Source organism: Staurois parvus, unplaced genomic scaffold, assembly GCF_062004578.1.
Source record: "Staurois parvus isolate SC_StPar_1 unplaced genomic scaffold, SC_StPar_1.0 ptg000019l, whole genome shotgun sequence".
Classification (NCBI taxonomy): Eukaryota; Metazoa; Chordata; class Amphibia; order Anura; family Ranidae; genus Staurois; species Staurois parvus.
In genome coordinates this window covers 23,531,943-23,820,300 of record NW_028317815.1, presented here as the reverse complement: position 1 = coordinate 23,820,300, position 288,358 = coordinate 23,531,943, and the positions used below count along the sequence as shown (strand labels likewise).

Here is a 288,358-nt window from a genome sequence, read left to right as displayed (position 1 = left end):
TCCCCTATCATGCAGCTGACTAAGTCAGGGGTCCGCTTTAAATGGACATCAGAAGCTCAGGAAGCATTTGAAACTTTGAAATGATTTTTTACCACAGCTCCCATTCTGGGTCACTCGGACGCAGCACTACCATATGTGCTAGAAGTGGATGCATCCGAAAACGCGGTGGGATCAATTCTGTCCCAGAGGAAAGGGCCAAAAGAACTGCTGCATCCAGTGGCATTTTTCTCTAGGAAACTCACCCCGGCAGAGCGTAACTATGACATTGGGGACCGAGAGCTACTGGCCATCAAGACCGCTCTGAAGGAGTGGAAATACTTGCTGGAAGGAGCAGCCCACCCGATTTTGATCTTCACAGATCACAAGAATCTCGAATATGTAAGAACAGCTAAACGCCTAAGGCCACGCCAAGCTAGGTGGGCACTCTTCTTTTCTCGTTTCTCGTTCCACATCACTTATAGGCCGGGTTCAAAGAATACTAAGCCAGACACCCTTTCGCGCATGTTTGAGGACCCCAAGGAGGAACTCAGGCCGGATACCATCCTGTCATCAGGGAACTTTTTGGCCCTTCAAACTGATCTGCGTGCGAAACTGCAAGACGCATCAGGGACATGGTCTTCCTTACCAGAAGTACCACTCTCCCGTGAAGGAAGTTTGATACAAAAGGAGGGATTGATTGTGGTACCAGAGGAGGTGCAGATGCAGGTCTTGGGGCACTGTCACGATCATCCAATGGCAGGGCATTTTGGAGTGGCAAAAATGCTGGAGCTGCTGAAATGCACCTTCTGGTGGCCTAACATGAACAGAGATTGTAAACGATACGTGAAGTCTTGTGCTGTTTGCCAGAGAAACAAGCCAACTAGAAACAAGGCCTGGGGCCTGCTACGCCCACTACCCATTCCTGCTCGCTCTTGGCAAATGATAGCCATGGATTTTATAGTGGAGCTACCTCAGTCCCAGGGTCATACTGCAATTTTTGTCATTGTTGATCGCCTGTCGAAAATGGCTCATTTTGTACCCTTGAAGAGTATTCCTTCGGCTATAGAGACTGCTCGGATTTTTATCAGAGAAGTGGTCAGGTTACATGGGGTTCCAGAAGACGTGGTATCCGATCGCGGAGTACAATTTACCTCCAAATTTTGGAGAGCCTTGTGCAGGGCCCTGGGTATCAAGCTATCACTCTCCTCCGCTTTTCATCCCCAGACCAACGGACAGACAGAGAGGACCAACCAGACCTTGGAGCAGTACCTGAGGTGCTACACGTCTTTTTTGCAAAACGACTGGCTGACACTCCTGCCCCTAGCAGAATTCGCTTTCAATAACGCAAACCACTCAGCCACAGGGCAATCGCCGTTTTTTGCAAATTACGGATTCCACCCCACCTTCATGCCTGACCTGATTGCTGAAAGCACAGTTCCAGCCACCCAAAGCATGGTCAGTTTTTTTTCTGATAACAACAAACTACTGCAGGAGGCCATGGCTAAGGCCCAGAAAGATAACAAAGAGATGTTTGACAAGAAGCGAAGGGGGGAACTAGTGCTGCAACCAGGGGATAAGGTCTGGCTAGCAACAACTAACCTGAAACTACTTTGTCCCTCGAAGAAGCTAGGACCCAAATTTTTAGGACCCTTTCAGGTCAAACGCATGGTTAACAAAGTGGCTTATGAGCTTGTCCTTCCAGAAACCTTTAAGATTCACCCGGTGTTCCATGATTCATTGATGAAACCGGTGGTCTCAGATCCATTTCCGGACCGGGAATCCAGACCCCCTGAAGCCATTACTGTTGAGGACCAAGAGGAATTTGAAGTGGAAGCAATTCTAAATTGTCGAAGGAGGGGAGGCCAGACCCAGTTCTTGATTAAGTGGAAAGGCTATGGTCCAGAGGAGAACTCTTGGGAACCAGCCCAAAATGTCCATGCCCCTAGACTCATCCAGGAATTCCATCGTAGCCACCTGCGGAGGAGAGATCAGTTGGGCACCCAGAGGATGCCCATAGGGGGGGGGCAATGTCAGGGACCATCGCGACGCATGGGTCTACACATGCGTAGGTGTCTGTCAAGACATGCAGGCAGCAGGGCACTAGGACCCAGGCGCACCCGTCATCTATGACAGTACTGGGCAGGCACTAGGACCTAGGCTGTGCCTGTCAGGTGCAGGGCGGGCTACTTAAACCAGCCCTCCACAGACACTTGTTGTCGAATGGTGTTTGCGTATCCTGTTGCCTGTGTTGTGAGTACTCTGATCTGGATTGTCTGACCTTGTTGCCTTCTCCTGTCCTGACCCCTTTGCTTGCCTGACTCTGCTCCTGGATGCTCCCTTATAGATCTGATCTTCTGGTATTGACCCTGCGTGTGACCCGACTATCCCTTGCCTACCGTCTTGTACCGCACCGACCCGCTAGTTACCGACACGGCCTGTTTCACTCTGATCTTGCTCATCCATCCATCCCTCAGGGATCCCCGGGCTCCCTCACATCAGACTCTTAACCCACAGGAGCCTCTGGCAGACTATTCTACCTCTGGTAGAGATACCCGGTAGCTGCGACCTGGTCCCGGAACGCTCCAAGTCCATCCCCACCATCAGGGGCCCTGGTGAACAAGTGTTCCGGTACTTAGACTCCGCACTCTGGGGAGGCTCTATCAGGGGACTGATAGAGGTGCTGTCAGGTGGTCCATTACAGGGAGACTGAGAAAGCTAGTGGGACCAGGAGCCTGGAGGAAATTTTGAAGTCTCTGGATAAGGAAGCAAGCTCGAGGGGCTAGAGAACCCCATTTAGAGGCCAGAAGAGGGCCTGTGCAGTAAGGTGCTACAACCAAGGCTGAGTGAGAACCCATGGTCTGGGAGATCAAAGAGAGCAGTGGTTCTGCTGACAAAGGAGCCAAGTGGCTTGGCATTTTTAATTGTTTCCTTTGTGAAGTTGAAACCCCTGTATGGGCAACTTTAAACAGAACTTTTTTCATTGAATAAAAGTGGGTTACCATGCCCCTAAACTAAAGTTTGGACTGACATGTCTCATTAAAAACACATGTACCACATTAAGCAAACCAACCCCCATATCACAATATATTTATATTTTATATATAATCACAATATATTTACTGTATATACTGTATACAGTATACATTGCCACTACATACACTTTAAAAAGGAGTGCTTCAAAAACAAGAGGTAAAGGAAGATATGAATGGGTTAAGCCTGCATGTTAAATTGACATAGTAAAACTTGTAAAAATATTGTTTACAAAAATACTTTGCTGTGTTTGGAGTTTTTTTCTGACATGAAAGCGGGAATAGGCACAAATTGCTTATAAATCAGATGGGAAATTATGAACAACTATATTACTGATGTCATCACACTGCAAAGAAATTTTCACCAATGTGACACTGTGCCAGCTGAAAGTGTGAAAAAATCTATCACATTGGTATAACCTGTTGCTGAACTTCAAACTCATCATTTTCCTCTAGAATGAAATGTTACAGACATTTGCACATGTTTTTAAGATATTTTCAGAGAGCAAATACTGAGAGCCCAGTGCATAATAATAACAAAAACAATAAAGATAATATTTTAAAAAATAAAAACATTGCAGTCTTATTATAGAATAATAAGACTGCAATTAAATAACTTCCAACAAAATAACAAACATACAAAATATTATATTTGTAATCATTAGTGAAATGTGTTATACCACTTGGAATGTTTAAAAACTTACACTGACACCTTTTCAAAATACATGCTGCAGCTGTGCTGCATTGATGTCAATAGGCACCATAGAGAATAATGGGATTTCCATTGGTGTGCAGTGCAGCACAGCAGCAGCTGCATGAGAAAATACACTAGTATGAACAGGGGCTTAAAGTAACACTAAACAACATTATTATTCTCCAAAAATAACCCATGCACATCTGCTACTTAATGGCCCTGTAATCTGTTTTTCATTAAATCATGGTTTTCTGCCTCCTTCCAAGTTCATCTATGAGCTCCCAAACATCCTCCCCCCCTCCCTACCCCCCACTTCCATTTGAAACAAGCAGTACATGTTAGTTGCTATCATATGCACCACTCTATGCATACCACACATCCTATAGTCCACTAAATACAGTGTGAGCATAGAAAAAAAACATAGCCACCTTCTAACAGGAAGTCATGTCACAGTAGCAGGAGTTTTGGGACTTTGGGGAGGCTGAGAGCAAAAGAAGGTACTTTTTTGAGTCCGTGGTCAATGGCCAGGTCAGACACATTGTCATTGTCCGTGGTCAATGGCCAGGTCAGACACATTGTCCAGAAAGCAGGAGAAGAAATGGTCCATCTCCTTTACTGTGCAGTAGGTAGATTTTCTGGCATCTAGAAAGGGTCCAAGACAAGAAACACAGCTGTAGCTGGTGGTGCTAGCCTATGTCCTACAACTTGCTTACGTTCACACCTCTGCCCTCTCCTACTCAATGGGCTCATCTTCCCAAGGACCCCAGAGCCTACACAATGGCCCAGGCAAACTTCTGCCATGCTGTTTTGCAGCTGGTATGCCTAAGGGAGCCCAGAGGCCTAATTGAGCCAGAGATTCTCTCAGTTTTTCAGGGGCAGGTTGAGAGATGGTTGACATCAGACTAGCTTGAGTCAGGAAAAATTGTGTGTGACAACAGCACAAAACTACTCTCTGCCCTTGAACAGAGAACGCACACATACACTTTTCTTGGCATATATCTTTAACCCTTGTTGAAGGATTTCCTAGTTAAATACCCTGTCTTTTATGTCATTCAGCAGGCCAGAAAAGTATGTGGCCAATTCAGGTGATCATACCCAGTCAATGTTCACCTGACTGAAATTTGGAGGCAACACAAGCTGTCTGCCATCTACCTGGTATACGATATGCCCAAGAGCTGGAGCTTGAGTTTGGCCATGCTCCAGGGTTTTCATTTACATCAGCATGCCATCAATTTGTATTTGTGCAAATATGGGACAAGAAATGACTCTGTAGATCTGTTTTTTTTACCACATCAGTGGCCCCTCATGCAATACACATGTACTGTGTTGTTACTGTTCAATGAGCCAAGACTGGTGAGCCAAGATGAGATGGGGATTAATGACACAATCCCTCCCATGTTCTTGCTTGAGCACTTACTACATAGTGAATAGACTGGTCATTAGAGATGAGGAAGGAAGGAAGAGTATTTCCTGCTGTTGTAGAGCCCACTTAATATTGACTATGTCTCTGTGAAGCTGCACCAGTCACAGGGGGAGCATGAGGAGGAGGAGGACAGGGGACAGGCTGTTTTACCCTTCCCAAACAGTAAGAGTTTTACAGAGATGGGGTGAGATGGTTGAGAACATTGTTGCACTCAACAATATTGATGACCATAGGTTTCCCTGTCACTGGAAATTGTGGCAGATGTGCCCATTCTTGCATGCCTGCAGAAGGATCCCAGGATGTGGGCTATCAAGGAGAGGATATATTACTTGTTGGACACCATTTTGGATCCATGTTACAGGGGAAGATTCCAGAGCTCATCTTGCCATCTGAAAGGGAGCAAAAATGTCCTATCAGAAGAAGTGCTGTGGAAGAACCTCTTAAATACCTTTTCAAAGAGTGGCAGAGTTCTATTTTATAGTTGGGTAAAAGAAGAAAGAGCAGTGGCTACCTAAGGGAGACTTTCAAATCCTTCAATATCAAGAGCCTTACCGATATGATCGGTAATAATATGGGGTCAAGGCTAGATGCAAAAACACCTACAACAGACAACCCCCTTGACTATCGGGTGTCAGGGATGGACCACTGGTATGAGTGTATCTAGTATGCACTCAAGTTTCTGAAAATGCATTCATACTTTCAGAACAGGCATTTAGAGTATAGTACTCTATATGAATTATTAATTTCTTTATCCTCAGTAATTTCAAATTCAATTCAAAATCTGCCTTTTGTTTCCCTCTTCAAATGTGGCCTACTAAAAAGGCTTGCATGATGTGAGGCATGTGTGTTTAATACTTCTGAGTCTTGTCTTTGACATAATCCACAATTTTCTTATATTACTTCAAAACCTAACTCGTATTTCCCTCTTCAAGTGTTGTCCACTAAAAGACTTACATGATGTACAGCATGTCTGTACTATATTACTGTCTCTTGTCTTTGACAAATGTCACGTTAAAACTGATCTCATTTCTCCCTCTTCAAATGAATTCAACTAAATAGAGTTATTTAGAGTCTGAGCCAGGGGCGGACTGACAACACATGGGGCCCCGGGCAATAGGGGATCATGGGGCCCCTGTATCCTTCCCCAAACTCAAAAAAGCCTATGAAAAAGGTACCAGGGGCATCTCATGGGGCTCCCTACTGACCCCGAGCCCTCGGGCAGTGCCCGAGTTTCCAAATGGTCAGTCCGCCCCTGGTCTGAGCTATACTTCTGCCTCTTGTCTTGGACATATTCCACTATAATTTTTATCTCACATTAAAGCCTGCCTTTTCTCTCCTTCTGGAAATCCAGCCTATTAAAAAGGCTAAGGTGATGGCAACACATCTAACAAAGAAGACGCTTGAATCCTGGAAACTCTATTCATGGCAGTGTAGCAGAATTAATTTGTATTCTATTTTTTGGTTTGTTTGCGACTTTAGAGGGTTTTGTAAGTTCAATAATATTTGTCACAATATGTATTGTTATGACTGACCAAAGCCAAAGTTGCACAATATCAAAATGGCAAGCAAGTCTCTTTGAAATTGCAAGCAAGTCGCATTGTGACCCATTTTGCAACCACCACCAGTCCTAAATATTTCAGCTCACTATATCCTCACGTATATCTTGCTTTTACCAATGAGAAATGTAGAGGGGTCCTAATCGTCTCCCAACATATCATTCCATTCATGCTACAGTCTGAAATGTAACACCCCGAAGGGCATTATCTTATACTAGTTGGTCTTCTTAATGATACTCAGTTCATGCTGGTCTCCTATTGTGCTCCAAATGCTTTGCAATATCAATTTTTGTCCCACTTCTTTCAAGTAGTCGCTTCTCATAAAGAAAGATATGCTAATACTCTGCTTAGATTCCAACCATGTGTTGTATCCATATCAGGGGCGGACTGACAACTCATTGGGTCCCCGGCCAATAGGGGATCATGTGGCCCCTGTGTCCTTGCCCACACTCAACCCACACCCAAAAAAGCCTATGAAAGATACCAGGGACATCTCATGGGGCCCCCTACTGACCCCTGGCCCTCGGGCAGTGCCCGAGTTCCCCAATGATCAGTCTGCCCCTGATCGATATCTGAATAAACTTCCTCATAACCCTAGAACCGCACAACACTCCACCTCCTTTAGAGCCCTACTAGCTTGTTACACAGTCTTCATACCTTCTAATCATTACCATAGACTGACCATAGTGCCATGATTACAGCTATCCCCACACTGATCCCTGGATACCACATGGACCATGAATGAGGCTTTTTTCACTAAACCATCCTACTCCCAAGAAATTCAAATTGCCCTCAGAATATATAGTTCTTAATTCCACCCCAGAATTTATGTGGGATGCCCACAAACCAGTCAACCAAGGCACTTGTATACAGCTTCCCAGCTCAAAACAGATACACATTTATTACTACACAAATTAGAACAGGAATGCCATACTCATAAAATTTTTTGTCTTGTCCCACTTCAGCTAATAGGACTCTGCTAGAAAAGTGACCGCCTAAAAAGGATTACATGCTGTGCAATACGTCTTTACTTTTTTTCTAGCTCTCGTCTCTGACATAAAACACTGTCATTATTTTAGGGTTTTTTCAAAGCTTGCATTGTCTCCTTCTTACATCTTTGCCCAGTTAAGCTGCTTACATACTCTCCAATCACTGGGCTATTTACCTGTCAGTTGGCGCCACAATATGGCTCTGTAATTTTTATTTCCTCATAACAACTACCTCATCTCTGGAATGTGGGGTTGTAGTTTTGGAGTGTTTTTGTGCACTCTGTATTCACATTTTATTAAATTTGTTGACAATACAGTGTAGTATTGCACTAAAAGAAGATCACAAGCAATACTGTGAAACATATTTTGTCACTGCTTGGCAATTGTTATAAAGGTGTTAAGCTTTATTTTTTTTAAGTGTATATAGATCTGTTTTCTCTACTACTTCATTCACTCAAACCAGGTGTCACAGCAAAAACTACCTAAAAATATTTTTTCACAAGTTAGATGGGATACCGTTGCTTTATGTAAGCCAAGGAATAATATACAATTTTAAAAATGTATTACACATACAGATTATGCGATGCCAGCAAATGGTGTTGCTGACGCTGTCCCAGATAATCACAGTTTTATAACACCACATACTATATAGCCGAAAGCCATTTTTCAAGCATGTCATTTGAAGAACTGAAGTGTTTCAAATGTTGCCCACAAAGTCACATAAAATGAAGGGCCCTCTCTCTGCTTAACCCTATTCTTACATTTCTTTTTCATGAATCCACTGGCAGTACCCAGCTCCCTATGCCCTTAGTTTGATAATCCATTTCCTTGGAGCCCTAAAAATAACCCAGACTGAAAAGATTTGCCTCCTATTGAATTGGGCTTATCATTAGTTTGAAATTTTTTGTTGAAATTGTCAGACTTCTTGTGAATTGGACCCAGGCAGCTTCACCCATCACATGGTTAGGGGTCAGACTCAGAGATTAGAAGCTATAGCAGTAGAGAGACTCCCATCAACCAGCAGCATAGGTATACAAGCAGGTCACCCTGGCGGATGACGTGGGCTCACCCAAGGTGCAGGGTCTGGGTACTAACCGTTATTCATCAGAGCTCCTGATGATGGAGATAGAAGATGGGTTTTGTTGCATGTTAGTACCAGGTTGCGGTACTCAGTATCACCCCCACCAGGAGGTGAGCAAGTCTGGGTCCAGTAGCAGATATAGCAGGTAGGGATCAAACAGAAGCAAACAAACTAAAGGTCAGTAACAAGTAGTTGCAGGTTGGGATCAAGCAGAAGCGTAGTCGAGTAACAAGCCAAAGGTGAGTACTGAATGGTAGCAAAGATACGGACAGCAGCGGGAATGAGAACAGCAAGGTACTGGCTGGAGAGGGCACAATAATCTGGCAAACAGTAAGTGCGGAGACATGGCTTAAATCAGGAAGTTCATGGGAGGAGCAAAGTGTTCAGGGTTCATCAAAAAACATGAGACAAGGCAAGAAGGTCCAAAAAATCAGACAAGGAGTTATCCAGCATTTTAGTTGACTCAGCAAGAAGAGCTACTGCCAGACACAGCAGAGGACCTGAGTTCCAATCCAGGCCTTGACAATAGTTTAATTTCAGATAAGTGTACTACAAGATGTTCCAAGTAAATGACAATAAAAAATACTGCTGGAACAGCACATTGCTTCTACTTTAATCTGAAAAATATAAACTTTAGTTTTTTCACCCCCCAGAGCTAAATGGGGGGTGTGGTTTAGCCAACAAGGCCCACAACAAATTGTAGAAATAATGCATAGGCAGTATGCATAAAATGCCTTCCTTTTATGTAAATATCCACTTTATACACTTACACTTTATTGTCTATATTTGGCCTGAAAAACTGCATGAATTGTAGCCCATTCAAACTGCTGCCATGCTGTCTGAGTAGTCTGTGTGATTTGTATGCCTTTTTTCTCTGACATACTGTATATACACTTACATGTGGATTTTTGGGATTAAAAGCTGCATTCTGTGTGTTATTTTCAAAATGTGGTCCAAACTACTTCAAGGCTGACTATGGACTTTGTACAATATTTTTGGCCTCAGAAATAATACACTGTAAATTGCATTTCATAACAAAACCTTCCTCATGTTTCCCTCTTACATTGCAACCTAGTAAAACCAGCTACATGAAGCAAGTCTATGCAATATATCTTATTGTTGTCTCTGAAATAATACTCAAATTTTTATTTATTTTTTTCATTTTAAACTGCCTTGTCTCTTCCTCTTACTTACTTCCCAGACACTATGCTTATATGCCTGGCTATTGTCTGTGAAATATGGCACTGCCATTTTATTTCAGCATAACAACTACCTTGTCTCTGGAATGTGGGTTGTGGTTTTAAAATCTTCTTTGTATTCTGTGCTGACATTTTATGAAACTTTGTAGATAATATAGTGTGGTACTGCACTAAGAAGAACAAACTATGCTATGAAACTTTTTTGCTCTGTTTGGCAAATGGTATAAAGTTGAAGGCTTTAGCTTTATTTTTTTGGAAGTGTGAACCTTCAAATAGTTTTTAAATCTGTTGTGTCTGCTACCTCCACAGCTGAATTCTGGCCTATTACTGCAAGAAATCAAGTGTTACAGCAAAAAAACTACCTTCTAACACTATTATTTCATTATTTCAAGCTGAAATCAACCAGATTGGGTGCTCCTGCTGTATTTAAACTAAGGAATAATGGAATAATAAAAAATATGTTACACATGTAAATTATGTGATACCAGAATATGGTGGTGCTGATGCTTTCCATAAGAAACGTACTGTTCACTAACTTAGGTACAAATTTAAGGCATCACTCAAGCTTGCACTTTCTCCACCAGGTCCGTACATCATACAGACTGGACAGCAGGGAGTTTTATACACAACCCGGTGCCTGCAGCCACCAAGATTGTGTATAAAACTGACAGGCAAACTCCTGCTTGTCAGGTGGAAGCAGTCGGGCAGCTGTACTGCCACCTGATTGTTTCCACAGTCCTCAATACCGGTGGTCACCCGAGCGTGCTCCCGATATATATCTTGCCCATCTGCAGGCCCGGGGAGCACCATGGCATGTGCTGGCAGGTGGAGGGGAGAGAGGAGAGCGGATGAATATCTCTCCTCCCCTTAATTCTGTGACCTGGAATGCGATGTGTATGATGTCACTTCTGAGTTGCGACTGTCACTTTCCCCGGCTAGAATAGCCAAGGAGAAATGTATTGCAATGCGATTTGTATTGCAATACATCCAATGGAGCCCAGAGGAGACATGTAGGGTCTTTTAGACCCTGCATGTCTCATTAAAGAGAATTTGTCACCTAAAAATCATCACATAGGGTACTTTGTGTCCCCTATGTGATGAAAAAAAACTTAAGTACATATTTTTTCATTGCAAAAAAATAAAGTTACACCTGAGCACATAACATCCCCCCAAAAAAATTTTGAGGCCCCCGCACCCCCACATATACACATGTACGAATGTAAAAGCATACGTCGTGACTCCCACATGTGAACACATTGATTGCGATACCCATGTTACATATCACCATGCAAGCCTGAGTGAAAAGCAATAATTTTAGAACTCCTCCATAATGCTAAACTGATGACCTATAGGGGCTTTTGAACCATCGCCTATAGGAAATATAGGGTAATGAACTTTGTTGCCATTTCATAGGAGCACACAAATTTAAGGTTTGGCATGTTGGGTATGTATTTACTTGGTGCAACTTTATCTTTTTACATTCTACAAAAAATGTTGGTGATGTATTGAATTTTTTTGTCCTAAAATTCCCTTTAGTGTGTTTTTTTACAAAAATTTTGCATTTCTCAGACCTTTATCTAGACCTCAATATCATGTGACATAATAACTTGAAACTACCACTATTTTATTATTTAGGGTGTCTGCTTTCAGAAAATATGTAATGTTTAGAGGTTTTGTGTAATCTTCAGGCATTAAATTATTTTTTAAATGTGTGTGCAAAAAATGCATAAACAGCTTTTGCAGCAAAAGGGCTAAAAAAAAAAGAAGGGTAGGGGGAAAGGGAGGAGACAGGAGAAAAGGGAAGGGGGGAAGGAGAGCGGGAATAAGGGGAAAAGAGGGGAAGGAGGGAAAGAAGATGCCTCCAAACCCACCACCACACCACTATGCCAGACCACTCCCCTTTTCTCCTGTCCCCCCTTTCCCCTTCTTTTTCCCCCCTCTTCATTTCTTCCCCCACCCCCTATTTTTCTAGTACAAAAGATTTTTTATCTTATGTTTAGTGGGATTTTTAAGGCAACCTTAAGCTGCACAAGAGAAACCCCTTTTTTAAAAGAATCAAGATTTTATTTATACATCCAATATATAGTTAACGTTTTGTGCTCACCAAGCACATACAAAATGAATATCAAAATATTTCCAGATATATTACAATACAATCCAGACTACTTATTGAATTCAAATATTATGATTTATTCCAACATAGGTCCGGTGGTATCCCCCATAGCTGATTTCCATGTTGCAACCTCAGAATGTGATTACAGATATACAGATATATTCAGGAGACCCCCCTATTTTTCTGTTATCTTTCCTTCCCTCCTTCTTCTTATTTCTTTTCTCCTATCCCTCCCTTTTCTCCTCATCTTCCTCCTCCCTTTTCTTTTCCCCTTCCCCCCTCCCCCTTCTTCCCCTCCTTTTTTCTTCTCGTCCTTCCTCCTTCTTACCTGACTAATTTGAGACACATGGGGGTTTATTTACTAAAGCTGGAGAGTCCAAAATCAGACTCCCTTCTGCATAGAAACCAATCAGCTTCTAACCTCAGCTTGTTCAATGAAGCTTTGGCAATGAAACCTGGAAGCTGATTGGTTTCTATGCAGAAGGGAGTCTGATTTTGGACTCTCCAGCTTTAGTAAATAAACCCCATTGTGACATATACAAATATTTCAACTTGCAGTGTTAAGTATTATATAGATTTATAGTGAACTGAGGATTATTCACCCACTTCCACTATATCCCCTCTGGCACTCTCTTAGACTCTCTTCATATCCAGATTCTGTGTAATCTCCTCTTGTTGCGTGTATATCTCCCCTTATGTAGCTTTGATTTATGTTAAAGTAGTTTAAGGTCATGGAGGCTCTTTAGTATGTTGTTTAGTTAAACGTATCTATTTGTTGTTTTAGTCATTGCCGCTTTTTGCCCCCACACCTGCCCCCGGGGTCAGCACTATGTGTTCTTGAGTTGTGGCTCCCTTTCATAATGTGAATGCCAAAAGTTTATTATTGAGCTTGAATTTTCGCTTAAATTGCTATATGATATGATGTAGTTAAAATTATTTTTTGGTGTTATGACTATTGTGTAATGTTTGTACTGTTGTTAATTTCAGTTTTTAAAGTTCTCTCCTGCTTCTTCTGAAGAAGCTGTTTCTCCCACAAAATGTGTTGAGGCCGATTCTCCGTGAAGCATCCCCAACAAGTATAGAGTGGTTGTGCCACACTATTAAATGTTGTATATCTGCTTAATTTGGAAGATTTTTGCTCCTCTGGGCAATGTTTATTAGGGAGGCATTGTATACAAATTGTAATTGTGTGGATTGTTAAACTGTATTATTTTGTAATAAAGCAGTGAATTTTTATTTTGTCCTGACAGTGTCTTGCCACCAGAAAAATCCATCTTTCTTCTTGCTTATGCTAATGTTCACAAATCCAGGATGTGGCACCTTAAGCAACCCTAACAACTGATATGCTTTTTATAGAGTTTGATGAAAGGCCCACAAATTGAGCCAAAGCATATTCGATCACCACTTATAGTGATATATAGTATTATAAAGGGTTCATGGCAAAATAGGCAGTTTAATTGCAAATTAAATGTAATGTTGATGAATGTAAGGTTATCCACCTATGATGAGAAAATAGCATTGCCTCATATTAATTAAAATGAAATACATATGGGCAGAACAGAGCTGCAGCATCAATCTGCTGCTTGACAGTAAATTAAACAGGAGAACTAAATGTCAAGTTTAGCTGAAAACCCAAAATAAACATTAGGATATATAATAAGAATGATAATTATATGTAATGCTAAAATACTTAAGAACACCTGTAAATACTGTAAAATACCTGCATATGGGGTATCACATTGAAAAGGGATGTGGAAGTTTTGGAGATGGTTGAGGGGCAGGAAACTAAACTAATGTAAGTGATAATAGAAAATGATGTCCCAGTGGTGATTTAATTAACATGTTCAAATAGATACAAGGCCAGTTAGAATGAGCGAAGTGTTAAAGTGTTATCAAATGTGAAAAAACACTGAACATTTAGGGTGGTTAGCATGAACAAACATGAAGCTTCCTCCTGTCAATGGGCTAGGTGACATAGATGGTTACTAAGGTGTGCCCCAAGCAGGATATTGCACTAGAGCTGTAAGTAAATAGGAGAAATATAACCACATGGTCCTATCTGTACAATAACATTAACCAAATTAACTAAAACCACATTAACCAAATAGGGGCATGGCCATATTTAGGAAAGTATATCACCACTGTCTACGCCCATTTCCTTATATTGCTGATGACAGCTTGGGGAGCTGCCATTAAGCAAATGACCATTTCATCATAGCAGGTGTTTTTCATCATGACTGATGAGGATCTACATCAACAAACAACATGATTAACAATAAATTTACATTGTAAGACTTTTTTGATAATAAAGACATTCAAAACAGTGTAGGTGTTTTTATTCTTTGTTTACTTTTTCGTGAATGTATCCCTTACTTATTTACATAGGGAGCCATTATCTGAGTGCCCCTTACTGTTAAGGGGTGTTCCACATTCTGATAAGCCTCCTGCCAACAGACCTCCACAACCACTGGCCTAAGGTTGTGGGGAAGGTATTCTGGTCCTCATCAACATGGAGAAAACGTTCTTGGCTAGGGAGGGTCACCCCTGGTAAGGCATCCCCAATGTTGAGGGCATGTGTCCTGGTATGGTTCAGAAGGAAGGTTGAAGCACTTGTCCCCAGCCCTTTCCATGCCAGTAGGGCTGCATGTTGAGATCCGAAGGGTCAGGTATGGCTTTTGTAAGGGACCTCCATACTGTTTTTTTTCTGCTGTCAAAAATGGCATGTGGCCCCTCATAGTTCCCCCAAAATATTTACCAGACCCTTAAGGGGTTTTTACAGAGAAAAAAAAAGCTGGAAAGAAGTTGTCATTTACTCACATTTAAACCACATTTTTTTATTTAAAAATGTCAGTATTGGTGCAGTAGGTTGTGTGTATCCTACAAATGCACTACTTCCCAGGCAGATTTCAGGCACCTCCCAGGCAGGTTATTTAAGCCAACTGAGCAGTTTTAAAGTTTACCTTTAAGTATTTTAAAAGTTGCCGCTCCCTACCTAACTGATTTTATAAATTTGGCCTTTATTGATTTCAAAAGAGTTTGGACTTGGTATCTCAACATATCTAATGTTCTCCAAACCCTGTTCAAGCTGAACCCAGGTGTGTTTGGCTCATCAGTAAAGGCCAGTGTTAAGATTTGAAAAATGAATATTTTATCCATAAAATTGTGCAAAAGAAAAGGAAACTGCAGTTGCAGAAAGGGTTCTTTAAACAACTTTGTTACTGCATGACATTAATGTGGTTAAACTGCCAATGATATTCATAGTACCCCTGACAAGTTTGATAATGGAACTCCTAGAAGCAGCAGAAAGGATCAGTGGGGGAGGTAAGTTTATGGGTTTGTAGACCCCTGCATTAAAGCGAACTTAGAGCACTTTAAGATATACAGCATACAATTATTGCAACTGACTCGCAAATCTGTTACACAGAGTTAGGTAAAAGCTGCAATATTTTTGGCCGGCAATGCCGCAGATGCTATAACAAAAACAAATGCAATTACAATGCAAAGGATCCAGCAAGGTTAGATAGCAATTAAGGCTTATTTAGGGCAATTTAAGGATTCTAAAATCCAGTCACAAGTCACCCTAAAAGCTAAATAATTATCTATTTTACAAGTGCATAGTAGCACAAAGAAAATGTACATCCATCAGAGCATCAGATTGCCCTTAGCCATTTGAATGGTAATGATATGTTAAGTACAGCAGTTATTACTATGTGCATTCTTTTCTGAAAACATACTTGCAGGGTTTTTGTGTAGATGTATAGCTGAGGAATGCACTTTTTAGATAAAAACAGTCTTTGCTCATGTAAGCTTACACCTAAAGTATGCTGGAATACTTTACTATATAAAATTGTGAAATTAATTAATATTTCAAGCCTAAGGCAACCATTACCATGTAATACTACAAGGATTTACATGACATATATAAACTGTGACACCTCAGTGTACATTTAATCACTAATACAGCAATAAATGAATTAAATAGCTCAGCATCCAAGAAATTAAATAAAGCTGTTTCTCATTGTATTCATTTTGACAGCAAGAAGTCTGCAAAAGAAGCAGCTGGAATTACCATTTAAGGCATGACGGGTGAAGCCAGATAGATTAATGGTGGAATCTGTACTGTTCACTAGTCACCAGATTTGTTGTCAGCCTGGAAAATAAATTCACCCTGATTGCTACATTGTATAAGGTACATACAATATTTATTTGCCAAGTATCAAACTCTGAATTTGAGACTAAAGCTGGCTATACACTAATAGATTTTCCTACAAATGTTCATATGAATATTCATAGGAAAATTATTTTTACATTCAATAACTGAACACATTTGGATTTCAGGTACTTAAATATTTAATTTGCTTTTAACATTTTGAAATTAATGTAACTTGCATTACGAAAATCACACACTCTAACATGTTTGTTTGCTTGAGAATAATTTTTCATCCTGCTCCATCTAATTTTTTCAACCCTGTGATCAAAAACTAATGTTGATCCAACCCATTAATGATTAGAAAATCATTACAATGGAAAATTTCTAGCAAAATTCTACTACTGTATGGCCAGCTTAACGCAAGCCAGACATGAGATGACAGTCAACCATAGTTGACTACATCAGGCTACAATATCACCTCTATGAAAATAGAATACACTTGCCTGCCAACCACTCTAAGAGCTAAAGATTGGCTAGAAAGGGTTTAAAAAAGTGTCTAATAGTTGTTCCCCTCAAAAAAAAAAAGTTGTCTGCCTGCCTGCCCCCCCACCTCAATTCATCTAAACATATATGCTAAGGTTTAACACTAGCCCACTTAGTGCTAGCAAAGGATAGCATAGAGATATCTTGTACTGATTCCCCATTTCATGCATGGATGGCAGCTTACATCACAGAAAAGGGAATGTCTAATCATAATCATAAAACATAACAACAAGACAGAGTGACCTGTCCTGGTAAAGTATATATAGTTTATTAAATAAAAGATAAAATGCTACTTGGTAATTGAAGCCATGGTGCACCATCCACCATCAGTAGTCTGGAAAGGCTGAACACATTTTTGGGGACAATCCACTTTTATCAAGGCTCTGATGTTTGCGCATTACTGGGCACTTTTCTGTTGGTCAAGGACTATTTTCATGTATTAAAAGTGATTGTTACATGCACATTTGAGTAGTATTGTATCTTTCATTTAATAAATGTTACATACATCATGAGGACAGTGTACATACTTATGGGACAACCTGCTGTTACACATGCTTCTCTTCATGAGCCACTGCCTCAAATATCTGTGGCCTTTGAATAGATAATCCTACAGCTGAGAGACTCATTCTATAACTGCAAAAAACAATGAGATGCTCAAAGTGCAATAATTTATAACAAATATATGTTAAAGAATAATTTCAGACATCACCCAAGCTCTACTGCTAATAGGAAAAATGTGAGTGGAGAGCCGGTGCTCAGGCTGGAAAGTTCACTTCAAAATATGTAGTAATATAGCTGGCAACTTGGTCACTTCTTCAAAAGAATATTTTTTGGCACACAATGGAGAATATATGATCCCTAAAAGCTAACACATTTTGGCCAAAGCCTTCCTCATAGGCATGCTATACATACAGTTACATTGGTCCATTTTGGACCAATGTAACTATATATATGACATGCCTGGCCGATGCTGCTACAATCTTATAATCACTACTTCAATACTTTCCATTTGGTTTATGGGTGCTGAGTGGCCATCCTGATGCTTTGTAAATATAATAGGTCAGCTCAGGTCATGCTCAACACTGGGGTCCGTCAGAGAATGCTTTGTATTTTCTCTCATTTCCAGCTTTCAGTGGCATCGGCCAGGCATGTTCAATACATAGTTATATTGGTCCATGTTGGACCCATGTAACTGTGTATAACATAAATAACATGCTGATTCCTGGAATAATTTCTTTAACAACTTACCAACTGGCCTATGTAGATATACTGCAGGCCGCAGGCTTTTCTGCTTAAACAACGCGCTCTAAAGACGTCGGCAATGTGCTGTAGGGACTGAAAACAAGCATATCGCTTAGTAAAATCAGCACACTTCACACACAGTAAACATTGTTAGACACACAATTAACCCTTTTATTGCCCCTAGATGTAAACTCCTTCCCAACCAGTGTCATTAGTACAGTGTAAGTATATAATATTAGCACTGATCACTATATTACGGTCGCTGGTGATGTCAGTGACAGTTCCCACAAAGTGTCAATTAGTGTCAGATTACTACCGCACTATCACAGTCCCACTATAAGTTGCTAATCACCAGCATCCAGGGCTTTTTCTGCTTTCCAGAGAGCCTTGTGTATTATTGCTTCCTACAGAGCTGCATAGAGGGGGGACTCTGATAGACCTGCACTGCCTGCACAAGATTCTTCTGTGTTCTGGCTCGTTATTCCCGAGCCCCTCCCCCTTTCCAAGGCATATAAGGATGACCTGGTGGCCACTGCATAGATGGTGAGACAGGCTCCCCCTGCTGGTGAGAGGATTGCTTTCCCCCTGGTACCTGGAGACCCTGAGGGCGCGATACTTGCTTAGCTGATGCAGGCCAGACGACCCCCACTGAGATCCAGTTTCCATATGTGGATGACCAGGAGTTGGTTATTACTCAAACGCGCAATAAATTGCGCTTTCCGGTTAGTGCAATCTACACTCATCTCCTTATGATGAACATGGTCACAGAAGTCACCAATTTTTTCACCACTTTGCCTTGAAAGCTTTCACTGTGCACTGCAGAACACTAATTTTGGATATATTTATTCATCATTATAGATTATATCTTTGGACGCTAACTATATTTTATCATCTCTTTTATATATATAATCAAGCAATGATTAGGTTATTATTGTTTTGACTATCGCATTTTAGATCACGTTTCATTTTTAGAATACTATTAGCGCTGCATGTTTTATTTATATAATCACCAGCATTACTAGTATAAAAAAAAAACATTACAGCATATACTGTATACCATAGTTTGTAGACGCTATAACTTTTGCGCAAACCAATTCATATACACTTTTGGGGATATTTTTACCAAAGACTTGTAGCAGGATGCATTGTGGCCTACATTTATTAAAAAAATTGATTTCTTATAATTTATTGGATACATTTTATAGCAGAGTGTAAAAGATATTGTCATTTATTTTTCATTTTTTCAATAAAGAATAAAAAATCCTGTGGTGATCAAATGCCACCAAAAGAAAGCTCTATTTGTGTGAAAAAAAATGATATAACTTTTCTTTGGGTACAGTATTGCATGACCACACAATTTTCAGTTAAAGTGGGCAGTGCCGAGTAGCAAAAAATGGCCTATTAATGAAGTGGGTCAAATCTTCCAGAGGTTACGTGGTTAAAATCTGATTGTGCAATCATATTTACAGCTATGTATTGTGAGGATCTGTATATTTGGTTATAAATTAAACAAATCATATAGGCAAGCCCTTGCACTTCATATTTGTTTATATATCTAAAGGGGGTTGTCAATATTGTAGATGATTGTAAAGTGCATAGCCAGCTATTGTTCCAATATGTTTACTGCACTTTGTATATCCTCATTTAAAGGACAATTTTATTTTATTTTATTACAGTTTCCCCCATACACTTTCACACATATTAAAATGCTTACCTGCGATCTTGTTCCAGAGATTTTCACTGCACAACCTAGGCTCTGTGTCTTCTCTGTATTGAGGTGTGCTCTATAGCCCCATTCATTTCTATGGCTGGGTCTGTGCCTCATTTGTTGGTTGTGAACTGTATGAGTATAGACCAGCCATAGGAAAAAGTGAGGCAGTAATGGTAGGGTGAGGAAAGGCTATGTGACTCAGGGAAGTGCATCTCTGGAATTTTCTAAGACAGATAAGTAGGTTACTATTGCTGACATGCTTTGGAAAATACTAATTTTGCCTTTTGATTTGAATATTTCATAAATTAGATCAGCATGACAGCAAGGGCACTAGCATCTTAGCAGAAGCCAGCAATGACAGCCTACAATGATTCCTTTAATAAGTATATGCATTTGCCTTTGATTGTGCCCTTTTCTTTGCAATCTGTTAAAAGAAACAAGATCAGGAATAAAGCAAGGTATCATGGTACAGTAAACACAGGCTCTAATGCATCATATGTTAGCTAAATGCAGTATCAGCATGTACCCTGATACAGCTGATAGTGCCATTTTCTGATCCTGTGCACCTGACTTTGCAGCATGGAAAGACAATACCAGGTTTTGAATAACAATACAACGATTACAAGAATGCTTACATTCTGTATACAATATTTGGTAGTGAAGTTCATTTTCATTTCATTTTGAGGAATGAGAAATATATGACATATCATAAGGGGACTAATCAGACCATTATACTGTATGTATGTATGTTATTAATTAAAATTACAGTAACTCATTACATGGACCACACACCAGAAAATATTGATGCTTTAGTGATATTTTTGCTCCTTAGGGTTTTAATGTAACCTATGTTCTTTAAACACAAGATTATGAGTAAAGCTTTTCCTGCTGTGTATGTGTCTATCAGTGAAAGAGAAAAGTATTAAAATATGACCAGGAAGCTTATAAAAGAGTCTAGACAGCCAAACCTCATGTATAAGCAAACAAAGACATCTACCAATTCAGTGTTATAGTTCTATATAAAACAATCCACAGAAAAGACACTTTATGCAGCCACCTTTGGTCAATGCATTCCTTGTGTTTAACGAAGTATTTTAGCATATAATAAACAAAAAAGCCTTGCAGAAACAGATTTAGCAGGTTTTAACTCTAAGAAATGTCAAGCTTGACAGGTCTGTTCATGCTGAACTTCATTAAAGATTTAGAGGAACATTTCAGATGTTTTAGTCAATTAACCAATATGTACAGTGAATAAATGTGCTACTCAAGACTGAAATATCTACATGATTTCTTTTTCTAAGAATGCTCCTTTTTAATCCCTTTCAGAATGTTTAAGAGTTTTAATTCGAAACCAGTAGCTTTCAAGCTACATGAGGCATGAGTCACTTCACACTCTGTGATTTATATCATATTATAATATTGACAAGATGACAATGTTGTCTCATTGTCAAAAATGCTCAATGATATACACAAAAGCTACATAATGTTTTACATGGAATGAGAAGTTGACATATGATTAAAAGATACATGCTTGTCAATTAAACAGATGTGAAAATTTCAAATGTTATTCTTTATTTTAACAACTTGCCTCCAGAGGATTTATCCCCCTTCCTGACCAGGTCATTTTTTGCGTTACAGTGCTGAGTTACTTTAATTGACAACTGCGTGGTCATGCAACGCTGCACCCAAAATAAATTTACGGCATTTTTTTCCCACAAATAGAGCTTTCTTTTGCTGGTATTTGACACTGGGAGGAACTGACTTGGTGTCACTGACATCCCCAGTGACACCAGTACAGTGCTCAATGCTAATAAAAAGCACTGACACTGTACTAATGGCACTGGGCAGGAAGGGCTTAAAATGTGGGGTGATCAAAGGGTTAACTGTGTGCTGTTTCACAGTAAGCTGTGTGTGTGCTTTCAACTGTAAGCAAACTGCTTTGTATGGCTCTGCTATCTAGAGCCATACAAAGCAGTGTGCAGGAGCTGACAGGGGAGAGATCTGTATTGATAACATACAGTTTTCTCCCTTGTTAGTAATACTCACTGGGTGCTGGTGAGTAATCACTGACTGGGATCCGGTGACTGACAACCGAGGCCGCAATTCTGGGCGTGGGTAGGATGCTTGCGTGCGCCCTTTACCCGGAACTGCAAAATTACGTATATATACATGCTTTTCTGCACCCGTTGCCTCCCTGTAGCAGTATTTCTGCTATAGGGTGGACAGGAAGCAGTTAAACAAATGTTTAAAACTATCACAAAATGCAATGTACATGGTAAATTATAAATGCAGCTAGCTGTACTTCTCAAAATACTATCATGTAAAGTCACCAAAAAATACAGTAACACCCTGGAATATTTACATACAGTAGGGATTTAAATTTATAATTTCTTCATATTTTTCGTTTAGGATTATCATGTTTCGCAAGACTATCAGAATTTTAAGTTAAGTCTAAAGCCAAAACATTTTTTATCTGCAACTGAGGCCAAGAGCCAATATCTGAACTATAATTGTTTATAAATGTTATTTCTTGGTATTTGCCCTATGAAACATACACTTAAAATGCAATCCATTACTAAAGAAATTTGGAGGCTGCCATTGATAATTTATTTCTGAATGTCATAGCTGCCCAAATGACATGATGATCCTGAAGCTTTTCATAGACACTGATTTGTAACAAGTATGTAAATCAGGAACCCTGGTTTCACCGACTTCATATTTGTTTTGGATCCATAATTCTAAATGCTTTGAAGAATAACATTAAAGCTTGGGACCTAGCATTGTCATCTGGAGGTTAACTGTAGCCTCTGTTTCCTCATTAAATGCTTCCCTTAAGTAGTTGAAGCCCATTTGGACTAGACAGTCAGTCAGACAGGAAACTGCAAAACTGCTATAACAGGAACATGAAGGAAAATGGAGATTGTTATTAAAATGTCCATTGGATTTAATATCTTTTTACAGAGATCCTGAACTGTGGACACTCTGACTGAAAAGGCAAGCAGAAGGCAAATGTCAACAATGATGCCCAGTATTGGTCCCTGCAGCTGGTCTTTTCTCCATTATTGACTTATTCCCCATCATGCCCTATTCTGCACTGCATCTCTGTGTGGAGGTATTTATCTTAGTAGGGTATCATAGATTTGTTTCGACATAAAATAATGTCAGAACATTCTGACAACTGGTGGGTGGGTATTCAAGATTCAACAGGAGAAGTTAGAGCTTTTTGGCCATACTTCTCTTCTGGTTCACAGGAGTGCACTTACTTTTGCTCTCCTGTGAACCAGAATCAGCTAAAGCCCACTGTCAGCTGACGTCACAGAGCTGTTCCAGGCCCTGGAAAAATCCCAACCATATTTTTGGGATCCACACAGATGCCTAATCAGCAGCTGGTTCAGCATCTCAACGTACCTCTAGCTAGCTGCTCCCACCCTCTCCCCTGCCCAGTGCTAAAGTGAGTGCTGGAGGGGCAGAGCAGAGAGCAGTAACTGACACTCACCACACTCCTCTCTGAGTGGACTGAGAACTGGACAATCAGGTCATGTGACAGGGACAGCTGCAGCATCAGACCAATGTTTTATCATGAAGGTGAGTATGCACAGTATGTTTGTTTTTTGTTAAACCCCAAACTTCTCTTTTAACCACTTGCCTACAGGGCACTAATACCCCCTTTGTGCCCAGGCCAATTGTCAGCTTTCCGCGCCATTGCACATTGAATGACAATTGCCCGGTCATATAACATTGTATCCATATGAAATGCGTTGCCGGCAGGACGGACATGTCTCCCTGAGGCTCCGTACCACAGCAGGGACGACAGCCGCCCAAGCACGGATCCCGGCCCGCATACATAAATAAACGGCCTCGGTCGCCATGGCAACCCCCCTGACCCAAGCCAGCATGGTCAGGGTTGTGTCCTGACACCAGGCTCCACCACCCAGCAAGCCCATCAAGGAGGCCCTGGCTCGAGCCTCATCCAAAATAGCCACCGCAACTGCACCCTGCAGCAAAAATTCTACACAACAATATGCAGCCCTGCAGACAGCTCATCCCAGTCTCTCCTACACATCAGATGGTGAGTCAGACATTGACCAGGAGACCCCTACACACACTCCCACCTCTGACCTTGCATTGCCTGACCTCCTCATAAGATTTGAAAAGATGCTACATAAAGCCCTTAAACAAATATCTGACCGCATCACAGACAAGCTGTCCAGGGAAATTTGCGAATAGGGGCAACGCACCGCTGACTTAGAGCAGAGGGTTGATGACCTTGACACATCTTGCCAGACACATGCAGATGATCTTGACCTTCTGCGTGAAGAAAATGCGACATTGCAATCACGATTCAGGACTTTGAGAACCGGGCTCGCCACTCAAATGTGCGAATCCGTGGCTTCCCAGAATCGATTGTTGACATCCAATCCACCGTCACAGCCCTATTTCAAGAGCTTGCCCCAGCTATCCCAATAGAACGCTTAGAAATGGATAGAGTCCACAGGGCACTAGCTCCACGACGCACCGACGGCCCCCAATGCGACATAATCACCAAGCTCCACTTTTTTTGCACCACAGAACAACTTCTACAAGCAGCCCGCAATACAGGATCTTTAACATTCCAAGGTCACCCCTACCAACTGTTCCAAGACCTTTGCCCTACTACCATTGCTAAACTCAGGACTATGAAACCCCATCTGCAAGCACTCCAGCAGCATGGCATTCCATATAAGTGGAGCTACCCCTTCGCAGTACGCTTCCGCTTCTGAACTCGGGATTATACCTGCAAGACCCCTGAAGATCTGCTGGACATGCTACTAAACCTCCAACTACTGCCGCCAGCAACCTCATCAGTAGGTCCCCATCGGCGATCGATGTCCTGTTCCCCGCAAAAGTCACACCCTTCACACCCCACCACAGGTCAACTGAACACCCACAAACGAGGACGCTTCTCCTCACTGGCTCTGACTCATCAAGACTCCATGGACTGAGTCTGACAACTGGTATGGACCCCACCACCTACACACCATCTGCCTACGTCAATCCGCAGACCGAGTATTCTCGGTATCCATCTCTTCATACACTTCACCCAGTTGAAGGCATCCTGTATCCTTGCACTAGCCCTTAGGGCCCTTTTTCATTGGGAAATGTTTTCCCACAAGTTAACGTTTATCTGGACTCTTATCTCTATTTTGTTTTTGAGAGCTTTTTGTGATACAATTTTCTACTTTCATACTTTGTGTTAATGGTTATATTTATCCACCTGCATAGGAACCCCAGTCCTGGCTACACATGTTGCCGGTATACCCTAAATCCACACTGGTTTACATTGACAGCTCGTGTCGCCCGGACTCGGGGTTCCTCGATTCCCACTGGGTACGCAATCTCCTGCCTTGCCCACAGGATCCAAATACTGTTTATTCATTTTTTTATGCTGTCGTCGCCGGGGTGTGCTACTGTGCACTCACCACTAGCCCTAGTAGTATTGTAGTTTTAATACTGCTTGGGCTACACCCGCTCCCTGGACCAACCCATCATTGGGAGACCCCAGGGACCATACCTTAGGCCAGAATGGCCCTCCACAACCCCCCTCTGACACACCTTCCTAAACCTATCCTCTTCCCCTCCCTCCCACATGACTCTTTAGACCCTCCTCTTCACTGCTACTCAACCCCCCCCCTTCCCAAGGTTACCTGACTCCCATCCAAATGAAGACCATCCATCATTTATTACACCATTCATCCCCTCCATGGGTTCCCTGAATATACTCACCCTGAATGTTCAGGGCCTCAACATACCACAGAAATATAATAAAGCCTTTAGCTCATTTGCATCTTACAAAGCCCACATAGTATGCTTGCAAGAGATGCATTTCACCCCCACATCTACTCCTAAATTTTTTGGCCCTCATTTCCCTCAGGTCCACGCAGCCTCTGCCGCAACCAAGCACAGGGGTGTACTCATCGCCTTCCACCGCACAACTCCTTTTATGCTACATAACGAGATTAAAGACCCTGAAGGGCATTATCTCTTACTAACAGGGCAGCTACTGGATACAGAAATTACCATTGTAGCTTATTACGCACCTAATCTAGGTCCATTGCCATTCCTCTCCCACCTGCTTTCGGTCATCGATTACCACAAACGCAGTACCCTGTTTACCTGTGGGGAATCAAACTGCACCCTGTACCCCTTCCTCGATAAATCCCTCCAACCCCCCCTCCCAACAGTCCCCAAACAAAACTTCCAAACCTTATTACAGCGATACTCCCTGATTGACACCTGGAGAGAACTCAACTCGATAAAACGCCAGTATACTTTTTACTCTCATCCCCACAAAACAGTCTCAAGAATAGACCACATCTTCATGACTGCTAGTTCCTCCACTCGGCTAGTGGCTTCCGAAATCATCCCCATACCCTAGTCGGACCACAGCGCGGTACTAACATCCATTGCCTCTTTGGCAACCTCACCTCCTGACTCCTCTTGGGTCATTAATGACAACCTGCTAACTCACCCATCGCATTGCTCAAATATTGAAGCTGCTCTTAAAGACTACCTATCTTTAAATAAGGCCCCAGATATCTCCCCCCTCCTTCTTTGGGAAGCGCATAAACCGGTTTTGCGTGAGTTCTGCATTAGCAAAGCATCCTTTCTAAACAAAGAGAAAAGACAGCAATGCTACCACCTTGAACAGGCTTCTAAGCAATCTCATTAAGCCTTCCAGGCGACCCCCTCCCCTGCTAACCGAAAAGCCCTAGAGCAGTCAAGATTAGCTCTTGACCTTCTCCTTACGGACCAGGCAGAACTATTGCTGCACCCCCGCATAAATATTATACAAAAGCTAATAAACCTGGCTCGTTTTTAGCCCTCTCGCTCCGTAGACTTGATCAGATTACCAAGCCTATCCGTTTACGCATCTCCCTGGCAACTTCACTAGCAATTCGGAATGCATCCTGCAAGTCTTCCACAAACATCTCTTGCAACTCTATTCTCCCTCTACACCGTTCGACCCATCTCATGCTGAAACCCTTTTAGCCCCCCTCTCCCTACTGAAAAATCAGATCACCAGCTATCAGCCCTAGAGCAATTGATTACCCCAAATGAAACTTTGAACGCTATTAAGAATCTAAAGTTGCGCAAACGCCCAGGCCAAGACGGCTTCTCTGCAACCTGTTATAAAAAATTTGCCCATCTCCTGTCGCCTATCCTTACAAACAGGGGCGGACTGACAACTCATGGGGCCCCTGGGCAGTAGGGGATCATGGGGCCCCTGTGCCCTTGCCCAAACTCAAAAAAAACTATGAAAAAGGTACCAGGGGCATCTCATGGGGCCCCCTACTGACCCCGGGCCCTCGGGCAGTGCCCGAGTTTCCAAATGGTCAGTCCACCCCTGCTTACAAATGCCTTCAATGCAATCCGATCAAGCCACACCTTCAACCCCGAAACAGTAGCAGAGATCTGGCCCACCTGAAAAAGATTCTTCCATTGTCCTGGTCACAGCTTTCTATCCCTTTCCTCGGTATAAAGCTGACCTCCAATCTATCGGATCTATACGCGGCTAACTACACACCCATGCTAACCCATCTCACAACCCTCATGACCAAATGGTCCTCTCTACCCCTGGCCTGGCTGGGTATAATATCGGTCATTAAGATGTCAATACTCCCCAAAATCCTGTATTTATTCAGAGTTCTCCCAATCCCGGTTCCCACACACTACCTCCGCATTCTACAGCGTCGTATATATTCACCTATGTCTTGAGTCCTACTCGCCCCTGCATATCCTGCTCAACGTTGAACCAATCTAAGCTTACAGGTGGCCTTGGCCTCCAAGATATTAGTAAATTCTACCAGGTGGCGCACCTTGCACAACTCCCTAAGTACCATGCAACCCACGAAATTCCCCAATGGGTCATCCTCGAATCCATAGAATGTGACCCCCTTTCTACCGCTAACCTTTTATGGCTCCAACCCGTAGACTGTCGCTCAATATCAAACCCTATCACTTCCCACTACATGTCACTATGGGATAAACTGAAATCCTGCTATCTCTTACAATCACCACATATCCCCTTGCTCTCATACCTCCGAAATCTGGCTTTCCCCCTGCTTTGTCATCACCACTCTCTTTCAGACAGTGGACCTCTGCCAATCTTCTCCGGGCCCAACACTTCTTGATCAGGAATAAATTCAAATCCTTTCCTTTATATCGTGAGACACATGGCCTACCAGCCTCGGAAATATTCTGATACTTGCAACTACAACACTTTTACGCTCCATACACTATAACAGCCCGCCTGGCCATCTCTATGTCTCCCTTTGAACGAGCATGTCACAAAGACCCGCACAGGTGAGGCCTCATCTCATGTCTATACTCCTTCCTCACAACCCCTGATACTGCACCCTCCCCCCATATGTCCGCAGATGGGAGATGGACCTTGGTCGCCAAATGGACTCCTCAGATTGGGATCTTATATGGTCTAATACCAAATCATCATCACAAAATATAGCAGCCCTGGAAACTAACTATAAAGTCTTAACCCGCTGGTACCTGGTCCCAGCGAGAATTGCCAAATACACACCAAACTACTCCCCTGACTGTTTTACAGGTTGTGCGATGGCAGGTACACACTTCCCCATCTGGTGGACATGCCCGATAGCCCAAACCTTTTGGGCTTGCAATTTCAGCATCTTGACTAGACTTAGCGCTAAAACACTCAAGCCTGACCCAATCACAGCGCTCCTTAACCAACGCCCCCCTGGCATCACTAAACCACAATTCAAACTTCTCTTGCAGGTAACTATGGCAGCTAAACAGATCATAGCAAAATCCTGGAAATCTCCCTCTCTAAGCATCATAGCAGTAAAGAACAAGGTTACACAGGCTATGATCCATGCTAAACTGGAAGCCACAATACTGGACACTGTCCCCAAACTCCTGAATATCTGGAACCCATGGGTAGAATGCTTCCTCCCATCAAACTTTGACGACTCACTCCTTCTCCCTTGATATTCCCATGCACTATGTGCTGCCTCAATACCAGGTCGACCTACATTGCATTAAATCTTAAGCATCACTGTATCACTCTTGGAGTCACTTACCTCCCTCCTCCCTCCTCCATACCCATTCAGACCCCCCCTATTAGTACCCTCCTCTCCTCCCTCCCACGACCCCCCTCCCCCTGACCTTCTACAATAGGCTTACATTTTTTTTTACCCCAAATCCCCTACAATATTTTGTTTCTATTCCCAGGAAAATATCTTGTCTGTATTTGAACATATTGATTTTGCTCATCTCCAGTTACTGTATTTGAAATGCACCATTCATGTATCTGTGCCTTCCTCCCCTTCCCTATAAAGCCACTAATACCGCAGCCACTAATGTTTATACACTCACGTATGCAGAATGTCTTCTACCTGTTTCCAATCCCTTGTTAAAATGTTAATAAAATATTTGAACAAGAAATTTTTGTTGTTTTTTTCACACAAATGCAGCTTTCTTTTGGTGGTATTTAAAAAAAAAAGCAAACAAATTTGAAAAAAAAGTTTTTCTTTGTTTTTATTATAACATTTTGCAAACAGGTACTTTTTCTCCTTCACTGATGTGCGTTGATGAGGCTGCACTGATAGGCAGCACCAATGGACACTGATAGGCAGTACTGATGGGCACTGATGAGGTGGCACGGATAGGCAGCACTGATGGGCACTGATGGGTGACACTGCTGGGGGCACTGATGGGTGGCACTGCTGGGTACTGCTGGGAGGCACTGCCAGGGGGCACTGATGGGTGGCACTGCTGGGAGGCACTGATGGGGGTCACTGGTGGGTGGCACTGATGTGAGGCACTGCTGGGGGACACTGGTGGGTGGCAAAGCTGGGCATTGATGAGAGGCACTTCTGGGCACTGGTGGGTGGCACTGCTGAGCACTGATGGGAGGCACTGATGGGCACTGGTAAGCAGCACTGCAGGGCACTGATCATCAGGGCACTGATCATCACCTGAGCTGTTGATACAAGGCAGGATGATCCATGCTTTCATGTTGTTTACACCAAATTCTGACCCTCCTATCTGAATGTCGCAACAACCAGTCTGGCCATTCTCCTCTGACCTCTGATATCAACAAGGCATTTTCTTCCACACAACTGCCACTTAGTGTATATTCTCACTTTTTCAGTCCATTCTCTGTAAGTCCTAGAAATGGTTGTGCGTGAAAATCCCAGTAGATCAGCAGCTTTTGAAATACTCAGACCAGCTCATCTGGCACCAACAACCATGCCATGTTCAAAATCATTTAAATCCCCTTCCTTCCCCATTCTGATACTTGGTTTTAACTTCAGCAAGTCGTCTTCACCCCGTCTGCATGCATAAATGCATTGAGTGTTTGCCATGTGACTGGCTGATCAACAATTTGTGTTACCAAGCAGTTGAAAAGGGGTACCTAATAAAGTGGCTCCCTACCCAAAAATTCAAATCACATATATATACGTAATTTCGCGCAGCCCTGCCACCCTGTAGCAGTAGTTCTACTATAGGGCGGCGGGAAAGTGGTTATAAAATAGCACATCTTCATATTTTGAGCTGAAACCCACCTTAAGCTTTACATGCACAGTATTGGTCAGAAAGGATTTTTGTAAAGATATATGAAATTGTCTCCAAATATAAACATACGAAATTTGTAACTTTATATTAGTTGCATCATAATTGTTACTTTAACCTCTGCAACTGGTGAACACAATCACCTCATCAAATTCTCTGTTTTCATGTACATGCTGAAAAACTTTTACAGTTTAGGAAAGTACATTACAATAGAAAGAACGTATTCAGCAGTAAGTCTGCCACTGGAAAATTCTGTTTTAACAATGGTAAACATAATAACGTTAGTTGTGGTAACAGTGTCATTCTCAAATGCCTCACCATTTTCCCCTTTAGAAAATATGTAAGCCTCAGAAAATGAATTATGTACACTGCAAGCCAAAGAATGTGCTTACCCAAATCTGACTCATATCAAAACTCCCTGTCACAGTAGTTCAATGCCAGTACAGAGAAGAAGAAACAATCTGAAGAGCATAAACTGGCCTCCATGTATAAATTAGGTGGTATTACCAACCACACTACAATAGCTTGGAATATTTACATTAATAAAGCCACATAATTATAATTATAGAATAACATTTCACATTGGACAGGAAACCAATTATAGCTGCCCATTTCAGCAATAAATGTCTCTGCTTGAAAGCCAACAGAGAAACAAAAATACTTTAGGCCCTGATTTTAGGTTATTGGCTCGTTTTAAATTGTCTAGATTATATAGGCTAGGATTTTCTTGCCATATTTCCAATTTAGAATCACAGCCAATCTCTTTTACAAACAGATTGTCTGCAATATTTAGGATTATTCTTGTAGAAAAATGAAATATACAGCTGGCAAGCTACTTTCCAACAGTATTTGGTCATTAACTTGTGCTATTTTATACTGTATGGGAAAATACAGACAAAAGAGCACATTGTATGTAGTAAGTACCGCAGTTCTAAAAGGGATAACTATTGGCTTCTTAAGGGCAATATACTAAGGTTTTGTCCATGTTTTCCTTCTTCATTCATTCTGGTCATTACTAAAAAAACTACAAGTGCTTAAATGTGAGGATATTTTTCCTCCCTTCTTATCCCAGTAACAATGCTGTCACCAGGAAACAATGGAAAATCTCCAATGTGGACATCAAAATCTGTCTGCAATGCTAGCTTTCCCATACATTTGAAAAGAGTGTTTTTATTTCTTTTTTTTTTATCATTCTTGGAAAGAAGTAGGGCTTGGACAGCAGGATGTGTACTCCAGTGTGGAGTGCAAGCACCCCTCTAGTAGGAAATCATCTTCCCACCACAACTGGATGTGATGTCAAAGAACAAGGGAAGTGACACACCTGGGGATGGAAGAAATGGGGTTGATAACCTGTAATGCAGGGTTGATCGGTGCATTCTGATGGCATGAAAGTCTCTTGATGATCAGAATACAATAGCACAGTGTGAGCGCTCCCCCCATTCACATTGAAAGTGGAGGATTCAAGTCAATTTCTGTCGTTCAACCAAAAAAAAAAATGACTCCTGTATGGCCAGTCTTACCTTAGCCTTCACATTCTCATGTATGGACAGAGTAAGGGTTTTCCTCACCCAATTTTCTGTTTAGTAGCAAACCTCAGGAAACAGGTAGGAGGATAACCAGGCCCAAATCTAGAAGTTCTAAAAGGCAATTTTAGTGTATTTTTAACAAAAGCATTGTGGTGATAAACTGCCATATTGTGTTGCAACTATTGTAAGATGTACAAAATCAAGAGAACAAATATTTAAAACTATAGATTCTGGATTCCAGTTTCCAAAAAATACTGAATCTAATGGGTATTTGTAAGTAATTGAAAGCACAGCTATAGTACTATTTTAGTATGTTTACTTACATTTTTAGGTTTTTGGTGTATAAGTGACATGTACTGTGTGCCTGCTATTCATGTACATAGTGAGTGTCCAGTATCTGGGAGGCTACCTTATTTTAAAGGGATTCTCTAGATTCTAATAAGTCTCCCCAGTCCCCACAGACCCCCATATTCAACAGGCCACCTGGCCACTTAGCATCTTGTATGGAACTTGGGGTAACTCAACCTCATTTTTTTGCATAGGGTCCCCCCTTAACATCCATACCAGACCCCTGTCTAGAATAAGGGCCTGGTATGAATTTTGTGGGGGACGTCACAATCCATACTCCTTACAATTTATAGTAGACCTTTATGTAGGAGGATATGGTCAGTATTAGAGATGAGCGAATCGAACCTGGAATTCGTTTCGAATATCAGGAAAAATTCGATTCGCATCGAATCCGATTTTTAGCAAACTTCGGGTGCACGAATCGAATTTTTCCCGATCAGCCGGCAAAAGTGTCACTGCAGAGAGCTCCGCTATTTCTGACAGTTCTGACAGTTCATTTACAGCGGTTGAAACATTGTATCTATTTGTTTCCATTTAGGATACAGATGTTTTTATTCGGAAATAAATAGATACAATGTTTCAACCGCTGTAAATGTGAAGGAACTGTCAGAGAACTGTCAGAAATAGCGGAGCTCTCTGCAGATACACTTTTTGCTGTACTGGAATACTTCTTCTTTTCATTCTTCTTCTTCTTTTCATTCTTCTTCTTCTTCTTCTTTTCATTCTTCTTTTCATTCTTCTTCTTCTTCTTTTCATTCTTCTTCTTTTCATTCTTCTTTTCATTCTTCTTCTTCTTCTTTTCATTCTTCTTCTTTTCATTCTTTTTCTTCTTTTTTTCATTCTTCTTTTCATTCTTCTTCTTCTTCTTTTCATTCTTCTTCTTCTTCTTTTCATTCTTCTTCTTCTTCTTTTCATTCTTCTTCTTCTTTTCATTCTTCTTCTTCTTCTTTTCATTCTTCTTCTTCTTCTTCTTTTCATTCTTCTTTTCATTCTTCTTCTTCTTCTTTTCATTCTTCTTCTTCTTCTTCTTTTCATTCTTCTTTTCATTCTTCTTCTTCTTCTTTTCATTCTTCTTCTTCTTTTCATTCTTCTTTTCATTCTTCTTCTTTTCATTCTTCTTCTTCTTCTTCTTTTCATTCTTCTTTTCATTCTTCTCATTCTTCTTTTCATTCTTCTTTTCATTCTTCTTCTCATTCTTCTTTTCATTCTTCTTCTTTTCATTCTTCTCATTCTTCTTTTCATTCTTCTTCTTCTTCTTTTCATTCTTCTTCTTCTTCTTTTCATTCTTCTTCTTCTTTTCATTCTTCTTCTTCTTCTTTTCATTCTTCTTTTCATTCTTCTTCTTCTTCTTTCATTCTTCTTCTTCTTCTTTTCATTCTTCTTTTCATTCTTCTTCTTCTTTTCATTCTTCTTCTTCTTCTTTTCATTCTTCTTTTCATTCTTCTTCTTCTTCTTTTCATTCTTCTTCTTCTTCTTTTCATTCTTCTTTTCATTCTTCTCATTCTTCTTTTCATTCTTCTTTTCATTCTTCTTCTCATTCTTCTTTTCATTCTTCTTCTTCTTTTCATTCTTCTTTTCATTCTTCTCATTCTTCTTTTCATTCTTCTTTTCATTCTTCTTCTCATTCTTCTTTTCATTCTTCTTCTTCTTCTTTTCATTCTTCTTCTTCTTCTTTTCATTCTTCTTCTTCTTCTTTTCATTCTTCTTTTCATTCTTCTCATTCTTCTTTTCATTCTTCTTTTCATTCTTCTTCTCATTCTTCTTTTCATTCTTCTTCTTTTCATTCTTCTTTTCATTCTTCTCATTCTTCTTTTCATTCTTCTTTTCATTCTTCTTCTCATTCTTCTTTTCATTCTTCTTCTTCTTCTTTTCATTCTTCTTCTTTTCATTCTTCTTCTTCTTCTTTTCATTCTTCTCTTCATTCTTCCTCTTCTTCTTTTCATTCTTCTTCTTTTCATTCTTCTTTTCATTCTTCTTCTTCTTCTTTTCATTCTTCTTCTTCTTCTTTTCATTCTTCTTTTCATTCCTCTTCTTTTCATTCTTCTTCTTTTCATTCTTCTTCTTTTCATTCTTCTTTTCATTCTTCTTCTTCTTCTTTTCATTCTTCTTCTTCTTCTTTTCATTCTTCTTTTCATTCTTCTTTTCATTCTTCTTCTCATTCTTCTTTTCATTCTTCTTCTTCTTCTTTTCATTCTTCTTTTCATTCTTCTCATTCTTCTTTTCATTCTTCTTCTTTTCATTCTTCTTTTCATTCTTCTTTTCATTCTTCTCATTCTTCTTTTCATTCTTCTTCTCATTCTTCTTTTCATTCTTCTTCTTTTCATTCTTCTTTTCATTCTTCTCATTCTTCTTTTCATTCTTCTTTTCATTCTTCTTCTCATTCTTCTTTTCATTCTTCTTCTTCTTCTTTTCATTCTTCTTCTTCTTCTTTTCATTCTTCTTTTCATTCTTCTTCTTCTTCTTTTCATTCTTCTTCTTCTTCTTTTCATTCTTCTTTTCATTCTTCTTCTTCTTCTTTTCATTCTTCTTCTTCGTTTCATTCTTCTTTTCATTCTTCTCATTCTTCTTTTCATTCTTCTTTTCATTCTTCTTCTCATTCTTCTTTTCATTCTTCTTCTACTTCTTTTCATTCTTCTTTTCATTCTTCTCATTCTTCTTTTCATTCTTCTTTTCATTCTTCTTCTCATTCTTCTTTTCATTCTTCTTCTTCTTCTTTTCATTCTTCTTCTTCTTCTTTTCATTCTTCTTTTCATTCTTCTTCTTCTTCTTCTTCTTCGTCGTGCCCCGTGACTGCCCAAATGAGTGAAGTGTGCGGTGATTCTAAGATCGACGGCACTCATCTGCATGTCATACTGACTGACAGTATTATTTCTCTTCCCCAGCAGACTCCAAGGGCATTTAAATTAAAGGTACAGTGTTCTGCACTAATATAAAGGCTCTCTGAAGCCTAGAAACCCTTTTAATAAGTTAAATTCGCGGCGAATAAATTCGCATCGAATCGAATTTCTCCCGCAAATTCGGCGAATCAGCCGAATCGAATTTTTGAATAATTCGCTCATCTCTAGTCAGTATGTAGAGGGGAATGCTAGCTGCTTTGCTTACAAACACAATAGTTTAGCGACCAACAATTTTAATATTATGTTTTTCTTTGTACATGTCACTTTTCCTCCAATTCCTACAGATATACCACCTTACAGGTAGCAGGTTAAGACATTCTGCAAGCATGTTACATAAAGGAATTGTGCATTTTTTAATCATGTCCTTTAAATGCTATTAAAAGAGCTGCTCCCTATCCTATCCTATGTTTTTTTTTTTTTTTTGCATTGGTACATGTTCCCCAAGGCATTGTCTGGTTCCCAATGCTCTTTATTTGATTTGGGGTGGTTTTACAACAAACAACTGGCAGGGAAATGTCATGGGCAGCACAGTGGCTAAGTGGTTAGCACTTCCACCTGGCAGTGCTAGTGTCACCGGTTTGAATCCCAACCATGGCACCAGCTACCTGGAGTTTGCATGTTCTCTCTGTGCCTGCGTGGGTTTCCTCCAGGTACACCAGTTTCCTCCCACACTTCAAAGACATGCTGGTATTTTAATTGGCTCCTGTCTAAATTGGCTCTAGTAAGTTTATGTATGAATGAGTTAGGGACCTTAGATTGTACACCCCTTGAGAGTTAGGGACTGATGTGAATGTACTATATATATATATGTAAAGCGCTGTAAAATTGATGGCGCTATACAAGTACCTGAAATAAAAAAATTTAACAGCAAAAGGTTTTTTTTTCTTTGTAAATGTTGATTTTGCCTTAATACATCCTACAGGTGTACCACTTCACAGAAAGGTTTAAGGCATCCCTAAGCATGTTATTAAAAATAATTGTGCATTTTTAAGGTTGCCCTTTAAGTCTTACTAAAAGAGCTGCCACCTGCCAAACAATACTTTTTAAACACTTTTTGCAAACATGTCCCACATGGTTATGCCCTGTGTTTAAAGAGTCATTGCCTATTAGCCTTGAAAATAGAGAGAATTGATTTGCCTCTCATTGACTTCAATGGAGTTCACATTAAAGTTTGCAATTTTTGCATTTTTGGAAGTGTTCACAACACCTACTTTTGAATGGAACTCAAGCAGATTCGCTCTTCACTACTGTCTAGGCATAAATAAAGTCTCTATAATTACAGTATATCCTTACACATTTTTAAAGAAGAACTATGGCCTCCTATAAAAAAAAATGTGCTGCAGTTCATTATTTATGCATGTGCACTTACTGTGTTCTTTCAGACCTTCTGCAAAGTCCAACAAACATGCAATTTTCTTTGATGGTGTGGCAACGATGCTGCACTGTTTTTCAAGTCAGAGTAGAGTTGCCACTCTCATGTAGGCTGTGTCTGCTTACACTACAAGTTGAAATGGAAATGAAAATATGCTGCAGGGGGAGGAGCAATCTGTATTGTCACTGCTGATTCATGAGCCTGTACCTTGTCAATAAAAATATGACCACTCCTATTCACTGTACTGTACTGCTTCTTTTGCTGAAACCCTCTCGCTGTCACATGAAGTACCTGAGAGGAGGAATGTGCGAAGCGAACATTAGTTTATTCACTCATATATTTATTGACATCATGGATTTCTTGCAAGTATTATTCACACATATATTTATTTCAAACACTTAAATATATATTTATTGTAGAATAACTGTCATAGCAAGGTCACAATTTTTAATATATTTTTTATCTATTTTAATCTTCCAAAATAACAATAGAACAGAACTTCCAAAAATACAAATCAAGTCAGAACAATGAATATACTGTATACTCTCCCGAAGTAATGACTTCTTCCAAAAACAAATCATTCTAACATAACGAATATGACAAAACAAAATGATTTACTTAACGAATAAAACCAAAAGTAGAGAAATGTTTAATTTGTACGCATCTCTAATAGTTATCTGTTTTCAAGTTTAAAAATAAGTTATCTGTTACCTTCCTCATAGGGGTATTGTATAAGTGCCCATTAGCAGAACTCCTAAACCTTTGTTCTATGTCAAAAAAATGTATCATTATAAAAATAAAGCTGTTTCGCATAGTGAGAAAATATGCCTCGTTGCCAGTTCTTGTCCTTTTTATCTGATTTATGTCTTTAGCTGTGTATCAATTCTATCTCCATTTTTTAATAGTGGCAGCAACAGCACAAGAGTGTTTTCATGCAAGTGTGCCTGAAGTTTCTCATAAAATACAATTAGGCAAACCACAATGAAACACATATAAAACAAAATAATGGCATATTACATAATTCTAAAGCTGTACCTTGAATTGAGATAAAATTGAAATATTACAGTCTGGCCTTGATTCTGATACCAACCTTTGATTAGCTTTTCTACTCAAGCTGTTTTATGATAAATAGGTGTTGCATACTACATCCAAAACATGGTTAATACTTATTGTTTTTAGTGTAATTTATTTATGCCTTTTTTTTTCTAAAATGATGATTTAAATCAGTTTTGTTACAAATTTATGAATACAAATTTCTTCCTATTCCACATGTGAAAAATAGGTAACAGCAACACAGCATACATTAAGGTGAGGTTAAAGTCCCCTACTTCCTGCTGCTCTCTGATTTGTCAAAAATAATACTTTACCCACAGTTAAACCTGGAATATAGGTCCATCTAAGTCAGGTATCCTATGATAGTGCTTTATTGAGAATTTTAAAGTAGAATGAATAGAGTTACACCCCACCAGTGTAAATGCTTGGCTTACTGAAGTTAGCAAAAGGAGTTCAGTGACCCATAGCAGCTTACCAGTTTAGCTCCAGAGCAATCTTTTTTATTTTTCGCAAACATAAAAAAAACTTAACATAACCATATGTGTAAAATATGCATATATATATATATATATATATATATATATGTGTGTGTGTGTGTGTGTAAATAAATATCAATAATAAGATCTGTTAAAGTGACCAGTGACAAGGTGCTAGCAAATCAAATAAATAAATAAAGTGACTCAGTGGTAACATATAACTGTGTCACTATATAGTGACCAATAGTGCATACAACATAGTGCTGGAAATGATAATCAATAAATTTTCCAACATAGGTGCATGGAAGATCATGCAGATTTCCAATAACTGGTGGTCTATCCGGTAAGGTGGTGATGTGACCAAAAGTATAAAGACTGCGCACTCACCAGATGAACAATCAATGTGCACATTTAGAGATAACACTCTGAGTGGTAAACTTGAGGCCTCTATAAGGTGAGTATGGTCTGGTCTGGTCTGATGTCCCTCGCTGCCAGGGGCGGACTGACCATTTGGAAACTTGGGCACTGCCCGAGGGCCTAGGGCCAGTAGTGGGCCCCATGAGATGCCCCTGGTACATTTTTCATAGGCTTTTTTGAGTTTGGGCAAGGACACAGGGGCCCCATGATCCCCTATTGCCCGGGGGCCCCATGAGTTGTCAGTCCGCCCCTGCTCACTGCTGACTCCGCTGTCAGCAATGGCTCTGCCCCTCCTCTCATGTAGCTCTGTGGGTGGTTAGAAACTCGCAGGGAGTCCCAGAAAGAGGAGGCCAATAGAGTGATATTGTTTTAAATGATATGTGTGACAGAATCCAAGATGGCCACCGGGACCCACGTGGTTTCCAGCGTCGTGACATCACAACGCTGTAGCTCCTCCCTCAGGGAATTTTTTTTCTTAATCACATTAATTTCAAATTTTATTTTTTTTAACGTTTTTTAAATTAATTTTTACTTGATTGCTATCACAGGGGGTTAATAAACCCTTATGTGATAGCATTGAGCAGGTGACAGATATTCTTTATGGAGACATTAGGGGGTTTATTTACTAAAGCTGGAGAGTCCAAAATCAAACTCCCTTCTGCATAGAAACCAATCAGCTTCTAACCTCAGCTTGTTCAATGAAGCTTTGGCAATGAAACCTGGAAGCTGATTGGTTTCTATGCAGAAGGGAGTCTGATTTTGGACTCTCCAGCTTTAGTAAATAAACCCCTAGGGGTCTAATAGACCCCAATGTCTCCCCTGCCCTTCACACCATCTAACCAAGCACAGATCGGCTTGGTTAGAAATGACTCCTTGCTGTACTGGCCAGGAAATGGTGCATCTGAAACAGAAGTGACATCACTTCCGGTTTTAGGCCGAGGCATGGATTTGCCTCTCCCTCCCCTAGCTGACGGTTGTGTTTCCAGGCTCTGGTAAGAGCAGGAGATCCCAGGAACCATGGGAGCAGGGGGGGGCAATGTTGGGAGGGAGGGGGGCACCACATTGCCGGCTCTGTGAAAGTGATCAGCAGCTATGGAGCTGCGACATCACTTTCAAGCCTGAAGACGGCTGAAGAAAAAACACACAAGCTGATCAGCTTGTGAGTTAAGGTTCGCTCTTTGGATGTACATGGTATGTCCAGCAAGCTGAACTGGTTAAGCTCCTGTTCACACTGCATGCATATTAGAAATCGTGCAACTTTTAATATCTTCAGCCATACCCCTGGTAAACCACTTGAAAACCACAACCTTTATTTACAGTACGTTTTGCAGTCTTCAAGTGTACCAACATGTACTGAAAAATCATATATTAATTTCCACTTTGAATTTTAGTTATGTTTAGCCTGCTCCTATTAATCTGAATGATCTTGAAGTTTTCATCTTGCTTTCTGAAGATTCTCACACATTTGTGTCATAGAATTCACAGAATGCAGAGGTGCTGAGAGGAGGAGTTTCAGGAGTCATTGTAGGAACCACTGCTTACAGGCAGCAATGTACCATGGGATATGTAGGAAATCAAGGAAGTTGTGGGAAGAGATGGCTAGCAGACAGGCTGAACTTACAGCTTGAAAGGAGATTTTTATTAAGTAATTTGATATTGGATTGTCAGATATAACTATTGCTTGTATCATAAGTTGCTGATCTATTCATTCTGTTGCAGTGACACAGGGATCTTTTGTAATCCCTTTCAGCCCCCTCCTTTCCTACACATACTAAATCCAGTGCTGTCTCCTTGTGATCTGTAAATGAACCCCTCACCTCTTGTTTTACCTTCATCATCTAAATAGATTATGGTTCTTCTCCTTGCCATATTATATTTGGTCACTAGATGGAGCCCAGAATAAATTTACTGTTTTACAGAAACTACAGACTGTTTAGCTTTAATAAGAGCTCCCATCATCCCTAATTCTGAGAAAAAAAAAAAGGTGCATTCTGGGAGCACATATTTCATCTTAAAAACTGAGGCAGAGGAAACTAGCCCTCAGCACATGTCGGTGGACTTAACCTTTATCCCCTACAGGCAGTATTGCTGGTGAGCCTGGGCTTATTGCCATTTGCAGCCTAGTTATTTCATTGTGTTTTTGTATGTTTCATACCTTGATTGTATGTAATTCTTTTTTAGTTTTTCTTATAGTTTTACCCCTCCCAGTTTTTGTTAACAAAACTTCAAGATTACATTCAGTCTGGCTTATTTTAGAATAGGTGAGTTAAGCTGCTTGTTGAGTCACATACAGGGAAATGGGTAGCAAGGACAGAACACCTCTCTTACCCTGGCCTTCTGAACAACAACCCCTTCACCTCTATGCCGCCACTGTATATGTCCAGTACATTAACCCCCTCGTTGCCACTGTGTATAAACTGTACAATAAAGTATCTAATACACCATGCTCAAGCTCCATGTTTAACCCTCTCAGTACCAGCATGTTTCTTTATTTCCAAAAGATTGTGCCAAACATTAGATCACCTTGAAGGGGTTGTTTTCAAAAAAAGGGTCTTTAGAGGGGTTTTCATACTATATTTTAACAGAAGGTAAGAGAAACAGGGTTTCTTCCAAAACTTTGGTCTTTTTTTCCTTTTTATGAAAAAAAAAGAGATCAATAAAAACCCAGGTGTTATTATATATCACCAAAAGAAAGCTCTATGTGTCTCAAAAAATTATATAAAACTCATTTGGGTACAGCATTGTATGACAGAGTAATTGTTGGTCAAATTATCACAAGTGGTAAAATATAATGTTAATGAATCTGTCTCTTCAAATATATACACCCCATGTGCATTGTCCTTTAGATTTCTCTGAGGAGGAGCTGTGTGTTTCACAGAAGGCATCTGTCAGGAAAACCAAAATCAAGCCAAAGGAATGCACATGCACACAGAACAGTCCATAGAACTGTGCACAGAATTAGGACCTTATGTGCATCTATATAAGCACGTGTATATGAGCATTAGCGTATTTGCGAGTGCACGTTTGCTGGACTTTGGTGCCCAGTGACCAATTTAAAGCCATACAGGACTCTGGATCATTTCTGAGTGGTTTTCAGCTCCTTCTGCTTATAACCTGATCCCATTTATGTTCATATTCAGACCCGGCTTGTTAACTTTGCTTGTTCCTGAACTGCTATTGCTGACTCATGGTTTGTGACCCCAAACTTGCCTTCTGCCTGCTATTCTGGTACTTTCTCTGCTTGATGCTGACTATGAAGTGTTTGACTCTGCTCCTGGTTGTCCTATTGTTGCTGACTCTGCATCTAACTACCAGCTTCTGCACTGTTTTCAGCTTTGCATCTGCTACCAGATCTCCTGACCTGGATCTTCTGCAGGAACCCATGCCACTCTGTGCCCTATTATGCCCTGTCATCTACCCCAGGGAAAACAGGACAAGAGGTGTAAGAGAAGCCCTCTCATCAACTCAGTCTTATAAGATCTTTAAGATAGATCTTATAAATAAGACCCGCCATTATAGAAAATTACATATTTACCTAGAGGCTGCCGGAAGACATTTGATAAAATTTGCTCAGGTTGGACGTCAACAATGTCCATTACCATGGAGGAGTGAATATAAAACCATGTATATACAGTAGTTTGTAACTGAATGTGCTTCCTATATCATGCATCTTGATGGTCTTCTTGCTTTGGAACCAATGGGGATTCTATTTGTAAATTTTTTAGCTCATGCCAAGCATCTAATTTGCCTATCTATGAACATGTTACTCCGTGCTTTCATTTATTAGCACATTTGTGTTTATTGGATGTATCATCGGAACTACATTCTCTGGCCATAATATGTACCACCGGAGATCCAGCTATAGACTGTTACTCAATATTGTACACTATGGGACTGAATTACTAAAATTGGGGAGTGCAAAATCTGGTGCAGCTGTGCATGGGAGCCAAACAGCTTCTAACTTCAGCTTGTTCAATTAAGCTTCGAAAAAAAAAATGGAAGCTGATTGGTTTCTATGCAGAACTGCACCAGATTTTGCACTTTCCAGTTTTAGTAAATCCACCCGTGTCTTGAGGATTTATCACCTTCATCTGTATAAAATATAAGGTTTTGATCTTCTGTCTTTTCTTGTTTTGTTTAATTAAAATAAAAATGATGATGTCAATTACATACAGTAACATCCAAATTCAATTCTTATAGAATACTTTCATGTGGCCATACATTAAGCATATGCACATATTATTCAAAATCAAGTGTTATCCAGCGTTTAGGTGCTCATAGTCACATATAGCTTTTTGGAATGTACAGTATACCTGTGGGCAGAAATATGCTGCAGCTGTGGCTCTTAGGAGCTAAAACAGCAAATTTATTTTACTCTGTATGAACCTACACCTAATATATGCCCTTCTGCAAGAGCCCTTACTGGCGAGAGATATCCAAACTAGACCTATTATCTACTCTTGACAATTATGCATCAATGGCAGTGACAGCCACATATGCAGTCTTTTATTAAATGACTGAAATACATGTCTCTTTTATTGTAAAGACAAAGAATGACCTGTCATGCTTAAATTTTAAGCCGTGTGGCCTTGTATTCACCTTGGCTCAAATACTTTGAAATACTAAGACCCTATTAAAGGTCCTTTTACTCTTGCAGTGATGCTCTAAGGCATTTTTGCTTGACACAGAGGTTCAGTGTCACATTCATATGGACATCAAACACAACTTGAATAGCTAAAGGTATTATATTATATTGCAGTCTGAAAAGTGGTTATTTAAAAGGTTAGACTAATCCTTGATATAACATGAAATGAGCATGTGCACTAATTATTGCCATTTTCCAAACTGCTGATCTTCATATATGGGAATTTAATCAACAAGTTTGTGGAGTTCCCCCAGGAATGTGTGTGTTGGGGGCCAGCTCTGGTTTGTGGCTTACACAGCCCTTAGAAGCTTCCATTCACCCCTCTGTGACAACCCTTGTGGTTGGCTGCTAAGGCACATAGTGCTGTATTGTGGCTGGCAGGGAGAAAAGCCATATGTTCTCCCATATCCAGAATTAACAGATTTTTCTTGTGGCTCCATTTAAATAGGTTAACATAATTTGTAGGGCGTATCTCCTAGCTCTCCTGTCTCTGCTTCCCCATTGCCATTACCATTAATTACTAGCTGTCAAAATGACAGACAGGAATTGCTATGTATTACATAACAGGAATGCCTGTAGAAATGTAGCCGCTTCTTTGTAAAATGACACTTATGGGTTTTATTCTAAAGCTGGAGAGTGCAAAATCAGGCTTACTTCTGTATAGAAACCAATCAGCTTCCAGGTTTTATTGCTAAAGCTTAATTGAACAAGCTGAGGTTAAAAGCTGATTTTGAGCCTGATTTTGCACTCTCTAGCTTTAGTAAATCAACCCCTAAGTTTCCATTAATATGTGACTCTAAAGTCGTACTACTTTGGAGTGCAACTTTGATGCATATATAGTTACATAGTTAGTCTGCCTGAAAAAAAAGACAAACGTCCATCCAGTTCAACCAAAAAAAAAAAAGTTTTACCCCTACACCCACAATTGATCCAGAGGAAGGCAAAAAAAAACCCTAGCAAAGCATGAACTAATTTGCTCCAGCAGGGGAAAAAATTCCTTCCTGATCCCCCAAGAAGCAATTGGATATTCCCTGGATCAATTTTACCTATAAATGCAACTTTGACACAACTTTGGATGGGTGCAACTTGGATACAACTTTGGCTTCCATTAATGATAACAATATTGGGCAACTGTTAGACAACTGTTGCATGTATGGCATTTAGGTGCAACTTTCATATGACTTTTGAGGGTTTACATTGCAAGCTACGGCACTCACACCCCATTCACACTTGTGAAACCTGTCATGCCACTCTGGACATCAAATTTGCATGAAATGTCATACCTCATGTTTTATAACCATTCATATATGTGTGACTCAAAGTTGCAGCAACTTCAAAGTAGCTCATGCACTACTTTGGTTTAAATTTCATGCAATTTGAGGGCCATAGACTTCAATGTTAACCCTCAAAAGTTGCACGAAAGTCATACCTGAATGTTTTACATGCAACATTGGTGCAACAGTGGGTCCGACTTTGCAGAGGGACAATTCACATCCAAGTCACACCCATCCAAAGTTGCATCAAAGTTGCACTCCAATGTCACGCAACTTTGAGTCACACAAGAGTGAATGGAACCTCAAGTTGCATGAAAGTTGTACCAGAGTAGTGAATAAACTTCTTTAGAGTTGCTGCAACATTAAGTCGTACATACAGTGGGGATCGAAAGTTTGGGCACCCCAGCTAAAAATTTGTATTAATGTGCATAAAGAAGCCAAGGAAAGATGGAAACATCTCCAAAAGGCATCAAATTACAGATTAGACATTCTTATAATATGTCAACAAAAGTTAGATTTTATTTCCATCATTTACACTTTCAAAATAACAGAAAACAAAAAAATGGCGTCTGCAAAAGTTTGGGCACCCTGCAGAATTTATAGCATGCACTGCCCCCTTTGCAAAGCTGAGACCTGCCAGTGTCATGGATTGTTCTCAATCATTGTCTGGGAAGTCCAGGTTATGTCAATCTCAAAGGTTTTAAATGCCCAGACTCATCTGACCTTGCCCCAACAATCAGCACCATGGGTTCTTCTAAGCAGTTGTCTAGAAAACTGAAACTGAAAATAGTTGATGCTCACAAAGCTGGAGAAGGCTATAAGAAGATAGCAAAGCGTTTTCAGATGTCAATATCCTCTGTTGTAATTAAGAAATGGCAGTCATCAGGAACAGTGGAAGTTAAAGCAAGATCTGGAAGACCAAGAAAAATATCAGACAGAACAGCTTGCAGGATTGTGAGAAAAACAATTCAAAACCCACGTTTGACTGCACGATCCCTCCAGAAAGATCTGGCAGACACTGGAGTTGTGGTACACTATTCCACTATAAAGAGATACTTGTACAAATATGGTCTTCATGGAAGAGTCATCAGAAGGAAACCTCTTCTACGTCCTCACCACAAAAATCATCGTTTGAACTTTGCAAATGAACATATAGACAAGCTTGATGCATTTTGGAAACAAGTTCTGTGGACCGATGAGGTTAAAATTGAACTTTTTGGCCGGAATGAGCAAAGGTACGTTTGGAGAAGGGGCACAGAATTTAATGAAAAGAACCTCTGTCCAACTGTTAAGCATGGGGTTGGATCAATCATGCTTTGGGGTTGTGTTGCAGCCAGTGGCACAGGGAACATCTCACGAGTAGAAGGAAAAATGGATTCAATAAAATTTCAGCAAATTTTGGATGGTAACTTGATGCCATCTGTGAAAAAGCTGAAGTTAAAGAGAGGATGGCTTCTACAAATGGATAATGATCCTAAACACACCTCGAAATCCACGGGGGATTACATCAAGAGGCGTAAACTGAAGGTTTTGCCATGGCCTTTACAATCTCCTGACCTCAACATAATTGAAAATCTATGGATAGACCTTAAAAGAGCAGTGCGTGACAGACAGCCCAGAAATCTCAAAGAACTGGAAGACTTTTGTAAGGAAGAATGGGCAAAGATACCTCAAACAAGAATTGAAAGACTCTTGGCTGGCTACAAAAAGTGTTTACAAGCTGTGATACTTGCCAAAGGGGGCAGTACAAGATATTAACTCTGCAGGGTGCCCAAACTTTTGCAGACGCCATTTTTTTGTTTTCTGTTATTTTGAAAGTGTAAATGATGGAAATAAAATATAACTTTTGTTGACATATTATAAGAATGTCTAATCTGTAATTTGATGCCTTTTGGAGATTTTTCCATCTTTCCTTGGCTTCTTTATGCACATTAATACAAATGTTTAGCTGGGGTGCCCAAACTTTCGATCCCCACTGTATTTGAACAGTTGTCATTGAAAAACATGGGGTATGACATGTCATGCAACTTTAGTGTCCAAAGTCCTGAATGGAGTAAAAAAAAACAACTCATTTGCAAAAATATTTTACCCCAATATGGACCCTGCCCCCGCCAACCCTTCCACCCTTCCCCCAAGTGAATGGAGTCTTGTCTGCATGCATCATTGAGTAATACAGTTATAAGTAGATCAAAGGTGTGAAATTTGATCTACATTTAACATCAGTTAAAGAAACTTTACAAGTAAAATATTTTTAAAAAGTATTCCAATGTAACTCCTTATTAACCCTTTGCTAACCCTAATCAATAAATAAACCATAAATAGCTTCTTCCTTGGCCTCTTCTTTTAGCTTTTGTTTTTATTTACTATTTTCTGTTTTTTTACTATTATTGATTATAATTGATTATAATTGTTTAATCACTTCATCAAAAAAAATGCACAAAATTGAAAAAAAGCCTTTTTATGATGTGTACCAGAAAGATCATTTTAGTGTCATGTTAAATGAGATGGATTATAAAATGAAATTTATACTTTTTACTTATAGCATAATCACTTTTGTTTTAAAGTAACACTGGTCAAAATAAAAAACACACATTTATTCTTGATTTAACATTTTTTATTCCATAGTAATAAAACAATAATCCCAAAAGAAAGCCTTGTTCCCAAATCACAATGTATGCATTACTTTATTTTCTTAAAACATAACTAAAAATTGTTGAACTTTTGAGGCACCACATTTAGTATTTAATGGCTCTTTAAAATTAACATTTTTATTTAATACATCTTTAAAAACAACATCTCATGCCAAAATTTTAAAAACATTATATGGTGCTACTTTCCATTCACAGGTATGTATATTCCTCCTAGCCTTTCAATTCAAACACTCATAATATGCACATGTGACCTTTCCATATGTCTATATTCAATATATGCAATGTTGGATTTAGCCAGATTACTGCTTTTTTTTCCTGTATCCATGTGTTCACATGAGGAGGTGTTGATGGAACCGGCTCTATGTGTTTCCGGGACCTGAGGTCTCCTTCTTCAGGATAACAAGAATGGAGGAAGATATTTTCTTAAAAGAAATGTTATGCACCAATGTCCACAATCATGAAAGGTGGCCAGTGAGTACAAGTATCAATAAGTGTATAGCTTGTACTTACTAACTAGTTTGGGACAGAAATATATCTGTAGAGATTCGGCTTCAAAACAACCAAATTTGGTCATCTCCATTTAAAAAAATGTAAAGATGTACTAATGATTTAGAGCTGCATTCACATGTGCCAATATATAAGCCTAGAGTTCAGTCTTGTTATTTTTTTACATAACATTTTAATAAGTCACCACTTCAGTTTTAGCTGTTGCCAATTATCTGTGAAAATGCATGAAAAAAAGTCGTATAAAAACAATAGAGATGTGTTTGTAGGGACTGATGTGAAAAGGTAGTTTTCCTCTTCAATAGGATTTAGGAATTTTATTCAGAGATAGCATCCTAGAGGAAGCAAAAAATCAAAAACAAGGAACTGGCTACCTCTCAAAGGTCTTTCATTCTTCTTTGTCTTGTTTAGAGGTGGAAGCCCACTTTGAAGTGGTTTGTAGTAAATGTCACATTCATTCATTAAACGATGAAATTGTCCCACTAGCACGTCATGCATGACTGAGCCTCTCTTTAAAAGAGTTGTTAAAGCAACACATGGAAAGCCCTCCACCGATTACCTTTCATTGCTCAGTTGTAAAGGAGACCTAGCTTTTCTTTGGCTTTGGGAAAAATGTCACTCAGAGAACAATAAGCTGAAAGTATGGAGAGCAATTGATTTAGCACTAGAAGAGCACATTTCTTTTCAGACACTTGGCTGTATATAGCTAGCTTATTGTGCTCTGATAAAATGTACACATAGCTGGCTGCCTGCTTAAGAAGAAGTAATTTCTTGGAAGATATCCAGAGAATCAATTTTTATTTCATTTGACTCAGGAACACAGTAATCAGGTTAAAGTTATATCAGAATGAAAGATCTATCTAACAAGATTAACACATGACGTAGATCCTAAATCATTTTGAATACAATGCACAATTAATAGTGGATAAATATGACTCATTGGAAGTGATTCAGCTCTTTTTTCTCATCATACTAAAAAAAGTAACCGTTCCCCAGAGCTCAGCAAGTCAAATCAAATAAAAGTACACCTACAAGGGCATCGTTGAGTCTTAAAAATGTATGTCTAAGCAAATTTTTTTTACATTTTGGATAGAGAGGGGAAGAATTAGAAAATATGTAATTTTTTGCTGTCTTTATCTTCATTGGAAAGATTAGCCCTCTGATTGTACTGGTGACCATTGTTATCTAGAAAAAAGTGAGAAGAACCAGAAGTAAGGGGAAATCTTTCAATTGGGACTTGTGCAGGGTACAACAGTCTAAGAGGGGAATTACCACTTTGGGAGCATTGTTCTAACTTTCTGTTTCACCTCTGGGACAGGAAGTGAACTGAAATTCCCCCAATGGTGTACAGACAGCAAAATAAATAAACAGGGGTATTAACCCTCTAAAATGTGAGAAAAAAAAAAGTTTTAGCTATACATACACTTTGATATAACTGGGTGTTTCAGGCATCCAAGGCATCCATTACAACGAACAAGTGATGGTGTGTAGCATATTATGGCAAAACAAAGCATGACCAAATGATAGAGCAGTTTGCAGGAACGTGAGACCAGTAATATCATTTAAAGCAGAGCTCCACCCAAAAGGTGATGTTCCGCTTTAAGGCCTCATCCTCCACTCCCCGGTAAGAAGGATTGGGGAGCGGGGGGAGGGGGTACCTGAATTTGACAAGTACCCTTCTCCCACTTCTGCTATGATTGCCTAGGTGATCGGAAGCGGAAGTTGTCCTCCTTCCTCCATCCAAGTAGTCTTCTGGGACACGTGACAGGTTCCAGAAGACTACGAGACCATTCACAAACCACAGCTCTACTCGCACATGTGCAGTGGGCACCCGGCTGTGAAGCCACAAGCTGTCGCAGAGGTGAACCCAGCTGTGGTGAGGACACCGCTGGATCAAGGGACAGGTGAGAATCTGTTCTTTAAAAGTCAGCATCTACAGCTTTTGTACCTGCTCACTTTTTTTTTCTTACATTTTGACTGGATCTCCACTTTTAGTATATATCCTCCAAAACATATTTGGGGAATGGAGGAATGTTAAAATCCCTGCTGGGTTTTTACTGGTATTTGGGCTCTTTTAGAAAATTTTCCCCTCACTAAAGGAAATGTTTATAAAGCAGTAAATTCGACTTTCACAAAACATTAAGTAATGGTGAATCAATCACTATAATTTAAAACACATGCACCAGGAAAGTTCACCTTCAGCGAATTTGAGGTGAATGTCATATTAATTGCTTAATAAATATGCCTCTAAGTGAAGGAAAATCTATAAACTAGTGTCTCCGTAGAATTGAGGGGTGTGGGTTTGACTATAGGGACTATCACAGTGATTATATTGCTCTAAAAATATGTTGCTGTTTATCTCCAGTACAGCTTGTATGGCAGTACCTGAGATGTGAATAGTGTGAGATTGTTGGTGTTTCTGCAGTGGTAGTAGTATTATTGGTATTATTATACAGGATTTATACAGCACCAACAGTTTGCTCAGCGCTTTACAATACAAAGGGAGACAATACAGCAACTATACAGTTCAATTCAAGAGGGTTAGGAGGGCCCTGCTCCTTGGAGCTTACAATCTAAGAGGGAGGGGCTGGTGGTACAAAAGGTAATAACTTTGGGTGATGAACTGATATGAGGAATAGAAGATTCCGTTATTAGCTGAAGGAAGGATAGGCTTCCCTGAAGAGATAGGTTTTCAGAGATCACCCAAAAGTGGGCAGAGTAGGTGATAGTCATATAGATTGGGCTAGAGAGTTACAGATGACAAGTAAGCTAGAGAGCAGGAGGTCATGGGAGGAGCGGAGAAGATGGTTTGGGTGATATTTGGAGACAAGATAGATGTAATTTGCTGCAGAGTTATAAATGGCTTTATATGTTATTGTTAACATTTTGAATTTTATTCATTGGGCAATGGGAACCAGTGAAGGATTTGGCAGAGAGGAATGGCAGATATGGAACGTAGACCTAATAAGACATGATGTTTCAAGTTGCATTGTAAATTGGCCCTTTTAATGTTGGAATTGGTGTGGTAGGGTAGGTATGTCATCAGGTAAACACTTTCCTTTTTTAAAGTTTTGTTGATTAATCCCCTACATCTGTAGATGGCTCAGCAGTGAAACCTGGCATCCCCTCAGTTCTGTATCTACCTGTCTCATCTTGCACCCCAGTGGTGACTTTCCTTTAAAACTAAATGCAATTGCTGTGTTTTTTCTGCTGCATTTGATAAGGACTTGATTGCTTGTGGGCGCAAACAACCTCTCACTACCATCTTCTTCAGAAGGCTGCTTGTAGATGTAGCAACAAGACACCTCCATTCCACTTCTGCAGGGAAATTCCTGATCTTCCAGACATTCATTCGTAACTTCATTTGTCAGTTCTGAGTACTTGGTCATTTTTTCTCTAGCTTCTCCAACACTATCTTGCAATGGTACTGTCAATTCCACAACATATGCTAGCTTGGTTGTTGTGGACCACAAGACTATATCTGGACTCCAACCTATCATTCCAGCCCCAAGTCCAATCTTTAACAAACTCGTGCAGACTCCACCTCCGCAACATCGCCAAAATCCGCACGTTCCTAACCCCAGAAACCACTAAACAGCTCATCCACTCCCTCATCATATCACGACTCGACTACTGCAACTCCCTCCTCACTGGCCTGCCTCGCCGCTGGCTATCCCCGCTTCAGTCGATCCTGAATACGGCTGCCAGACTCATTCACCTTTCCAACCGCTCCATTTCCGCCACCCCCCTCTGCCAATCCCTCCACTGGCTTCCGATTGCGCAACGGATCAAATTTAAAATCCTAACGCTGATGTACAAAGCTGTCCACCATACTGCCCCAAACTACATCACTGACCTAATATCCAAGTACCGCCCAGCACGCATACTCCGCTCCTCACAAGACCTCCTTCTCTCTAGTTCCCTTGTCTCCTCCTCCCATGCCCGCCTCCAGGACCTCTCCAGGGTGTCACCCATCCTCTGGAACTCCCTTCCCCAACCCATCAGATTATCACCTACTCTCCTCTCCTTTAGGCGCACCCTGAAAACCCATCTCTTCAGGGAAGCCTACCTCACCCCCTGCTAACTTGCTGACCTCCTCCACTCTTCCTACCACTCCATCCCCCACAGCTATCTGCTCCTGTACCACTATCCCGTCCCTTCTAGATTGTAAGCTCCAAGGAGCAGGGCCCTCAATCCCCTCATGTTTTGCATTGTATTGGTATTGTTCTGTCACATGTTCTGTCCCCCTTTGTAATGTACAGCGCTGAGTGAACTATTGGCGCTTTATAAATACTGTATAATAATAATAATAATAATAATAATATCTGGCTAGAGAGTGCTTCTACACTTACTGCGTTTGATCTTCATCCTTGCCCGCATTATGTTTTAATGATGCTTTTGTACCGACCATTGGTGGAATTTGAACAACAATGTATACAACCCCATCCACCATCACATACCATTTCTTTAGCATAAAAGTTGCTCATGTGTACCAATCAGCCCTCCCATTTCCTTTTCAAATTCAATGGGAGTCTGATTGTGACATGCATTTCTTCATTAAGGATTGGTTTAAGGTATTCTCCCTTACCCATTCTTTTTCTGTCTTGTAAAGCGGAGGAGCGTAAAATATTAATAAGATGGTATTGCTTCCCATCCACATTCACTAAATGTTTTCCCATTTTACCCAATGATTCTTGGTGATGTCGTAAACACAAAGGCACATATATTCATATTTGGTGGACCTATTCACCCATCGAAAATTTATAGGACTCAATTTGTAAACTATACAATGAATGCTATCTCATGAAATATTGTAATTCATAAGTTATTCCTATCGGAGTAGCCAAGTGGTTTGAGGCCTTGAACAAACTCACACTAATGGAACATATACTTGCACTGGAAAAAGATACATTTGAGTATTTTTTAAATATGTGGATGTCATGGTTGGCTTTTATTGATAAACCTAAATTTAAACAGTATTTTATTTAACATTGATCTTTCTATGTGACCAGAGTACACATAAGCAGTTCTTCAGAACAAAAATTTGTGTCTTAGTCAGGCCTCCCCTTTACCTTCTTTCCCCACCCACCCTTTCCTCCCCCTCTGTGTGACTCTACCTTCATATTTCCTTCCTTTCTGCCCTCCCCCCCCCTTTTTTTTATTTCTTTTCTCCCTCTACTTCTGTTTTTCTGCTCTTATTGTCATACTTTTCTTTCTATATTCTTTCTAGGGTTGCACCAATCCCGATATCGGTATTAGTGCCGATATCGAATACTTGCATGAGTAGTCATGCAAATGCTCCCAATACCATAAACCAATACCTTTGACATGTGATTTGAGCCCATACAAAATGAATGAGCTCAAATCGCACTGCAAAGAATTGCATGCGATTTAAACAGGAATGCTGTGCGATTCCTGAGTCACATGCAGCTTCCCGCACGCCTCCTGTGTCAACCCAGGGTTGTCATAGTGACTTTGAGCCTGAGTTCACAAAGGAACAGTGTAGGAAACCTCCCTGCATGTTGGGTTCCACTAGCTCCGGATCCTGATCCCACTGAGGACATCAGTGGCTGTGAATTTGGCTCCTCCTTCTTCTCCCATGGCCCGAGCCTCCAGTGGCTCTCTCATTCCTGCCTCCAGCAGTTACAACCATCTACTGGACCCCCTCCCCGTTCTGCTCAGTCCCATTGTACCAGATTGCTGATCTCCACTGTCAAACAACAAAAAGCCACTTCACAGGTCCGGGAATTTGAAATTCCAGTGGCTTTCTCTCCTCTCCTTGCAGTGCTGACAATACGGGCCAGACGGCTTCTGATTGGTCAGCACCATCCATGTGAATCCATTGTGTTCATGGCTACTGTGTGGACTCAGGCTCAAAATCATTATGACAAGCCTGGGTTCACACAGGAGCTGTGCAGGAAACCACACTGGTACTCTGTATTGGCGAATACTAGACCGAAGGTATAGGTACCCATACTTGCCAGTAAAAAACAGTATCAGTGCATCCCTAATTCTGTCCTCTGTTTTTGGCATAAAACTCCTAGAGGAATATTGAAACATAAAAATATTTTGTTCTCATGATGTTGAAAACTTGTTATTCTTCTGTACCAAAATTTGCAAATTTTTATGTTATCTTTCTACTGTCGTTTGTTTCTATTCTGTGCATGTACATGTCAAATAACATGATTTGTATTTCCACTGTGCATCTTTAAATAAACACTGATTTGAATGAAACGTGGATTTTGCTAATGTCACCAGTGTGCAGCCTGATCCTTTGACTGGCGTGTGGTGTTGAACAGAGGCAGTGTCAGGGCAGGGCTGTGGAACGGACAGGTAGGCCTAGTGTCAGGGTAATGCACTGGCTGACGACAACCACCACCAACAGACTGAAGTCCCTCAGGGTGCGGAGTCTAAGTCCCAGGCTGCCCTTCACCAGGGCCCCTGATGGTGGGGATGGACTTGACGCAACCAGGGACCAGGTCGCGGCCCCCGAGACACCCCAGCTGCGGTAATGGCCGCCGCCAATGGCGTGTAGCTGGTGAGAATGACAATAGCGTAGTCAGACAAGCCTGGTCAATAACAACGGGACAAAACAGTACAGAACAGTAGACAGAGAATCACAGGTTATGTCAGGGCTCCCAGGTATGACCAGAGGTGTGTGACTGATGCAGGGAAACGCAGACTTCAGATATGTGATAAACAATACAATTTATTAACACTAACAATACAAACATAAATGCAGTGCAATACTAAAACATAACACAGTGCAAACAAACCAAACCAACCACCCACAGATAACAGTATATACAAGCAAGCGTCGTCAGGCAGGCCGGGTCAATATCAATGGGCAGGTAGGTACAGAGGGAGCAAGCAGAGAATGGTCGGGGTCACAGGCCAGGTTCAGCAGGTAGCAAGCAGCGTAGTACAGAGGGTCAGACAGAAGGATGGTCAGGGTCACAAGCCAGGATCAGAGCAGGAGAAGTCAGCAAAGGAACAGAAACAGGATGCAGGACAGATACAGGGCCCAGGACAAACACAACACCAAGGCAGAGTCTGCAAGTCTGGCCATCCCTTAAATACCCCAGTATCATCAGTTCCAGGTGTTAGCTGGCTGAAAGGTTGAGTCTCTGATTGCTGGGAGCACCCGCTGGCCAGCCCTGGTACTGCAGATCAAAAGGCAGGTGAGTCCCACCATTGCTGGCCAGTCCATTCCTAACAGTACCCCCCCCTCAAGGAGCGGCCTCAGGACGCTCCAAACAGTCCTAGCTGGGCAAAATGTTCCACCGCCCGGGTCTGGTAACTGGCGGGATATCAAAGACTGGCACACCGGGCAGGACTCCGGGCAGCGGCACACCGGGCTGGACTCCGGGCAGAGGCACACCGGGCTGGACTCCGGGCAGAGGCACATCGAGCAGAGGCACACCGGGCAGAGGCACATCGGGCAGGACTCCGGGCAGAGGCACATCGAGCAGAGGCACACCGGGCAGAGGCACACCGGGCAGAGGCACACCAGGCAGAGGCACATCGGGCAGGACTCCGGGCAGAGGCACATCGGGCAGGACTCCGGGCAGAGGCACATCGGGCAGGACTCCGGGCAGAGGCACATCGGGCAGGACTCCGGGCAGAGGCACATCGGGCAGGACTCCGGGCAGAGGCACATCGAGCAGAGGCACACCGGGCAGAGGCACACCAGGCAGAGGCACATCAGGCAGAGGCACATCGGGCAGGACTCCGGGCAGAGGCACATCGGGCAGGACTCCGGGCAGAGGCACATCGGGCAGGACTCCGGGCAGAGGCACATCGGGCAGGACTCCGGGCAGAGGCACATCGGGCAGGACTCCGGGCAGAGGCACATCGGTTTACCAGGCGAAGCAGCAGGCAGCGGGCCACCAGGCGGAGCAGCAGGCACCGGGCCCCCGGGCGGAGCAGCAGGCACCGGGCCCCCGGGCGGAGCAGCAGGCACCGGGCCCCCGGGCGGAGCAGCAGGCACCGGGCCCCCGGGCGGAGCAGCAGGCACCGGGCCCCCGGGCGGAGCAGCAGGCACCGGGCCCCCGGGCGGGGCGACATGCATCGGGCCCCCAGGCGGAGCAGCAGGCACCGGGCCCCCGGGCGGAGCAGCAGGCATCGGGCCCCCGGGCGGAGCAGCAGGCACCGGGCCCCCGGGCGGAGCAGCAGGCACCGGGCCCCCGGGCGGGGCGACATGCATCGGGCCCCCGGGCGGAGCAGCAGGCACCGGGCCCCCGGGCGGAGCAGCAGGCACCGGGCCCCCGGGCGGAGCAGCAGGCACCGGGCCCCCGGGCGGAGCAGCAGGCACCGGGCCCCCGGGCGGAGCAGCAGGCATCGGGCCCCCGGGCGGAGCAGCAGGCACCGGGCCCCCGGGCGGGGCGACATGCATCGGGCCCCCGGGCGGAGCAGCAGGCACCGGGCCCCCGGGCGGGGCGACATGCATCGGGCCCCCGGGCGGAGCGGCAGGCACCGGGCCCCCGGGCGGAGCGGCAGGCACCGGGCCCCCGGGCGGAGCGGCAGGCACCGGGCCCCCGGGCGGAGCGGCAGGCACCGGGCCCCCGGGCGGAGCGGCAGGCACCGGGCCCCCGGGCGGAGCGGCAGGCACCGTGCCCCCGGGCGGGGCGACAGGCACCGTGCCCCCAGGCGGGGCGACAGGCACCGTGCCCCCAGGCGGGGCGACAGGCACCGTGCCCCCAGGCGGGGCGACAGGCACCGTGCCCCCAGGCGGGGCGACAGGCACCGTGCCCCCAGGCGGGGCGACAGGCATCGTGCCCCCAGGCGGGGCGACAGGCATCGGGGCGACAGGCATCGTGCCCCCAGGCGGGGCGACAGGCATCGTGCCCCCAGGCGGGGCGACAGGCATCGTGCCCCCAGGCGGGGCGACAGGGATCGTGCCCCCAGGCGGGGCGACGGGCATCGTGCCCCCAGGCGGGGCGGCGGGCGCCGGACCCCCAGGCGGAGCGACAGGTCTCGGGCCCTCAGGCGGAGCGGCGGGCGCCGGACCCCCAGATGGAGCGACAGGTCTCGGGCCCTCAGGCGGAGCGGCGGGCGCCGGACCCCCAGGCGGAGCGACAGGTCTCGGGCCCTCAGGCGGAGCGGCGGGCGCCGGACCCCCAGGAGGAGCGACAGGTCTCGGGCCCTCAGGCGGAGCGGCGGGCGCCGGACCCCCAGGTGGAGCGACAGGTCTCGGGCCCTCAGGCGGAGCGGCGGGCGCCGGACCCCCAGGTGGAGCGACAGGTCTCGGGCCCTCAGGCGGAGCGGCGGGCGCCGGACCCCCAGGCGGAGCGACAGGTCTCGGGCCCTCAGGCGGAGCGGCGGGCGCCGGACCCCCAGGAGGAGCGACAGGTCTCGGGCCCTCAAGCGGAGCGGCGGGCGCCGGACCCCCAGGCGGAGCGACAGGTCTCGGACCCCCAGATGGAGCGACAGGTCTCGGGCCCTCAGGCGGAGCGGCGGGCGCCGGACCCCCAGATGGAGCGACAGGTCTCGGACCCTCAGGCGGAGTGGCGGGTGCCGGACCCCCAGGCGGAACGACAGGTCTCAGGCCCCCAGGCGGGGCGGCGGGCACCGAGTCACCAGGCACAACCGTGGGCTCCGAGTCAACTGGGATGACCGCTGGCACTGGGTCAGACATTGGATCGTCTGGCTGGACAGCGGTCATCGGGTCACCAGGCATCAGGTCATTTGGCTCGACAGCGGGCACCGCGTCATCTGGCAAGGCAGTGGGCTCCGAGTCAACTGGTATGACCGCGGGCACTGGGTCAGACATTGGATCGTCTGGCTGGACAGCGGGCACTGGGTCACCAGGCATCAGGTCATTTGGCTTGACAGCGGGCACCGCGTCATCTGGCAAGGCAGTGGGCTCCGAGTCAACAGGCACGACAGTGAGCACCGGGTCATCAGGTACCGGATTGTCTGGCTCGACAGCGGGCACCGCGTCATCTGGCAAGGCAGTGGGCTCCGAGTCAACTGGTATGACCGCGGGCACTGGGTCAGACATTGGATCGTCTGGCTGGACAGCGGGCACTGGGTCACCAGGCATCAGGTCATTTGGCTTGACAGCGGGCACCGCGTCATCTGGCAAGGCAGTGGGCTCCGAGTCAACAGGCACGACAGTGAGCACCGGGTCATCAGGTACCGGATTGTCTGGCTCGACAGCGGGCATCGGGTCACCAGGTATGACAGCGGGCACTGGGTCACCAGGCATCAGGTCATTTGGCTCGACAGCGGGCACCGGATCAGGTACCGGATCATCTGGATCAACAGCGGGCATCGAGTCAACTGGCCTAATAGGATCGTCAGGCTGGATCAGTTCATCATGCTGGGTAGAGGCATCAGGCCAAGTAGAGGCTTCAGGCCGAGTAGAGGCTTCAGGCCGAGTAGAGGCTTCAGGCCGAGTAGAGGCTTCAGGCCGAGTAGAGGCATCAGGCCGAGTAGAGGCATCAGGCCGAGTAGAGGCTTCAGGCCGAGTAGAGGCTTCAGGCCGAGTAGAGGCATCAGGCCGAAGAGAGGCATCAGGCCGAAGAGAGGCTTCAGGCCGAAGAGAGGCTTCAGGCTGAACCACGGAAGGCAGGCTCACCGGTTTGGATACTGGCAGGATGGTATTGGTTGGAAAGAATTTTCGCTTTTTTCTGGTTTTAACTACTGGAGCACTGCAAGTAAACGCAGGTCTGCAAACGAATGGAGCAGCTGGAGACAGAGAAGAACTGGAGGATGGAACAGGAGAGGGAGCGGTTGCTACAGAGGGCTTTTTTACAGGGTTAAAGGCAGGATAGGTGCAGCGAGTGGGAACAGGGTACTGACATGCGGTAGATAGCAGGGCAGGAGGAGCTGTTGGGAATGCAGGAATAGAGTTTTGAGGAAATAGATTAGAAGCAGGACTGGGTCTTTGTAAGCTGACTGAGGCTGGGTGCAACAAATCTGTCCATGTCTGCAGTATGGGTTGAACAAAGCTGAGCTTACACAAAGCCTGTCTGGTCAATGACTGCACTGCGTTTATACAGTCTCTTAGTACCTGTGGTGAACATGTGGAATAACGCTCCAGAAAGTAACCCACATCATCCTCTAATAACCACACCAGGGACTCTACCTGGTCTGCACTAAATGGTGGCAAAAATTCATCCCTGCATTCGGGGGAACCAGATGAAACCAATTCAGCACAAACTTCAATCAAAGGCTGCACCTCAGAGAACTCTGTGCCCTGATCTACTAGAACATGAGCGAGCCGTATACATTCTAGCAGTTCATCCCGGGTATACTCCTTCAGAGTCTGATAAGCATACTCCCTGTCATCAAACACTAGCAGATATAAATACTCAACCTCCTCAAGATCCATCCTTCCCATCAACAAGCCAAGATGGCTTCCCTGTGCAGCCACTTCTGGTCAGGATTGGCCTTGGTGTAATGTCAGGGCTCCCAGGTATGACCAGAGGTGTGTGACTGATGCAGGGAAACGCAGACTTCAGATATGTGATAAACAATACAATTTATTAACACTAACAATACAAACATAAATGCAGTGCAATACTAAAACATAACACAGTGCAAACAAACCAAACCAACCACCCACAGATAACAGTATATACAAGCAAGCGTCGTCAGGCAGGCCGGGTCAATATCAATGGGCAGGTAGGTACAGAGGGAGCAAGCAGAGAATGGTCGGGGTCACAGGCCAGGTTCAGCAGGTAGCAAGCAGCGTAGTACAGAGGGTCAGACAGAAGGATGGTCAGGGTCACAAGCCAGGATCAGAGCAGGAGAAGTCAGCAAAGGAACAGAAACAGGATGCAGGACAGATACAGGGCCCAGGACAAACACAACACCAAGGCAGAGTCTGCAAGTCTGGCCATCCCTTAAATACCCCAGTATCATCAGTTCCAGGTGTTAGCTGGCTGAAAGGTTGAGTCTCTGATTGCTGGGAGCACCCGCTGGCCAGCCCTGGTACTGCAGATCAAAAGGCAGGTGAGTCCCACCATTGCTGGCCAGTCCATTCCTAACAGGTTACAGGCCGGGTTCAGCAACGGAGGGTCAGATCAAAGGGAAACACAGAGAATAGTCTTAGTACAAGCCGAATCAGAATACCAGAAGAGTCACGAGCGTATACACAGAGCTGTAGCAAGACAAAGACACAAGTGCAAAGAGCATGTGCAGATCCCAGGCTTATATGTACTCAGCCACACCCCTCTGGGGGATGGACCTCAGAGACCTGAAGGCATAAAAGATTCCCATCATGCTCAGCAGAAATCCAAGATGGATGCTAGCACATGGAGTAACAAAACCTCTGGGAAAAGGTAGTACCTTGACAATACCTCCTCCTCAAGGGCCCCTCCCCCTCCGCGGCTCAACAAAAGGTTTCTGAGGAAAGCGGGTATGAAACGCGCGGAGGAGGGCAGGAGCATGGACATCCGCGGAAGGAACCCAGGAACGCTCCTCGGGACCATAACCGCGCTAATGAACCAGGAACTGTAATCGGCCGCGCACCAATTGAGAGTCCAGGATCCGGATCACCTCATACTCCTCATGACCGTCAACCCGAATGGGACGGGGCCGAGGCAGAGAGGTAGTGAAGCGATTGCAGATCAGAGGTTTCAACAGTGATACATGAAAGATATTGGAGATCCGCATCCCAGGTGGAAGGGCAAGGGCATAGGCCACCGGATTCACCTTGCGGAGAATGCGAAAAGGACCGACAAAACGGGGAGCTAGTTTGGGTGTGGGCACCCGAAGATTGAGGTTACGAGTAGACAACCACACCCGATCGCCGACCTGGTATGAAGGAGCGGGCAACCGTCTGCGATCAGCCTGGAACTTCTGACGCTGAGCCGAGTCCCTCAAAGCCCTCTGGATCTGCCCCCATGAAGAACGCAGGGCAGCAAGATGGTTCTCCACAGCCGGAATGTCCTGTGGTGAGAACCTCTCAGGTAATACCGCGGGTTGGTACCCATAGTTGGCCATGAAGGGGGACATCCCGGAGGAGGAGTTGACCGCTGAGTTCCTGGCAAACTCTGCCCAAGGCAGGAGATCGGCCCAATCGTCCTGATGGTCCGAGATATAACACCGAAGGAATTGTTGGAACGCTCCGCAGCCCCATTGGACTGCGGGTGGTAGGCTGAAGAAAAGGAGAGACTAATGCCCAACTGGGAGCAGAAGGCGCGCCAGAATCTGGACACGAACTGACTCCCGCGGTCTGAGACAATCACCTTGGGCAACCCATGCAGGCGAAAAATCTCCCTGGAAAAGACCGTGGCCAGTTCTTGCTCTGTTGGTAGTTTCCTGAGTGTAATACAATGGCACATTTTGGAAAAACGATCGACGACCATGAGGATGACCGTATGGCCCCGAGACACAGGGAGGTCTACAATAAAGTCCATGCCCAGGTGTGACCAAGGACGCTCCCCATTGGGAATGGGTTGCAGAAGACCCATTGGAAGATGCCGTGGAGATTTATTCTGGGCACAGATCGAACATGCCGCTACATAAGAGGCGATGTCGGCACGGAGAGTTGGCCACCAGAACAACCGAGAGACGACCCAAGACAACTGGTTCCTCCCCGGATGCCCGGCAGTTTTGGAGTTATGGTAGGTACGCAGCAGACGGGTGCGCAACCCCTCGGGTACAAAACATCTACCCTCCGGTCTCTCGGGAGGAGCGTCAGTTTGAGCCGCCAAAATCTGCTCCCCAAGGGGAGAAGTCAGACTGGTACGAATGGCAGCCAGGATATGATCCGAAAGTATGACCGAGGTTGGCTCAGAGTCCTCCCTGGACAACTCAGAGTATTGCCGCGATAATGCATCAGCCCTGACATTCTTGGAACCAGGCAAATAGGAGACCACATAGACAAGAACAAGGCCCATCTGGCCTGACGGGGTGTCAATCTTTTGGCCTCCGAAAGATAAGTCAGGTTCTTATGATCGGTAAGAATGAGGACCGGAACTGCGGAGCCCTCGAGCAGGTGCATCCATTCCTTGAGAGCCAGAATGATTGCCAACAACTTCCTTTCTCCAATCTGGTAGTTGCACTCTGCAGAGGAAAGCTTCCTGGAGTAGAACCCACAGGGAAGTAGGGGTCCGTCGGGCAACCGACGTTGAGACAGGAGAGCGCCTACTCCCGTCTCGGATGCATCAACCTCAAGGACGAAGGGCAATCCAGGATTGGGATGAGACAGTATCGGAGCCGAAGCGAAGCCGGATTTCAGAGCCTCAAAAGCTACGATGGCCTCGGATGGCCACTCGTGAGGATTGCTGCCCTTCTTGGTTAGGTCTGAGAGAGGTTTTGCCAGCGTGGAGAAGTTCCTGATGAACTTCCGATAGTAGTTGGCAAAACCCAAAAAGCACTGAATGGGCCGAAGACCATTGGGACGAGGCCACTGCAGAACTGCCGAAACCTTCTGAGGGTCCATGGAGAATCCCTCCGCAGAAATGATGTAGCCTAAAAAGGCAACTTGGGATCGATGGAATTCGCACTTCTCAAGTTTACAAAAAAGTTCGTTCTCACGTAATCGTTGCAGCACCTGCTTGATATCCTGGATATGGGACTCCATGGAGGCAGAGTAAACCAGGATGTCATCCAAGTAAACTACCACACACTGCTGCAACAAGTCACGAAGGACATCATTTATGAATTCCTGAAAAACTGCGGGCGCATTACACAACCCGAAGGGCATCACCAGGTATTCGTAGTGCCCGGTTCTGGTGTTAAACGCGGTCTTCCACTCATCCCCCTGTTTGATCCGTACGAGGTTGTACGCCGCCCTAAGGTCAAGTTTGGTAAAGACTGTTGCCCCCTTAAGGCGGTCGAACAACTCAGTAATCAAGGGAATCGGGTATGCATTCTTAGTGGTGATTCGATTGAGACCCCTATAATCGATGCAAGGCCTCAATTCACCACCCTTCTTCTTTACAAAGAAAAAGCCCGCTCCTGCTGGGGAAGTAGACTTACGAATGTGCCCCCGGGAAAACGCATCCGCAACGTACTCCTCCATGGCCTTATTCTCCGCAACCGAGAGAGGATACACCCTGCCATGCGGAGGAGTGGCACCGGGTTGCAAGGATATGGCGCAGTGGTAAGGACGATGAGCAGGTAAGGCACCAGCGTGTACCTTATCAAACACGTCCTGGTACTCCCCATAATCAGTGGGCAACGCAGAGTCCGAGGAGGCACACAACACCTTAACCGGCCCACGGATGCACCCGGCCCCACACTGTGGAGACCACGAGAGAATCTCGGCAGTTTGCCAATTGAAGGTTGGATTGTGCATCTGGAGCCAGGGATACCCCAAAACCACCGAATAGTGCGGAGAAGAAATCACCTGGAAACAGGCCAACTCCCTGTGAACAGCCCCAATAGCTACTTCAACTGGCATAGTCTCGTGGGTAACCTGCGGTGGTTGCAGGGGCCTGCCATCTATCGCCTCGAGAACCAATGGGGTAACTCGAGCCTGCAGGGGAATGGAGTGCTGGGCAGCAAATGAGCTGTCCATAAACAACCCGCCGGCCCCAGAATCTACCAACGCCTGGGCCATCACCGAGCCCTCCGCCCAAGAGAGGACAACGGTGATCAGTGGCTTATCTCTGCGGAACGCCGGGGACGAGGAGACTCCACCCAAGATCTGTCCCCGACAGGATCTCAGGTGCGAGCGCTTCCCGGACGGACCGGACAGGACTGCCGAAAGTGCCCACCAAGACCACAGTACAGGCAGCGACCCTCCCGACGCCGAGCGGCCCGCTCCCCCTCGGAAAGGCGAGCAAACCCCAGCTGCATGGGCTCACCACCAGACAATCTATCCCCAGGAGGCATGGGAGGAGAGGGAGGAATGGGTGGGATAGAAAACGCAGGTGCCAGTCGATTGGAAGGCCTCTGCAGGCGTTCCTTGAGTGAAGGCCTCTCCCTGAGCCTGGTATCAATCAGGATCAGGAAGGAAATTAGTGCTTCCAGCTCCACAGGCAATTCCTTGGCTGCGATCTCGTCCTTCAATGCATCAGAAAGACCCTGAGAAAACGCAGCCACCAGAGCCTCATTGTTCCAACCCACCTCTGCTGCCAGGGTACGAAACTCTATGGCGTACTCGGCCACGGTCCGTGAACCCTGATGCATAGACATGAGCAGCTTGGCAGCCGAGGCGGAGCGAGCCGGTACATCGAATACCCTACGGAAGGCATCGACAAAACCAGAAAACTCGTGAATCACTGGGTCATTCCTTTCCCATAAGGGATTCGCCCAGGCCAAGGCCTTGTCTGAGAGTAGTGAGATGAGGAAACCCACCTTTGACCTCTCAGTCGGAAAAGCGTAGGGGATTAATTCAAAGTAAATCCCCACCTGGTTAAGGAACCCACGACACTGACTCGGCTCACCCCCAAAGCGCTGTGGAAGAGGGGCTGAACCGGTCATACCTCTGGACATCGCGGGTGCCGCATCAGCCGCGGCGGTAGGCACAGCAAGCGGAACAGCAGCGGGAGCGACCACCGGAGTGACAACCGGCCTAATAACACCAGGAGTAAGGTGCGCGGTGCGTGCCAGCAGAGTTTGCAACGCCTGAGCGAACTGATCCAACAGGAGATCCTGTTGATCCAGTCTGGCGACCAACATTGGAAGTGAAGGCGTACCTGCACCGTCAGGATTCATGGCACTTGTGTAATGTCAGGGCAGGGCTGTGGAACGGACAGGTAGGCCTAGTGGCAGGGTAACACACTGGCTGACGACAACCACCACCAACAAACTGAAGTCCCTCAGGGCGCGGAGTCTAAGTCCCAGGCTGCCCTTCACCAGGGCCCCTGATGGTGGGGATGGACTTGACGCAACCAGGGACCAGGTCGCGGCCCCCGAGACACCCCAGCTGCGGTAATGGCCGCCGCCAATGGCGTGTAGCTGGTGAGAATGACAATAGCGTAGTCAGACAAGCCTGGTCAATAACAACGGGACAAAACAGTACAGAACAGTAGACAGAGAATCACAGGTCACGGGCCGGGTTCAGCAACGGAGGGTCAGATCAAAGGGAAACACAGAGAATAGTCTTAGTACAAGCCGAGTCAGAATACCAGAAGAGTCACGAGCGTATACACAGAGCTGTAGCAAGACAAAGACACAAGACACAAGTGCAAAGAGCATGTGCAGATCCCAGGCTTATATGTACTCAGCCACACCCCTCTGGGGGATGGACCTCAGAGACCTGAAGGCATAAAAGATTCCCATCATGCTCAGCAGAAATCCAAGATGGATGCTAGCACATGGAGTAACAAAACCTCTGGGAAAAGGTAGGACCTTGACAGGCAGACTCCTAAGTTCTTACACCCGGCTGTGTTGTGGGAAGAAGGAGGTGTGCGGGATGATTTGTAGTAGTGGCATGTACATTGATCGTCCCATTGCCATTGCTGACCTACACCTGCAGCCGGTAGCCATATTGTCTATGGTTCCATCAGGCGGGACTCCAGATAGGCACACTTGTCATGGAAATATAATAATGATTCCCAAGGATATGTGGCCAGTAATTCAACACAGATATTCTGTAATTTTGTAATTTCAAGTCTAGGGAGGGAAATGGTCCTTAACTAATCTGAATTGAGGATTGTACTATATATGTAGCAATATCCAGGTAATTATCTTTAATTCTTCAAGAATTGTATATAACTCGAGTGGAGACTGTTCACTTAGGCCTCTTTTACATTGCCCAACTGTGGTTTGGCTGCAGTGTGGGTGCAGTGCAGTGTACCCTCACTTTTCATGACGAATACCCGCACTTTTCTCTAGATTTCTATGAGATTGTGCATTTTTGGTGTGTTTTCTGAAAGTGCACCAAAAGTAATGAATGCTGCATCTTTTTGCTGTGCTTTCAGGAACCGCACCAAACACATGCTAAGAGAAAGTCCATAGAATAGCATGATTAACCCACGTGAAAAAAGTGGGTACATTGCGTTGTGGCCAAACAACAGCACATCAATATAAAATCACGGTAGAAAAGTGAATATTCACTTTGGTAAGTGTATGTTAGCTTTGCAAAAAAAGAAAGTTTACTTAGCTTAGCAGTTCTTAAAAAGTACATATCAAACAGACACAATTTCAGCAACTTGTAAATTATTTTAGCAGCTTCTGAGAAATATTGACTTTTAAGCTCCTATCTGTCTATTGTAAGCTTTAGTATTGATTCTGGTCAAAGTTCAATTGAATGACATATCATTTTCTGTTTCATCTGTCATTGCCTTTATTACCATATAATTCAAGTCTTTCATCGTTTGAGTTTACTTCCTATGTTAACTGCTATGTTTATACATTTTAGTGTCATCTGCAAACGTTTATATATTATTGCATTGACTATAGGTAAGACTGTGGAATGAAAAAAGACAGGAATGGACAAAGCCTGATTTCTGACTGAAGCAATCAATGTTTGCCTTGTCTTCTTATTTTATCTCTTATATTTTCTAAATATTTTCCTGCGTAATTACAGTCAGTGATGTAGAGGTTAGCCAAAGTAACAGCTAATGCTGAAATTGTAGCACACTGGCCTCTAAAAACACAGGTTTTCATTTCCCTTACTACAGTACAGAATTGCCCTCTTTAAACATAAAGTATATTAGAACATAAATCATAAAATATAAAAGCAAGCAATGTATTATATACTTGAGGATAGTGAGCCATGTAAATCATTCTGTTATGCCCCCTTGAACATCTATGCATCCGAAACTACAATTTACACATGGCACAGCTATACAGTAGTTGTGAACTATAGAGCAATATATTACATGTATACAGTGTTTTGTTTTCAATTATCAGACACACAAATCATGAAAATCCTGTAAAAGTTAAGGATAGCATGTCTATTAGTAGCAGCCAACACTCCTGGCCAACTGTATTTTGAAAGACAGGTAGCAGACCTTACTGTATCCGATCACTATGTTTTCTCTAAGTTCGGGCAGATGGTGGAGATGTTTGTTGGTCCCACTCCTCCCAAAGCAAAATAGTATGTTTAAAGCAGTATTTAACCCAAAAGGAAACATTTATTATATTGCAGCTTAAACATTCTTAGATGCGATGTCTGTATTAGCTTTTAGGCTTTCCTTTTTCTATTTTCATCTTGTGATCCAGTCAGCAAGTCTATTGTTATTCAGAAGCACAAGTTCTTTAGCAGAATGTATCATGTTACATGGATGAGACAGACCATTTACCACTGGCAGGGGTGATTAAAATGATCAGCTTTTATTTATTCATGCAAACCCTTTATCCCAAAAACAAAACAACTGTTTTCTGTAACTGATTATAAAGTGTGAGCTGGGGTTTGCCTTTAATATGTTATTGTATTCAAATCTGCTAACACTTTAATCCCCCACCCAGACTGACAATGCTGCTGTCTGCTGTGCCTTTTATGCTCATTCTTCCAGAGTGGTGTCTCGTTAATACAGGAGGTGTGTTATTGGCCAGACCAGCAAGTGAAAACAGAGGGGAAAATGCCAAAGAAAAGTAAACTGATGCAGCCACCACATCAAATGATTGGTAAGCTGCAATATTATACATTTTTGGTTTTGAGTTTAATACCGCATTAAATGATTTGTAATAATAAGAATAATATTTTTATGAAATATAAAGCTGTGCCAACATGGACACTTTTTGCAATGTTTAGTTGGAGCAGGGAGTGGGGCCTATTGGTGATTTTTAAAATCATATTGTAAAGCGCTAAGCAAACTGTTGGCGCTATATAAATCCTGTATAATAATATTGTCTATTATCTTGGGTAGCAATTTCTAGATAGATCATAAATTCTTGAATCTATGACTAGCAATGATTTGCAGAAAGTGTGGAAATATAAATGTGTAATTTAGAAATGTACTTAATACTTTGGTAAGATAAAGGCAACAGCAAGGATGGGGGGTAAGGGATTTAAGAAGAATGCAATTAACAATAGGAACAGAAAAATAAATCATGCAGATTATGCACACAGCTGACCTGTAAATGTCAAGGATTTGCATTTGAAATTACTTGTAGTTTCCCATACTGACAGCCAGTGCAAAGCAGCAAGAGAACGACTGAAGCCACTGTGTGCTGAAGCCCCTTTAAAACTATATCAAACCCAAAATAAAAAAATGTAATATATTTCAGCTTACCAGTCTTTAAATGTGGCTGCATTTGTTTTCTATTTTAAACCTTTTTTTCTTTACTTTCACCTGGCAATCCAGCCAGTAACATACTTTCTGTCATAGAGAGACACCTTTGCTCAGCAGTATTACTAATTCAGGGAGAGGCTAATGTAAAGTCTGCCATAGATCAAATCTCAGCTAGTTCAGCAGGGACTGGCCGACATTCAATCCATCTATGGGCAGGCTGATTGTACTGAAGTTGATCCACCAATCGACTTTGGTAAAACCAGCCTGTCAGATTTGTTCATGTGATCACTGCCAGTGGCTATAGCCACTGGCAGTGATCATTTTGTTCTGCAGACAGGGAAGGCTCCCCGCCGGCAGAACACATAGCACTGCAGGAGGGATTCCCTCATCAGCACTGCTGATGGGGAATCAAGCAATTTTCTTTCCTTCCACTCATGGTGGTAGGAAAGAAAACTGTATAATCTATGGGATGCTTTTTATGCAGTAGCAGATTTAGATTACCTTGACTAAAAAATTAAAGCCAAACTCCAACTAACATTTTTAAGCAGTTCTGGCAACAGGTGTTTCTTTTCTTTTTGGGTTAAAGATTTAACATAAATGTATAAAAAGCTGACCATTGTAAGCCCCCCTGCCAGTGTTAAATGGTTTATCTCAACCCTCTAACTGCCACGTTTGCTGGACAGCTTGGTCTTTCAAAGGAAGTTGAAAAATAACAGACGTACTGGCAGGATCACCAAGTGAAAATAAAGGAACTAAAAAGGCTGCAGGCATCACCCCGGTACCATTTTTAGAGCCAACAGTCGGCTCTCTTGTACAAGCAATCAGAGTGACTACTAGCCACTTGATTGCTTGAATAAGCAGTGGGAGGGGATGTGTCCCCCCCCACTGCCTCTCTCGGGATTTCCCGTCCCACCAGGAGTCCCGAGCAATCAGCCGACTTTTATTGTTTTTGATTGTTCATAGTTCGCCGAATGTGTAAACTAAATAGCCAGATTTGGACAGTTCACCCACCCTCTGCCACAGCTAGGAGTCATTCACTTAATGGTGGTGTTAGTAAAGTTTCTGGCTATCTGACCACTTGCAAACTTATTGTAAATAGTAAACAAATTGGCAGGCATCCCCGGTGACGTCAATGACTGTTTTTTTTTACATTCAAAAGGCAGTCTGAGACCTGTCATTTGTGGCAAGAGTCTGCTGGGAGAGGCTCGCTGGTCATCGTGTTTGTGTTGGTGGTTGTCGGGGCATTATTCATTGTGATTAAAAAAAAACATTAAAAAAGTCCCATGACATAAATTGAATTTAAATTGTGAGCATCAATTTACTGTAACGTAAATTTCAAACAGTGGTAGATCCATCATCGATCATTATAAACAACATCCCAATGACCTGCCTACACAAACACGATACCCCATGCCAACAAACTTCTGATGGACTCAAATGACAGCTCCTTCACCAACTGCTTAATGTCAACAAACCGGTCAGCTGACATCCTTAACTATATATGGTCATAACCATATTTGGTCAATGACATCACCCAGGACCCCTTAGCTACTTTGTTTGCAAACAAAGGTTGAGAATGGGAAATGTCTTTTAGCAGCAATAGCTTTTTGGTAAGGGTACATCCTACAGGTACGCCACTTAACGTGCAGATTTAACCACTTCCCTACCATGCTATAGCCAAAAGATGGTTACAGAGTGGTCACCCAGTTCTGGGAGGGGCAGGAGGGGGGTAAAAGTGTTTAGGCAAGTGGTTAAGGCATCCTCTAAGCATGTTATTTAAAGGAATTATGTCTTTTTAATTGTTGCCTTTAATAGCCTAACTCCAGGAAACCTTAAATGAACTGTTTGTTTAGTCTAGGGGACAGAAAAAGCATTTTTACTTATCCAATCCTTCACTCCCCTGGCAGAAGGCCCTTCCCCATGCTCTGGCAGGGGACAGTCCCTCAGCATCCGTAAGTACAATGCATACTGTGGACCATGCATTGGTCTTGTTGACATCAGAGAATCTTAGACTGCTGGAACATGGGGTAGAATAGGCTGCAGGGACTGTTCTAGCAGTAAAGAGATGCTTGCAAGAGTGGAGGATCAAGTAATTAAATCAGCTTTTACAAATCAGAGCAGTTTAACCATTGCAATGCAGCTTAACCTTTTTTATTTTTTCATATCTGCTCCCTGCTCAATGGTATTTTTTTTTTGCATAGGTATATATTCCCCATGGCAGTGTCCAGCTACCCAGTGATCGCTGTGTCCTATGCTCTGTATAATGACATAGCAGATCACAATGTAAATACAGTTGCTGGTTATTGGCACCACTTTCCTCACGCTGTCACAGCGTGAGAACAGTACTTCTGATAGCTGGCAAATGTGATAGGGGAGATCTGCATTGTTTGTATTGCATCAGTGCCCTGATTATCAGTGCCGCCCAGCAGTGCCCAGCAATACTGCCCAGCAGTGCCACCAATCAGTGCCCAGCAGTGCCACGCTGCAGTGCCGCCGGTCAATGCTATCAGTCAGTGCTGCCTGTCAGTGCCGCCCATCAGTGCCACCCATCAGTGCCGCCCATCAGTACTGCCTAACAGTGCCCACCAGTGCTGCCTCATCAGCACCGCCTCATCAGTGCCCATCAGTGCTACCTATCAGTGCCACCTCATCAGTGCCCATCAGTACTGCCTATCAGTGCAGCCTCATCAATGCACATCAGTGAAGGAGAAAAATTACCTGTTTGAAACATTTTATAATAGAAACAAAGAAAATTTTTTTTTTCAAATTGTTTGCTCTTTTTTTGTTTATAGTGCAAAAAATAAAAACCCAATGACGAGTAAATATCACCAAAAGAAAGCTATATTTGTGTGAAAAAAATGATAAAAATGTCATGTGGGTAGAGTGTTGTATGACCGCGCAAATGTCATTCAAATTACAACAGTGCTGAAAGCTGAATATTGGCCTGGGCAGGAAAGGGGGGGGGGGGAGAGTGCCCGATAGGCAAGTGGTTAAAAACTAGCCTTGAGAAAAAATACAAGGTTCGGCTCACATAGACATTCATAGGGTTATGCGCTATGTTTGGGCTTTGCAAATTTTTCCAAGTGTTTGGCATACAAGTTCAGTGAACCAAACTTTCATTTGCTCATCAATAATAGCAAGGAGTAAAACTATATTAATGTAACTGTCCAATTACAACACATCTCATTTACTGTTAGTTGTAAATTGTACGTGCAAAATGGCAGCACCACAGAACAAAGAAATCACAGCATGGTTGCCTAAAAGACAAATATCCAATTTTCTGTATAAATATGCCTTTTCAGTTTCACCTCCTGAGACACTTTAAATTGTATTGTATTTTTTTTGTCTTTTATACGGTACCATTACACACTCATTGTAAAGGAGAACTAAGGACTCATGCTGTTTGAGATCAAAAGGTCTGGGTGGGGTGAATCAAAACCCTCACTCATTTGCTTTTTGTGTAAATTTCAGCTTGAGCTACTGAGTTATGTAAACATTTTTAACAGAGACTAAAGCAGAACCTGCTGGCTGAAAATGAGAATCCAAAGTATAATTTAACAATATTTCAATTAAAAATTAAACACATTTATTTTGTTATTTTGTAAACCTAATAGTTGTGATAAATAAAGAAAAAATGTAATAAAAAGCTGTTATACAATCCCCTTTAAGACACTATAGAAAGAAGGACTTCTAGGGTCCTAATCTGAGACATTGTATTCAGTCTCCCATAAGCCATTATATATAAACAATCCATTTAATCAGTTTATTGGTGTTCTTGTAGTCATGATCCTGTGTCCAGAGTCTTTTCAGTTTCTTGAACAAGCACAGCATTCAGCCGTAATTTGGTGTCTTAAATTTGTTCAGTGAGACATAATGGTCACTTTACATAGTTCATGCTTCAAATTGGTCTAAGCTTCAGTGCATGCCTGTGCCTGGGGATAAATAGATGGGAACATTACTTACATAAGCTTTATGCAGGATCCACAGTATATCCAGCTTTCTACTCTGGATTTTGCTTATTTGAAAAAAGCAGTGAAATGTTGTTGCCATTTCTAATTATTTGACATTCTTTGTAAGCAGAGAGATGCCACCAGAACTCACAATGAGTTGTTGAAATGTCAAACAATGAAAGAACCGCACAATGATCAGACCATAATTATGGTACATTATAAGAGTACTGTAACAATAATAGAGTAGACCTAATCTAGACATACATGGCTTAAATTTCATGTGATATCTCTGGAATCAGCTGAAATTCAAGTTGTAGGTGACCCTGTCAGCATCACCTGGCTTCAAACGAAAAATCGAAGAAGCTAGGAGGAAAACTGTCGACTTCACAGCAACTGAATCCAATCAAATACAGTCACTGTTAGGTGTTTAATATGGGTGGGTGATTTCCCTAGTTCAGCCTGTGTCAATAGTCCATCAAGAGTGCATCTTGTTTGTTTAGGTGGGTCGGCAGGTGTTTTTCATTGTGATTGCTTTGAATCTACATAGTTGGACGATATGATTGATGATGGATTTACACCATGTATGTATGTATGTTTACTTTGGTTTTCTTTTTTGTGAATGAGTAACCTTTCAGATTCCAGTAAGCACCCCCACCTTCAAAGACCCCTACATTCACCAGTGCAGGAATATGGAGAAGAGGCCCTTGTCCCCATCAACAAAGGGACATAGAAACAAGGTGCTCTGCCAAGATAGAGGGCCCTGACAAGGTACCTCCAAATTTTGAGAGCATAGGGTCTGGTTTGGTTCGGGGGGGGAGGGTGCATGCTTGCTGCCCCTCCTTCTTCCTTGCCAGTCAAGCTATATGCTCAGATAAGGGTTGGTAGGGACCCCATTTTTATTTTGTTTTTTTGCATGAAGTACCCCCTTAAAATTGATACCAGACCTTCATCAAGGTAAGGGTCCAATTTAAAAACACATTTTTCAAATTTTTAACGTTTGTCAAACATGCCTGCAAATCAAACCCAAGCAGATTTGCCCATCATTAACCTGCATAATAACCAGGCAATTAACATTTTTAGGAGGAAGTCTTCTACTGTGTTTGCGTTATCTGTCAAAGCTTAAAAAAATTAATCTCCTAACTCAAGCCGAGACTTGTCTGGACAGAGTAAGAAAATCAGCTTGAGTTGCCAGAGTGTACATTTTATCAAATTGCTCCAGGAAGAAATACAGAACGGGGTGGAATAGAGGAGAAGGAAGAACACACCACCTTCTGAAGCTGCAAAATCTCTAGGTTTGAATTGTAGGGTGTGAATCAGCCTTTTCTGGCCTCTTTCATTTTTTTTCATCATGCAAATGTAAAGCTGTTGAGGATGCTATGACTTATGGCCACAAACCCATAAAACTTTTTGTTTTAACTTTTGCAGAGTATTTAATGTTTCAAACATAAGCTCTGTGCCCCTTTCAAATATCTTGATAATCGGATAGTGGTAATAATTGTGTAAGATCTGATTGCTGTAGCAATGCAGAGTATGCAGTGCTCACCTGAACTTACAGATCATTTGGGAAAGCAGCAGATATAGTTATTATACTAGACATGTCAACCTGATGTTTTTAGGATCACATATGACCCTCTCACTGCTTTATTGTGGCTCTCAGACAGTTTAAGGATTTAATTTAAAAGTTGATAAGAACTCAACTTCTCTACATAATTTTTTATCTAAATATTTCAGGGAATGTTTCATGTCCCATTTTTTGGGATAACATGAAAATTGCAATAACTGTAATTGCCAAAGTGTTAAGTAGTTTTCTAAAATTTAGTAGGTGTGGCCCAAAGTATCCATAACTTGGTCCATTAAAGATTTATTCAACTCAGTTTGGCTTTGTTTTGAGTATGACATGGATGCACTATTTAATCATTGATATCCTGGATATCCTGCTGATTTTCTTTAAAAAAAATAGATAAAGCTCTACTCTTCTAGAAATTTGGCCTTGTATTGTCATCTTAATACTCAAACCACAAAATATACTAACATTTAGTGCTCTCTTTAGTTGTTTTACAGTCTCTCTGACAGAAGTTCCATGTTTTAAAATCATTTCATGACTAAAAAGAATAATGTGTCCCTGTTGGTGCAATGAAAATATCAGGTATGGCTTAACAAAGAGAGCAAAATTCAATTGAAAATTTGAAAGTGAGAAATTTTATAGCACCAATGTTAAAACTCACCGTATAAAACACATTGTAAATGCTGTCTATATCAACTCCTGTTTTAAGCATACTTATATCTACTATGTTTCAAAATGGATACAAATTATAAAACTGCAAACTTTCTGTGATATTATGAAGGAAAATCATTGCTAACCATTTCTATTAATGCTCATGAAACCAAATTCTAGCCCGAAGGTGCACAACGTGTGGGGTGAATACCCAAAGGAACCCTAAAATGAATATTGACGATCCCCACAACAATATAAAAACATAACAGTAAGCTCTCATGCAAGTGATTTTGAAGGCTGGGTCAGACCACTGAATTTTGGAGCAAAATTAAAGCAGATGTCTGAGGACCCCAGTGGGCTTCTAGAATCAATTTTGGAGGTCCCCACATTATTAATGGGAGCCATGGTTTATTTGAATTTTAGAATAGAAAGCTCTCTGTAAAATGAAACATGAGGACTTAGGTAAAAGAAAAACTAGAGCAGAGAATTTTGTTTGTTGTAAGAGTGAAGTTCAGTTCAACCAGTCAGGTTTTCTTGTACCCGTAGAAACGTATCTGACTGGATACTATAGATAACACATTTTTGTCTTTCCTCCAGTTTTTTTAGATCTATCAATTGACAATTCAAGCACCTCTGAATAGGGCCTGGTGGTTGTTTTAATTTTTTCATGTCATAATAAAATAATTAAGGAATGTAAATGTGTTTATACTGCGCAGATACTTGCAATGTAGAAAATAATTACAGGAATGTAGACTGAAAAGACACAAAAAACTAAATTTTACAAATGATGCTATTCATTTCTTCCCAGTAACTGCTGCAGCTGAATTATGATTGTTTTAAAACTGCTACACTACTTCTAAAAAAAGGACAATTTGTTTACATAGCATCCCAAATAAAAGAATAGTACAAAAGTATGAAAGCATTTAAGGAAAAATGAAGACTTGAAAAAGAAACAAAAACAAACTACTGTAAACTTGGCCTGTAAGCTGGTTAGAACTAACTAGTTAGGTGCTGCCCTGGACGGGAGGGCTGGGGTTAACCTACTTCCTGGGTTTTTAGATTGGCAAGATCTTTGGGTCCGACCCACTGCTCCTGTGGATATAAAAATAGACAGTGGTCCTGAACTGGAGAGGTCCTGAAGGTAGTCCTCCAAAGTTCCCCTGGAGGTGTTTGAGAGTTTTTTTTGCTGGTCCATCAGAAGTATTCCATTGAGGGTATAGCCACCTAAACACCTGATTGTGGTCAGCGTTTGGCAAGCTGAAGTGGGAAGATGTACATTTACACGGGGACCTGAGAGTTAACTGGAGTACAGTTATACTAATGTACCTGGTACCTTAAAGAGTAGAGGCCTGCCTTAAGGTTGAGTATTCCCCCATGGCAGCCTCAGCCTTGCCCCAGAGCATTGATGAAAATGGCACAGAGTAAAGGTACCCCATGTGTATTGACAGCGATCCTGTTACAGTGCCTAGTGTAGCCCAAAAAAACTCACCCCAGGGTAGACCTCTATGTGACCCACACATGGCACCCAGCAAGGAGGGGAACATGGATGAAGTACCAACTGGCTACCTTACAGGCTCATAAGAGCTAAGTTCATGAGCAAAGTCTAGTAGTCCATACCAACTATATTTTGGTTTACTATAGTCAGAGCAGACAAAATTGTTATCAACTGGTGACAGTGCTTTGTTTTTTGCCCAGATGGAAAAGGTTGACAGGGCAAATCTGTGCTGTTATATTGCAAAATAAATTTATTAACAATGCTTGCAAAAAGTATATAAGACTGTAGGTAAAGTGCATTTTTTCATTTTGAAAAGAGTGGTCAGAGGTTTGAATCTCTGTCAGAATTTCCTTGCTGTTTAATCCTCAATGGGAAGATTTGTACTGATGTCCATATTCATCAGGAGTGAAAGTAAAGGAAAATCCAAACTTTTGAGTTGTCACAAAACAGGTGTAAAAGGAAAATATTCCAATAGGGACACCTATTCTAGTGACAACTAGCTAAAAGTGAATTTTCCTCACTTTTGATAGATTTCTTTTTACTTGCTGCTGTGTCTACAGAACAAGAAGAAAAGAGAATTCTCTCCAACAGGGAAACAAATAATAAAAAGGGGTGTTTTAACAAATCCCCTCTCTATCCAAAAAAAGAGCAGGTTTGTCTTCAGATATACTTTCAATCAGAATTCCCATCAACCTTCAAAGCAAAGTCCAGACATTGTATAATAATTGGAAGTGGCACAGATCCATGGTCTGGTCCGGGATTTTAATTTATAATATAGATGTGCATGGATGGTTGGGGTTTCAATTAGAGGTGCATGTGACAAAGTGACAACTCAGAAACACAACTTGGGCACAGTTGTCACAATTCATAGCAAAATCACATGGTGTTATTTAAGGGCCCCTTCACACTTTTGAATGCAGTAATGAGAGTTGATTAAGGCGTATTTTGTGATTTAGGGTATCCAATTACATTTAAAAGATATGTTCACCTTTGGGAACATGTAACATGCAACGCACCTCAACACACGAAAATGGCACCTGCAGCAACAAAGTGTGTTATGGTGTGTTGTAGCACAGGTGTGTTAGACGCAGGGACGGACTGACCATTTGGACCATTGGGCACCATGAGATGCCCCTGGTACCTTTTTCATAGGCTTTTTTGAGTTTGGGCAAGGACACAGGGGCCCCATGATCCCCTATTGCTCGGGGCCCCATGAGTTGTCAGTCCGCCCCTGGTTAGACGTGATAGTATGTATGCTACCATGTACTCATGGCTGAGGATAATGGACCCACCATGCAGCTTGCCTGCTTGACCACCATGTGCTAGTGTCACAGAGGCTAAGAAGTGGCTAGTCTCTATCTTCTTAGACTTCATAGCTTCTTATGGTGGAGAATAATTTCTCTGTTAGACAGCTCCCATGTTGTGACCCCAAAGCACATTTGTGGTTCAGCTGACCAGATAAAGGGATATATAAAGGTTAGCTGAGATGCAAGGAGTTTCTAAAACACAAAGGACACTGAGGATCACTGGGGTCCACAGAGGCATTGGAGATCAGAGAACACTGCGGTCACTAGAGACAATTGAAGAGGTATTCGGAAGATACAGATGTCCCAGAGGATGCAAGGAGACGCTAATGCTAGAGATACCTAGACCACACAGGAGTCATTCTGGAGTCACACAAAGGACAGGTTGGCTTAGAACATGAGGACAATTGAAAGATGGGTGTAGCACTCTCTCTAAAAAGGCCCGCTGATTTTGTCCCAGGTTCTTATCCCACTCTAGTGTAGTAGCAGCTAGGCACACAGTAACAGTCACTCTTCTGGCTCAATTTACAGTCTAGTATCTGTTTAATGCTTTGGTGTAGGCTGAACCTGGATAGTGTGCAGGGGTGCTGTAAGATACTCCAGTAACACTATGTAAAAACATGAGAACACTTCTCACTTTCTCAAAACTTCTTAGTACAGTCCCTCCAGCAGCAACTAAGGGACACGGTGACATAGAGACACCATAGGACAAGGCTCAAAATGTAAGCCCTGAGCTACTAGCCAGGCCTTCAGAGAAGAAGGGGAGGAAGGAAGGAAGGAAGGAAGGAAGGAAGGAAGGAAGGAAGGAAGGAAGGAAGGAAGGAAGGAAGGAAAGAAAGAAAGAGAGGAGATCGGTGTTTGTAACTAGCAATACCTTAAGGATCATCCCTGACTGTCAATTTCACCTGCTGCAGTCTGCCCAGAAGCCTAATTTAATTTAGCGTGGGGGGGGGGCAAAGAACAACCTGGGGGGCAACTGCCTCCCTGAAGTGATGACACTGTTCTGCAGGGAGCAGCCACACAAACAGGGAGCGAGTGCACAATCAGGGACCCAAAAGAGCACAGAACCACTGTCCTGCAGGGAGCCACCACACAGCCGGTGCACAATCAGGGACCCACAAGAGCCCCAATAGTGTAGGAAATACAAGCAAAGGGAGGGGACGAGGCGGAGTTGTGGAAGGGACACATTGGTGGTGAGTGGGGGGAGGAATAGGCACCGGAGGAATGTTAGCAGAACAAGTCAAGGATTTTTCTCAGGGGAAGGTGCATTTTACCACCCCTCCTATCCTGGTGCCAGCCCTGGATAAACTTGTCCCCACATTATTTCCACTCACCAAATGCGAGCAGACGAGTGGAAATTTTGAGCACTGCCATAGGAGATGTCCCACTTTAAGCAAGCACTGGCACTAATGCACAAGGGATAGAAACAGCACTCAGTCACTAGGATCCTACACTCAGGTGCGTACTCACAAATGTTCCCGGACACTTGGATGTCCTCTTCCGATATCAACCAGACATTTCTCAGCTCTCCAGGGCAGGTTCTCAGGGAAAATCCCTCAATAAGTACCAGCAAGGTCCAATAGAACAGGCCCCAGGTCTAACACAGCTGGATTGCCGATGAGCACTAGAACAGGCCCCCAAGCTCTGGATAAACTGGGACCTCAATGAGCACTTTTGACATTTCAGCTGTACTATCCAGAATAGCAGCAGTCTTTCAGGCTGGAAACTTCTCCTCCTGGACAAGAACCCTATTACTCCAGGCCTCAGCCTTTCTTGCACACCTCAGCCACCTACTGGGCTTCCTTCCCCAGAGATTGGCCAAGACTACATACATATTCAAGATGTGGATCTGCCCATTTCAGTCCATTACATTTCAGAATCCACTAGAAGGCAGGGGGAAGCATTTGACCCTGCAGCCATTGAAAACCATATAACACTACCCTCTTGAGGGCAACTGAGTTTCTGGGTCCTTCTAAGCTCTGCACAGCCAGGAAACATGTATTTTCCACACTTTCATCCAAAGTTAGTAAAATAGTCCCTGAGCTTGGTTTTTATTGTTTTATAAGGGGATTTAACCTGGATGGGGTCTAAGAGTATATGGGATGCCCAATGGAACTGTACAACTTTGGAGGACAAATATCTTGGTAAAAAGGACAAAAATCAACAGCACACAGTCTTTGCAAGGAGCACTTGGTCCCCTTAGCGAACCTCCTCAGACCCCAGATGAAAATCTCCTCATCCGCCTGGCTGTCCTGAGAGTGTCCCTGAGCAAGGGATTCGGAGATGTACAAATTAAGTAGTCCCAGGGAAAACTAGTTGGGTATTACACCTGACTGCCCTCTCCCTTATTTGGTCCAGTCCCAATAAGTGTATATTAATTGGTTTGTGTGAAAGTTATAGCATCTACAAACTATGGTATATATTCAGTATTTGAAAATTGATCAGCCCTGATGTACTGACAGCCTATCTGATTTCTTGAGGCCCAAAAACGCCAGGACAAATACCTCCCAAATTACCCCTTTTTGGAAATAAACAGTCTGAGGTATTTAATAAGAGACATGGTGAGTTTTTTGAAGCTATAATTTTTTTGTCCAAATGTTTTGGAAAATAAAGAAATTATTAATTTTTTTTCATAATTAGTTTTTTTTTACTGTCACCATTGCAGTACAATGTCATCATATGACTGGTTATGGTGATCAGGGTTATTGACTAATGACAGTATGTAAACAAATAACAGTAGCGGTACTTCCTAAGGATCCACTGGTTTTGGGGTCCCTCTATTTCCTGCACAGCTAGGCAACACACATTTTCCAACTTTCTTTTAGAGTCAGTAACTAGTAATGAACTTGCTTTGTTGTTTTATTTAAAGGAAACAACTTGGATAGGGTCTAGGAGCATCCTAGATCCTGGACTCTACTCCCTCTGGAGTGGCATCAGTCTCTTAATGGAACAGTTACCATGTCTCGTTAAGGAGCACACAGTCCCCTTGAATGAATCTCTTCAGACCTCAGTTGGGAACTAAGCACCCACTTGGCTGGCTTGAAGATTATCCCAGGGCAAGAAATTCCAGAACAGTCCTCATCACTGTCTAAGGAAGAACTTGATGGGTATTGCACCTTGCGGCCCTCTCCCTTGTAGGCCCTGGGAGTGTAGACTCATACTGTCCCTCGTGTCCTGCAGCTGTGCATAAAACTGCTTTCAGGCTTTTTGCTGGGCTAGTTTTCCTCCAGGCTAGGCAAGCTGTACTTTTCCTATAGACCAGCCTTTCTCAACCTTTTCAACACAGAGGAACCCTTAAAATTGCTTTTTGGTCTCGGGGAACAACTGCTAAAAATTACTGAATCTACAGCTCATGATACATTTGTGTGATGGTCAGTGGGAAAAATATTCCTTACATTTGTGGTCATTGAGAAGAATTACCCCTTATAGATAACTAAAAATATCAATGGTGCCAATGAGAACCTAAGAGGCGGATATTGCTCATTGCTCAAGGAACCCCTAGCAACCTCTGGAGGAACCCTGGTTGAGAAATCCTGCTATAGAGTGTAGGGCAGTGGAGCTCCCTCTTTCAGCTTTCTTTTCTTACTTTCTCCTTCCTCCAACCTGGAGGCAGAGGCCCCCTTCTCCAGGGCCCCCTCCCCGGCCACACAACAGCAAGCAGCAATCCATCTTCCACCCGACTCCCCTGCTGGCTAGACTCTCTCATATTTAAGGGCTGACCTTGCCACCTTGAGAGACCTTCTGCCTGTGAAGTTAGCTAGATTCCCTTAAGTACGCAGATCCTGCCTTCTTACCTCCACCCACTAGTTTCTAGGAATTTCTATGAACCTCCAGAACCGATAGAGGCTTGGTTTGCAGAGCCTTCCAGCCTGACCTCACACTGAACCCACAGTAAATTCAACCTCACACAACCACTATGAGTCAGCAATAAATTTACCTCAATCTATCTAACACTAGAGAGCACTACAATATATTTTTAATACTTCTTTTAAATTCTTTAAACTTTCTAAAACTTTTTTTTACATCCTGTCACCATAGTGACACTGTACTACTCCAGTGAATGGGAGAGGGGGTGTCAGTCATTTTTTTTTATATATATACTGTTATTATTTATACAGTTGATATTACTGTATAAGCAATAGCATTACTATCATGAATGGGTTTAACATTCATGAACAGCTTGCTTTTGATTGTAATCGACTGATTTGTGATTGACTAAGCTAATCACTTGGTACAGGTAGTCAGGTACCATGTGATTGCTATGGGCCAATCACAAATCACAACAGTAAGCAAGCTGTTCATGAATGGAAAGCTGTTTATGACAGGTTGTTTACATTGTTATTATTACACAGCGGTCACAGGAGTGGAGCACTGCACACTCCTAAACTAGAGCAAGCTCAATCACGTATATATATATATATATATCTTCTTCATGTTTTCCAGCCGTGAACCTATAGCCTGTCCAAGCGTACCTATACTTGTGCTGCAGTCAGCATCATTATCTGTGCTTCAGTCATCACCGTTAACTGTCATGCAGTCATCATCATTATCGTTACTGCACTCATCATGACTATTTGTGCTACAAGCTACCTCTTGGTCCTCACTGTGAGATTACAGACTGCTTCAGTCTAAAAACTGCCTTATAGTGTCCAGTGAGAGATAGACTGTGCTATTTCTGTAATTTTGCTAAAGAGAAGAGTGTGCAGCCCACAGCCCAAGAGTGCAAAGCATGAGCCTGCAGAATGTCTGGAAGGATGCTTTGCAGGTATAGTAACCTATACAAGCCAGGTCCATTCATGTCTGGAGGGATGCTGGAGGTACAGCAGTAAATGCAGGGACTCCCGGTTAGCTCTACTCAAGTAAATGCTGCACGGCTATATCTAGGGAGGTGCTGGGGCAGGCTGCACCCTCCCCCCAGATTTCAGTTTTGCCCCTTCCCCTCAAAGCCCCCTGCCCACCACAACCCCCCCCCCCCCACACACACACACACACACACACACCCAGCACATACATAATTGAAATCCAATCCCCTTATCTATTTTTGTTTTTATTGAAGTTTAATTAGTTTAAATCAAATATCACACTAGTTCTATCTTACCCTCTTTTACATTGATCTGCCTGCCTTTTTCTACTCATCAGCTATCCTTATTGTTGTTTATCAAAAACAGTGTCAAATATTGCATTAGTTTCATGTTGCCCTCTTTTACTTTTATAATAAAGAATATTACAAAAAACTACTAAAATTATTTAGATAGGTACATTATCTATATCAGTGATCGTTAACTTGTGACCTGCCCAGGGGTGGACTGACCATTCAAGCATTCGTGCACTGCCCGAGGGCCCGGGGTCATTAGGAGGCCCCATGAAATGCCCCTGGTACCTTTTATAGGCTTTTTTGGGTGTGCTTTGAGTGTGGGCAAGGACACAGGGGCCCCATGATCCCCTATTGCCCGGGGGCCCCGTGAGTTGTCAGTCCGCTCCTGGACCTGCCGTACTTTTTCTGCTCATCATCTATTGATACATTGTTAGTGTATTTTATGTGTGGCCCAAGATAATTCTTCTTCTTCCATTGTGGCCCAGGAAAGTCAAAAAGTTGGACACCCTTGCCATAGTCTATTCAATGAGCCGGAGTGAACGGAATGTTGCTGTGTGCTTGCCTGCCTCTGCACTGTTTTGGGAAAGAGCCTGTTACACTCAGCTGCTCCTTCGGGGTAGTGGTACAAAGTTTTTGTGTTTTACATTTTTTGTATGTTACTTTATTTTTTTAACTTTTTTTTTTACAAATAACCTCCTATGTGATATGTCCTGTTATGGCAGGTTCTCTTTATTGAGATATCAGGGGTCTCCCCTATCTCCCCTGCCCTCCACTAAACCTAGTGGAGCACAGACAAACCTAAAAGTGATGTAATACACATCCAGCACTGGCCCTGGGCACACTGCTGTCACTGGTACTGGCCCTGTGTATGCCAGTATTGCCACCTTCATCACTGGCCCTGAGTACACCACTCTCACTGGTTGTGAACACAGAAGCACTCCGTATCCAGTATCATGAGTCCAGCTTTGTGGGAGTGACTCCATCTGCATTGAGAACTGTGTGAGTAGCTGGGAAGGTTGGTGGAAGAGCTCTATATTGAGGGTTATGAGAGAAGAGCTTTGTAGTAGGGGGTAAAGGATGGGGAAGGACTTTGTAGAGGAGGGAAGGTGATGGAAGAGCTTTGGAGGGGTGGACGGGGGAAGAGTACTTGGAGGGGGGGGGGTGAGGGAAGGACTCTGTACTGGGTGGGGGATTGAAGGAAGAGCTTTTTACTAGGGTTGCGAGCAGGGGTGGACTGACAACTCATGGGGCCCCCGGGAAATAGGGGATCATGGGGCCCCTGTGTCCTCGCCCACACCCAAAAAAGCCTATCAAAAAGCCAATGAAAGGTACCAGGGGCATCTCATGGGGCCCTCTACTGACCCCGGGCCCTCGGGCAGTGCCCGAGTGCTTGAATAGTCAGTCCGCCCCTGGTTGCGAGTAGAGATCTGTGCCGGTGTGGTACCCACTCCTGAGCTTTGCACAATATGCAGAGAGTCCTTGTATTGTATTCACAGAATGCAACACGTTCTGCAGATCGTAGAAGAGTTTATGAATGTCAAGATCCTCTTCTACATTCCTAAAAAGTGTTGCATTTAACAATGCAAGGACTTTTATGAATGGAAGGGAGGACATCTAGCGGTGGATGTGCTGTCAGGACTTCTTCTCTGCGCCGAAATGTTACACCCAAAGCAATCAATCCATAAAATGCCAGAAATGCAGTGATGTGAAAAGAATCTGTCATCACTGGAGAGACAAAGTCTACACTACGAAACAATCAGCAGGACGTGGGATACACTTCATTACAGGTAAGGTATGCAACTACAGCTATAGCCAAAGAACCAATTGTCACTAAACTTAAGATTTAAAACTGAATTCCAGGTATGATCTTTGTTGCATAGTTACATTGGTCCAGCTTGGCACAATGTATGTATGCATTATTCCATACATAAGAGGCCATGGGGGAACCAGACAATCACCATAGTAGTTTGTGGTACTACACGGATAACTGCTATCTTTGGGGTCCTGTCAATACAAGGCATTTGCTGACTTAATGCAGTGGAGTGGAAGGGTGGATGATGTCATGACCTCTATTTCATCCAATCAGAGAATGACTTGTGTAAAAAAAAAAAATCAAAGGCATTCTATGAATAGTGGTGCTGAGCGACCAATTCCTGGAGTTCAGCTTTGAGGTTAGGTTTACACTTTAGAGTCTTCAAAAGTTTTCAAAGTGTTTTTTTATGGGCGTTTCTACACGTGTTTTTCTTGGTATTTTTAGGGCTTTTTTTATTTAACCAATTAAAAGCGTGTTACTAGCAGAAAGAGAGGCAAGAATTGTATGAAAATTTGCATTACATGTTTTTTTCAGGTGTTCACAGTAAAGTCTATAGGGACCAAAAACCACACAATTTTGCCCCAGAGAAGCTTTTCTGAGCTTTGAGGACAAGTGCCATGATGCTCAAACGCAGATGGAAACCATTGAAAGTGGCCCTGTGCATACACCTGTACGCACTGCCATATGAGCATAGTACGTGCATGTCTATGGGAGGTTGTAGCTCCTGGGTGTCCCAGGTATGGAAAAATGAGCTCAGAAATCTGTGTGCAGGAGGTCTATAATGGAAATCTTAAGCAACGTTCACACCTGTGCATGCTGGGCATACGCACAGAAAAGTGCATATACACGCGGATTATCGGAATGTACAAAAAAAGTCATGCACATGTGAGGATCTAGGGGGATGTTGGGGTGGGGTGGGGTGGGCTGTGCCCTCCCAGATTTTAGTTGTGCAACGTTCCCCTAGTCTCAGAGTGCATCTACTGATCCATGAGTCAGTCTGATGTAGACAGTTGATGTAGGAGGCACTCTGATGAGGACACATGATGTAAGGGTGCACTCTGAGGACACATGATGTAAGGGGGAACTCTGATGGGGACACCTGATGTAAGGGGCACTCTGACGGGGATACCTGCTGTATGGGTGCACTCTGATGGGGACACCTGATGTGAGGGGGCACTCTGATGAGGACACCTGATGTAAGGGGGTACTCTGATGAGGACACTTGATGTAAGGGTGCACTGTGACGGGGACCCCTGATGTAAAGGTGCACTCTGCTGAGGACACCTGATGTAAGGGTGCACTCTGATGGGGACACCTGATATAAGGGTGCACTGTGATGCGGACACCTGATGTAAGGGTGCACTCTGATGAGGACACCTGATGTAAGGATGCACTCTGATGGGGACACCTTATGTAAAGGTGCACTTTGATGGGGACACCTTATGTAAGGGTGCACTGTAATGACAACACCTGATATAAGGGGCACTCTGATGGGGACACCTGATGTAAGGGGGTACTCTGATGAGGACACTTGATGTAAGGGTGCACTGTGACGGGGACACCTGATGTAAAGGTGCACTCTGATGAGGACACCTGATGTAAGGGTGCACTCTGATGGGGACACCTGATATAAGGGTGCACTGTGATGCGGACACCTGATGTAAGGGGGCACTCTGATGAGGACACCTGGTGTAAGGGTGCATTCTGATGGGGACACCTGATGTAAGGGTACACTGTGATGGGGACACCTGATGTTGGGGCGCACTCTGATGAGGACACCTGATGTAAGAGACACTCTAATGGGAAAAATTGATGTAAGGGGGACTCTGTTGGGGACATGATGTAAGCAGGTGCTCTGTCGGGGAAAATTGATGTAAGAGGGGCAGAGGCGGACTAACCATTTGGGCAATCTGGCACTGCTTGAGGGCCCACGGCCAGTAGGGGGCCCCATGAGAGGCTCCTGGTTCCTTTCTCATAATTGCCATTTGCCGATTTTCAGACCCGTAATGTGTCTCGGCATCTTGGCCCTGTCAGTATTGTGTTTACATTTCTCCTATCTCCCTTTGTGCCTAGTCCCTGCACTGTTTACTTGCCATAGAAGATTCTACCCCTCTCCCCGCCCACCTTGTGCCCAGGCTGTGGGCGCCGTTGGGCTAGGATGCCCTAGGATGAGAATCTGAGGGAGTCTCACTCCTATTGGAGAGTCACCGCTATTCCCCCCCACCTCTGCTCTGCACCATCTTCTGCCTGCTTGACATCAAATCACAGAAACCATCTTTAAATCTGGGGGCCCATGATCTCCTATTGCCCAGGGGCCCCATGGGTTGTCAGTCCGCCCCTGAAGGGGGGAATTTGATGGGGACCCTGATATAATGAAGCACTCTGATAGGGATGCTGATGTAAGGGGGCATTCTGACAGTGACACCTCATGTAAGGGGGCACTCTGATGAGTAGTCATGCTGTAAAGAGGGTCTCTGATGAGGACTCCTGATGTAAAGGGGGACTCTGATAGGGACTTGTGATATAAGGGATCACAGGTTCTTCTTAACCACCCTAATCTGATGACAGCCTAATATATACTAGTGTTTCCCAGGTCCTGGCACCGTGTGACAAAATTGCTAATGGCACCCCAGACGTGGTACATTGTGTGACAAAACATACAGCAAATGCAGGAAAATGCACATTAACCATTTGCCCTCCACCGTATAGCAGAAATACTGCTACAGGGCACCAGGGCTAAGCAAAATCATGTATATATATATATATATATATATATATATATATATATATATATGTGATTTGCATTTACGGTAGGGGGCTTGCGCGCACTGCCCTACCCGTGCCGCCATCAGCGGCTACAGATGTCGATCACCGGGTCCCGGTCAGTGATTTACTGCCGGCACCTGGCAATCGCCGAGAGACAGTGACAGGGGAGAGACCAGGGGCGGACTGACAACTACACAGCAGTATGTTTTTCTAGTAAAACACACACAGCATACTTAGTAAAACAGCACAGTTAACCCTTTGATAGACCCAGATGTTAATCCCTTCCAGCCCAGTGTCATTAGTACAGTGTCAGTGCTTTTTATTAGTACTGATCACTGTATCAGTGTCAGTGGCAGTTAGTTCTACTCCAGTGCCAGAATGCCCACCGCAGTCCCGCTATCAGTTGCTGATTGCTGCCATTGTTAGTATGAAAAAAAAAACGTATTTCATGTAGATATATATATATATATATATACAGTCAGGTCCATAAATATTGGGACATGGACACAATTCTAACATTTTTGGCTCTATACACCACCACAATGGATTTGAAATGAAACGAACAAGATGTGCTTTAATTGCAGACTGTCAGCTTTAATTTGAGGGTATTTACATCCAAATCAGGTGAACGGTGTAGGAATTACAACAGTTTGCAGATGTGCCTCCCACTTGTTAAGGGACCAAAAGTAATGGGACAGAATAATAATCATAAATCAAACTTTCACTTTTTAATACTTGGTTGCAAATCCTTTGCAGTCAATTACAGCCTGAAGTCTGGAACGCATAGACATCACCAGACGCTGGGTTTCATCCCTGGTGATGCTCTGCCAGGCCTCTACTGCAACTGTCTTCAGTTCCTGCTTGTTCTTGGGGCATTTTCCCTTCAGTTTTGTCTTCAGCAAGTGAAATGCATGCTCAATCGGATTCAGGTCAGGTGATTGACTTGGCCATTGCATAACATTCCACTTCTTTCCCTTAAAAAACTCTTTGGTTGCTTTTGCAGTATGCTTTGGGTCATTGTCCATCTGCACTGTGAAGCGGCGTCCAATGAGTTGTGAAGCATTTGGCTGAATATGAGCAGAAAATATTGCCCGAAACACTTCAGAATTCATCCTGCTGCTTTTGTCAGCAGTCACATCATCAATAAATACAAGAGAACCAGTTCCATTGGCAGCCATACATGCCCACGCCATGACACTACCACCACCATGCTTCACTGATGAGGTGGTATGCTTAGGATCATGAGCAGTTCCTTTCCTTCTCCATACTCTTCTCTTCTCATCACTCTGGTACAAGTTGATCTTGGTCTCATCTGTCCATAGGATGTTGTTCCAGAACTGTGAAGGCTTTTTTAGATGTCGTTTGGCAAACTCTAATCTGGCCTTCCTGTTTTTGAGGCTCACCAATGGTTTACATCTTGTGTTGAACCCTCTGTATTCACTCTGGTGAAGTCTTCTCTTGATTGTTGACTTTGACACACATACACCTACCTCCTGGAGAGTGTTCTTGATCTGGCCAACTGTTGTGAAGGGTCTTTTCTTCACCAAGGAAAGAATTCTTTGGTCATCCACCACAGTTGTTTTCCATGGTCTTCCGGGTCTTTTGGTGTTGCTGAGCTCACTGGTGCGTTCCTTATTTTTAAGAATGTTCCAAACAGTTGTTTTGGCCACGCGTAATGTTTTTGCTATCTCTCTGATGGGTTTGTTTTGTTTTTTCAGCCTAATGATGGCTTGCTTCACTGATAGTGACAGCTCTTTGGATCTCATCTTGAGAGTTGACAGCAACAGATTCCAAATGCAAATAGGACACTTGAAATGAACTCTGGACCTTTTATCTGCTCATTGTAATTGGGATAATGAAGGAATAACACACACCTGGCCATGGAACAATTGTCCCATTACTTTTGGTCCCTTAACAAGTGGGAGGCACATATGCAAACTGTTTTAATTCCTACACCGTTCACCTAATGTGGATGTAAATACCCTCAAATTAAAGCTGACAGTCTGCAGTTAAAGCACAGCTTGTTTGTTTTATTTCAGATCCATTGTGGTGGTGTATAGAGCCAAAAATGTTAGAATTGTGTCGATGTCCCAATATTTATGGACCTGACTGTATATATTGCCATTTGTAGACACTATAACTTTCATGTAAACCAATTAGTTTACACATACTGGGATTTTGTTTAGAAAAGATATGTAGCTGAATACATTTCGACCTAAATTTATGACAAAATTAGATATTTATAATTTTTTTTACTGGACATGTTTTATAGCAAAAAGTAAAAATTATTATTATTTTTTTCAAAATTGTCTGTCTTTTGTTTATAGCGCAAAAAATTAAAAACACAGAGGAGATCAAATACCCCCAAAACGAAAGCTCTATTTGTGGGAAAAAAGCACATATATTTCATTTGGGTACAGGGTTGCATGACCGTGCAATTGTCAATGTAACGCATGGCCTGGTCAGGAAGAAGGGGGTAAGTCCCCTGGAGGGCAAGTAGTTAAAAAAGGTGCAAAATACTCCATGAGCTGTTCAAGGGAATGGGATGCCCTTTGCTATTGAGCAAAATAAACGAGAAAAGAGCATTAGTGTGATGCTAATGGGGTCTTAATGTTCAACGTGGACGCCCTTTGGGAAATGGGCTTGAAAGTGGTCAGGTGTGGGTCTCCTTTAAAGTCGTGCTGAGTGTTCTCTTCATAGATATCAGTAGGATGACCCGATGTGTGGAGTCCCCTCCATGGTGTCGGTAATCGGTGGATGAGGAGTGATGAGGAGGGTGTGGCGGAGCAGTGCTGGCTCAGGCGGTGTGATGACGGAGGCAGGACACAGACACAGGGAGAGAGGGGGAGCAGAGGAGAGCAGAGCTGTAATCGGAGCCCGGCTACTTTCCATTCAGTGTCAGAGCGGAGCGCAGCCCTGGGAAGAGTTCACACTCAGGATTACTCTACAAAGTCGGAGCAGCAGGCGGCTCACTGGAAGAGATTTACTAAGAAGAGGGGGATTGGGGATGGGAAAGGAGCTCAATGAAATCTGACAGTCTGATAATCCAGGACCTGGGGAGAGACATTGATGGCTGAGAGCTTCTGATTTCCTCTAAAGTTGGGTAAGTGATGGGATAAGTCCTATTGTGGAAGTGCCAGTCTGAGCATTAGAGAGGGTTGAGTGAGCTGGGTGACCTACAGATCTATGTGTCCTGTAGGTCTGGGTGTCCTATAGATCTGTGTGTCCTATAGATCTATGTGTCCTGTAGGTCTGTGTGTCCTATAGATCTATGTGTCCTGTAGGTCTGTGTGTCCTATAGATCTATGTGTCCTGTAGGTCTGTGTGTCCTATAGATCTATGTGTCCTGTAGGTCTATGTGTCGTATAGATCTATGTGTCCTGTAGGTCTGGGTGTCCTATAGATCTATGTGTCCTGTAGGTCTGGGTGACCTATAGATCTATGTGTCCTGTAGGTCTGTGTGTCCTATAGATCTATGTGTCCTGTAGGGCTGTGTGTCCTATAGATCTATGTGTCCTGTAGGTCTGGGTGTCCTATAGATCTATGTGCCCTGTAGGTCTGTGTTTCCTATAGATCTATGTGTCCTGTAGGTCTGTGTCATATATGTTATATAGATCTATATGTCCTGTAGATCTATGTTATATAGATCTATGTGTCCTGTAGGTCTGTGTGTCATATAGATCTATGTGTCCTGTAGATCTATGTCATATAGATCTATGTGTCCTGTAGATCTATGTCATATAGATCTATGTGTCCTGTAGGTCTGTGTGTCATATAGATCTATGTGTCATGTAGGGCTGTGTGTCATATAGATCTATGTGTCCTGTAGGTCTGTGTCATATAGATCTATGTGTTTTGTAGGTCTGTGTTTCCTATAGATCTATGTGTCCTGTAGGTCTGTGTGTTATATAGATCTATGTGTCCTGTAGGTCTGTGTCATATAGATCTATGTGTCATGTAGAGCTGTGTGTCCTATAGATCTATGTGTCCCGTAGGTCTGTGTCCTATAGATCTATGTGTCCTGTAGGTCTGTGTCATATAGATCTATGTGTCCTGTAGGTCTGTGTCATATAGATCTATGTGCCCTGTAGGTCTGTGTGTCCTATAGATCTATGTGTCCTGTAGGTCTGTGTGTCATATAGATCTATGTGTCCTGTAGGTCTGTGTCATATAGATCTATGTGTACTGTAGGTCTGTGTGTCATATAGATCTATGTGTCCTGTAGGTCTGTGTGTCCTATAGATCTGTGTGTCCTGTAGGGCTGTGTGTCCTATAGATCTATGTGTCCTGTAGGGCTGTGTGTCCTATAGATCTATGGGTCCTGTAGGGCTGTGTGTCCTATAGATTTATGTGTCATGTAGGGCTGTGTCACATGGATCTATGTGTCCTGTAAGTCTGCGTGTCATATAAATCTATGTGTCTTGTAGGTCTGTGTGCCCTGTAGGTCTGTGTGCCCTATAGATCTATGTGTCCTTTAGGTCAGTGTGCCCTATAGATTTATGTGTCCTGTAGGTCTGTGCCATATAGATCTATGTGTCCTGTAGGTCTGTGCCTCATATAGATCTATGTGTCCTGTAGGTCTGTGCCTCATATAGATCTATGTGTCCTGTAGGTCTGTGTCTCATATAGATCTATGTGTCCTGTAGGTCTGTGTGCCCTATTTCTGTGTGCCCTGTAGGTCTATATGCCCCTTAGGTCTGTGTACTCCATAGCACTGTGTCATATAGATCTGTGTGTTCTATAGGTATGTGAGGTGTATAGGTCCTAGCTATTGAGTGTCATATAGGTCTGACTCCTATTAGTCTGTGCACCCTATAGGTTTGTGTGCCCTATCTCTGTGTGCTCCGCTCTGTAGGTCAGTGTTTCCTACCTCTGTATGTCCTATAGATCTGTGTCCTCTGTGTGTGCTCTGACAGTGAATTATAGGATGGGCACCTGCACCTCCCTGCACTCGCACACACACAGAAATCCTCATCTATCCCTGATCCCACATGGCTTACTTCCAGATCTTTTGTTGTAGACAAATATGCAGTACATTCCTCCTCACCTGCCAAGGAGCAGAGCATTGCACTCATCACTAGTCATTATATGACAAATACTGGCTTCACTCTAAAATCCCATCTTGGGGCATTGTAATCCCCCCCAGTACAAAAAGCTGAGCATTGTCTCAGTTTCTTTTTTGTTTTCATTTACCTTTTTTTTTTCTCTCTCTCTTTTCGTGTTATTTTGTTTTACTATAACACACTGCGTTTTTGGCCCCTTGGACTTTAATGGGAGCATATGCAAAATGCACAAACAATGCATGAAAATGCAGACACATAAGTGTTGGGCATGGGGGAACACATTAACATTGTATACATAATAATGAAAAGAAGACAAAGACAAGTGTGGTAACTCAGGAAGATCAATGAGCAGCAATGTTTCCTTGTACAGATTAGGCTGTTGACATGCAGGTGACCCTACTTATCCTGCTGCTGACAATTTGTTAGAATCTGCAGCAACAGGATCACTAAAGTCTGCCTGTTGTCCCTGTGGAATCACTCTCCCTTTAGCTGAGGCAGTGAGATGTCACTTTCCGCCCTTGCAAGATTGAAATTTAGCATTTGTGCCAGCTACAGAATGACATCTTGCGGCATCTGTCCACAGAGGTAGCAATTCTATCGGGGGACTCCAGCAGCATTTTTTATCAATCTTTCCTCTGGCAATTTGATGCTAGTGGCACACATGCCAATGTGTCATCATTCTAAAGATGACCACATGCTATACAATCTGCATTAGATCTACCATCAACTATGTAGTGTAGGTGCTTCTATGATTGGATACTAATTGAAGATATTGGTTGAGCTTGTCCTCATAGTTTTGGTAACTCTGAATAAAACTGTACAGAGATTATCCAATCAGATTGTATAGTGTATGGCCAGCCTTACGTACACACGATGAGAATATCGGACAAATGATCATCTGTTTTTTTTTTTTTGCATGCTAGTCTCATGTTGATAATGAAGAGGTTACTAAAGTTAGGAAAATTCTTGTAAGACAGAATACAACTTTGGAAGTGATGTAATGTATTGTACTGTAATGTATTTTTTCCGTTTCCGAGCATGTACGGTTTTTGTCACTCTATTTTTTGACGGACGACTACTGTACTTATTAAATTAAAATTGTTCATTCTGGTATCATACAAAAAAAATTTGTGTGCTTGTCCTTTCGTATCATTTCTCATTAACTGATCAGCTCTCGAAAGCAGTGAACTAATGATCTTTGAAAGCGGTATTTATTGTCCAATTTTCTTATCATGTGTAGCAGGCTTTACTGTGAGCTAGCGTCTAACAGGTTGTTTTGAATAATAGCACACGATTCAGCTTGTAATACATCTTTAACTGCTTCCCGATCGCCGTATAGCAGAAGTACTGTTACAGGGCTGCAGGGATGCACAAAATTACCTATATATATGTGATTTTGTATATCCCGGTAGGGGACGTGAGCGCGCGCTCTCTATTCATGCTGCTATTGGCTCCTTGGCATGTCAATCACCGGGTCCCAGCTGCAAATCCTCGGTGATCGTCTGTGGAGCTGACAGGGGAGAGGTCTGTATGTACACAACACAAATATCTCCCCTGTCAGCACAAACAGGCTGCTTTGTATTGCTCTGCACAGCAGAGCAATACAAAGCAGCTTGTCTACATAGTAAAACACACACAGCACACAGTTAACCCTTTGATTGCCCCAGATGTTAACCCCTTCCTGCCCAGTGTCATTAGTACAGTGTCAGTGCTTTTTATTAGCACTGATCACTGTATTAGTGTCACTGGAGATATCAGTGGCAGTTAGTTCCCTCCCAATGTGAGAATGCCCCCTGCAGTAAGTGTTTGATCGCCGTCATTACTAGTAAAAGAAAAAAAATTCCAATATATATATACCGCCATTTATAGATGCTATAAATTTCACGTAAACCAGTTAATTTACACATATTGGGATTTTTTTTAGCAGACATGTAGTAGAATCCATTTTGGCCTAAATTTATGACGAAATTTGATTTTTTAAATTTTTGTTATTGGATATGTTTAAAAGCAAAAAGTCAAAATTATAGTTTTTTTTTTGTTCCAAAATTGTCTGCTTTTTTTGTTTATCACGCAAAAAAAAAAACGCACAGGCGATCAAATACCACAGAAAGCTCTATTTGTGGGGGAAAAAGGACATAAATTTCATTTATGTACAATGTTGCATGACTGCGTAATTGTCAGTTAAAGTAACGCAGCGCCGTATCGCAAAAAATGGCCTGGTCAGTAAGGGGGGTAAATCCTCTGGAGGGCAAGTGGTTAATAAAGAAAAGTGCATTAACCCCTGCCTGTCAGGAATAATCCTTTCCACTGTCTTACTGAATGACCATGAAGGTCTGTGTATGTACTGTAATTACAAAGCAAGTCAGTGCAGACATGCTGTTTCAATTGTGTAGAGAGCAAGTGTAGTGCACATGTGCCTATTACTGTAAATCAAAAGCCTTGACATTTACTGCGTGTGTCAGTGCTGGAAAATGTGATTGGGGATATTAAATAGACTAGTCATGCCTACAGGCGAACGTTTGTCAGATTGTAGCTGTCACCGGTCCATCGGCTCATCCTTTCTCCCATTGCATTTCAGCAGAGATTGGCGTGCTGTTACACCCGGTGAATGGTAATCCCCCCCAATTTAGGTTTGTGTTTGAACAGAGCTGATACTCGGTTTGTTTTAGCTTACCACGTCTTCAGACGATGAGCTTCTAATGTGTTCTTTGCGTTTGAAGAATAGTCCGTGAGATGTTGTCACAGCTGAAACAATTTTGGATAGGCATTTTGTGTTTATACTTTTATAGACAAGTTTATTATGTTGTGTTATAAACTAGAGCAGCCTGTTCACACTGTACACAGGTAGTATTTATTTGTTGTAAAACATTGGAACATCCTGTAATAACGTGTTATGAGCTCACTTCATGGAACACGGGGACAAGACATATTCCCTTGTGTTGGCCGGCTTTTCTTTCTGTTCCGTAAGGCTCAATTTCCAGCAGGTGGAGTTAGCTTTCAAATAGGAGAATTCTTCTAGAAGTTAGGACTTAGGCTAGGTTCACATATGTGCGGGTGGTGCTGCTGCGGATCCGCTGTAAACTCCGCGCAGTCACACCACCCGCACAGAGGAATGCGGACCCGCGGGCGGGTGCCATTAGTTCTAATGACACGCTGCCTGCACTGGAATACGCAACCGTACTGGGAACCTGAGGTTCCCGTGCAGGCTGTGTCTTCAGAAGAAGTGCAGGGACTTCTTCCCTGCGTGTCGAACGAATAGCCTCTCGTGCCTGCGTAAAACGCGGCCCACACGGCCGCATATATGTGAACCAGGATTTAAAGTAGTTGTAAACCTCAGACATGAAATATGAACAAAGCATACCCCTCTACAGTGTGTACTTGTCTCAATCCAGAGTACTAAGTGTCATTTCTGTCCATTGCCTTTTTCCATTGCTATAAGCACTATAATCACTTCTGTCGAGTTTTCCTGACACCAAGAAAAAGAAATGGTGACAGAGGAGGGCACAGCCTGTGATTAACAGCCTCAGCTCTGTTCCTGTTTGCTGTGTGAAGGGGGGGTGTCCCTTCCCTCCAATCAGCTTTCATATATCTCCTCACGTATTGTACATTTAGCTCCCCACCCCCTGCTTTTCAGAGCTGAGTGATCCTGTGTAAATTCTGCACTTTGATTGGATGTTGGGGACAGATGGCTGTAGTTAAACAGATACAACTTATGTAGAAGAATTTGTTTCATCTCTCTGAGAGAGATTTACTAAAACTAGGGCACTGAGAATCTGGTGCAGCTGTGCATGGTAGCCAGTCAGCTTCTAACTTCAGCTTGTTCGATTAAAGTGTTACTAAACCCCGAACCCTGCATTCACTATATCTGGTCTCCAATAGTACACACAACATGGAAATGCAATTATTTTAGTAAATATAAACTGCTAAATACCTTTTCTCATCAGCAGTTATAGCAGTGACTTCTATCAGTGTCCAGCAGAGCACTGGTTAAAGCTTGTAGGAGGAGTTTTCTTTCTGCTCTAGGAGGATGCAGAACCCCTGATCTCTGTTTGGACAGTGCTGATTGGCCCTGTTTTCATCACATGTACTCTCCCCAAAAAACACCTCTAGCAAGAGGGGGGCACTGGAAGAGGGGGAGGATCAGAGAAGACAGGATAAAACAGCCTTTTTACACAATGCAGAGGATTAACCCCTTAGGTTCCACAGTGAGTATAACAAGCATGCTTTACTGCATATACAGACTGATTTTACTGTTGTGGGTTTAGTAACACTTTAGGCCAGGTTCACTCCTGTATGTTTTTCTATGCATTTTGCAGGGACACCATGCATGCCATTTATCATGATTTCCTATGGATCACATTCACATCTATGCAGTTTTTGCGGGTGCGTTTTTTGGAAAGGGTCAGGGACTTCTTTTCCTGCAGCAGTTTGCGTTTTTAGTCCAATAGACTTCAATAGAACCGCATATAAAACGCAAGTGTTGTATTTTGTGTGCTTTTTTTGGTGCATTTTAAACAAATTTTTGCTGCATTTGTAACCTGTCCAGCCACAAATTGTCCAAAAAAAATGCAAAACGCATCAAAAACGCATGTGCGGACACACAAAATGCACCGCAAAAGGCACTGCAGAAAGTGATCAAACGCAAGCTGCATAGGTGTGAACCTAGCCTTAAGCTGTGACAATATTACCTGGAAGCTGATTGGTTTCTATACAGAGCTGCACCAGATTTTGCACTTTCCAGTTTTAGTAAATAACCCCCAGGGTATCTCCTGAGGCCACTCATTTCACTGGGTATATGTAAGGGTTTACAAACACTTTAAGATGGGAATACACACATAGAATATTTTCGTACAGCCTGTGGGCTGAGCCAAAATAATCTAACAGATCGAATCCAGGCTATACAATACAGATGAAAGAATCTAGTGCTATTCTAATTCATACAGCCTATTGTATTCTAACAGCCATAACCAGCACCTGTCAGAATACCGGAACAACGGCTGCATCTGGTTGGATGCAGTGGCTGTTCGGTTGACAATTTTCTGCTTGACTCCTTCAATATTTAATCAAAGGTTGTCAGGTAGGAGGCAGCCACAAGGGCCATCCATGTAGCAAATTTTGACCAGTTGCTCGGGAACTTGCTGAAATGTTTATAGTGTGTACACATCCTTACTACAGTATCATAATAGTGCTGCCTTTTTGTTATTCGCTTATCTGGATCACTGGGAGACCTGCCATTGTGCATTGAGAAATCCAGTAGTGAATAACCTACCATGAAAAGGTACACGTTAGAATTTTTGTTAGAGAATTACGCCCCATGCTCGGGAGTGAGAGATCTCTGTTTAATTGTATACTGAGCAGATGCTCAGCAATTAATCTGTAAAGAAAAGGTACAGTTTGTCAATGAAGTCATGTCAGTGAAACATTCGTCCTATGCGCTTACATTTCTATTTGAGCACACCCTAATTGGGGTTGATTTACTAAAGAAGTAGAGACTGTTCCCTTAGCTAAATACAGGTGAAACTCAAAAATTTAGAATATCGTGCAAAAGTTCATTTATTTCAGTAATGCAACTTAAAAGGTGAAACTAATATATGAGATAGACTCATTACATGCAAAGCAAGATAGTTCAAGCCATGATTTGTCATAATTGTGATGATTATGGTTTACAGCTCATGAAAACCCCAAATCCACAATCTCAGAAAATTAGAATATTACATGCAATCAATAAAACAAGGATTGTACATAGAACAATATCGGACCTCTGAAAAGTATAAGCATGCATATGTACTCAGTACTTGGTTTGGGCCCCTTTTGCAGCAATTACTGCCTCAATGCAGCGTGGCATGGAAATTATCAGCCTGTGGCACTGCTGAGGTGTTATGGAAGACCAAGATGCTTCAATAGCGACCTTCAGCTCTTCTGCATTGTTCGGTCTCATGTCTCTCATCTTTCTCTTGACAATGCCCCATAGATTCTCTATGGGGTTCAGGTCAGGCGAGTTTGCTGGCCAATCAAGCACAGTAATCCCATGGTCATTGAACCAGGTTTTGGTGCTTTTGGCAGTGTGGACAGGTGCCAAGTCCTGCTGGAAAATGAAGTCAGCATCCCCATAAAGCTCGTCTGCAGAAGTCATCGTCATCACGTGGCTGAGAACAGCTGTACCCACTCCTTCCCCAGCCTGGTGCTCCAATGAGCACTGCAGGAGCAGAGCAGAAAGCGGTGACTGACATTTATCGCCCCAAGCAGACTGAGAACTGAGCGGTCACGGATCTTGAAGCCAATGTGGGACAGCTGCAGCTTACACTGATGCTGCAGCATAGAGGTGAGTATGGATGGTTGTTTGTTTGTTTTTTTTGTACAACCCCATACATCTGTAGGCCCCTTTCACACTGATGGTCCGATCGGGTCCACCTGTCAATTTTTTTGACGGTCCCGATCGGACCATATATAGCTCCCTATGGAGCGGCGGGTGTCAGTGGACATGGTCCTGCTGGCAACCGCCAGCATCTGATCTGATCCTGTACACTAAAAACAGACAAGTTGGGATCCGTTTCCTATCCATCTGGCGGATCAGATCGGATGACAATTGGATGGAAACGGACAGGCGGATCATTTCCATTCAACTGCCCCATAGAAAACAACGGGCTGTGTCTGCATCCGCTTTGTATCAGCAGAGCGGACACAAACCTGCCATCTGCTTGCTTAGTGGGGATCAGCAAAGAGATCCCCCTGCTGAGCAAGTGGATCCGCTGAGGGGTCCACCCCATCTGATTTTTTTATTTTTTTTATGTTTTTTTCTTTCATTGTGTCTGTGTTGTTTTGTTGTTAACCAAGAAGACCTTGCCTTTTGATTCAAGGTCCTCTTTAACTCTACTGAATAGTCTCAACTCCTTTAGTAAATCAACCTCATTGTTTTCAGAAGGTAAATGGAATGATCACAATTTATAGAACGTATGGTACTCTCTGAATACTATGTGCTATTTTTATATCTTATTTTTCATAATTGACAAGTGGTCAGCATGTGTATGGCAAATGTTGTTGGAGACTTGGAGTTAATTGCATCACATATTTCTTTTACAGTTGGCTTGGTCTGGTTTAAAAGAAGATACTAACGATAAACTGAAATGGCCTTTGTGGGGATCCGCGTTTTGTTTGGGCTAGCCATTTACACCATTAGTCTGGTGGAATCTCTGCAGCCGCAAGCAAGAGTCCTCCTGACATTCAACGGTAAGATTCATAAGCCGGATCTACAAAGGTTAAAAGCAGCGGATATCATTTCCTATGGTGTGAGAGCATGTCAGTTCTGGGCAATGAAAGAAAAATCTTTGAAGAATGATGTGTAGATATCCAATACGAAATAAGAGCTATACATTAATATATAAATCATAGTCAGGGGAAAAGTGCAGAGCAGATAGTCATGCTAGCATAACACGCCTAGTCATTGCAATGTCTGCTTTTGATTGATATTGCTGCTACTGCGTGTTGGACCTGATTCAAGGTTAGAACGAGATGTATAGTGTACATTGCATTCAAGTAGGCAGTCTAGACTTGGCAGGGTTTGGCCGCTTAATATTAAATCAAGTTTTACATTATGAAAAAGACAAACATTCCTAAAACCTGAATACACACCAGGGAAATCTACAGTATGTATGAAGAAAGCCCAGGAACTGAAATGTAGAACAAAAGAATGATTTGCCTTTGAAACCTTTCACATTACGTCAGTGCTAAACCTTTAAAATAAATGTGTTTCAATAAGTATGTGGGTTATTGCTGTATTGGTATTTTTTTTTTTTCTGAACAGTTTGCAGATTGTGTCCAACCATAAAACTGGCCACATATTATAATGGTAGACCTATTAGATCAGCAATATTTAGCAATATTTACTCAACTGCTGTAGAGAGATTGTAGTGATACGCCACTCTCCCGCCACCACTCTCCCGCCGCCACTCTCATGTGAGATTGGCGGCTAAACATGTAAGTGAATACCTTTTGGTCGGATGTTTTAATATATGTTCATAAAGCTCTTGGTTTTGGATATCCGTTTTTAATAAAATTACTACACTGTAAGACCTTTTTCATTGTTGATGGTCTTTTGTGGTCTCAACGGGCTAAGAGAGTGGTGGAGGGAGATTGATTCGTTTGGGGCACCTTTTCTTGGAGAAGAGCTTCATTTTCTAACAAAGCATTGTTTGCTGTTCTATTTATTTAGATAGCAACTGTGTCTGGTGAGTGTGCATTTTTATTAAGCCCTGGTTCACACTGATGCGGTGCAGAATTCGCAGCATTTTCTGTGCGAATTTCGCATCAGAATCGCACCACATTCATGCAAACTGCTGCGGGTGTGTATGTTACGTTAACAATACCCCAAAAGCGGTGAGATGTGCAGAATCGGATCACATAGATGTGAATACCCATGCGATCCGATTCTAGTGTGGACCAAAAAAAGGGTCCTGCATGTTTTTGGTGCGGGTGCGTTGTGTATGGTTAGTGTATAGTGTATGGCTCCAATCACACCGCACACAAATGTGATTCCTGTACGAATCACATGCGATATACCGCACCACATATATGTGAACCCAGGCTCAACGTGGAGCTTCAGTACTATTCAAGTCACTATACTGTATGTGGAAACCATTTGAAGATGTAATAATGCACAGTAGAAGATTGTCCTTAAATATTTGAAATTGTTGGACTGTTTATATATTTTCTTTTTCTGATTGACACACTTTGTCACGGGTGTTGTTGTTTACTATTCATTTGTGTTTATCTAAGCACTGCAAATAACTGTATTTATGTATTATTTTGGTGCTTTTTGTGTATGAACACTTTTTGCTAGCAGCTAATCGCTATCACTGAGCGCTGACACTTTTTTTTTCTTTAATAGATTTGAATATTTACCAATATTCGTAAAGCGTGGGGGCATACTTTATTTCATTTGTTAGATATTTATAAAGTGCTGACAATATTCACAAGCACAGTTATTGCACCTTACTTGCATACACGCACTAAGGACAAATTACTTACCACTAGGCTGCGTTCACACCTGTGCGTTTCCTGAACGCATGACAAAACATACAAAAATGTGCATTTTGGCATGCATTTCAGAAACGTGTTGCAAACGTGCCTGCAATCGTGGTTCGTGGTTGCGGTGCCAATAATTGTTAATAACCCCTTAAGCATGGGAAGCAGACTTTTTGTTTTGCCGCAAATTTGTCGCATGACAAAACATGCTACAAACGTGCCAAAATGTCCAGTGATAAAAACGCCCGCTGCTCCACGATCAAAACGTTCTGGAACTACTTTGGGGTGTTTTTGGCGCATAGGCAGTCCATTCAAGTGAAGTGGGCAGCACCCAGTGCAATGTGGATTAGCAATGTGCATAAAACACACAAGTGGGAACACGTGTTCCCACTAAGCTCAGGTTTGAATAGGGCCTTACAGTGTAAAAAAAATGTATATACTTGCCTATTTTCAGCCTGCTCTGGTCCGGTTACGTGATCTCCTCTATGTCTGCCAGCGGCAGATGCAGGGAGAGGAGGGAGCGCTCCACAGTGGCTGAAAAAGGTGGGAGCAGTGATGTCACCTTTTGCTCCTATGGCCCATTTGTTGTTGGCGCTCCCTCCTCCCCACTGAAGCCCATGCTAGACACGGGGACTGAGTCACGTGACTGGAGTGGAGCTACCTGAAAAAAGGTAAGCATATATATCATTTTTACACGGGTTACTTAGTACAGGTATTAGGAGTATATGAGACATTTTTAATGCTAGTGAGGTTTAAACTTAAATTTCATTTAAAGGGATGGTTCTCACCAGAACTTGGTATGGGAAAGGTGCTTTTCGTACAATGTGCTTGAACCTTTGCGATTTGCTGTGAATACCAAAATATTGTCAATGGCACCCCAAATGCAGATCGCAATCTCAGTGCTCCAAATCATGGTGCGGCACATTTTTAAAAGTAGCGCATGCAAATAAATGGATTGGAAAATCGCATTGCGTGGGAAAATGCAAGAATTGTGCAGGAACACAGTACACGTTCCTGTGCGATTCAGGTGTGAACTTGCCCTAAGCCTTGTGCGTTATAACATGCTGTGAAGAAAATGCACTTTTATTTTTAATATACACACATACCCTAGGTTCACACCTAAGTGTTTTTCTGCCGCGTTTTGCAGAATTGCAGTACAGTCCATTTAACATGATCTCCTATGGGACAGGTTCACATCTCCGTGTTTTCAACTGATGCGTTTTTTGGAAAGGGTTAGGGACTTCTTAGAATGAAAAAAAGTTATGTTTTTGGTTCTATAGACTTCAATGGAAACGCAGAAAAGCATGTATTGTGTTATAGCTGCATTTTTGCTGCATTTTTCTTTTTAAATCTGTCTAGCAATAAGAAAAATAAGAATAAATGAAAAAAAAAAACGCGGCCAAAACGCAGTGCAGAAATGCCTCAAACACAACCTGCATAGGTGTGAACCTAGACTTAGGGCACATGAAGCTTTATTAATTGTGCATTGTTTGTTATAAATGAAATATACCTAACAGAACCCAGGAAGGGTTTCCTTGCTCCAACTATAAAACAATTGTGATTTACTTTAGCACTAATACTTTAAGCGTTTGCATAAATCAGGAGGTATGTAGCTAAGTGTGCCATTTAAAGTATGTGTGGTAAGAAAGCCGTAATGTCTGTCAAATCCTATTTGGATTTTGAAACCCTCCATTTATCCATTCATCCAATTACTCCCAGAACTGCCTAGAAAGCTGCTCTCAAATGGAGTGTGTTTTGCATGAAAATCAGCTCAGTGGCTTCCCACTGCTGAATATATTTATGAGCTGCTATGTCTGCTGCCACATAAGGTGAAGTGAGAATAGTAACGCTGATTATTAGCCAAGTCACTTGATTAATTCCATCATTTAGGCTTTGTCTAACCTGCAACTTTCTTCTGAAAGGCCAATGCTATCTTTAGAAGAAAGCCTTCTATCAGTACACAGTAATTATGTACTCCAAGGAAAATTCGAAAAAAAGAAAATGGTTCTGTTCAACTTCTTACTGCCTACACACTGACACGGCATGAGCATGCGTCTCCCTGTGCTTCATATACCTTTAGTTTTTTATACATGCTTAAATTGAACCCGTCATGAGACAACTCTAGGGGCTGCCATCACTGACTTCCTTTTGAAAATACATGTTGCCTGACTGCCTGGTTTTAATAGTTTCTGAGTCACTTACCTGAAATAGGAATTTTTCTAAACCAGAGATGTCAAACAGAAGTCCTAAGCACATGGCAGAGCAACCAGCATTTTCAGAAGGAGAGATTAAAGAAGGCATCCTCCACGCATCTCTCATGCTAGGTTTCCTTTATAGGTGAGCTATGTCTTTACAAATATAGTGTGTCTAAGCCAAGGTTACCGTTCCGTGGAACCCTAGAGATTGCTAGGGGTTCCTAAGCCAAAAAGCGATTTCTGCCTCCCAGAGTAACCATAATACCGGGGATATCAAACAGAAGTCCTAAGAACATGGCAAAGCCCCCAGCATTTTCAGAAGGAGAGGTTAAAAAAAAACATCCTCCATGTATCTCTGATGCTAGGTTTCCTTTATAGGTGAGCTATGTCTTTACAAATATAGTGTGTCTAAGCCAGGGTTAACGTTGCATGGAACCCTAGAGATTGCTAGGGGTTCCTCAGCCAAAAAGTGATTTCTGCCTCCCAGAGTAACCATGATACCAGGGATGTCAAACAGAAACCCTAAGCACATGGCAGAGCCACCAGCATTTTCAGAAGAAGAGGTTAAAGAAGGCATCCTCCATGTATCCCTGATGCTAGGTTTCCTTTATAGGTGAGCTACGTCTTTACAAATATAGTGGTGTCTAAGCCAAGGTTACCGTTCCGTGGAACCCTAGAGATTTCTAGGGGTTCCTCAGGCAAAAAGCAATTTCTGCCTCAAAGAGTAACCACTGACACCAATAACCTTTTTAGCTATCTGTAAGGTTGGGATTCTTCCAAAGGACCACAAATGTAAGGAATATTTTTCACACTCACCATCACACTAATATACTGTGAGCTATAAATAAAATTATTATTATTAGGGGTTCCATGAAGCCAAAAAATTGTTTCAAAAGTTCCTTCATTTTGAAAAGGTTGAAGGCTGGTCTAAGCCAAAAAGCAATTTATTGCAAGCATACCATTTCTCACTCACCTTTCTGTATAAGAACAAAAGAACCAAGATAGGGCCACAGAACCTCACATTTCTGCTATGGGCCATAATATAAAGGGGAATGGTTCTGTAATCATCAGAGCTAATGCAAAACAAAATAACTAATAACTTATTGGGCTCTTTGCCTGACTGTTTACAAGATTTCCAGCAAGATTAACCTAGTTCACCAAACAGATATAAAATATTGATAGTGCTGAAGATCTCAGCACTTACCAGGCTAATGCAGGCCATAGACGGGTTGTTTATCGGCCGAATTTTCATCCGCATGAAAAATCAGCCGATATTCATGCCGTTAGTGGGGCCAGCCCGTCTGCCGTTTTTCGCGGATCTTCTCATTTATTTTTATCGGTCATGCTGGAAAATCCATGAAAAACTGCCATTTTTCGTGGACATTGGTGGCAGCATTGGCAACGGCACCAACCGATTTTTCATTTATCAGCCGACAGTTTGGCTGATAAAAGGCCCGTCTATGGCCTGCATTACTCTGTTTTTTTTTCTTTAAAGGCTGCAATTGCATATTTCAAAATGGACTTTTCACCAGTTCCTCCTTTAGGGTGGCTCTATTCCCTTGCAAGGTCCCATGGAGCCACCTGTTTGTGTACACTTCCAGCTGGCAGTGCACGTAATATGCAGCGTGTATGCACACATATAGGCTCCATGCACACTAGTGGTTTTTTAAAGCTCAAAAAATGCTGGGAAAAACACTGGATAAAAAATGGTGGTAATAGCGTTTTTTTAGTAGCGTAGTAGCATTCAGAAGCGTTTAGAAGCATTTAGGAGCATTAGCATTTTATTAGCATTTTTACAGTACATGTAGAGGAAAAGAAAAAGCTAGAAAAAAGCTGTTAGGAGCATTTGAGTAGCATTTAGGTGCATTTTTTTTCCTGCTGGAAACATTCTCCAAAAAAACTCTACAAAAACTATTTTTTTTTCTCCTTCTAGATGTTGAAGCTCAAAAAAATGCTTATCGCCTAAAGTAGTGTGCATGGACACATAAAATAACACTATTTAGCTTTTAGGAGCAGAAAAACAAAATATATTCATAATAACTTCTTTGAGCAAAAAAAACACTAGTGTGCATGCAGGCTAAATGTAAACCAGGCCAATTACCTGTTATGGGTATTGTTTGCAGATTGTGTTTATACTATTATTATAATACAGGATTTATATAGCGCCAACTGTTTGCTCAGCGCTTTACAATATAACGGGAGACAATACAGTTCAATACAAGAGGGATTTGAGGGCCCTGCTCCTTGGAACTTACAATCTAGGAGAGAGGGGCTAGTGGTACAAAAGGTAGTAATTGTGGGGGATGGACTGGTTGGAAGAGCAGAAGATTCCAGTATTAGTTGAGGGCAGGATATGCTTCCCTGTAGAGAGAGGTTTTCAGAGATCACCTAAAAGTGAGCAGAGTAGGCGATAGTCTGATAAATTGGGGTAGAGAGTTCCAGAGCATGGGGGAAGCTCTGGAGACGTCCTGGAGACGAGCATGGGAGTGTTTTGAATTTTATCCGCTGGGCAATGGGAAGCCAGTGGAGGGATTGGCAGAGAGGGGTGGCAGATACAGAATGGTTAGTAAGGTGGATGAGTCTGGCAGCAGCATTCATGATAGACTGAAGAGGGGATAGCCTGCGATGAGGTAGGCCAATGAGGAGGGAGTTACAATAGTCAAGGATAGATATAACAAGGGAGTGAATAAGTTGCTTAGTGGTTTCTGAGGTTAGGAACGGGCGTATCTTGGAGATGTTGCGGAGGTGAAGTCTGCAAGATTTGGACAGCGATTGGATTTGGGGCTGAAAGGACAGATGGGAGTGTAGGATTACACCTAGTACCCTAGCATGAGGGGAGGGACTGATGATTGTGTTATTGATCTTGATGGAGAAGTCAGGGGAGTGGGCACGGGCTGGGGGGAATACTAAGAGCTCAGTTTTGGAAAGACTGAGTTTGAGGAAGTGGAGTGACATCCATGCCAATATGTCACTTAGTAGGTTAGTAATGCGAGAGGAGACTGAAGAGGTGAGGTGAGGGGTAGAAAGATAGATTTGTGTGTCATCAGCATGGTACTTAAAGCCATGGGAGTTGATCAAGTGACCAAGGGAGGAGGTGTAGATGGAGAAGAGAAGGGGTCCAAGGACAGAACCTGAGGGACCCCTACAGAAAGAGGGAGTGGAGAGGAGGAGGCAGCGTTATAGGTAATGCTGAAGGAGCGCTGCGATAGGTAGGAGGAAAAACTGGAGAGAGCAGAGTCTTTGAGGCCAAGAGAGTGGAGTTTTTTGAGGAGGAGGGGATGGTCAACCGTATCAAAAGCCATAGAGAGGTCAAGTAGTAAGAGTACGGAGTATACTGTTTAAATATTGGTTGTTTTAGTTTCTAATAGGAGTTCTGTCAATTGTTTTTTAGGTTGTCAGTAAAAAATATGTTCTGTCAATAAAATATTCATGTTCTGTCAGTTAAAAAAGTTGCGGGAGGTTGACAACCCTGGTTTAGTTACATATTACAAGTTGACTTACACAGGCACATATTTATTTGAGTTATTGACAACTGCAGTGTGTATGATCTGGAAAGAATGGAAGCAATCTGCTCCTGTAGTAGTCCACTGTGTAGAACATTTGGTGGAATTTGCCTTTGCAGATGTGTTATTATTCTCTGTTGTGAAAGTGCTGTGAAAGTTAGCATTGAAAATACAGCCAGTTCTGGTATGCTGGTCATATGTGCAGTTTATGGATGGGCTTCTGTGCAATCAAGTCACTTGCATGGGGTGCTGTAAAAGTATGCACAAGGGAGCACTTTAGGAGCTTTATTGATTTTACAGTGTTGCCTAGGCTCTTTCTTTTCTAGAAACTGTCTAATTGAAAAGAACATGCTCCTTTTTCTATCGTTTTTATTACTAATACAAATTAAAAATGCCAGGCTCATCCTTCTGATAGAAAGTCTAATGTGAGGAGCCAAGGAGTGTGAAAGTTAATGTGTAGAGGGTACAATTGTTCAGACATGAGCTTCCCTGCTGAGCCAAGGTCACTAATTGATTTCTGACCGAAATTAAAGCTTTTAATATGCCTAAAACATTCTGGGCCAACCACATTGGAGTGGGTAATAGATTGCCAAGGCTGAGAAGGCAGGGGAAGTACATTTTTATGGAGCTTCTATTTTGAGCTAAATGTCACACTAGTATTGAATAGTGACAGCAGACATGCATTAATCCTTCTCCGGTGTATTTCTTCTGCAGAAATTAGTGTGCGCTTTACAAATTTTATTTTAGTGAACATTTATCAGGATATTTAATACAAGTCACAAATTAGTGAAGACACTCTATACCACTATACACAGAAATGACAGATCAGAAGGATTATGTGTTTGAGAAATGAAACCTTTACTCTTAAAGAGTCTCAAGAAGTCTACTACAAATTGGATTACGGGTTTGAACAATTCTGGCTTTCCAGCTATTGAGAGAAGTTGAAAAAGAGATCCGGGTGAAACTGCTTTGTAAATCTGAGGTGTTCTAAGAGAAAATAGATAAAAGGCTTTTAGACCGGAACCTGCTGTAGTCAAAATGGCAACATTAATTATAACCCATAATGTAGCATAGAAAAAAAGTCTTTGGTTGCTTTTATGATTGCCAATGTTTGCACATTTCAGTCATTCTGTACATAGAACCTCTCCAGTGAGGAATGATGCAACAATTTTAACTATATTGTCAACTAAAAGTGAATATTTATAATAGGAGTCAAATGCCCTCATAAATGATCTGCATGTTCAATTGTTTGGAAGAACAAGAGAGGAGACAAAGGTCAGCCCTATCTGCACAGCCTATTGTTTCGGATAAGTTAGGCATTACTAATTCAACAACAGGCTGTCCTTCTTGTGCCTAGGCTGCTTTTTCTGATTAAAGTCCTATCTAAAGACCTATTCATCGTTGTTATCTATACATAAAATGGTTCTAAGTGTTCTGTTAGGGATACAGAGAGGAATTTTGGTGGCTAATTGCTTCTTGAGATACATACAGTATTTAATTAGCCTTCCGGAAGTTTTATGTTTTGCTTTTTTGTCTCCAAATTTAACAAAAAAATTGAACACATTGTATTTAGCATTTTACACATTTCTTGTGAAATGTTAGAAATGAAGAAGGCGCCATTATAGTTGTAGTATTTAGCTTTAAATACAAATTTTATACAATCAAGAGAACATGTTAGAATAATATGTATTCAAGGAACTAAAAGAATTGTGATGTTAAATACATTACTAGAATAAAATTGAGATCAGGGCTATATGTTAAAATACATTTATGTTTTGTTGATCTTTCCCACATCAACAGAATTAAAGGAATTAGGGGCCTGCGTATTTTCACATTGCAAAATTTCATTAAAGTCTCCTGTACAAAGGCAGAATACACTTGACCTGTGGCCTCTCCTAAGCCTGGGTGTGTGAGTGGTGTGGCTAATCAGCAATATGATGGCTTTCCAAGCACAGGAGTTTCTCAGTGGTATTTGCTTTCTATATTAACTGCATCATGAGTTTGGATGTGTGCCATAAAATGCAGCATTTATGCATATCAGTGAGGTCACAGAACGCAGGGCACTGCTGATATACATACTCTGTCACTTGGAATTCTTTTCAAGTAGCTGGGTGACATTCTTTCAAACTCAGCAATACTCATTTTCTAGATGACTGGAGATTCAGTATAGGAGAAAAGAATAATGCGAGTAAAAAAATTTCACTTATTGGGAGACCTCTATAAATAAACAGGTCATTTGGATGCTGACATTGGGCCTTATGCATAAAGATTGAGGTATAACAAGTGATTTACTGCCCCTAGCAAGCACTTTTTTAACTAAAATTTAAAGTTTACAGGTTTTGTTCTATTGAGTTTCTGTTCCTACAGTTATTATAAATAATAAGATTGAAAAAAAAACCCATATATATATATATATATATATATATATATATATATATATATATATATATATATATACTTTGCCCAAAGTATTGGGACACCCCTCCAAATTAGTGAATTTAGGTGTTCCAATCACCTCCATGGCCAACGGTGTATAAAATCAAGCACTTAGGCATGCAGACTGTTTCTACAAACATTTGTGAAAGAATGGGTCACTCTCAGGAGCTCAGTGAATTCAAGCGTGGTACCTTGATAAGTTGCCACCTGTGCAATAAGTCCATCCGTGAAATTTCCTTGCTACTAAAAATTCCACAGTCAATTGTTAGTGGAATTATAACAAAGTGGAAGCAACTGGGAACAACAACAACTCTGTCATTTTACATGGCCTACCACTTCATGGCAGAGTGGGGTCAGCGCATGGTGAAGAGCACAGTGGGCAGAAGTCGCCAACTGTCTGCAGAGCCAATAGCTAAAGACCTCCAAACTTCATGTGGCCTTCAGATTAACACAACAGTGCATAGAGAGCTTCATGGAATGGGTTTCCATGACCGAGCAGCTGCATCCAAGCCTTACATCACCTAGTGCAATGCAAAGTGTCGGGTACAGTGGTGTAAAACATGCCACCGCTGGACTCTAGAGCAGTGGAAACGTGTTCTCTGAAGTTACGACTCACACTTCTCTGTCTGGCAATTCGATGGACTTGTCTGGGGTTGGGGGATTATGGTGTGGGGTTGTTTTTCAGGGGTTGGGTTTAGCCCCTTAGTTCCAGTGAAGGGAACTCTTAAGGCGTCAGCATACCAAGACATTTTGGACAATTTCATGCTCCCAACTCTGTGGGAACAGTTTGAGGATGGCCCCTTCCTGTTCCAACATGACTGCGCACCAGTACACAAAGCAAGGTCCATAAAGACATGGCTGAGTGAGTTTGGGGTGGAGGAACTTGACTGGCCTGCACAGAGTCCTGACCTCAAGCCGACAGAACACCTTTGGGATGAATTAGAGTGAAGACTGCGACCCAGGATATCTCGTCTGACTTCAGTGCCTGCCTCACAAATGCACTTCTGGAGGAATGGTCAAACATTCCCATAGACACACTCCTAAACCTTGTGGACAGCCTTCCCAGAAGAGTTGAAGCTGTTATAGCTGCAAAGGGTAGGCCAACTCAATATTGAACCCTACGGACTAAGACTGGGATGCCATTAAAGTTCATGTGCTTGTAAAGGCAGGCGTACATATACTTTTGGTGATATAGTGTGTGTGTGTGTGTGTGTGTGTATATGTGTATATATATATATATATATATATATATATATATAAATATATACACACACACACACTCACTTTATTAGGTACACCTTGCTAGTACTGGGATTTGCTTTTGCTTTCAGAACTGCCTTAATTCTTTGTGACATAGATTCCACAAGGTGTTGGAAACATTCCTGAGAAATTTTGGTCCATATTGACACGATAGCATTACTCAGTTGCTGCAGATTTGTTGGCTGCACATTCATGATGCAACTATTCCATTCCACCACATCCCAAAGGTGCTCTATTGGATTGAGATCTGGTGACTGTGGATGCTATTGGAGTACAATTTAACTCATTCTCATGTTCAAGATGATTTGAGCTTTGTGACATGGTGCATTATCCTGCTGGAAGTAGCCATCAGAAGATGGGTACACTGGCACTTAGTGTGGTCTTCTGCTGCTGCAGCCCATCTGGTTCAAGGTCAGACATGTTGTGCATTCAGAGATGGTATTCTGCATACCTTGATTGTAATGAATGTTTTGAGTTACTGTTGCCTTTCTATCATCTCAAACCAGTCTGCTCGTTCTCTTATGACTTCTGACATAAAGAAGGCATTTTCTTCCACACAACTTCTGCTCACTGGATATTTTCTCTTTTTTGGACCATTCTTTGTAAACCTGATGCTCAGTTTGAAATTCAGCAAGTCATCTTCACCATGTCTAGATGAATTGAGTTGCTGCCATGTGATTGGCTGATTAGCAATTTGTGTTACCAAGCAATTGAACAGGTGTACCTAATATAGTGGCTGGTGGGTGTATTGATACATGTACATACATGTGTATATAAAGAAGAGGGATAATGAATCTATAATGAATAATTATTGTTAATGTTAAAAGATAATGATTTGTTAAAATGACTGGTCATGTTAAACTCATATCTATTTTGATCTACACACATTTTTTTTCTCTTTTGTGGTGATATACGTTGTGTTAAGGCAATCCATTAATGAGCCTCAATGCTCTTTTGGGCAATGCAGCTGCCTATAGTAACCAATAAGACCTCAGCAACTTTTTTTCTCCATTGGTTGTTTTAAATGTTGTAAGTGGTTTCCTAATTTCCCTTTTGTTCCTATATCCTACTGTTTAAGGCCTCATACACAGTGGATGTTTTGCCATCTCTCTTAGATGCCTTTCCTCCTGGCAGCAGCAGAAAAAATGTTTGACGCTTGTAAACCCGTGTAACATGCACATTTAATTGGACAGAATAATAATTTATTCTGACTATTGAAATTAATTAATGCCCAAGTTCTAAATGTGCCTAGTGTTAATGCACTTTTAGATGCATTTACACGCATCAAACAGTTTTTCTGCCAAAACACTGCTGCTCTTGGATACGCTCGCAGTGGGGGGGAGGGGAGGGGGGTTGTGCCTTTAAAAAATCTCTCCCTCCCTGAACTCCTCGAAATGCCTATGCATGCATGGACACATAGGCTAACACGCGGGGGCGTTTAGAGGCAGAAAAAAAGAAAATTCCAGATGCCATTAACAGCCACGTTGAAAACGTCTGGTGTGTATGAGGCATAATTATGCAGTTGTTTATTCAATTAAATACACCCGTGCTCTTGGCTCTTTAAAACAACTTATTAGTAAGTAAAGGTTTAAGCAAGAAGGGGAAGTGACATTAATTCTGAAAAAGCTGGTAAATCTTTGTCGGAGGTTAGGGCTCACGCACATATTCAAATACTGAACCATATGCAGGACCTTGCTGATGTGTAAAAACTGTGTAAAATGGTCCATAGTGCAACTGTAAACTGTAACTCTTACATGTCCGCGTAGAGTTAAGGTGCATACAGACAGCTGTCAATGTCGGTGAGCATGCTGCTACAGAATCTGCGGCATTCTCACCCGGCATACTACAGGTACCAGTAAACTGCTGCTGTTGTTTGCTGGGTGTCTGGCTGAGGAGGGCAGCTGTCTGATGTGGTTGTCTATGTCAGGAGATATCCGTCATTTGTGTGGGAACACCAGATAGAGGAGAATCACTAGTCTGTCCCTTCTGCCAAACAGCTGTCAGTATTGGAGAGCTCACTATTACTGACAATATGCTGCAGAATGATAATCTTGGGCTGTCCCTGGTAAAGCCGGCTCTTCGCCAGTACTCGAAATTGGTGAGTTGAACCAAGGTACTTTCATCAGAGCAATATCCATTTAGGCATTATACACGTAAATGGTTGCACAAATGTTTACATTCATACCACCTAAAATACATTCAAAATCGGACCGCAAATGCAGAATTTTACACAGCACATAGCTACAGGGGAATGCTGACCACAATACAGATGTGTGCATGGGCCCATGGGGTACAATACTGCTGCATTCAGAGCCTGAACTGTACATGGTAGGGATCTGAATGCAGTGTTTTATATGCCTGTGTGCATTAGCCTTTTATACTGTTAGTTTATCTCCTAGATTGTAAGCTCCAAGGAGCAGGGCCCTCCTATCCCTCTTGTATTGAACTGTATTGTTGCTGTATTGTCTCCCTTTATATTGTAAAGCACTGAACAAACTGTTGGCGCTATATAAATCCTGTATAATAATAATAATAATAATATATATGTGTGAGAAGCCCTATGAAAGTGCCAGTTGACTGGCTGTCTAGGACATTTCTGCCAATCCAGAACCAAAATGTATGCCGTAAAGGTACAGTAAAGTCAGAACACCTGATTCATATCAGATGAGGTGGCATTTTCAGCCGATGTCTTTTAGTACAGGTTTCCAGGATCAACTTCTGTACAACCAGGGTGCCCATACATGGATCTAAATTCCCCCGGTCCCTGCTAAACCCACTGAATTTCGATGTTTGGCCAGCTTAAAGGATAGTTTTAAGAAGTTCACCTTTTAACAAAAAATAAGAAATACACATTTTTGCAGGCAAAAAAAATGTGCATTTATTATGTTTTTTTTCTCTGGAGTCTCTAAAGCATTGCACCAGAGATCAACAGATCCCTGGTGCCATGCAAGTCTCCTGCACGTCTCTCAGTGTATCTGTGTGCCTGCACCGCAAAACCCTTCAGAGGGTGGTGAAAACTGCCCATTGAATTATTGGTGTTCAGCTTTCCACCTTGGAGGACATTTACAAAAAACACTGTGTACAAAGGGCGAGGGGCATCATTAATGATGCGTCTCACCCTAACCATGGACTGTTCATTCTCCTTCCATCGGGCAAACGATACAGGTGTCTTAGAGCCCGTACAAATAGACTGAAAAATAGTTTTTCCCTGTGACTGTTAAAGCATTGAGCAGCTAATTAGTCAATATTGCTTTACTGTATATTTTATTCACCATTGCATTACTGAATATTTCATCCATTAATGCACTAATCATTGCAACAATTATGGTATTACTGTATATTCCATACCCCAATTTTTGTTGTTGTTTATTGTAAATGGGCCATTTATGCACTTGTTGCTGGATGCTAACTGCATTTCATTGGCTCTGTACTTTGCACAATGGCAATAAAGTTGAATCTAATCTAATCTAATCTGTACATCGTACAGGCAAGCAGATACATTTTGACAAGAAGACTCAGGGAACTACCAATGTGCTCCACAGCGCCGTGGTAGTTCATTGAGAACTACAAGCCGATAGCTGCGAAAACCGCCGTGACTTGTAGTTTTCTCATTCACAGAATAATGTGAATAAATGATGATGCTAGGTGGGCGTAACCGCACGCAGCCATGTTTTTTTAAAATGTTGACAGCTTGTGGGAGGAGAAGATCCCCCGCTAGCTGTCAAAATGAGGGAGCAGGGGGCTTGCGGAGGCCAGTCTGTTCGTAACATGTTAGACTGTGAATATGTGTGTAATATGTACTGTAACATGTTATAAAAGGTGAACTTATCTTTTAAAGCCTAGTACACACGATGAGAAAATCAGAGGAAAAATATCGCTTTCGGAGTGAATGTCCGATAATTCTGATCATTAGTACACAGCTTTTGAGAGCCGATCATGACAGTTCATGTGAAATTATCTGAAGGGACAAGTACGAAAACTTTTCTTGTACGATACCAGAACAAACAATTTGTGTTTAATCAGTACAGTAGTCATCTGAAAAAAAGCAAGTGACCAGGACTGTGCATGCTCGGAAACGAAAGAGTACATTAGGATAAAATACAATACATTACATCACTTCCAAAGTTGTATTCTGTTGTACTAGAATTCTCTTAACTTTAGTAAACTCTTCATTTTTGATATGAGACTAGCATGCAAAAAAAAAAAGGGACAATAATTTGTCCAATATTCTCATTGTGCATACGAGGCTTTAGAGTGCATCTCAGGTTATCATCGTTCAACAATATCAGATCGTACTTCTCTACCCTTTTCTTCTGCTCTAGCAGACATTTGGTCCTTTCTTTACAGCTTACAGCACACAGATTCTACCCCTATTACTCTGAATCCAAGGTCTTTTGTTGATTGTGTAACAGATTGGGGAGAAATTAAAGTATGGTCCCTAAGGACTGGTAGCCACAAAACCATTTTCACATTTTGTGGTCTGTATTACTCTAGGGAAAAGTTATGTTTTCTTTTAATCTCTTTTTTTATCTCACTGCCAATTCATCAGAATCTTATGTAGCAAGAATGGAATTTCTATTCACTAGCTGATCCATTTAATCTTTAACTTTTCCTAGCTTTGTGATAAGACCGCAATACTAAACTTCAGCCTTTCTTATAAAAGTTGTTTGAGAGTCTGAGATCAAAGAAATAGAATTACACAAAATTCAGGTTGGTTGTATCTCGCTATTTGTTTTGAGTACTTATTTTTTCACTTTACCTTTTGTCACAGAAGATTGATATCGAAATCCATAGCTAGCAATATAAAGTCTGACAACAGTAGTGATACCTGGTAGATGTCCTAAACCTTCCTGAATCTACTCAAAAGGATTTGACTTTTTTGAAGAGAGATTACCTCCTGTCTCAGGGCCCTGGGCACAGAAAAAAAAGAATAGTCTCTCCAATTGAAGCAAAAAAAAAAAAGACAAAAAAAACCTGATGTTTTGATCCTTTCCTACTTTTTTCCTAAAAAAGAGTGAAAATTTGGCTTTAAATCAGTAGTTGTCAACTTTTGAGCTAAAGGGGGCCTTAAATGCAGCCCCTGGCATCACCAAGGGGCCACAAACAATATTCATCATATGTAGTGCTTGAGGGGACTGACAGATACTGCAGACCTAATAGAGGAAATGAGGGTCCGAGTGTGGACATGCTACATTTTTAGCTAGGAATATGCTGCAGAAGACGATATAAAACTGGGAGCATGTTACATGAGTCTAGTAGAGATCAATACTATTACCATAATCAATGTTCCCACTGCAAATTGCTGAGGTCCGAGGGCTGCACATCATATACAAAAGGGCCGCATGTGGCTCTCGGGCTTCCAGTTGGGCATCAGGGCATTAGATTGTTGACAATTTGTAAGTGTCATAGGGCTTTTTCACACAGGTATTGAAAATAAGTGGGTAGGTTACGTTTTTATCTGCTTCCTGACTGCCTATCAACACTGCTCAAAATTGTTAAAATAGGGAGTGGATGGAGGTGTGCACACTGCAACATCAGCATTGTCATCCATGGTGGTGAGCAAACAAAGTAATGCTGCTTCCAGTGTGTGGCAGACTTTGATACTTTGCAACTGCCTCCATTCATGTCTATTGATCCTTTAGATTGTAAACTCCATGAGCAGGGCCCTCACATTCCTTCTGTACTGAAATGTATTGTAATTGTACTGTCTCTCTTATATTGTAAAGTGCTGCGCAAACTGTTGGTGCTATATAAATCCTGTATAATAATAATAATAATATTGAAACACACAACAAGTGCGTCATACATGTGCCCATGGCATTATAGCATCAAAAGTGATCATTTCCCATTATAGTCTTGTAAAAAAAAAATAAAAAAAAGCACATTTCACAGAGTATTTTAGGAGTGTCTGAAGCGACCTAATCACTTGTGCAACACCAAAATGCTTATTAATGCTACAGGTGTGATAATGCACATTAAAGGCTGCTTTAGAAAGCAATGCCTGTGTGAAAGAACCCATACTATGGTTTAATACTTTGTTTGTCTGTAAGTCATAGGGCCTAATGAAGTAGCATGGCAATTGAGGCAGATAGCAGTGAAGTGAACTGAAGTGACTAAAAACAGACGATTGTGCAGGGAAATGACAGAATCTCTTAAAGTGGAAAGCAAGTTGAAACCTAAGTAAGCTTAACGATATTCCCACCCCCATTCTAAGCCTATTCTATCTAAACTGTAAAAGGAAAGATGTCTATACTTATCTATACTTACCTGAGTTTTCTATATTACTTATCTATAGATATTCTAACGTCGTTCTGGTCAAGTCACATGAATGGTGCCCAACACCAGGCTTCATTGTAGAGTAGGGAGAGCTGGCAATGGATGACCCGTAGTAAACCTGTGGCTGATTTCATTAACGAGGCTCTGCAGCAATATTCAGTGATCTCTACTCTAAATTGAAACCTGCGCTAGGACCTGATTATATGACTGGACTGGAGTGACTTTAACAGGTAAGTATACAGATCTTTCCTTTACAGAGTAAATAGAAAAAGCACTGAATAGGGGTGAGAGTAGATTTAAGCTTAGCTAGGGTTTAACTTGCCATCCACTTTCAGTGAATGTAGGTTCAGCCCACTGCATTTAATCTTGCCTCAATTCTTAATAAATCATACCCATGAGCAGGGGCGTATTTACCACAAGGTAAACAAGGCATTTGCCTAGGGTGGCATTTTTCAGGGGTGGGGCAGCACTGCCCCTTGGAAGAAGAGACTGAAGAAGGGACACATGTAAAATGAAATAAAAAACAAGAAGCGCACCAGCCTTGCGCATTACCTCAGCGACCAAAATTTATTACTTGTAAAAAACATACTCACAAACAGCGAATAAAATCAGGCATGTAAGTCCTCTCAGGGACTTGAAGATAACATGAGTCCCATCAGGGGAATAGGTGTTCAGTACAGCTGACGCGTTTCGAAGGGAGTCCCTTCTTCCTCAGAGCTAACTGAACCATACGTGCACCCTCCTATATATACCCATATCTCTGGACTAAAAATAAGCCCTCCCTACCCGGGTTGGGCAGTCTCAGGATAGTAGGAGGGGCCAAAATCTCATAAACTAACCATCAATATTTACAATGCCATTAGAGAGAGATATAACATATAAATTATAAAATGAATAAAATACATAAAATACATAGAGAACATAAAAAACCTATATAAAATATATATCTTAAAAATATATATATATAAATATATATATATAATATATATATGAGACAGTACTTGCGGATTTTAGGAAAATCTGTAATAGAAATGCATCCCCACAGAGACACTATCTACAACAAGATCCACTAAGAACCTCACTTAAGATCCTCAAAGAGAATAAGGATATAGTGATTAGGCAAGCAGACAAGGGAGGAGGTCTAGTCATTCAAGATCGTGACACCTATATTTCGGAGGCCCTGAGACTCCTCAATGACTGCCAAACCTATGAAATTCTACCCAATGATCCCACAGTCCAATACCAATCTAAAATTAAATTATTCTTAGAAACAGCACTAAAAGAAGAAATCCTTACCAAAGAAGAATTTCTCTTTCTTTTTGTTAAACACCCTACTACTCCATTCTTCTATCACATTCCAAAAGTACACAAGAACAAGGACAATCCCCCTGGGAGACCCATTGTCTCTGGGATAGGTAGCCTGACAAGCAATCTAGGCAGCTATATCGATTACTTCCTAAAAGATATAGTGGTAAATCTTTCATCCTATGTCAGAGACTCCAGTCACATACTGGATATACTGGCAGGGTACAAGTGGGAGGAGGGTTATAGATGGCTTTCTTTGGATGTGGTATCTCTATATACGTCCATTAAACACGAGCACGGTCTTCGAGCCATTCAGCATTTTCTAGCCACAAATTCATCACTTCACTATACACAAATGCAATTTCTATATAATTGCATTGAATTTGCCCTAGAGCATAATAACTTTTCCTTTCTGGATAATCACTATCGCCAGACACAGGGCACTGCCATGGGCGCAAAATTTGCTCCTAGCTATGCCAATATATTTATGGGGTACTGGGAAAAGAACTATATCTGGACGAATAACCCCTATAGTGCAAACCTTATCCTATATGGAAGGTATATTGATGATATTATCATCATCTGGAACGGTACAGATTCCCAGCTGGAGGGGTTCCTTAAACATTGCAGTAACAATCCGTATGACATCACGTTCACTCATGTTATTGATGATGATAATCTGGTCTTCCTAGACCTTGAATTAAGACATGATATAAACGGTCAGATATGCTCAAAAACATATTTCAAACCCACAGCGGGGAATTCATATCTACACGCCAAGAGCAATCATCATCCGCAATGGATTCGTAATGTTCCCTTCGGACAGTTCTGCAGGCTACAACGTACGTGCACTATGAAAAAAGACTACTTGGAACAAAGTCTGATCCTTCAAAAGAAATTTGAGGAGAAAGGGTATGATGCACAGCTTATTCAAACAGCATGTAATAAATATTTAGCCCTTTATGATAGTAATTCCATAGATTGTACTGTCGTGGAAGCTGGTGTCCATTCTGAGACCACGACTGACATTTGCAATACAAACGTAGTACGTTTCTGTACTAGATATAGTAACAAAGCCTGGGATATCAAACACACTCTGTCGAAAAACTGGAACATTTTAAAAAACGACCCTACTCTAGGGAAGGTACTTCCTGATAAACCCACATTAATTTTCAGGAAACCTAGGGATCTCAGGAGCATAATAGCGCCTAGCAGAGTACGGAAAAGGAACTACCAGCAGACTTCTAACCCAGGTCCATGGTCAGTGCTATTTGACCAAAAGGGCAGCTACAGATGTAGCGTTCCCAATTGTGGCACATGTGGAGTCATATGGCATCGGAAAAAAGATTTTTTGAGCACAGACGGCAGGAGATTTTCCATTAAACAGTTTATTAACTGTGGGACTTCTTTTGTCATTTATGGCTTAATCTGCCCCTGTGGCCTACTGTATGTAGGCCGCACCTCACGGTGTCTTAGGACACGTATTAGCGAGCACAAAAGTAATATAAAATTGGCAAAAGATAAATATTCAGTCCCTCGTCATTTCAAAGAAACACATCAGAGCAACTACGATGGACTGAAAGTCTTTGGAATAGAAGCAATCACAAAGGACTTAGATAGTGGGAGGAGATACCAAGAACTCTGTAGAAGAGAAAGTTTTTGGATCTTCACATTGGGTACCTTGTCCCCTAGAGGTTTAAATGATGACCTGGAGATTCATACTCTTATTTAGTCACCAGAAAGTACGAATACAATTAGTGACCTCTACTGTTCCACCCCAATTTTAGGTTGCGATTCAAATACATTTGATGTATCTAGTGTATTGAATGTATTTGAAGTATGTATATATATATATATATGTATACATAATTTATTTTTTTATATATATATTCTCTATATTCAGCATTACATATACTGTTATCAACAGAAATGTTCTGAGTGTAAGGAATATGGTTATTTAGTATTAGCCCTGATAGTAATAATAATTGTTCCACTCACTGCTTCATACTATAAGGATACATCTGCCCCCCTGGTTTTTTTTTTTTTTTTTTTTTTTTTTTTTTTTTTCCTTCTGCACATGCGCAGGTTAGGTTCACGCATGCGCAGTTAGGAGCATGGAGCAGTAGCGTGCGTTCCACAGGGTAAACCAGCAAGCAATGAGGGAAGTTCATGTCCTCCCTATGCAGCTGACTACAAATCCCCTTCATCAATGGATCGGGAAACGCATGCAGCTGCCTGGTGATATTTAGTTATATATATAAAAAATACACAGCATCAGGATTGAAGGTGGGAGTGTGGATGTATACGTCTGTGAGTGTGTAAATGTATATACATGTGGATCTAAGAGCTCTGATCTAATCCTCTTCATTATCTGATCATGAAACGCATGCAGCTGCCTGGTAGTAGAAAATACAAAAAACACACAGCTCTGGGTTGAAGGTCTGAGTGTGGGTGGATTTGACTATATGGTTGGACATATATATATACATGGGGTTGTGACACTATGGACACTTAACCATCAAAATATCCGGTGATTAACAATCTGTATTAAGAACTTATGATTATTGTCACATTGATCGCTATATTTCCATCCAGCGTTATGACAAGTCCTCTGGATGAAGTATCCATGGGACACATTGTGCACTAATGCAACACGGAACATGACAATGTTTCATAACTGTGAAAGACCATTATCTCCTCTGGTGTCATAGTCAAATTGAGGGATTAGATGCACACCAAGTGGCGTATGCAATATATGGTTTTTTTTTTTTTTTTTTTTTTTTTTTTTTATATATATATATTTTTAAGATATATATTTTATATAGGTTTTTTATGTTCTCTATGTATTTTATGTATTTTATTCATTTTATAATTTATATGTTATATCTCTCTCTAATGGCATTGTAAATATTGATGGTTAGTTTATGAGATTTTGGCCCCTCCTACTATCCTGAGACTGCCCAACCCGGGTAGGGAGGGCTTATTTTTAGTCCAGAGATATGGGTATATATAGGAGGGTGCACGTATGGTTCAGTTAGCTCTGAGGAAGAAGGGACTCCCTTCGAAACGCGTCAGCTGTACTGAACACCTATTCCCCTGATGGGACTCATGTTATCTTCAAGTCCCTGAGAGGACTTACATGCCTGATTTTATTCGCTGTTTGTGAGTATGTTTTTTACAAGTAATAAATTTTGGTCGCTGAGGTAATGCGCAAGGCTGGTGCGCTTCTTGTTTTTTATTTCATTTTACAGTGCTGATTGGGCTTCCCCAGCCTTGGTTTGGAGCTGCACAGCCCTTTATGCAGTGGTGTTCGTTCTCCCCAGGCCTGGTTCCATCTTGTGCCACCTGTCTGAGTCTTGGAGCGCAGGAGAATTCTTTTTCGTTTTTCCATGGTGTGTTTGTTGGGGCTCCTGCAGCCTGGACTCAGCCTCTGAATACCTTTGACCTGTTTTTCTCCTGGTTCAGCATTTTCAACTGTTACAGGACACACTAGACTGCAAAGACTGTAAAGACTCCTCTTTGTCATATTTTGCTCTATCATGGTTTTATCGATTGAAGAAAGGGAAGTCAGGAGAACTTCCCTAGCGAAAGGTTTTGCATGTAGCATTAATGCATTTGAACATCAGCCAAAAGGTTGTAATAATGAAGCAATTGGTGTAAATACTAAGTCGGACATAGCTATGAGGGAAGATAAAATGGTATCACTTTTCTATAATTTGAAACATGCCTTAGAGAGAGAAATTGTCCAATGGTGGGACATACTATTGTTGCAAAAATATCTAGAAACCTATAGGACCCCTAGAGGTCTTAGAATCACTAAACTATGTAGCTTCCTAGATGAAGATCTAGATAGTAGTTGGAAGGATGAACTCCGCAAATGCAATAGAATTTGGATGAATCTCATAATCCAACAAAGAGAAAGGAATTTATTAAATATTAAATCAGAAATTGCCGGTTTACAAGAAGAACTGGCTGCGTACATCGACATTCCTACATTTAATGAATGGGATATCAAGGTTAATGATCAGATTATGTATTTTGAAACCAATACCATCAGCAGTAAATCAGATAAATTTGAAAGGGATAGATTGGACTACTCACATGGGCGTGAGTTCAATTGGAAACAGAAGGTTTCCAGTGCACCTGCTTCACAGTCTAATAGCCAGTGGAACAATACACATCCATCTAGACTTGAAACCATAAATAACCCAACAGGGCATAATTCACAAGGGCCCCATAAATCAAAAAATGGGTATAAAAGTTCAAAACCTACCTATAATCAGTCTAAGACTCATCAGTATAATTCCTACACACTGAACAATAATCAGAATGCCAGTAATAAAGGGAATTATTCCACCAGGCAGCCGTATAAGACCACACATTATAAAGCCCATTCATCACATGTCAATCATTCCAATGGCCTAGCAACAACATCTACTAGGAACCATACGGGCACTCAGTATAAAGGGACACTAACCCATGAAAATACAACAAGAGAACCACTATCTCCTTACAATTATAGAACAGCTCAGAACTGTCCTAGTTTTCACCAAGATTATAACCATGTATCTGGTCATCCTAATTATATGGGCCCTAAGGGACCATTGGATGCGGATGGGCATGGCAATGCACACTCAGATCAAAATCAATTCCATTTTTTAAGGGAAGCGGCTGCGAACCATTCATTGTTCGCAGCCCCAGCAGATCAAACATTACCATCAATCCCCCCAAGGAAAAAGAGAGAAAGCGGACGAGACGAGGGAAGAGAGGGGGAAAGAGACACCAAAAGAGGAAGGAGATGAATAGCAAAGTTCCCCTCTCTACTATTAAAATCTATAATCTATCAAAATCGACTTTTTCCGACTCAGAACTTGAACTCCTGAAAAAGGGTCTTAATTTTGCACCTTCAAATCCACCTAACCTGTTTGAACTGTTTGTGGATTTAAACAAGTTCATTCGGAATTTGACAGTAAAGAGATTTTTTCTCCTCAAAAATGACAATACTACTGACAGCACCAACGGTGCAAGTCTTCCATTGAACTCTCCTGTCTTAGACGTTTCACTTGAAAAGCCTATTTTAAACATTCTTGAAGACCTCTACACGGAAGATGGTTTTATGGATAGTGATTTAGAACATCTTTCTCTCACAGAATTGGCGACTGTCTCTCAGGGAGAAATTATACATACGGGGTTTAAACCCAAGTCCTTGTTCTATCCGCATTGGGTCAAAGGTCATTTTGTACCTACTTTCTATGAGACAGTACTTGCGGATTTTAGGAAAATCTGTAATAGAAATGCATCCCCACAGAGACACTATCTACAACAAGATCCACTAAGAACCTCACTTAAGATCCTCAAAGAGAATAAGGATATAGTGATTAGGCAAGCAGACAAGGGAGGAGGTCTAGTCATTCAAGATCGTGACACCTATATTTCGGAGGCCCTGAGACTCCTCAATGACTGCCAAACCTATGAAATTCTACCCAATGATCCCACAGTCCAATACCAATCTAAAATTAAATTATTCTTAGAAACAGCACTAAAAGAAGAAATCCTTACCAAAGAAGAATTTCTCTTTCTTTTTGTTAAACACCCTACTACTCCATTCTTCTATCACATTCCAAAAGTACACAAGAACAAGGACAATCCCCCTGGGAGACCCATTGTCTCTGGGATAGGTAGCCTGACAAGCAATCTAGGCAGCTATATCGATTACTTCCTAAAAGATATAGTGGTAAATCTTTCATCCTATGTCAGAGACTCCAGTCACATACTGGATATACTGGCAGGGTACAAGTGGGAGGAGGGTTATAGATGGCTTTCTTTGGATGTGGTATCTCTATATACGTCCATTAAACACGAGCACGGTCTTCGAGCCATTCAGCATTTTCTAGCCACAAATTCATCACTTCACTATACACAAATGCAATTTCTATATAATTGCATTGAATTTGCCCTAGAGCATAATAACTTTTCCTTTCTGGATAATCACTATCGCCAGACACAGGGCACTGCCATGGGCGCAAAATTTGCTCCTAGCTATGCCAATATATTTATGGGGTACTGGGAAAAGAACTATATCTGGACGAATAACCCCTATAGTGCAAACCTTATCCTATATGGAAGGTATATTGATGATATTATCATCATCTGGAACGGTACAGATTCCCAGCTGGAGGGGTTCCTTAAACATTGCAGTAACAATCCGTATGACATCACGTTCACTCATGTTATTGATGATGATAATCTGGTCTTCCTAGACCTTGAATTAAGACATGATATAAACGGTCAGATATGCTCAAAAACATATTTCAAACCCACAGCGGGGAATTCATATCTACACGCCAAGAGCAATCATCATCCGCAATGGATTCGTAATGTTCCCTTCGGACAGTTCTGCAGGCTACAACGTACGTGCACTATGAAAAAAGACTACTTGGAACAAAGTCTGATCCTTCAAAAGAAATTTGAGGAGAAAGGGTATGATGCACAGCTTATTCAAACAGCATGTAATAAATATTTAGCCCTTTATGATAGTAATTCCATAGATTGTACTGTCGTGGAAGCTGGTGTCCATTCTGAGACCACGACTGACATTTGCAATACAAACGTAGTACGTTTCTGTACTAGATATAGTAACAAAGCCTGGGATATCAAACACACTCTGTCGAAAAACTGGAACATTTTAAAAAACGACCCTACTCTAGGGAAGGTACTTCCTGATAAACCCACATTAATTTTCAGGAAACCTAGGGATCTCAGGAGCATAATAGCGCCTAGCAGAGTACGTAAAAGGAACTACCAGCAGACTTCTAACCCAGGTCCATGGTCAGTGCTATTTGACCAAAAGGGCAGCTACAGATGTAGCGTTCCCAATTGTGGCACATGTGGAGTCATATGGCATCGGAAAAAAGATTTTTTGAGCACAGACGGCAGGAGATTTTCCATTAAACAGTTTATTAACTGTGGGACTTCTTTTGTCATTTATGGCTTAATCTGCCCCTGTGGCCTACTGTATGTAGGCCGCACCTCACGGTGTCTTAGGACACGTATTAGCGAGCACAAAAGTAATATAAAATTGGCAAAAGATAAATATTCAGTCCCTCGTCATTTCAAAGAAACACATCAGAGCAACTACGATGGACTGAAAGTCTTTGGAATAGAAGCAATCACAAAGGACTTAGATAGTGGGAGGAGATACCAAGAACTCTGTAGAAGAGAAAGTTTTTGGATCTTCACATTGGGTACCTTGTCCCCTAGAGGTTTAAATGATGACCTGGAGATTCATACTCTTATTTAGTCACCAGAAAGTACGAATACAATTAGTGACCTCTACTGTTCCACCCCAATTTTAGGTTGCGATTCAAATACATTTGATGTATCTAGTGTATTGAATGTATTTGAAGTATGTATATATATATATATATGTATACATAATTTATTTTTTTATATATATATTCTCTATATTCAGCATTACATATACTGTTATCAACAGAAATGTTCTGAGTGTAAGGAATATGGTTATTTAGTATTAGCCCTGATAGTAATAATAATTGTTCCACTCACTGCTTCATACTATAAGGATACATCTGCCCCCCTGGTTTTTTTTTTTTTTTTTTTTTTTTTTTCCTTCTGCACATGCGCAGGTTAGGTTCACGCATGCGCAGTTAGGAGCATGGAGCAGTAGCGTGCGTTCCACAGGGTAAACCAGCAAGCAATGAGGGAAGTTCATGTCCTCCCTATGCAGCTGACTACAAATCCCCTTCATCAATGGATCGGGAAACGCATGCAGCTGCCTGGTGATATTTAGTTATATATATAAAAAATACACAGCATCAGGATTGAAGGTGGGAGTGTGGATGTATACGTCTGTGAGTGTGTAAATGTATATACATGTGGATCTAAGAGCTCTGATCTAATCCTCTTCATTATCTGATCATGAAACGCATGCAGCTGCCTGGTAGTAGAAAATACAAAAAACACACAGCTCTGGGTTGAAGGTCTGAGTGTGGGTGGATTTGACTATATGGTTGGACATATATATATACATGGGGTTGTGACACTATGGACACTTAACCATCAAAATATCCGGTGATTAACAATCTGTATTAAGAACTTATGATTATTGTCACATTGATCGCTATATTTCCATCCAGCGTTATGACAAGTCCTCTGGATGAAGTATCCATGGGACACATTGTGCACTAATGCAACACGGAACATGACAATGTTTCATAACTGTGAAAGACCATTATCTCCTCTGGTGTCATAGTCAAATTGAGGGATTAGATGCACACCAAGTGGCGTATGCAATATATGGTTTTTTTTTTTTTTTTTTTTTTTTTTTTTTATATATATATATTTTTAAGATATATATTTTATATAGGTTTTTTATGTTCTCTATGTATTTTATGTATTTTATTCATTTTATAATTTATATGTTATATCTCTCTCTAATGGCATTGTAAATATTGATGGTTAGTTTATGAGATTTTGGCCCCTCCTACTATCCTGAGACTGCCCAACCCGGGTAGGGAGGGCTTATTTTTAGTCCAGAGATATGGGTATATATAGGAGGGTGCACGTATGGTTCAGTTAGCTCTGAGGAAGAAGGGACTCCCTTCGAAACGCGTCAGCTGTACTGAACACCTATTCCCCTGATGGGACTCATGTTATCTTCAAGTCCCTGAGAGGACTTACATGCCTGATTTTATTCGCTGTTTGTGAGTATGTTTTTTACAAGTAATAAATTTTGGTCGCTGAGGTAATGCGCAAGGCTGGTGCGCTTCTTGTTTTTTATTTCATTTTACAGTGCTGATTGGGCTTCCCCAGCCTTGGTTTGGAGCTGCACAGCCCTTTATGCAGTGGTGTTCGTTCTCCCCAGGCCTGGTTCCATCTTGTGCCACCTGTCTGAGTCTTGGAGCGCAGGAGAATTCTTTTTCGTTTTTCCATGAAGGGACACATGTGGCATGGAGACCAGGTAGGATCCGAGAGAGACTGCGGGCTGCTTGACGGTGTATGCAGAGCCTGACTCTCGTTCCCGGGGATGTCCAGAGCTGTGAAAGTGAGTGTCTTTCTCTGGAGGGGGGGGGGCAGCTGGTGTATGGGGGGCAATGGTAGTGGAAGGTGGTGTTGGTTGGTGTCAGTCTCTCGTTGCAAGGAGGGAGGGGGGGGTGGTGTTGATCGGTGTCAGGCTCTCTCTGCGAGGGTTGGGGGGGAGGCCAATTTTTGTGTTGCATAGGGCAGCTCACAACCTAAATACACCACTGCCCATGAGGGTTGATTTATTAAAGACAAATAAGATGTTCACCTTGCAAGTGAATTTGCACTTTGCAAGGGCATCTTCCTTTAGATTAGTAAATGTGGGGAAGCTGTACTGCCTTTCTTCATCCAAGCGTGTGCAAGCAAAAAACTGTTTTATGTTTTTTCTTGCACAGGATTGTGTGTTCTTTGCAATGTGAATTTGCTCTGCTTAGGCTAAGCTGTGAACAGCCTAAAGTGAACAGCCTATTGCCTTTAGTAAATCAGACTTATGGTTTCATGTGCTATCCCTGTTTATTAGCAGTCTTCCAATGACCTTTAGTGTGAGTTGGCATCATTATGATTCTCCATACTTACAGGAACATTGTGCTATAGCCTCTAGTTGTATTCCAAAAAGACCAAAGTTTTATGGTTTTCTGTTTTTTTTTGCCATCTGTTTTATGTAGTTTTAGCTATGGTCCCCATAGACAAATACCCATAAACTTCCCATAATGCCCACAGTCCCTGAAAATGTGTCCTACTTCTTCACTAACCTTCAGTAAAGGTTAAATAATTAGCACTGAGCTATATATGAATGCGACTGCTGCTGAAGTTTCGTACAGCTTTAACTACTTTTCATTTTTGTAGGCTTGTCTGTTAAGTGTATTACAACACTCGCTTCTAACGTGACACATTTTATTTATTCATTACATTATTGCATTAGATAGGAGTTAAAGAAACTTCATCTATGTGCATATGTGTGTTAGACATATGCTGAGCTCTTGTTTGAAACTGTGATTTTTGTACGAGAAGTGGCAAGAATAAATTGTAAACCTTTATTTATTTTTATTATTATTTAAAATCACATTTAGTTAACAGCTCATATATTTTTCAGTGTGGATTGTATTTGTGAGTAACAAATAGTAATGACACTTTACTAGGGAAAGCTGATGTTTTTTTTGATTTTTTTAATTTGGAGTCAATTTTGTAAAAAAAAAATCATATGTATTGATTATTATATTCGGTTGTAAAGCAGTGGTTCTGAATACACAGTTGCCCAGAGGCAAAAAGGAATGATTTTAATGGTCCCATCCACTAACCTAAAATAAGGAATAAGTTGATAGGGTGTCCAGTTGTGTTATGGTGATGTGGTAATGCACTGTGGTGCGGTGCCACACATCCATTTTTTTAATAAAGCTCATTACACAGGAACAGACAATGTTCCACAACACACGATTTCCTGTGCACAGTTTTTTTTTTTGCAAGGTGTCAAGGTATTCTTTCAGCCCATTCAAAATAAATGGGATGCCTTAACAAAGCACACCATAACACATGGTTATGCCTTGCATTAATAGGTGTGTTAACGCTCTTAGACATGCACACTGGAAGTTTGGCCATTTAGATGCCTTTCCTTTTGGCAGTGACAATTTGGCAGAAAAAAATGCTTGACACTTGTAAACACTTCTCAAGAGCTTGGGCGGTAATTAATTTCATTGTTCAGAATAATAATTTATTCTGGCCACTGAAAAGAATTAATGCACAAGTGCTAAAAGCAGCAAGTGTTATTGCGCATTTTGATGCATTTACATGCGTCAAGCTTTTTTTCTGCCAGAACACTGCTGCTCCTGGACACTCTGGCAGTGGGATTTTTTTCATGCCTCTAAACTCCTCCAAACACCTATGTGTTCATGGACACATAAGCTAACATGGAGGGGCGTTTAGAGGCAGAAGAAGAAAAAACAGGTGCCCTTGCAGAGTTGAAAACCTCCAGTGTGCATGTGGCCTTAAAGAGGTAGCAAACCACATACCAGCACATTATGAGTATGTGTATGTATAAATGTGAGTTAGGGACCTTAGATTGTATGCTCCTTTAGGGTTAGGAACTTATGTTTATGTACAATATATATACATATGTAAAGCACTGCGTAAATTGATGGTGCTATATAAGTACATGTAATAATAAATTATGACAGACTTACCTGTGAAACAGATCCCTCCAGTTGCGCCCTGTCACCACTGACAGGGAATCCATCTTCACCCGGTCTTCCATTGCCAGCTCTGGCCACTTAAATGTCCGAACCGCGATGAAGTCACTCCCTCCCATGTGTGTGGGAGTCACGACCGTGGCACAGCTCTCTCAATGGACAGCATGCCGTCCATTGAGGGCACAGTGAACATGCGCCGGTGACGTCACCAGCTGCTTCACATATAAATATCTCCTAAACAATGCACGTGTAGTAGATATTTATGGTAAGCCTTATTATAGGCTTACCTGTAGGTACAAAGTACAAAAGAAGTTTACTCCCACTTTAAGGCTAGTACACACTGGCCAAATATTGGCTGGTTCAACAGAAACCTGCCATTCAGCCAGTGTGTACAGCAGCCTGTCCAGCTTCTGTCATATGGGCATGATGGAAATCCAGCAGCTGATCAGTATCCAATCAGCTCATGCATCCAATGGCTGCAAGCGCTGACTGGCGTGTTCTGGTGGTGGGGGGGGGGGGGTCAGTCCTCCTGCCAGAACACAATAGCTCAGGGGGAGATTGCTGTACCACCATCATATAGTTAGTACAGAAATCTCTTCACGGGTACCTCCAGGTTTTTTTTTTTTGTTTGTTTTTTTTCCGTTCATCCTGCTGGGTTACACAACAAACAATAAAAATACTTGTGTGTACCAGGCTTTATTGTTTGGATTTTGTGATGGAAGTGAGACCTGCAGAAACCTTCTGTTTTGAAAAAAAAAAAGGGGCTTTCTTTTGCTTCAAACTAAATGAAATCTTATTCAGGGGTAATAAAGTCATATCTGCAAAGCATTCCATTAAAGAAATTGAATGGAAAGATCAACTGACATCGAAAATAATTCTGCATTGTCTCCTGATGTTTGAACATTAATGAGATATTGGTAAAGAAATATTTTAAAGAGTTTACAAAACAGCTGCGCCTAAATGTGTTATTGATCCAGGAAGATTGACTCTCCTTTAAGAAAATTGATCAGTAGTTGGTCTAGTCAATACATCTAGGCATCATCTGTAGCACGTCTTGTTAGAGCAGACAATTAAGCATGTCTTGTACAAAACGTCTTCTTGCAGTGCCTAAATCTGAAGTTTATTCTGCTTATATTTTGCCTTCCATTCTTTCCCCTTTCACTCCTCATAAACAAGTTGTATACATATTTTTTTTTATCATATTTAGACCCACATATGTCATCACTGAGTCTCTGTGCTTCTTCTGTGCAATGCAGGCAGATAATGGCTGGTGGGAGGGGCCATCAGGGTGCTCTACATAACTCCCTAAAAATATTACAGCACCCTGCCTTATTACTCCTCTCTACAGCCCCAGTACGGACAGTGGGCTGGCTCTTGGAATGAGTTATGCAAAATTGCCTTGATGGGTGGGCGTTGGTCTGGAAGACTTGGCGTTCCAAAGTATGCTGTATTTGTCGAATACAGCATACTTACAGCATACCGGCCTAGTGTATTATCCAACAATCAGTTTATTAAAAATAGGATAAAAAATACTCCCAAACATATTGGTGAATGTTCACAGAACAAGTGTCATTACATGATAAAATACACTGAGAACCAATGGACCCTATAAAGGAGCCGTTTAGGACCAAATCAAGGCTGACACGTTTCGAGGGAATCCCTCTTCCTCAGCGCCCTCACAGAGGAAAGAGTAAGCTGATGCTGAATATCCTCAAGCTAGGAAATAAGGCAGACTCTGAGAGGCTCACAGTGTGCAGTGAAATCAGAGTAAGCAGTGTCCGTACAGAAGAGGAGCCTGTGCAACTGAGCTAGACTAAAAGAAAGTCTGGAGTTCAGCTTTAATGATTGTATACATGTACACCTCCTCATGGAAACACCAGACAAGACATTAGATAAATAGTTTCATCAGTGATCTGGCAGCAAAAATTAGACCACGGTGTACTCTAGTCTTTCCAACTTTGTATGCAGACACGGAAGGCCTATTTTTGTATTAAATGAAGATTAATTATGTTTGCAGTGGACAGTAATGCATAATTCAATTTTCCATAATGAAAACCCTTCTGACTTTCTGCTGTAAAGTAACTGTATGGTGATTCATAAATATTCCATTTTATATACTCTGTATGTACTGTATTAGACAGGTCATGTTATGTGGAAAAATAAATGTTTATTTGACTTTAATAGGAATCTTTGTCTCACCTGGCTGGAAAGGCTGTGCTGTGGAGATCACTGAGGTCTAGGCCACATACTATTTTTAGGGTGGCACAGTGGCTTAGTGGTTAGCACATCTGCCTTGCAGTAAATGGGTTATGGGTTTGATTCCTAACCATGGCACCTCCTGCATGGAGTTTGCATATTCTCCCTGTGCTTGCGTGGGTTTCCTCCCACCTCCAAAGACATGCTGGTAGGTTAATTGGATCCTGTCTAAATTGGCCCTAGTATGTGTATGTATGAATGTGAGTTAGGACCTTAGATTGTACACCCCTTGAGGGTTAGGGACTGATGTGAATATTACGATATATATATATATATATATATGTATGTAAATCGCTGCGTAAATGGATGGCGCTATATAAGTACCTGAAATAAATAAATAAAATAGGGCAGGCATATCTATTGTAGGTTCTTCACTGGCCCATAGCACTACTATTGGTATGAAGCTGGATAAGGGAATTTACATTAGGGGTTTTACAACAAGTTAAATATAGGGTTCAATTTAAAATAAAAATTGGTTAATTATTCATAGCTAAGGCAACCCATACGTGAGTCTGTTTTTTTACATTCAACCAGCGGGTTGAAGGAAAAAACATAACCTAATCCCCCATCCACACACTTGACAGCAAGGAGACTTCCCGCCTTTAGAATGCACTGATTGGCGTTGTAGGCTATAACCTGCAGCGCTGATCAAGTGAGGAAAATCCAAACGGGTGGTTGTACAGACGTTGATCCATAGATTGACTTTTGTACAACCTCCCTGCCCATACATGGATCAAAATTTTGGCTGGGCAGTGCTGATCCATGTATGGCTGGCTTAACTCAAAGCTTTGTAGTTCCTTGCAAGTTGAATTACATACTAGTTTCTCACATCTGTCAAGACCAGTAGGATTCCTACATGAAATCTTGGTTTTTCCCAACAGTAGCTAACATCACAAAGCCATGTAGGGATATTATGCTCTCCTGATGCTTTCTTAATTGCAAAGTGACATGCTATGTTATGGCTGTATTAGAGTGCCAATTTACCCACCATGCTCTGATACAGGGGCAGGCAGCTTTACCTCCAGGCCACTCCATGGGTTCCTGGACATATCCAGGGAAGATAAGTTCTTCAGCTTCCCTTGCTCAACAGCAAAAACAGGGCACACTTTGTGAAGCAGAGGTAGCTGAGTAAGCAATTTACAGCCAGATGAGCAGCCCTCGACCGATGCATGAACATCCTGGCAGGAGCCTAATAGGGCACACCTGCTCCTTGAAACCCAGTTAATATGGTAAATGAGCCTTCCCCATTTGCTTCCACAGTACTCCAGTTCCAGCAGGAGGCTCTTTGTCCTTTGGATCCTGTAATAAACAATGCTGGGTGCAATAACTAAAAACAAGTCATATACATGCACACAATCAACATGTAGTCATGCAGGTACCTTTAATCAGCATTTAAACCATTACATATTCTACGCATGTGAAAGACCATCTACTAAATGAACACCTGCCCTGGCACATCATCGCATTTACCCGACACTCCAAGAAATAACAACAGGATCCAACTGCAATATTCTTGCACTGTTAAAACCTCCACTTTTATTATCACACGACACACATTAGGATATATCTTATAGTCATCACAATCTGCATAATAACACACCAGTAAGAGTGTGAGCATTACAGCATGAAATAGACACATCATTTGCCAGCGTCACAGCATAGAATTAATACATTACTAAACCTAAATGTTAGAAGCTGGGAGGAACAAATCCCATTGGAACCAAACTGCCCAGGGGGTCATGGAGAAGCCATAGGCACGACCAGTCAATGAGCCCATGTAGCCTTGGCAAAAATCCCAGCTTCAGAGTGTCCTTTTGGCCACTAAGGGGGGGGCTTCTTACTGGTCTCTCTTGGACCTCCGCCTTATAAACCCATTTTCTGAAAGCTGTCCAATAGTGGGCGGTGCCACATCCACCACAGGAGGAGCTAGCAGAAGGGCTCCGCAAGGATAACAGAGTCACGTTCAATCACCATATTTGTTATCTGAAAAGTCACACTTTTGCTGTTTATCTACTCCAAAACATCTTTTCATCTCCCCCAGACTTAAGGATTTCTAACTTAGATGTCTTTAAACAGGTTTTTATCTCCTAATGTAAGGTTACTAGATGTCATAAACACGTTTCATTCCATAAACAAGTTTTTATCTTGCTCTCAGCAGAATATCTTGTGACTTTGTTCCTTTGGTCTAGAGAAATGACACACCAGTCACCTCTTATGCCCCTTGCATTTGGGCAACAATGCTTTATTGTAAAAATTACCCAAGAAACAAAGGGTCCAAGGCCAACACATTTCATAGGCATTACAGATCCCTCCAGCTGTTTTCCTGTGTTACCAGAGCTACCCTGGATTCCATTGAGAGGGATGCTGTTTATGAGGATAATTACAAGTAGCTGTTTTACAAGTGATTCTCGGCTAGACTTTCTGTTATTAGAGTCCTCTAAAGACTATGCTCTGCAGCTACAAGCTACCTTGGCTGAGCCACAAAGACATTGCTGTGAAGAGTCCAATGTTCATGCAGCTGTTACAGTGTTTTGTATTATTCTGCAGTGTATGCATGCTCTTTACAAATTGTGAACCTGTTTTACTTTATTGCTTATAGCTTTGAACCTGCTTAGTAAACTGCTAATTACATTTACTGCCTTATCATTTGGCTGATAACCTATTCTGCTAAATGTCCTCACCAAGAAATACTAGGTGATTTATTGCAGATAATAAGTGTGCACCACAGTGCACTGTATATAGGCATTGGGATGCATTGCCATGCATTGCCCTCATCCAGTATAAAGCGACACATCTGCCCTTCTGTGCACCACAACACACAGATGTGAATTCACTGTGTTTTTCGGTATGCTGCATTGCCCTAAAGAGCATGGATTGCCTTAACACAATGTACATCAACACAAAAGAGAATTTAACAAATTATCTTTTAACATTAACAATAATTATTCATTATAGATTAATTATCACTTTTCCTCTTTATATACGTGTATGTGCGTATATGTATGTGTATCAATACACCCACCGGCCACTTTGCTAGGTACAACCTGTTCAATTGCTTGGTAACACAAATTGTTAATCAGCCAATCACATGGCAGCAACTCAATGCATTTAGTCACGTAGACGTGGTGAAGACGACTTGCTGAAGTTCAAACCGAGACTTTAAATGTGGCATATTTGTTGGTGCCAGATGGGCTGGTCTGATTATTTTAAAAACTGCTGCTCTATTGGGATTTTCATGCACAGCTATCTGTATGGTTCACAGAGAATGGTCAGAAAAAGAGAAAATATCCAGTGAGTGGCAAATGTGTGAATGAAAATGCTTTGTTGATGTCAGAGGAGAATGGGCAGACTGGTTACTGCAACATTCAGATGGCACGGTCAGAATTTGGTGTAAACTACATGAAAGCATGGATCCATCCTGCCTTCAATCAATGGTTCAGGCTGGTGGTTGTGGTGTAATGGTGTGGGGGATATTTTCTTGGCACTAGCAAGGTGTATCTAATAAAGTGTCCGGTGAGTGTATACAGGCATTTATTCCATCTTCCATCTTTTATTAGGCCCCTTGCAAATGCGGGATATAGCTCCCATGCATTTAATTCCAGCAATTTAGTAGGCCTTGGAGGCACTGGTGCAGTGTCCAGCTTGATACATCTTTTAGCCCCATCCAACCACAGCATATTTCAGCCTACCATAAACTTTGATAGGTTGCATGTAGCAGAGCTGGATGCTGCTCCTTTGGCTCCCATGCACACGTAAATGCCAGGATTGCATGCACAGAAATAAACACCCCATGTGAAAGGGGCCTTACTTTGCACCCTAATGATTTTTCCACATTATTATTATTATACAGTATTTATATAGCGCCAACAGTTTGCTTAGCGCTGTACATTACAATGGGGGACAATACATGAGACAGTACAATAACAATACAGTGCGATACACGAGGGGTTCGAGGGCCCTGCTCCTTGGAGCTTACAATCTAGGAGGGAGGGGATAGTGGTATGGGAGATAATTAATTCACTAATAAGCTGCTGGTATGAAGTTCTAGAAATCACAGTCTGAGACTGGAACATATCACTGTCTGGTGAAAATTCCACTAACCCGGGAATATTTTGCATGACTTGCTATATGCATCCCAAAATGCAATGCAATTCCCTTTAATACAATTTAGAAATTTACTTTACCGTGTATTTGACATTGTACATGAGTATTATAGTAGATGGTAGGGCCTCAGCTCTTACAGTAAAGGTTCTTTACACTGCCAGTTCACTTAAGTAACACACATTGAACATTATACCAGTTTGACAGTTTGCTAAAGTGTGATAAAGGTGATTCAGAAGAGCTCACACACACAAATGCTTAGTGGTTACAAAACAAAAAGTTAATTTTTAAAGTAGGGAGCTATAGTGCCAATATATTTCAATAGGTTTTTTTTATGGCAGTAACTCATGGTGACAGTTATTAAAGTCAGAGCATGGGAAAGATGTTTGATTTAAAAAAAAGACCAGCTTTTCCATACTTTCAGAAGTACTTAACATAAACCTACAGCTCAAAGGATTTAGCCCACACACAGCCTCAGTTCCTTGGTAGGCTGTCACTTGCTGCCTGTCTTCCTTTGCCTAAACCACTGTGACATTGCTAAACATTTTTCTCCTGGAAACTCTGCTTCCTGTAATTAATGCCATTGCTCTACTTTCCTCTTACCCTCTTACCCTTTTCCCTGAAGGGATAGTGACCTTGCCTCTGTCTATCCTGCCTTACTTCTTCAACTGGGAAACCTGAACACAACTTTCTGCAGCTAATAGTTACCCATATCCACTGCTGTTGATGCTTCCTCTGATCACTACATAGGAGGAAGAAGAGGATGTCCTATCACCTATCAAATCCAAGGGAAGACTCCTTGTACTGGGTACCACATCCTGGCCTGCATACAGCACATTTTGGGGTTGATTTAATAAAGGCAAATATTCTGTGCACTGCAAGTGCAGTTGCTCCAGCTTAGCTTAGTAAATGAGGTAAAGCTTTACTTTGCAAAAAATAACCAATCACATGCAAGGAAAAAAAAAACAGCATTTTTGCTTGCAGATGATTAAATGATAGAAATTAGTAGAGCTTCCCTTCATTGAAGAGCTTCCCCTCAGATCTAGAGCAACTGCACAGTATATTTGCCTTTAGTAAATCAACCTCAAAGTCACAATTTGTCCATCTTAGTGAGTACCACCCAGGTAAAGGCACAATTAGTCCATTTTAGTGATTACCTCCAGTGTTTGCATTGAAATTCCTTCCACTAAGAAGAAATGCTATACAACCAGGTATAATTTTATATATAAAATATCTGTAGCTCTTCTATTGCAAAAATATGTAAAGCCGGTATAAAAGGATTGAAATTTGACTGCTTCAGCAGGAACCATCTGAATTTTGGCTTTTTTGTAATCCTCTGTTCAACAGAAGCTAGTCCTTAGACCAGGTCCTGTCAAACAGTCCTGTTGGAAAACCAGCATTTTATCAGCCGTTGCAGCCAATTGCTCCAGTGCTGACCAGTGTATTCTGGGGGGGGGGTCCAGAGTACAGTTGCTCAGCAGGGGGAGATCCCTACATACACATGGATAAAGAATAATATACCCAGCAGAGTTCCACCTGCAAAAAAAAAACAATAAAAAAGCTGTAGCTGCTGACTTTTAAAATACAGACACTGACCTGTCCCTCGATCCAGCGGTGTCCTGCACAACCACTGGTTTTGCTGGCCATCTTCTCTCCATGGCACTGGCATCTAGTGTTGGCACCCAGCTGTGACAGTTTGCTACTTCACAGTCAGGTGCCCACTGTGCATGTGTGAGAAGCGCTGCACTTTGTGAATGGCCCCGTAGTCTTCTGGGACCTGTCACATGTCCCAGAAGACTACGGGGAGGGAGGGTAGGAGGACAACTTCTGCTTCCGATCGCCTAGGCGATCGCAGCAGAAGTGTCAGTGGGTACCTGTCAAATTCAGGTACCCATTCCCCCGCTCCACAAAGGTGCCAATCCTTAATGGGGAGCAGGAGACAGCCTTAAAGTGGAACTTCCCTTTTTGGGTGGAGCTCCGCTTTAAGTGTAGGTAGCAGCAGCAGACAGTTGCTGTAAATGAGTTTTCTAAGTTACTATTTACCTCCATATCAGGAAAGACCAGTATCAGTCTTTCCATTGTTAGTTTCAAAATGGCTGTGTAATAAGAAATTTGCAAGCAACACAATCAAAGCTTTAGCTGAAGGCCATTCACTTAGGAGCGTATCTCCAAAGAAAACAGAATATTCCTTTGCAGTAGGGCTGTCTCTGCACTGCAAAAGTTTAAATGCTTGTTTACATCTAGTGAACCAGAAAAGCACATTTACTTACCTGATCCTCTGCCTAGGCAGCTGGCGCTCCCCTACACTTTTGACAGTGGATTGTCCATCGGCTTCCTCACATCCAGTGCAAGGCTTTGCACACAGCATTGTACTGGATGATGTCAGAAGATTTGTAAGTGCCGGAGTGCAGTGGAGAAGAGGCTGTTCAGAGTGGTCCAGTAGAGTGGAGGGACTCTATAGGACCGAAGGATTGGGTAAGAAAAAATGCCTTTTGCGGTCCCCTAGCTGGAAATGAGCATTTAACCCTTTGCAGTGTGAGGGTAGCCCCAATGCAAGGAAGGATGTTTGTTTTGCAAAATGTTTTTTATTGCTCCTTTTGGTGATTTCATTCATTGACATTTAGTATAACTCTTTTCCTTAATGGGTTTGTGCATCCTATAAAATTAGATTGGGCTCTTGGGGCTATGTGGGACCATGTGCACAATCGTAACTCTACAACTTTATGTGTGTGTGTATTGTATGTGTGTGTTTGCATATAGCTTTGTTTCATGTTAAAAAAAGCCTTGTTACTGCAGTTAAAGAAAGGAAATTGTGTTATGCATTCAGTACACATCTAGGTTTCTAAGGCTGGGCACCTAGAGATTTATAGTATCATTGAACCATTCATAGTAAATACTGTAACAGAAGGGGGTTTGTCACAACTGAATGCTAATGCCTTTGGCCCATATTTAATATTTCCTTTGGTGTTGCACAGTCTGCTTATTACTGCTTACAGTATCTGTCTAGATAAGAGAACAAGTAGTGTTATTGTTCATTTCACACATGTTAAATCAGAAAAAGTAACAACTGATGTACTTCCAAGTCAGGATAATTTCTGCACAATGATAAGTGCTGGTCAACAGCTGTGTACTTTGAAGGCTGTTGCCTTGCTTCAAAGTTAGATTTAAGTCATGCACTTGATAAAAGATTTTGTAATTTCATTGCAGATTTCGTAATTTTTTAGATGTGGCTCTAATCTCGTTTCTCTAATCTCGAAATCCTGTTTTTTCCAACAGTTTTTTTTCCCATGATATCAGCCGTGCTTCCAACCTGTGTTTACATTCTCAAATATCCTCTGTCACTGGGATCCAGGGCCATTGTTTCCCATGTTAGTTACATCACCACTTGCAGGGGAAACCTGGCATTCTGGGGCAACAGTATTCACATATAGTGTTACTCTATTCTAGGTCCGTGTTGAACCATACACGCAATGTGATAGTAGTTCTTGTATGCCCAGATTTTCCTTGATAAACCCCAAAATATTTATGCAGGAGTAAAAGACCACTTCACACCGGTAGGGTTACTGGAATCCAAGTTTAATGTATGGAACAACCATAAGCACGGCAATGACAGTCCCAGACCACCTTAGAGACTTGCTGTATGACTAAACCCTGTTGGGTGAAGTGTGTTAGAGAGGAGGTCCCAAGGTGGGGACTGTCATTGCCCTGGTTATGGTTGTTCCATCCAATAAACATGGATTCTGGTGATCCCACCAGTGTGCAGTGGTCTTTAATCCTGCATCAAGTCTATTAGCATGGAGGGCTCAGTGTGAATTCCAGCACCCGGAGTTTGAGTGGTAGCGAGGAGAAGCAGTTTGGAGTGCGGAGAAATCTGTCTCCCAAAACTTTAGACATTATTCCCTAAGAAAGAATAGAAATATGCTCTGATAAAGCATATAAAAAAACAACCAAATATTGGCTAATAAACAAACTCATTTTTATCTACAGTACAATCTTAAACATTGGAGATGGCTCCATGAATATATAGTATTAGTACAGCCTTGCCTGATCATGTCATGAAGTTTGCTGAATATTAAAAGTGATGTTTGTTGTGTAATCCATCATGGTGTTTTTGGGTATGATTGTAGACAGAATGAAACTATGGTAACTGTTCCAGTAATTGCTATGAAGACATTTCATAAGGCTTTTTTGTGTTTTCTCTTCAACAATTCAATCTGATATATTTTTTTAACAATATACTTTTTATGGTTCTGGATTTCTTGAAAATTGCATTGACTGTCTATGTAATCATATCATTATCATTGTTCTTGTTTGTTTCAAGTGATTTTTTTGGAATGCTTGGCTGTTGTAGACATATACGTGGGCCTAGTTTAACAGATAATGACATCTGTGATAATGTATTCTTCAGCTGCAAGGAAATTGAGCAGAACATTTAGGTCAGAAGTTCAAAGTTATAGTCCTTGAGCCTGTTTGAAATACCATATATCATTCATACCTGGCTAATTACATGTGTGTGAACCAGAACCGTATGCCTTGCCAAGCTCAATCTTTAAAGGAAGATGAGGATATCATAAATGTTTGCCCATAGCTCTTAGGCCCCTTTCAGACTGGTGTTCCAATCAGGCCTGCTTGTCAGTTTTCAAACAGGCCTGATTGGAAGGATATTCATCCCTGTAGACAGGGACTTGTGTCAATTTTATACCACCTGCCTCTGTGTCCATTAAAAAAAAAAAGTAGAGGACTCCATCTTCTTCCGTTTAGGCGGAGCAGTTTGGAGAAGGCTTGGTGTAAACGGACTGAGTTTACTCCTGGTCGCCATAGAGCAAAGCAGGCTCTGCCCTTGTCCGCTATGCAGATACTGAGCAGACACCGATTTGTCATCCGCTAGCTCTGCTTCAGTCAGCAGGGGATCAGCTCACTGAGCCCCTGCTGATCACAACGGATTCCACCCCATGTGAAAAGGGCCATAAGAGTCCCAGCAAACTCCGAACCAAGTAATAGATTGATAACTTTGTAGCAGAGTGCCTATTTGCTCACCATGCTCATATGCAGGCACAGACCCATTTAACTGTTTTTTCAACAACTCTGTTGGTTCCTGGACATTCCCAGGATAGATAATATCTCTCAGCAGCTCACAGAGGCCACCTCTGATGAGGCAAAGTTACTTGGGCAAGTGACTTGCAGCCAAGTGAGCATCTCTCCATTGTCAGAACCAACAGGTGGGCAGTGGGGCCAGAGCCTAACAGCACAGAGCTTCTCCAGAAGACCCAGCTAGTGTGGGGAGTACCTCCCTGATTACTACCATACAGCAGACCCTGTGGGGTGGCACTTCATCCCTGAGCCATGGATCCCTCCAGCTTTTTACCTGTGTTACCAGAACTACTCAGGACTGCACAAAAAAGGCACACAGTCTATAAAGATAATTGCAAGTAGCTATTTGTGTTCCGAACTGTATTACCAAAGAGGTGATTCTCAGCCAGGCTCTCTGTTGTTTATAGGGTCTTATAGAGACAGTGCTGTACAGTCACATGTTATGGATGGAATCGAAAAGACATTGGCGTGGAAAGTCCATGTGTGTGCAGCTTTCATTTGTGTATGCATGTTTTTGTCATCTTGAATCTGTTTTACATTATTCTGCAGTGTATGCCATCCTAGACCTGTTTTACATTATTCCTTCTACATTTGCACCTGTTTACTAAATTGCAAGTTACAGTTACTCTCTGTCTGATCATTCGGCCAATTACCCATCTTGTTAAAGCTTATTCACCTATGCTTACTTTTTTCATGTGCTGTTTGGCAGAAAACAATGTTAAGTTTTCAACTTACAGCAGGAAATTAAGCCTGTCAGCTGTACTGCGTCTACGTGTGCCAGGACTAATAGACCAAATACCAGACAATAAAAAGGTGCAGATTAATCAAACACTGGATTCTTCTCATCTACTTACTTTAATTTCAGGGAGTTGATCTTGATAGGAAGAAATATGCAGAATACGGCTTGATGATATTTAGATTGATTGATGATTTTTAGGCTTACTGACTTACTATCTGTACTGAAGTTCTTCCTTAAAGGAGAAGTACAGCCAAAGCTCTTTTGGCTTTACTTGTCCTGTGGGTCACAGGAGTGCAGTTCTTTCAGCACTCATGTGATCCATTTTCAGCCGACAGCAGGCTGAAGCTTGCTGTCAGCTGCCGTTTCTCAGCCGGTCCACGCTGGGGAAAGATCCCGACTTCAAAGTCAGGATCCACCCCAGATTCAGGAGTGGCACCTGGCTCAGCCTCCAGTGAGTACTGGAGCGGGGGCAGAGCAGAGAACGGTGACTGATAGTGACCGGACAGACGTAGCATCGAACTAATGCTGCATCCACCTAGGTATGTATAAATGGGGGGAAAAAAAGCCCACACTTATGTTTTAACCACTTCAATACCAGGCACTTATACCCCCTTCCTGCCCAGGCCAATTTTCATCTTTCAGTGCTGTCGCTCTTTGAATGACAACTGTGCGGTCCCATATGAAATTTTTATCATTTTTTTCACACAAATAAAGCTTTCTTTTGGTGGTATTTAATCACCACTGAGTTTTTTATTTTTTGCAATCTAAAACAAAAAACATCTGAAACGTTTGAAAAATTTTGCAAATAAATACCATTTCTTCATACATTTAGATCAAAATGTATTCTGCTACATTTCTTTAGTAAAAATAAAAATAATAATTGAATTTGTATTTTTTTTTCAAATGTTTTCTTTTTTTTAATTTTTTATTAATTTTTTTCTTTTTTTTTACTATTTTATTTTTCAGCACACTGTGACCAAAGCAATACAATGTTACCATAGTAACATTGAACTACTCTGGGCAAGTGATCAGGATTTTTTTTTTTAACACATCATGATTGCTAATACCAATGTATTTCATTGATATTTGCAAACATTGTTACTGAATGAAACTGATTCATTCAGTCTTTTGTTGTGATTAGCTGTGATTGGGCAAAGCTGATCACATGACACAGATGGGCTGTGATTGACCCTGTCTGTATCATGTGACTGCTTTGACCAGTCACAGCTAACTACGTAATTGTATACAATGGATGGCATAAGAGGAAGCCATCCATTGTATACAATTGACATGTGATCTGCTGTAACTGTTTACATCGGTCACATGACACTGGTAACGGGCCAGTGTAGTGATATGTCATTGGCTGTGTCCCGTGGACACAGCCAGTAACAGATCGCGCCACTGCACAGCCCCGTGGCCGTGTGAGTGGCTTGTTTTGAAAGGATGTCATATGATGTCCAGTCACAACGGCGAGTGTCCCGCCTGGCCGTCAATCTACTATAGGCCAGGTGGGAAGATGTTAAAGTATATGTCAAGCCAAAACTTTGTTTGTAGTTTTGAATAGAATGGGGAAGAACTCAAACTCCTGCTGGGTTTTTAGTGCCCTCTGGGGCTTTATTTGACAGATTTCCCTTCACTTCCTGTCCTACTGACATTGGTTTCACCAGACAGAAAGTGAGTGGAAATCTGCAACATGGACATAGAGAGAGATACAAATCTCACAGGGAGCAATCCTTCCTTTACTCTGCTAAAGAAATCATTGTTATCTCTGTCTGTATTTCTGTTGGACAGTTCCCCTCACTTGTCTGGTACAATATTATCAGCTGGACACAAAGTGAGGAGAAATCTCTCTAATGAAGCCTCCAGTAACAGTAAAAACCCAACAGGCATTCTAACCCATCCCTACTCTATCTAAGAGAATAAGGCTGGATATGAACTTTAAAAGAAATATGGTACTCAAAAATGCTCCTTTTGGAAACTAAGTTAAACTAGAAACCAATTTCCATTTCAGTACAACAGCAAACTGTACATTTGGCTAATTAAACATGAGAGATGCTGTATTTCTTGAATGCTATATAAAATTCATGATTTGTGTGATAATATCAAGTTTACAGATAGATAAAAAAAATTGTAATATGGTAGTCTTAGCTTTATTAGAGCTGAAGTTTAGCTATGGCAATTTTTACATATTTACATTGTTCAGCTTGGACCAGTGTAAGTATGTATGGGCCATACCTGTGGGATCCCCGTGGAAGCTGGACTGTACTGGTTGTACTGTAATAATGTCATATACCCTCCCTCTTAGATTGTAAGCTCCAAGGAGCAGGGCCCTCCTAACCCTCTTTTATTGAACTGTATTGTTGCTGTATTGTCTCCCGTTATATTGTAAAGTGCTGAGCAAACTGTTGGCGCTATATAAATCCTGTATAATAATAATAATATATTTCAGCTTATCAGTCCTTAGATGTGGTGGCTGCATTAGGATTAGGGTGGAGACTTTTTCCTTCATTTACACCTGAAGATTTTGTTAGTAACACACATCCTGTCCTAGGGTGACATTGTTTATTCAATAAACCATATCTATAGAGGAGTGACATTGTCACTACAAGACTGGACTACAGAACATCCTCCTCCTCTCTTCTCCTTAACATAGGAGGAAGGTGTTCTGTAGTCCACTGAGATAGCTTGGGACTATGTAAATAACAGTCATCAGAGGCAGAGAGCACAGAGAATTATTAGCACGTACATTGCTGGCAGGATTGACAGGTATATTTTATGCACTTATCAAATAGCTATATCAAAACAATTTATGTGGTTTATATAAAAGGACAAAAGAGAGAAAATATATACTTTACATACATAGTGTAGGTTCTGGTTGTGTGTTTTAATGGCTGCATGAAACTTACCAGAATGTGAATTTATCAAAAGTGTATTAATGCACAATGGAAAAATACAGATTAATAGCCATTATTGATTTTCTATGTATTGTGATATGCAAACTCTATTATACATATTACTTCACCATCAACATATGAAACATGTTTTCCTTAGAAGTTCAACAAAGTATAATATGCTGCTGAGGTTCAGATTTTTTTTAGATATTAACAGGATGAATTTAGATATTGTATGTTAGAAAACCACTGCTATTGTTGTGTTACAGCCAACCATGACTGTCACATCTGTGTTCTGTGGATGTATGGATTATAATATTTATCTTGTAGATGGTTGTAAGGAACTACATTGTAAAGCTGGAACACTGAGTAGCCTTATATTGCTGGAGCACAAATACATGATTTTCACAAGCAGCGATGCGTGACAATAAAACCAGCTTTCCACCATAAACAGATAACCAGAACAATAATAAAATCACTGAGCATTGCAAGTACTTTCCCATGGAAAGTTGACTGTAGAGACAGAGCTCTGTCAACTGCATTTCCTGAATATAGAGATAATAATTTGGCTGTTGCAGACTCTTTATGAATAATAGTTTTAATAATAATAGTATGAAATTTAAAAAATCAGACTTGGTCCCCAATTAATAAATGTTATGGAATAATCAATATCATATTTTGTTTATCAGTTTCAAAAAAAGAATATTTTTAAATGAATTGTAGTCAATTCTTTGCATGACCACACATGTAACTGTTTATGGTATTCATGTTTGTACTGAAGTCAGTTGGGAATGCATACAAAGTGGAAATTGTTTGAAGGTAATCCATACTTTTGAACGTTGCATTCCAGTCGGATATATCCAATGTGTTCTGCAGATTTCCATAAACATACCAAAGAAATCATTTTTGCTTGCTATTTATTTGGCAACTTGCTTAATTTTTTTTTGTTTTGTGGTTGATAACATTCTTGCTATGCAGTTATAATCCTATTGCTTCATGATCTCCATTTCTCTTTGGTCACCCACTAACATTTGACTCAAATATCATCTCTGCTCAGGTGCAGAGCATAACTATATGGCCACTGGTATTTGCATCAGCATTAGTTCAAAAAGTTTATTTAACAAAAGAAGAAAAAAAAGAATGGGAGCAGTGAGCTTTATAAAATACCATGTGGACCACGCATAAATTAAGTGCAGGGGCTGACTGACAACTCATGGGCCCCCAGGCAGTAGGTGATCATGGGGCCCCTGTGTCCTTGCCCACACTCAAAGCACACCCAAAAAAGCCTATAAAAAGGTACCAGGGGCATTTCATGGGGCCCCCTACTGACCCCGGGCCCTCGGGCAGTACCCGAGTGCTCGATTAATCAGTCCGCCCCTGATTAATGCATTAAATTTGACAATACATAAGTAATATTGCTTCACATATACAAAGTGAATAATTGTAACATTCAGTCCCAATACGGAAAAATAAAGTGCCAAGTGTTGAATATTAATTGGTGAACTTCGTGCAAAAAATGACAGGTGCTCCTCTGTGCTCAATTGGTGCCCCACATGGATGTGCACCAAGTAGTATTCAACACTTCTGCACTTTCTTTTTCCGTCTTGGGACTGAATGTTACAATTATTCACTTTGCATATGTGAAGCATTATTACTCATGTTTTCTCAAATTTATTGCACTTAATTTATCCGCGGTCCACATGGTATTGTGTTTGTTATTGTGTTATTGGCTCACAAATTAGGACTGCAGCGTATACTTATCAAAGTTGCATGAATATCTATTCCTAAGCGCAGCAGCACTATATCTTATTTATTTTCTAGCAGTATAAGAAGCTTTGGATATCTGTATATCCAACATAGGCTGTAGCCTGCTGCGGCCGGGCAGCGAAGGCAGCATAGAACTTCCTGCCAATGATGTAGCTGTCAGTGCCATCAGCTTACCTGCGTGTTTGGAGTGGGTTAGCGATGCTTTCCTATAGAGTTCAAATTTGTCCTGTGTTTTTGGTGGACTTCCTGAAAGTACACCAAATCTCCTGCATACTGCATCACTGGTGTTCTTTCAGAACATGCACCAAACGTGGGGCACAATATAACTCTATGGGAAAGTGCAGGTAATCTGCTCCAAACATGTGGGTAAGCTGTGCTGTACTTGCAGTGCAGGAAAACCGCACTGCAGTAGTGTGAGCTTAGGTGTACACTATGAATTGTAGATGAATGCACACTGTATTCCTGTGCAATTCACATGCAATTCAGTGCGGTGTTATTTGGGATCAAATTGCATCGCATCACACCAAAGTAGTGTATCCACTACTATTGGAAACATACTACAACTGGATACCATGGTAGTCACTGCATTTGTGACCTGCGTTTGAAGTGTTAAAGTGTTACTAAACCCACAACAGTAAAATCAGTCTGTATATACACTAAAGCATGCTTGTTATACTCGCTGTGGATCCTAAGGGGTTAATCCTCTGCATTGTGTAAAAAGGCTGTTTTGATCCTGTTTTCTCTTCCCCTCCTCTTGTTCGATTGTCCACATCTTATCTCATGATAAGACAGACTGAACCCGGCGCCACATGAACACACTCAGTTTAGTGTGTATTGCTAGAGCTTTTTTTCTTGGGAGAGTGCATGTGATCAGCACAGGGCCAATCAGCACTGTCCAGGCAGAGGGTCAGGGGTTTGGCATCCTCCTAGAGCAGAAAGAAAACTCCCCCTACAAGCGTTAACCAGTGCTCTGCTGAAGTCAAAAGACAAGGTATTTAGCAGTTTATATTTACTAAAATAATTGCACTATTATGTTGTGTGTACTGTGGGAGACCAGATATAGTGAATGCAGGTCCAGGGTTTAGTAACACTTTAACATTGCACTGACACCTACTGTAGATTGCAAGAGCAGTGCGCTTTGAATGCAGTTCAGGAAACACGCACAGATCATGGGTTCCCGTACCACGTTCTAGTGTGACACGGTACTAAAAGTGGGCTTAAGCTTTGAAAGCCAATTGAAGTTTGTGTGAAATGTGAAAATATACATTGAGGGCTATGACAAAAAACATGTGCAAGTGTCTTACTGTGAGACTTGCTGCAATGGAGCTAACCCAAAATCTTAATACCTGTTGATTTCATCAGAAATTTAGTGAGTTGATAACATCATGTACTCTTTGTCTCTACTGACAGCTGTCAGCTATTGTAGAGAAGCAGAGAGGTGTTCTATAGTTCTATCAAGTTTTCTGTCCTAGAGTTACAACATTGCTCCTCCATAGATATAGTACAGTGAATGAATGAAAGGAAGTGTGTTACTGACAGGATCTCCAGGTGCAAATGAACAAAAAAACATGAAAAAAGAAAACTAATGCAGCCACTACATTTAAAGACTAATAAGCTGCAATGTATTAAATGACTGTTTTTGGGTGTAGATATTCTGTAAGGCTACACACCGGTATGAGAAAAGATCTTGGGCTCAGTCCAGATTGGCAACTTGCACATGGTTACAGAAATAAATCTGTAACATGGCCTGTAGCACAGACAGTCATGCAGAGAATGTTGAATAGTATTGTACTGTTTGTAACATTTCCGATCGTCGGAGGATAGGAAATTGCTTTTTAAATCGCTTTATGTCCTCTTTATGAGATGCATGTTTTTTCTTTATTTGGTTTACAAAATAATATTGTTCTGTCTATTCTTTGGTTTAATGCCCAGTAATGCCTAAGGTCACTCGTATGTTCTAAAGATTTAACACACATAACTAAATCTGTGCTTTCTAATTTTCTTAGGTTGGTGCAGGACTTTTTTTACAGTATATCTGGACCTTTTTTTTAACTGAATTTTACTAATAAAAAATAGAAAAACAGACATGTAATGCTTTCATATGGGAATGATAGCAAGATAAAGAGAGTATACAAATATATATTTTACTTTGTTATATATTATTGTAGCAATATTCCACATGACACCTGAGAGTCACAAAAGTTAATAGCACGTTTTCCATGGATATGGTTCACGTCATCAGTGGTGCCATACCCCACGTTGTCTGTGTGTGCTGATTATTGAAAAAATAAATATTAGCTAGGAATTTGTTACATTTGTTGCATTTCTGTTCTATAAAAGCAATCATATACAATAATATTAGGTATTTGTCCATGTATGTCTATTAATTTTACAAAGTGAGAAATTGCAACCAGTGGTTAAATTTGCTTGCTAATTCCCTCTAGCATTCTCTAGAATTGTTACACAGTATTGCTTGTTACATTTATGTAATTCCTAGGCTCTTTAGCTCCATCTAGTGACCACAATCTGGTATTTTACTACCGCCCATAATTAACCACTTCAAGTCCGGACACTTTTACCCACTTCCTGTCCAGGAGAATTTTCAGCTTTCAGCGCTATCACACTTTGAATGACAATTGCGCGGTCATGCAAAACTGTACCCATATGAATTTTTTAGCATTTTTTGAGACAGATAAAGCTTTATTTTGGTGGTATTTAGTCACCACTAAGATTTTTATTTTTTTGCTATATAAATAAAAAAGTTCAAAAATTTTGAAAAAAAGTGTTTTTCTTATAACATTTTGCAAATAAATAATATCGAATCATAAATCTTGGGCAAAATTTATTCAGGTATCTTTTTAGTAAAAAAAAAAAATAACCCAAATTAGTTTATAATCAAAAATTATAATTTAAAAAAAAAATGTTTTGCATTTTTATTTTTTTTGTATTTGTTTTTTTGTTACATACTGTCACCCTAGCAGTACAGTGTCACCATGGTGACACTGTACTGCTTGTAGGGGGTGATGAAGATTTTTTTTTTTTTTTTTTTACACAGATTGCTTTTACACCCATAAAGGCTGTAAAAGCAATCATTTCTCCTCTCTGGCTGCATTCTTGCAGCCATTGAGAAATACTGTGTGAGCTGTGATTGGTCACAGTTTGTCACATGGTACAAGGCTGTTGTGAATAGCCTTGTACTATGTGACTTCTGTGATCATTCACAGATTTCACAAGTAAGCAATGATGTTAGAAGTGACATCTTGCTTACTACTCTGCATGTGATCACTGATTGGCCAATCAGTGACACATGATTGGGACCTCGCACAGAAGTCCCGTACGACGATCCATGTTCCAATGTGTCCGGAGGACACAGCGGGCACCAGATTGCGGTGCTGTGTGCTCCCTGGGAGCGCGCACAAGCAGGGGGCAGGGAGGCCGTTTATAAATTTTCTCTGGTCTGGTCAGAGAAAATATGGTGGCCCTCATGCGGACTGGGTTGGAGAAGCTCCTCTATATGGGACAGAAATATTTATCAGCAATCTCCTTCAAGTAATCTATGAAGATGGATGGATTCTACTTTTTCAAACTGTTGGAATATTGTATGAGTTTTGTCTTATGGTGGACAGATTATTCAAGTGAAAGCTAACTGATAGACAGCATGTGTAAAGGACTTTGTGTGCTCAGGGTTAGGCTTGTTGACGATCTGTCTGGGGTGGGCTCCCTGATTAATCAAAGCATTGTTGGTTGCCTGGCTGTTGATTAACGTACTGTTATTTAGGTCACAGTTAGCTGTTGGCTGTTTACCATTTGCATTGTTTAGGATAATGTAATCAAGCTCCTACCTAATCAGTGTGGACAATTTTTTTTATTGTTCATGTGGGAACTGCACCTATTTCTGAAGTATATAAAAACCTGTGTTCCAGTTCAATAAAGTAGTTCCAGTTTGCATCAAGCTAATCTTGTCTAGTCTTGAATGCAATGTCCAGCTATAATACCTTGGTCATATGTCCCAGTGGTGAGGAAACGATTCTCTGATGGTGAGCCAATCGGGGTGACAGGCATTCCGTCCCACATGTAGTACCTAGAGATTCCACCTCATCCCTTTAAACCCGAACACATATTAATTACACACTGGTTCTGTGGATGATTAAGGTAGTAATTAAACTCACTTAGTGCCTTATCTGCATTAAATTAGCCTCAGAACCTGTGTAATTAATGTGTTCAGTTTTAAAGGGATGAGGTAGCAGCCCTAGCAGTACCCATATGTGATTACTGTACCAGTAAGTGGCAGTGAAAATTTGAGCTTTCATAGTTACACAGTCTGGTTGAAAAAAGACAAACATCCAACCAGTTCCACCATTTAAAAAAAAATACATAATCCTACACCCACAGTTGATCCAGAGGAAGGCAAAAAAACCATCAAAGCATGATCCAATTTGATCCTGCAGGAGAAAACATTCCTTCCTGGTCCCCCGAGAGGCAATCGGATATTACCAGGATCAACTTTACCTTTAAATGTTAGTATCCAGTTATATTCTGTGTATCCAAGAAAGAATCCAGACCTTTTTTAAAGCAATCCACTGTGCTGGCCAGAACCAACTCTTGAGGGAGTCTATTCCACATTTTCACAGCTCTTACTGTGAAGAAACCTTTCCGCGTTTGGAGATTAAATCTCTTTTCCTCCAGATGTAAAGAGTGCCCCCTTGTCCTCTGTGATGACCTCAGGGTGAAAAGCTCTACGCAGAGTTCACTATATGAACCACTGATGTATTTATACATGTTGATCATATCCCCCCTTAATCTCCTCTTCTCTAGAGAGAATAAATTCAGTTCCTGTAATCTTTCCTCATAGCTGAGCTCCTCCATGCCTCGTATCAGTTTGGTTGCCCTTCTCTGTACTTTCTCCAGTTCCCCAATGTTCTTTTTGTGAATTGGTGCCTAAATTTGAACTGCATATTCCAGATGAGGTCTTACTAATGATTTGTACAGGGGTAAAATGATATCTCTCTCTCTCTGGAGTCTATACCTCTTTTAATATAAGAGAGGATTTTGCTCGCTTTAGAAACTGCAGCTTGGCATTGCATGCCATTATTAAGCTTGTGATCTACCAGAACTTCCAGATCCTTCTCCACCATTGATTCCCCCAGATGTACCCACCCCCCCCAAGTATGTATGATGCATGTCTTAGTCCCCAAGTACATAACATTACATTTATAAACATTAAACCTCATTTGCCACATAGTTGCCCAATTTAATAGTGCACTGAGCTCAGCTTGTAAATTGGAGACATCCTATAAGGACGTTATTCCACTGCACAGCTTGGTGTCATCTGCAAAGACTGAAATGGTATTCATAATCCCAGACCCTATATCATTTATAAATATATTAAAAAGTAAGGTTCCCAACACTGAACTTTGTGGTACACCACTGACAACCCTAGACCATTCAGGATATGAATCATTAACCACTACTCTCTGAATATGATTTTTTAGCCAGTTTTCTATCCATTTACATACAGATTTTTCCAAGCCCATAGACTTTACCTTACACATTAGCTGTGTGTGGGGAACTGTGTCAAATGCTTTGGCAAAATCCAAGTATACCACGTCCACCACCACCCCTCTGTACAAAGTTTTGCTCACCTCCTCATAAAAAGAAATCAGATTTGTTTGGCAACTTCTGACTTTTATGAATCCATGCTGTCTGTTGCTTAAAATATTTTTTTCCAGCAAGAACTCATCTATGTGGTCTTTTATTAAACTCTCCAGTATCTTCCCAACTATAGAAGTTAAACTAACAGGTCTATAATTACTTGGTAAAGATTTTGATCCCTTTTTAAATATTGGCACCACATTGGCCTTACGCCAGTCCAGTGGTACTATGCCAGTCATTAAAGAGTCCCTAAAAATTAGAAACAATGGCTTTGAAATGACAGAGCTCAATTCTTTAACCACCTTTCGCCCGCCCTATAGTACAATGACGGGTGCAAGGTGGTTCTCTCATTCTGATAGGACGTCATATGACGTTCTACTATTCTCACTGCACATACGCGGCTCAGGGAGCACACAGTGCGGTGATCACAGGTGCGCTGTGTCCCTCGGACACAGCGGATCATGGAAAGAGCCGAAGATATCGGCTCAGTCATGTGATCAGCTGTGTCTAATCACAGCTGATCACATGTAAACACGGAAATGCGGGTTATCGGCATTTCTCTCCTCTCGAGCTGTCACGCTGACGGCTCGAGAGGAGAGGAGAGCCGGTAATCGGCTTTCCGCAGAGGGGACATCATGTACACTGATCATCAGGGCACTGATGATCAGTGTACCCTGATGATCAGTGTGGCCCCAGAAGTGCCACCTGTCAGTGCCACGTGCCAGTGCCATATGCCAGTGCCCATCAGTGCCACATCAATGCCATATATCAGTGCATACCAGTGCACATCAATGCCACATATCAGTGCCCATCTGAGCTTCCTTTCAATGTCACCCATCAGTGCCAGTCAGTGCCACCTATCAGTGCTGCCAATCAGTGCCACCTATCAGTGCCAGTCAGTGTTGCCTATCAGTGCGCATCAGTGCCAGTCAGCGCCGCCTAACAGTGCCAGTCAGCGCCGCCTAACAGTGCCAGTCAGTGCCGTCTATCAGTGCCAGTCAGTGCCGCCTATCAGTGCCAGTCAGTGCCGCCTATCAGTGCCAGTCAGTGCCATATATCAGTGTCATGTATCAGTGTCGCCTTTCAGTGCCCATCAGTGATGTCTGTCCAATGCCCATCAGTGCAACCTACCAGTGCCTCCTCATCAGTGCCACCTATCAGTGTAGCCTATCAGTGCCCATCACTGCAGCCTCATTAGCGCACATCAGTGAAGGAGAAAAATCACATATTTGCAAAATTGTATAACAAAAACGAAGAAAAAACTTTTTTTTTTCAAAATTTTCAGTGGTTTTTAGTTTGTTTAATAAAAAATAAAAATCCCAGAGGTGATTAAATACCCCCAAAATAAAGCTCTATCGGTCTCAAAAAAATGATAAAAATGTCATATGGGTACAGTGTTGCACGACCGCGCAATTGTCATTCAAAGTGTGACAGCGCTGAAAGCTGGAAATTAGCCTGGGCAGGAAGGGGGCATAAGTGCCCTGTAGGCTAGTGGTTAAGGACCCATGGGTGTATGCCATCCAGTCTAGGTGCTTTATTCACCTTTATTCCGTCTAAATATTTTTGGATCATATTAATTGTGAGCCAGTGTGGATCATCTGGAGCTGTGTCAATACCATGCCCAAAAAAGATTTTGAGACTGAGGATGTAAGCACTGAGGAAGGCTGCTGCTGTAGCATAGAGGTAAGTAGCCAGGTGTGGTTAGTGTCAGTATTGATTTTGGGGCCAAGATTGTAAACACTTTGGGAAACTGCAGCTGTCAGAGAGAGGTAGATATTCATCTGGTGGAAGTTCTAGGTTAGGTTAGGTGTCTGAAGAGGGTGGGCTCATGGGTTTCAAAGTAAAAGTGAATTGTCCTTTAAAAATGCATACATATATACACACGTGCACATTGTTAAGGTCAATGGAAAGCACAGACTTATTCGTAGCTTTGGATACAGTGGGGATTGGTTAAAACCCCTATCAGGTAATTTTTTGCAGTCTGTATCCTGCAGGGATATTTCCCTTGACTACCTATCTTAGAGATGCAACAAGTAGAAAGAGGAAATCCCCCTAAAGTTTTGGAAGTTCTTATGTTAGACAGCTGTCACTAGAGCAATTGGAAAATCCCCCCTCAATTCTTGTTTTCATTGCAACTTCAAAGGCATGGCAACTTGGCTTTTTGCTCACATTGCATGTTAGCAAATCAAGTTCGTTAGCTGATTTCTGCACATTATTTAATGCCTGTGTAGTAAACGTTTATGTTTTTTTTCTGCTGAAAACATCTGCTACATTGTCCTCATGCCAACAAAAATTTACCAACAGGGTGGGTCAGAAAATGATTGCCTTGCGTATGCTAGTAATTCTTTGGCCAGTGTTGAGTTGTTCAGTGGAATTTGTTCCTCTTGAGACCAAGTCACAGAATTCCAAGATTCTTTGTATTACATTCAGAAATGGCAACATGTTCTTTGTAGGGTGTTCTAGTTCAAAAAGTTATTTTGTGTGCTAATTACGCACTGTATATTGAACAGATTATCCATGATCATGTGCAGATGGATATCTGTTGTTTATCAGTGATCTACAACATTTGTAAAACTTTTCAAATTCACGTAAACATTTTGGAAAACTGATAACTGCTTAATAGAGATGAGCTAATTAATTCAGGATTTGAACTGGATCCTCTCCCATGCTGCTTTGCTTTCTTCCTCTGCTCCTGCCAAGGTTTACCACAATCGGCACTACTTTATACTTCTTACTAAGTGCCATAAACAGTCATCATTTATCACTTTTACAGTATATCTGCTAGTTGCCAGTGTTCAGTAAAAGTTGTTACTATATCTTCAAATGTTTACTTTTTTCTCAGTGAGAAAAAGTTGCCATCACCACTGTCAAATGCCCAGGCTGGCAAAACATTTAGGGCCTATGCAGATTCATGAAATATTTAAAATTTACTTAAAGCAGTTCTCCAGTGTATTCCCGAAAAATTAAAAGTCAGCAGCTACTAATACTGTAACTGCTGACTTTTAATATAAGGACACTTACCTGTCCAGGGATCTAGCGCTGTTCTCACCAGAGCTGATTCTTCAATCTGCTTCAGGTCCAGGAGCTGGCATCCTAACTAAGGGAAACTGGTCTGGTGGCTTTACAGCCGGTTTCCCACTGTGCATGAGTGAGCCGAATTCCACTTTGTGAATGGTCCTGCACCTCTTGTAATGTATCCTAGAAGGCTGCAGGGGAAGGAGGGGTTGGCCAAACGGCGATCCAACCGGACATGGGAGTGAGTACTGTCAAAACCAAGTACCCTCTCCCCCCATCCTCCCAAAAAGCGGCAAATGTTAAAGAGGACGGGGGATGCAAATAAGCCGAACTTCCCCGTTTGGGTGAAGTTCTGCTTTAACTAAAAAATAAATAAATAAAATTAAACGACACATTCCCTTTCAGGGGCGGACCCGGGGTCAGTAGGGGGGCCCATGAGATGCCCCTGGTACCTTTTTCATAGGCTTTTTTGAGTTTGGGCAAGGACACAGGGGCCCCATGATCCCCTATTGCCCGGGGGGCCCCATGAGTTGTCAGTCCGCTCCATTCCGTTTGCGAGCTCATGTACACTAGTGTCAGATGTGGACAAATGCAGTATTAGGGCTTTGACTTCTAGGATGCAAATAAATGACTTTTTAGTTGCTTCTTCTGAGTTACTTTGAGATGCTTTGCAAATGTTTTTTTTTTTTAAATGCAGAAAAAATAAAGAAAATACCTGGTTATCCTACTACAAATCCAGAGAACCATTAACTTCCTGTTGGTTGGCAATGCTGCACATAAATCCACAGCAGCAATGTTAGCCCTGTCTGAGTTCTGGACTACAGAACACTACCTACTCTCACCCTTCTCTGAACCTCTCTATATGCATACCTCACTTTCTTTTCCAACATATTAGCTTGTTCTTGTCAATGCAATATCCGATTGCCTCTCGGGGTATCAGGAAGGAAATTTTTTTTCCCAGCAGGAGCAAATTGGATCGTGCTAGGTTTTTTTTTACTTCCTCTGGATCACCTGTGGGTGTAGGATTATAACTTTTTTTTTTTTATGGTTGAACTGAATTGACTTTTGTCTTTTTACAGCCAGACTAACTATATAACTATGTAATGCACTACATACAGTATACAAGAATTGAGCCTTTCTCTGTGGTGCTGCATATATGCATACCTTTGTGCTGGAAAAACACTCCATAGTGCTCCCCTAGCATGGAGACTGAACTGTCACCAACAGCTCCAGGTCTTGCATCCCAGCTCCCAATCACATAATCACTGTGATTGAGGATCACAGTGATCACTCTCTGTAAATTCCTCCCGTGTTCTTTCTCCTGTGAATGGGGAAAAAAATACACTGTATCTTTTTCTTCTCGCTAGGGAAGAATGTAAACAAAGTCTGTATAAAATCTAAAAACAAAAGATAAAATAGCTACAATAGGGCTAATCTAGGCTAGTGTCCAGGTCATTGTCAGGATTAGTGTCATCGTCAGTGTGTTTCAGCTAGGATAAAAAACAGAAGCTTTTTTATTTTGTGTTAGCGTCAGTGTGTTTGTTTAGGATAAAATAGCAAAATGTGCGCTATTTGTTCTGAACAAAACAAGGTAAGCTTCATCTGGATGCACTAAGTAGTCATAATGTTATGTGCAGTTTTACTAACCTTGCCAAAGTTGCAAAACTGAGTTAAGGAGTTAAAATGACATTCCAGTAAAATACTAATTACAGGTGTATCTAAGCCTGCTCCCGCCACCATTCTAAGACTATTCTAACTACGCTGTAAAACCCTGGTGCCCAACCTGCGATCTGAGGGCCGAATGTGGCTCTTTGGCAGGGACGGACTGACCATTTGGAAACTTTGGCACTGCCCGAGGGCCCGGGGTCAGTAGGGGGCCCCATGAGATGCCCCTGGTACCTTTTTCATAGGCTTTTTTGAGTTTGGGCAAGGACAAAGGGGCCCCATGATCCCCTATTGCCCAGGGGCCCCATGAGTTGTCAGTCCGCCCCTGCTCTTTGGTATATGATGCGCGGCTCTCGGACCTCAGCAGTCTGTAGTGGGAACATTGACCGCTACTAGTCTCATGTAATATGTTTCATATTACTTTCTGTAGCATATCCCCAGCCAAAAATAAAGCATGCCGACACACTCTGACCCTCATTTCCTCTATTAGGTCTGCAGTTTCTCATAGTCCTCTCAATCATTGCATATATTAAATATTATGTGTGGCCCCTTGGTGAAGTCAGGGGCGACGTTTGAGGCCCCCTTTAGCTCATAAGTTGACAGCCATTGCTGTAAAGGAAAGATGGCTATACTTACCTATTCTAAGGGTGCCCTGGTTCGGTCGAATGATCAGCTTCCAGCGCTGTCTTCAGTGTAGAGCAGGGACAGCCAACAATGGATGCCCCATACTAAGCCTATGGGTGAAGTCATCAACTGGGCTCTTAAGCAATTGTCAGCAATCTCTCCTCTTGAGCAATATTGGCTGCTGCAGTGATCATGTGACCAGACCAGTGCGCCATCAGAATAGGTAAGTAAGCTACTTGTTCTGAACAAAATAAGGTGCGCTTTACCTGGATACTTCCTGGAGACTTCTTTCCTTTACAGGGTAGTTAGAATTCTTTTTAGAATGGGAGCAGGTTTAAGTATAGTTAGTATTTGAGTGGAATTCTACTATGAGGCTTTTAGGAACTGTAGTTCAGGGGGATGCCTACACTAGTGGGGAGTCAGCTAGAGTACCCTGCTCAGGCAAGAATTGTACATCTTCTTGATGTTACAGGGAAAATAAGAGCTGTTTCTCACTATTGGAAAAATGAAAAAAATACTGAAGCAAGCTGTAGAGAGGGAGGAGTTTGGGTAGATGTGGGTTCTGCTTATAAATATTCTTTAAATCAAAACCTGCATACAAAATAATTTAAAGATGAATAGTCCAGAAAAATGTAAAACAAACAGAAACAGTTTTTGCTGCAATACTTACCTTAATTTCTGAGCTGCACATCCCAGTATTTTTTTCCTGTGCCACAGGATATTTTCAGTCTTTCTGGTCGAAGAATGGCCAGCATCATTCAACCTGCTTCCTCTGAGCCCAGGCAGTCATAGACCGTTTCTGAGCTTGTCTCTGGACAGTGAAGGAGAAGCAGCACATTAACTCCTCTATTTTTCACTGCTTTCTCATTTTATTAGCACTCTCCATGTCTGCACATTAACTGATTGGCTTCTTGTGTGGCTTCTTCCTTGTAAATTCAAGTACTGACGCCGCTTGTATTAAAAACAATACATTTAATAGCACATTAATGATTACAGAGTTGCATTCATTTTGTCTCATTTATATCTGCTTAGGGCTCAGCTTTAAGCACATATACAAGAAAGTACAGTGGATATAAAACGTCTAAACACCCTTGTTAAAATGTCAGGTTTCTGTGATTTAAAAAAATGAGACAGAGATAAATAATTTCAAAACTTTTTCCACCTTTAATGTGATCAATAAACTGTACAACTCAATTGAAAAATAAACTGAAATCTTTTAGGGGGAAGTAAACATAAAAAAATAATATATTGTGGTTGCATAAGTGTACACAACCTCTTATAACCGGGGATGTAGCTGTGTTCAGATTTAAGCAATCACATTCAAAAGCATGTTAAATAGGGGTCAGTACACACCTGCCATCATTTAAAGTGCATCTGGTTAATCCCAATTAATGTTCAACTGTTCTAGTAGGTCTTTCCTGACATTTTCTTAGTCACATCCTACAGCAAAAGCCATGGTCCGCAAAGAGCTTCCAAAGCATCAGAGGGATCTAAATGTTAAAAGGTATCAGTCAGGAGAAGGGTACAAAAGAATTTCCAAGGTATTAGATATACCATGGAACACAGTCAAGACAGTCATCATCAAGTGGAGAAAATATGGCGTAACAGTGACATTACAAAGGACTGGATGTCCCTCCAAAATTGATGAAAAGATGAGATGAAAACTGGTCTGGTAGGCTGCCAAGAGGCCTACAGCAGCATTAAAGGAGCTGCAAGAATATCTGACAAGTACTGGCTGTGCGGTACATGTGACAACAATCTCCCATATTCTTCATATGTCTGGGCTGGAAAAACATCCAAGCGTTGCTAAATTTTGCAAAACATATCTGAAGTCTCCCAAAAGCATGTGGGAAAATGTGTTATGGTCTGATGAAACCAAGGCTGAACTTTTTGGCCATAAATCCAAAAGATACCAACGTTCCAGAAGAACACTGCACATCACCAAAAGAACACCATACCCAAGCATGGTGGTGGCAGCATCATGCTTTGGGGCTGTTTTTCTTCAGCTGAAACTGGGGCTTTAGTCAAGGTAGAGGGAATTATTAACAGTTCCAAACACTAGTCAATATTGGCACAAAACCTTCAGGATTCTCCTAGAAAGCTGAACATGAAGAGGAACTTCATCTTGCAGCATGACAACGACCCAAAGCATACATACAAATCAACAAAGGAATGGCTTCACCAGAATAAGATGAAAGTTTTGGAATGGCCCAGCCAGAGCCCAGACCTGAATCCAATTGAAAATCTGTGGGGTGATCTGAAGAGGGCTATACATAGGAGATGCCCTTGCAATCTGACAGATTTGAAGTGTTTTTGGAAGGAAGAGTGGGCAAATATTGTCAAGTCAAGATGTACCATGTTGATAGAATCCTACCCAAAAAGACTGAGTGCTGTAATAAAATCAAAAAGTGCTTCAACAAAGTATTAATTGAAGGGTGTAAACACTTATGCAACCATATTATTTTAGTTTTTTTTATTTTTACTTCCCTCCCCTAAAAGATTTCAGTTTGTTGTTCAATTTAGTTGTACTGTTTATAGGTTACATTAAAGGTGGAAAAAGTTCTGAAATTATTTATCTTTGTCTCATTTATTTTACATCACAGAAACCCGACATTTTAACGGGTGTGTAGACATTTTATATCCACTGTATAACCAGCCAGTTTACATTATGGTGGGTTGAAAGGAATGAAAACTCCGTCCACAGTGGAGCCTCCTTATAAAAGAATCTGCTTACAGGTCTTGCTTCCATTAGAGATCACAAATTTCCTAATCACATACATTAACTGTTGAACAAATTCAAAGCATTTTGAAACTTTTGTAGCTAGCGGGTGTCCAAGTACTACAAAAATATTTTGGTTTTCTTCATACAACTGAGGATGTGGTGAGAGTTTGACACAGGATAGCATATATTACATTTGTGTAGGGAGCAGAACAGTTGGCATTATTGTGTATGTACACAGGGAGATTATTAATGAGCTTGTAAAGGAATTCTATCTACCGTATCACAGGGTTTTTCAGGCCATTCACACATCTGGAAAAACAGAAGTAGCAGCCTAATGTTTTTGTCTACCTTCACTGCAAAGATTTCTGCTTTGTGAAGACCACCTGCTGACCATAGTCCTATGCTTTTACTGTCAACACGGCATGGATTTTTATGACATTAAACAGACTAATAAATTATGTGTTTATGACATATTTAGGTGATTATATATGAACATGTATTTTGTTATATGAAGGATTGTCTTGACAGCACTTTAATTCTAAACACAGTTATTTAGTGGTTGGTACTACATTTACCTATTTATCAAATTAGCAAATGCAATTATTTAGAGTTGGGATGAATAGTTTAGTGCTTTTGAAAATTAAATAGCACATTTTATATAAGGGATCTTTATACCAAAAAGAGAATCAACAGAGAAGAAAAGAGACACAGAAGGATTTGATTTCAAAACCAGAAATAAGGGACATTTGGGAGCTATAGTTAGTACTTTGATCTTGTGACAATGGTATGCTTGACTGAATTAACCTATATCATGGTTAACATACTGTCACTGGATTTGTGTGTGTGTGTATATGTATGTATATGTATATAAATATATACAGTGGGGCAAAAAAGTATTTAGTCAGCCACCAATTGTGCAAGGTCTCCCACTTAAAAAGATGAGAGAGGCCTGTAATTGGCATCATATGTAGTCCTCAACTATGAGAGACAAAATGAGAAAAAAAATCCAGACAGACAATCACATTGGCTGATTTGGAAAGAATTTATTTGCAAATTATGGTGGAAAATAAGTATTTGGTCACCTACAAACAAGCAAGATTTCTGGCTCTCACAGACCTGTACCTTCTTCTTTAAGAGGCTCCTCTGTCCTGCACTCATTACCTGTATCAATGGCACCTGTTTGAACTTGTTATCAGTATAAAAGACACCTGTCCATAACCTCAAACAGTCACACTCCAAACTCCACTATGGTGAAGACCAAAGAGCTGTTGAAGGACACCAGAAACAAAATTGTAGACCTGCACCAGGCTGGGAAGACTGAATCTGCAATAGGCAAGCAGCTTGGTGTGAACAAATCAACTGTGGGAGCAATAATTAGAAAATGGAAGACATACAAGACCACTGATAATCTCCCTCGATCTGGGGCTCCACGCAAGATCTCACCCCGTGGGGTCAAAATGATCACAAGAACGGTGAGCAAAAATCCCAGGACCACACGGGGGACCTAGTGAATGACCTGCAGAGAGCTGGGACCAACGTAACAAAGGCTACCATCAGTAACACACTACGCCGCCAGGGTCTCAGATCCTGCAGTGCCAGACGTGTCCCCCTGCTTAAGCCAGTACATGTCCAGGCCCGTCTGTAGTTTGCTAGAGAGCATTTGGATGATCCAGAAGAGGATTGGGAGAATGTCATATGGTCAGATGAAACCAAAATAGAACTGTTTGGTAGAAACACAACTCGTCGTGTTTGGAGGAGAGAGAATGCTGAGTTGCATCCAAAGAACACCATACCTACTGTGAAGCATGGGGGTTTCAACATCATGCTTTGGGGCTGTTTCTCCGCAAAGGAACCAGGACAACTGATCCATGTACAGGACAGAATGAATGGGGCCATATATCGTGAGATTTTGAGTGCAAACCTCCTTCCATCAGGAAGAGCATTGAAGATGAAACGTGGCTGGGTCTTTCAACATGACAATGATCCCAAAAATACCACCCGGGCAACAAAGAAGCATTTCAAGGTCCTGGAGTGGCTTAGCCAGTCTCCAGATCTCAACCCCATAGAAAACCTTTGGAGGGAGTTGAAAGTCCGTGTTGCCCAGTGACAGCCCCAAAACATCACTGCTCTAGAGGAGATCTGCATGGAGGAATGGGCCAACATACCAGCAACAGTGTATGCTAACCTTGTGAAGACTTACAGGAAACGTTTGACCTCTGTCATTGCCAACAAAGGATATATAACAAAGTATTGAGATGAACTTTTGATATTGACCAAATACTTATTTTCCACCATAATTTGCAAATAAATTCTTTCCAAATCAGCCAATGTGATTGTCTGTCTGGATTTTTTTTCACATTTTGTCTCTCATAGTTGAGGTCTACCTATGATGCCAATTACAGGCCTCTCTCATCTTTTTAAGTGGGAGAACTTGCACAATTTGTGGCTGACTAAATACTTTTTTGCCCCAATGTGTATATATATATATATATATATATATATATATATATATATATATATTATAGTTTCATTTTGCACATTGACCCTACCTGAGCATTTGCTCTAGAGTAGCAAAATGGTTGCTGAACAAGCAGGTCCGCCAAGCACCCATAGCTCATCATATCTATTCCCCCAGGAAGTTTTGACTACTGTCCTTCATGCTGATATGTCCATCTCAATGAATTCTGGAGATTTTCAAGAAATGGAATGCAGTACAGCAGTCACAGCTAAGGTATTAAACAAAGTCCTCTCTGGTGTCTTTTCTGAAGGGATAAAGCCTCCATATTTTGTTTCAGAGGCCTCTGTAGTACGAAAAAAAAATCTAGTATAGTAATTCTCAGATGTTATGTGCAGTAATTCAGGAATGTAATACTGGCCCTGTGCAGCTTGTACAAACATATTCATCTTATCTTCGATTTTCAGTGTTGTTTTAATGTGCAATGTTCTGTGTCTGATAGAGGTTTCCAAAGTTTTGTAATTAGTTTAGAAATTGTAAAGTTTTCTGCTGTTGTGATCAGAGCATACCTTTCCATAAGAACACTTCAGATGGAAATGCTATTTGTTTTAGCTTATGCCAAGTTATGATACACGAGACTTGGGAACATTTAAAGCAGTATAGTCAGGTTTCACTACCTACTAAGGAGTCACTGAATACCTTCGTTAAGAGTCCTGGATGAGATCACTGAATTCTATGTCTGCAGTAAGTATCCGGACTGCTGCGTGTGACAGACAATTGCTGAAAGCCTGGCTAAGTTTCCAGACAAGATAAAAAGTTATTCCATAAGAATTGAAATCTGTATACAGCTTTAGGTGTTTGAAAGGTAAAGTGAAAGGAATGTAAATTGTCAGATTGTTTTAAACCAGGCCAAAGTTTAAACACTGAAGTCATTGAACTGTCCACTGCCAGCAATCATGAGCTATCCAAGTGGATTCTTTTTTTCCCTCTCTAATTTAGTTTGTTTCCAGTTATATAAAGGTCTTCTTTTTTCCAACATTCTGACTATAGGCAGGAAGCCCTTATCCCCAATCCTCCCAAATTTAAAGTGTACCTGTCACAAAATTAACACTACTGTTTTATGATACTGGGTAAAAGAAGGCACAAATGGATCCATACAAACTACTTTAAAGGGTAACTACACGTTTGTGGCAAAAAAATAACAAACACAAAAAATAAAATAGCATATACAATTGGTACACAAGTCATATTGTAATTGAATTTCATTAAAAATTACCTTTTTTGTTTTCAATCTGAAGCGCTTTAATTTTCTGTAAAATGCTATGACATATGGTGGTCCACACAGAACGCCCCCCAGAAATGTCATTTCCTGCTTGTATGATTGGCTTACTGATTTTCCCAGAAGTTTGTACTAAGATAAAAGTTAGATTTTAGGCATCCCCTGCAGCAAAAAAATTTATTTTTGGTGAGATCCTCCCAAAGGGAAATTATGTCTAGAAGGATGCAGACCATGCCACTTTCCCCATTAGAACCCTGAAAGTGAAACAGCTGATAGGTAATTATAAAATCACTCCCATTAGGTTCACTTTCCAAATGACACAATGTAGATATTTACCAGCACACCACAGATCTTCAAGTTGAGTCTAATTGGTTTTTATTCAAGTATGATCACATCACAAACAAGAGTGTGCAACATTTTGGAGTCGCCCAGGACCCCTTCATCAAGCATTTCTGAAACATTGCACTCTCTTGTTTGTGATGTGATCATTCTTCAATAAAAACTATAAAAACTCTTCATGAGGATCTGTGGTGTACTGGCAGATATCTGCATTGTGTCATGCATGATCCATTCTCCAGCTGGTATTTGCTGCAGCACCCAGTAGCCCATAGCCTTTCCCAGGAGCGTGTGCGATGTAAATATGGATGGTTCACTTTCCACATGGACACAGAAAAACATTTATTTCTTCAGAATAACAAAAGTTAGGACTCTGCAGCAAAGTTTTTTTTTTAAATCCCTGCAATCTACATAAATCACCCAAAATGTACATAAATCAACAAAAGTGGAGGTACACTTTAACTGATCTTAGTTTATCTGCGCTGAGCGAACTGTTGGTGCTTTATAAATACTGTATAATAATATAATAATCTGCATTCACTTTGGTGGCCAACTGTATTCAGGTCATCTTATCTCAAGCCTGGATCAATTTTCCTTCCCTCAGGGCAGCTTCACAGTGCCCTGTGGTTTTTGTGTGCGTTAGCTGCATTTTCCCATAGACTTCTATGAAGCCCTGCGGTATTGGTGCGGTTTCAGAATGTTCACGAGAACTCCTGCATGCTGCATCTCTGGTGTGCTTTCTGAAACCGCATCAAAACCGCGGGACATCATAGAAGTCTATGGGAAAGCACAATTAACCCTCAAGAAAACGCAGGTTAGCTGCGCTTTGTCCAAAATGCCACTAAATGATAACAGCCTGAGAACAAAACTGTAATATATTGCAGCCTATTAGTCCAGAAGCACGGTGAACTGCTGTAACTCATGGAAACCAATCAGTATTTATCTTGCAGTCACCAGACCAGGGGCGGACTGACCATTTGGAAACTCGGGCACTGCCTGAGGGCCCGGGGTCAGTAGGGGGCCCCATGAGATGCCCCTGGTACCTTTTTCATAGGCTTTTTTGAGTTTGGGCAAGGACACAGGGGCCCCATGATCCCCTATTGCCTGGGGGGCCCCATGAGTTGTCAGTCCGCCCCTGGGTAAGTATAGTAAGTAGGGAAGCACTGGGAAAACCTGTTCAGTAAGGAAATATTACACTACAGCAGGTTGAACCAAAAAATTACCCAATTCCCCCATCCACACACTTGGTATGAATGGGGGGAATCCTCTTGCTGTACTATTGTGTTCTGATGGCAGGGAGACTCCCCCGTCATCAGAAAACTGATCAGTGTTGCCGGCTGTTTCCAGTGGAACTTATCAATCTGGAAAAACCTGACTGATTGTACAGAAGTCAATCATTAGAACAAGGACACAGGGGCCCCATGATCCCCTATTGCCTGGGGGCCCCATGAGTTGTCAGTCCGCCCCTGCACCAGACAGCTCTAAGGCCTCATGCACACATTACATAAAAAAAAAACTAGAAGCCTTCCTCCTGGCAGCAGTGTTTTTGCAGAATAAATGTCTGATGCTTGTAAAAGTCTCTAAAGCTTTTACAAGCGTTTAGGCGTGTTAACAAGCATCAAGCACTAGAGCGTTAATCATTTCATTGGTCAGAATAATAATTTATTCTGGCCATCGAAATTATTTAACATGCAGGTGATAAATGTGCCTAGCATTAGGCGCGTTTCACCATGTCAAGCATTTTTTCTGCCAAAATGTTGCTGCTCCTTGCCCTGGGTTTCTTTCTCTGCTGGTAAACGCTACTGTTACTAAAAGCTTCTAAAAGGCTATGTGCGCATGGACACATAGGAAAACATGGAGGGCCATTGGAAGCTGTAAAGAAAAACCTGCCTGAACCCCTAAAAGTGGCTGCAAAAACGCCCTGCGTGCTTGAGACCTAAATGAAAGAAGGCTGAAATCTGATTTGGTCTCTTTAAATGTGAACTTGTTTGCACAAAGAGCTACACTAAATTATACAAATTGTAGAAGTACCATTTGTCCTGTTAGTTTTTATGATTCATGAGTAGAAGCAGGGCTGCCAGATGTATGACTGTAAATGGGATTTCTTATTAGCCCTTTGTACTGTGGCCAGTAACACCAACACAGTAAACCGCCCCACAATTAGGGGATGCTGTTACATTTCTCTGTTAAAGACAGTGTCATGGAATGCGTTAACTGTTATTTTTGACAAGGGAATAATGCTAAAATATTGACAGTTTCCTTAGTCAGAACTATGCAAACAGGGGATTCTGTGACTAATAAATAATAGAAAACGATAGCCAAATAATCTGTTTTAGCTCATGTGCAGCACACGCTGGCGTGTGACTGGGTGTAACCCTGGAACCTAGTCACTAGGAACATTCTTCTAGCCTCTCCAGAGACTCTCAGCACACATTGAATAACCCAGTGCTCCCTTTTTGTTGGTCTTTGCAGTGAATTCATCATCCAAGTGCTTTGCTAGCAAGAGCTCTCTGTATTTGATACATAAAAAAAATCCAAATAGCCACTACCGCCTTTGTACATCGCCAAATTGCTTTGAAGTCTTTGAATTTGAATGAGACTGAGACTTGTTAATAGAAAATAAAGCACATTGATTATTATTATGATGAGTACAGAGGTCATGCCTAACTGAGGCCATGGATTGTTTCGCTGCCCAAGAGCCACTTCAACATCCAGCTGTGAAGGAAATCCTTTACTGTCGACACATTTGTCTTTTCACAGTTTATTTGCAGCTGTCACCAAAACATTAGCCCCTTTGACCAGATAGATTTTCAGCTTAGCGTATCAAGACTTTGCACCATAAATGTGAAACTGTGATAATCAAGACATCACCATGGCCAGAATCAACAGACATTATGTATATTTATTTTAGGAAACCCTTTTGTAACATTCTAATTTACTTTCCATTTGTTTGAAAAAGCTTGATAGTGATAATATAGATAACATAAGCTTATTGCACAAACGTTCACCTTTCAAAGCTAAGCTCAAAGGCTCGACAGAATGCCAAGTTTAGTGAGTTTGATGGTATCAAGCTGGTTTTTAATTAAAATTTTAGAGATCAGAGGGCAAGAAACTGGCATGGTAAAATCAGAGATCAAACATACAGAAAAACATTGAATACAATAAATTAAACTTTGTTATACCTCTCTTTATCACTTTGTTCTTTTAATAACATTGCACATATTACAACTTTGTAGGTCTTCAGTGATTATGTTTTTTCTTTTCTAATCTGTTTTTCATAAAATTTTAATTTTGATACACTAGTTGTTGTATTACTTATGCCAAAAGTAGCAAAATATATTTTATTTATGATGTATGTTATGATATGCTATTTTGTATGCTGTCATGTAAAGATAACCTTAGAAAATGATTAAGGATTCTGGGGCTTATTTTAGCTATTCTGTAAAAATTACTATAGTAACAAGTGGTAATTAAAATAAAGGTGTAGAATAAAAATGTTGATGAATTTTTTCATTTTTGTTTTTTCATTTCCAAATATATTGTTTGTTTAAAGCAGGTATAAATATAGCACTAGGTGAATTTGGTCACATTTCATAGTCAATGACAATTTAGTGGGTTAAAAAATTATGTTTACATGTTCACATTTACAAAAAAATGTGAAGGGGAATTAACACTGTATATTCTCCCCAACCCTCTGGTCCCCACTGTACTTACCTCCGGGAATGCTCTTCTCCCTTCTTTTTGCGCAGCACTTCCTGGAGAGACTAGAGCAATTCTGATTGGTCAGCACTTACACAGTGAATTTCTCTGGACCATCCCGGAGGTGCTGCAGAAGAAGAGGGGAGAAGAGCGGCGATTTAAAATCTCTGGATTGGCCACATAGGATCTGGCAGCTCAGGGTCACCAGAGGTAAATGCAGCAGTGACTTGGGGGGGGGGGGGGGGGGGGTTTGGGGGGGGCAGGATTACAGTGTTAGTTCACTTTTACATTTTTCTGTAAAGCTGGACTAACCCTTTAAGTGGATATTCTGATTACATCTGGAGGAAAAGAAATTTAATCTCCAAACACAGAAAGGTTTCTTCACAGTAAGAGCTGTGAAAATGTGGAATAGACTCCCCCAAGAGTTAGTTCTGGCCAGCTCAGTGGATTGCAAAACTTCAAAAAAGTCCTGCATTCTTTCTAAGGCTACGTTCACACTAGCCTTGTTAGCAAGCAGCAGACAGGCGTTTGGGGAGCGTTTTTACCATTTCCCAAATGCCTGGGAAAACTCTGCACACTGCAGCACATGGTGCTGTTCAAACGGGAGCGTTAGCGTCGCGGCAAAACGGACGCCTCTTGTCACCAAGTCTATTGTGCCACTGCACAAACGCCCGACCAGCGTTTGCGGTGCGGTTGCGGGGCGTTTGTGGCGTGCTAACACCATTCAAACTTCATTATAGGTGTTTGTGGTGCGTTTTTAACGCTTGACAAATGCCTAGCAACCACCGCTAAACCACGCATGCGGCGTTTACGGAGCGTTAAAAATGCTCCGCAAACGCCGGACCAACACTTGTCAAACGCTATAGGGGCGTTTGGCAAGAGTTGGAAAAACAGTCAAGTGTGAACGAGCCCTTAGATACACAGAATATAACTGGATACTAACATATATAGGTAAAGTTGTTCCAGGGATCTCAGGGGATCAGGAAGGAATTTTTTTCTCAGCAGGAGCAAATTGGATCATACTTTGCTGGTTTTTTTTGGCTTCCTCTGAATCAATTGTGGGTATAGGATTGTAACTTTTTTTTTAATTTTTATTTTTTTTTAATGGTTGAACTGGATGGACTTTTGTCTTTTTTTCAGCCAGACTAACTATGTAAATGTAACTATGTAAAGGCAAAAAGTATGTTAATGCTATTGCAATATCAATGATGGGTTTTGGATGGGCCAAAATTTAAACTAATGGTTTTGTTGTGGCACACTGTGTTAACATACATACAGTAAATGGTAGAGGTGCATATATAAAACTTTAAGTTTATGTACTGTAGAAGGTTTCGAGTGCAGAATAGCAGCAACCTAAAATTGTAGCTAAATGGTAGTTTTTCAACTCGTATTATATACTACTGACAATTTTGCCATGCAGGAGGAAACCAAAGCTCCTTCCCTCCACTTCCCTGCTAACAAATATCCCTTCTGGTCATTTAATTTAATGGGAAGGCCCACTATGTAATAGGGTAGCTTGCGAGCTTACAGACGGAGTGCAAATTTGACTTTTGCAGGAAAGTCAAGAATTTCATGTAACTAGCAGTTTCCACAAGTCTAAAATAATAGTTTTAAGTGGACAGCCTCCTAAAAAAAAACCCTATTTAATTTAATATGCATCTTCTGCACCATTTATGCACATGCAGAGACAGCAACAGGACAAATATACAGGTTAATTTCAAGAGAAAGAAAGAAGTCAGTGGTACAGTACTTCCAGCCCTTTGTCAGATAATGGCCTCATCCACAACAAGTCTTGCGATGCTGTCCATGCATGTAAAGTTTGTGATAGTCCATGTGTTAATGCTTTAATGTAACCTAACTATTGCATTGCATTGTATTGAACGCTATAAACTGTCTTAGGGAAGGTCATATTTAGACCTCCATCATTGCTTCCAAGGGAGAGAAAATGTTTTTCATTTGTTGTTTTAAAACAGGCTTGCTATTGTTTTGAAGCCAATAACTTTTTTCCAAAGAGCAACATGTGTTTTTTTTATGTTTCACAAAAAGAGCTTGTTGCTTGACTCTAGACATCTTAATTAAAAATGTGTTGAAAACGATCCCTTTATTAATAAATAGTCTGATGCAGTGTCTGGTGACTGCCAAGCTGCATTAAATTGGAAAGTGCCTAAGAGGAAAAACACATATTCATTTGTACCGTCCCTAATTAAATGAAAGATATCCATAAATGTAACAAGTCATTGAGGAAAAAATGATTCACTTCCATCTAACAGTTTAAACCCAGGAACATTACTTAAGAAACATCAGCTTTCTCTGAGTCTTAGCAATCGTAGATAGATGGAAGCTTGATGGTACTGATCTAGCAGACTACAGTGTGCTGCCTGATGCCATGTAGTAGGGAAGGACAACCACCGTTCTGCTCTGAAAAGAAATCTGGTAATCTAGATATACAGAATCCCTACAGGTTCTAATTAAACATTTGAAGTTCTATAAATTAAAGATTGATATATTGTGTACTCCATATAATTCTAGTCCGGACATTATAGAATAGGATCCTTACTTTATTGAGACAGCTGCTTACTCCTCCACATTCCAGCCTTGAACTTCCCCCTGGGCATTGTTTGCTGGTCTTCGGGTGAGTGGACTTGACTTGAATAGGCATATTTTGTTTCTGATTATCCGCTCTATTGCCAGACATCAGACAACACATAGGTGGAGGTCTGGGGTTCCTTCATAGTTTAAGAACATGTTTAATAAGGTTTGCTTTATGGAAAGACTTCTTACATCTGCATGGGGTGCCATGGGACATTTCACTTGATTTGCTGCCCATGGTTTATACAATTTCAAGTCCAAAATATACACTCTTAGAATAACTACTGATTGTGTGCGTTAATTTTTGTTTTTCCTTGCAGAGCATACTCATGGTGTGTTTTTTCAATGAAGTAAACCTAGAAGAATGTACCTATTCATTGAATGTAAAAATATAGAAAGGAAAAAAATATAATGTGTGTTACGTTTTGCTATCATACATTTTATTATAGGTGTATAAACCCAGCAGTTAACTTCTCTTTTTTCCCTCCCCTTTTGTTTGTTAAACATATAACTGAAAGAGTTTTCTTGCATTTGTTTTACAAGTGCAAAAAACTTGTTCATTATATCAGAAATTCAGAGATATCCTGCATTGTTTGCACTCTGCCTGCATTATCTCAAAAGGTATATTTAGAACCCTCAGACTTCTTAGGCCTAGCAGTTAATTATTGTTTTTGAGGTGAAGACAGTGAGAGTGGTAAAGTAGTTTAGATAAAGAATACAGCTGCAGTAGTTATTATCTGGGGGAAATGGTTGGGGTGGGGGTTACTAAGATATATGTTCATATGTTGCCTTTAAATACTTGTAAACTTCAGACATGAAATTTGAACAAGCATATCCCTCTATAGTGTATGCTTGTCTGAATCCAGAGTACTAAGTGTAATTTTTGTCCGCTGCCTCATTCCTCTGCTATCAGCATGAGTCAATTCTGATGAGTTTTCCTGACACCAGGAGAAAAATGGTGACAGAGGAGGGCACAGTCAGTGATTGACAGCCTCAGCTCTGTTCCTGTGAGCTGTGTGAAGGGGGTATGTCCCTTCCCTCCAATCAGCTCTCCTCACTGATGTAGAATCATAGGAACATGGAAAATTGATGGCAGAAAAAGACCGAGAGGTTGGTGAAGTCTGCCCATTTTTTTTTTGGGGGGGGGGGAGGGTTGTGTTTTCTTTGTTTTTTTCTTTTTTCTTTTTGTTTTTTTTGGTGGGGGTTGGGGTTTTTTTTGTTTGCTTTTTATTTGTTAACTTTTTTGTCTGAGTATAGATCTCTGCTTGTTCCAACCATGTTTGAAGCTATTTACTGTTGACTGGTTCATTACCTCTGCTGAAAGTTTATTCCAAGCATCATGCAACTTCAGTTCCCCACCCCCTGGTTTGCAGTCCGGCAGGTCAGGAAAGGGGGGGGAGAGCAAGCTCACCCCCGAACCATACCAGGACACATGCCCTCAACATGGGGGGTTGCTTTGGGGCAGAGGGGGATCCCCCCAAAGCACCTTGTTGCCTTCCTCTGGATCAACTGTGGGTATAGGATTCAGCCAGACTAACTATGTAACAAGGGTTCTTCCCCGCAACCGTGGCTGGTGGTTGTGGGGGTCTGTGGGCGGGGGGCTTATCGTAATTTTGAAGCCCCCTCTGGACCAGGTGTTCTGGCCTGAGAATTCTTAAATACTGTGATGACGTCACAAGGGGGTAGGGTCACCCGGTTGACATCACCAGGTGGCCATGCCCCCTTGTGACATCACCATGCACTCTGATTGGCCAAAGCATTGCACCTGGCCACAATTGCTTTGGCCAATCACAATGCACTGTCAGGATGCAGTGCATTGTGGGGCAAAGCGGGCAAACAACCCACCAGACTCCCTTACTGTTCGTATGTTTGCAAAGTAGTAATGACAAGTGGTCAAATGAATCTGCTCTTGTTTAAAATATTTTTTGTTGCTATTGTCCCCAAATATATGATCATAGCTTCAGCTTAAAAAAATACTGCCCTCCTGAACTATAGTCAGGACCCCCCCCCCTCCCCCTTCCCCTCCCTCCTCTTTTACCAAACAGCCAACAATAATGAAATAATATGGGAAACAAATTAATAATTTTATTGCTACTTGCCTTATAATTGGTAATGTTCCCAAATTTCACTGCTCTGTTCACCCCATTCCAGGAAAACTTGTGATGTCATCCATGGCTGGCTGCTCTTTCATAGTTCTCTGGACCGACCCACTGATTATATCTGCCAGAGCTCATACAGTCGCCTTTTTTTTCAATTAATGCACTTCCCTGAAATTTTGCAGTCTTTCAAAATCTTGTGAGATATCACAGGTTAACTAAGAGAGTTCCTGGGAAGGTACTAGTGATGTACCCTTATCAAGAGGCAGCTGGGGGGCACTGGCTATGTTGCAAAGGCAAAAGTAATAGAATGAAGTAAGTGCACATGAATAGTTTAATTTTGCTTTACAAGTCTAATGTATATATTGCTCAGCATGCAGAAGTGAATGCAAATGTGCTTTCTGTACTTTTTGGGGAAAAGGCCCACTTTAATGTACTTACAGGTTTCTATCATGTCTCCCCTTTCCTCCAGTCTGTACATATTAAGTCCCTGCACTCTTTCCTGATCTGTTTCATCCCTCAGACCTTTCACCATTTTTGCTGCCCATCTATGAATCTCTTCTTTCATATCACTATCTTTTTGTAAGCAAAGTCTTCCAGAACTAGACACAGTATTCTAAAAGCCTACATGTCCATTTTGCTGCATGAAAAAGTAGAAATCCTTCCTCCTGCTGGAGATCCGTCTAGTGATGTGCCCCAGAATTCTATTCACTTTCCCCACTACCTGGCCTGGTAACTGTTCATCATCATCTGAGAACTAATTTTGTTTTCTTGTACACCTTTTCTGAACAAGACAACAATCTTCTTTTGATGCTTTGGCATCTATTGTTTTAAATGCACCTGTGAACACTGACTGCTATGTTTCTAGATCTAGCTGTACACAATGTACTAAGCACACATTGAACAATCATCTAAACAAGAATGAATTGGCTCATTCTTTGTTGTTTTGTATCAAATTTATAAAAAAAACAAGGGTGAGTCTTCAAAGTCTAGCTACAATCTTAAACTGAAACGCCTCCAGGATTGCAGCTGTTGGGCGGACTCCTATTTTCCTAGAGAAAGCTCTTTTTTTTTTTTTAATAAAAGCTCGTTTGTTTTACACATACAGTGCTTCAAGTTTCCGTGAAATCAAACTGAGAACAATTTTGCATGGAAAAAAAATGTGCTGTATGATATAGGTATCCCAATAAGTGGACTTATCTAACTAGTTAAAGTGTTACTAAACCCACATCAGTGAAATCAGTCTGTGTATGCAGTAAAATATGCTTGTTATAATCACTATGGAACACAAGGGGTTAATCCTCTTCATTGTGTAAAAAGGCTGTTTGATCCTTTCTTCTCCGATCCTCCCCTTCTTCTGTTGTCCCCAATCCATATGCTGATAGTACAGAGCTCTTGGAGTCACTCTGCACATGCTCAGTTTAGTGTGTATTGCTAGAGAGGGTCAGGTGTTATGCAGCCTTATAGGGCAGTCAGAGGAGAATGAAAACTCCTCCTACAAGAATAACCAGTGCTCATCCAGACACTGATAGAAGTCAGGCTGCTATATACTGCTGATGAGAAAAGGTATTTAACAGTTTATATTTATTAAAATAATTGCATTTCCATGTTCTGTGTACTGTGGATGAAGAGATATAGTGAACTTAACCTCCCTGGAGGTATTCCCGAGTGTAGCTCAGGGTAAAGTTTCAGTACCACAAGCGGTAACCCCGAGCTACACTCGGGAATACCTTGCAGCGCTGCTCCGGGATCTCTTCTTCACTTACCTTGTCCTTCGCTCCCGCGATGTCCCTCCTGCAGTGTCCCCGGCAATGTCCTCCAGCGGATGCCGGCATCTGTCTTCCAGGTTCCGTTCCCTGCGACGTCAGGACGTACAGGGGACGGAACTGGCTGGAAATTTGAAAGTTGCAAAAGTGACATTCACTAAAATCACATAGTAAAACATTACTGTATCAAACCATTTCACATACATTTTGTCCCTAGTGCTTTGTCCTGTGCCCTGCTTGCATTTTCACTGTTCTTTATGCCTGGAAACTGAGAAATGTCCATAGTGTCCAAAAAGCATCCCTTTAGGTCAAAAGCGGTTTTAGACCAGCTAGAGAACAACGATAGTAAATTAGGACCACTTGCAGAATTGAGTGATAATGATTCGTGGGGAAATTCGTCATCAGACACTGAAAACGATTTTGCGACTTTTCTCAGTGATATGCGAACTTGGCGCTATATTTCAAATTTCAGTGTTTTTGGTTTGATTATATTATTTAATTAAATGAATTATTATAATATTTTTTTTATGAATATTTATTAAATTATAATTTATAATTTCGTGTTTCAAATTTTAACATACCCGGGATGTTTACTATACTCTTGTTTGGACAGATATCAGTGAGTTATTCCTAAAAATTACAGGCCTACAATAAAAAAATACATATTTCCATGCAAAAAAGTGTACCGCTTTGAGCACAGAAATATGGACATAATCAGACCGCTATGGAGGTTAAAAAATAAGAGGCTCACAGCCAAAAATGTTTCAACATTACTTGCGTATAAGAGAAATAACAAGTACTGCACTAATGACAGTTAAGTTGTCATTAACATAAGTGGAATGTAATTATAACAAGAACAGTTGACAGTGGGCCTAAACTAATAAAAAAAACAAAAACTTTTTTTTGTCTTATTCAGACACATCAATTTAAGCCCACCTCCTTTCATTTTGGTTAAAGCAGAGTTAGAAAGGTTAGAACCTGTCAGGTTGTTATTACCTTCTGTGTCCCTATTGGTATGATTGATGGGAAATCTCCCTAATGTTCTCTTAGACAAAAACAAAAACACATTTTTAGTAAAGTGGGGAAGGGTTAAAACTTTGGACAATGTTTACACTGCTGTCTGTCTTTCTGTCCTGGTAACTAGCAGACCCTTCTTTTATTGTACATGTGACATATGGTCAAAGAAAATCTCCACAGAGGAGTAGCAAATAAAATTGGAAACTTGACAGAAATTATAATATCCCCAAATCTATCCAAAAGCTAAAATAAATTAAAATAAAAAATATTGGCTGGAGTTAGGCTATGTCATATGTCATCAGACGTGGGTGGGGGGGGGGAGGTTTAAACATGCATAATGAATGTAAATCTGACAAGTCGACAGCTGACAAGTGGAAGTGATCAGGTGGCTGTACAGCCACCAGATCCCTTTGACACGCCCTTGGTACATTCAGCGTCTACAGGCTCCTGCACTGTATTTCCTGGGCTGTGCTCCCACCTTTTGGCTGGGTAACCCCATGATGGGTGCCACCAGTTAGAGGGGGGGAGACCAGTGAACATTTGTTTGCTGATCCTCCCTGTAACAGCGTATACCCAGAGATGGACACAGTTCAACCATGTTGGCTTCAACCTCCATCTTGGCAAAGGGATTAACCATCCTGACAAATATATTTCTCCCTCATTTTTCCCCCTTCCCTCCTTTAGAGAGGCCCAGTGACATTTGGCCAGTATGTGTGTGAGTTGGGAATGTCACAGGAGGGTCATAGGAGCTATAAAGCCCCCCAAGGGAGCCAGGGCCTCCCTGTCCAAAGAACCTGCAAATTGTAACACCTCGTAAGAGATAAGGCAAGCTTTCCCAGGAGTCGAAAGAGATTCCAACCTAATAAACCTAACTCAGCTTAGGTGACAGAATCAGATAAACACTTCTCAAAATCCATTTCTCCTCTATGTCTCATATCTTGGAATATGAGAGACTTACATAAAAACCGGACCTATCGTCAGATTGGCCACGAGAAGGTGAACAGTTTGATAGGTCACTCGCATTGTCTCGGATACATAAGAAAACAGCAAAGTAGATCTCATGAACCGTACAGTGTATAATTTCATAATAAATATCTAATCAATCCTCAGACGTGTCTGCATAAAAATCTCCCCGCGGTGGAATGTCACTTGTGCAGCTGGAAAGTTTTGGGCCAAAATATGAGTTACGGGAGATTTTGGCTCTGGTTGAGGTATCCACCCATACCTCCACGCCCTAAGCGGGGTATTGGTCCTTGAGTTCAGAGACACCCCCTGCTGGGGACTACAAAATAGGCTGTCAGGACTAAGAGTCTGAGTTGAAGACGTCTCCCAACATCAGTACCACCTGGGGAGACCCGTGCCCTTTTGCTCTGAAACTTGGATCTGCTAACCCAGGACTTTTGCAAGTACCTTAACCCTTTCACCTCTCTCTGATATCTCTTTGCTGTGCTGTTAGTCTCTGTATGTTTATATATATATATATATATATATATATAGATCTTAGTTACATCTTTTTCTGTAAATATTTTTATTGCCCTCGTTTGACCTTTTTAGTAATAAATCTTGCCTTCTGAAAGTGTTGAACTGTTTCTATAGCTCTGTATTTCAATTTACGAATTCCTGCCTCTAAAGAGACGCTACTGTGTGTGTTTACCCTCTGTATAACCGGCCCGCGGTGACCATTTTTATACAGACGATTATCTCAACCATTATAGTGTTATAGCTGATATCGCCGAGTTTCCTCTTTCTCTGTACAAAAAGGAGGTGGTGGCAGTGTGAAGGGTCAATTGCGTAATTAACCTGACCCAGTAACAATCGCTCAGGCTGCTGGTACATCGATTGTGGTCCAATTAGCTGGAAAATCATTGTGCAGGGTGCAGCTGGGTGTGGCATTGTTACGCACGTGACATTGCGGTTTTAGATCGACTAGTCCTTCGGTCACGAGTTTGGTGAGAAGGTCTGGGGTCTGACGCCGCGATCGTGACACTCCCTTCCAAGTAAAACCCAGAAGTGGCATGTATTACATCACTTCTGGGTTTGGTTGTCATTTTCCTTGGCCACTGTGGTTGAGGGAGAAAGTAATGGAGCTCTATCTGTTCTCTATTAGCTTCAGTGTATCTTCTCATCAACCTTGTGCAGAATTTAGATGGAATTTAGGTCATTCCTCTGTACACAACTTTAAATTCGTTGTTAATCCTAGGATTCCTTGTGTAAACAGCTTTTCTTAATGTCGTACCACATCATCTCAATTAAGAGAATGTACATTTATATATTCTCTTGTGCAGTGCTTTACAAAAAAAGAGAGACAGTATAGTTTACAATACAATTCAAGGACAAGTGATACAAAAGGTAGTAAAGGTGGGGATGAGTTGTTTAAGAAAGTAAAATGTAGTTGTTAGGTAGAGGCAGGATAGGCTTCCCTTAAGAGCTGAGTTTTCATATATCGCCCAGAGATAGAGGCAGAGTAAAAGCATATTTTTTTCCCATTTTGCCTTGACATACAGTTTAATGCCCATTTGCCTTTAGGTATGTACAGTAGGTACGGTGGATTTCTATTTTCTTCTTAACAAATAAAGTGGTTCTAAAGGCAGGAGGTTTTTTTTCACTTTAATGCATTCTGTTACCTGAGCCCATTCTCGATCCAGCAATGTGCACTGCAGTTCTCTCGGTTCTCTCTCCTCATTGGACAGAGATGCAACAGCGGAGTCCATTGGCTCCTGCTGCTGTCATTCACAGACAGTGAGGAGATAGAGGCGGCTGGTTGGACCGGCTGTGTGTGTCAATGGACACACAGAGCTATCTTGGGAGCGAGCAAGCATGAGTGCCCTTAAAGCAAACGGCTTGCTATGCTGGCACTCAATGAGGGGGAGAAACCAGGATTGCCAGCTGGGGACCTAAGAAGAGGGGGATCAGGGTTCCTCTGGCACAGAGCAGGTAAGTATGACATGTTTGTTTTTGAACCTTTTCCCCCTACTGTTTCCTGGTCCATTTAAGAGGTTCTAAATGCTGGGAGGCAGAAACGGGCATTCCGATCATGTTACCGCTGTGATTGGCAGTCACAGCGATCGCATGACCAGAAAGCTCCCAATTGCAAGTATATATTGGGAGCTTTCCGGTACCCACTGGTAACTGTGCTTTGAGCATGCAGGGAGCACACTCTCAGCACAGGAGCATACTGTATATGTGTACCTCTGGAGGGAACTGGTTAAAAAAAAACCTGAATGTTTACAGTCACTTTAAATAGTCTAAGATGAAAGCTATGTCTCTCTAGAGTCCATAATTTCTATCTCAAGTACATAATAAAAACTTTGTAGATTAGTAAACCATCCTGCCATTTAATAAATAGAACCCAGTGAGCACTGTACACTTGAGTGCAGGTCTAGGACTTTAAACTTAGTTTAATGGCCATTCCATTGCAGATTCAGCATTGTATTGTATTTTCTGTTCTCGTTTACAATTTCTTTCACTCAAAAGGTGTGAAGAAGATGTGAGTAAAGTATTACAGTAAATTTACGCTGAAGTTAGTATAGGGTATCTTGCCTCCTTATTATTCTTAGTGTGATCACACCAAGGCACAGCTTGGTTTGACAGTCCCTGGGCATCATCTTAACAGATGGGATACTGTCATCACTTGAACAGCTGCATGCTTGATATGTTTGTCCATCATGCTATGATGTAATCACTGCCAATAAAGAAAAACTGCTAGTGACCCAAAGACTGGAGCAAATGAGCAGCTGTGAACATTTCTCCAGAAAGAAGTGGGAAATATTATATCTTATTTGTGACAAGTAGTCTGTGGCCCTAATTTGTTTTAATAATTCATGTAATGCAAACCTCATTTTTGTTTACTTGGTGATGGGTGTTTGTGCTAGGAATAGAAGTAATCAGTCGAGGAGGAGTAATGGAGAAGAGCATGGGATAATCACGTCGGCATTCTTCACACGATACTTAGGCTTTTTAAAGTGACAATTTAATGCTCAGGAATTATCAAGACCATTTTTTAATTAGTGATAAAACTGGTAAGCAAAAATGTTCAAACATTCCTACCAACGTGGAAGAAAGCAAAGAAGGGGCGCAGTTGCCTCATGCATTAATGTGATAAATAGGAGTTTATTTTAAAAAATGACAAAAATGCATAGTCACAAACCAAGATTCATAAACAAGCTAGGAACCAATGTGTCAGTCCGAGCAACTGGTATTCTAACAGCAAGGTGTGCTAACTCATTTCGGGAGAGCTCTGAAGAAGGGAGTAAGTCTCCCGAAACGCATTAGCAAACCTTGGTGTTAGAATACCTGCTTGGACTGACACATTTGTTCCTAGCTTGTTTATGAATCTTGGTTTGTGAGTATGCTTGTATTGTGTCTTCTCTATTCCTACCAACATACTTCATATACTTAGGATTAGTTGAAATACTTTTCCATTTCTTATCTGCATAGATGTGGATCCTCACGACATAACATCTAGTAATTAGGCCCTACAATCAAGTGCAGTGGTCACTAAATGGCGGACCGCAGTCCGCAAACGGCCTCAGAAGTGCTGCCGCCTGGACCACCAGCCCACAATGACAGATCCGCCGCTGACCAGGGCAGTCGTCATGGCAACATGACATCATGTGTGCGCCCCACCCCTTTCAGCTTACTGTCTCTCCGGCTCCCGCTCCTTGACTGTACACAAGCGTCCAGCAAGGATCCCGGCAATCTCCTGTCTGCCCTCAAGGTAGGGTGTAGTCTTACAGGGGCACTCTGATGGGCACATTGAATGTTAAGGGGCACTCTGATGGGTACAACATAGAATGTGCCCATCAGAGTGCCCCTTAATATAACATGTACCCATCAGAGTGCCCCTTAACATAAAATGTGCCCATCAGCATACCCCTTATTGGTACATTTTATGTTAAGGGGTACTCTGATGGGCACATTTTATGTTAAGGGGGCACAAATAGCCACATACTGTGGAAAGGGGCACTCTGATGGGCACATGTGATGGAAAGGGGCACTCTGATGGGGAATATGATCTAAAGGGGCACTCTGATGGGGAATATGATAGAAAGGGGTACTTTAAGTGTAAGGCGGCACTCTGACAGAAATACCTAATGTAAGGTGGCAATGTGATGGCGACACCTAAGGTAAGGGGGCACACTGATGGGCACACCCTATTCAGACCTCGGCCAGAAATTTTAGTGACCGGACCTCCTTGAATTTTAATTTGGTGGTGATGGTGGTGGTGGGGGGGATTCAGTAAAGCTGCTGCTCCACTTTTCTGGCAATAATCCCACTTGTTAATGTATTACCCCAAATTCATGAAGCATATGTGACACTTTTGGTTCTGACAGCGACTGATGCACCAAATTCAGATAATTCCAAAATGTACCACGTTTACATTGTGGCACAATGAATGCGCCAAATTGAAAATAAACTGCTTTGATTGCACCACGATGTAAAAGTGACCTATTTTAGCAGGGCCAGGACAGGGGGTGGGCTGAAGTGGCGTTTGCCCTGGGCTCAGTAGCTTACTGTGGGGATGGAGGCACCTTCCTTCTGTTACAAGGCTGACAGGAATAGTGACAGTGGGAATGATTTTGACAAGTGAGTGACTGCTGGGTGTAGGATCCCCTAAACTTGCACATCATGAATGGGGGGGATGGCGAAGTTTGGCATCTTTGCCCTGGATGCTGGATGTCCTTTTCCCGGAACTGCATTTTGGAACTACCTGAATTTGGGGCACAAGTTGCTGTCAGAACCAAAATTGTCACAGATGCTGCATGAATTACAAGTCCATCCAGTTTGCTTCATACAGTGAAGGATCATATTTTCTGAAGTTTTCTTTTCACAGGACTGGATATTTTGTTTCACTCTATTATTCACTGGGATACTATTCACACCTGTGTGTTTGCAGGATTTTTGTTATTCCTTTTTCACAAATTTTTCTGTGTGCTATGCATGTTTGTTTTTGGACTTTGTTCACTGATTTTATTGAGTTATACTCACTGCTTTTGAGGATTATTGTTTGATGCAAGCTTTATGATTTTTTTTTTACCCAGTTCATGCAGGATGATTATTAGCAGTGTACTTTATAAGCGTTTTAGTTACCTCTATTCTTGAATATGGTAGAACGTGTGCTTTATTAATGTGCCTAAGCATGCTTGGGGAGTCTGAAGCAAGCAGAGTGCTAATAAAATGAGTGGAATATAACAAAAAAAAATTTGGGAGGAGAGCGTTGGCATGTGATCTGTTAAAGTATTTTCAATGACTGCATTACTTCATTGGACACCGTAGGCTCTTCACAACAGCCTGCATTTTGTGAATGAAAAAGGCAATGGTGGGGAGTAATATTATGGTGGCCAACCTCAATTTTACAATTTGTTTGATTAAATTAATTATAAGATGACTTAGGGCTCATGTACACTGCAGCTGGTAAACTCACGTTTAGGAGGAGTTCAGCATTTTTTTTCAGCAGCCCCTGAACTCACCCTAATGTACACATCTTCGTTTACAGTCATTTACAAGCAGTTGAGTTTACAGTCGTTTTTTTGAACACAATAAACTTGCGTTCAGACATCGATTCTATCAGCATTTCAAATGTAAAACGTGGCTAAATGCGCCAAATCGCATTTATAAGCATTCGCGTTTGAATTTTTTTTTAATTCTTCCAGTTCCCAATGCTGTAAAAAGCCTTTTTTCATTATGAAAAATGCATGCAAAGAGTTTTCAAGGTGCTCATATGGACAAAACACTTAACACAGGATGTTCCTACCAAGCTTTTCACACATTGTAATGACCAATTCACACCAAGGACCTCTCCCACCCTTGGAAACAAAAGATATGTTAATGCCCATTCACAACTCAAATTTTTCATGAAGACTCCCTACCAGGTGACTTTAATGACTCAATCCAGCAGACACCTTTCCCACCCTTGGAAACGAATGAAATGTTAATGAGCAACTCCCACCTAATTATCTCAACACATACTGCTGTGTCTGCTTCTACTGTGTGTATTTCTCCGAAACAGTCTGAAATAGTTAATAATTTACCACTTTTCAGTGCATTCTGGGCATTTGGAAGGTTCTCCTGTGCTTATCTTTAAAAAACGCTTCTGAACGCGGTATGCAAACGTGGTAAAGTGAATGTTTTTTAACCTGCGTTTTCCTGCTGTCAATTTCCAGCGTTCAGAAGTGTTCTCTAAACGTCCTGTGTACATGAGCCCTTATTGTTTGGCTTGGTGGACTTACAAATTAGTATAGCCACTGCTATGAGTATATGGATACTGCAAAGCAAACTCATCTACTGTATAGGCCAGCAAATAGAAAGTGTAATAGTCCTAACTTCTGGTTAGTGGGTGTTATACAGTTCTTGGCTCTTTTTGCATTTAAGCCATGGGGTGTTGGGAAAGCAAGTAATTATAATAAACAATAATAATAGGTTCAACTACAAGATACGTCACCGCACGCCGACCATCTACAACCAAGTGCCCCAAGAGACTTTCCACCTCACTTGTCTGCCACTTCGATTACCTCCCTAAAATGCCACCTGTACTCCTCCTCCTCATACTCTTCTCCTCCGTCCTCAAAATCTCTTCTCTCTATCCCCCTGCTCCTCACAAACATCTATACATCGCTCCCTCACTGCTTCCATCTCCCCTCTATGGCTCTCACCACCTCCTCCTGTTACTCCACTCTCCCACTGACCCGAACGCCACCAATGGCAGAACCACACGCTCTTGTACATCACGCTCCCATGCCACCTTTCTTACCCTTCTTCTCCTCCGAACTGCGGGGGACATCTCTCCGAACCCTGGTCCTCCTCCACCTCACCCACAAGGCACCCACCTACTTCCACGAACTTCTTCAACCCCCTCAACCTAATACCGGTCCCCTGCTCCCCAAAGTCACCCCTCTGTTTCCGTGTGCACTCCTGAACACCCGTTCGGTTTGCAACAAACTTACCGCCATCCACGACCTCTTTTTCTCCTGCTCACTCAACCTCCTGGCGATCACCGAATCCTGGATCCAAACCACCGAGTCTACCTCCCCTGTAGCACTCTCCTATGGAGGTCTCACCTGGACCCATTCACCCAGACCCAGCGGTCGAAAAGGTGGTGGGGTTGGTATGCTCCTGTCACCGCAGAGCACCTTCCAAGTCCTCCCAAACCCTCCCTCTCTATCCGTCTCCTCCTTTGAGGCCCACTGCATCCAACTATTCTCTCCAATCCCCCTGAGGATCACAGTAATCTATCGGCCCCCTGGACCCGTATCCCGCTTCCTCGATGACTTCTCCGCCTGGTTACCCTTCTTTCTCTCCTCCGAGCTGCCCACTTTCATCCTTGGAGACTTCAACATCCCTACCAACATCAATAGCCCGGCCACATCCCAACTCCTCCACCTAACCTCTTCTTTTACACTCGCACAGTGCATACAGTCCTCTACCCACTCCAACGGGAACACCCTGGACCTTGTTTTCTCCTATCTATGCACCCCCACAACCTCACAAACACCCCTTTTCCTCTCTCTGACCACAACCTCATTACCTTTTCCATCTCCTCGTCCTCATACACCTACCCCTCCAAACGTCAAACCATCACCAACCAAAACCTCCGCAACCTGAACCCTGCCCCTTTCCACTCTGCAGCTGACCAACTTTACGACAGTATCCTTCCCCTGTCCTGCCCTGATCTGGCCACTGCTGTCTATAACAACTCGCTGTCAGCCGCTCTTGGCTCCTTAGCACCCCTAACCACATGAAACATTAGACCCCGACCGCTTCAACCCTGGCAGAATGACCATACCAAAAAAACCTCAAGCGACGCAGTTGCTCGCTAGAGCGATTATGGCGCAAAACCAGATCCCAACAAGCGTTCACCTGATATAAATCCGCCTTCCTCACCTACACTTCCTCCCTCCACGCTGCCAAGCAAGCCTACTTTGTAACCCTCATCAATACCCTCGCCTCCAGCCCTCACCAGCTCTTCTCCACCTTCAACTCTCTGCTCTCTCCGCCCCCCCCTCCACCCAGTACCTCACTCACCACCCACGAGATTGCTAACCACTTCCAAAGCAAGATTGACGCAATTCGCAGGGACATCACCACTGCACAGACTTCCACCCCACCTAGCATCCCCCACACAAAAACCCCCTCAACACTCCTCTCCTTTGACCTCGCCACCGTCCAGACTTCTACCCCGCCCAACACTCCCCACACTCAAACCCCCTCAACTCTCCACTCCTTTGACCCTGCTACCACTGAAGAGGTCACTAAAGTCTTCTCTGAAGCCCGCCTCACCACCTTCCACCTCGACCCTGTCCCCTCACAACTCCTACGACCTTTCTCCTCCTCCATCCTACGCTCCCTCACTCACATCTTCAATCTCTCCCTCTCTACTGGCACATTCCCCTCCCCTTTGAAGCACGCGCACATCAGTCCCATACTTAAAAAACCCTCCCTGGATCCCACCGACCTAAACAACATTAGACCCATCTCCCTGCTGCCAGTCTCATCCAAACTCCTTGAGCGCTTAGCCTATAATCGCCTAAGCTCCCACCTCACCGACAACAACCTCCTTGATCCCCTACAATCTGGCTTCTGTCCCCTACACTCCACCAAAACCGTCCTACTCAAACTCACCAACGACCTGCTAACTGCCAAAGCCAAAGGCCACTACTCTGTGCTATTACTCCTCGACCTCTCTGCAGCTTTCGACTAGGTCGACCACCCCCTTCTCCTCAAAAACCTATACTCATTTGGCCTCAGAGTCTCCGCTCTCTAATGGCTCTCGTCCTATCTATCACAACGCTTCTTCAGCGTTACCTATAACGCTGCCACCTCCCCCTCACTCCCCCTCTCTGTTGGGGTCCCCCAAGGTTCTGTCCTCAGGCCCCTTCTCTTCTCCATCTACACGTTCTCCCTTGGCCAACTGATAAATTCCCATGGCTTCAACTACCATCTCTATGCCGATGACACTCAAATCTATCTCTCCACACCTCACCTCACCCCTTCAGTCTCCGCCCGAATCACTAGCCTTCTAAATGACATATCAGACTGGATGTCACTCCACTTCCTCAAACTAAACTTTGCTAAAACAGAGCTCCTAGTTTTCCCCCCAGCCCACACCCCCCCCCCGACCTCTCCATCACGACCAACAACACCACGATCAGCCCCACCCCACAAGCCAAAGTACTAGGTGTCATTCTAGACTCCAATCTGTCTTTCCAGCCCCAGATCCAATCGCTGACAAATTCATGCAGACTCCACCTCCGCAACATCTCCAAAATAGCCCGTTCCTAACCCCGGAAACCACTAAGCAACTCATTCACTCCCTTATTATATCACGACTTGACTACTGCAACTCCCTCCTCGCTGGCCTACCCCAACACAGGCTATCCCCGCTTCAGTCTATCCTGAATTTTGCGGCCAGACTTATCCACCTCACCAACTGCTCCGTATCCGCCTCCCCCCTCTGCCAATCCCTCCACTGGCTTCCGATTGCCCAACACATAAAATTCAAAATATTAACATTGACGTACAAAGCTGTTCATAACACTGCCCCAAACTACATCACCGACCTGATATCCATCTACCACCCAAAGGCACTCTCTGCTCCTCACAAGTCCTCCTGCTCTTCAGTTCCTTGGTCTCCTCCTCCCATGCCCATCTTCAGGACTTCTCCAGGGCTTCCCCCATCCTCTGGAACTCATTACCCCAATCCATCAGACCTACCCTACTCTCCTTTAGGCGCACCCTAAAAATCCATCTCTTCAGAGAAGCCCACCCAGCCCTCACCTAATTGCTGATCTCCTCCGCTCTTCCCACCACTCCATCCCCCACAGCTATTTCCTCCTGTACCACTCTCCCCTCCCTCCTAGATTGTAAGCTCCAAGGAGCAGGGCCCTCAAACCCCTCGTGTATTGTATTGTATTGTTACTGTACTGTCACCCACTATAAAGTACAGCGCTGAGCAAACTATTGGCGCTATATAAATACTGTATAATAATAGTAGCAATAATAAAAATAATAATAAAACAAAGAGCAGAATATATGCAACTATTAGATCTTGAATGTCTGCTGCAAGTATAAGCTATATTGTGCAAACAGGAAATGTCTTTATCAGTAAGACTTGGTTGGAAAATCTACAGTATGTTACAAACAAATTAGCAGAGTCATCTGTCTGGACATGTCACAAATTCAAAGTGAAGGACTGTGCTGTTCTCAAATTAATGACTGATTTCTCATAGAATGGTACTGTATGTAATGGTTACCTTATTATTCAAAGCTGTACTCCATCTTTACCTCGGTTTTGCACAGTTGTACAGGCTCCTCTCCTGTACTGAAATTGTTTTCTCTGAACTCATCCTTCTCACAGTGTGCATTAGAAGCTACAGCAAGTCAGATTCACCTAATTTCCTCACTGGAGGACATCCAGCATTATCTACCACTTTCCTCCTTTCATTAAGTGGATTTCAATTAATTCAGTCATAGAGGCTCAGCAGAAAATTTGCATGACTATTCCCAAGAGCCAAGGCACTGCTTTCATCAGGGCTGAGGGCTCTTTAGATGAGTACTGAGGCAGGGTACTGTGATGTTTTCAGGACCCTGTCAGGCATGATCTGCCTGCATTGCATGTAATAGCACAGAAACCCAGTGATGAGATCACTGGGACCAAAATAGAGTTTATAATAAAAATAGAAAGATTTTATCTAAAATTTTATGAGCATGTTGCAGGGGGAAGGCATGGAAGGCATGATATAAGCAGATTATATCTCAGTTTAATTTCCCAGAAATTTGGAAATGAAGCAAATGGCGTAAAACAGGAATATAGGTGTGTCTTGTTTAAAGTAAACTAAGCATATAATAAAGATGCATAAGCACAGGTAAAGATTACCTTCTTGAAACATGGGTGTGAAAAAGTCAGTAGATTCAGAAAATATGTATCAAAAACAGTATGCAAGTCCTGGGTTTTCCTGTAAATGTTGAACTTTGTCATGTCTCTTTCACCATTTAAGCTTCCATATTGAACCTCTGATATGGGCAGCTTCCTTAGCGAATAGACAGCCTCATGAGGCAGGTGAGCCCAGCCCAAGTGCTCAGCATATACCCTTAGGCCCCTTTCACATTGATGGTCCAATCGGGTCCAACTGTCAGTTTTTCAGGTGAACCAGATCAGACCATCCATAGACCTCTATTGACCAGTGAGTGTTAGCGGACAAGTGTCTGCTGACACATGCCGGCATCCAATCTAATCCTGTACGCCAAAAACAGAAGGATTGGGATCCGGTGGATCAGATCAGATGACAGTTAGGTGGAAATGGACAGGTGGTCCGTTTCCACCCATCCATCCCATAGGAAAAAGCAGGCCGTGTCTCTGTCTGCTCTGCAGCAGAGCAGACACAGACCTGGCATCCGCTTGCTTAGCGGGGATCAACAGTGAGATCCCATGCTGAGCAAATGGATCCTTTGGTGGGTCCGCCCCGTCTAAAAGGGGCCATATATCCTGCTATCAGCTGACTCTGTGTCACAAGAGAACAAATGTAAATGTGCTTCTGTGACTCAAAAGAAAAGTAAGGCCAAAAAAGATTTGTTCTGAAGTAAAAGATACTGTGACCCCTTATACTTCCATGTAACAGATGCTGCAGGCTGTAGGTAGGTTATGAAAAAAAAAGGATTTGTTGCTGACATATGTGTATAATACAATCTCAAATTCTTGTTTATTGTTTTTATTGATGTAAAAATAAAGAAAAATCAGAGGTGTCTTGGCATATACATTATCATCACAAAGTGATATTAGATAATATAATTACAGTAACACACAGCAATCACAAATAAAACATAGTGGAGTTGATTTATTAAAACTGGAGAGTGCTAAATCTGGTGGAGTAGTGTATGGTAGCCAATCAGCTTCTAACTTCAGCTTGTTCAATTAAGCTTTGATAAGAAAAACTGGAAGCTGGTTGGTTTCTATGCAAAGCTGCACCAGACTTTGCACTTTCCAGTTTAGTAAATCAACCTCAATCTCTTGTCAAAAGTTAGGAAACAGGTTGCGCAACCATATCAAGCAGGCAGAAGCAATGACTCCCAAATGGGGTTGGAAAAAGGACAAGAAGGAAAAAACAGATGATGCTGCAGGGCAGGCTGATTACAAAGGAAATATATCTGATGGGCAATATGGCCCAGTAAAATGAGTATGCCAAGGAACCAAACAAAGAAAGAGAGAGGGGAAAGAGAGGAGTGATACAATCTCAAAGTCAAATACTATGATGTTTGCAACTGCATTTTTGTTCCAAGTCAGTGGATTGATTTACTAAAGGAATAGAACATGTTCACTCTGCAACTGAAATTCCACCTAAAAGTGAATGTGGTGATAATCTCCTTTACAAAGCCTATCACATGTAAGGAAAATGAAAAAAAAAATAAACTTTTCTTTTGGATGATGGAGGTCAGCTGAGCTTCATTTCATTCACTAAGCTAACTGAAAATGTCCTTGAAAAGCAAAAATTCACTTTGCTATATAAATACATACTCCTGTACAGGGGCGGACTGACCATTTGGAAACTCGGGTGCTGCCCGAGGGCCCGGGGTCAGTAGGGGGCCCCATGAGATGTCCCTGGTAACTTTTTTCATAGGTTTTTTTAAGTTTGGGCAAGGACATAGGGGCCCCATGATCCCCTATTGCCCGGGGGGGCCCATGAGTTGTCAGTCTGCCCCTGCTCCTGTATTAAATCAACCCTGTTGACTCTTAAAGTACTAAAGCTACTGTTACTTGCACTAGTATTTTCAGAAGAGGTGGTTGGCAATTGCACCCTCCATGCTTCCTTTGTTTAGATTTTATTTTCTAAAAGGTATAGGCATTATTAAAGCGGAGCTCCAGGCTCCCTCAACAAAATTAAATCCGCAGCTACAAATACTGTAGCTGCTGACTTTTAATAATAGGACACTTACCTGTCCAAGGATTCAGCTGTGTCCTCACTGAGCCAATTCTTCAATCAATATTCAGTAAGGGAAACCAAAAGTGAAGCCTTGCTACTTTGCAGGCAGTTTCCTACTGTGCAAGTGGGAAGTGCGCTACGCTTTGTGAATGGTCTAGCAGTCTTCTGGGACCTGTGAACTGTCCCAAAAGGCTGCGGGAGAAGGAGGAAGGCGCTAACGTTTGGCTCAGAACGCCAGAAGTGGGAGCTGGTACCTGTCAAAACCAGGTACCCACTTTCCCTCCCCCCATCCCCCCAAAAGTGCCAAATGTGAGAGTGGAGGGGGGATGATACAAACAAGTGAATTTCCCCTTTTGGGTGAATTTCCACTTTAAAGAGTTGATGATGAAACAGGTTTAAAGGCAGCATATAGCAACACATGCTAAATCCACAGCAGATAAATATATAGTACATATTATTTTACCTTTACAGCATTTTAATAAAGAAGGGCAATCAAAAGCAACCTTTTAAAATAAATGTATGATAAATAAAGCTGTAGTAACCAAGAATAAAATCTGTAAAAACTCAGAATTAGCTGTATCTCTGCTCTGCGGTAATAATGATTGATGGTAGGCTGGTTGACCAGCCTATAATTGAACATTCTCGATGAAAGGTATTTTCAGTGTATGTGGAGTAATCTTTGTTATGCGTCACTGTGATATGAGGCCTAGCTATCACCACCAGCTCAAGACAAAGACAAAACAAATGCCAGATGATAGATCCTATGATAGTCAGCTTCTGGAGAACTGTAATGGAAGTTTATTTTTATTATTGCTACCAGTAGAGATTGTATTATAGTAGTTGTTAAAGAACGTAGTCAGAGCTTGCACAGTATTTCATTGCACAACATTGCTGATTAAAAGTACATAACAGTACTTCATGGACCAGTGTTTAGCTGCTCACGTCATCATGTCTCTAAATTTTTGTGGTCTGCCTTTGTTGTTGTGTAGGCCTGCACTACAAATAAATTACGCCGTGTCTTCAGTAAATGTTTGCTGTACACATCCTCTAGCAGTTTGTCACAGGTACTTAGACTCCATGCACACTGGGTGTTTTGATAACGCTGGTAACGTTCTCTGTGTAAAGTCACGTTAAAAACGTGAGTTTTTCAGCTTTTTTCAGCATTTTTGCATTAGCGGTTAACGACATTTTGCCGTGTTTAGCTGTGTTTTCCTGCATTTTTCAGCATTTCACCGCATTTGTGGCTTTTAGCGGGTTTTTTGGGTCAAGAAAAGTACAAAAACACTAGGTTGCAGCGTTTTGCTGCGTTTTCCAGCATTATAGCGTTTTTATAGCTAACAAACTCCTCTAGATACCCACTAGTCCTGGGGTTTTTTTTACAGCCAAAAAATGTTGATCACAGTCTCTGTGTGGATGGACACATAGGATAACATGTTGGGGAGTTTACTGGCTGTAAAAAAAAAGTCAAAAGCCAAAAATAGCAGCTGTAAGAACGTCCAGTGTGCATGAGGACTTTAATTTTCTGCAGAATCATCTTTATTGCCCATACCCCATGTGAACAATTTGTGTGACAGTCACCAATTCAAAACTTTACATACAAAGGAAAGGTATGTGCAATATAAGGCCATGGAGCTATAAATCTGTAACCTACATTCTTTATAGATTATTATTCATAAATTAAATTTTGAGACAACTAATTTCTTCTTTTTCAACCAGGTGTTTGTAATTCAATACTTTATATATCATAACATGCACCGTATAAAAATCCTACAATCCGTGCAAAAGGCAGCATTCCTTTCATTACTATACATTGATGTCTGACAAGTGAAAGGTTTGCAAAATAATTTTCTTGATAGGTCTCTTGTTAGAAATGGAAGATATTTGTGGTACTGACATGAAAAAGCTATACCTCTGGAATTCCAGTAAATCTAATTTAGTAGAATCACATAATGTGATATAAATGGGAAAAGCCAAGTCTAGAGTTGTATATATTACAGCAAAAGGTTACCCATAAGCATGAGAGGACAGTTGCGTGAAAACAATTGGCAACTGGCATTTATCTGCTGTCTATAGGACTCATGTACAGTTTCTGTACAGAGGGAACAATAGATATGGCAGCCTAGAAAACCTGTTTGTTTCTATTAATTCGATCTAAGGGCCCTTTCACAGGGGTTGTTTGTGTCCCAACCAGCAGGGTATCTGCAAACAGATCTCCTGCTGATTAGAGCCAAGTGGGTGGATGACAGATCTGTGTCTGCTCAGTTTCTGCAAAGTGGACACAGACAGAGCCTGCTGTACAGTATGGGCGGCCAAAAGTTAACGTACTCCGCTGTTTGTTTACACCTTGCTGCCTCTGATCTGGTCCACACAAATGGATGAAGATGCAGTTCTCCTCCATTTTTGTAGTGGGCCTGATCGTACCCAGAGGTAGGCGGGTGTAAATGGACAGAAGTCCATTTACACCCGCCGGTCCATAGCAATGCATTGACCTTTTAATTAGGTCCACCTGAAAAACTGACAGGCAGAACTGATTGGATCACTCGTGTGAAAGGGCCCTAAGATGAGCAAAAACAAAAGTGTCTTCCTTTCCTGATCATCTTTTCTCCCCTCTGGTCTACACCATTGGTGGAAAAGAGTGTCATACCTGCATATCAAACCACTTTCCCTAATATCTGCGTGTGTCTTTAAGTGTATTTCCACTTTTGCTATCAAAAATGAGAAAACCCCACTATCAGGGGTGGACTGACTATTCGAGCACGCGGGCACTGCCCGAGGGCCCAGGGTCAGTAGGGAGCCCCATGAAATGCCCCAGGTACCTTTTTTATAGGTTTTTTTGGGTGTGCTTTGAGTGTGAGCAAGGACACAGGGGCCCCATGATCCCCTATTGCCCGGGGGCCCCATGAGTTGTCAGTCTGCCCCTGCCCACTATATGTTTATGTGTTCCCATTCACACAGCATCCAATAAATCCAGTATTTCTTACCTTTTAGATGTTTCTCAGGAGGTGTCATGGCTGATTGCAAGATATTTTGAACGCTGATGTTAGTGAACCTGTCCCAGGTCTGTCCTCATCAGCATACAATGCAAGAAGCCTAGCCTCTACATCCTTAACCCTTTTTTAAGACAGACTGTCTTTAAATCTGGTTGCTTTTGATATTGAAGATCTACCTGCACAGTACAGGTAGGGTAATTTATGGCAAAAACAGCTCCCCACCCCCCTCTTAAACAAAGAGAACTATGTAGACTTTTTCCTTGCTGGAGGGTCCGGAATAGAGCATCTAAAAAAGGTAAGCTGCAATTTTTAAATGTTTTTTTTTTTTAAGTTATGCTATGTGATTGGGGACATGTAACAAATATAAAGTAGGTATTATACCAATTTGGCTGCAGAAGCATAAATATACTTTAAAGTGGAAGAATTAGTAAATCGATAGTTAAGTATATCATATTTACTAGTTTTAAACTTTTTTTTTTTACATTTCTTTAGCTACTTCCTGGTTTCCTGCCTAGGCAAATGATGTCATACATTACAACAGTCTTCAGGAGGGGAGGGAGGGTTCCCAGCTCAGTCAATGCCTGAGCTAAGGTCAGATAGATCCCAGGAAGCAAATGTTACATAAATCAACAGCCCTTACTCAAGATGGCCATTGCCAGAAATGCTAGGGGGTGTATTCCAAAAAATATTTCTCAGCAAAATAAAACATGGAGACATGGATGGATGGGCGAGTTTGCTTTTGAATAATAATTAAACAGCATTTTTTGTTTGTGGTGCTCAGATGCAGTGCATTTCCACAAAGACTTTGTACTTGGAGCACCTGTGCTAATAGGGCAGCATTCCCCCTGTATACTAAATCCTGTCCTGGTTGAGGGAGGGCATGCATTCAATGGGCAGCTGTGGTCTAAATGTTTTGTAAATGTAAATGTGTTATACAATGTTCCGGTCAATGTAACATAGAGACACACCCAGCAAACATGTAAGAATGAACTGAGTCATCCAGCTTGGCTCACTCTGCAGGGTGTCCCTAAAGTCTGGACACATAGGCAAAATGCATCTTGAGAAAAAAAAAACATATTTTTAGTTCAGTGATATTTCCTATGTGTCCATATTTAGGGGCACCCTGTACAATACCTGATGTCTGGGGTGTATTTGGTGGGACATGGAAACACTTGTCGAGCTCTCCCTTTAACCGCTTTCGCGCTACCCTATAGCAGAAATACTGCTACAGGGCAGCACGGATGTGTAGAATCATGTATATACTGTATACCCACCACCATTCGCATCCTCGGCTGTCAGTTACCACGTTCCAGATGGTGATTCCTCACTGGCAACCGGTAATCACTGACTATTACCAATGGGGGAGAGACCTGTGTATAAACAACACAGATCTCTCCCCTGTCAGCTCCTGCACACTGCTTTGTATGGCTCTGCATAGCAGAGCCACACAAAGCATTGTGCTTACAGTGTAAAGCACTCACAACCAACATAGTAAAACAGCACACATTAGTGCCATTAGTACAGTGTCAGTGCTTTTTATTAGCACTGATCACTGTATTGGTGTTTCCGGAGATGTAAGTGACACCAAGTCAGTTCCCCCCCCTCAGTGTCAGAATGTCTGCCGCAGTCCCGCTATAAGTCGCTGATCACCGCCATTACTAGTTAAAAAAAAAAAAAATTCCAGTATATATACTGCCATTTGTAAATGCTATAACTTTCACATAAACCAAGTAATATACACGTATTGGGATTTTTTTTTTTAGCAGACGTGTAACAGAACACACTTTGGCCTAAATTTATGATGAAATTTGATTTTTAAAATTTTTTTACTGGACATGTTTAATAGCAAAAGTCAAAAATGTTTTTTTCTCAAAAGTGTCGGCCTTTTTTTATTTATAGCGCATTAAATATAAAAACAATCAATATGCACTTATTGCGTTGTTCTTTAGCAAAGACATGTAGCAGAGTACATTCTGGCCAAGATTTATAAAGAAACTGTAATATTTTTTATTTTTTTTATTGAATATGTTTTATAGCCGAAAGTAAAAAAAAGTTTTTTTTTTTTTTTTTTTTAAATTTTCGGTATGTTTTCATTTATATTGCAAAAAATAACAAACTCAGTGGTGATCCAATACCACCGAAAGTAAGCTCTATTTGTGGGAAAAAAAGAATGTAAATTTCATTTGGGTGCAGCGTTGCATTACCGTGCAATTGTCAGTGAAAATAATGCAGTGCCATATCGCAAAAAGTGGCCTGGTCAGGAAGGGGGGTAAATCCTCAGGAGAACAAGTGGTTAAACTCTCGGTAAGAAGGCCTAATAGGGCTATTAATTTTTACAACTCTAGTGCATAAGAAGGGACTTGAGGCAGCATGCTGGTTGAAGCGTATGCATGGCTTCCTGAGCTCACCAAGTTGTTGTCACATCTAAGCACCGTTCTAAAAATATAGAAAACCTACCCATATAAATACATTTCCGTGACTTCGTACGTACATTTGTCTCTACGCGTTGTGTTACTTGAGCATTACATTGTGCAGATTCAGTGAATTTATGTGTCTGAATCTTAAAGCCAGCAAATAATTGCAGCTAAGTAAAGTGTTACACATAGCTACAAAGTAAGTGTGACTAGGCTATATTTAAGACATTTTATTTATAGTAGCCAGCTCTAGTGTTAGGAAACATTCTTCACTGACTTCACCAAGCTTTCCTGTATGGAGGTGATTTAAGTTTGTTTTTTTAATTATGTAAAATGTAGTCAAGAGTTTATAACACATCTGTAATTTGTATATAATCTGTATCTGTACAGTATGAACCTGGAGTGCACCTGTGATCAGGCCTTAGGGCTGCATTGCAGTGCAGCGGATGGTGTGCAGTGCGATTCAGCGGATTGCACTTTTCTTTTTTTTCATTTCTTTTTTTAACAAACTTTATTGAGATGTCACAAAGAAAGCTGTGAGGTGGGAGGCAGTGTATTTCCTCTTACTGCGCTGCACTGATAAAAAAAATACTGCATGCAGTACTTTTTCTAAGCGCACTGTGCCCGCACACCACCACAATGCATTGGTGTGAACCGGACACATAGGTGAGAAGGCATTTTACTGGAATAGCCACCCAACACAGTCCCATCACATCTGGTGTCAGGGGCGGACTGACAACTCATGGGGCCCCGGGCAATAGGGGATTATGGGGCCCCTGTGTCCTTTCCCAAACTCAAAAAAGCCTATGAAAAAGGTACCAGGGGCATCTCATGGGGCCCCGTACTGACCCCGGGCCCTTGGGCAGAGCCCAAGTTTCCAAATGGTCAGTCCGCCCCTGTCTGGTGTGAACATACCTGTAACGGAGGTGTAGGTGAGGCAGAACACTCATGGAGAGCAGTGGGCACACAAGGATTTTATTGGGGGGTTTGGGGCACTTGATTGGTGCAGCAAGAGTTAAGTCTGGGGCACACAGCAGAGGGACAGTTCAGGCAGGTAATGGGTAAAGTCCAGGCTACAACCGGGCACACAGCAGAAGGCAGCTCTGGCAGGCAGGGTAATCAGGGCACACAGCAGAAGGCAGCTCTGACAGACAGGGTAAGCAGGGCACACAGCAGAAGGCAGCTCTGACAGGCAGGGTAATCAGGGCACACAGCAGAAGGCAGCTCTGGCAGGCAGGAGGTCCGGGCACTCAGCAGAGGGCAGTTCACAGGGTAGCGATTTAGGGACTCACCAACCAGCAGTGGCCTCAGAGGAATTCTAGGCAGATAGGCACCAACTCCTCACAAGTCTTCAGAGGGCTGTGTGTCTTGGCTTCAAGCTTCAAGACTACACAGGCAATATAGGATCACAAGTCCCAGCAGTGCACAAAGCAAAGCACAGTTCAATGCTTCTCTAAGTTAGGTCTCTGCCATGAATACCTCTGTCCATCCTGACTCAAGCTCTCCCATTCTAAGAGTCTTTCTCCCCACATAGGGACAGTACAGTGCCCTTTCAATTGACCAAGCCCCAAGCTCCTGGTGCTTACATGTCTGGCTTTTCACAGCCATCAGACACCATGATGTCTGTGCTCCCTACTGGGATAACTCTCACCTCCCACCCCCTGCGGGGCACAGGAACTTCAAATTATAAACAAAGCAGACAAGCTGACCGTTGGCCACAAGTGTTAACAAAACAACACAAAAATAAAATAATATTTCTGCTGTCCGTCACAATACCCTTCAGATCCTGGCCCACGGTGCAAGCCCTGGCTTTTACCAGTTGTTTTCTTAACAAAATATATGTTCTTTAACCACTTCAATACCAGGCACTTTCTCTCCTTTCCTGCCCATTCCAATGTTCAGCTTTCAGTGCTGTCACACTTTGAATGACAGTTACACAGACATGCAAGACTGTACCCAAACCTTAAGTTTTTATCATTGTTTTTGAGATAGATAGAGCTTTCTTTTTGCTGGTATTTAAGCTCCACTGGGCTTTTATTTTTTTTTCTAAAAAATGAAAATAGACCAAAAATTTTGAAAAGTAACTTTTACTTCATTTCTGTTATACAATTTTACAAATTTGTAATTTTTCTTCTTCACTGATGTGCGCTGACGAGTCTGCACTGATAGGGCTGCACTCAAGGGCACTGATACGTGAACTTATCCTTTAAAAGTCCCCTCATGCAACTTTTTTTTTATTTTTCATTATTTGTTCAATGTCTAGCCCCCTGTGCAAAGATGCCAAACCACAAAACAAGCATACAGTCTTGCATTCCACTAATAAAGTGTCACTAAAGCAAAAAATTTTTTTAGATAGACTAAGGGAGGGTTATAATCCCTGTTAGGTTTTTTTTGCCATCTGTGTCCCATTTCTCGTCACTTCCTTTCCTGTAGCCAAAACAAGAAGTGAGAGGAAATCCCTCCAAAGCGAGGGAATCCTGGGGTGTCACGAAGGTCACCAGAATTAGTGTCCCCATTATTTCCCCTCTATTTCTGTTTTAATGACAACCCAAAATTTGGGATTTTGTTTTGTTTTCATTTTTGATTATACTGGTAAACAGGACAGATAGTGAGAGTGAATCTCCCTTAAGCCGTCCATACAAGATTCATTCAGAGGGTTGAACTAAAAAAAAAAAATAAGCCGATTCCCCCATCCATACATTCAATGTGGATGGGGGAATCTTTCAGGCTGAGCTATTATATTCTGACAGTGGGGAAACTTCCCCGCCATCAGAACACAATGATCAGTGTTGCTGACTATAGGCTTTAGTGACCCTTTAGGATGTCCGCGAGTGTGGCATATCTTGCTGTGTTACAGCAAAAATCTCTTTGAACACGTAATAAAAAATCATGAGGGGGAGCCTAAAAACACTACTTATAATGTAGGCCATTGTTTCTTAGGCTACTTTCACACTGATCCGCTGCAAAAACATGCTTTCTGAGCATTTTTAAAGGACATGTGACACCAAACGCTTCTCAAAGGCGCTTTTGAGGTGCTTTTCAGGCGCTTTTCGGGTGCTTTTCGGGCTTTCTTTCAGTAATTTTTCATTGTGAAGAGGCGTTTTTGGGGTGTTTTAACTCCCCAAACATGCCCCAAAGATGCTGCAAGCAGGAGTTTTTAGGCTAATTTGTGAAGCGTTTTTGCATTAAAAAAGCACCTGAAAAGCTCAACAAAAATGCTTCCCTATGTATGTGAATGTACAGTTGTGTTCAAAATAATAGCAGTCAGACATCACTAACCTGATCAATCACTGTTTTTGGTAGAAATGATATTTCTACATGGCAAATAATTTACTAGCAGGTATAATAGAGTAATAGAAATCCAACAGACCCAACAGTCATGACATGCATGCTGCTGATTCTGTATAATTGAATCACTAATTGAAAGGGGCATGTTCAAAATAATAGCAGTGTGGAGTTCTATTAGTGAGGTCATTCATTCTTTGAAAAACAGGTGGCAATTATTGCGCTTATTTAAGGAGGGAAGGCAGCAAATGTTGTACATGCTGGTTACAGTGCATTTCTCTCTGAAATTCTGAGGAAAATGGGTTGTTCCAGACATTGTTCAGAAGAACAGCATACCTTGATCAAAAAGTTGATTGGAGAGGGGAAAACATATAAAGAAGTGCAGAAAATGATAGGCTGCTCAGCTAAAATGATTGCAAATGCTTTAAAATGACAACCAAAACCTGAAAGACATGGAAGAAAGCGAAAAACTACCATTGGAATGGATAGAAGAATAGCCAAAATGGCAAGGACTCAGCCAACAATCAGCTCCAGGAAGATCAAAGAAGGTCTAAAGTTACCTGTGAGTACTGTTACAATTAGAAGACGCCTATGTGAAGCCAAGCTATCTGCAAGAATCCCCCGCAAAGTCCCACTGTTAAAAAAAAGACGTGCTGCAGAGGTTACAATTTGCCAAAGAGCACACTGACTGGCCTAAAGAGAAATGGCGCAACATTTTGTAGACTGATGAAAGTAAGATTGTTCTTTTTGGGTCTAGTGGCCGGAGACAGTTTGTCAGATGACCCCCAAACACTGAATTCAAGCCACAGTACACTGTGAAGACAGTGAAGCATGGTTGCGCAAGCATCATGATTTGGGCCTATTTATCGCATACCAGAGATCATGGATCAGTTTGAATACATCAGAATACTTGAAGAGGTCATGCTGCCTTATGCTGAAGAGGAAATGCCCTTGAAATGGGTGTTCCAACAAGACAACGACCCCAAACCTCCAGTAAACGTGCAACATCTTGGTTCCAGACCAACAAGATTGATGTTATGGAGTGGCCAGCCCAATCCCCGGATCTTAATCCAATAGAAAACTTGTGGGGTGACATCAAAAATGCAGTTTCTGAGGCAAAACCAAGAAATAGAGAAGAACTGTGGAATGTAGTCCAATCATCCTGGGCTGGAGTACCTGTTCACAGGTGCCAGAAGTTGGTCTGCAACACAGATGTACAGCAGTTCTCAGAAATAGTGCTTATACAACTAAATATTAATTAAGTGATTCAAACGAAAGCAAAATCTTCAAACATTTTTCAGTTTATATAGTGAATGTTTGAGTTTGTAAAAAAGAATACAAACACTGCTATTTTTTTTAACCGTCTAATATTCACTTTTCTTCAATTTTTTTAGTGGAACAACACAAATTTGATATATTATTCTTCATGTTTTGATTTGGAATAGAATGTGTAGTGTTCCCAATGCATTTGTGTGTATGGAAATAAAAGCTATTAGAAGGATTTTGAGCTTTATTCCCTTTTTTCAACACACTGCTATTATTTTGAACACAACTGTATATCTATATATGTTTTCACACTGAGGCGTTGCGATTGCGGTGCAGTGTAAAAACTCCTGCTTGCAGCATTTTTGGGGCATGTTTGGTGAGTTTACAGTGCTTTTGCCGTGCTTTGTGAGCATTTTTAAAGGATGTGACTTAAAAAGCACCTCAAAACCACCTCTGAGAAGTGTTTTGGTGCAGTTTTTGAGTGTTTTGCAGGCATTTTTCATTGATTTCAATGGGAAGAGGTATTGTTGGGACTTTTTTTTTATCTCACCAAAGATGCTGCAATCAGGAGTTTTTATGCTACTTTTTGACCAAACTCTTCTTAGAGGCGGTTTTGAGGTGCTTTTCAGGTGCTTTTTGGGTGTTTTTCAGGTATTTTTCATTGGTTTCAATGGGAAGAGATGTTTTTGGGGCATTTTTGTTAACTCACCAAACATGCCCCAAGAATGACTCAAGCAAGAGTTTTTGCGCTACTTTTTGAAGTGTTTTTGTGTTTAAAAAAGCGCCTGAAATGCTCAAGAAAAATTCTTCCCTATGTATGTGAATGTATATCTATGTATGTTTCCACACTGAGGTGTTGCGAATGCAGTGTAAAAACTCCTGCTTGCAGCATCTTTGGGGCATGTTTTTTGAGTTTACCGTGTTTTTGCCATACTTTCTGAGTATTTTTTTAAAGACACGTGACTTAAAAACTGTACCAAAACGCTTTTCAGGGGCATTTTTGAGGTGCTTTTCAGGCGCTTTTCGGGCATTTTTCAGGCATTTTTCATTGATTTCAATGGGAAGAGGCATTTTTGGGGTGTTTTTTTTCTTAACTCACCAAACATGCCCTAAAGATGCTGAAAGCAGGAGTTTTTAGGCTACTTTTTGAAGCATTTTTGCGTTACAAAAAGCGCCTGAAAAGCTCAAGAAAAATGCTTTCCTATGTATGCGAACTTATATCTATGTATGTTCTCATGCTGAGGTGTTGCGATTGCGGTGTAAAAACTCCCGCTTGCAGCATCTTTGGGGCATGTTTGGTGAGTAAAAAAAAACACCCCAAAAAAGCCTCTCCCATTGAAATCAATGGAAAGCTCAGAAAGCGTGGTAAAAATGCCTATGCGTTTTTGCTGTGTTTTTGTGGCAGATAAGTGTGAAAGTAGCCTAAAACCACATTGCAAGTGGATGTGGTTGTGAGGCGTCACCACATGAATGTGTAATAAATGTAACCTAGTTTTTCCAAATGCAAAATCTGTGGTGAACAATATAACACACTTTAAGTTTAAAATGGTATACCACCATGATGTGCGACTTTAACTATAAACAATGTGGTTAATGTGTAACAGACATCATTGTTTCTATGTGATGAAAGCATAATAAATATTCCCACCTACAACAGTGCTACTTTCAAAACCTGTGAAGCAATGTGACCACACTGGCATATATTGGAGTTCAGCAAACTGGGACGAAGGGAATTCTAAAAATAAGGTGAGGTAAAGATACCCTGGCCTTAGCTAAAAATGAAAGGAAATCAACGAAAGGAATTTCTTGCTCTCTCCTTAATAAACCTTACAGGAATGATGAAGTTTGTTGTACAGCCATTGTTATTTGTCTATGTTTGCTTTTGCTTAGATTTTGGTAACAATTATCCAATGTGGGTTTTCAGAACAAAAAAATGTAATACCTGGTGTAGGTGTATGATTTTCATTATACCAGCCGTATACAGTATATCATGGATAATACTGGGGTCATTTGGGGAGGGGGTGCATTAATACGTTCAGGTTTTCAAAAAAAATAAATAAATACACATCTTTTGCAGGTAAAAAAAAGTGCATGTATTTGTTTTTTTACTTGGAGCCTGTAAAGCATTGTGATTGCGATCAGCAGATGGCAGGTGCCATGCTGGACTCCTGCAGACCTGTCAGTGTATCTGTCTGCTCGTACCTTGTACAGGCAGACAGATTCCCACTGACAGGATAAGCGAATGAACTACCGAAGTGCTCAACAGTGTTGTGGTAGTTCACTGAGAACTACAAGCCGACAGCCACGGAAGCTGTCAGGATGACGTGACCGGGCGGCCATCTAACAAGCCTCCTGGTTTGTCACAACTGTAGCACTGAAAATCATGCATTATCATACCACTGTTCCATCCTGAGGAAGTGGTGGTTGAAACATATTGACATTTAAAATGGAAATTATGCCACGCCACATATCTTATGCCTGGTTCCTAATGAATGAAAGTGTGCAAAGAAATTCTACTGTTGTTTATTGAGGGTATTGATGTCCCCATAATCAATCGTGTCCAGCCTTTAGTGTTCTGCAAATTGACAGAGTGGAGTTTGGGGGAAATCAAGGAGGAATCATTAGTGGCGGCTTGGGAGGCTTTTATGTCTATATAAGTTGGTCATAAATTCATCGAATCACCCTTATCCATCCATCCATGAGTGAGAGCTTGGAGGGGGTTAAGGAGGGATCATTATCTGTTGCGTGGGAGACATCTAAGTCCATGGAAGCTGGTTATAAATCTACCTAATGTGAGTGCAATGAAGGTCTTTTAAGAAACTTTTTTTTGACCCTCATACAGTATTATACTATTGGCATTTTCTTTTATATTTTATATTGCCCTATGTGGAATCGTTTTGGAAGGAGATTCAGTAAGAAATTGTTAAAGGTATAAAACTATAGGAAACTACCCTCTACCTCCTAAGCCTGTTTTTGATTCTCAAAGCCATATCAGCTTGAGAATCCACTTTATCTGGTGACTGTGGGGGAAATGATTTACCACTGATGATGTGAGCACTCTGGAAAATTTACGACGTTGTTTTATATTTTTATATATATTTTTTTCCTTTTATCACATTTTTTTGGTACACTGGACTTTAATTTGGGACTTTTTCTTTGCCTTCTATATTATAATTTTAAATTTTATTTCTTATTTGTGCTGTGTCACTTTAGAAGCCCTGCATGGCCGCATTTTTTTAGGTAGTGGCAGCAAGGGGGGGGGAGAAGATCTTACTGACTCTTTGCTTCTGTGGTACAACCATTTTATCTCATCATGTTTTGCGGTCTAATAATTGGCCATGATTGGTCACAGTCTGAATGGTGCAGTTCAGTACCACATTTAATGACTAACATGTTGCACACACACAAAGAAACTGTGGGAATTTGAAACATTTTATTAGCATAGTAGTAGAGTATTGTACCATGTTAGACTACAAACTTTTTCCAATAATTAGTGGCTAAGTGATACCCTTTGTTGGCTAACTTGCGCTATTAAAGATAAAATTTTTCAGGATAACTTAGATCTCTTCATCAAGCTTTTTCATGAAAGGAATGACATTGCACTCTTTTATTTCTCTCATATTAACACTGAAGAAGGTCTCAAAGGGATTGTCAAGGCTATACTTTTAGGCACGTTTAGGCATACCAGGCATTTGGGAGTTAATTCATTTCATTGGCCAGAATACATTTTCAGATGAAGGTCAATGACTGTGGGTCCACATATTTAACAAAATTTCCTTTTATGATCTCCTGTGTTTTAACTGGTCATCTTAGCTGTACATTTTTCAGTGTTGCATAGTTAGATAGAAGAAAGATTCCCCAGAACTAGACATTTTAGTTAAAGAGTAAGCAGTGCTTTGCTTTGTGCTGATATTTTATTGGTTAATATTGAACGTTGTTGTAAACCTGCGGGTTGTTTATACATTTTTTAATATGTTACAACATGATGTAACTTATGACTGATCTCTAGTAGTATATCTAAAATATCTGACTTCCCCCTCATAGTATCTCTTGGCAGAATGCCAGCAAGGAAGACGTAATCCATTGCAGCTGCTAAAAAGCTGTACTTCTAAAATTGTGCTTACTGAAAATCTGGAAATGCGTAAATAGGAACACCTCGCTGAGCTAGAGGAAAATCTAACCTTAGGAAGCTCAACGTAAATAAATATTCCTGTCCTTTCTGAAGCATTGTTCAACTTTGAAGTGACTCATTTTCTGTTGAATTTGTGAATATGTATAATGAACAGGCTACAATTCTTAGAGGCTTGCAATAAGTATTTAAAAATACCCACATGCGCACCAGAAGATTTTACCTCCTTCATGACAGGTCATTTTTTGCTACTTTAACTGATAATTGCACGGTCATGCAACGCTGTATCCAAACGAAATTTATATAATTTTTTTCACGCAAATAGAGCTTTCTTTTGGTGGTATTTTATCACCACTGGGTTTGTTATTTTTTGCAATATAAATGAAAAAGTACAGAAAATGTAAAAAAAAAAACAAAACAATAAAAAAAAAACTTTTTTTACTTTCTACTATAAAACATATCCAATAAAAAAAAATTTAAAATAAAATTTCTTCATAAATTTTGGCCAAAATGTACTCTGCTACATGTCTTTGATAAAGAAAAATGCAATAAGTGCATATTGATTAGTTTGCGTTTAACATTATAGTGCCTACAAACATGGTGTATATATACTGGAATTTTTTTTTTTACTACTAATGGTGGTAATTAGTGACTTATAATGGGACTGCAATAGTGTGGCGGGCAATCTGGCACTAACTGACACAGGAGGAACCTGACTAACTGCCACTGACATCACCAGTGAGATTAATACAGTGATCAGTGATAATACTATACACTGTCATTGTACTAATGACACTGGCTGGGAAAGGGTTAACATCTAGGACGATCAAGGGGTTAAATGTGGAGCTAACTATGTGTAATATGTGTAGTGTGCTGCTTTTTAATAATGATCTCTTAGTTTCTCATCCCTGCTTTTCAGGGATGAGAAACAGAGAGATCGTTCCCTCTGTACAGAGCTCTGTGTTGATTGTCAACACAGAGCTCTGGGCTGTGATTGTAAACAGACGATCAGCAGGTCCTGGCTGTGAATCATTGGCTGGGACTTGCTGACAGGCTCCTACCTTGTACAGTCATTGCGGGTGCCAGCCAGGGGGCGCACATACATGCGCCCGAAACCTGGAAGTAGGCAGAGCTGTATGGGAACTTTGCTTTGACTTCAATGGCCGCCCATCCGATGTACACTGTGGGCGAGCGGTCACTATATGGATGCTCTTCAATTATATGGAAGGCCTGCTTCAGGCATGCCAACTCCCATTCCACAAGACCACATTAATGCTTTAAAAGAAAAAGAGTAAAAGCTAGAAAACTTGCTTACCTTCTACAAGGTGTTTGCACTGGAGAGGATAGCATCACAATACTTCCAAGGAGATCTTAGGAATGCTGAGAATTCATAATCTTAGAAGAAACCAGAAGGACACTGTACTGCAGCATCTGCTCGTGAGGTTTGGGATCCTCATCATTCTCAGTATCTCCTGACAAAGATCGTGATGTCATTGTCTTTTCTTCACAGGTGTTTTTGCAGCAATAGTGTGGTATGTTGGAATGGGGCAGGGGGTGTACAATTAGTACCGTTATTACATTCGGTGCAAGGTCTGCTTTAGGCCTCATTAAGACAAGCGCTGACACCCATACTGCATGCATGAGGCATTTGTTTGCATGTTTTCATAAATGGTGTATGCATGCGTCCTCTGGAAGCGGCTGTATGGGCACAGTCCTATGTCAAAATCTGACAAGCACGCAGATGAGTAGCCCCAATCGCAGAAGGCATGCCCTTGGAGGACACTCACCCACACGCCTGTCAAATTAGACAGGAGCTATATCCATGCAGCCACTGTGCTACTAATGACTTACAAGGGCAGCCTGCATGCAGCACCCGAAGGCACTAGCTGCATAAACAAATGGCCAATTCACGGTGTGTGGGCCTCAGCCCCTGTGTGAATGAGACCTAAGTCTGATCTAAAGGTCTGCAATTAACAAAGTTCATGCTTCTTCATAGAGAACAGGGGTTGCACTCTTCAGGGGCTGACGGTGGACAGTTTTTACAGAAAACGAACTGTAAGACTTTGCACACCTTTTGGTTTGATACACTTAGAATGTATTTAGCTACTTTAATCTGAAAGTTCAATTTGGCTTGAAGCTTAAACATTCATGGGTTCATAGGTTTAGATCAGTGTTCTCCAAACTGGGGCCTGCAGGCTGGATGTGGCCCTCCGCTTGCCTTTATCTGGCCCTTGAGACACTATTCCTCCCACTGATATGAGGCACTATTCCTTCTACTGATATCATCATGGGGGCATAGTTCCTCTCTCTGATATAAACAATGGAACACTATTCCTTCCTCTGCCACCAATGATGGCTAACTGTTCCTCCCACTGACACAAAGGATGGGTCACTATTCTGTTACTAACAGCAACAATGGGCCATTATTCCTCCCATTGATACCCATGATGGGAAATTATTCCTCCCATTAACACAAACAATGGGTCACTATTCTTTTACTAACAGCAACAATGGGTCAATATTCCTCCCACTGATAAGAGGCACTATTCCTTCTACTGACATCAACAATGGGGCGTAATTCCTCTCACTGATATAAACCATGGAAAACTATTCCTCCCTTTGACACCAGTAATGGAACATTATTCCTCCCACTGACACCAATGATGGGTCACTATTTCTCCCACTGACACCAGCAATGGGATAATATTCCTCTCATTGACACCAAAGATTGACACTATTTTTCCCAATGACACCAACACTTGGGGAATCATGGGTTCTATTGCTTCCACTCACACCAACAGCGGGATATTATTTCTCCTTTTACTGACCGCAGGCGCTGTGTAATTTTTTTACTCCCACTGACCACCAAACTTGGGGCACTGTTTACTCCCACCGATACTGGGGCTTTTTCTACTCTCACAGACCACAGTCCAGCCCCTCTAAAGTAAACCGGCTCTTTGTTTACAAAGTTTGGAGCCCTCTCCTTTAGATCAAGGAAACAGAGGGAAGAAGTTTTAGGACTCCTTTTGTCACATGATATTTAATTCTGTCTGTGACCTCATTGGGAAGATTTGCCATCATTTTCAGACAGACAGCAATCCAAACCTGACGAAGGTTTTAATCCTTCTTCTCTTATAACATTTATTTTATGCATTCATATCTCTGTCAACATTTTGAATCGGGTGCTTTCCTGGTGACACAGAGACATCAGTAAACATGACAAAGGTTATAACAGTTCCCTACTTTGTCCAATTTTATTTTCTGGAGTTGAGTTTTAACTACAAACTGAAGCAAACAGGATCTCAGCAACACTCAGCAGCAAGTCAGGGAAGAGAATGCATCTTTACACGTAGGTCCATAGCCTAATATAGAAAAGAACTTTAAAGGATCTTTGTTATGCCCACAGACAGTCTGCTCAATACAATGATTTATGATCTGCTAGTAATATATTCACACACAGTGACAGGAGTGGCCAGCATGTTCTTTGTTCTGCATGGCGGTGCATTGCAGTTGTGATGACTGAAGGACACTCAGGTATAAGAACACATTCCTTATAGTAAATGTTATTTACTATACTGTGTATACTATGGCTAATTAGCAGCACTGGTATATATGCCACTCATATTTTATAACCTTTTATAAATTATAAATTGCCCTGCCCCCAATATTATGGAGATCAATAGATATGAACACATTTGAAGTCCATATCAGGAGAGCAGCCTAGGTGATGACCATGACTCCCTCCATAGATAGTGGAGGAGTGACATAGCCACCCAGAGTAGAAGTGTGTTATCTGCAGATTTATTGGGTGAAAATAAAGCAAAAGCCCAATCTCGTTCTCCCTTCTTTTCCTCCCTTTTATTTACTCTCGCCTTTTTCCCTCATCTTGCTACAACCTTAATGGCTTGCAACTTGAGTTTATGGTACACAAAATATTTCTTCACCACATCCTTCACTGATTAAATAATAGCATATTTTACAAATGTTTTGGGGGCTTATTGCTGCTTTTGTTCACCTCTGAAATAATAGTAGGATTGTTTTTTATGTTTTATATTCATATGGCTCACGGTATAACTTTATACTTAATCCATTGGAAATGTATGAATTATCCATTCCTATTTGTATTTTTGACCTATCATGGTCTTGTACTGTTTTTTACTTCTTTTGTCACTAAAAATATTGAACAAGAGGATAAAGCAAAAGGATCCTGACATAAGAAAACAAATGCAGTCACCACACCAAGGACTGGTGAGCTGCAATATACAGTATTACTTTTTTGTTTTGGGTTTAGATATTCTTTTAATATTTTGTTAAATTCCTCCCTGTTGCTGATTTCTTACCTTCACTCAATATGTCATCCATCTTCTGGTTCACTCAGTAGTTGCTCTGAAATAGCTTATTAATTTTCCATTTTCATATCAAACCATTAATTCTCTTAGGTTTTCTGTTTGTAAGATCAGTGACTGCTATGCCTCCTATTCCCCCAGACACCAGTCTTGGCACATCTCTTCTGTAGTTCTTTCTCCAGGAAGCAGTGGTGTAATACAGCCCCACTTGCAGTGGTTGGTGGACCGAAACTCTCAGGCAAATACAACATGTACAGGATCAGTGTACCCATCCACATTCCCTGTGGTTGATGGGAACTGTAGTTTCCTTTTACTGCAGAGAGAAAGGAGAGGATATGATGTAATCCCTGCTGTTACACATCCTCCTTGGTAGAGCAAATGCTGTTATCTTTCAAATTATAGAGATGGGGTCATGAAAATTCAATTAGCCTTTTCTCCTAATTGGTAAGGATTTTAAAAATGTTATTAACGGTTTAGTGTTTTGTGTAGGGGGTGTACTAATGGGTGATTTGTTTGCCTGTCTTGGAGTTCTTCTTTATATAGTTATGTAATGTCATCCCTATTACTGATTTTTTAACCTTATCTAAAACGTTAATGTACAGAAACTTTTTTCAAGCTGCTTACTTTTTTGTGAACTACTATTATAATTATATACATTGGATGTTTACAGAGGAATCTTTTTCTTTTCCTTTGTTTCAGAACTTAAGGACACAAAGACATCTGAGTACTACACAATATCACAGAGCCCGCTGGACTACAGGATTTTGTTAATGGATGAAGACCAGGATAGAATCTATGTGGGCAGCAAGGATCATATTCTGTCATTGAACATTAACAACATTAGTCATGATCCTCTCAGCGTAAGTCAATAAGATAAGATTGGTTTTGTATTTAGGTTTTTTACTTCCTCAACACACTGCAGGATGTGTTCATGTTCCAGGATATTACACACAAAGTATAAAACACAGAGCACAAGTAATACTACAATGCAGGGGTGGACTGACCATTTAGAAACTCAGGCACTGCCCGAGGGCCCAGGGTCAGTAGGGGGCCCCATAAGATGCCCCTGGTACCTTTTTCATCGGCTTTTTTGAGTTTGGGCAAGGACACAGGGGCCCCATGATCCCCTATTTCCCGGGGGCCCCATGAGTTGTCAGTCCTCCCCTGCTACAGTGTATGTTGGGGTGTATTTTTTCAGCAGTCTCATGCATCTATTTCCTAACTGTTATCTATTGTCTACGGCCAGATAAAAGCGGAATGTTAACAATATGCAAAGCAGCTTTCTAACAATTTACGATGTTTGATGAGCAACCACAAAAGCAGTCAAACAGAGCAAGGCAATCTACCACTAGCAATTTACATGAATATCTAAATAGCAGGGGTTGTCTTCTACTGCATGAATTCATTTGACATAAATTAATACAGCTATGTATTCATTAATAATTAAAGTGGTAGTAAACTCTAATTTAAAACTTCAGCTATAATTTAAAAGCTCCAGCCAATGACATCACTGCTCATGCACAATGCCCTCTGCATTTAGAGTGCACTGAGTGTGCCATGGATGCAGGAGCACCGTACCACAATAGTGACTGCTATGTGCATGTGCAAGATTGTCATCATTGTGGCCTGGCCATTCAATTGAGAGCATGAACCTGGAAAAAAGACTGGGTGAACATACAAGAGCTGGGAGTGGAGACAATTCAGCACTCGTTTAAAAGGTCACTTTATCATAATCTACTAGTATGCACCAGATGATAGTGCATTATGAGTTTAACCTGTAGGGTCCCATTAAAAAAATGGTGTTTGTAGTGTTTACCACTGCTTTAACTGTATCTTTTTATGTAAGCAGCATAGGTTCCTGATTTTTATCTGGTATCAGCCTCTTCTAGTTCTGTAAGGCATAGCTCAAACTGCAAGAGGGAAAATTAGTACATGGAGTTAGTCAGTTGTGCTACAGTGCTCATGTGCTAACAAAGGGCATTCTGATAAGAGTAGCAGAGTGATTTGGAGGTGAGTTTGTCAATTTGCTGCTTCTCTTTTTACTGACAGTCACAAGTAAGGGGAGGAATAGGTCCTGTAAGTGTTGCTTAGAAAAAGCAGAACTCCTGCCCTACCAGACAAAGCTGTGCTGTGTGAAAGGACTATGTAAATCTCAGAACTGGATGGATAGAAATGTGCATCTTTTGGCAGGTTACAGAACCCTTCTATGTAGTTCAGTTGTGCAAACTGGAGCTAAGCTTTAATTTGTACATAGGTAAGTACAGGGATGGACTGACCATTTGGAAACTCGGGCACTGCCCGAGGGCCTGGGGTCAGTAGGGGGCCCCATGAGATGCCCCTGGTACCTTTTTCATAGGCTTTTTTGAGTTTGGGCAAGGACACAGGGGCCCCATGATCCCCTATTGTCCGGGGGCCCCATGAGTTTTTCAGTCCGCCCCTGGGTAAGTATAGTAAGTAGGGAAGCACTGGGAAAACCTGTTCAGTAAGGAAATATTACACTACAGCAGGTTGAACCAAAAAATTACCCAATTCCCCCATCCACACACTTGGTATGAATGGGGGGAATCCTCTTGCTGTATTATTGTGTTCTGATGGCAGGGAGACTCCCCCGTCATCAGAAAACTGATCAGTGTTGCATTGCTATTTCCAGTGGAACTGATCAATCTGGAAAAACCTGACTGATTGTACAGAAGTCAATCATTAGATCAACTTCAATACAACCAGTCTGCCCATACCTGGATTGAAAGTCCCTACAGAACCTGCTGAATTTTGATCCATGTATGGCCATCCTTACTCTCATATGCATGGCCATCTTCAGCTCCTAATCAAAGCCAAGAAGGAAGTCAGTACAGGGAGATGTGGCCAGTTTTGAAATAAGATTTGTTGGATGGAAGAGGGATAAGTATCCACCAGGTACTGCTCTAGTAGTTGCTGGTTTTGAAATTATTACTAATGATTACAGGTTCCATTTGCACTGCGAATGTGGGAACTTTACAGTAAAAAAAAAAAAAAAACAGTCACATGTAAATAGTTCAGTTTGACTTTTACATTGCTTAACCTAAAGTGTTACTAAGCTCACAACAGTAAAATCAGTCTGTATATGCAGTAAAGCATGCTTGTTATACTCACTGTGGAACCTAAGGGGCTAATCCTCTGCATTGTGTATAAAGGCTGTGTGATCCTGACTGCTCTGCCCTTTCTTTTGTTTAAATGACCACCAGATACAGACTGAACCCATGGTCACCTGCACATGCTCAGTTTGGTGTGTATTGCTAGAGGTTTTTTTTTTTTTCTTGGGAGGGTGCATGTGATCAGCCCAGGGCCAGAGGTTTCACTTCCTCCTAGAGCAGAAAGAAAACTCCTCTCACAAGCTTTAACCAGTGCTCTGCTGAAGTCACAAGACTTCTCTAACTGCTGATGAGAAAGGTATTTAGCAGTTTATATTTACTAAAATCATTGCATTTCCATGTTCTGTGTACTGTGGGAGACCAGATGTAGTGAATGCAGGGCCCTGGGTTTAGTAACACTTTAAGTAATTTACTGTATAGGCTTACTTTTTAAGTGCAAAGTAGCTTGTCATTTAATAGTATTATTATTATTATACAAGATTTATATAGCACCAACAGTTTGCACAACGCTTTACAATATAAAGGAGGAAAGTACAACTACAATACAGTTCAATACAGAAGGAATAGCCCTGCTCATGTAGCTTACAATCTAAAGGAAGGGGAGATGATACAAAAGGTGCGGGGGATGATCTGGTGGAGGTGATTCAAGTACAGTTCTTAGGTGGAGGTGGGGAAGGCTTCCCCGAATCAGTGAGCTTTCAAAGATCGCCTAAAGGCGGACAGGGTGGGGTCTGATTGAACATACTGGAGCAGGGAGTTCCAGAGGATGGGAGAGGTTCTGGAGAGGTCCTAGAGGCGAGCATGGGAGGAGGTGACAAGGGAGCTAGAGAGCAAGATGCCTTGGGATGAGCAGAGCAGATGATTTGGATGATATTTAAGGATGAGGTTGGTGCTGTAGCTAGGGTAAGTGTTGTGGATAGCTTTGTATGTTGTGGTTAGTATTTTGAATTTTATATGTTGGGCTAGTGGAAGCCAGTGAAGGGATTGGCAGAGAGGGGCAGCAGTCGCTGATCGGTTGGTAAGGTGTATTAGTCTAGCAGTAGCATTCATAATAGACTGAAGGGGAGATTGCCTGTGTAAACGTAGACCAGTAAGGAGGGAGTGGCAGTAATCAATGTGGGATATAACCAAGGCGTGGATAAGTTGTTTTGTAGTGTAATCAGGAAGGGGCAAATTCTACAAATGTTGCTGAGGTTGAGGCGGCAGGTTTTAGCCAGTGATTGTATGTAGGGCCTGAAGGAAAATATACATTTCTCTCCATATATGATATCCCTCAGATGTTAGTACACTTACAGAGGCTGTTGTGCCTAATATGTATTTAAATGGCCCGTTCACCTCTGTGTATTGTAAAGCATGATATGTGGAAATGCATGTAGCACCCTCTTAGTATAGCTAGGGGGAGCTAGACCCTACTGGTTAGCAAGGAGCTGCTAAGCACCTTAGGTGAGATAGCCAGATAGGTTACATTCTGGTCCGGACTGAGAGACTCTGCAGGCCAGCCCCTCTGCAATTTCCCTGTACTCTGAGAATTTCAGAGGAAGGCCTTGGAGACAGTAAGTGGACCTGAGCAGTGGTTGACTGCGCTTATGAGGGACCTCAGCCAATCTCCAACAGAAGGCTTGGCAAGGGGCTGGACTCCCTTAAAAAAAGAGCCTGCTCAGTAGCAGGAGAGTCGGGTGGAAGAAGGAGAGAGGAAGATGTGAGTTTGAGGTGGAAGGCTGCCAGGAGGCCTAGTGGGATGGAGCCTGCCTGCAAGCCTGGAGCTGGAAAGGAGGGAAACTCAGGACTCACTGCCCCCCTGAGAGAGGACCATCTGTATGGCGGGAAGGAGCAACACAGCTGATAGGCCTGGTAGCAGCAGCCATTCCACACGCAGTACAGGAGAAGATCTGAGTGAGTACACCTGCACCCCCTGGGTGGATAGAAGAAGGAGCACTCTGGTGGGAAACCAGATTAGCCTTCTGCTAGTGACTGTACACCTTACTTAAAGGAACAGGAGCCAGATTCAGGAAGAAAGTCTCCAAAGTGCTGGGTGCTACTGTGTGAACCCAGGCTTGTCATAGTGGCTTCAGTCTGGGTTCACACAGGAGTGGTGAGGGAAACCGCATGCGATTTGGACAGGAAACACACCACATTATTGTTCAAAATGCATGCTATTCTTTGCAGTGCATTTCGAGCCCATACATTTTGCATGCGCTCAAATCGTACCGCAAAGGTAGAGGTAATTGGTATTGATGAGTGCTTGAGTACAAGTTTCAGTACTAGTAATGGCTGGTAAAAAATTAGATATCGGGGCATCCCTAATTTATAGAAGAATTAATTATTTCATCAGATACTTTGTACACATTGGGGGAGATTTACTAAAACTGGTGCACGCAGAATCTAGTGCAGCTATGCATGGTAGCTAGTTACCTTATAACTTCAGTTTGTTCAATTAAGCTGTGGCAATAAAACCTGGAAGCTGATTGGTTTATATTCAAAGTTGCACCCGGTTTTCCACTGTCCACCCCCAATGTGTTAAAAGTACACTGCAAATAAAATAAAAGCTTAAGCCCTGGTTCACACTGATGCAGTGCAGAATTCTCAGTGTTTTCTGTGTGAATTCCGCACCACATCAGAATCACACCCCTTTCATGCGAACCGCTGCGGGTGTGTATGTTAAGTTAACAACACCCTGAAATCGGTCTGCAAAATGCAGTGCGATGTGCAGAATCGGATCACATAGGTGTGAATATCCATGCAATCCAATTCTATTGCAGACCGAAAAAGGGTCCTGCACCTTTTTGGTGTGGATGCGGTGTAATTTGAGCCATACATAATGTATGGCTCATATTGCACTGCACACAATTCGCATGTGATTTGCACAGGAATGTGGTGCGGTTCCTGTGTGAATCACATGCGATGTACTGAACCGCATATATGTGAACCTGGGCTTAAGTGAACCTGTGACCAGAAGCGGAATTAAAATAATGTAAAAACCTCTGACAGGGTTTTTATAACAGAAGACACCCTACTGTTCCCTTCCTTCATAATTCCTTCTCCCTGCCTGGCAGTGGTAATGGACACTAAGCTGTGCAATCACAACTCAGAATACATTTATGACATCGCTCTGTGCCATATTGATGCGTCTCTGTGTGCATGCATGGGATTGACATCATTGCAGCCTAGCCATTCAAGCGGCTGAACAGAGTGAACCCAGAAGGAAGACCGGGGAAATAAGGGAAGTGTCCGTGACCAGCAGGATCACTGACATCACATCACTGGATAGCATTATTTGACAGGTAATTCTGCCATAATGTGCTAATATGTAGTGCATACTAGCACATTATGGCATAATCCTCCTGAGGGCCCATGTATGTAAAAAAAATAGCAGAGTATAGTTCCACTTTACCAAGCAGTAAATGAGCTTTAAAGTAAATCATCAATTACCTCTGTAGCTGTAGACATTTTCTTCAAACGTTCACAGCAAAATCACGGAAGTCATTCAAGTTGTCTCTCTCATCAGTTCAGTTCATGCTGCTCCCTTTGCCGGAACCCCTTCTCTGTGTTTACTTTAAAGATAAGGAAACGAGAAAGCTTTTAAAAGAGATGTATCGGTTTAAGAAAAAAAAAAAAAGAATATACATACATATACAGTATAATCATCTATGTGGCTGTAGTATCGATCCGATATTGCAGATGCCCCCCACCAGCTCTAGGACCGCGTGATCAGTTCTTGGTCTTCAGTCACTAGCTCTCTGCCCTGCCCCTCGAGCACCCACTGGACTGTGGAGGGTCGGGAGAGGCTGGCTCAGGCTCTCAGTGGCTTGCTGAGAGGCTGAGCCAGCTGCCAGTCCAGGCATTTGGGTGGAAACTGACCATATGGTTGGGATCTTTTCAGAGCCTGGACTGGCTCTGTGACATCAGCATTCACTGTTGGTTGAAAATGGGTCACAAGAATACAGTTAGTTCTGCTTTGGCTGTGCTTCTCTTTTAACTGCTGGGACGGGGGAAGAGAGGTAGATAAACTGGTAAAGGACTTTGGTACTTCTGTCATGAACTTTGACAATGAATACCTCCACAGTGCCATGTGCAGAACTCAGAGAGGGCTTGTTTAAAAGCTCATTTATAGCTTGGTAAGGATTTGAAAATATTTGAATGTCCATATGCTGTTAACAGCAAAAAAAACACATATAGGCTATAACTTATTTACACAATGCCATACTATCTTTTTGTCACCAGCCTGGTCTCTGAGAACGCCTTTTGATTTCAATAATGAAACAGAGGTACAGTATTCCCACACACAGATCGGTGGATCATTGGCCGCAAATTGTATTAAATCTATGGGATGGAGGGGGACGGGTGCAAATATTGTTAGTCAATTCTGGCCATAGACAGCTGGGCACTGCCATAGGGGATATGCATCAATGCAAACATTTGTTGATTTTTTTCAAATACTGTACTACGGAGTGGGGAGAGGGTCTTTTTAATGCAGCTTCAAGGGCAATATGGAAAAAAACACCACTCCTTTAAATCTTCGCATTAGGCTCAGATGGCAAAAAAGGTGACATGGGGTTATAACCTTCCCTTATTCTATCCAAAATGAAAAAAAAAAAGTTTTTACTACAATTCTACTTAAATATGCCTTATTTTGTTGAGCACGTGGAAGAAGAGTAAAACTTTCAAAAAATGTAATGGTGCCGACACAATTGCACAGCTATATACTAGTACATGGTATTGAAAAAAATAAACTACATAAGCATCAACTAAAGTGTTGACTGGATGAGTTCAAAAATTTTAGCAAATTTGTTTTTACCTCTGCTGATTAAAGTACATAAGCTGGTGCTGTGTGGGGAATAGTACAGTAGATGAGCATGTAGTGTAAAAGGAAAAAATAGTCTAACTGTTCCTAACAGAATGTATGGTTTCATTTACTTCTGATTGCACCGTAACCACACATGTAAGGTAATATGGATCCTCTGTGATCATCCTCTGGAATTGCTTAAATCATTTAAAATAAACTGTAAACTTCCTACTGATTCTGATGACTAACTGGCCTCAGCGTTGTCCTCAGATGACTTTGGTTTACTGGGTCAATAGCTTGATATCACTGCCGATATCAAAGGATATAAAGTAGAATAAATTTATGATAATAAACACAGTCCTGCCAGGAAGAAGTACTTAAGTTTTAAACATTGCAGTGTGGCACAGTAAATCCAGTAAAAACGAGAGTAGAGTCATCTACTGTCAAGGTTAGGGATTTGTATAAATACACTTGGGTACTGTATTACACTTATTAAACTAAGATTAAAAATATAAGTTCTCTTTGTTTGACATTGGCAATATTTACACAGTAGGTGTGTTATGCAGATAGCGCCTTATTTAAAAAGTAGGTGTGTTATGCAGATATAATAATATCACACTTTATGTTTTGTAGCCTTTTATTTTCAAGAAGCACTTCCATATGTCCACCATATAAAAACAAGTCATGATTTAGAAAGACTTAACAAATACTTCAGTGTAATGAAAGTTCTCTTTATCACAGAGATTTATGCAATATATTACACAACAATTTATGTATCATTCTGTTTTAGACTTAAAACTGAAATATCAAGTTTGAGATTTGATTCAGATTGGAATAATGATACCACCTCAGTGTGCATACAAATGTGGATTTGTCTTCTCATGGTTAGAGGGCCTGCAACCATGAGGAACTCCCCAACCTGCCCAGATCAACCCATATGGCTTTTGTTAATGGTTGGGTACCTCAAGAGAGGGGTCCAGAAAATAGATCCTTTTCTCAAAACAGAAGCTTATGGATGAGTGGACCCTCGTGGCTCTCTGACTATGGATATTCTAGCCGTAAGCCTGTTTGTAGTTCTCTAAGTCCAGTTGTAAGATTTAGAAAGCTGTGCCGTACAGCATAGTCTGGTGGATGAAACTTCTGTTAAGAGTTAAAGACTATAAACAGAATACTCTAATGTTCTGATTTCACCTCCAGCCTGCTGACAGGACAGTGAAAGAGCAGAAGTAGATATATGAGGTCAGCTGTCTGCTCATTTGTCTCTGCTATTAGCATGTTATTTGTATACAACATACCTGATTATAATCAGCATTGAATCTGTGTTCAATGGCACAAGCTTGTATTGCATCCTGTGTTTTGTTGATTCTTGATTACTTTGCTGTTTGCACATCTGTCATCCATTTCTTTTTTATTTAATTGCTGTTTTTAACACTAAGGTTAAGCTGGTGATGGGCATATTAAAACTCCAATCACATTTTACAACTCAAGGTGTCTACAGTAATATAAAAATAGAAAGAATCTTGTGATGAGGACTTTCAGCGTTTTCAACCTACCTGCTGTACTAAAAATATGATACTGGTCATACTAAAGTGAAGTAATCTATGTTGCTGCTGAATATTTTTATATCTACGTTTTTTTCTTTTTCAACTAGGTTTTCTGGCCGGCTACACCACACAAAGTTGAAGAGTGCAAGATGGCTGGCAAGGATCCCACAGTAAGTCAGTAAGGAGAATGCTTGCTCTCTAAGTCCGGTTGAGGTCTTAGCAGCCAGAGGAAAAAAAACAATAAAATGAAGGGTGTAGTTCCTGCTAGAAATCCTCCGTGGAATGATGGCATTGCTGCATATATTTGCAAATGAACCTGTTAAAGTCAAAATCATTGCTTATAAACATCACTGTATAATTAATGTGCACTTACATCAAGCAAAGCAGATGGAGTTTATTTTTTGAAGAAATGTCCCGAACCTAATCCAGTAAAATATACTTTATTAAAAATATTCATTTTTATTTGTTCACACTATGTTACCTGTTTTTACACATATTTTTTATTTCACATAAAACCTTTTATTTCAAGTAGTATTTATAAAGGAAACAAAATATTTTCCTTCCTTCCATGACCTTATTTTTAAACTCTGTTCAGGATGTCTTCCTATGGAGTTGGAATATTTTGATATGGATGGAGGAAAGATAAACTGTAGATCTTTCATGTGCTTTCTAATAGTAAAAAGCTGTAGACCTCCCTAATACAGAGACATGTAATGGTTTATGGTTGACATTTTTTGGTAGAAAGACAGGCTTTTTTAATCAACTTTTTACCTTTTTTTATTTTTTGTTCACCTGTGGAAAAATGTTATGAATAATAAATCGGGTTGGTTTTAAATGATATGCAAACAAACAACACTTTTATTTTACTACTAAAAATGTAGATCTTTGTGCTCTAATAATCTAAGTGTAGAAGAATGTTAAAGGGTTACTAAATCCACAACAGTAAAATCAGCCTGTGTATGCAGTAAAGCATGCTTGTTATACTCAATGTGGAACCTAAAGGGTTATTCCTCTGCATTGTATAAAAAGGCTGTTTGATCCTGTCTTTTCTGCCCCTCCTCTTGTTCAAATGTCCACCTGATAAGACAGACTGAACCAGTAGCCACATGCACATGCTCAGTTTAGTGTGTATTGCTAGAGAGGTTTTTTTTCTTGGGAGAGTGCATGTGATCAGCACAGGGCCAATCAGCACTGTCCAGACAGGGGTCAGGGGTTCTGCATTTTCCTAGAGAAGAAAGAAAACTCCTCCTACAAGCTGTAACCAGTGCTTTGCTGAAGTCACAAGACTGCTCTAACTGCTGATAAGAAAAGGTATTTAACAGTTTATATTTACTAAAATAATTGCATTTCCATGTTGTGTGTACGGTAGGAGACCAGATATAGTGAATGCAGAGTCCTGGATGTAATGTTTTGTATTGTTTCTATAGTTATGGACTATAATGGAGGTATGTGAGAAGAAAATAAAGCAAGAAACAACAGTTCAGTGTAGGTAATGGGGCAGTTTGATACTAAAAGACTTTGATGCATAATGTAAGTCATCTCTTCATTCATGCTATATATTAGGCTAGCACTGGAATTCTGTCATTTATTAGGCACTCTGCCATGTCAAAGAGTATCAGTGTGTCACACTGCTATAAAGAATAGCCTGGAGCTGAAGGCATCTGGATTTGCTACACTTCAGTTCAGGAAAATAGCCACTTTATGAAACAAGGTATGCAGGAAGCCAATAAACATTTGCATGCACACCTGCTTCTGGAACCAGTAGAGGTGTTAATATGTATTAATATATGCATATATACTGACCGCCATATTTACCCCTTGGGTTTGTCATGCATTTTATGGGTAGACCTGAGTGGTAAAGGGGTACTTTCTGTTTAAATTGTCACTTTGAACGGTAGTATTCTTTTCAACATTTTACAGAAAACATATCAGGGCTTTTCAGCTGTTCTTCAGTTATCCACCCCCAAAAACTCACCCAATTACTTTTGTAGACATTCCTTTATCCAACATTTCCAAGGTCTATTATAGTGCTAATAAATAGGGAAAGTTTAAAAAACTTACCTAGTTATATCTAGTTATTATGGACAACTTTCTTGCAAAAGGGGAAGTTCCACTTGTCTGCTTCCTCCCCCTCCACTGCCACATTTGGCACTTTTTTGGGGGGAGGGGGTTTGGACAGGTACTCGCTCTCACTTCCTGTCAAATGTGCTGCAGCAATCTGAGCCAGAAGTTCACCCCCCCCCCCCCTTCTCCTGCAGCCTCCTGGGACATGCACAGTGGGAAACCGGCTGTGAAACCGCAAGGCTGCCAGTTTCCCTTACTTAAAATGAGGACATCACTGGATCCCTGGACAGGTAGGTGGCCTTATATTAAAAGTCAGCAGCTATAGTATTTGTAGCTGCTGACTTTTAATTTTTTTGGGGGGAGCCTGGAGCTCTGCTTTAAAGTGGAATTCTAGCTTATATCTAACTAGCCTTAACACCTATGCTAAATAACTTGTAAGAAAAGTGTAAATACTTACCTATTTTCAGACTGCTCCGGTCCGGTTATCTGATCCCTGAGGTCAGGTACTGATATCGGGCGAGAAGGCCTGGCTCGCAGTCTCTGCTCTAATTAATTACAAAGGTGTTCTATTGGGTTGAGGTCATGAACAGGAAGGGGCCATCCCCAAACTGTTCCCACAAGGTTGGGAGCATGAAATTGTCCAAAATGTCTTGGTATGCTGACACCTTAAGAGTTCCCTTCACTGGAACTAAGGGGCCAAGTCCAACCCCTGAGAAACAACCCCATACCACAGTCCCCCTCCAACAAACTTTACACTTGGCACAATGCAGTCAGGCAAGTACCGTTCTCCTGGCAACCCACACACATCCATCAATAGCCAGACACAGAAGCGGGAACCATCACTCCAGAGAACACGTCTCCACTGCTCTAGAGTCCAGTAGCTTTACACCACTGCATCCAACATTTTGCATCACACTTGGTAATTTAAGGCTTGGATGCAGCTGCTCAGCCATGGAAACCTATTACACGAAGCTCTCTATGCACTGTTGTTGTGCTAATCTGAAGGCTACATGAAATTTGGAGTTCTTTTATTGACTCTGCAGACAGTTGGCAACTTCTTCGCACTGTGGGCTTCAGCATGTGCTGACCTCACTCTGTCATTTTACGTGGCCTACCACTTTGTGGCTGAGTTGCTGTTGTTCCCAGTTGCTTCCTGTTGCTCCTCCTCTGTTATAATACCACCTTGACCATGAAATATTTAGTAGCAAGGAAATTTCATGGATAGATTTATTGCACAAGTGGCAGCCTGTCACAGTACCATGGTTGAATTCACTGAGCTCCTAAGAGAGATCCATTATTTCACAAATATTTGTAAAAGAAGTTTGCATGCCTAGGTGCTTGATCTTATACACCTGTGGCCATGGAGGTGATTGGAACACCTGAATTCAGAGTTTTGGAGGTGTGTCCCAATACGTTTGGCAATGTAGTGCATATACCGAGCCACTCTGTTCATGTCTATGGATGCGCACAGCCCCGGCTCAGGAGCTCATCCACACAGCTTTCCCCTCAGCAGCTGGCTTGCTGAGGGGTCATTTGTAAGAAGAAGGAAGGCAGAGCACCAGAAGGGGGCTCCAGTAGACGAGGTATGAGATCACTTTGAGCAATATCATTGCACAGAGCAGGTAGGTATAACTTCTTTTTTTATTTTAAACAAAAACTATCCTTTAGAATCACTTCAACAAGAAAAAGTTGTAAGCGCAGCTTCCTTTAAAATGTTGCATCAGCCTACTACAGTTGCACCTCTGTGCCAGAATATAAATTTTGCCTGTAATAGTTTATGTCTGCATGACAAAACTCTGGAAGTTCCCAACAATTCCATTCCTCTAGTTTCAGATTACTACCTGTTTGTTTTAGGAACTAGTTTATGAACAGCTGTAAAAAGCACCATTTATTTATTGTCTCACAGCTGGTGATGTTGTTTTTCTTATCATTCTGTTTTGTATTTGGTGTCTTTATGACACATCTCTATAACAGTCAACCATATGTCTGCATATTATAATAAAATTAAATGGCCAGATAATATACTCCATAAACGACATAGTTTATCTACCATGACAATTTATATTAATGCTTAAAGGGGTTTTACAAAACTATATGACCTCACCATTGTAAATATGGCCTAGGTTCTGTATGGAGCTTTTATGTTTTTCCGGTGTTTTTGTGGTTTCCTCTAGGTCAGAGGTGTCAAACATGTGACCTTTCACATGACATGTGACACCTTTCCCCTGGCTTGCTGAGGATCTTTCTGCCTACACCTTTAGTGAACAAAGCATTTCTTTGGTGGCTGCTGGGAAGGTGCTGCTTGGCTTTTGTGCAGAATATTTGACACAGTTGGAGAGTCAGAGCAGGTTGTACTGGGTTCTCCCCTCAAAAAACCTCTGGGCAGGTGGGAGTGTTTGAAGTACCACTACCTATTGGTGGCAGTTGTCTGCTCCTTTACCACTTATCACTATTTAATTGGGCAAGCAGCAAGCAAGGCTTGATAGTTATCGGGCAAGTAGGATCATCACTGCAACCCTAGCATGCATAGTGACCCAAGGTATAGTGGACACAGTGCACCTGTGCATGCCAGAGTGGCTGTCTGTCTGAATTAAAATAGCATGGAAATGAATGGTTGGGAATGAACATAGGCCAGTGACTTTGAACTAAGGAGGATAATGTTCAGTAAATTGAGGTGCTATTAAGCAGATCTGAGCTCAAGATGGAGCAGTGCAGTGAATTTGAGCTCATTTTAGTTTGCAATTAAATATTTCTAATTACCATTTATATCTGTCAGAGTGGCCAATGCACGAAGGTGGCCCATTCTTGGACTTGAGTTTGACATGCCTGCTCTAGGTGTGCTAATTGCATTTCAGAATTTAAAAACATGTTGCTCCCCCTGTGTGGCAGTGCATGGGTCTGGCATTTGCATTCTAGAATACCAATCTCTGTTACTGTCTTTTGTTCCCTACTACTCAGAACTATAGGCTATCTCTCAGGTGGTCTTGTGGCAGAGGAGTTGTAGAGCATTGCGGTTGTGATCTTTCCTGTAAGATAAACCTGTTAGTACATATAGACATAGCAAAAGTTTACTTTAACTATTGCTGCTGAGAATCTTGACATCGCTTCTGGAACACTAGCATATGGTCAGTATATTATTAATATGTACACTATGCAAATTCCAGGGTGGACAATATTATTATTTACAATTATTATTTTTCGTAATAATAGTAATTTATATAAAGCTCCTATAACATTATCCTGTGGTAAAATATAAAGCTGGAACATTTCTTACTGATCGCAGATGATGCTGAACGAACTTGTACAAGCACCACTAAATAAGACAGGTAAACACTTCTTCAGTTGTAATTACCTGACGCCTTTCCTTATAATAAAAGGTAGAGTTTCCTTTTAAATTGATCTTTATCATTAATATTAGTCATACCATATTTTAAGCTGCCTTAAATTTGTACTTTTTAAATTTATCACAACTCTTTGTAAAGATAAGTTATATTTTTTATTTCAGGTACTTATATAGTGCATGTCAGTTTACGCAGCACTCTACACATATATATATTGAACATTCACATCAGTCTCTAACCCTTAAGGGGTGTACAATCTAAGGTCCCTAACTTACATTCATACATACACATATTAGGGCCAATTTAGACAGGATCCAATTAACCTACCAGCATGTCTTTGGAGTGTGGGAGGAAACCAGAGCACCCAGAGAAAACCCATGGAAGCACAGGCAGAACATGTAAACGCCATGCAGGAGGCGCCATGGTCAGGAATTGAACCCATGACCCATTTACTGCAAGGCAGATGTGCTAACTACTAAGCCACTGTGCCGTGACTTTCGTTTAAAATGTAAAAAGAACATTTAATTGTTTTCAACTCAACTGCTCACTTCAAATAAAATGTTGATCCAATATTCCAACAATGACTTACACATGAGAACTGACCCTGTCTTTTTGTTTCCTGCTACAAGTACACTCTCTTGCATGCAAATACCACAGTTATGAGTTATTTGGCCTCTTAGGCCAGAATGTAGCGTCAAACAAACTTGGCATACTATTTTCATTATTTGGAAAGCACATAATTTTTTTCCTCTAAGCATAAAACTAAAAGTAAAAATTATGCAAAATATTTCAAATTAAAATTATATACCAGATAATGCGATGTGGCAAATTATTGTACTCTTCAGTATCTATAACCAGATGAACGTATCCCCCCTTTATAGATTGATGTGGTGTTTTCATTGCCTTGCTTGACGTCAAAATTTTGCTCATGAAAAAACTGCTGTTATAACTGTAGTGCTTACCAGGAGCCACTGGTGATGATGGGTTCTTTGTTCTGCAATAACTTTTAAAGCTGCACACACACTCACACACCTGCAACAACAGGCAACTAGTGGTAGAATAAATGGATGTATTAAGGCAATGCAGTTAAACAATGCATAAATCATTAAACAGGCAAACAAACAGATTCAAATACGCTGTACTAGGTAAAGCAAACACCAATCCATAAGATAGCCATTAAATGAACTATAGCAACATGCAACCAAATTATACCCAATGCAGTCAGGTTAAAGTTTCGGCATCAACTAATCCAGAAAAATAAAAATAGTCCTTGTTTTCACACTACGCATACAGCCCCAATACCAGGTGAGCGTATGCATTCCTGGTGCAGGGACACCCCTGGAGGTGACTGCAAAATACCTGGCGCCTAAATGTCACTGCCAGCTTTCATTGGGGCCCTTCTGCAGGGTGGTGCATATGCAGATGTCCTTTTGAGAGTGTGCAAAAAAATAGCTAGTGGGCTGCTAAACAAGGATCAGTCTCTATTGCATAAATTGTGTTAATATTGAGATAAGCAGAGATGGTTAAGGTCACTCTTCCTGGTTTACAGGACTCCAGTCCAGATCCCTTGCCAGTCTGTTGTCCTCAGGTACCTGGTCTGTTGTCCTCAGATCTGGTCCTTACATGGTGCAGTTTTTCAGCTCTGGTCCTCATTGACTTGCCTCTTGCTACATGGCACACAGGTCTTAGCTGTCTGGTCTTTGTGTGGACTGGATCCCCATTGCTCGGTCCTCAAGTTCTGTCTCTCTAGTGGTACCCCTTCAACTAACCCAGACAAATGGTCATTGTTTGCACACTACGCATACAGCCCCAGTACCAGGTGAGCATATGCATTCCTGATGAAGGGGTACTTCTGTAGGTGACTGCAAAGTACCTGGCGCCTAAATGTCAGTGCCAGTTTTCATTGGGGCCCTTTTGCAGCATTCTGCACAGGGGTGGACTGACCATTTGGAAACTCGGGCACTGGTCAGTGGGGGTCCCCATGAGATGCCCCTAGTACCTTTTTCATAGGCTTTTTTGAGTTTGGGCAAGGACACAGGGGCCCCATGATCCTCTTTGCCTGGGGGCCCCATGAGTTGTCAGTCCGCCCCTGGCTCTGCATATGTAGCTGTCCCTATGAGGGTGTGAAAAAAATAGCTAGTGGGCTGCTAAACAAGGAGCAGAATCTATTGCATAAACTGTGTCAATGTTGAGATAAGCAGAGATAGGTAAGTTCACATCTCCTGGTTTACAGGACTTTGCTCCAGATCCCTTGTCAGTCTGCTGTCATGGCTCTAGTCCTTACAATGTGCAGTCTCTCAGATCTGGTCCTCACAAGGTGCAGTGTCTCAGATCTGGTCCTCAAAAGGTGCAGTCTCTCAGATCTGGTTCTCATAAGGTGCAGTCTCTCAGCTCTGGTCCTCATTGACTTGGTTATACGGCACACAGGTCTTTGCTGTTTGGTCCCTTTGCAGGCTGGATCCCAGTTGCTCAATCCTCAGTCTCTGTCTCTTTTTCTGAATTGGGCACAGGTGCATGCAGCAGGTCCGATCTCCTGTAAATTGCCTGGAAAAATGTTGTCCTTTTCTCCTCTGGTGTGCAAGGAATCCTGGGTGTTGTAGTTTTAACTGTACTTATTCCCCCCATGCAGCACTTCTCCAGGACTACATATCCCAGTGTCCCTTGTGGCTGCACAACAGTCCTCCTTCCCTCTGATTGACTCAGGTCCTCTGCTGCCAGGACTGAGAGGAAGCAAGAGTGAGGGGTATAGAATGGGCAGGCACACACAGCTTGCAGCAGCAGCTGCTCTGATACAGTATTCTGGGGGGAAAAGGTGACGGGATCAAGAACACACAGAACCACAGTAATCACACAGTCTGCGGGCTCCCAGTTACACAAGATACAGGCCATTATTAACTCTCTATGTACTTTTTGAGCTTTTTTAATATGTACTATACATTCTTTTCATATTCCATTTTAATAAAAGCAGTTTACTCTTAGAAGGTAAAATAAAATATTATCTGTGTTAAGGAAATATGTAATGCATCATTGGAAAATCATTAAAAGCCCCTTCCCACAGGTCTAATTTTACTGGAAGGTTGAATCATTTGCTGTGTCTTCTATTAGCTCCAGTAACTAAACAATTGAAATGCAAAGCTGCCTAAATTCAAGCTTGTGACTGATTTTACTGCACCCTCTCTTGTGGACTGATAACACAGCATCAAGTGACCCCTGACCCTCACCCCCTTCAGAAAGCATGATTTTTATATTTTTTTCAGTATATAAAACAGTAAAACATTTTGCCACCATCCATCCTCTCCACAATGGAACTCTCTTTCAAACATGACCAACTCCAGTGAATGGTGCTACTCTGTAAGCCCCCACAACTACATGCGAAGCACACAATTGTGGCATGCTAGTGCAGGTTGAAGGGGTTAAAGCAGTTAATGATAAGATGATACAGTGCCACCTTACCATCTGTCATGTGCTCTCTGAAGAGCAATCTGAATGCTGATCACTGTGTGAGCAAACCCATAATTACTTATTTTTTACCCTTCATGTCTCACTTTGAGACAGAGAAATGAACTGAGGACAGAAATTCCTCAGTCCCTTTCTCTGCAGCTTCAGCTGCACTGGACAGTGAATGAATGGGAAGTGCTGAGTGGCTTCCTGTTCATTCACAAACTGAAGCATAGTAAACACATTTTCCTATGCTTCAGTAGTGCATAGACTAAGGAGCAATCAGTACCGATCTCTGGCTGTGTTCATTCAAGAAAGGAAGGGACCATTAAAAGGCATATTCACTACTCCCAGCCCCCTCCTGCTCTCTATTCTGAACCCGATCCTCCTGTGTGCCCTTAGCAGCTGCTCCCAAGAGAAGACTGGCAGCAATGCAGGGGGCACACAGGAGGATCGAAGCAGTGAGGGGGGTTCACGGGGAGGGGTGGGGGGAGCAGGTGCTTGGTGCAGCCACAGGCACCATAAATTCCTGCAAGGGGAATAGAGGAGCCCAGTGCACATCAAACAGTGAACTGGCCTTGGTGAGAGTTTGCTCCTTCCTCCAGCACTATTCTTGCTGTCTGCCTCTGCCTCGATCCCTCCTCCTGCCCTGCACATCGCTCGGCCAAACTGAGAATAGGTGGCTAAGTTGCCTATTGCTGGTGCCAGCCCTGGTCTTGGACCCCCCACAGTGACCATACACCAGGGCCTGGTTGCTAGTGTGACCTTTGCGACCCTTGTAGATCCGCTACTGCCAGGCTGATAGGCCAAAGCCACATGGAAAGCAGACACAGTGGCCCTACCTTCCTATAGTCAGACAGTATGAGGAAATTTACCCCTTAGGCTGTCACAGGAAGTGACAATGCCACTGCATTTCTGGCAAGAACAACAGGTATTTTCTGCATTTGCTGCAAATGCAAAAAAAAAGAAAAAGAAGGCAGCCAGCACATCTAATGATTAAGCCACAATATATTGCATGAGGGGAAACCACTGTACTGGCCCTTGAAGTCTTGGGGGTCAAGGCCAAGCCATGCTGTATGTGTCTGCGAAGGTGTGAGCACCCCCACGACTAGTCAGCTTGCTATGGGGCACTCACAGATGAGGAGGAGGGGACAGTGCCAGTGGGGAACCCCAGCAGAGGAGGTAAATATAGCAAGTTCAAATATTTTAAGCAAAAAAAAATAAGTCTTTACAATCACTTAAAAAATATGCTTAAACAGTAAAATACTGTATTAACACATATAATAGTGTTTGCTTGTCTAATGTGTAAGGTGCTAATGGTTTGACCCTTGGCAAAGTAGCACACAGCTGTGCATCAGAAACAATCTCTAACCCATTTACTTTTTTTATTGATTTTATTATCATTTATTTCAAAAAAAGGTTACCGCCACCCTTAAAGTGAACGAGTCATCTGCACCCTATTCTAGTTCAGTGGTATGATTTCCAGTATGGCTTTGTATATGGAAAGCATAGAAGGCTTATGCTGCTGTTTTTACTCCCTATTTTTTGTTTTGTTCATTCAAAATTGTACATTTCTATGAGAAAATTAATGCAAAATAATTTAATGAATGTAATTTTAAATAACTTGTACATCCTACCAAACTGCATCCATTCTCTGCACGTGTTGTAAACCTCTGTATTGAAATATAAACAAAGCACATCCTTCTTTAGTGTGTTCTTGTCTCAATCCAGAGCACTAAGTGTCATTTCTCTCTGCTGCCTCTTTACTCTGTTATCTGCATGAGTCACTTGTGACAACTTTTTCTGACACCGAGAGGTAAAAAATTGATGAGAAGGGATTGTGATCACATAGCCTGTGATTCACTTCTTCAGCTCTTATCCTGTGTGCTGTGTGAAAGGGGGGGCTTACTTCCAGTCAGGTCTCCCTGAGTTTTGCAGGCTGTTTAAATTCTGGACTTTGAATGGCTATAGAGAAGACTGCAGATAAACAGGTAGAGCTTATATAGGAGTATTTGATTTATCTCTGCATATCACCTGAGGCCAGTTACTTCACTGGGTATATGTAAGGGTTTACATCCACTTTAAAGCATCTATAATTTCTTGTTTCAGACTAGAACTGGCCAGTATTAATAATATAATTGTCTCTACAACTGTTACATTGAAAATTAAATAGAATGGACAGAATCGTGATGCTAATCAAAATCTCTGTAAAATCTTTGGATTTACTAACAGCTAGATGGTACAAGGTTTTTCCCTAAAATGTTTGTAAGCTCTAATATTAACCTTCTCTAATTTACTCCTTTTAGTCTTTTAAGTATGCAATTGAAAACATTTTGTTTTATCTGCAAAAAAATACTTGTTAATTCTGTACAATCTGTAAAAGAAAAAAAATAGAGGAAAAACTTGCCACCCAAGGTACAAAGGATCAGCAAGTACATTGCCCTATATTGAGAGGTATCCACTATTCAAGAAAAGAGACAAGCAAATCTGATTGAGCTAATTAGCATTTGTTTCAGATACAATTTTTAAATCACCTGCTGGTATCGGCATAGCAGGGGCAACTATTCTTCTAACATTTCAGTTAAGCTTTGACAGGCTGTATATCTGCTGAGTTGTTATCCAAAGGGGAAGTGTATGGCATCTAAAGTCTATTTTATCTGTCAAGAAATAGAAAAATGAAAAATAGTATATTATACACTGCTCAAAAAATTAAAGGAACACTTTGAAAATACATCAGATCTCAATGGGGAAAAATATCATGCTGGATATCTATACTGATATGGACTGGGAAATGTGTTAGGAATGTAAGGATGCCCCACCGTTTGATGGAAATGAAAATTAACCTACAGAGGACTGAATTCAAAGACACCTCAAAAATCAAAGTGAAAAAATTATGCAGAAAGCTAGTCCATTTTGCTGAAATTTCATTGTAGCAACTCAAAATGGTACTCGGTAGTTTGTATGGTCCCCACATGCTTGTGTGCATGCCTGACAACGTCGGGGCATGCTCTTAATGAGACTTAGGATGGTGTCCTGGATATTTTCTTCCCAGATCTCGACCAGGGCATCACTGAGCTCCTGGACAGTCTGAGGTGCAACCTGGCGGCGTCGGATGGATTGAAACATAATATCCCAGAGGTGTTCAATTGGATTTACGTCAGGCGAGCGTGGGGGCCGTTCAATGGTATCAATTCCTTCCTGCCTGCATACTCTTGCCACATGAGTCTGGGCATTGTCATGCACAGGGAGGAACCCAGGACCCACTGCATCAGTGCAGGGTCTGACAATGGGTCCAAGGATTTTATCCCGATACCTAATGGCAGTCAGGGTGCCATTGTCTAGCCTGTAGAGGTCTCTGCATCCCTCCATGGATATGCTTCCCCAGACCATCATTGACCCACCACCAAAACAGTCATTCTGAATGATGTTACAGACAGCATAACTTTCTTCATGGCTTCTCCAGACCCTTTCACGTTTGTCACATGTGCTCAGGATGAATCTGCTCTCATCTGTGAAAAGCACAGAGTGCCAGTGGTGGACCTGCCAAATCTGGTGTTCAATGACAAATGCCAATCAAGCTCTATGGTTCCGGGCAGTGAGCACAGGGCCCACTAGAGGATGTCGGGCCCTCAGGCCAGCCTCATGAAGTCTGTTTCTGATTGTTTGGTCAGAGACATTCCCACCAGTGGCCTGCTGGAGGTAATTTTGTAGGGCTCTGGCAGCGCTCATCTTGTTCCTCCTTGCACAAAGGAGCAGATGCTGGTCCTGCTGATGGATTAAGGACCTTCTACAGCCCTGTCCAGCTCTCCTAGAGTAACTGCCTGTCTCCTGGAATCTCCTCCATGCTCTTGAGACTGTGCTGGGAGACACAGCAAAACTTCTGGCAATGGCACATATTGATGTGCCATCCTAGAGGAACTGGACTGCCTGTACAACTTCTGTAGTGTCCAGGTATCGCCTCATGCTACCAGTAGTGACATTGACTCTATCCATATGCAAAACTAGTGATAAACAGTCAGAAAGGATGAGTAGGGAAGAAGATGTCAGTGGCCTCCACCTGTAAACCATTCCTGTTTTGGGGGTCATCTCATTGTTGCCCATCTAGTGCACCTGTAGTTAATTTCATTAACACCAAAGCAACTGAAACTGATTAACAACCCCCTTGCTACTTAACTGACCAGATCAATATCCCAGGAGTTTAATTGGCTTGATGCTATACTCTGATTAAAAAGTGCTCATTTAATATTTTTGAGCAATGTATATTGGTGGGTCACCCAGATAGGGAACATAACTAAATAGATTTGTAGAACAAAATATATTATGCTGTTGCTAAGTCAGGCTTTGTATAGCATTTTTATGGCTTAAACACATTTTTTCCTTTTTTTTTCATAGCATGGCTGTGGCAATTTTGTACGTGTTATTCAGAGCTTCAATCGAACTCACTTATATGTTTGTGGAAGTGGAGCCTTCAGTCCTATATGCACATATGTCAACCGAGGCCGGAGATCTGAGGTACAGTGCATCATGTTACTAAGATTAGCAAACACAGTGTCAGATTCCTTTTTCAATGTACAATGTGTCTCCAAAATATCTGTAGTCCATTACTTTTGTCTGTAAAATGAATTTCAGTTGTCACTACATTTCAGAATGTGTAAGAGAGACAGCAGCTTTCATAGAGTCAAAGTGAAGAATGCAGTTCTTGATGTGACATGCCATGCAGTCAGTGGAACACAGTTAGAAGCCACTTTACAGAGGTGATAAGTTGCTGTTTGCGTACACTCTCACCACCCCCCATTGCTCTCTACCCCCCTCCCCACAACTGATGACTGTAAAACATAATAAGCTAATGCTACAATTACAACCTAAATCAATAAGGTATCTACAGCCACCTCTTTCTCTGTCTTCCTACGGGTAGAGAGAGGAGGAGGTGGATGTAGACACCTTACATCCACCTCTTCCTACAGCAGAATGGACGGTCCTTCTTCAGGTGTCTACGCCCATAGCTGCCAGGGCGATGTGGACACTTTTCAGTGGTGGTGTACTCTTAGGCTCTAGAATAGCTTTGTTTGGATATTAGCTTTTAATTATTAATTGGCACAGCTGCTATGGGAATATTACTCAATCATTTTTTGCCAAGTTAGGGGAACGTGACCCGGTTAAATCCGTTTTGAAGAAGATATTTCATAAATATTTCAACACAAAAATATTATCCATTATTTTCAATAGAAGACCACTGGAGAAAGATCTTTCTTTGAAATGGTGTACCAGTTTGTTACAATGCCATTGTTTTTGCATCTTTTTTCTACAATCCTTCTTTTTCCCATATTTTTTTTCATCTCTCTATATACACCTGCTCTCTTTTTCCTTTGAGTGGCAAGATTTATTGGCAAGATTTTTTAATTATATTTGTAAAAGGGCTTCATTGTTACCATTGAATTAGGTACATAATAAATAAGATGATTTATTTAAGTATTTAGGCAAAGTCTAAGAATTTTAGCCTGTTTGCGTCCTTCCCTCCCAAGTTTTTTCTTTTTCTTCTTTTCATGTACAGTGGGGATCGAAAGTTTGGGCACCCCAGCTAAAAATTTGTATTAATGTGCATAAAGAAGCCAAGGAAAGATGGAAAAATCTCCAAAAGGCAGCAAATTACAGATTAGACATTCTTATAATATGTCAACAAAAGTTAGATTTTATTTCCATCATTTACCCTTTCAAAATAACAGAAAACAAAAAAATGGCATCTGCAAAAGTTTGGGCACCCTGCAGAGTTAATATCTTGTACTGCCCCCTTTGGCAAGTATCACAGCTTGTAAACGCTTTTTGTAGCCAGCCAAGAGTCTTTCAATTCTTGTTTGAGGTATCTTTGCCCATTCTTCCTTACAAAAGTCTTCCAGTTCTTTGAGATTTCTGGGCTGTCTGTCACACACTGCTCTTTTAAGGTCTATCTATAGATTTTCAATTATGTTGAGGTCAGGAGATTGTGAAGGCCATGGCAAAACCTTCAGTTTACGCCTCTTGATGTAATCCCCCGTGGATTTCGAGGTGTGTTTAGGATCATTATCCATTTGTAGAAGCCATCTTCTCTTTAACTTCAGCTTTTTCACAGATGGCATCAAGTTACCATCTAAAATTTGCTGAAATTTTATTGAATCCATTTTTCCTTCTACTCGTGAGATGTTCCCTGTGCCACTGGCTGCAACACAACCCCAAAGCATGATTGATCCAACCCCATGCTTAACAGTTGGAGAGAGGTTCTTTTCATTAAATTCTGTGTCCCTTCTTCTCCAAACGTACCTTTATCATTCCGGCCAAAAAGTTCAATTTTAACCTCATCGGTCCACAGAACTTGTTTCCAAAATGCATCAGACTTGTCTATATGTTCATTTGCAAAGTTCAAACGATGATTTTTGTGGTGAGGAGGTAGAAGAGGTTTTCTTCTGATGACTCTTCCATGAAGACCATATTTGTACAAGTATCTCTTTATAGTGGAATAGTGTACCACAACTCCAGTGTCTGCCAGATCTTTCTGGAGGGATCGTGCAGTCAAACGTGGGTTTTAAATTGTTTTTCTCACAATCCTGCGAGCTGTTCTGTCTGATATTTTTCTTGGTCTTCCAGATCTTGCTTTAACTTCCACTGTTCCTGATGACTGCCATTTCTTAATTACATTCCGAACAGAGAATATTGACATCTGAAAACGCTTTGCTATCTTATTATAGCCTTCTCCAGCTTTGTGAGCGTCAACTATTTTCAGTTTCAGTTTTCTAGACAACTGCTTAGAAGAACCCACGGTGCTGATTGTTGGGGCAAGGTCAGATGAGTCTGGGCATTTAAAACCTTTGAGATTGACATCACCTGGTCTTCCCAGACGATGATTGAGAACAATCCATGACACTGGCAGGTCTCAGCTTGGCAAAGGGGGCAGTGCATGCTATAAATTCTGCAGGGTGCCCAAACTTTTGCAGACGCCATTTTTTTGTTTTCTGTTATTTTGAAAGTGTAAATGATGGAAATAAAATCGAACTTTTGTTGACATATTATAAGAATGTCTAATCTGTAATTTGATGCCTTTTGGAGATTTTTCCATCTTTCCTTGGCTTCTTTATGCACATTAATACAAATTTTTAGCTGGGGTGCCCAAACTTTCGATCCCCACTGTATATGTTTGTTAGGGGCATGAGAACTCCATAAAAAGAAACATTTTTTTTCTTTTACTGTGTTGTGTATGTTATCACAAGTAGCTAAGACACTTGATTTTTTTTAAATGTCTTGGGACTCCTTTTGTAAGATCTCCCATTTGTTTTACAACTACAAAAAGAACAAACAGGAGGGCGCAAACGCCTAGTGCATTACTAATGATTTATTGTTCAAAAAACATAGATGACAAATGGATACTCTCAAAAACCACAAGATGCCACAGCAAGGGGAATCGCATAGCTCTGAGAAAGGAGGTACGCCTCAGAAACCCATCAGCTTGCCAGTCCAGAGTTGCATGGACGCACGTGATTCCCCTTGCTGTGGCATCTTGTGGTTTATATGCGATTTTACTTTCCACTTCTCTGAGTATCCATTTGGCATCTATGTTTTGTGAACAATAAGTCATTGGTAATGGACTGGGTGTTTGCACCCTCCTGTTTGTTCTTTTGGTAGTTATCACAAGACTACCTTGGGTTGAGGAGGGCAGTATCAACTATAAATTCCTGGCAAAGTTCATGATCCATTGTATATTATATATCATTTGCAGTAGTCTTCCTCCTCAGTAGAGCTCTGATATTTAGTTTTTAATTTGTTTTACAACTGTCTAATTTCTTAACTGCCGCCTGCAACTTTTGGGAATTACATGATGGTAAAACTATAAAGAGTGAAGGGACCCTAAAAGAGGAGGATCAGGGCTGCTCTGTGCAAAACCATTGTAGAGCAGGTAGGTATGACATGTTTAATATGCTCCAAAAATCCTTTAGAATCACTTTAAATTATAATTTCATGGTTTTCATATTCAATTTGTCGGGAGGATGCTGGTGCCACATGATTGGTGACATAAAGGTTTGGAGAGAAGGAACTGGAAATAGAAATGTACTTAATTTTAGTAAATACAGTTCTAATTTATTTTCAAATAACTTCTGTTTTCACAGTGATTCTGTACCCAATATCCAAATAGTTGAAATAACTGTATATGAAGTACTACTCATATAGTTATTGATGCTGCAAATCATAAATATGTTCTCCACTTCTTTAAAGGATAAGTTCACTTTTGGAACATGTTACATGTTCTACCCATATTTAGGGTGGACCATGTAATATGTTCTGGCTGTCACAGTCTCTTCCCCCCGATGCCGCTTGCATTGTGCCAGCAGTTGAGGGATCCTCTCCCAGCACCTGCTGTCACAATTGAAAGACAGGGTGGCTATGTGGATGAATGAACTACAACTACTGTCATTCTTTTCAGCTGACAGTTTATAGTTCTGCATTGACTGCAAGGGCTCTGGTGAGCGCTCTGGTGGTTCATTCACAAGCTGTGCAGCTTTTAAACAGTCAACCCGTATGAAGATGCAGGCTCAAAGCTTCAGGGCTTGTCTGCAGAAGCCTGAGATCACACCAATAATCCTCTGATCACAGGTTCAATGCTTTCCAGGCTCCTGCAGGAAACAATAGTAAATGAACACTTTTTTTCTGCAAAAATATGTGCATTTATTATTTTTTTCTTAAAAGGTCAACTTATCCTTTAAAAAAAATAGTCAATTGAAAATAAAATCCAGACATTAGAACAATATTTTGGGCAGTTTTCAAATCTGCATTATATGTCGATAGGCATTTTCTAGTCTATCCTCCACACTAGCTCATGTCTGACAGCACAAGAATGTATTCTACAAAAGGTCACAGGAAACATTCTTTCTGCACAGTCACACTAAAATCAAAGACACTATTCATAATTTACAGAACAGAAGGCTATTTAAAAGCATGTGCTGCAGATTTGACTGCGAGAACCTATTAAACATTGTAGCTAGTCAGTGACATTAAATCACTGGGGATTTTCATTTCTACACAGTCATTACATAGCAGTAAAATTTGCAGTGAACATCAGGCAGATGGGTATATAAAGTGATATTTTTTTTATCCCAATGTATGTTACAGAAGTTATATTCCTTTTTTACTTATGTGAATCCGTTTTATTTCAGGATCGTGTTTTTTTAATCGATTACAAAAATGAATCTGGAAAGGGCCGCTGTTCTTTTAACCCAAAAGTAAACACAGTGTCTGTTATGATCAGTAAGTATCAATTAACTCTTATATAATGCTGTGGTTTTATACAGCATGTCAGTGACATGTGCTAGTTAGTTTGGAGCAATCCTCCTAGGGTTTAAAGATGTATTATTTTTTAAAGTATGAAATATTGTTTACTTTTTCAGGGATAGTACAAAACTTTCTGATCAGTTAGTTATTGATTCAGAGTGTTAAAGGCTTGCCACTAAAATTAGGCATTTGCATTGTAAATACTGCCTTTGACTGATATTGTAGCAGATATACAACTTGCACCATTTGATAACCAGCATGCATTTCTTTTGTTAAATTTGAATAAAGACTTTCAGTATTGTATATTGTTATTTACTTATCCAAGACAACAACTTAGCATTTTATAGTTACTTGGTGAAACCTGAACTGACATTCTGTAAATGTTCATTTTTGTATGTTTTTCTGGTATTAAAATTCATCTATAGGCTAAATCTTATCCATTTTTGTTAGAGAGTGCAAGTTTGAAAGGGACACTGTCAGCACAGAGTCACTTGTAAAGAAATATATACCGGCCAAAAGAGTCACTGTACCTCTCTGATGGCCCATTTTTGGAAATGCCACCTCTGTTCCCCAGAAGCTTCAGGTATTTATCTAGTTGGATGGGTCAAATGCCTGTTTTCCCACTGCTGACTGGAGTGCAGGGGCGGACTGACCATTTGGAAACTCGGGCACTGCCCGAGGGCCCGGGGTCAGTAGGGGGCCCCATGAGATGCCCCTGGTACCTTTTTCATAGGCTTTTTTGAGTTTGGGCAAGGACATAGGGGCCCCATGATCCCCTATTGCCCGGGGGCCCCATAAGTTGTCAGTCCGCCCCTGCTGGAGTGTCACCTTTGCTGACAAGGTCACATTAAAACCCCTATCAGATTTTATTGTTTTTATCTCTTGGAGAGTTCTACCTTTCCATATGTCCTGCTAACTATGGTGTCCGTTTATGAACCAGCGGTAATAGATCGCTGCTCAGTTCTCCGGCATTCTCGGAGAACACAGTTCTCCTGTGAATGCAGTTTATGAAGCAGTTCTCCGAACGAAGGGAGAACGATCTCCAAACGCTGGAGAACGGTCTACAAACTCTGGAAAATGGCTGATTTTACTATAATCTTGCGAGATTACAGTAAAAGATCAGTTTACTAAGCAGAGGTAAATTATCTCTGCTTAGTTTTCGGTCCCTCTGATTCTCCAGCTCTGGGCTGGAGAATCTGGAGGGAGAACACAGATCTCCAAAGAAGGGCTGAACATGTTCTCCTGGGTGTTATAAACTGTGAATGACCAGAGAATAGCTGTGATCCTCTGAATCTCAGCTATTCTGTGTGTCATAAACGGACACCTATATCACTGAGGCAGAAAGTGTTGGAAAATCCAAAAAGTTGTGGTTGATAAGTAGTTATAGTTGTAACCAGAATAGGACAAGAGGGTAAATCTTCCAGTGGAGATTCCTATTCTGGTAACAGCTGATGACTTGTAGTTCTCAGTGAACTGCGAGGGTGCTGGTGAGCGCTCTCATAGTCCATTGAGCTTCCTGTCATTCAGTAACTGCCTGCCCATATCAGAGGTACGGGCAGACAGCTACAATGACAGTCTACAGAAGTCGGACATTGCACATTTGATTACTAGTACATATGTAGGGGTCACATGAGAAAACCAATTAGCTAACTATTGGATTTGGCCCCATGGTATGCAAATATCATGTTATCTACCTCTGACATGCCACTATTGCCTGTTTTGTGCATAGCTTATAAAAGAAAACTATGTACAGTTTTACCTATTCCTAACAGTTTGGTACATCAGCCAACAATGTTAGGTTACTCACAGCTGTCCACAGAAAGTGGAAGTGGTATTGGGTCTATGTGTAAGTTAAAGTATATCTAAATCCAAAACCTTTTTCATTTTTGATCAAGCAGATAATTGTTAAAACGCCTATGAGCTTTTGGTTTTTTTTTGCCATCTGTGTCTCTTTGGGCAGATTTGCCTTAAAGACTGTCCTTTAGAAACAATAGAAAATGAGATTAAATCTGTTCTTACATAGTTTTCATTGAGTTAAGTGCACCTATAGAAAGGCCTCCTCTCTATTTCTCTTCTGGTGACACCTCAAAATTTTAAATTCTTCCTAAATTTCAGTGACAGTGGTTACCAGGACAAGTAGATCAAGTAAACCTCCATAGTAGAGACAGCACAAAAAATATTTAAAAGATATAAATACAAACCTAACAGGGATTATAACCCCTCCCTACTCTTCCCAAAATGAAAAAATGTTTTGGCTTTGAATACAATATTTGGGTTGATTTACTAAAACCAGAGCATGAAAAATCTGGTGCAGCTTTGCATGGAAACCATTCAGATTCCAGATTTTTGCCAAAGTTTAATTGAACAAGCTAAAGTTAGAAGCTGATTGTCTACCATGCACAGCTGCACCAGATTTTGCACTCTCTGGTTTTAATAAATTGGCCCCTTTACGTTTGAACATCACCTTAGTGAACTGTAATGAGGGACCAAAAAACATTGGTAAAAAAGTTAGAAAGGTCAAGATGTAATTCAGTGAGGATCAAATGTCTTCAGCTAACCTTCACTACATGTCTTCATCAACAAAGATATAAATATAAATGAGAAAGATGTCCAATGGTCCCTTTGCCAGTTTGCTGGGACAGGATAGAATTGTTATTTTCATCTGGAAAATATATGATATATATTTTGAATCACTGGTGAAGTTTGACACCTAAGAGTTTGTAGACCACATTGGATAAAAAGGTTCAATCCCAGAGAATGAGATCACAGGCAAAATTAAGACTAATTGCCAGTGGGATTTTTTTAATATTCATTAATCTCTAATAGCTATGTTCATTGAATAGCCAAAAACCTATGGGCAATGTCCCTGTAGACAGACTTTTTTGTGAACTGCTCTAACCTGGATAAAGCTGCATTTATAATGGTTTCAATAAAAATGAATACTGTTTAATGAACAGTAAATTAAGGGTTACTCTAAATTGATGTAGACATGGATGAAAATAAAATCTGTGATAACAGAATAAATTGTTTTTGGAACAAATAACATATCAGTTCACAGACATGTAATATTATGCTAAGATTTAGAGCCTGATTGATATATTATTCCTGGATTAAACATTGGTGCAGAAGTTCAGACAAACCATTAAAAACACTAATTGCTTAAGGAAAGTGCCAAATGTCTTGAGCATCATACACAAGTAATAAAATATTATCAATGATACCTTTTTTGTCATATTTTAAGGTAAAATAGATTTTTAAATTTTTTAACCAAAAAAAAAAATATCTTGTGTGATAAAGATGGCGATGGCTCAAACTCATCTGTGGATTACCAAATACATACAGTAACTGATGCACATTATGTTAGAAAACAAATTACCATCAATAAAAATTGGTTAAAATATAAAAGCAAAAAAAAATAATAATAAAGATAGATTCTTACAGATAGAAGCTGTTGTTTCTGTTTGTTACCATCTCTAGAAATCTGTAAAATAACAGAAATAGCAGTTGATAATGTTTTGAAAAAATAATACATTTTTAATTGAAAGAAATACAGTATATATGCCATTAATTATTCAAAGGAAGTACAATCCACGTGACTATGAAAGTTCCAAATAAATGCAGGCCTTCCATTTTCTAACGACATATTTGTTATTTATCTTATAGATGAAGAGTTGTTTTCTGGAATGTATATAGATTTTATGGGTACAGACTCAGCTATATTTCGAAGTCTAACAAAACGTAATGCTGTACGAACTGATCAGCATAATTCGAAGTGGTTAAGTGGTAAGCTTTTTAAACTTTTTTTTTCAAAAGGAAATTACACCTAAGTACTATATTAGGGTCAAATACAGTGATGTAAATGGACCATTTACATTTTGTGGTATGTTGATCCAAGTGTGCTAATGTACATTGACTTTGCTGCCCACACACCCTTAAGGCACTTTCACACTGGTGAGGTTTTCCCCCACTTCAGGTACAGTGCGCTGCATGTAGGAATTTTGGTGCACTTTCAGAAAATGCCCCAAAACTGCCCAATGTAATAGAAGTCTATGAAAAAGCACAGGTAACCTGCACCACAGCTGCGAGTACATTGCGCTGCACCCTCGATGCGGGAAAACCACACCACATAAGTGTGAAAACTCCCTAACGTGCCAAGAATGTAAATGCGCCATTTTTGGCCATGCAGAAACCAATCAGCTTCCAGGTTGTTTTGTAAAAGCTTAACTGAACAAGCTGAAGTTAGAAGCTGATTGGCTACCATGCACAGCTGCACCCGATTATGCACTCTTCAGTTTTAGTAAATCAGCCCCATTTTGTCCTGTGCAGGGCACTTCAGCTAATAAAATGTGAAGATTTTCCCCGTTAAGTGACTGAAAAAGACCACTAACACCCTAAGTAGGTAGAACAGATATTGAAATAAGTTGTACAGACTGTCTAATGTTTATATATGGAAAAATATGAATGTGGCACCTATCAGTGAGTATCAGACAAGTAAAATAAATATAATAACAATCGTGCATCAAGTCAAGTGAAAAAAAATTATAAAGAATGATTAATAATATGTTAGTATCAATATCTAACATTAATAAATTTACATAATATTGAAATTTCAATTATATCTGCCATTTAAAATTTAACATGAATTCAAAGAATATAAGTCAAAGTGCAAGTGTGAACTTCCAATATCGTGCGTCACATTCATGTTTTTATTGCTTTTTGGTTTTTGTATATCAATCCTTTTGCCTGGCTGCCGGCTACTACCCATAGTGTTGACTTTTTTCTGTTAATATTTATAATATATATATATATATATATTTTTATTTTTATTTTTTTTAATTTATATAATAATTTTTTTTATTGCTTTTAGTAGAAATTTAAAATATAAAATATTTATAATTTATCATATTTTCAGCTTTATATCATCAAAGCAGACCTTCTGTGCAAAGTGTTTTCATGCAATCCCTTTACTCCCTCCACTGCCGAAAAACATTTAAATAGTAAAAGTTAAAATGATAAAAAGAAAAAATACTCTCGCAATGCTGGGTCATGTTACCTTGCCTGAATGTGTTTTCACATTCAGACAACCAATTTAATTACAGTTTACATAATAATTTTTAGACTGCTTGGTCCTGTAGTGGCCTTAGGGGAATCAATCTGAGCAGGCCAGCACACTGAGCAGCCAGTGATTTGCATTGCTGAATCTGTACTATATGGTGGCGTAGTTTTTGTAGATCACTGCATGAGGTTTAAAAAAATACAAAACAAATAAAAGCCCAACAATATTGACACATATAGAGGGTTGCTTGATTTGAATACATTCTCATGCAGTTACTGTATAATATACTGTGTGGCCAAAGGTTTTATGGACTATAACAACCTCATATTTGGCCAAAAATATGTGCATACCCTTCCACTGGTATTTCATGTGAAGGGTACTGTTGATGCTACAGCATACAAAGGCATTTCAGACAATTCATACTTTCAACCATAACAGCAACGGTTTGGGGAAGGTTTCATGACCAAGGGCTGACTGACCATTTGAGCACTCGGGCACTGCCCGAGGGCCCAGGGTCAGTAGGGGGCCCCTGGTACCTTTTTATAGGCTTTTTTGGGTGTGCTTTGAGTGTGGGCAAGGACACAGGGGCCCCATGATCCCCTATTGCCCGGGGGCCCCATGAGTTGTCAGTCCTCCCCTGATCATGGCTGTTCCCCTGTGCACAAAGTCAGGTTGATAAAGACATGGTTTAATAAGTCTGGAATGGAGGAACTCAAGAAACCTGCACAGACCCTGACCTCAACCAGACTGAACACCAGGTGAATATACTGGAATGCCAAATGCGAGCTAAATCTTCTTATCTAATATCAGCACCTGATCTCCCATTTGGCTGAATGGGCACAGATCCTTACAGAAGCGGTCCAATATCACACAGAAAGTTTTCCCAAAATAGCAAAAGCTGTTATAGCTGCAAGGAGGAGTCCAGGTTCATTGTTTTTGGAATGAGATACCAAACAAGCTTATAAAAGTATGATGGCCCACAGACATTTTCCTGTGTAGTTATTTTGCTTCCTGGTTTTTCAAAGATGTTTCTTTTATTGTCATTTAGTTTTTTCTTCAGAATCATAGTGGATATGGATGTTTTACCAGATATGGAGTTAGTGTTACTAAACCCACAACAGTAAAATCAGCTTGTATATGCAGTAAAGCATGCTTATTATACTCACTGTGGAACCTAAGGAGTTAATCCTTTGCATTGTGTAAAAAGGCTGTTTGATCCTGATTGCTCTGTTCCTCCCCTTGTTTAAGCGACCACCTCTTATCTCCTGATAAGATAAACTGAACCGTAGGCATTTTGTACATGCTCAGTTTGGTGTGTATTGCTAGAGTGGTTTTTATTTTTCTTGGGAGAGTGCATGTGATCAGCACTGCCCAGACAGAGGTCAGGAGTTTTGCATCCTAGTAGAACAGAAAGAAAACTCATCCTACCAGCTTTAGCTAGTGCTTGGCTGAACAATGATAGAAGCCACAAGACTGCTTTAATTGCTGCTGAGAAAAGGTATTTAGCATTTTATATTTACTAATATAATTGCATTTCCATGTTGTGTGTACTGTGGAAGACCAGATATAGTGAATGCAGGGTCCTGGGTTTAGTAATGCTTTAATTATTACAAGATTACATTTTAAAATTAACTATTTTGCCTTCTAGAGCCAATTTTTGTGGATGCACAGCTTCTTTCAGATGGAACAGACCCGAATGATGCAAAAGTTTATTTCTTTCTAAAAGAGAGACTGACTGACAACAGTGGGAGCACCAAGCAGATTCATTCTATGATAGCAAGAGTTTGTCCAGTAAGTTGTGTTGTGTTTACCTCTAGCAGACCCTGAGATTTACAATAAAGTCTACTAAGTACATCTGGTTTCCACAGTTTAGATGTATTTCCTGTTCTTGATGAGTGCAGTAATGAGGTCAGCACTCTTATATACTGTATACTCCTACATCTATTTAGTCCAGATCTCTTTTGCAAAGTCTGTTTCCACCCAATTGAAGCACTTTATTAATTGCAGTACATTATTATACATTATTGATAAATACTGTATAAAAATGTATTAAAATAAAAATCTGAAAGCCAATAGTGTAGTATTATATACTACAAACCAATATTTCATTTTGTAGACATTGCTCTAGCTAGAAGATTGGAAGGCTGAGATACTATAGAAGGGTAGTTTACACATTTACTCTGTGGGAGATAGTGGGTATTTTACTAATGGAGTCATTTATTTCTCTTTACTTTTTTTTTTTTAGAATGACATTGGTGGACAAAGAAGTCTTGTTAATAAGTGGACAACATTCTTAAAGGCGCGGCTTGTGTGTTCAGTGATGGATGATGATGGAACTGAAACCCATTTTGATGAATTAGGTAAGATCAAAATGAATAATAATGTCTTCTCTACATTATGGGTTTACAGCATTGTACATCTGCAGATATTTTTAAATGTATATTGATCAGCAGTGACTTCCATGTTAAGGCAGTTGTGTCTTTGTCTTGGGAATACCAGATTTGAATTCCCACTTTCCATGTATATTGATCAGCAGTGACTTCCATGTTAAGACAGTTGTTTCTTTGTCTTGGGAATTTGAATTCTCACATTCCATTGAATTGTCAGTAATTTAGTGAATGCTTTAGGGCCGCTTCAGACTATAGAAACGCATTCCAGATGCGTTTTTGCATGTGTGTTTTTGTCACGTTACGGTGCATTTTGATGCGTTTGTGACTCATTCCAGTGTGTCTTTTATGCATTCCAGTTCATTTTTCCCCCTCTTTTTATTCAATCAAATTGGGACATGTGCATTCCAGTGCATTTTTGGTGCGTTCTGTTGCATTTTATTATGCATTTTAGCATGTTGATGTACAGTTCTGTGCAGAAAAAATGCAACATGTTCTACTTTGTTTCTGCAACTGGAATGCACTGGAACTGCAAGCACTAATGTAAACTATGACATTGACAACCATATAACATACTTTCTGTGTGTTTTGGATGCAGAAAAAAAAAAAGTATCTGAAACGCATGTAGTATGAACTGGCCCTAAAAGTTACCTAAAAACCTGTGCAGTTACTTTTGTTGGATTACTGTAGTGAACTGCACCTTGGCAAATTGCAAGATTTACAAACTGTTTTATATAACATTTTCAAATAAACTTGTGCTTTTAAGATTTGATGTTGTGTCTAGGACAGTCCAAATGCCCTGAATTTAGGACTTGTGGTGAGAAGTGTGGAAGTTTTCATCGAGGGTGTTTTTCTCTGTTGTTGGCACATAGATGTCACTGTTGTGTGACATTTTACTGATCACTGGCCACATTTACAAAAGTGCTCAGTAAATGATCCAAGTATTACCACTTGCAGTTGACTTTATGGGGTTGATTTACTAAAACTGGAGAGTGCAAAATCTGGTGCAGCTCTGCATAGAAATCAATCAGCTTCCAGGTTTTCCTGTCAAAGCGTAATTGAACAACCTGAAGTTGGAAGCATATTGGCTATAGTGCACAGCTGCACCAGATTTAGCACTCTCCGGTGTTGGTAAATCAACCCCTATGACTACTGATTTGCACACTGTATTATACAGAGCTCAATTCCAGAGTGATGCAGAAACATTTAGATATAGTCTTAATCCAGTGTTTGTGATATATGTAATCTTTTTCATGTTCATTCTTCAGAACAGGGTTTCTCAACCAGGGTTCCATGGAACCCTAGGGTTTCTCCACAGGGGTTCCTTAAGCAATAAGCAATTTCTCTCTGTCAGACAAGTTCTCACTGACATCACTGATCTTTTTAGCTATCTGTAAAGCGGTAATTCTTTCCAATGTCCACAAGTGTAAGGAGCATTCTTCCCACAGACCATCATACTTATGTATCATGAGTAGTAGATATAGTCATTTTTAGCAGAGGTTCCCTAAGACCAGAAAGGTATTTCAAGGGTTCCTCTTGTTAAAAAGGTTGAGAAAGGCTGCTTTAGAGAATTGTGATATTCTCTTTTCATTTTTTATTATAGAGGACGTTTTTCTAATGGAAGCTGACAATCCTCGGAATACTCTGGTATATGGTATTTTCACTACCTCAAGGTATGGTAATAATAATAATATTAAATTCCAAAAATTCTATTTTTGAAATCAGAGTGAAAATTGTGCTTTTTAGCTGAAGGCTTAATGTTTTTTTTGTGAAAAGAATACAGTAGACATCTACAGGATGAAAATATTCCCGTAGTAGATGTATAGCCAGAAAATAGACAGCTGTATGGGGTTGATTTACTAAAACTGGCGAGTGCAAAATCTGGTGCAGCTCTGCATAGAAACCAATCAACTTCCTTTATTTTGTCAAAGCTTAATTGAACAAGCTAAAGTTGGAAGTGGATTGGCTACCATGCACAGCTGAACCATATTTTGCGTTCTCCAGCTTTAGTGAATCAAGCCCTATGTGTTACAGGTTTGTAATGTGTCATCCAGATCTTTAATAGGAAATATACACAGTCCGTGGCCAGTAAGCCTGTGCCTGCCAAATGTATTGCTGGCCTAATTTTAGGTTTTGCCCAAAAAAAAATTTTTTGGGTCAGTATTTTTTATGAAAATGCCATTTAAGGTGCAAAAATCTTGAAAAGTGGCTACATTTCTCATTTCACACAACTTGTTATTTAATATTCATAGAAATAAGTCCCTTTAATAAGTGGGTAATGCCAAAGGAGTTGTATTTGAATTTACTTTAGCATGGATATCAGCTAGTGGTGTAAGCTGTGGTACTAAAGCAGGTTTTACTAAGATGAAAATGACAAATCAAAATCTGATTGGTTGGTATGAATGGATGAATTTTGTGTGAGCTTATAAATTACATTTTGATATCACCTATCTAGATTTAGAACTAGTTCATTAAAGCAAGCGAAAGCATCTTTGCTTCCCAAAGAAGAAGGTTCCAAAATTATAATTAAGATGTTTCTAGGCAGATACTTATGCATTCTAAAAGCTGCCGACACTTCAGTTTTATTTGGCAGCTTGAACAGAAGTCTGTTGATACCATGATCTAAGGCGATAAGCAGAAAAAGTAGGAAATGGACAGTCAGAGTACTTATAGAATACATAATGTATTAGCCTGGCTGACAAGCTTCCTTTTTTTAATGCTAGCATAATTATCTAAACTGCACTTTAAATTGAGCTTTTCAGATGGAAGAAAAATACATCTATGTACATCTTCCAAGTGATCCACTTAAAAGCCATACTAAGGCTGCATAAAAACATCAGTCATTATGTACAGAGCATTAAAAGGGTTACATGGCATCTTTCCAGCTGTGTTATGGAAAATTATTAATTAATCGTTTTTTTTTTCTTTTATCTTCCTAAGTTTTAAGTGCGTAAGGAAGTCTGTGCAAGAGACTTATCAAATACGCAAATGACATGACATTTACACTCCATTTCCAGCTGTGTGTGGGCTTTCTAAAAAAGATTATATACAGCACAGTGTATTAGTTTTTACTTTTGTTAAGTAATGTCTGCCTAGAGAAAAGGCAGCGCTTTTCCAGTATCTGTTTAAACAATGAATTTATTTAAGCGAGCAGCCCTCCAAAGTTTAACAAATGTAAATAGAAAGTGTTTTAAATGGAGAAAAGACAGAATTGTTAAGAATTGAGGCCTGGTTGCCAGCCAGTAGATAGAATTTCAGGTTTTGTTATAAAAACCTTTAGACATGTGGATTTAATCCAAGAGGGAATTCACCTATGAGTGAAACAACCTTAAAGAAAAAAGTGAAATAAGCTACTGTGTCCAGACACAAGCGTTGTGGCAGGCTTGAAGGAAAGAATAAAATTCCTTGGCAAACCGTGCCACAGGTCACATTGAATGAATATTGCTCTTGAGTTTAGATTATAAAGCACGGGCAGTACATTAAATATAAGGACATATTTATAGGGAAGAATTTATGAAATCTGGGGCACAGCTTAAAGCTGAATTCCACAAATTCAGCAAATTTGTTAAAAGTGCTTGCACACCATGAGATAAGTTCTTAAAGCTGACTGCCACATTTTGTGCGTATCTCTAATATTTATATCTGATGGGGTTATGGCTCTGCTGGAGGATACACTAAACACTTGAGTCTGTGAGAGAGGAGAGAAACTCAGCGAGCAGCTATGCCCACCCCTCCCCTCTGCTGCCCATTCACAGACGCCTTTGTATTTTGTGAATGAGTTCACACAATACAAAGGCTTCTATGATTGAGCAGGAGAAGGGAAGGAGTGGGCATAGTAGCTGCATCGACTCTACATTTGAAGGGGCGGAGACCAGCTAAATCCAGCATTGGAGCACATTAAACCTGTCAGATATAAATAATAGAGGTAGGTCCAGGAGGTGGAAGGCACCTTGTTGGATTTAACTCATAGAGTCTTTTCACTTTTTTCAAAGTTGCTGAGTTCCTGGAATCCAGCTTTAAAACCAGCACCCAGGAAAATTTTAACCACATAAGAGGGTTTCATGAGAAGCAGAAGGCTTCTGCTGGAGCTGCAATGTTTTTCAGTTGCAGATCAACCTATTATATGTCTGTCTTTAATAAACAATGCACCAAAATCAGGACTGTGAGAATCTGACTGTATTCAGTGAGAATTACTGACTGTTGTTTGGAGACACCTGCATGCATATGTTTAGAGGAATTAAAAAATAATTATGAATTTGTTTATTGGTAACAGCGGTTGAAAGTTTTCAAAATATTTAGCAGGGTGCCTATGTTGAGATATATATATATATATATATATATATATATATATATATATATATATATATATAAAAGAGTCATGTATTTCTGTCAGATAATGTACCACTTCACCCAGAAAATTGTTGCAATTACATTTTAGGCATTCTCTTGTTTATTTCTTTTGCTTGTATTGGTATGACACAAAAAAGTGGAAAAACAAAAAGCCAAATCTGAGATATTCCATGCAAAACTTAAAAAATGGACTGGACAAAATTATTGGCAAGTTTGTGATTCTCTTGTAATTTGTATTTAAGTTCACCTGTATCAATTAACAGATCTTAATGTTCCTATAGCCACTGTCTGCAACATTGTCAAGCAGTTTACAGCCTATGGCACTTCAGCTAATCTCCCTGAACATGGACAAAAGAGGAAAACTTGATCAAAGATTGCAACAAATGATTGTTCAGGAGGTGGATTAAGAACCTCGATCAACTTCTAGACAATTGTAAACTGACCTTCTGGCACAGGGTACAACTGTGTCAGCTTGCACTATACGTTGCAATCTGAATGAAAAGGGACACAGTTGTAGAAGACCCAGGAGGACCCCATTGCTGACACAGAAACATTAAAAAAACAGATTGGAGTTTGTCAAAACTTACCTGAGGAAGCCAAAATCCTTTAGAAGAATGTGCTGTGGACAGACTAAACAAAATTAAGTTTTTTTGGTAAAGCTTATCATTTTATTGTTTTCAGAAAAAAAAAGAGGCCTTTAAAGAAAAGAATACAGTCCCTACAGTGAATAATGGTGAAGATTCATTGATGTTTTGGGGTTGCTTTGCTGCTTCAGGCACTGGATATCTTGACCATGTGCATGGCATTATGAATGGCAGTACAATCAAAAGAAATAAACATGAGAATACCTAAACATTTGTAATCACAACAATTGTCTGGGCGAAGTGGTGCATTATCTGGCAGAAATGCAGGGGTGCCAATATTTTTGGCCATGACTGTATATTTGCTGTATATATTGTATATACTATATGGAATCAATAGTAGTGTTTATTATTTCTTTAGCTCTGTGTTCAAAGGATCTGCAGTATGTGTATATCACATGTCTGACATTCAGACAGTGTTCAATGGACCGTTTGCTCACAAAGAAGGACCCAACCACCAGCTGATTCCTTATCAGGGCCGAATTCCATATCCAAGGCCTGGTACAGTAAGTTGTATCAAGTGATCTTTTGTCTTTGTTACTAGTTTTGTACTTTCTTTGTCTCTTTCATTGGAGTTCTGACAAATTCATGTTAATTAGGCCTCTTGTAATCAGGAAGCATAATTACAGATGGAAGCAAAGGAAAAAGAAAATGATCAGCTAGAGATTCAGGAATAATAAAAAAAGCAGTTCAGTTATTAGGAATTATGAAGTATAAAGGACGTTTCAACATGAGTCTTTTGGAACTAATAACATATGTTAATTTAATTATAAATGCTTATGCCATCCCTTATCACCTATTTCTAACAATAAACCTTAACCTAGAACTTATTTATTCTCTTCCTCACTCTTGTCTTAACACCTATTTAACTTAAATTAAACTTTAAAGTGTTACTAAACCCACAACAGTAAAATCAGTCTGTATATGTAGTAAAGCATGATTGATATACTCACTGTGGAACCTAAAGGGTTAATCCTCTACATTGTGTAAAAAGGCTGATTGATCCTGACTTCTATGATCCTCCCCTTCTTCCAATGTCCCCCTCTTATCTCCTGATAAGACATATCGTGCAGAGACACTCTGCACATGCCCAGTTTGGTGTGTATTGCTAGAGAGGTTTTTTTTTTTCTTGGGAGAGTGCATGTGATCAACACTGGGCCAATCAGCACTGTCCAGATAGAGGTCAGGGATTCTGCATCATCCTAGAGTGGAAAGGAAACTTCTGCTACAAGCTTTAACATGTGCTCTGCCAAACACTGATAGAAGTCACAAGACTGCTCTAACTGCTGATCAGAAAATGTATTTAGCAGTTTTTATATTTACTAAAATAATTGCAGTTCCGTGTTCTGTGTACTGTGGCAGACCAGATAGAGTGAATGCAGGGTCTTGGGTTTAGTAACACTTTAATACTTGACTACTCTCTAGCACTTACACTCAAATGCCATCTCTACTTTTCTGGGGGGTTTTTTCAAACCTCTTCCCCCCCTCCTTGTGTCCAATAACAGGTTAATTGTATTGCTCATCTCCTCTAGCACTGCCCTCCTTGTCCTCCTCTGCCATTGGCCACTGCTCAATTTCCAGAATTCTTTTGCTGTGAGCCCAAACTATCATGAACATTACCTCTGCCATTAAAAGTGGATATGGGCTTAATACCCTGATCTTACACTGTAAGTTAACTGTTATTCAGAGTTCCAAGTCAGTGACTCATAAAGTACTGAAACATTGGATTTGAGTATTAGCTAGGAAACTAGCATTTTCAGAAGACATCCTCAAAGGAAGCCTCCATAAATTTTCTGTGCATATTTCCTTTAAGAACATAGAATTGAACTCACGTGTGGGTGATTGCTGTTTTTCAAGAATATAGGAACCATCTGAAAAAACAGCACACAGCCGTAGTCATTCACAGCAGCCCTTGCCTGGTTTATGCCAACATAGAAGCATAAAACTTGGCTTACAATATCTCTGTGGTTTTATGTTATTTTTTTATGGTTTATGATCTGCGGAAGAAAAGGGGGAAAAACAAAATTACTGCATATTATTTCTATGCTTGGGTATCCATTTGACGGCTCCTGATTTCTTCAGGCCCTACAGAGGAAAATGTGGAGTGACTCCCAATGTATATCCTATGTAAATAAGTGATGTGGAGATGCTTGCAGCATACGGTTCAGCTGTCATATTCTTCCCTAGGTAGTCAGCCACTTGAAGGTACATTCTTACTAATCACATTAAACCTGTGTAGGACCTCTAAAGAAAACATTTCAACCTGTGTAGAACTCTAAAGACAACATGTCAGTGCATTAAAATATCTATGCTGGAGTAATAAATACAACACAGGCACCCTCATCTATACAGGTCACTTCGCATATATGCTTATCTCTTTGGTATCCCTCTCATTTAAAGATTTTTACTTGAGCTCACACATAGCTTTGGGTACCAATAAGGAGCTGTTGTGGGTAAGGGTCGGAATCTCAGATTTTTATTGCTGTCTGTGTCTCTACTAGGGGAAATTTTTTCTCTCTTCTTGTCTTGAAGACCACAGAGAAGTGAGGTTGATTCCCCAACAGATAAACAGCCATAGCATTTGTCAGAGGGTCCAGTGTTTCCACACTCTACTAAAGAAATGCTTTTATTTCTCCCATTGTAAAGGTTCACACGCTTCTTGTCCCACTAATCACCCGGAAAGTTAGGGAGTCCAGCAGCAAAATCTTGTTCCAACTCTTCTTTACTCAACCTTAGAGAAATTTGCTTGAGTTTTACTTTAAGGGTAGCATTCTAGAATACAAATATTCAGTAATGTGATACGTGTATATTTCTTTGTAGTGTCCTGGAGGTGCATTTACACCAACCGTACTGACAACAAAAGAATTCCCAGATGATGTTGTTACATTTATAAGGAATCATCCACTCATGTTCAACTCCATTTATCCGGAACATAAGAAGCCACTTCTAATAAGAACAGGAACAGACTACAAGTATACAAAGATAGCAGTGGACAGAGTGTATGCAGCAGATGGAAAGTACCATGTCCTTTTTCTTGGAACAGGTATGTGAAATGCCATTAATACTAAACATCAATGTTTAGTTGCCAGATCAGTGTGTTGTGTATTGAGCCATTGCTGAAGATATCTTGAACATTTGATATGTGTAATATAGTTAGAAGAAAGTAGCTAGCAAAATAAGTTCATACCGGCTGCTGGAAGGAAAGGGAGAGGGACAGAGCAGCATGACACATTACCATCTTCAGTATCTGTATTTTTTGGTGGTAAAGCCATTTTAGGAGAGTTCATGATTATAACATCCTGAGAAATGTTTGTATGATCAAAGAATAAGGTTTAGGGAACAGATAGTGGTTTTGTATATATATTTTTTTATCATCCATTGAGGCACACAGAAATTTAGGAATTATAGCACCACCTGCAGTAGGTTGGGACAATGGCAAACAAAAATGTTGAAGCCATCCCTTTTATAATCATGCCTCTACCTATCTAATGGCTCAACTCTGCTGAAAAAAAACTGTATTTTTTCTAGCCTCTGTATTCATCATATTCCTTTTTTTAAATACTTGCCGTCCGAGCCTTTTCTGACATTTCTCACATACATGTTAAAATCTGCACATTTTTTTTTTTGCTAGAAAATTACTCAAAACATTACATATGTTTGAAAACAGAGGCCCTGGAGAATAAAATGGTTATTGCTGCAATTTTTTATGTTACATGATATTTGTGCAGCTATTTTTAAAATGCTGATTTCCAGGAATAATGCTCTTTGATGAATTTTAGTGCACAGAAACACAATATACTACCCAATTTTGTTTGGCAAACTTTAAAAGTTGATGTTACACTGACTAAATAGATACCTAACATGTCACACTTTAAAATTGTGCATGCTTGTGGAATGGCTAATAAGTATGGTACAATTATTCTGACATTCGCAAATATTCCTCATATAAGGGGTTCGATTACATGTGTGTGTGTGGGACCTTTGTGCATGTTTGCATTTGTACACAGGAGGATAGGGGCAGTTTATAAAAAAAGTTTTGTTATTTATTTATTTTTTGCACACTGTCCATTTAATTTTTATTGCTTTCAAAAGGGATGAACAACATCCCCTGCAATAGCTTGGGCAGTGACAGGTACTCTTTACTGAGAGATTTGGGATCTGGGACCCCTTTTGCGCCCTGCAGAAGTGATCAGGCAGCTGTAGAATCACTTATACAGGAAAGCCCATCGCTGGCTGCAAATTTTGATACCGGGATCATGGCTGCAGTACGGGTACATCCTAAGGGCGTGAAGTGGTTATTGACTTCAATCAAGATTGTTGATATACAGCTGATAGTTTTTTCCTCGTTGACTTACTTCACTGTGCAGTTTGAGCTAGTTTCTACATAGCAGCTTTTGAGGCCTTACCTAGACCGCACTGGACTGGAAGATTGCAGTATTAGCATCGAATGTGACTTTTGGTTACTGAGTTCTTCATTGTGGTGCCTTCCAGACATTTGTGTGCTGTGAAGAGTGCCTTGGCTAATTCATTGTGAGGGTGGTTGCCTGATCAGGCTATCTCATTCCTTATCATGGTCTTTCTTTTCCCTGAAGTCAAGGGTAAGGAAAACTAGGCTTTTGTCTTCTGTGGTTGACCAGCTGGTCTTCCTTCTGAACAAAGTTGTCTGTACAAACATCCCTTTAGCGATCCTGAGATTTGAACCAGCAATTTTTTTCTTGTTGGCCACATTTTCTACATGGTCTAGTGTTCTTTCTGTTTAAATAGCTTTAATTTTGGCATGATTCCTTCAAATATTCTATTGTGGGATGGTCCCAACATCACTTTGCAGTTGAACTACTTTTGTAATTCTCTACTGTTTTAGAATTCCTAACTCCTGTGTCCCTCAACGGATAATAAAGGAATAGGATTTTTGTACTTACCATAAAAACTTTTTCTTGGAGTCCATTTGGGGGGACAAGTCCTGCCCCTATATGTTTTGGTCCTATGCATTGCTTCCTTACAAAACTGAGATGTGATGAGTAGAGGCAAGGTTACAACGATGTTTGTTTACCTGTGTCCCAACCTCCTGTAAGTGGTATTATAGCCTGGTTCTGAATTCCTGTGTCCCTCAATGGACACCAAGAAAAAGATGTTATTTTTTTTTTTTTATAAATATGGTCAATACATACAGTATATGTATACAGTTTATATTTTATGTTGAAGTTTCCAGCCAGCACATAGAGCTCTAAGCTCCATTTCACAGTTTTGCTTGCCTGTTCTTAGCTGCTTTTAAAAAAAAAGTCCATTCTGTGGAATTTCTGGAATTAAAAGGAGAGATTCTGAAGGAAAACAACTTCTGCTGTATGTTCTTTAGATTACCAATAATGCTCTGTAAGTCGTGTCATGGGTGCACCCTGTGTTATGTGTTTATTTGTAAACTGTCTTTTACAAATTCTAAAAAAGCAAATATAAAACATATACAGTACTCTTAAAGAATGAAAAAAATATAAAATCTTTTAAACAATTTACCTTAATCATAGTTACATAGTTAGTCTGTCTGAAAAAAGACAAAAGTCCATCCAGTTCAACCATTAAAAAAGAAAAAAAAAAGTTCTAATCCTACACCCACAGTTGATCCAGAGGAAGGCAAAAAAAACCCAGCAAAGCATGATCGAATTTGCTCCTGCAGTGGAACTATTGAACTATTTCCATCAAAGATGCAAATTCTCATAGAAAGTGCTGATAAAAACTAAGCATTGACTACAAGTAAAAATAGCAGATTTTGCTGCTAGACGATGTCTATTGTAACTTGACAGATTTTTCTAAATTTAGTGTCTCTTTAAGAAATTTCAGAATATCTCAGACTGTATTTTGTTAGTTTGAGATAAAATATTATGATATTGGGCCAGTATTCTGTGTGTGGCAAGTTTGAATGTTGCATTATACACATCTGTCTTATTGTTTAAACTAGATAATGTGTTCCCTTTTAAAAATAATACGATTAGTAGCTGTCTCAGGGTTCATCTTGTACACATATGCTTACAGTGTGTAAGATTTCAGTTTATTTAAGGATATATTTACATATGGAAAGACAATTTTAATTACATCAGAGAGTGAAAGTTTCTGTTATGTTCTGCCATATACTACATTTAATCTGGTCTGTTGTTGCCACATTGTTAAATGCAGAATCAAGCACTATTGTCCAGTACAGAGTTTAGTACATGGCTACTGAGACTATCTAGACAGCTACATTCCTTTAGAGATATAAAACATAATCCTAAAAACACACTACATTTTCTGCATGGTATCTGCACTAGCAGAGGTGAGTAACTTTTTTTGGATCATAAACCAGTTCACTACAGGCAATGCAGAATTACAGCTGATCCCCTTCTAACATCTCAGGGGATTATGAGGCACACTCACTGGCTCTCTGATACTTAAAGTGGACCTTGCACAAAAATGCATTGAACAGTTCAGACTTTTCTGCCTCTGCTCCCAGTGATTTTTACAATCTTCATAGCATCCCTGGAAGTCTTCAAGTGGGATGGCATTCAGAGCCTGCGCAGGGACTCTTTGTACATTGTCCACACTACCAAAATGTATCCAAATGTGTCCTTTCAAACACTTCTTCATCTTCTGATAGTGAGCCGTCGGTCATGGTTGAGGACAGACCTAACTGCATCCACATTCTGTTCCAGTTTTGACGAAGAGGGGCATCCTGATCGTTGATTGTCTTCAGCACCTTCTCATCCTTCCTTGAAGGCCTTGTTCCATTAGTACATTTGTGCAGATGATAGCTTAGCTTCTTCATAAACTTTCATCACCATTTCCAAAGTTTATGCTGTACTTTTACCCAATTTCACACAAAATGTTATCGCATGCCACTGTTCCAAATTCGCTTGTATTTTTCTTAATACATGGCTCTTGAATAGGGTGTCCCAAAAAAGAATGTCTCGACAGGACTGGAATGCAACTGATCAGTGGTCTAACATACACCTGGCACGAAACCCCAGGTGACCTTGGCCAGCTTCTGCCTTCACAGAGTCCTTCTCAATCGTAGGAACTTCTTTCTCATTATAGCTTGGACACACCTTGCATATATTACAGTCAGAAGGCCCCATCCAAAATTACATAATTTTACTTTATACTTTTGCTTTGAGTTTAATTATTTTAAGGCATAACTCTACCAAAAACTATATTTCCATCCTTGATGGAATACAGTACTGTATGTTCCATTTTCACCTAGCTCTTATCAGTGTAGTTTTCTATTATTATTATTATTATTATTATTATTATTATTATTATTAATAATAATATACAGGATTTATATAGCACCAACAGTTTACACAGTACTTTGCAACATGAGGGGAGACATTACAGATACAATACAATTTGGTACAAGAGGAATCAGAGGGCCCTGCTCGTTAGAGTTTACAATCCAAGAGGGAGGGTCAAGTGATACAAAAGGTAATAACTGTGGGGTATGAGCTAATGGCGAAATTAAAAACACAGTGTTAGACGCAAGATATGCTTCTTTAAAGAGAAGGGTTTTCAGGGATCATCTAAAGATGGATAGATTAGAGGATCCAGTGGAGGGATTGACTGAGAGGGGTACTAGACACTGAACAGTTAGTAAGGTGGATGAGTCTGGCAGGTGCATTCATGATGGACTGAAGGTGGGATAGCCTATGTAAAAGTAATGAGGAGGGAGTTTTAGTAGTTGAGGCGAGAGATAACCAGGGAGTAAATTGGAAGCTTTTTGGTGTCATTGGTTAATAAGGGGGATATTCTGGAGATATTACGGAGGTTGTGGTGGCATGATTTGGACAGGGATTGGATGTGGGCCTGAAAGGATGGTTCAGAATGCAGGATTACCGCTAGCACCCTGGCATGTGGGGACGGACTGATAGTTGTGCCATTGATCGTGACAGAGAAGTCAGGGGAAGTGGCACGTGGGGAAAGAAATATTATGAGCTCAGTTTGGATAGATTGAGTTTGAGGAAGTGGTGTGACATCCAGACTGATATGTCTGTTAGTAAATCAGTGATACGTGAGAAATCTGATGGGGTGAGCTGAGGGGTAGAAAGATAGATTTGGGTGTCATCAGCATAGAAATGGTATTGGAAACCATGGGAAGCTGTCAACTGACCCAGGGAAGAGGTATAGATTGAGAATAAGAGAGGTCAAGGGACAGAAGCTTTCTTAGTGTGAACTAGGCCATTTGGAAACAAAAGATTTCATCTCATCATTGCCTGGGGCCTGCATTGAGCACTGCAGCCAAACAGATGTGGTGTGAATGGGCCCTTTAATCTACCTGCTTGAGTTGGCAGCTCTACCTTCCTTTAGCAGTTATTATATACCCAAGCAAACGTATTTCAACCTTACCCTCTTTGTAACCTAATCATCTAATCAAAGAGATGTTTATTTAGTGGCTGTAATAGGTGCAATTTTATGTGCAGAGGTCTCAGCAATGAACAAAATCTAAAACTTACATGAGAATCAGAAATGAACTCAGGTTTGGTGGAATAGTGCCTTTTAGCTCCAATTCACATTATGAATCACACAGGAACACGTTGTATGTTACTCTCCGATTCACATGTGATTCAGTGTGATGCGATTTGAACTCATTTTGAATGGGCTCAAATCAGACTGCATTGCATCAAAAGTCGTTCATGTGCTACTTTTGGAAACTGCAAACAGATTCCATAGTAATTTTGTACTGCTGCTATCCAGTGCAGGCAAACTCATTATGTTTGCAACCTGCATTTGGGTTGTCATTAACTTAACATTGAATACAGTGTGTTTTGCACGCAGTGCTGGAAACATACACGGATCGTGGGCTTCCTGCACCGCATTCTAGTGTGAACCTAGCCTTATCCAATAGGAAGAGACATGTTATGCAGATAAAATAACCCAGTAATAAAAAATTTGCAGAAAATATAAACACAGCAAATGAAGGTGTCAGATTATAAAAAATATTTACATAATAAAGACTGTTTTCATTTTAGGCACGTTTGTTAAATTTTATTATTCCTTGCAATAAAAACAATGTCAGTATTGACTACTCATTTTTATACGATGCAGTTAATCACAGAGGGACTTGAGTTTTTTCTGCTGTCCATGGCAGACAGTGATATAGAATTAAGTGTGGAGTGTATTTCCCATCTTCAGCTACACTAGCTTTATAGCTTGCTAGGCATGTTTATAGCTTTATGTGCCAAAGCATTAGGACACTTCTAGGCTTAACATTCCTATTGGATAGCTTTATAGAGTTGGACCAGACTGTGTCATACTGTTTAAATTTTATAGAATTGCTATCACAAAGAGGTTCAAGCGAAAAGAGCTTCATATAAACTCCGTCTATTCTCACATACATTTATCAAGTGGTGACAAGCTATGTGTTCTGCAAAAGCTTTCATGATCCCTTTTCTTCCAAGGAAGCTACTTGAACTTGCAGGATTTTACACACAAATTCTGAACAATATTGTTTGATACAAAAAAGGAGTAAAAGAATTGTGTTTTCAACAAATATATATTATGAACACGGGGTAACAAAAAAACTAATTTTTTAAGTATTTAAGCCTTGGGTGTTCCTATTGTGCTTGCATATCCAATTGTGTTTCTGAAATTCATTTTAAAAAAAACTTATAGGAACAGTGGCGATGGCAAATGGGCATACCTGTAGACTCAAACCCAAACACTGTGCCACCAAATGTTCAAGAAAAAAAACATTAGGGGGTTTATTTCTCACACTTTTAGCTAAAACTGAGATGTTACATTTATTAAACTAAGCCTTACACTTATTGCTTATATAATAAAAAATGTTTATTTTTCATATAAGAATAGTGAGCAGAACCTTGGAAATCAGGATGTAAGTATTAGGACAGCAACACATGCATCTTCAATATAGAGCCATTTATTCTACACATATAATACTTTTTCAGGTTTGCTACAGTATATCTTGTCAGTACTAGAACTGGAGAGCAAGGCTTGGGAATTAAAAAATACTCCTAGGCACTGCGTTCAAAGCACCAGTATTCACATTAGACCCAAGGGTACCTATAAATGCAAAGTATCCAGAATGCCACTTCAGGCATGCAGAAATGCCTTATGGCCACCACTACTACTTGTGAACTTCCTAAAACATCATTGTCATGGAAAGACTCTACATATTAGCAATACTTGTGGTGCTTGAAAACTCCTATTATGCCCTGTGCACATTACATGATCAAGGATGTCCACTAATACATTTAGATTATTTCTTCTTCATGCCAAATAGTCAAGGCTGCTAGAACTTCTAAGAGATATCCCACAAGACACCTTTTATCACATAAATAGTCAAAAATCCTCCTGCGCTAAAAATGGTAAAACGACCAACTTTAAGCTGCCAACACTCCCCTGCTGATACCAAATACAGTGTGAACTTTATAATTAAAATAGTGTGGCGCTCTAAATAAATACACCAATAATAAATAAATATGTAAATATAGATAAAATGAAAAAAATAAATATGTGTCCAAATAAATAAATATAAATATATATAAATGTGACAAATTCATATAATAAAATCCATGAAACAATCCCAAATAAATATTATGAAATAAATAACAATGTATAAAATCTATATCAAATAGACCTCAAGTGATCACTTAAATAATTAATCTAGTGTCTAGGATCAATGATCAAAGTCATGCTTATACATAAAAATAAAGTGACCAAGTAATATTGCACCATATGTAAAGTGAAAAAAGTGCTAAAGTGACAAAATAAGTTCGCGAGTCCGAAGTTTCCGGTGCGTTGTGACGCACTTCCGGCGTATGACGCCATCTTGCTTCACCTAGGAAGTCCCATTCACATGTAGTATACCCGCACATCGGTGAGGAGGGTGGACTGTGATATAATGTGAGTGTTGCTACTCTATACTTTTAATAAAAGGAGTCATTAATACTGCACTTAGAGGGCAATCTCTTTTTTGGCTCACTGTACTGGTGAGCCATTGTTCTTCAGAGACACCTTGGCCGAATTAGTGAAACAGGAGTCTCATAAAGGATTCTAATGAAGGAGGAAAGCTGCTGATCTATTTGAAATTAGGGATCCAGGGTGATCCTGCAAGCCTGCTGGCCCCTAGGGGTCACCGGGAGGAGGTGAGGAGGCAATTTAGCCACCTGTAGGAGAAGAGTTTGGCACCAACCACAAATTTTTTATCACCACACATCGCATGGTTATATTTTTCACCTGGTGGACTGTGTTTTTTCATTGATTATTTAATAAGTTTGATTATATGTTTTTTGCACTTATTTTGTCACTTTAGCACTTTTTTCACTTTACATATGGTGCAATATTACTTGGTCACTTTATTTTTATGTATAAGCATGACTTTGATCATTGATCCTAGACACTAGATTAATTATTTAAGTGATCACTTGAGGTCTATTTGATACAGATTTTATACATTGTTATTTATTTCATAATATTTATTTGGGATTGTTTCATGGATTATATTATATGAATTTGTCACATTTATATATATTTATATTTATTTATTTGGCACATATTTATTTTTTTCATTTTATCTATATTTACATATTTATTTATTATTGGTGTATTTATTTAGAGCGCCACACTATTTTAATTATAAAGTTCACACCTTTTATCACATATTTTGAGCATCTATTGGTTGTGTTCTATTCTTTGTGGAGAGCTTTTTGCTCTCGAGACCTAGGTATGTCTGTAGTAGACATAAAACTGTATGTGCAAAGGGTACTTGGTCTAAAAAAAAAAACATGCACCATTGCAAATTCGGATAGTAGAGGTGAACATAAGTTTCCAAGCCACCACTAACTGTTCTTCCAGTGGATGTATAATTGATGCATTTTCTGTAGAATAAACACCTGCCCCTGGACCCTGTTCCCCCTCAAAAACTGCGGTCACCCTCTGGCTTTATTCTTCATTCTCTAACACATATCTTCAATCTCTCCCTCTCTTCTGGCATCTTCCCAAACTCTCTAAAACATGCACTAGTCACCCCCATACTTAAAAAGCCTTCCGTGGGCCCCGGCAATCTTAACAACCTACACCCCATCTCCTTGCTCCCCTTCTCATCCAAACTCCTTGAATGCCTGGTCTACAACCAACTGAGTGACCATCTCATTTAAAATAATCTTCTTGATCCCCTTCAGTCTTGAATTCAACACTCCACAGAAATTGCTCTCCTAGAACTCACAAACTATTTACTGACAGCTAAAACCAATGGACACTACTCTAAACTGCTTCTTATGATCTTTTGGCTGCCTTTGATATGGTTGACCACCCCCCCCCCTCCTTAAAAAACTTTATTCCTTTGGTCTCTGTCTGTGACTGTACTCTTTGTTGTTTCTCATCCTGCCTATCCCACCACATCTTTAGTGTCACTTAAAATTCCACTTCCTCCTCTCCTCTACTTTTCTCTGTCAGGGTTCCCCAAGGTTCTATTCTTGGACTCCTATTCTCGAGCTACACCTCCTCCCTGTGTCAGGTGATAGCCTCACAACATCAGTCTCCCCTAATGCATAGCTAACTTAATGACTGACATATCAGTCTGGATGTTACACCACTTCCTCAAACTCAGCCTATCCAAAACAGAGCTCATAATATTTCCTACCCTCCATGCCCCTTCTCCTGGCTTCTCTGTCAAGATCAGTGGCACAACCATCAATCTGTCCCTTCATGCCACGGTGCTAGGTGCAATCTTGGACTCTGAACTCTCCTTTCGACCCCATCACCGTCCAAAGCTTGCAGCCTCCTGCTACATCTCTAAAATACACCCCTTCTTAACCAATGGCACCACAAAGCTTCTGATTTATTCTCTGATCATCTCTTGTCTTTACTACTGCAACTCCCTCCTCATTGGATTACCTTTACATAGGCTATCCCCCTTTAGTCCGTCATGAATGCTGCTGCCAGACTCATCCATCTTATCAACCGTTCAATGTTTGCTACTCCTCTCTGCTAATCCCTTCACTGGCTGCCACTGACCCAACTAATTAAATTTAAAATACTAACAACTTACAAAGCCATCCACAACTTGGTGCCCCAGCTACATCACTAACCTAGTCTCAAAACACCAACCAAATTGTTCTTTGTTCCTCCCAAGAACTCCTTCTCTTTAGCTCCCTTGTCACCTCCTACCATGCTTGCCTCCAGGACTTTTCCCAAGCTTCTGCCATCCTATGGAACTCCCTATCCCAATATGTCCTGCAATCTCCTTCTCTGTCTACTTTTAGGCAATCCCTGAAAACCCTTCTCTTCAGAGAAGGCTATCAACCTCAACCTAACAACTGTATTTCCACTTTCTTCATCAGCTCATCCCCACACCTTTTGTATCACTTGACTCTCACTTTTAGATTGTAAGCTCTAACCAGCAGGGCCCTCTGATTCCTTCTGTATTGAATTGCATTGTAACTGTACTGTCTGCCCTCGTGTTGTAAAGTGCTGCACAAACTGTTGTTTAATGCTATTATAATAATATTATTAAAAGGCTAAAATACACAAGCTTGAATAATGCAGCAGAAATCTTTCATACCGCACTGTTTACACCCTGTCAACAAGCTTGAATGAAAGTATGCTTCTTTTGGCACTGAGCAGGAAACTCACTTGAGGGGTACCCTCATAAGAATGGTATGCAGTATGCCTTGTATCATTGCACTGTCTAGTATCGGATTTAGTGTTTTTAGCATAAATTAGGCAACACGGACCCTGTTACATAAAATAAATATAGAGAGTTAAACAGTCTTTTCTAGTAAGACAGCAGTGTAATAATGTTGTGGCTTGCCAACCAGGCAGTATCCTAATCCAATTTCCAGAATATAAATCCAACAGTAAGATTCTGAAATGGCAAAACCTTTTGGATTGTGTTATTTCAAATATATTGTTAAATATAATAAATTGCACATATGGGGACAGTTAATAAGTGAACAGCGTCTTCTGGTTTTATATTCTATGGCAACTATATGTCTGAAATTAAACAGGATCCCCAAACAAATTCTAGTATTTTGTTAAAATATGTAGCAGTTGGCATGTTAACTTAACAAAATATCACAATAGAAGGAATTCTACTTCTTTTACACTTGGAATTAACTGTTCAGATTTTACATCCCGCAAGCAAGGATAACTTCTTTTTTTTGAGGATGGTGGACTAATATGGTGATAGAATAGAAGGGTAGTGCTGCCAAAATCACAAAGGGAATGGATCCAAAAACATACAGGAGGCTTTGATTTGAAAAGCATGGTGCCAAGTGAACTGCGTCAGCTCTGTTTGTCTGCATTTATTGTGTAAACACAGTGTCAATATATTATTTTAGGGTTCAGATGCACGGGCATGAAAATACAGATACTACACAACTGGCAAGACTAGGAAGTCCCAGCCCCCTAATCAACATTTGTGTAATTTTATACACTATACTTGCAAAATGTGTGCCTGTTCATGAATGGGGTAATGTTTGGAGTCCGTGTGCAGGTTGTTGATGAGCTGTGTGCTGTTGGAATGCTTAATATAAAATATTTAATTTCTCTTTTGTATAAATTTCTATCTTATAGAATCAATGCTCTGTTTGATGAGATGACTACTACAGAATGGGATATCACTAAAAAATCCACTTTATATCCACCTACACAGTAGCAATTTGACACTGTCAATATTGTGAGCACTGCTGCATCAGGCATGATGGCATGAAAGGCCAAAATGTTTAAGGCATAGGGGTGCAGTCTACGCTGTCTAGTTCTGTTACTGTAAACATTCTTGTTAGTTAAATATCAAAAAACTACTTTCACATGAGTACTAATACTGAACAAAAACTGTAGAATGCCTTCTAGTCCAAAGTTCATTTGAGTGCAACAAAAATTGCATAAAAAAGTTATAGTATTGTCTACCTGTTTCCTCGCATTGGGCCAGTTGCATGCCACCACAGGGATTGCTGCTGAAAGTACGATCATTGAATGGATAAAGCCAATCTAGGTAACCACACTGCCACATCCAAACTCTAGGAACCTTTAATCTTAGGCTTGGTTCACACTGCTGCGTCCCCATTGTGGGGCAACTATGCAGTGTGGCTTGCTTGTGACTTTCATGCAATTATCATGGAGCATTAGAGTTTAAGGGACTCTAAGTGACATCAAAATCACTTCAAAGTAGTGCAGGACCTTTTTTAAAAGTTGCATTGATTGGAACAGCTGCCATTCAAATCAAAGTGTTTTCACTTGTCATGCAACTTTGTGTCTCAAGTTGCATGACATAGCAGTGTGAACCAGGGTTTAAAGTATGTAAACATCTTTGAAATTGTAACTTGCGTGTTTTGCCATTTAAACATTTTTTTATTTTATATTTTTACTTCTAGATAAGGGAACAGTACAGAAGGTGGTTGTCCTCCCTGGTAATAGCTCCACAAGCAGTGAGCTGATTCTGGAAGAGCTGGAGGTTTTCAAGGTTTGGCACAAGCTTCTGTTTCTAAAAGTGTTTACATACAGCTTTGATCTGACAATCTTGGCACTGTAAATCACACTATAGAAATGGTGTTGTAATGAGTGTTTGACTTACAAGAAACCAGCCTTGAAATAACGTAATGTTTGGTAAACTTCAACTATGACCTCAGTGAGCATATTCAGACCTAATGTCAGACGACATAAATTCTGCTGTCCATGTGTATAGCCATTGCAGAATAGCAAACAGAAATGTGTTTGTTAGCTGGATGTAAGAGGTGGAAAGCAATGCTGTTGCTGAAATCTGATTCACATTGTTTTCATTATGCTATTATTGTTTATTGTGTGTTTGACAAATGAGGTCAGTGATGTAACCATCCACTTCCATGGTGTGGACTTTTGTTACAAATCTTTATATGCCCAGCAACACTCAGAAAGTTGTGTAATGCCTAGTACACACGATGAGAAAATAGTAAAAAAAAAAAAAAAAAACATTTTTGGAGCAATTGTCCAATAATCTGATCATTAGTACACAGCTTTCGAGAGCCGATCATAATAGTTTATGCAAAATTATCCAATGGGAGAAGCACAAAGATTTTTTTTGTAAGTTAACAGAACGAACAATTTTCCGTTCAACCACTTACCCTCCAGAGGATTTACCCCCCTTCCGGACCAGGCCATTTTTTCAATACGGTGCTGCTTTACATTGACTGACAATTGCGCTGTCATGCAATGCTGTACATAAATTACATTTATGTTATTTTTTTCCCACAAATAGAGCTTTCTTTTGGTGGTATTTGATCACCTCTCCATTTTTTATTTTTTGTGCTTGAAACAAAAAAAGACAAACCACTTTGAAAGCAAAACAATAATTTTGACTTGTTGCTATAAAAAAATCTAATTTCTTCATAAATTTAGGCCAAAATGTATTCTGCTATATGTCTTGGCTAAAAAATCCCAATATATACCACTATTTGTACAAATGGTGGTATATATAATTAAAATTTTATTTTTATTCTTGTTATACTAGTAATGGCGGCGATTAGCGACTTATAGCGTGACTTCTTACACAGGGGGGAACTGACTGTCACTGACATCCCCAGTGACACTAATACAGTGATCAGTGCTAATAAAAAGCACTGACATGGTACTAATGACACTGGGCAGGAAGGGGTTAACATCTGGGGTGATCAAAGGGTTAACTGTGTGCTGTGTGTGTTTTACATTGTGTGCTGTTTTACTTGGGAGACATGCTGCTTTGTATTTCTCTGCTGTGCAGAGAGATACAAAGCAGCATGTCCATACTGACAGGAGAGAGACCTGTGGTGTTTAAACACAGGTCTCTCCCCTGTCAACTTTCCTGACGATTACCGAGTGCCAGCCAGGAATCACCAGCCAGGACCCGGTGATTGACATCCTCAGCCGCCAATAGCGGCATGGGTATGGCAGCGTGCGCGCCCCCTACCCGGAAATGCAAACCACGTATATATACGTGATTTTGCGCAGCCATGCCGCCATGTAACAGTACTTCTGCTATAGGGCTGATGGCAAGCGATTAATCAGTACAGTAGTACAGTATTCATCCATAAAAAAAATTGAGTTACCAAGCGCATGCTCGTAAAAATTATACACTACAATGGAGTTTGCATGTTCTCGCTGTGCCTGCGTGGGTTTCCCCCATGAAGGTAAAAAAAACCTTCTGTGTGCTGAAGCCCCCCTAATACTCACATAAGCCCCCTCTCGATCCAGCGATGTTCACTGGAGTCTCGGTTATCCCGGGACTCCCTCTTCTCATTGGCTGAAACAAGCGGTAGCCATTGGCTCCCAATGCTGTCAATCACAGCCAGTGAGCCAATAAGGAGAGGGGGCGGGGCCAAGCTGCGGCTCTGTGTGTGATTGGACACACGGAGCAGTAGTTGCCCCCATAGCAAGCTACTTGCTGTGGAGGCACCTGGTAGAAGGGAGGGGCCAGGAGAGCCTGCAGGGGACCCGAGAAGAGGAGGATCCAGGCTGTTCTGTTCAAAACCACAGCACACAGCAGGTAAGTATAGACATGTTTAAAAAAAATAAACCTTTAGAATCACTTTAAGTTTGCAACTGGTAGCCATTTCTGCCTGTGTAAAATTTGATTGGTCCTGGCCAATCATAATATTTACACAGGCTTAAATGGCTCCTCTCACTTGCCATCAGAACTCACCTGATTGGGGATTGCAACACCCCAAACCATGCTGGTCATTCCCCTCATGTTCAGAAAAAGGGTGAATTTGTGAAAATATCCATGCATGACATTGAGGACAGTAGACTCCAACCCCTTGTTCTGAATGTGGAAGGTTGGGAACTGATTGCCTCAAGAATGGCCATAGTGTAAAGCAGGAGTCTCCACAAACTTTTCAAACAAAGGGCCGGTTTACTGTCCTTCAAACTTTAGGAGGGCCGAATTGTGACTAGTGGGGGTAGAGAATATCCTGGGCCCAGCATCAGTGAAAATAAACATGGAGTACTATTTCTCCCATTAATACCCATCACTAGTATTAATGAGAGGAATAATGCCCCATCATTGGTATCAGTGTAGGAAATAGTGTCCCTTTGTTGGTGTCAGTGGGAGGAATAGTGCATTATATCACTGGGAGGAATAGTGTCCTAAGGGCTGGATAAAGACTAGCAAAGGGCAGTATGGAGACCCCTGGTGTAAAGTATAAAAGGAGCACTAGCTCCCCCCACATTGTTGTTAGGATGTAGGCAGCTTGCCCTTGCATCTTTTGTTGCAAGCTACCTAGGATTCTTCTTTGCAAGCTACCCAGCATCCTTTGTTGCTGGGATGAACGTGTCTCAAGTCTCCTAGAGTTCCAGCAACTAACAGTGCACATTAGTAATTTATGTATGTAAACATTACAGAAACAAAACATGCATGCAGCGCACAGACAATATTTTATGCAGAATCTTGCAGCCAGCTTCTGGCTGCAAGATTCATAGACATATTTTATGAGGCCCTTGTACATGAGCCCTTACTGTCAGATGAGTACACAGTGCCTATTATTGTTAGTTTAAAGACGTAGCGATAGGGACATAACCTCTTTTCGTTTAGAAAAATATTGACATTATGTGGTTTTATTTCTCACTGGAGTGTTTTTTCTCGTACTTTAGAGTCAAGCTCCAGTAACCTCAATGAAGATTTCTTCTAAAAAGGTAATGCTCCTTAACCTAGCTCAAACTGAACTTTAAAGATACACATTTATTTTTACGAGGTGTACAAAACTTGCAGCTGAACTGTGTAGCATGAAAGTCATATTAATTGTCTTGATGTTGGATGTTTCTGAATTCCATGTATGGCTCTTTCTCAGCACAGCTTTATCTAATTTTATGTGCTTGAAGTGGGAGCTGTAGCCACAAGCTTAGTGTTACACAACTTTAAGGCTCTCTATTTATTTAATGAAGACTGGTGACAGATTTAATTCATTTTGCCAGTAACTGTAAGACTGTAATTACAATTTGAGCTTGATAAATTAATTCCCTAAGCTATATCATAACAAGTTTTTTTTTTTTTTGCTTTTTTCTCCCACACCACCCCATATTAAAAAAAAAAAAAAGGCATTGCTAAGTTTAACTTACCCTCTCCATACTCCATCACCATCCCTGGCTTCACCCCTGGGTTCAGCTCCAGCAGTCCTCCCTGAGCAGAACACAAGTCAGACAGTATGTTTCTGCCCATTTCATGTGAGTCTGGCCTGTTTTTTTATACACCCCCTAGCGGGCACATCATCTTACTGGCTGGGCTTGCAGTACTCCAGGGCATGAGCCCTGCTCAGTCCTAGAAGAATGCTTGCCACCACCTAAAGAAAGAAAAGGAAGCTGGTCCAACTTCACTGGACCAATTAGAAGACTGTGAAAAAAAGGTAAGTATTGGGTATTTTTTTTATTAAAATGACCAGGAGGGAGAGTGTTTGGGAACAACGAGAAGATGGTTTTAGGTAGCAGAAGACTGGAGCTCCCCTTTAATATTTCATTCCAAGCATATTTAAAATGTAGTGTCCATAACTAATACTAGAGTAGTTTTGAATTTGCATTTGTTAAAACGTATCTCTTTCCCTATCTTAAAATACTGTAACAAAATACATCACTAAAAAATGCCAGTCAATGGGAAAAGGAGGTATGAAGGAAGTAAAGTACATTTTTACACTGCATTTACATAGCTTCTATCTAGATCTACTTTGAGAAAGCACTGTCAGAAAAGAAAACTAGTTCCTGCTGGCTATTTAAATAAAGAATATTATTTTGCATCTTGTTGTGCTCCATTTATTTTGCTGGTACAATTGATTGCTATCTGGTGATTCCTAGGGAGTTGTGATAGGATAGATGAAGAATTAAATAGATTACAAAACCAGCTACATTATATCCAGGTGCTGTTAGATGGGATGGCAAAAAGGAGTGGGATGGTTTACTTTAAGCAAAATTCTAGGCAAACCTAGAGATGTATTTCTGTTAACCATTGACACACATAGTTCTTGATTCAGTGCATTTTTAATAAAAACTGTTATTTTATTAGTTTTGTATTGAATAGGGAAGTGTGGAAACCTTATCAGGCTGTGTTTTGCAATCTATGTCACATTGCCTAGATTTCCCTTTGCGTCCGGTTCATTAGATACAACTGGAATTAAAGTAAATACCTACAAAATCTGGACATTCTGCCCACCTTCCATTCATAGAGTGCTTTTTATTGATGAAAGCTACTGTATTGTACAGCTTCTATGAATGGATGAGGGGGCAGAAAGGGTGGGCATACTCCGCAGTCTTGATGAGTGTAAATGACAGGTTTCTTGCCTCATATTAACCACTCCCCAACTGTAATCTTCTGATGTGGGGGAGGACAGAGGTTTTCAACTTAGACCACAGTGAGCGGCACAACTTTGCATTCATTGTAAGTACAATCCCTTGTGCTGATGTGTAAACGTAGGCTTTAACTTTTTGAGAATAACTGGTCTAATGCCTTTCTCCATATTCTAATAGAAAAAATAATTTAGATCTCCAAAGGTAACCTCTGAACAATTTTAATCTTTTTTTCTGAATTGGTAAGGGCTGCTGAACATGGAAACAAGCTGTCCCATACCAGCTTTAGTTCATAATTATGTCACGCTAAGACAAAATGTGTATAAAAATACAATTAATTTTTTCACAGCAACAACTGTATGTCAGTTCAGAAGAGGGAGTCACTCAAGTATCTTTACATCGCTGCCATATCTATGGAACTGCATGTGCTGACTGCTGCCTAGCCAGAGATCCCTACTGTGCCTGGGATGGAAAGTATTGTTCCAGATTTTATCCATCAGGGAAAAGGTGAGCATCAGAAAGATGATATGTACCAAAAGCAATATTATGATCAATCTAAATACGACCCAGTTTTCAGAAATTACCATCATTCAGGTTTAGCAATGAACTCTTATAAGACTAAGGCTGGCCATACATTATACAATTATCTTCCAATTTTCTGCCCAATTTCCTTTAGATTTACCTTCAACTGTGTAGTGCAAGGGCCTGCCTAATTGGATACAACTGAAAGTGTTGTTTAGGTTTGTCCTCCTATTATATGGTTTTTGGTAAATCTAAACCACAAATCTCCAGATAATTGTATAATGTATGGCCAGCTTAAGGAGTTACAACAGTGACCTGAAGCCTAGTGCTGTTATGTTTCTTTGTCTTAACTGAAAATATTCCTATGGAAAAGTCAGAAGTAGCTGGTTAAAAAAAGATGACACCATGCTGTTGAATCTACACTCTCCTTGTTACATGGCTGTGCCAAAAAGTGGTGGATTTTGGGAAACATGGGGTCTTGAAGAGATTTAAGTGGATCTACCCACTACTGAATTATCTAGATTTTTAGACTAATAATAAAATATTCGCAGGAAAGCCACAAGCATTATGCAGTCTGATATCAGTCAAATGATAGCACAACCAGTAACTAACTTGCTCGCATACAGAGCAACATTATGATAATAAGTCATTTGGGTCACTTTCAGTGTACACCAGGGATCTCCAAACTTTCCAGACAAAGGGCCAGTTTACTGGTTTTCAGATTTTAGGGGGGCCAGACTGTGGCCATTGGGAGTAGAAATTGTCCTGCGTCATTGGGAGTAAACAAAGCATCTTTGGCATTAGGGGAGGAATAGCGCCCTATTCTTGGTGTAAGTTGGAGAAATAGTGATCTGTTGTTGGTGTCAGTGGGAAGAATAGTGCCCCATGGTTTGTTTCAGTGAGAGGAATAGTGACTGTTGATGTCAGTAGCAGGAATTATGCCCCCTTGTTGGTGTCAGTGGGAGGAATTGTGTCTTGTATCAATGGGAGAAAAAGTGCCCCAAGGGACAGATAAGGGCAAGCAAAGGGCCGCATGCAGCCCCTGGGCCAAAGCTTGAAGACCACTGGTCTACACAATTACTATGCTAGACTCTTGGAGGACAATTTGTAAAAAATTCACTTTGTGTATTTCTCAATATTTGCATGCAATTATAATAAATGATTCCTGCAATGTTTGTAATATGTATGTAATAGTTTCTTTGTTTCCTTTCTCTGGGTTAATGTAACAACTGCTAACGTTCGATCTTAAGAGAAAACTAGCTTAAGGATATTTGACCATGAAAGTTAATAAGCTAAGAACATTCGGTCAGCAGGGTACATAGCATGAGGGAGACTTCTGCACTTTGTCCAGTCAATGGGAAATCTTGTGTGAACTGCCAAATGAACGAGTGTTCAGTCAGCCAAATGAACCCCCAGCTTCTCAAATAAAACATTTAGCAGGCAGTGGTGATTCCAGATTCCAATAAGCTCCCCACCATCAGACCACCCTCCATCATGCCACCAAGCATTTGGTCTGGTATATTTCAAGGAGAAAGTGGGAGCGGGGGTGGGGGTTCATATTTGTCCTCGCCATCACGGCTGCACGGATAAGAGTCTAGTATGAGTTCTGGGAGAGCATCATGCTTTTTTTTCTTGTTTTTTTGCATGAGGATCCCCCTTAAAATCCATTCTAGACTCAAATGGTATGATTTGCAATTTGGTAGAGAGAGGCATGCCTATTTTTCCCCTTAGGGCCCCCCCTAAAACGTAAACCAGAACCACAGGGCTTGGTTTGATTTTTTTCATACCATCCCTGCTGTTTGTTTACATTACCTATTGGGAATCCCTGGCTGACAGTTGGAAGAGAGTGGGGATGAGTCATTGGTTCTCTAACAAACAGGAGCAAGCTGTCATTTTTAGTGTTGGTGATATTACTGCTGAACACCCATTTGTTCAGGCTGTTCACAGAAAATTTTCTAAAGACTGCACACTGTACAGAAGTCTCCCCCTAGTATGTCCCCTGTTAGTCAAATGTTCTCTTAGGATCGAATGTTGGGTTTGTTACAATCGCCCAACAAAAGGAAACTAGGAAACTATAACACACATATTACATTAATTATGGAAATTATTTGTTATGCTTACACAAATGTTGAGACGATTTTTTTAAAAAGAATATTTAAAAGTGCAGGATTTGAAAAAATATAAACAATCATAGCTACCTATGTTGATGTACAGTTGTGTTCAAATTAATAGCAGTCAGACATCACTAACCTGATCAATCACAGTTTTTGGTAGAAATGATATTTCTACATGGCAGATAATTTACTGGCAGGTGTAGTAGAGTAATAGAAATCCAATAGACCCAACAGTCATAACATGCACGCTGCTGATTCTGTGTAATTGAATCACTAATTGAAAGGGGCATGTTCAAAATAATAGCAGTGTGGAGTTCTATTAGTGAGGTCATTCACTGAGTACACTGATCTTGCTTACAGCCATTGCCTGAGAGCACTGATCGAATACTAGTTTTCCAGCAAGACCATTCAACAGAAGCCAGTTGTTATACTAGTTTTACAGCAACACCATTCAACAGAAGCCGGTTGTTAGGCCAACTTCTGTTGAATATATAGATGTACACATGTACCGTAAGTCATCCAGTTCCTGTTGAACCGGTCAGTTTTTGGTAAGTGTGTACCAGCCTTTAGTCTCTCACTTAACTCTAAACCTAGCCCTTACATTGGATCCCCAAACCTCTAAGACACCACTAAAAATAGTCCTTAACAAGTATCCTAATCCTAATGCTTTATTTTATCTCCCCTTATAGAATCAACCCTACATTTAACATCTTAATTTAAACCCCTGAACCTTTAAAAAGAAAAAAAAAATCTGTACTGAGAAAACATGGGGAATGTGTGTAGAAATATCAGCTGTCAAATTGTAATGCTGATACATGCTACTCCATTAAAGGAGAAGTATGGCCAAAGCATTTAGTTCTGCACTCCTGTGAAACACATTCAGCCAACAGCAAGCTAAAGCCCACCATTGGCTGACATTACAGAGCTGGTTCAGGCTCTGCAGGGATCCTGACAATAATGTCAGTATCCACCCAGATGGTTGATCGTAGCTGGCTCTCAGCGGCATACTAAAAGACTAAGCCACCCCTTCACAGCCCAGCTTTTCAGTGATCACTGGATGGACAGAGTACAGAGCTGGTGACTGACGGTCACTTGTTCTTTGCTTACTGAAGAATGAGAACTGAGTAATCATCTGTCTTTGATCACACAGTTCTTGGTGTAGAGCCAGTGGGGACAGATGCAGCATCGAATCCATACTGCAGTCATCTAGGTGAGCATGTATGTTTGCTTTTTAGATTCCTGCACGTCTCTTTTAATATGTACCACTGTGCTTGGCTATTATATCACAGCAGCGTATGCATCAGTACTCACAATAATCACTCCCAGCTGTGGCCCTGCGACTAAAGTTTAACCATATAGGCTGTAGCTGTGAGTTATGGGAAGCCAACAAAAGTATCCAAAGTTTAACTGAGGTTTGGTAACTATGTTTGCATTTAAGACTGCCAGCAATATGCTATTTTTTTTACTAAAAAGAGCTCTTTGCATTTCTAAAAATTTCTATTTGAGCATAGAATACAAATTACTCTTGCATTGTTTTTCTGTTTTGTAGAAGAAGTAGAAGACAGGACATAAAACATGGAAATCCAGTTACCCAGTGCCGTGGATTTAACTTGAAAGGTGCATAACACATTGTGTTCATTTGTCTTTTTAAAATTGTTCCATGTTGAAACAATAATGTACATTACTTCCACTGGTAAGCTAACCACTAGGCGGATCTCTATGAAGTAACCAAGGTTTATTGACTTAGTTGTAGTGTAGTTTTAATGCACTTTTCTGTATCTATTATAATTTAGTCTACAAATATTGTTTCTGACATGCACTGTTTATTGCTATTTTTTCTTCATTTGCCACACTCTACCTTTTGGGAGCCACATCTTAAACATGATGGAACAAAATATTAATGCCTACTAAAAGAAGCCAGGGGCAACCAAATGGTCTATGTCACCAGCAGCTGCACGAAGATGTGCGCAGTGAATTACATTTCCCAAGCCACCTTCTATACTCTGTTCCTGTAGACATGTGCTGAAAATGATAGAGGGAGTGCCCAGCACAGTTAGAAAATGCTTTCTGCTGTTTATCTTGGTGGAGGTATGAGTAGAAGGAAGGCAAGGCTAATGGTGGATGAACTGAAATTCTGCACTCTATAGTACTCTGTCTCATTGGACAACAACAACAGTACATGGGAGTATTGACAATAGGGTCGATTTACTAAAACTGGAGAGTGAAAAATCTGATGCAGCTCTGCATGGTAGCCAATCAGCTTCTAACTTCAGCTTGTTCAATTTTGGATTGACCAAAAAAAAAACCTAGAAGCTGAGGTTTTTATGCAGAGCAGCACCAGATTTTGCACACTCATGTTTTAGTAAATAAGCCCAAATTAGGTCAATAGTGTCATTTTTTTAAATCATTATACAGACAATGCTACAGGTACAACTGCAAGAATACAGGGAAAGCTGCAGTAGAGGGAAATGGTTACATTAACTGTTACATAGTTCCCTAACCAAAACAATTTAAGGACTTTGGTACATTAGTGAATTTAACATGAATATATGAAAACTTAATGTGTATGTAAACCCAGACCATGAACTTATTTGCACCCTTTTTGGACTGGTAAATATACAATTTAAAATGGTTTCTTTTATCAAGGATGGGGAACGGGGAACTGTGTTCTTTATAATCCATGGAAATAAGTAGGCAGGGCTGACACCATGGGGTAGATTTACTAAAGGCAAATAGGCTGTTCACTTTGGCACAGGAATTTCCCCTTAGCTTAGTGAATGTGGTAAAAATTGACTTCTCAAAGAATATCCAGTCATGTGCAAGGGAATTGTATTTTTGCTTGCATGTGGTAGGATGATGGAAGTCAGCAGAGCTCCACCTCATTCACTATGCTAAGGGAATTTGCTGATGAGAAAAAAAATTTAGTAGTTTACTAAAATAATTGCATTTCCATGTTCTGTGTACTGTTAGAGACCAGATAGAGTGAATGCAGGGTCCTGGGTTTAGTAACACTTTAATGATTTCTTGAAAGACAGCCAGACTTTAGAATTTAAGTATATATCTGCCTAAAGTTGAATTCCTTCAGTGACAGTAAATATCTAATCAGTGTGCCGGAACAGAACGATAAGTGATTGCTGGTTATTTTTAGAACTCTAATTTAAGATGCAGCTGACATGTCTTTTGTACTCTTTGCTTATGTGCAGTTACAGTCAATTATAATGTAAGTTAAAGCTGTCATTTTTATTGCTAACATGAATTTGCCATCAGTGCTAAATAAGAAAAAAGTGAAACTCAGTACACATGAATAGTTTCCTTTATGTGGTCAAGTGAAAGGCATACAAATGCTTGTAGACTGTACAGTTGCCACTTACTATATTTAGTGTAAGTCAATGCAAAATTCCAAAAGCTGATAATCCTACTGCTAACCACTGTAAAAGACATTAACCACAGTAGTATACTATTTCCAATATGCACCAAATATTCAACAGTTTAATGAACACTAGAAAAACTTTTAAGGTTTTTTTTAATATTTAAGACACTATTTATGGAATTACAATATTTACAATTCACTGGATAGTGTTTCAAAATGAAAGCAAAATATTACATGGTATTCACCACAAAATCTGAAAATAGGGCATAGTTTCCGATTTCCAATCTCCTTGGCTTTTCACTTTACAGTTCATTTATTGCAGAATAAAGTCATGGTTCAGTTATAATTGATGATATATGTCCACAGATCAAGGTGCTGTCCAGCTCACAATGGTTTGCACCCAATGATGTGGCTGCCTTATATTTATATTGTTTCCTTTGGCTGTCTCCAAGACGGCTAAATATATTGAATAGTTTTGGAAAGACTGATGTTTCTGGCATGGTTTGAAGTGTTTTCTTCTCTTTCACTCTTATAAGGCTACAGGAGCACTGAAGAAATTGTACAGTATGGTGTAAGAAATAACACAACTTTCTTGGAGTGCAGTTCAAAATCTCCACAGGCCTCTGTCAAATGGCTGCTTCAAAAGGATAATGACCGAAGGAAAGAGGTGAGTTATAGTCCTACAATATCCAGCTCAACAAAGATGACTCATTTATTAATTTTCCAGCATATTCCAACCAACTTAAGTCAAATAAATATTTCACAGGTTAACCACGAGCATTCCCAGAGGAGGGGGAGCTATTGGATTTCTGATGGGGCAGACTAAGGAAGGCGGGGAGCAAAATTCTTATCTTTGTTAGCAGTATTTGTTAACTGCTTTGTACCCTGCAAATGTTCCCCTTTTGAAAGCCAACTTTGTGTGGTTGCTAGCTTCCAAACCTGGCTTTGTCTAACGGTTGGGGTCCTCACAAACTGACAAAATCAACAGTGGCTTCTCATCTAGGGATCACTAAGTCGGCTATGATATAGTGATTAAATGTAGATGTTAGACTTTGTTTACAAGTTAGTCATCACACTGCAGATGAACTCTGTCATCCTTATGGCCTATGTCGACAGGCTTTGAGCTTGTGTCAGAGTAAGTTGGCTAAATATACTGGCCTTCATAAAACCTAGAAGGCTGATGACCAATTCAGCGGATAGAAGGGGGGGGTGCAGTTTTAGATTGAAGGTAAATATTGCAGCATAAGCTGCTGTTTTTTTTATCTTTTATAGGCTTTTATTTTGTTGTGTGGAGTTTTACTTAAAATTCTAATTTAGTAAATGCTAAGTACAGTGAAGTTCTGTAGCCAGTTTCAATGTAGCTGTTTTCTTTAATATAATAAAACATTTGCAAGTGAATATCCAGAAAAAATATTTTTATGCACTTGTTTTGCAATTTCATTCAAGATATCGTTAAAGAACTTCCAGGTGGGCACCAATTCTGTAGAAAGACCTCCATGAAAAATCAGATAGAAACATTACACATTGAGTTATGTAGAGCCAGAAAAAGCATAATAGAACAAATGACCTAAATTTGTCCCTCCCTCATCTGCTGTGAAACCATAATAGAACAAAGCCAATGAATATTTGTCTGTAATGTCTGTTATTTTAATATCCTGCCTTAGAAAATATGGCATGATACTTTCATACTGAAAAACAATATTTCAGACCGGGTTATTTATGCTGAGTAAGAAAGAACCCCGGGTTGGTGGAAAAGGGGCAAGTGTATATAGTGTGCAGATTATGTTTGCCTAAACTTCAGACTGTTTTTTTCTTAACTTTGGATCAAGCAGGGATATTTAGATACCCTTTAGGATTTGTATTACTCGTTTTATTAATGTATTCATTTACTTCTCATTAGAATTTCCTGATTACCTGTCCTGCTGAACCTGGACACACACTGTCTGTGTCCAGAGTCAGCCAAAGGCTCTGTTTATATGTAAATGCTCAGACGAGTAGTCACATGTGAAATGGCCGGTGCTAACTTACCTTGTGAATGTAGCCTTAGTGTCCCTGATGGGAATGGAGAAATATAACTTTTCCCATTCTATCAATCAGTGAAAAATGTTCGCTTTATAAGGTATACGTTTAATACAGTGAATGTGACATTCACTAAATAGTCACTGTAGGTAAATATTCTTGGTGCACATGTTTCAAATGACAACAGTGAATATTTGGCGAATGTCACATTCACTGCTTTTCAAATGTACCCCGTGTTGTTTTGCTTCCTGTTGAAATTCCTGGAGTATTTTGGGCACCTGAATTTCCATCTTGATCTGTCTTCTGCTGGTAGTCATTCCTGTACCATTGGGACCTGGAGGAGTCAGGCTTTGGACTTTTAGATGTAGCTTGGTGATGACTTCACTTCAAGCAGCAGAATGAGGGAAAATAATTCAAATTTTCAGTAAGCCAGCTATCCTAAGCTAGTTGATATTTGATTTTTATGAATCTCAAAAGTTTTGGTATTCTGGAGTTTATCTTAGTTTTTTAACTAGTCTTATATGTATTTACAGTACAGTATATTAAAGTAGAACTGTAGGCAAAACCTTTTTCTTTTGTCATATTGGATAGAGAAAGGGAGGGTTATAACCACTGTCAAATTTTTTTTTTTTTTTGCAATCTGTGTCCCATTGTGGAGATTTTCTGTCACTTCCTGTCCCATAGCCAAACAGGATGTGATAGGAAATCCCTGCAAATTAAAAGAATTCTCCAGGGACCCCCAGGTCACTGGAACTAGTGTCCCCATTGGAAGATTTCCCTTTTATTACTTTTCTGGGGACAACCCAAAATTTGGGATTTTGTTTTACTTTTAATGATAATGGTAAACAGGAAAAATAGAGTGGGTGAATCTACTTAATGGGGGCACAGACAGCAATAAAACCTGACAAACGTTCTAATCCCTCTTCACTCTATCCAAAACTGAAAAAAAAAAGTTTTGCCTTTAGTTATACATTAATCATAACAATATAAAGTTTAATGGCCAATTCAAGTCTCTGGGCAAATGCTAACAATATCAGGTTTTTGGGGGTTTTTTAAATAACCCCTCTGCCCCAGAACTTGCCTTGTACTTTGCTGCTTTGAAGGACTTTTTCTCCTTGTGTGAAAGCAGCAGTATCTCTGCAGCAGTCTGATGTGCTTCCCACTGAATGAAAACTACAGAGTGAAATCATTAATACTTGCTTTATTTGCTGATATCAGTTCCTGAATTGTTAATATGTTAACTCATGCTGTAAACTCCTTATACAATTTTTGTGATGCAATTGAGGACCTGTCTTCATATTTATTGCTCAATATATTAAAGCTAAAATTAAATCTTCTTATGTTTTGTCTGGTTCCTCCCTCCCCTTTCATCAACATGCTAATAAAATTTTAAATAAAATGTTTAAATTTTTATTACATGCCTTATTTTACACCCAGTGATGTCATCACTGAGTGGCTGTGCTTGTCTATGCAATTCATGCAATTCATGGGAGTGTCCGGCAAGGTACTGTACATAGCTTCCTTAAAACATGACAGCACCCTGACTCAGTACCTAATGCAAACATCAGGCCATTTCTTGGGATTAATTATGCAAATATCAAAATGCATTCATGTGTGGATGTCAGTTTGAAGGAGTGGAGTTCTATGCAGACTGCATTTGCGTTGAAAAGAGAGAACAAAACGCTCATTTACTTATTCTAGGCTTGCCAACTCACTGCTTTCAGTGTCAACGCCGTAACCTAGTAATAGTAACAACAAAAAAACTTCAGTATAGACGCGGAAGGCATACAGTGGTTACTTCAGGCCACGAACGTGGCATAAGCTCTAGTTATATAATAGAAGTTTTAACCAGGTGAAACATCTGAAGTGCAGTTATTGATCTCCTAGGGATGTTTCACCTGGTTAAAACTGTTAACACCTATACCCTCTAATACACAGGCTGCCCTCGTAATAGACTGTTTATGTGTTGGTATTAATGCGGTCTACTTGGCACTTTAGTGAGTTACGTACAAGTCAATGAGCCATGTGTCCTCATGATCCCCCCATGTTTAAGCCCCAGTGATACCTACATACCCATAGGATTTACTCTACCAAGTGAGAAGGCTATTTATGGGCAACTGAGAAGGGTCACAAACCTAGGCAGTAATAAAGCCCATCTTACCCTGATATTGTCTCTTACCCAAGACCGTTTACAGCTGATATAGCCAGATAGGCAGGAGGGAAGAGTACCTAAAAGGGACGGGTTAACTCCTAAGGTTCCAATGATGATTTCTGTCATGGGTCTTCCAATTTACAATACTTATAGAGGCCTATTTAGGCTCACATCATCTTATGGTCACCTACATCCTATGTTTTACAGCATGCAAATCCTCTATTAGTGATTAATTTGACAGATATACCGACTGGAGAGCTTCGCTAACCACAGATAACTGCATACATCACATGTTAGGTTTGTGTTTACTGGCTTTGTGATGATGCAGGTTTTTGTGGTCTATGTATGTATGTATGTATAGTTTTTTGACACTTTTTAGCTGTCTCTTTGAAATCTGGACATTCAAGGTGTTATGCGATTTATACTTTGTCTCTTTTGTATCACCATTTTTACATTTTTATATACTAATAAAATTTGGTATTTTACTTATTCATGAAGAATTTTAGAGCTTATGCCACATCCGTTGCCTGAAGTTTTTTGTTGAGACTGCATTTGCATGCAGACTACCATAGCTGACACCCACGTGTGATGATGAGCATTCTATTAAAATGTGTAGTTTTATATATATATATAGCATAAGCTGCATAGATTCAAGATTTACAAATTGACCATGAGTATAGTTTGATATATACGGTAACAATGATTGGGGTTTCATTAAAAAAACATAGGAGCCATAACACTTATAACACCATTTTACTGCATCCTGATAATATTTTACCATTTAGTCTGAGACTTTAATTGGGCTTTAAATTGATGTTATTATTGATTTCCCATAGAAGCTGTTTTCTTTTTTTTTTATTTCTACAATTTAGAGCTGTTAACCTTACTGTATGACCCAAATCAGCAGCTGCACTTTCCTTCTAGACAATGTCAGCATCATTGTCTGGAAATTAGTCTTCTGATTGCCAAGAAACAAATGTTACTGGCTTATTTTACAGGGGAAAATACGTCCAAGTGTTTTGCGATCTTGAGTGAACATTAAGTTTGAGAATTATTTAGAACCAGATGGAATACGTGATGAAACTGAGCATGTCAGTCCTTTCTACCATACAATGGGGTCTTTGTACAGAAGGGTCGCAAATATTAAATCTTCCAATATATACAGTTCAAAGTCAGGATCTTCACACTTATGTCAGTAGTTGTATTCTGCTATGCACTCTGTTTCATGATCACATAAAATGTGTATGTTTGAAATCTACACCATGAATTACATATTTATTTATAGAGAAAAGAGTCAGTTCATCAATTACCCGTTTTTAAACTTTTGTATTCAAATTTTAAGGCCTACTGTATTACTGATACTCTATTGTATCAAATGTTTATGTGATTAGTATGCTGTTTAACATGCCGCAATGTCACTAGGAGTTTTCAATTGTCCTCAGTTATATTTTTTGTTTTAAATGTCTAAAATGTGAATTGGATTGCCAATAGGACTGCCTCTATAACTTCTCAAATGCAGTCCATTTTCCCTGAATCATGCAAAAAGCATACGGCATCTCACTTTTTTCCAAATGTGACTGCAGCTGTTTTATATAGCACAGTTCTTGATTTGTGTATGTGGAATGAAAGACTGTCTGTGTTGCCTAGAGCAGTATTTCTTTGATGTGTATAGAGCAATGGATTAGAGAAACTAATGGGAAAAAAAAAGACAGTTTTTTTTTTTTGACCACATATGGACCTTTCTCACATTTTGCATACTATACTTAGTTACCATCATATAGAGTACTTTGACAGTGTGGATAAATCAATGACAATTTAACCTAAAACAATGATCACATTTTAGATTAATTTAGTCACAAATAAGAAATATATTGAATCATCCAAACTTTTGAACCACTTGAAAATTAGTAAAGGAGTTCTTTGAGCCCCTTACAATTCAATTCTCTCATAATTGCTCCGCGTCATCATAAAAAAAGATGTGTGGAAGCTGTGATCTCTCTGCAGAGGTCTGACACTCCTTCCCTACCGAGTTAGCTAGACCTCTCCAATTAGCAAAAATCAGGAACCTTATTGATTGAAGTGCTTCAACTGTGGCTCAGTAGGGTGCACATGGATCTTTGCAAAGAAACAGCTTCTACCCCACAATTTATGGTCGGCATACAAGTATGTATGTAAATGTTCTCTTTAATAGAATAGGAGACATCTAATTCCATTCTACAAGTGCATTAATCTGTGAATTATCTGTCCCTTAGCAAAGTGAAGATAACATAGCATTTATAATATATATAATATTATAGCATATACGGTTAAATATTAGTTATTTTTTTATTTAAACAAACTGAAAAGATTTAATTTTCTTCCACAGGTGAAATTAAATGAAAGGATCATTTCAACTGGACAAGGACTTCTTCTCCGTTCCATCCAAGACTCTGATACAGGATTGTATCACTGTATAGCAACTGAAAATGGCTTTAAGCAAACAGTTGCCAAAATCAATTTGAAAATCTTAGAATCGGAACTTGTGAGTTTTATGACTGACAAATCTCAGTGGATCTGGGCAAGTACATTGAGTGGCCTGCAATTTCATCCCAAGGACCTTACTGGATCATTCAGTCACTCCGAGATGCAGATGATTAACCAGTACTGCAAAGAAAGTAGACAAAAAAAGAGTCAGGTGTCAGAAGTTCCAAAACTTAAAGGGGATTATGGCAAATTGAAAGTTCTTTTGAACACCAGAAAAAGTAGAAATCGGAGAAATCAGTTACCTGGTTCTTAAGCATTTGTTATGATTACAGCCATAGAATTTAAAATTTTGTTACAAGTCACCTAGGCAAGAAGTATGAAAATTAAAAATGCAATGAATTATTTATATTCAGTAGAGCAAAAGAACATTCAGTCCTAAATTTTCCTCTCTGTTCTTACTGAGAGCCTAAACATTTTCATGTTCCTCCAATATTGACAAAATTGGTGATACATGCCTACTTACTTTTAGCATTGGTGTTTTCTGTACTTGTTTGGGCTCTCATAAACTGAAGGTTTTTTTTTTTACACCTTATTTATTAGAATTTTTTATTAACATGGAAATAAACTGAATTTTTGACAATTTGCTGTATGCAAAAAAAATAGCTCTTAATGAGTTTATGTTTATACCGTTGTCTTATCAAATGTTGCACAGAAATATTGGGTTGCAATCCTTAGCAAACTATCAGTTATCTAATTTCATTAGTCTTACTACTGCTGGTAAATGCTAAAATGAGAATATCATGGGCTGCAACACATCAACAGTCTTTGCATCATATGATTAAAAGGCCCTTCAATGTAGATGAGACTTTTTGGGAACCTTTTGCATAGTTCATATACTGAAAGTTGAATACAGTTGGTAGTAAAATTATAATTTGAAAAACTGCAAAACAAGCACACAAATAACTTGTCACTATAAACATTTTCTTGAGGTATACATGAATCTATGAATTTATATTAAGATTTATTATGTTCAAACGTAATTCTAGTAAAGGAACACTTTCCAACAGGAAGTGAAGACAATGTTGAATCTGTTGCTGCTGTTTACTCCTTGGCAGACCAAATTTTCTAACTTAAATCAGTTGGCTGATAAAACTCTAGGAGCAGAAGCACACTTGAGAGCATAGAGCAGAAAGGATTGGGAGCAACCAGGAGACTTCCTAGATCTCCAGAATGTCAGATCCCAGGTGAATTGAGATTGGGGTCTAGGTATTGCATGAAGGAGTTCAAGCATGAACATTACCATAATGTGAATGTCTCCTGGCAAAAATACACAAATATGGGATTAAACAAAGCATTTTTTGTTAAATGGATGGAGCAAAGTTTGGAAGTGATGAAACTGAGGAAAGTGAGCTGCGAGTGTTTTTACTGTTAAAAGGGATACAATTGCAAAAAAAAAGCACCAATTGTTTTGCAACATTTTGCTGCTCAAAATATATTTATCTTTAATATTATTCTATTCACTGGGCCAAGAACTCAACCCTGCTGTAATATTAATCCAAATGCATTGGTGTGAATAAGAAAGTACTGTGGTAAATTTGTAAAGATAAGATGTTTAACATGCAAATTGTTACAAAGGGCTCTGGTGACAAAAATGATGTCAGTTGTTGATGTGAAAATAATACAAAAAAGTTATAGAATTCTTATTAATATTTAAAAGAAAAATTAATAATTCTAATGTAATAACAAAAATAATAGACTTATTAGATTACAGGAGTGCTGACAGGAGAACATTTTCTTTGAAGGGAAAGTGTTTCCGTCACATTACTACAACATTCATCACTGTCTGAAAGTAATGAAAGCTCTCCTTTGTGCAGCATTTCAATGCCGGACAATAATCCTGCTGTTCATTTCCATGAAACATAAGGAAAAGCTTTGCTTTTAGCTTGCTGTGGCTGTTATACAAAGTTCCAATAAAGTTTAATGTGCCAGTTGCTGATATCATTGCTGTCAGCTCAGCTGGTGGATATGTGGTATATGTTGTCAGGGTGCATGTTGTCAGGGCTGTATGTATACGTTTGATGCCCTGCATTGTATATTATGATCTACTCCAATGATCAGAATCTGATTTAATTTCGTATGGCCTTAATTATATTTTCTTGAGAAATGTTAAAATGTTACGTGTAAAAAGATTATCTTGGCTTCAGCATCATCAAAACTAATGCCCATAGTTATTATTATTCTTTGCCATAACAAATGGGATTTACAACTAGGACCATGCATTTACTTGAATGTCAGAGTTAACGTTTTATTTCAGTTAGATGTTTCCCGTGTCATTTTGTGTTCACTGATATACAGAATTTAACTACTTACTAACTAACCTAAAACTATCCCCTTCCCCCTCATAACACCTATGTTAACCAACCTGTGTAGAAAAGATGTACCTACTTTGAGACTGCATCAGTCTGGTCACATGATCTCCCATGTGTCAGTCAGTGGCAGATGCAGGGGAGAGGAAGGAGCACTCTTACAACAGCTAATAAAGATTGAAGTGGTGACATCACCCATAGGCTTCAATGACCCATCCATTATCCAAGCTCCCTCATCTTCCCTGTCTCTTCCAGCCGCACTGGCTGATGCAGGGGAGCTAGATCAAGTGACTGGACAGGAGTGGCCTGAAAATAGGTAAATATATATATTTTTCTTATATGGGTTAGTTAGCATAGCTGTTAAGGGGACAGGCACAGTTTAAGAATAGTAGGTGTTACCTGGACAGTTTAAGGCTAGATACAGTAGGTGTTAGCTGGTATTCTACTTTAAGAATTTTTATTGTAAAGCTGTTTTTTTTTTACATTATTTTGACTGCAGAACCATAAACTATAGCAAGTGGTCTATTTAGTCTGCCCATTTCAGGTTTCCATAAATGTTGACAGCTGAATCGCCAATATGTTTCTAATATTTGTAGGACACTCTGGTGGTGTGCTTTCCATTTCTAGCTCCACCCACCTGTCAGAGCGATAACAAACCAGTTTCACACTAGTCACAGTATTCTTTACTAGTTTGAAACCAGTTTTACTGGTTTGAAACTCCTTTGCTTACCTTAGTAATATCTACAGTACAATGGCACTATAGCCAAGACGTCTCAGAGGAGAATGATGCCATTGTAATCTCTAAGAGATATGAAGAAAGATAAGACAGGTGAACCAACCAATTGATGGCAACCTAAAGCTGAAGAATTAGTTTGGGTGTACCTATCTTAAAATTCTTTATGTATGTTACTTTGGCAAGGTATGTTTAAAGTCAGTTACCAAGTGTTTTCTCAAAACACGGTTGTGGGCCCCAGGCAAATACTTGACCTTCAGTAAAATGAAAAGAACATGGTCATATTCAGTATGCAAGTAAATGAGGACTGAGTTATGGTAACTAGAACAAAATTGGAGCTGTTGGTAAGAGTTCCATTTTTGCAATAATATTTTTTCCATTTTTCATAAATAATTCCCAAAGTATGCCATTTAATGTAACTTGGATAATAATTCAAATGCTGTTATTCCCTTCTGTTGACAAAGGTTACATTTTGTAGGTATTTTGCACGTGTGTGGAGGTACATCAGCTATTACACTGCAGAGGAAAACAGATAGGGATTTTTGAGAGTGAGACAGGGATTCAAATTAGCAATGCCTACAGCACATTAACAAAATATTGCCCAAAATTTTATTTGTGCTGGAAAGTCTACACTCACTATGGCAGTCAAGCACTACAATAAAAAAGCTATGCAGTGGGACTAAAATGAATAAAGTATTGTAGGATAATCATGCAGCAGCCTCTTGTATTGGTAGTTTAGATCAGAAAATGTTCACTTTCATGCATGAATCTAAATACTACAACAGTTGTTTGAAAGGTAGTGTATGCCACCATGAACAGTCTAGCCTGAAAAAAAAACCTTATATAGCTACATAAGACTGTCAAGTTTATTATCTCTTTAAGTGACCTTTAACTGGGTCTTATCTTCAGTTTGTACATTTGAACTAGGGAACATCTGGACTACTATTAGATAAATTTATATACGCCACAATGCTTATGTTATATCACAGTAAGTAATATTTTTTACATCGATGAAGAGTTTCCATGTGTTGTAAATTATGTGTGTGAAGAATTCATTTTTTTTCTCGTTTCACAACAATATTTGCTATTGTGTTAGAAATTATTCATATTTCTTTTAGCTTTCCATGGTAGCTAACCCTCTTAATCATTAAAATATGTAGTCCTTAAAGTTCTGGCTTGCTACGTTATGTTTGAATAAAGTATGAAAAGAGACACATGGATTTAATATTGGATCTACTACACAAACTGTTGTTGTTGCCTTACTTAAAAAGTATAAATAAAGGCAAAGCTTTTATTTGGTTTTGGATAGAGTGAAGATGGATTAGAAAACATCCAGATTTGTAATGCTGTCTGTGCCCCTGCTGGAGAGATTCACCTTGTTTGTCCTATTTGCCATTATTCCCAAGCGTGAAAGAAAATCCCAAATTTTGGGTTGTCACCAGAATAGGAATAGAGGGAAAGTTTTCCAAAGCTTCCTCTAATACAATTAGACTTCCTCTAATTTCCTGTTTTTACTATGGAACAGAAAAGTGGAGGGAAATCTTCCCAATGGGACATGTGTGGCAAAAATAACAACTTACCAGGGTTATTCAAAATAAAAAAAAAACAATGTTGTTGTTAGTTCTACTTTAATTTTAGCAAACATAATATAGTTCCCTAAAAGTGGGAACCCATCAGCTAATAATCCTCCACTAACACAGAGAAAAGCATACATACAGTATATTAACTCTCTAGAGTGAAAACATAGTTGGTCAAAGCCCAGACCAATATTTTAGGTTTGATTAGGCTATAACATTACCAGGATGCCATTTGTTTCATCTCTCTGTGCTTTCAAACTGTAATTCTTGTCAATGTATGCTAGTAGGATCCATGTCTAGTGATATAGGTGCCCTATTTAGAATTGCTTTTAGTTTCACCTATTTGTAAATACAAAATGTGGTTTGTTATGAATTACCTTTTTGGGGGTTCAGGTTTTTGCACAATAAGTTATTGGCTTCATGAAGTCACATTTTCATTTTTCTGATTTTCCTAAAGCTTCATTCCTTTTGCATAAATAGTTAATAAAATGTAGATTATTGTCAGACATCATATAGTTTCTGCATTCAAATCTCATAACCAATAGTCTTCATACTTGGGATTTGAAGTGTAGGTATTCAGTGATGAATGTGTGAGTTCAACCGTTTTGGAAGAGGTATGTGCTGAAAGCTGTTCTAAGTTGCTGTAAAATCGGCAGCAGGTCTCTGTAATGCTTAGCAGGACTTGCTAACTGAAGCAGGTGCTCACACTGCCTAAACCCCACTGTATATTGTAAGACTGCTTTAATATTTTTATTACTATATTACCTGTTGAATTTCACTGACCGTTGCCTGTGCCATATTTTTTTATATTTTTGCCATTATTTGCTAGAACTAAAAACATTTCAGTGTATCTTGTTATTGTAACACCAGTTTGTTCCTAATTTGCTAACATGGTTTCTTAGAATCCTCACCTCCCTAGTCCTGTAATTGCCTCACTACTCTCCCAGAAGTGTGTAGGGAGCTTACATCCATCTACAGGTCGCACTTGGTGCATGGAATATAACACTTCTGGCAATTGCCTTGTGTTCATTGCTCTACAAGTTTAATCTGTACATTGATTATTGCAAGTCTACAGTAACGACAGGCATACAGTGTTTCTTGCTATAAAATGGAACACATCTTATAATTATGGTAAAGACAGAAGTTCCACCTAGCAGTCATTTTGAGAGGTTTTAACAGGTGCTCTGGAGTAGCCCATCATAGTAGCTACAAAACCTAAATAGATTATTTTAGCATAACTAGGACACACAACTATATTTTGCTTCCTTGTATGACACCAAAGGAGTGATTTTTACAGCATAACCCCAAAGAATCAGCCTTCCTCTTGAACACAGTTAATCCGCTATACTATACTCTGCATGCAATTCAGTTACAAACAGATTTCTAAGCTTTTTGTCTCTTAATTTATCACAATGCCCCATATGAATTATTAGAAAAAATATATTACAACACTACTAACACATCGCTAGATAAATCTTGCAGTCTGCATACAGGTTATGACTGTCTTGTGTAGTACATTCTCGTTTCTAATGCATGCACGTGCATAAAAAAAATCATAGATAATACTATATTGATTAATTTTTTCATATAACTCAACCTATCTACAATATATTTACGGTTTAAAAAGCTGTGACGTAAAACCATTCATTTTGTTTTGGATGGATCATGATGGTTTAAACCTGAGCATTTATACCCTGTTTTAATACCAATGCTGAGACATTTCCATATAAATCCTTTCACCCTGCTTGCATGTCAAACCCAACTGCCCCAATGGTAGTCCTCTGCCACACAGATATGGGAGTATACCAGGAGAACTGTGGGTTATAGATCATTAAATATGTGTTTAGGAATTATGTCTAAATAATAGGGGGCCAATTTGCATTTTGTCTCATTACACTCTACCCAAAGTATGCTGTGAATAAGGGCCTTTTCAAGATAGTTGTCATCGGGCATCATGTGTACAGTGTGGCTAATTTGATGGCATGTTCTCCTGCTGGTGCCTTTTGTAAAACATTTTACTTGTTCTACAATGTGGGCATTAAAGAAAAATTATGAGGCCATCTTAATTGTTTAAAAATTCTGCCCAAGAGTAGGTATCTGCTATTACCCTTATTAGCCTGAAAATATTCCTTTGTGCATATAGTTTTCACTTCGTTACTTGAGACTTGACTGTCTGTTTTAACCGGCTAAGCCTCACTCAACTTCCACCTCCCTGTCTAGTGAGAGTGACTACAGTACTAACTAAGCATACTTTTGTGGGGTAGTGGATGGAGCTTAATCCATAATATGCAGGTAGATGGAGCTTAGTTAATAACATGCAAATAGATAGCCCTTAGTCCATAATATGCAGGTAGATGGAGTTTAGTCCATAATATGCAGGTAGATGGAACTTAGTCTATAATACTGTAAAGTCAAGCCCCTAGTATCTAGTAACAACGTGAAACTAATTCTGGTAATTACACAGAGGAAGGTTTCCTGGCTGACAATAAACAAACCCCTAGTAGTACTTATGCTTGTGTATGATGTTTACTTAATAGTAGACATGTTCTATTTAATGTACTTGTGCCATGCATATTTTCAGTAAACTCAAATATTGTAAGCTAATGCTTAGGCAAAGAATTTGCTATGGTTTGTCACTGACGGTTTCTCCAACATTATTTGAGAAACAAGAATATGTTTGTCTACTAATAAATGTATTTCCCAAAGGTTAAGTCCACCCAAAACTGATATTTTAACTTTGCATGAATGCCAGTAGGTCAACCTCCAAATGGCTTCTTATATCTCTCTTTATAACTCATTTTTATAACCCTGTAGATGTCTTAGCTCTGCCCCACTCCCTGCAACCATTGCTAGGATTATGATTCTTGCCACTGTAATCTCCATTTATTCTTTATAAAGAAGGAAGCAGGAGGAGTGAGACTCCCTTGCTTGGATTTGCAACAGTCTCTACAAAGTCATGAAATCAAGTAGAAGATATCACCTCTAGAGTCCCCAAACCATAAAAGAAGCCAGTGGGAGTTTCATTCTTTCAGCATCCATACAGAAATCCTAAATATATTGGTTTTGTGTGGATTCATCATTTTGGATATCTTTAATTTTGTAATATAATTGTTAGAATGTATTTGTGCTATTTAACATGTCAGTCTTAAACCCTTTCAAAAATGATGTATATAGATTGTTTATATCTTTAAGCATACCTGCCAAACACACATATTATTCTGCCAATATGTTTTTTGTTTTGTTTTTTATACAGTCGGTACTTACTAATTTTGTCCTGTGTGATCTACAAAGTCTGTCTGCACTGTGCCCTCATATTGTATATAACTAGGCAACAGAAATGTATAGCAGGATGAATCTGCTATGGTAAATATGAATGTGTTTACAGTTCAAGTAGCAAATTGAATAGGTATTTCATGCTATATACATTGCTTGTTTCAATACAATAAACTTTACATTTATGTATTTATAGTCTACAGTTTTTTTTCTGTAAAACATACATAAAAAACAGAGCCTGGGTACTTAAATTCTACATCTCCAAGCAAAACATTTATTAAAATAGTTTGGAAACTTTGGCAACATGTTCTGTTATCTATCAGTAAATTTTTTTCAGAAATAAAATTTGACAATAAATCTGTGATTGGAAAAATAAGGAGGCTGCTTTTGCTGGCCTCTCCTCCACTCCTAGCTGAAATACTTTAAGTCTCCAACCTGGAATAAGAGCTGTATGAAGGACAAGCTCATTGCTATTGGCAGCGGTAAACCATGTGCAAGACAGGGACATCCAGGAACAGTCAAAGATTTGTCCTGCATTTTTATTCAGCAAGGGAGCAAACACAATTTAAAGCAGGAGGGCTTCATAAAGCAAGTACTAATTTCAGCTATTAAACCAGTTTATGTTAGTTCCTGACTAAATAAACAGGCTATACATGTAGCTTTTAGTGTTCTGTCATAAGCAGCCTTCTACCGAGCAGCAGGCTCTCACAGCAGAGAGAGCCATGAGCATCAATCAGATCACATACTGTATACAAAGGCCTGTGGAAAACTGAGACTGATTAATGAAGTCTGGTACCAGGTAGAGATCTACAGTATCCACCAGGTAAGAAGCGGACATAGGAACGGAGCCTTTTCCCACCCAAAGCTCTATAAAACCTCTGGGCTCTAGGACCCAGAACAGAACTTAATATTATCT

General features: G+C 40.9%; 1 protein-coding gene across 1 annotated transcript; it reads left to right on the top strand.

Moving 5' to 3' along the window:
• The first annotated feature begins 88,999 nt into the window (after positions 1-88,999).
• On the top strand, positions 89,000-287,631 carry SEMA3C (semaphorin 3C). The gene is made up of 18 exons (XM_089685854.1): positions 89,000-89,290; positions 98,331-98,477; positions 207,274-207,434; positions 216,137-216,199; positions 229,265-229,384; positions 234,049-234,139; positions 237,827-237,946; positions 240,868-241,010; positions 241,465-241,579; positions 243,210-243,279; positions 246,959-247,103; positions 249,418-249,640; positions 261,948-262,036; positions 265,174-265,215; positions 267,203-267,360; positions 271,039-271,106; positions 273,396-273,526; positions 279,396-287,631. Exons 2-18 carry the CDS (start codon positions 98,375-98,377, stop codon positions 279,804-279,806), a joined length of 2,253 nt encoding a protein of 750 aa, XP_089541980.1. The 5' UTR covers positions 89,000-89,290; positions 98,331-98,374; the 3' UTR covers positions 279,807-287,631.
• Positions 287,632-288,358: the final 727 nt, after the last annotated feature.

Bases quoted from the DNA above. Each gene is read 5' to 3' on its own strand.
- SEMA3C (XM_089685854.1), top strand. From the start codon at position 98,375: ATGGCCTTTGTGGGGATCCGCGTTTTGTTTGGGCTAGCCATTTACACC. The intron at 229,385-234,048 runs GTACAGTGCATC...GTTTTATTTCAG, and splicing joins ACCGAGGCCGGAGATCTGAG to GATCGTGTTTTTTTAATCGA. The intron at 271,107-273,395 runs GTGCATAACACA...CACTCTTATAAG, and splicing joins CCGTGGATTTAACTTGAAAG to GCTACAGGAGCACTGAAGAA.